The sequence below is a fragment of the Bubalus kerabau genome, chromosome X (genome assembly GCF_029407905.1).
Source record: "Bubalus kerabau isolate K-KA32 ecotype Philippines breed swamp buffalo chromosome X, PCC_UOA_SB_1v2, whole genome shotgun sequence".
Classification (NCBI taxonomy): domain Eukaryota; kingdom Metazoa; phylum Chordata; class Mammalia; order Artiodactyla; family Bovidae; genus Bubalus; species Bubalus kerabau.
Window position 1 is genome coordinate 152,119,180 of NC_073647.1, and position 288,358 is coordinate 152,407,537.

Consider the following 288,358-nt stretch of genomic DNA (forward strand, 5'->3'; position numbering starts at 1 on the left):
TTGTTTATATTCTTTGTAGCCAAAGATGGAGAAGCTCTATACATTCTGCAAAAACAAGACCTGGAGCTGACTGCAGCTCAGATCAGCTCCTTATTGCAAAATTCAAGCTGAAGCTGAAGAAAGTAGGGAAAATCAGTAGGCCATTGAGGTATGATCTAAATCAAATCCCTTATGATTATATAGTGGAGAAGATGAATAAATTCAAAGGGTTAGATCTGGTGAAAGAAATAATTGCTCAGTCATGTCCAACTCTTTGCAGCCCCATGGACTGTAGCCTCCAACATCCATGGGATTTTCCAAGCAAGAATACTGAAATGGGTTGCCATTTCCTTCTCCAGGGGATCTTCCTGACCCAGAGATCAAACCCGGATCTCCCACACTGCAGGCAGACTCTACCATCTGAGCCACCATGGAAGCCTTAGGTCTGGTAGACAGAGTGCTTAAAGATCTATGGATGGAGGTTTACAACACTGTAAAGGAGGTGGTGACCAAAACCATCCCCAAGAAAAAGAAATGCAAGAAGGCAAAGTGGTTGTCTGAGGAGGCTTTACAAATAGCTGAGAAAAGAAGAGAAGTGAAAGGCAAGGGAGAAAGGGGAAGATGTATCCAACTGAATGTCGAGATCCAGAGAATAGCAAGGAGAGATAAGAAAGACTTGTTAAGTGAACTATGCAAAGAAATAGAGGAAAACAACAAAATGGGAATGACTAGAGATCTCTTCAAGAAAATTGGAGATATCAGGGAACATTTATTGAAAGGATAGGCATGATACAGGACAGAAAGAGCAAGGACCTAATAGAAGCAGAAGAGGTTAAGAAGAGTGGCAAGAATACACAGAAGAACTATACACAAAAAAGATTTAATGACCTGGATAACCATGATGGTGTGGTCACTCACCTAGAGCCAGATATCCTGGAGTGTGACATCAAGTGGCCCTTAAGAAGCATTACTATGAACAAAGCTAGTGGAAGTGATGAAATTCCAAATGAGCTATTTAATTTCATAAAAGATGATGACTGTTTAAGTGCTACACAAAATATGTCAGCAAATTTGGAAAACTCAGCAGTGAGCCACAGGACTGGAAAAGGTCAGTTTTCATTCCAGTCCCAAAGAATGTTCAAACTACCATACAATTGTGCTCATTTAACATGCTAGTGTAGTTATGCTCAAAATCCTTCAAGTTAGGTTTCAGCAGTTTGTGAACCAAGAACTTCCAGATGTACAAGTTAGGTTTACAAAAGGCAGAGGAACAAGAGATCAAATTGCCAACATTTATTGGATCATAGAGAAAGGGAGAAAATTCCAGAAATTCTTCTGATTCATTGGCTACACTAAAGCCTTTGACTATGTGGATCACAACAAACTGTGGAACATTCTTAAAGAGATGGGAGTACCAGACCACCTTACCTGTCTTCTAAGAAACCTGTATTCAGGTCAAGAAGCAACAGTTAGAACCAGACATGGAACAATGGACTGGTTCCAAATTGGGAAAGGAGTATGTCAAGGCTGTATATTGTCACCCTGCTTGTTTAACTTATATACAGGGTACATCATGCAAAATGCCAGGCTGGATGATGACAAGCTGGAATCAAGATTGCCAGGAAAAATATTAACAACCTCAGATATGCAGATGATACCACTCTAATAGCAGAAAGTAAAAAGGAACTAAAGGGCATATTAAAAAGCAGAGACATTACTTTGCTGACAAAGGTTCATCTAATCAAAGCTATGGTTTTTCCAGTAGTCATGTATGGATGTGAGTTCACTTCAGTTCAGTCACTCAGTCATGTCCAGCTCTTTGCAACCTCATGGACTGCAGCACACCAGGCCTTCCTGTCCATCACCAATTCCTGGAGTTTACCCAAACTCATGTCCATTAAGTCAGTGATGCGACCAACCATCTCATCTTCTGTCATCCCCTTCTCCTCCTGCCTTCAATTTTTCCCAGCATCAGGGTCTTTTCAAATGAATCAGCTCTTCACATCAGGTGACCAAAGGATTGGAGTTTCAGCTTCAACATCAGTCCTTCCAATGAACACCCAGGACTGATCATGAGAGTTGGAGTATAAAGAAAGCTGAGCACTGAAGAATTGATGTTTTTGAACTGTGGTGTTGGAGAATACTCTTGAGAGTCCCTTGGACTGCAAGGAGATCAAACCAGTCAATCCTAAAGGAAATCAGTCCTGAATATTCATTGGAAGGACTGATGCTGAAGCTGAAGCTCCAATATTTTGGCCACCTGATGTGAAGAACTGACTCATTGGAAAAGACACTGATGCTGGGAAAGATTGAAGACAGGTGAAGGGGATGACAGAGGATGAGATGGTTGGATGGCATCACCCACTCAACATGTGTTTGAGCAAGCTCTGGGAGTTGGTGATGGACATGGAAGTCTGGCATGCTTCAGTCCAAGGGGTCACAAGGAGTTGGACATGACTGAGTGACTGAACTGAACTGAACTGATGAGGGTGAAAGAGGAGAGTGGAAAAGCTGGCTTGAAACTCAACATTAAAAAAACTAAGATCATGGCATCAGGTCCTATCACGTCATGGAAAATAGAAGAGTTAAAAAGGGAAACAGTGACAGATTTTATTTTCTTGGGCTCCAAAATCACTGCAGATGGTGACTACAGCCATGAAATTAAAATCTACTTGCTCCTTGGAAGGGAAGCTATGACAAACCTAGACATCATATTAAAAAGCCGAGACATCACTTTGCCGACCAAGGTCTGTCTAGTCAAAGCTATAGTTTTTCCAGTAGTCATGTATGTATGTGAGAGTTGGACCATAAAGAATATTGACAGGTGAAGAACTGATGCTTTCTAATTATAGTGCTGGAGAAGACTCTTGAGAGTCCCTTGGATGCAAGGAGATCAAACCAGTCAATCCTAAAGGAAATCAACCCTGAATATCCATTGGAAGGACTGTTGCTGAAGTAGAAACTTTAATACTTCGGCCATCTGATGCAAAGAGCTGACTCATTGGAAAAGACTCTGATGGTGGTAAAGATTGAGGGCATGAGGACATGGGGGTGGCAGAGGATAAGATGGCTGGATAACATCACCAACTCAATGGACATGAATTTGTGCAAACTCCAGGAGATAGTGAAGAATAGGCCAGCCTGGTATGTTGCAGTCCATGGGGTCACAAAGAGTCAGACACAACTTGATGACTGAACAACAACAACGGTACAATAAATGTGAAAAGCCAGAACCTGGAAAAAGATATCTGTAACATATATTACTAGCAAAAGATTGCTAGAAAATAGATTTTACACATAAATAAGGAAAAAGAAACAACCTAATTGAATAGTTTTCAAAAGAAATAAACAGATTTTTCATAGATATAACACAAATGGTCAGTAAACATATTGAAAAGGTATTCAGGCTTATTAATAATTAGATAAATAAACATATACAGACTAAAAGCACAATGAGATGCTATTTAACATTGGCAGAAATTAAGAAGTCTGACAATGCCAAATGTTGGTGAGTATATAAAGAAACCAGAAACTTTCTCTCCTATGGTGAGAGTACCAATTATTAGAACACTGTAAGAAACAACGTGGTATCAGCCAGTGAAATAAAGCTGTGCGTACCTTAGGATTCAGTAACTCTCCCTCCAAATATGCACATGTACGGGAGAAGAAGTGAAGAAGAATATTACGCAGCAGTATTTATCATAGCAAAACACCTGGAAACAACCCAAAAGCCCATCCATCAGCAGTAGAATGGATGAATAAATTGTGAAATGCTCAGAGAACGGAGCAATACAGTGTGAAAATGAATGACTTCTTGCTACGTGCAATAACATGATATGGACCAAACAAAATAAGTCACAGAAAAATACGATCTCATTCAATTTATGTATGCATCAAAACATGAGAAACTACACAATATGTGTGCATGTGTGTGTTAGATAATAAAGCAAAGCAAGAATATGATGAGATCTTAGATTAGCATTCAGGGGGCTTCAGAAGTTTTGGTTTTCTATGTCTTACACCATATGTGGTTACATAGAAATTTGTTTTATCATTATTCTGCATATTCTATGAATATTTCACATACATATTTTAATAAAAATGTAATATTTCATAATATACCATTTTCAAAAAGCAACTTAAAGTATTAATCAGCCTGGCCTATGAGTGAGAGCTCAGTCGTGTCCAACTCTTTGTGACCCCATGGAGTGAAGCCTGCCAGGGTCCTCTGTTCATACTTCCCAGGCAAGAATACTGGAATGAGTTGCCATTTCCTCCTCCAGGGGATCTTCGCAATCCAGGGATCGAACCTGCATCTCCTGCATTGGCAGGTGGATTCTTTACCACTGCGCCAGCTGGAAAACCCTATTAATTAGCAGTGGAGTTGATTAGAAATAGAGCATGAAAAAGAGTAGTCTGAGAGCTTGAGATGTCTCTTTCACTCCATTTGAGATAGGATCTACTCAACTTTTTCACATTTCAACCATATGGTAGAGATCCTGTACCTCTAATATCTGTAATTTCCGGTTTATCCCTGTTTATCATGAAACTTTCCAGGCAGAGTGCACACAAGAAGCTTACACATCACTCAGTCCACATGGGTTACCTGGCAGCCTGATAGCAACATTTTCATTCTATGTGGTTTCTATGTCAGGTTTATATCATATATAGTTAGTATGTCACATCCTAACATATTTGGGGCACAGATAAGATTAATTTTGTGAACCAGCCAAGCTAATAACCAAAGTTTAAACTGAAGAATCCATAGGTGAATGCCACATTTTGAAGCTCTTAGGTGTCAATAAGGTGATCTCTGCAGATGATACCCTGACCTAGAGACCCGATTCTATAGTATTTATTTTTCTTACCTTCACATATAGATCATAAGTCTCTAGAGGATCAAAATAATGTTGTATTACTTTGCCTCATCTTCAGAGAAATACAAGTATTTTGTATATAGAAAATGCTTGATTAATATTTGTTGACTGGTTGATTGACAGAACTGTTGATTACCTATATTCTTTACTGTCAGTATCTATACTACACTTTACATCAATAATAAAAATGCCATCATTGAATACAATGAATGGAACTCCATTTCAACTACTAAGTGTTATATTACTTGCAAATGTAAAACTATTGCTATTGTCCAACTGAAAATAATTCACTCTTTCAAAATCAGCTTCTTTTCAGTCTTCTGTGAACTTAGATGAGGCATTTTATATGGGTGGGGGCAAGCATCAAGTCAATAATGAAAAGTTAAAACCTGAGAACTCTCCAAAAGAAAATTTCAGCAAGAGTATAATAATAACTACGGTGATGTTGAAGTGGTTTTTGCATCAGTTGCAGAACCAAACTTAGGAAAGTCTAAGACAAGTGATACTGCAGCAGTCAATCTTATTGTTATTCATTATTTTCATTTTTAGAATTGTACCAAAGAAGGAACCTTTCTAATACATTCAAGAGGGACTATATTTGATTTATCCTCCAAATTATTGTTTGCCTTCTTCATGTTTATGAAAAGAAATGCTGTATTTTTCATATTAGCCAACAGAGAAGCAATCATTTGTATGAATCATCACTGGGAATAGAAATTGTTTCAAGTGCTGGACACATTTGTGGTCTGTAAACATTGAGCACTAATAAGCAGAAGAATTCCAATCATAAAATGATTTTTCTGACTTCTAAGTCATTTTATCCAGAAATGCTCTGGACAGACATCCAATTGTCTGCATGGAACCAAGAAGAGCAGTGATTTCACATTTACACTTCATGGTCTTGAAGCCTGCCTCTCTATATGCGGAGCATCTTTATTCACACCACAAGATTAAGAAGAGAGAATTTAGCTGGATTTCTAAAAATTAAAAAGAATAAATATAGGGTGACATCAGCTCTTTAAGCATCCTTGCTCTGTAGACAATGTTGGACATTAAAAACATCTTTAAAGTCCTGAATACTAGTAGCAGTGGGAACTATGCTTCATTTTTTTACCTCCCTGCTAAAATTCCAGCCCTCCTATCAATTTATTTAACCCAATGCAATGGGCTCTACAGTGTGTCTTTGATTTCCAATATAACCACTGCAAGGAGATGAAGGACATAAAGGGCCAGTGAGGGGCCATGCGAGTTGACAGCCAGTTGCTGACTCTGCAGTGGTAGCTTAGAGATCTAGGATTTAAGAGACAGACTCTCTACCTGATCCCTGAGATATTACATATAGCATGCCCACTGCGCCCCCCCCCCCCAAATGGCAGGAGCTTCCCTGGTGGCTCAGTAGTAAAGAATCCTCCTGCCAATGCAGGAGACACAGGTTTGATCCCTGGTCCGGGAAGATCCCACATGCCACGGGGCATCTAAGCCTGTGGGCCACAACTATTGAGCCCATCCTCTGGAGCCCAGGAGCCAAAAGTACTGAGTCCACGTGCCATACTACTGAAGCCTGCACTTTAGAGCCTGTGCTCCACAACAAGAGAAGCCTCCCAATGAGAAGTCCAGGCACCGCACTCCCCACAACTAGAGAGACACCTGCACAGCAACTAAGACCCAGCTCAACCAAAATAAAGAAAGAAAAATTTTTTTAAATGGCAATCACTAATCATTGATCTCACAAGCTATACATTTTAACAAGTATCATAATAACCATTCAGGCTCATGTCAAAAGATTTTCTCACTCAGAAATCTATTCTAACCTAGGGCCCTCTAGTGAGAAGGTCTTTTGGATGCAGAAGAATTTCTCCTAAAATTCAGAAAGTGCATTTTATCAAAGTGAAATTGGCTTTATCATTTTCTGTGAGGAAGCATCCTTAAGCAACTAAAGGTTTGGTAAAACAACTTCTTGCCTTAATTTACCTCAAACCTCTGCTTCTCAGTTGGTGTCAATTATAAATTAATGATTCCTTTCTTAATCACTACTTCCTCTTTTCAATGGAAGACAGGATGCTCATATTTGAGAAGGACCATGTCTCTTCACGAAGACCTGTAAGAGTTCATGAGGCAACCTGATGCAGGATATTGATCTATTAGACATCTTTCAACTCTTTTCCTAAGGAAATAGACTTTGAGACTCTTAATAATGGGTTTTTCATTTGACATTCGTGTGTATGAATTTAATGGAGACCAAAATTCCATCAAGAAAGGGGCATTACTGCAATGGAATTATAAACATAGTTTTAAAATAGTTAGGTATATAGTAGCTTCTCAGTGACTTGAAAAATATGAGTCATACATATGATAAGAAATAAGTCCGTTCCCTGGATAGGGAATATAGAAAGGATGACTTTGTCACTTAACAGTCATGTGGACTTGGGAGAATTGATCAACTTACATGAGCTTTACAGGGAAGCAAGGCATGCTGCAGTCCATGGGGTCAGAGTCAGACAAACTGAGGAATGAACAACAACATCAAATTCCTCACTGGAAAAAATAGTGAGAAATCATTGTTCTGCCTACACATGGTATGTATGTTTGTATGCTACAAAGCACTATGTATGTTAGAAATTTATCAATGTCTGTAAATAATACTTATGTTCAAATGATACTGATGTTCATAAGAAACATCTCTTTGTTTACATCTATTTAGAATTTTTAAACATTTAGTATCATATAGACCAAATACTGTGTATTGATCCTTATGATGTTATAGGAAGGGTCAGAATCTTCTCATTTCTCTAATGAGTACAAAATGAGGGTGCCACATGCCTTAACCAGCTGTGATTTAGTGAATTACAACCATAGGTGGATTTGACTTCAGGATTCCATTGCATTGCAAATATGACCTTTTTCAAACTTCAGAGACTTAACTCTCCTTGAAAGTGGAACTGTCCAAGGGACACAGTGAAAACATGAATTTTAGCAGTCAATAGATGCTAAGAACTGAGATTAAGAACCCAAAACACACAGTCAGCTATGATTTCATAAGACTTTCAAGAGTATTCTATATTTTATATAGCAATATTATCATCCATATTTTATATATTATGACAGTGAAGCTCAAATGACTTGCCTAAGGTCATGTAACTGATCAGTGTTAGAGGTGGTACCTGAATTAAGGACATCCGGTTCATAGTCTCCTACTTGTATTTTCATTTCATGCTATAGACCCCCGAGCCACTGAGCTGGCTTTTCTTTCAAATAATTATATTCTCAACTTGTTAATCCCTTAACAAGTAATTTTTGACAGAATGATACATATTTAAGTATATTGGTTTTTTCAAGCAGCACTTTTGGGTGCTTTCAAAAAACTACATTCTAATCACCATCGATACCATTATGATTCCTGTCATTAACATTGAATGGATGGATATACTATGGTAGAAAAAACCAGAGGCCCTCCCTTCCCCCATCCATTACAAAGCTCACTGAAAAAATGAAAGTTGCTCAGTCATGTCCGACTCTTTCTGACCCCATGGACTATACAAGTCCATGGAATTTTCCAGGCAAGAATACTGGAGTGGGTAGCCTTTCCCTTCTCCAGGGGATCTTCCTAACCCAGGGATCGAACCCAGGTCTCCCACATCACAGGCAGATTCTTTACCAGCTGAGCCACAGGGGAAACCCAAGAATACTGGAGAGGGTAGCCTATTCCTTCTCCAGAGGACCTTCCCAACCCAGGAATTGAACTGGGGTCTCCTGCATTGCAGGCAGATTCTTTACCAACTGAGCTATCAGGGAAGCTCCACAAAGCTCATTATCTAAGCAATAATTGTACACATGTATACATGCAATGGTGACAAGCTCTTTGAATCAAAGTTGCTGAGTAGTAAAGAAATCTGTAATAGGGAGAGTTGACAGAGTCATGCAGGTTAGGAAAGCCCTTCTTGAGGAAATGACATTTGAAAAGAGATTTGAGAAATAAGATAGGCAAAAAAGACAAAATGAGAGGCATGAGCACTCTCTGGGATTATGCAAAATGGCAAATGTGAGGGACTAAAAAAAGACCAATATGGTTAGAAGAGAAGGAATAAGATGAAGGACAATGTGCTGCTGCTGCTGCTGCTGCAAGTCGCTTCAGTTGTGTCCGACTCTGTGCGACCACATAGACGGCAGCCCACTAGGCTCCCTCGTCTCTGGGATTCTCCAGGCAAGAACACTGGAGTGGGTTGCCATTTCCTTCTCCAATGCATGAAAGTGAAAAGTGAAAGTGAAGTCACTCAGTCGTGTCTGACTCTTAGCGACCCCATGGACTGCAGCCTACCAGGCTCCTCCATCCATGGAATTTTCCAGGCAAGAGTACTGGAGTGGGGTGCCATTGCCTTCTCCGGAAGGACAATGTAGGCATGGGCCAGACCATGTGGCACTTTCAGATCACGTTAAGTACTTTTCTTGTTCTACCTAAATATCAATAGAGAGTCATCATGTTAATCAGAGGGCATGACATAATCAGATTTTGATTTCTGAATAATTGTTCTGGCTGCAGTGTAATAATGAAGTGGTGGAGGATCTGCTGTTGGTGCGGGTAGAGAAGTAAGGTAACTATTGCTGCAATCCAAGCAAGAGATAGGCTAGCTAAACTAGGGTCATGGAGGCTGAGACAGAAAGAAGTGGACAGACTTGGTAAATATTTGAGAGAGAAAATCAATAGGGCTAGGTAAAGACTGAATACGGTAGGTGATGGAGAGACAGTCTTAGAGTTGATGCCTTAGCTTTTGTTTGGTGATAATGAAATAGGAGCAGCAGAACAGAAACAAGATTTGAAGGAAGTATTATTGGTTTGGACATGTGGACTTTATGGAACCTTTGAGACATTCAATGGGAATTGTTTAGGAAGAAGTTGGATGTGTAAGTCTGCATGAAAGTGAAAGTGAAGTCGCTCAGTCGTCTCCGACTCTTTGCGACCCCATGGACTGTAGCCTACTGGGCTCCTCCGTCCATGGGATTATCCAGGCAAGAATACTGGAGTGGGTTGCCATTTCCTTCTCCAGGGGATCTTCCCAACCCAGGGATCGAACCCAGGTCTCCTGCATTGCAGGCAGACGCTTTAACCTCTGAGCCAATATATTTGTGTGTCATCTGCATAAAAGGAAAATGCAAGTTATAGATGTGTATAGTATTGTCTAAGAGAGTGTAGAATGAGAAGATGAGAGGACCTAGAATACAAACTTTAGAAAATCCAACTAATATAACCCAGGAGGATGAGGAAACGCTTGCCAAGGAGACAATACACTAGGCAAGCCACGGGTGTACTGTGTCACAGGGTCTAGAGAAGAAAGCCCTTGAAGAGAACAGAATGGTGGCTGCTAGGGGTGGAGGACAGGGACAAATGAGGAGCTGCTAATCACTGGGTATAGTTTCAGTGATGTAAGATGAGTAAGTTCTAGAGATGCACTGTATAGTTTTGAGCCTACGGTTAAGAACATTGTAGCTTACACTAAAAAATCTGTTGAGAGAGTAAATTTCAAGCAAAGAGCTCTTTCCACAATAAAATAAAAATAAATTTAAATAAAAGAAGGGAAAAGAGATGTTAAGTGCCATGGAAATGTCAAGTAAGATGACAACAGAAAAAATATCCTTCGGCCTTAGTTACAAGGAATTCATTGGCAAACTCAGGGAGAGCCGTTTCTATAGATTGACAGAGCTGGAATCCAAACTGAGGAGAGCTGAGAAGTATAATGAGGTTACATTAGGTCTTCTCTAAAGTTCCCTCCAACTCTAAAATAATATATACTTTGATTTCATGCTGCTAGCCAGAGTCTCCCTTTGTCACAGGTTTCCCTACTCACCCTACTCTCGGTTACAAACATTGAAAGAAATGACTGGCAAAGAGTTTATTACTTGAAGCATCATTACAACCTCAAACACTTTTTGGACAAATAATCTTCCTATACTTTTACATATATAGTTTCGCTTTTGGAAAGAATCTTGAGCACAAAAAAAATCTTGTATGATTTTTCCATAGCACCAACTGAAGAAATATGTTTCCAGGAATTGATTTTATTTTTTGGGTCAGGACTGCAGGGATAAAATCAGGTCTAGAGTTTCCATGTGGATGAATTTGGAAGTGAACAGATTCAAACTGCAGTCCAGGGATGTCTCACTTTACACTAGACTGTTTTTCTTTTAAACTCAATCACTTTTTTCTGGGTTTTGTGAGTTAAGAACACACTTTCAAAGAACTGATTTTGTATGTAAACAGAATGCTTGTGCACTGCTGCTTTTCATCTAAAGAAAGGTCCTATATTCTCACTGTCTTGGTGAGATAGAAATCTGATAAAAGGGCATACATAACATTGCCACTCAAAGTGTGATCAGTGGGGCCAGCACCATCAACATCAGCTAGGAACTTGTTAGAAATGCAGAATCTCAGGCACCACCTCAGACCTACCAGATCAGATTATGCATTTCAATAAGACCATCAAGTGATTTATGTTAAGATTAAAAGGTAAAAAGAATGTGCATTTTTCCTTAGAATTTCCTTTTTAAAATCACAGAATTCCTTGTTACTCTGCTATGATATTTAAACTTATCCATGCACATATTAGTCATTTATGGAATAAAAACTAATCATTTTATTTTATTTTAAAATTAAGACCTGCAGTGGAGTGCCAAGGAGATGGACAAAGTATATTTTGCAGACAAACAGTAGGTTACTCACCCAGCTCATGGCAGAACATGAATTTTTCATCTCCCCTTGCCAGAAGTTGATAATTACTTACAGTGAACTATTTATCCTTCCTCTTTTTTATTAATAATATTTGTAAGTTTAATTTGAAATAGCAAGGTTACCTGTCATGCTTTTTGTACAGGATTTATAAACTTGCACTATTTTCTGTCTCTTTAGCCAATTTAGGAGAAGAACATTTACACTTTATGACTCATCCCTGGTGATTAACATCTGTAATGGGCAGAAGAAACTCAACCTGCAGTCTCACCCTTCCTTGCTCCAGCTCTTACTGGGAGCCCTAGTCTAACCTTTAACCAGGGCAGGAAAAGATTGCTACTGCCCCCTGCCGGCCCATTTTATTTTTTCTTTATTACAAATCCGTGACTTGAAGAGGAAGCCCAAGGATTTTGAGCCGCTAAAGAAAGCTCAGTGAAGGGGCTTTCCCTAGTAAAGAAGTAGAGAGATTCTTTGGGAACAGGCAGCTAAAATCAAATGAAAACACTCAAGGGGCGAGGAAGGTATAAAGGGCTTCTAAATTAAATTATCGATCCTCAAGAATCATTTTCTGCATATGGGTTTCTCTATGCCAAGGAAATGTCCCCTCCTTTTCAGTACAGGATTCCTCTTTTGCCTCTAGGTTCCACTGATAAGGAGTAGACTACCCACTTCCCTACTGTAATTTCAGTACTATCGATTCTGTTCTCTGCTTCGCCCAATTTTCTTTTCCCACGCCTAGATCGTATTCCCTTCTTTTTTTCAGCCTCAAACTCCCGTCCCACCCACCCACCAACAGACTCGCATTTCCAGGAGCTCAGACCCTAGCCTCCTTCACCCTCTCCATCTATCCTGACCTCTGCTCCTCTCTGGTCATCACCGCACCCCTTCAGCAACCCTTCGCTGAACAGCCAGTCACTCCTTGCCTTCAAATAGCAGGCATGTCCGCTCTGGAATGCCTCTCCCCGACCCCCGCCCCAAGCGACTGAAAAAGGAAACATGCGCACTTCAGAGCTAGGAGCTGTCCGAGTGCTGAAATTTATCGGCTGGGTAAGATCACGTCTCCGTCTCTGTAGCCCTCATTCCAGCACAGGATCTCAGCAATTTTGCCCTCTTCTTCCTACCCACTCTAGCACGCAGAGTCCTTTCTTATCCCTCATTTGCAACTTCTTTTAAAAAGAGAACATTTTCTAGAGAAAAGAGATTCGCTAAATAGAAAGGACATAAAACAAAAGCCACTGCAACCGACTTCCAGCATGGCATTGTCACCAGCCCCCTTTGCATGGTGATGCGATTAAGGTAGCAGCATTTTTATTATTCAAGAAAAGCAGCTGGGGATCCATCAGTTCTAAGGCTTTGTCTCTCCTGGGTTAACTGATGGTCCTAAGCCCCCGTTTGACCTGACCATGATGCCTAGTACTGGCACTTTTTGTTTTTTCTCAGCAAACTGTACAAACCCAAATCTCTTTTTGATTTTCAAGGAAACTAGATTCCTGCCAAATTTTGAGTCTGGACAATAAATAGATACTTTGCCCTAGCTTCTTTCTGGAATCATTTCGGGAATATTTTCCACAAGCATCACAGATACAGGAATGAACCGGCAGCTAGTGAACATTTTGACAACCTTGTTTGCATTTTTCTTAGAGACAAACCACTTCAGGTAGGTGAAACGACTTTGCATGCTGATATTTTCCACAGGAAAACTGTTTGAAAGAGAATGTGCCATGTAATTTTTATCTATTTTTCTATGTCCTGGACCATATTATGCTAATTTTATAAAGGAGAGTTAGAGTTCTTTTGTTCTTTTAAAAAGCTTAATTATGGTGGGAAGGTGGTAAATTTTCACAAAGGCAAGTTTTATGATGCATAATCCTACTTTATGCACTTGAATGCTTTTTCACAGCCAATGTGGTATTAAGATACTCTGATGAGTTGCATGCTCTTTATATTTCTATATAATGGTGATTTTTTTGTTTTCAAATTCTTCTGCAAGTCATTTAAAGGGATTATTGAATGCAATGCTTTTCATATGGTGCAACTGATTGAATTAATTTGCTAGGAGCCTGCTCATTTTATAGAAAATATAAAAGAACCCAAATTCTTAGCCAACTTGGGACTTCTATTGTATTTCAATAACTAGATGCATACTATGAGAACTACAATTCAGGAAATTTCTTGAAACATCAAAAACATTTAAAAACTCATGCTATCACTGTAGTCTACTGTTCAATAAATTTAGAAATGTTATTGCCTATCAAAACTAAATTAGTATGACATCTTTGTATTTATCCATGCATGAGAAATGGACTATGCATAATTAAAATAAGCAAGAAATCATTATTTGCATGCTTGCATTTTCTACTTAATTTATAAATCATTTAATAAATTGATACCTCAAAATATCAGATTATTAGCAGTAAGTGAAATAGCCATCCTAATAGCTAAGAGGTTCTAAGACAAGATAGAGATAAGAGATGTTCGTACAACAAAGTATAGGACTCTTCATTTAATTTTCACCAAATTTTATGGTATTTTTTCACAGAACCAAGAGAAATGGAACATATAGCAATAATGCTATGAGTACTGGGAAAACCCTCTATGTTCCTTTCAGGTTCACACCTCCTACTATGATTAAGAAAAATCGTAGGCTGGGTTTTATTAGAATCATCATCATCATCATCTTCATCACCACCATCACCATTATAATCAAATAATACTTGATTAATCAGATGAATCTGCTTATGGGAATGTGAGTATTTCTAGGTGATTGTATCAATTTTAACTTTTACCAAATGTTTGTATCATCTTTGCACTTATATTTAATATTACTTCTTTGAAAAACTGTCAAGAATGTGGTATTTTCTTAGTGATAAGAATTAACAAGATTATTTGTTAAACTATTGAAAATAAAGCTTGAAAATACATACTTTGTGGAAGAAATCAACATTCAGTCAACAACTATGCATTGTGAAAGAATTCATTTCATTACAAACCAAATATGCTCTTTTTATAAGCCTTTTAAGGAAAATAAAAATCTGAGAAGTTGTCCAATTACCATTTAGTGTCTTAACAATGCAAAAGACAAACTGATTTAGAAGTTCTTTTTCATGAACACTTTACTAGAAAGTCAACAATTTAAATGCTAATATATAAATAACAATGATAAAATAGAAGTACAGACATGCTCACTGTTGACCTATTTTAGAATGAAGTTAAATTTACAAGTGAAGATTTTCTTTTAGACAACACATTGAAAATAGCAGAAAGTTGGAACAGAATCTAGCAGGTGAGAAAATAAGCAATGGGATAATTAGTTCATGGTTTACTTTGTTCTGCCCATCTTATTATATATATGTAGAGGACTTACATTAGGGGCTGAAATGCTGGAAGAATATTTTGAAAATCATGGGGAAATGAGACAATCACATAAATTTTAGAAATTATCATCATTTCCCTGATGACACTAGAAAGAGCTTTATATATCCATAAAACCTATAACCTAAAGCTATGCATGCTGTGTCATCTTAAACATCTTATGGCGAAGTTTGGTAACTTAGGAAATATGACTCAGGATTTATACCACTTAAAGTTACCTCAAGACCATATACAAGTTAGGAAGTTGACCAAAAAGTTTATAATTTTTTTCTTCTTATTAACATATCAAATATATTTATAAAACACGATGTCAAACATTGTGTGAACATTAGTTCTCAGGTGATAAGAATGGAATTGTTGCTAAAAGAGTTAATGATGTGTTTAGGGCGGCTTTCTGCAAAGACCATGACTCCAGGTCTGGAAAACAACCTTCACAGACCCTATCTCCTTCAGATTTCTTGGACAAATTAATGGGAAGGACATCAGGATATGATGCAAGAATCAGGCCAAATTTTAAAGGTAGGTTCCACTTAAACTTATGTTAATTAAGTCTATGGGAAGTCCAGATGCTTGAATACACTGAAAACAAGTTTTCAGGACTTCTTATTACGAAATGAAAACAAAAAGCACAGTATTCATTTCATTTTCCCATTCTTTCGAACTAGTTGATTTAATAGCTTAAATTTTATGTGTTGTTTGCACACAAACACATAAACTTGCAAAAACTTTCCTCATTTGTGTTATGTTCCACAAGAAAAACTAAAACCTGAGATTATTGCCACATTCCCTATGTTATCTTGAGTGGGAGTGTGACCAGAAACGAATATAAGAGCAAATGATGGACGTGATTCATATGAACGATTACACCAAGGTCTTTGGTTTGGGTTTTAAATATCTACTCCTAAAATGAAGTTTAAAATTCAATATATAACATGCCATTATATATACTTTCAAGCCCTCATTTTTAAACCTTGTAAAGGCTCTAATTGAATATATTACAAACTATTGGGTCCTCTTGTTTAAGCATTCTCATTGTTTATTTGAAATTATTTATCAGAAATTAACAAAGAAGATCATAGAATTGTAAAGTGCCTATGTCAAATATGGTGGATACTTTCTTTGTTCAATTAGAAACAAACCAAAAACTTTGGTGTTTTTGTATGTTTAGCATTACAAAAATGTAATTAATAGTCTGCAAAAATTACTTTTGATATATTTGATTAATTTTTATTCTGAATCAGAAAAATACTGAAATAAGAAAGAACCAGTTATTTATTGAATTGTTTTGATGTTTTAATTTTAAAACGTATTTTAAATAAGTGCATTTTATTTTGTAATTTAATTTAAAATAATGCTGTGTGAAATATTTATAATATTTTATAAAATGATAAACCTATGATAGTCTAGGTATTATGTCATAATTCATGCATTGCTTTGGTTTTGCTTATTAACTATTTAATTGGATTGCTTTCTTTGAGGGTTGATTAATTTTTATTATTGGCAAATATGAGCATGAAAACTAAATTCTAAATTCCTATCTTTTTTAAATGTTGCACCTCTGAATATACCCAGTGAAGGGCACATTACTTAAAGAAACATATAAGATTTTGGACAAAACAAATATTTTGATTTATAGATTAAATATAAAAAAGAGACAACAGAACTTAGTTCAAAGCTCAATTTTCCTAAAAATTTTCATGTTCACCCCATTTCATATTAATTTTATGGTTACTGGAAGTCAATATTTGAAATGAAATCCTATGAGTAACTAGTTGAGAATCAGCTTTGTCAATGAGACTGCTCACTCATACATTTATTCACTGAGCCATCTAATAACTTTTTAATCTGAACTACACACAAAAAACTAACTACTGCATGCTTTGAAAACTTGAGAGATGTAACAGGTTTGGATGCTACCACCACAAATTTCAGTGGAGAGAGCAGATGTTACATAAATACATGTATAATAATATAATACATAATACTAGATAGAAAGAGATAACTAGTTAATAGTTAAGTAACATTAAGAAGTACAGATAAAATACTACAGGATTCCAACAAAAGGAAAGATGATTTTCTATTAAGCTATTCATGGAAAGTTTCATAGAGAAGGACCAGAGATGGAATTGTTTCAAGTTTATGAGAATCCTGTTTAATAGTAGTTATTAACATTATTTTCCAGAAATAACTTTTTAAAAGGGAAGAAAAATACAAAGAGTAATAAAGCAAACACCCATGTTGCTAGTGCTACTTTCAGTTCAGTTCAGTTCAGTTCAGTTGCTCAGCTATGACCGACTCTGCGACTCCATGGACTGCAGCACGCCAGGCTTCCCTGTCCATCACCAACTCCCGGAGTTTACTCAAACTCATGTCCATGGAGTCGGTGATGCCATCCAACCATCTCATCTTCTGCTGTCCCCTTCTCCTCCCACCTTCAATCTTTCCCAGCATCAGGATCTTTTCTAGTGAGTCAGTTCTTTGCATCTACTTTACGTGACCACAGAGAATAAGCAATACTTTCCACACCGTTTTTTTCTGGTTCTTTTGGGGATGTCACTCTTTGGAAATGACATTTCTCATGATTCTAAAGAATAAATAAATGAGGAGAATATCAAGTATAGCAAAGCATCACCATGTTTTTGAGATCTGTCCTAAAGACCCAAGTACAGGATGTTTCAAAGACTTATCAAAGGGAAATAGGTGAATATAACTTAGGACTCTTAACATTAATGAACTTTACTGACTTTTCTCTCCCTTTCCCTTTAACTCTCACTTCAATGAACCCTGATACTCTTTCCTAAATGTTACTTATATGGACCGTTTATATCAGAACAATTATAGAACAGCTCCCACAATTCTCTTTACTGTGAGGATTTTGGTTTTTCCTGGATGTAAAACATTCCCCACTATTTTAGACAGATGTGATCTTCCCTCATTAGTGTTCCCATGGAAGTTTATATGTCTAATATAGTTCTATTGCATATTTATGATTTATCAACCCATTGCCATACCATACCTTATTTTATATATATAAATATATATATATTTATATATATATATATATATATATATATATATATATAAAGAAACCCTCCTTTTCTCCAGAATGAGGAAATAAGGACCAAGAAAGAAAGGAAAATGCAGATCAATTTTTGAAAATTAGTGCTTACAATAAATTGTAGTAGAAGTTGAGGGCGGAGGGAACATTTTTAAGAAATGAAGTATAATTCACTCATGGTATTTTTTAGTTTTAGGTGTACAGCATAGTGATTCAGGTTTTTTTGCAGATTATATTCCATTATAGGTTACTATCAGATATAGGTTACTATCAGATATTGGCAAGGGGTGGGAACTTCTGAGGAACACACCAGTGGTTCTAGTGACCAGCAAAGATGATTTTAGCTGAGTTGAGGAGAAAGAAATAAAAGAGATAATAAGGAACTTGCAGCAATAAGGAGACTAGGAAAACAATAGTACTTACTATAGCTGATTAGCAATGTATCAATGAGAAATTTTATATAGTAGATAGATATGAAAGGTGATTAGGAAATGTGATTGTATCTGGAATAGTGACAGACTCCCTGTAAATGCCCAAACCAAACTATGATAACAATAAACATGGTGGCAATGAAGACAATGATACGGAAAATAACAATAATGATGATTAATAAGAAGACAAAAGGGCAAAATCTGACCACAAGAATACAAGCAAAAGCCAAATATGCGCTGTTGAGAAAAAGGGAATGGCTTTTCTAGAAGCTGTAAGAAATAACAGCATATTTCTCTGTTTTCTTTTTGATGCCATGTACTGGCATGGGAAAAAAAGTGTATATGCACAATTTTTTTTATTGGAAGAAATTTTCATGCATACTTTCAAGTCAGTAAAATACTTCATGTCTATTCCATATCCCTAATGGGCTCTGAAAGATGTCATAATGGGCATATATACAAGGAAGGAAGATGGATGTATGCTAGAAAAGGGAGCCAGAAATGATTCAGACTTAGACTCTGTAATTGAGAGCCATTCTTAGAAACTATCGAAAAAAAATAGCTTTTCTGATGTGCTGAAGCATAGTGTATAAACAAAGTCATGAGTCAGAGCTGCCAATTGCATTCCATCTATGAGATCCACAGAGACTTGGGTCAGATCTCGTCAAAACATAAATTTTGAAAATCCTCACTTCAGATAAAAACACAAGCTATATCTACTCACAATTACCTGTGTTGAAACCATGGTAAATGTCGATTCTGTGTCAACAGAGAAGCCTTTTTCCCCACTGGGGTGATTTGTCTCATTCTCAGTTGATTTATCATGGTGTTATTCCATCATCCTATCAGATATTCCTTTGTCAGTATTATTGTATCTTGAAAATGCCACTTTAAACATTAAGCTTTTCAAGAAGCCAAATGAAATGCTCAAACCTGGGCAAAATGCATTAGTTCTGATTTTCTCTCTTTGAAACAAAGCCTTTATCTATTTTAACGAAATTTTCTTTGAAAAGAAAATTAACTTAGAGTTATATCCTAAGTTTCATCCCAATGTGAATAAATGCATTTCACCAGAACATTCATTTGGGGATAGGATCTGGAATAGATAATGCCAGGAGATAATTATTCCCTCCACTTTTTTGTTCATGCCACGCACACTGATTTTTTCCCCATATCTGGAGACCTAAATTTGAAAGTGTGATGTGTGACATTAAAACCTACATTTGCATGCAATATGGTTTCCTTTATTTTCCAAGAAGTTATCAGCTCAAAAGGTGTTTCAGATGCAAGTAAGAAACAGATTCACTTCCAAAAACCTCGAGGTCTTCAGGTTTCTCCCCTTGAAAAGTCTCTTGTCTGTAGCCAACAGGAGCTCACATCATGTGTTGTGCTTATCAACCCCTGTAGGGCATGGCCTGGGCATAAATGTCCAGCAGGGACACTTGGAAAGAGTGATTCTCTCAGATGGTGGTAATGAAGCCCTAGCATAATCATTTCTTTGATCACCCTGGTAGATGCAGGCATCAGATATTACCATGGATTCTGAGAAAAAGAATAGAATGCTTACAAGTATCAGAAATATTTTTTGCAGAAGTATTTGACTTGAATGCAGAAAGCAGTCAAAACCTTCAGACACCTAAAAGGGTACAGCCATATTAGAATCACACAACAGGAGATAAAAGGGGGAACTAGTTACTGAAAGGAAAGTCTGGCTGTATCAAAGAGAAATTTATATATGATAGTTTTATTCAGGTATGATGTACATGAAGATTTTTGAATATCCAAAATCTACTAGCCGTGTCACAATTTAGTTTAGCTTCATTTGTATATACTACCCAGAGAAGGCAATGGCACCCCACTCCAGTACTCTTGCCTGGAAAATCCCATGGACGGAGGAGCCTGGTAGGCTATAGTCCATGGGGTCGCTGGGAGTCAGACATGACTGAGCGACTTCACTTTCACTTTTCACTTTCCTGCATTGGAGAAGGAAATGGCAACCCACTCCAGTGTTCTTGCCTGGAGAATCCCAGGGACGGGGAAGCCTGGTGGGCTGCCATCCATGGGGTCGCACAGAGTCGGACACGACTGAAGCGACTTAGCAGCAGCAGCAGCAGTATATACTAGGCTGCTATGATGGGCCTGCAAGGTGCTTGTTAGGAATTTGAGGTAACATCAAGAAGGAGGCATCTACAGTATTCTAACACACTCAGGCAATGTCTACTCCAAAGTATAAGTTCATTTATTGAAAGTATGTCTTCCATCCATGGTGACAGAGTAGTAGAGTGGGAGGGGTCTTGGACTTGGATCCAGAAACCCAGGTACATGTCCTGGTTCAGCCACTTTGGAGAAGAGATGTCTCCATCTCTCTATGACTCAGGTTTTATTCTGACTTTGCTCACCTCATTTGGGTTGTTCTGAATATCCAAAGAAATCATAAATCTGAATGATTTGCTTCTAACTATTAAAATTATTACAAGTAATTTGTATTATTATTACCAGTCTTCCATTTCTCTTTTATAACTGACACTGACTATGTATTCTCAAAACTTACCCTTCATGGTGATTGGGTCCTTAAAAGTTGTTTGAATTTGTTTTAAATGGGAAAAAAAAGAGTCAAAGAAGTTCTAGCATTTTAGAGTCCTACCACAGTAACCAGGATGTAGATGTCATATGTCTCAACTGGTTCTTTTTTTACTAGTCCAGTGGGAAGATTTTCAACTTGAGAGGGCTATTGCATATTCCTAAATATGAAACAAAGAGGGAGCCATTTGTGTGAAGGAATTATCTTTATCAAATCTTTATTCAAATCTTATCCTTTATTATTTTCTTAGATTCATTTTTTAAATGAACCAAGTAAAAGACATAGAACCAATTTTGCTTGGTCTAGAAAGGACTCTGATGAATTTGATGCAGGATATGTGACTGTCCTTTCTGATGTATTTTCTCGTCCAGTTACTGCGGTTGCAAGGGTCACTGCACAAACGTGCTGAATTGATTTCCAATTTTAGAATAAGTATTTTAAACAGAACATTTAGTCTCTGCAACATGGCAGGTTAAGAGCACTGGAAATGGAAGCCCATAATTTAGTTTTTGAGAATGTATTGCTCCTTGGTTGATTCTGTGTGACTTCATATCCTTAATTTTCATTATTGAAAGAGCCTAAACATTTTATCCTGAGTTCTATAGTGCTTTCTGTTACTCCCCATGCTGAAGAACAATCAGTCCATTTTGTTGATAATCTGAGACCTCGTTTTAAGAAATAATGACATATATATCAGGGTGTCTCAGTACTTAAAGTGTAGACATTATAATGTGTCTAGTTGATATAATCAGGTTTAGAGAAAAATAGTTATCACCTTGTTCTTGGTGGTGTTGGATCAGACATGTTTGGTCTTAAAAATGAAAATATAGTTGATTAAGCCTCATTATAAGGTCTTTGGAAGCATTCTATGTTCTCCTCGGAGTTAACACCTAAGAGGCTGTCTTGACTGTAGGAGGCAACATTTTCTCATTGACTTTTTTCTTGAGAGGACTACTCTGAACACTTGTGACTGATTGCAGATACTTTAAGCCATGTGAAGCTCACTAAAGGAGGGACATGAGTAAAAAGAATAGGTCTCTAACTGGTATTCCTGTGAAGGACCTGTAGGAATAAAGTAACTAGATCTCCATTTTGGAGTCTAGTCTGGCTAGCCAACCAAATGTGGTCGGGGGCAAGTACAAGAGGGAAACTGGACACTCTCTCTGACTCATGTCCTGGCTTATGCACCCTCCACCCCTTTATAAAGTACATGAGTACACCAAACGGTGGCTCTGTTTCATTAACATATCCATCCAAGAGGGAAAATCAAATCCTGGGTCACATCAAAACGTGGAAACCGAATAGGCAGTTACCATGAATGTGACTGAATAAGTCTTGTTTTCTATTTTTTTTTTTCTGTTGGGAGGTGGCTCATAATTTCTTGAGGAAAAATAAGCTACACCTGCCCATGCATTGTCAAAGCAACAGAATAAATTTGCAGCTAATGCTAATGCTAAGTCACTTCAGTCGTGTCTGACTCTGTGCGACAAGGGAGCACAAAAAATTACATGTAAAGGTTTTCCATCTTTATATTTCTATCTAAACATGCAATTCTTTTGTTTATTCCTTTAATAAATAAGCAGTGAGCAGCATCTATGTGCCAGGAACCATGTTCCTTGCTAAGTATACAGTGGTAAACAGAAAGTTAAGCTTTTAAATGTCAGTTCTCACTTTTGTAAAAGCTGGAATATAATTTGTAAGTTTAATGCTGTACCATCCAGGATCTTTGCAGGAAAGAGACGGCACATTCCAACTGGGTGTGGGAGAGTTTGGAAAAAACCAATCCCTAAAGGGAGAAGGTAGTACTCTGGGACTGTCAACAGTAGACCTGAAGAGGCGAGAAAGGAAGTAGCTGCCAGAACCTAGAGAAAGTGGCTCTAAAGAGAAGCCATGCAGTGAGATCTATGGAGCAATGGAGTCGATATGTGCTGGCTTAGCAAGGAGGAAGCTAGTGAATAAACACTCTGACCTCACTCTCCTCCTGTATTCCATTTTCTTGTGGACCCTCTCATTGGCCAAATCCAACTAGAAGTCTGAAGGCAAGGGAGCTCAATGATGTAACCCAGAAGGTCAGCTTCCCAGAGTACAGAGAAGAACAAAAAAGAGAAGACAGAATCTTGAGATGGGTGGGGAGTGGAAGGTAATCAGCATGAAGTCAGCTTATGAGCAAAGCCACCCTTCAACTTCGGGTGACCAAACAGACAGTTCCCAAACTGACAATAGGTTTAGTAAGCCTTCCTTTGTCACTCTCGGGAAAGGAGGGAAATGAAAACGGGATGCCACCTGGATATATTATCCCGATAGATACATGATACCTCCAAAAGCAGAGGAGAGAGAGGAAGATAATGGAACGTGATAGTTCTATTTCCTAAACAGATGAGTTAAAGAGGTGCAAAGGGGTGGGGGCAAAGAGGGAAAAAGGGAGGAGAGAGAGGTCTTCCTGTGGAATATACAAAAATAATTAATATTGTTTCCTTTCTCTCTGATTTAACATGTTTATATGTTTGCTAATATTGTTGTGTTTGCCCCTCAGTAATCCACCCCCCTCCCCTGCCCCAGGCTTCCCATGCTGGAATGTGTTGTGGGCTTAGATTTGAAGCACAAGACTTAAATGCCAAGTCTCTTGGGGCAGCATTTCTGAGACACAGCCTTTCCTCCTTGCTCTTCTGTCTGTACAGAGCTGAAGAAGTGTTAGACGCCTAGGGGCAGAGAAGTGTGTATTCTGAGGAAATGGTGGGTCTAAGGGACAGTTGCTTGTTTTCCACTCTTGGTTGGTTTGATTACTGCACCTGAAATACAGCTACTTATCATGGCAATTCTAACTACTTTAGGAAAACCTCAGAACCACTTTACCACCTAATTTTTCTTTCACTTTTAAAACCCAAGTGTACATAGAAGATAATATAATCTATCTTCTTCTGATTTATTTACATTTAAATACTTCAAGATGTGGGTTTCTAAGAACAAATTCATGCCCGACAAGGCAGCTGAGATTTCTTTTATCAGGCTTTCTCTTAGCAATAGATAAAGCACCCTTCCCCCTTAAATGTATTCAGAAAACAAGGAGTCTGTTTATTTAGCTTTGAATCTCCAAGTCTGAAAAGTGAAGGATACACACATTTGGTAAACCACACTGGAACAACCCCAGTAGGATCATAATTCAGGATAATTTATACATATTCTCACAATGGATTTCTCATATTCTACTTTTTCTTTTGAATTAACTGTGGTTTTAATACGTGAATGTTTTATAGAGTATGCCAAGTCAAATGACTTAGGATTTAATGCTAAACCAAACTGGGAACCAGTCAGATGTTTTTCTCAAACCACGCTTTTCAGAACACCTGCTTTAGAGCCCTGTGAGTACTGTTAAAAAGGCACATGGCTGGTCCCACCTTTCCAACTCTACCTCTCTAGAATCAATGAATGATGGGATGTTTAAACACCCACTTTAACAAATTCATTACTCCCTATAGTTTAAGAACTACAGGTCCAGAGTGAGAAATTTTGCTCCTGTAGCCAAAGAATAATATCTTCCTTATAGTATTTTTCCCCAAGATACTGTGCTCCAGTATTGCCTTACCAAATAAAGGTGGGGGACATCCTACAAGAAAAAAAAATCTAAACTGAGACTCATGAGGCCTTGTTTTAATTACAGTTTTGCCTGCTGTGACCTAGAACATGCCACGCAACCTCTCTGGGGTTAATTCTTGTCATCTCCAAAATAAAAGACGGACCAAGATGTCTATTTCACTTCTAATTTGGATAGTCCCTAGTCTTTACAGTCTAAGTGAATATTTTTGAGTATGTCCCTTTCTAAATTATTGGTTCACCCACAGAAGAGCTTGGATGCAACCAATCTTCCCAGAGAACTGGTCTCTGAGAAATTATTCTGCCCAGAATTCTTTACAGTTGCTTATATCTTATTTCAACTCCCAATATTTCAAGGATGATCATTATTCTCTGGAAGACTCTGGAAGCTTCCGAGAGGATTAGTGAAGGAATCAGCCATTCACAATTTTTTTTCTTGCTCTTAAAAGATTTGCATGTAGCAAATTCATGTACAGAGGCTGCTTCTAGGAAAAGTAGCTATCGTGTTTCTTTAGTTCAGCATCTGGTCAAAGATGTTTCTCAAAACACTAGTTCCATGAAATGTTCTCAGATATAAGGTTTAAAATGTAAAATAAGAATGGAAATTCTGCAAAACATCCTCTAAGAGACTCCAATATTCATTAGCATGTTAAAATGTTTTGAAAAAAGCTACAGTAAAAATATACAAATAAATATTTTAAAAACTTTTATTTGTAACACAAGGGCTTATCCTCCACTTATTTGATCATAGATTCCTTAAATGAGTAACATTCTCGGGAACTAGTGTTTTACAGACTGTACTTTGGAAAATGTGGTCTTGGTAATGTGGTCAAAGATGTAATGAAAGCAGAGTTGCCTGAGATGAAGGCGGATGAATGAGTTAAATGAATTGAGCTCATGTTGAACAAGTCCACGGTGCTTCGAGGACACGTGATACAGACTGTTTACTGACTGGCAACCCAGGCCGACACCTACAGGGCGGGGGCTGACCTCAGACACAGCAGCACCAGCACTCAAGGTCAAAGAAGAGCCCAGTCGGACTCGCCTCCAGCAAAACAAGCAGATATACTGTCTTCTATTCCTCCCACAAGTTCAGCCTAAAACTCAAGACATTCCAGAGAGAGTAAGGAGAGAGACTCTGGAAGGAGGAGAGAAGGGCAGGCTGGCCTCGGGCCTCGGGCCTGAGGGGTAATGAGTGGGGCATGTTGTCGAGATTCAGCCTCTGTTCACTGGTGCTGAACAGAAATGCGGAGACAGTGTTTTGGGTGAAGTAGAAAAGAATCGCTTTATTGCTTTGCTAGGCAAAGGGAGCCATGGCAGACTAATGCCTGTAAGACTGTGTCCAGCCCTGGAGGGCGTAGTGAGGAGTCTCATAGTGATGGTTCAAAGAGGAGGGCGTGAGTAGTTCATGGACATCCTTCTGATGGGCTGGTGGTGAGGTAAGTGGGAATCAGCATCATCAGGCTTCTGGTTCCAACTGGTCTGGGGTCTAGTGTTTATGGGCAGCATGCAGTTAACTTCTTCCACCTTGTGAGAGTTTCAGTAGCTGTAAAACATCTCTTAGGACATAGCTCAGAATATTACCTATAGACCTTGAGGAGGAAATAAAGGTCCTTGACTTTGCTTAAAAAAAAAAAAAACAAAAAACTATGGGACCAACTGAAATTTTTTTTAACATGAAAATAGCTGCTGCTGCTGGGAAACCTACATATATATATATATATATATATATAATATGATTATCTGCTAGAAAGATAATATTCATAAGAGTAGGAAGGCCCCAGAATTCAGTAAACATGGCTTTTGTTTTGATACATGGTCAACATTAGCATTCCGATGCCACAAGAGAATTACGATACAAGTTAGATTATTATTGCAGACTATTTATCTCCTGCTTCATTTACATGAATAAATAAGCAAACAGTGGCATTTTGAAAAAACAAACATTGAAAACAAAAGAAAAGACATTAGTCAGTACAGCAAAATACTTTGATCTGATAATCACCTTCTGTTTTAGTCTTTATGATTCTTGAATGCTGAGTGACAAATATACACTTAAATAAGTGACCTTTAACCTTGAACTAAAGACATTTTTTTCAGCAGAACATGACAAAATTTCATGGCTACATGGAAAATTTCCTTTTGGATTGCCATTCTCTTTCAGGCAGTTTTCCAAGATGAATAAATCTCGTATAATTTCCATTCAACTGTTTGTTAAGATTTTTTTCCCTATCACTTCTTTGAAATTAAAAAAATTTGAATGCATACTAAAAAAAACACTTCATTTAACAATTGAAATTATGCAGTATTTACCTCAATGTGTGTAGATTTAGGGTTAAGGTATTCATAGTACTAAAATATATTCTAAGTTGGTCTGCTCAAAATTGATGCTTCATGTGCTGCTGCTGCTGCTGCTGCTAAGTCGCTTCAGTCGTGTCCAACTCTGTGCGACCCATAGACGGCAGCCCACCAGGCTCCCGTCCCTGGGATTCTCCAGGCAAGAACACTGGAGTGGGTTGCCATTTCCTTCTCCAATGCATCAAAGTGAAAAGTGAAAGTGAAGTCGCTCAGTCGAGTCCGACTCTAGTGACCCCATGGACTGCAGCCTACCCGGCTCCTCCGTCCATGGGATTTTCTAGGCAAAAGTACTGGAGTGGGGTGCCATTGCCTTCTCTGGATGCTTCATGTAGTTAGATATAAATTCCCAGGAAGAACTATTGAAAATTGTTTTCAAAGAAGATAGATGCAGAAAGAGAAATGTCTTTGAAATATCACTAAATGTCTTGAGAAAAGAGTTACCTATATATAAAAGTTTTTAATTACTAGTTCTTCCCTTATACTTTCTCTGAATTTGTCAAATAAACAAGTATGATTTTTTTCTTCCTGTTTCTTATTTCAAGGTCTTAGTAAAATTTGGAAAACAAAGTAGGGGGTGGGGAAATACTAAACCTGTGCATGTGCGCTCAGGCATATCTGACTCTGCGACCGCCAGGCTCCTCTGTCCATGGAATTTTCCAGGCAAGAATACTGCAGTGGGTTGCCATTTCATACTCCAGGGGATCTTCCCAATCCAGGGATGGAACTCGCATTTCCTGCATTGGCAGGTGGATTCTTTACCATTAAGCCACCAGGGAAGCCCAATACTAAAGCTCCCTTAGCCTGAATGGCTCCTGATCCACATCATTTACAATTGACTCTTGAACAATGTGGGGTTGGGGTGCCAAATCCCAGCAGTTGAAAGTCCATGTGTAACTTTACAGTGGGCCCTCTGTTATTCAAGTTCTGCATGGGTGGATTCAACCAAAGAGAGTGGGTTGTATACCACTAGTAGGCTTTTATTGAAAAAATATTGCATATAAGTGGATCCATATAGTTCAAACTCATCTTGTTCAAGGGTCAACTGTATCTCATACAGTAGATGAAGACACATTGATGATGGAACTGCTACACATTCTATAGCAAACAAGCCCCTTATTTGAAACATTGCTTCAAGGTATCCATGTAATGGCATTGGTGCTGATATTCCACTGTACAACCCACAGATAATGGAACAGCAATTTTTCAGCTTTTCTGGTCATTGAGGGCTTCCCTCATAGCTCAGTTGGTGAAGAATCCACCTGCAATGCAGGAGACCCCGGTTTGATTTCTGTGTTGGGAAGATCCACTGGAGAAGGGATAGGCTACCCATTCCAGTATTCTTGGGCTTCCCTTGTGGCTCAGCTGGTAAAGAATCTGCCTGCAATGCGGGAGACCTGGGTTCGATCCCTGGGTTGGGAAGATCTCCTGGAGAAGGGAAAGGCTACCTACTCCAGTATTCTGGCCTGGAGAATTCCATGGACTGCATAGTCCATGGGTTGCAAAGAGTCAGACATGACTGAGCGACTAGCAATTTTTCAGCTTTACTGGTCACTGAAGGTTGGTATAAATTGGACCCAGCAGAGGAACTGAGTGAAGATGAACTATATAGAAGTGATTTAGCACGCACACAGCTTGCTTGCTCTGTCTTCAGATTTTGTATCATATAGCCTGAGTGCCTGACTCAGATTCATTGCTATCATTTGCTTCCAGTATCAATGCAGCTTCTACATTTCTAGGAGGCAGATAGTGGCATTATACTGGGGGATGAGGAGATGGCTTTGCTGAATCCTAGTTATAGAAGTCATGGGATATGAAGATAAGGATAACATTTTCCCTAGTATTTTCTGAAATTTGATAGTAAAATGATGTATGTAGTGTCTTCTCAAAGTATAAAAATTTAAGAAGAGATCATCTCTGTTTGAAAAGAAATGTCACAGAGGTCCAATGCCACACCTTGTGAATAGAAAACCCTGGCACCACAATTTCTATTTTTTTCAGGAAGGTGTTTTTTTAATAGATAAAATGCCACTCTGCTTGTTCTCTCTAAAATTTGAGGTCATAGCTTGTTAACAATAAGGTCGCTATACTACTCAGCATTAATTTTCTCTGGAATATTCCTATTTTATTTTCTTGAGTTAGTGACCTCTCTGTGACCAGTGGCATACTTGACCTGACCCTTGCTAGACTAATCCTATATTATCAGACATGTTTCTCTAGTTCGAAATAGGAGGAATTACCCACAGTCTGGGATATGTATTCCTTTTATTTCCCCCAAGCACCTACATTTCCGATATTCACATTTGTTTATTGTGCACATATGCCTCATTTAAGCTCATCCTTTATTCAAATCTTCAGAGCAAATATTCCCACTTAAAACTCAGCAGGCAGCTTCCTGTTCCACAGATTTGATGCCAACCAAGTTTGTAACATGGAGGGCTTTCAGCAAAATGTATAAATCTCTGACTTGGGGCAAATATCCCAAAGCCCATAAAAAAAGAATTTCCTCAGCAAGAGAATACACTTATCTCAAGGGGAAAAATTCCACATTTCTACTTGTCAACAAGACTTTGCAAATGGCATAATCACATATACACACATAGACACACATACATACACATTTTTTATTTCCTGCCTATGGCAAACTGGGCTTGCATGAGCCCCTGGGTGAAAAGTCTTCTTTAGCACCCATTTACCTCAACTGTATTCATTTAAGAGATGTCAGTGTACAATTAACAGCAATATAGCTTGTGTGAAGGAATCTTTGAAGAACTCAGTGGAAGTGGATGAACACGTGAGGTGTCCATGATTGAGTTACGTGTCCTTTACCATGAGACCTTCCTCACTCCTCCATACATTGAAAGAGCATAATTATTACATAAGAATCTGAAACCAGATGCTAATAACATCTGCCACAATAAACTGCATATGTAAAGTCTCAAGGAAGCAAGTATCACCTCAGTGTCTAACTTTCCACATACATGTCAGAATAAATTATCTGCTTCAGTGATAAAGCAAAGCAGTTGAAGGTATTAACAAAAAGTACCCATTAGTGACATCATGCAAAATTCCATATAAATCACAGAATAATGCCTCTGAAAAAAGTCACAGACTTTTGAGGGAGATGTGGCAGGTGCAAATAAAGCAAAGAATTATAGCGTGAATAATAAATAGATTCTTAAGGAAAGCTAAGATCAGAAATAAACTCTTATACTTTTTTTAGAAAATCCATAGTGCAGCTGCTCTGGGGTGCCTGATTGGCTATGTCTCTATTTGAATGCATAGGAAAAGCAAGCTGAACTGTCATTCGAGGGAGTGAAGAGCTCAAAATACTAGTATCCTTGAATTTCTAGACCCTTCCATGACTCTTAAAACTCTCCTGGGACTTCTCATCACTTCCAGATAAAGTCTATACACCTGTACATGGCTTACTGGGGTTTTCACGGTTAGAGTTTTGACTACATCTGTTTGAGGTTGGGTTTCTGAGAAGCAGATGCTGTGTGGAAGTGATTTATTAAGGATAACTGAGCAAGGGAGACATATAAGAGAGTGATGAAATTAGACAACAACGGGTGGTAAAAACCCAGTTAAGAACATGATCTCAAGCCAAGCCCAATAGTAGGTGAGTGTGACCTGATCCCTCAAGGGAACTCTGAAGTGTAAGATATACCCCAGAGTTGTTCTGACTAGAGATAAGAGAGCTGACTATTCATATCCCCCTCTGTTAGTTATTGGGTAAAGATGGCTCTCAGGATGTGTATGGGTGGGTTGGGAGAGTAAATTCCCAGATAGAAGGTGGGTAAAGTGAGCTTCCCCGGTGGGTCAGAGGTTAAAGCGTCTGCCTGGAATGTGGGAGACCTGGGTTTGATCCCTGGGTCGGGAAGATCCCCTGGAGAAGGAAATGGCAACCCACTCCAGTACTCTTGCCTGGAGAATCCCATGGAGGGAGGAGCCTGATAGGCTACAGTCCATGGGAGTCTGACAGGACTGAGCAACTTCACTTTCACTTTCACTTTCAAAGTGAGTTCCAATAGCTCTGGAACAGCCCTCTGTGAGAAACCACATGTTCTGGCTGCTGGTGCTAAGTCGCTTCAGTCGTGTCCAACTCTGTGCGACCCCGTAGATGGCAGCCCACCAGGCTCCCCTGTCCCTGGGATTCTCCAGGCAAGAACACTGGAGTGGGTTACCATTTCCTTCTCCAATGCATCAAAGTGAAAAGTGAATGTGAAGTCACTCAGTCGTGTCCGACTCTTCATGACCCCATGGACTGTAGCCTACCAGGCTCCTCTGTCCATGGGATTCTCCAGGCAAGAGTACATGTTCTGGCTACTGGAAGCAAAAGCATGACATTTTGCCACATGCAGCAACATGGATGGACTTGGAGGGTATTGTGCTTAGATAAGTCAAACAGAGAAAGACAAATAGTGTATGATATGACTTACATGTGGAATCTAAAAAATACAACAAACTAAGGAATATATATAAAAAAAGAAGCAGACTCACAGATCTAGAGAACAAACTCTTGGTTGCCAGTGGGAAGAGGGAATGGTAAAGGGGTAATATAGGCATAGTGGATTAAGAGAAACAAACTATTATGTAGAAAATAAACTACAAGGATATACTATACAACATGAGGAATACAGCCAACATTTTTAATAACTGTAAATGGAGTATAACCTTAAAAAATTGTGGAATCCTATATTGCACACCTGTGCTTGCATGCACGCTCAGTTGCTCAGTCGTGTGCAGCTCTTTGTGACCCTATGGGCGGTAGCCTGCCAGGGGATTCTCCGTGGGTTGCCTTGCCCTCCTCCAGGGGCTCTTCCTGACCTAGGGATCAAATCCCGGACTCTTATGTCTCCTGCATTGGCAGGCGGGTTCTTTATCACTGGCACTACCTGGGAAGCCCTGTACACTTGTAACTAATATTTTACATCAACTCTACTTCAATTTTCCAGAAAAAGCATACTGAGGTGAGGGGTGCACGATGATAAATGGGATCCAAGGACCTTGGGGGGAGTATCAATATCATCCTCTTCAACGTCATTATTCCGCATCCCAAGCCATGCCTTCCCACTCTGTTCCAACCTCAATACCCTGTTTCCTGTTCCTCACACTTTTCATTGTTGTGCTTGGCACTTTTGTTTCCCTTTACCATGCCTGCCTTTTCACCAGCCTAATTCTTACTCATCCTACAGGCTTCAGCATCAGTACCATTTCCTCTAGAAAGCTTCCTTTAAACTGCTAAGTCCATCCTCTCTTACATGCACAGTCTACAATCTCTCTTGTGACTGGCTGCTTCCTTGTCCCTTCCCCTCCTAGACCAGGTCAAAGAGGCCATAGACTGGGCTTATCTCATTCTTCATTGTTTTCCTCCAATACATGACAGTAGACAAGGAGCCAATAAACAAGTATCAAATGAATATAAGAATTCATAACACCAATTATCAATCCCAGAATCTGAAAAGGTGGCTGGGTGTGAGCAACGGAACTAAAATAATAAATTATTATCTAATATTTGTGATTCTTTCAAAATGCATGAAGTCTTTTCCCATATATTATCTCATTTCATTCCTTAGGCATTTCTCATAATGGAAAGCAGCTGTAATTTTGCTCATCATTCTTGCTATTTATCGGGGGGTGGAGGGGGGAGTTCTCTTATTGCCAGACAGGATTTAGATCAACACTGCTCTCCAGATACATAAAGCCTAACATGGAGAGGAATATAAGTCATCATTTAGGTAATGATGACAATGACACTCGTTCCTGACCTGCAATACTTTATTGAATGTGTTTGTAACACAGATGTCCCCCCTTTTCTATATTACAGAATGATTCTAATTTATCTTCAAAGTTGCAGGGTTTTGTGTATTTCCTGTCTTTGTAGGAGTTTAACAAATGTTTAATCCTGAATGAATGGATTCATTCGCATATAGATACATATCAAGCATTTACTACGCACATGGCATTGTACTAGGTATCAAGTAAAGGAGAATTAAGAATTGTTAATGTACCAGCATTCTTATCCCCAGCCTTTCTATCCAACCCCTTCTACTTTACCACTATTCCAGGACCAACATCCCATGTATAAAAAGCTTTATTTCCTATAACCAATACTGAATAGGGATGTATGGTGGCATTAAGGTTACCCAAATAGAATCCACTGGCAACTCTCCTCTTCAGTGCTAGAAATGTTTAGTAAATAAAATCAATATAACCAATTGTTAATTTCCAACTGCTAAAGTAATGCTTGATGAGGGTGAAAGAGGAGAGTGAAAAAGCTGGCTTAAATCTTAGCATTCAAAAAACTAAGAGAATGGCACCCAGTCCCATCACTTCATGGCAACTAGATGGGGAAAAAGTGGAAACAGTAAACAGAAAAAAAAAAAAAAAAAAAAACAGAAAAAATGGAAACAATAAACAAGACTTTATTTTGGGGGGCTCCAAAATCACTGCAGATGGTGACTACAGCCATGAAATTAAAAGACACTTATTCCTTGGAAGCAAAACCATGACAAACCTAGATAGCACATCAAAAAAAAGAGACATCTCTTTGCCAACAAAGGTCTGTACAGTCAAAGCTATAGTTTTTCCAGTAGTCATGTAGGGATTTGAGAGTTGGACCATAAAGAAGGCTGAGTGGCAAAGAATTGATGCTTTGAAACTGTGGTGCTGAAGACTCTTGAGAGTCCCTTGGACAGCAAGGAGATCAAATCGGTGGATCCTAAAGGAAATCAACCCTGTGTATTCACTGTGAGGACCAATGCTGAAGCTGAAGCTCCAATACTCTGGCCACCTGATGCGAAGAGCTGACTTATTGGAAAAGACCCTGATGCTGGGAAAGATTGAGGGCAAGAAGACATGGGGGCGGCAGATGATGAGATGGTTAGATAATATCACTGATTCAATGGAAATGAGTTTGAGCAAACTCCAGGAGATAGGGGATGACAGAGGAGTCTGGCATGCTGCATTCCATGGGGTCGCTAAGAGTCGGAAACAACTCAGCGACTGAACAACAACGCAATGCCCGATTTCCTGGCATCGTGGTTATAGCGTTTAACTCCTTCCAACCAGTGAGCTTGTGGTTGATCCTTCTAAAGATTCTCCTTTTGGGCCTCATCTGCCATTCTCATCAAAAATTGAAAAGTGGTTCTCAAGCTACGGGATTGTCCCAGATTATGTATTAATGAACCAAAAATCTTTATAAAATCTGGGAAGCCCAACTAAGGTAGCTTCCACTGATGATAATGTTAATATTTCTCTGGAGCCCTTTACATGTAAGAACTCAGTCTACAGAGGAGAAAAAGAAGTAGCTCTAGGCTTCATATAGAAGGTGATGTTTTAGTTGGGTCTTGAGAGATGAGTTGGCATTCAAGGAATGGAAAAGGGAACTTCAGGTAGGGAACTCTCATGTCTGGAAAGAATTTGGCTAGTTTGGGGGATAACAAAACATGAGTATACCCAAAGAAAGTAAAAGGAGGGAAGTCATAAAAAATGAGGCTAGAGAATAAAGCTAGTTAGAGCTAGAGGGTCAAGTTGATTATTAAGGCATTCAGATCTAACTATAGGTAACAGGAAGGCACAGCAAGATTTTTAAGCAGAGAAGGGGTATGATTAGATGTAGATTAGATTCTAAGAAGATAATTCAAGATGCCTTTAGAAGGATATACTAGAAAGATGGTGGATCAGTGTATCATGACAATCATTCACAAGAGAGAAATGATGAAAGTTCAGGCTTCAGCTGTGGGATTGGAAAGGAGAGGCTAAATTAACAGGATAAAGTGAAAGTGAAAGTGAAGTCGCTCAGTCATGTCTGTCTCTTTACAACCCCATGGACTGTAGCCCTCCAGGTTTCCCTGTCCATGGGATTTTCCAGGCAAGAGTACTGGAGTGGGTTGCCATTTCCTTCTCAGGGGATCTTCCCGACCCAGGGATCGAACCCAGGTCTCCCGCATTGCAGGCAGACACTTTACCATCTGAGCCACCAGGGAAGCTAATTAACAAGATAAATGGAAGTCAAAATGCATTAAAAAGGATATAGAGGGTACAAGAGGAAGAGTAATGTTTGACTCAAGGTTCCAAGTTAGGCAACTGAGCAGATGATGCTCTCATTTGCTCAAAGAGGAGATGTTAAAGGAGGGAAGTGCTGAGGAAGATAATGAGTTCAGTTTTGAGCATTTTTTCAGATGACTGCCACAAATTCATGTGTCTAATCTGCTGTTTAAAATGTTAATCTGGAACTAAAAACAGATGTTGGGGCTATCAATGCAGGAATGGAGTCATCAGATCATGACAGTATTAATTCAGATCACTCAGTGCAAATGTGTAGAATGAAGAGAGGAGTAAGGATGAGACTTCCATGAACATGACCATTGATGGCATGGGGGCGAAAGAAGGACTGGACAAGAAATATGAACACATGGTCAGAACATCTAGAAGAGAATCAGGAAAAGATGTAGTCATTGATGTCAAGGAAAGAGAAAGCTTTTGGGTAAGGAAATCAAACCTGCCAAGTGCAGCAGGAATGCTGAACAGAAAGAGGTAAGGAAATGGGCAACTGGATTTGGTCAGTGGGACATTTTTAACCTTAGTGAGGGTGATATCTCTAGAGCAGTGAGCCCAAAGCCCAGATTGTAGCTGATTACAGAGTGAATGAGATCATAGAAAGTGGGAAGAAGTGTGTGTGTGTAGATTTCTCATTTAAAAGACTAATGCCAGCCCGAAAAAGGGAGATTAGATATTAATTCACAAAGTTTGAGGGAAGGGAGGTTTTTTGTTTTGTTTTTGCTTTTAATATTAAATGGCCTCTTTTCTTGGTGAAGCAGTGCTCTGTCATCTGGCACAGATGGGCCACCACCACCAGCTGGGCTGGCTAGTCCTGAGTACAGTAAGCATGAAGCTGAAAAAGAGCGCTAGGCCCTCGGTGCTTTGTCTTGATGGCCTTCTTTACCATCAGGACAGACCACCCAGACATTCAGGAAACACTTGTAAAATTTAAATACATCATAAAATAGAGTTTTCTATGAAAATGTACTTCTCAGTAAGCTTCTTGAGTAGGAAGAATGTTTTAATGTATTTTAAATGTAAGACTCAGAAGATGAAGACAGAAGGTATCAGATGCAATACTCAAACAGAAGATGAGGGGAAGTAAAGGGGCTCTGGGTCCAAGTTATCCATCATCTTCCTTCTTGACCAACACTTCACTACATCTATCCATATACTTTGTACCATTTTAATTGTAGCAGCTCAGAAAGCATTAACAATAACATTATTTATTTATATTATTTGAGTCCTTACCATGTGTTAAGCATTCTTCTAAGTACTTTGCATATTAATTCATTTAATCCTCCCAATAACTTTACAGAGAAGTACATGCATGTTATTATTATCTCTGCTTTAGAGATAAAGAAACTGGTAAAAGAGAGCTGATGTGTTTGCTCATAATTATATGGGTAATAAGGGTGCAGAGCTAGCTTTCAATTCCAGGCCATCTGGCAGGAGTCCATCCAGTTACCAGTGGTAAAGGCCTAGAAGATTTGTCTATTGTACACCAAGTTCATGAGTTAGCCTTATATATGTTTCTTAATTACAGAGCTATGCTAGGAGCTACGAGTCTGGAGGCCTGCAAGAGCCTTTGAACATTTTGCTTCAGAATCTGTTTATTATTCAAATTTGCATCCTCAGATTCAAGCACATTATTCATCCTCCATAAATGTTTGATGAATAATTAAATGAATGAGAAAAGCTGATTCCTCTCCAATCACCCAACAGCTTTCTGCTTGGAATGTATCGGAACCAGCTTGTAGATTGTTTGAGGGGGAATGGGGGAGGCAGTTAGTGGCTGAGCAAAGGAGATTGGATGCAGCAACTGCTACCTTGATGGGTTACACATTCTGTGATTCTGTCTCTGACTAATGGCATTTTGTAATCATTTACATCTCCTTTCAGTACAAATGTGTGAGGCATTTAAATATATTTCAGGAAAATGCTGACTATGACATACCAAAAGCATGTCCTTCCATCTGGCATTTTTCTCCAGTCCTATAGTCTGCTTCCTAGCGCAGTTTACTATCTGGGCTCTAGGAATGTTTTCATTTAATAATCTCAGTCGTTTGGGTGTAGTGGGAGAAAATGCTAAGTCTGAGACCAGAAGCTTGCAATTTGATTCTCTTTATGATTACTTTCCAACATATATGAGGAGTCCAAGCCTGCCAAGGAAGAGAGGAGGGAATGTTCTGAGCGCAGCTTACTTGCTAGGATAGCAGTGTTAAATAATTGAGACTGTTACCGGAAACAATGTAAATGGTTGTTTCTCAAACAGAGGGAGTACTCACTGCTTATGTACAAAGTCAAGTTTACTTTGTAGCAAGCTACAAATGAACCACAAAGTTTTGTGCCTAATTTACAGGGGCTTTGGGAACTTACTGAAAGCAGTATCAGACAACCCCAGTCTTCTAGCAATGTGATGTCTTGTGGAGCAAATGAAATTGCACACAGAAAACAAGTCTGAGCAACATAAGCCAATTCTTGTCGTATAAACATGCAGCTACATAGGGAATGATGTCATGGAAACTAGGAGCTCTAAGTAAGTGGAGTTCATGGCTCAAGTATAAGGAAGAGGTAGGAAACAAGTGAGGGTGTGAAGTGCAGGTGGGGTTTACAGAGACAATGGCGTGCATCATGACGTGCCAAGTAAATGTTAAGTGTGTTACCTGCATGATCTCATTTGTTCCCAACAAAATTGCTAAGTACCACTGTTATCAGTTCCTTTCTTCTAAATCTACACACTGATGCTCAGAATCCTTACATCTGGCACAGCTGTGAGAGGCAGGGCAGCCAGTCAAATCCAGGCTATTTGGGGCTGCAGCCTTCACACTTATCCACCACTCTTCCTTGTGGTGGTCTAGGCAGGCTACCACTGTCTGTGTGTGCACATGCACAGAACATCTGCCTGGAAGGGAGCATTTATAGAGAGGTGTGTGTTGACTCAGGCTAAACCTCAGAAAGAAGACCTAGAAGGGTGGATGGAGGGAAGGGAGGGAGGCTCATGAGGGATGGGATGTATATATAATTATGACTGATTCATGTTGTTGTATAGCAACAGAAAGCAACAGAACATTGTAATTTACCTCCAATTAAAAATAAATTTATAAAAAAGAAAGAAGACTCTCTTAGAAAGATTCCTGCCTTTTAACTTGAGGGACATGCTCTCTTCCTTCCCTGAGAGTTTGAAAATGGGGCCATTTCTCATCAAGTGATTTTCTTTGCTACAAAACTGCTCTATTGTGTTTGGTACAACACACCAAATTAGAACCTTTTTAGAAGCCTCAACAAATCTTGTCTCTAGTGTGAAAGGATTATGAGTACAAACCCCATTCTGTTTGTACCCCCATTCAAACTCCCATGTCTTCAAATTGTAAGCCTCTTGAGGTCCCAAGGGGATGATGCAGCCCATTGTCATGAGCCCATAAGAAGTATTGGCATCTTGTAGGAAAAAGGCATTTTTCACTTTAAGCATAAACTCAGCTGTGCTAAATGCAAGGAGGCCACTTAGCTTCTTGACTCTTGGAGGGACAGCTCTACTCAGCTCAGTATCGGAAATCCTGTCACACTGAGATGGAGGTGGAAATACATGATATTAAAACCCAGACATAGGAAAGTTTCCCCACAACTTAAAAAATTCTCTAACAGCAAAATTTGAGGATCTTTGAATTTCAAGGAAGATATGCAAAACAAAGATCAATAACACAGGTAAAACTTTCAATGGCTGATTACACTTTCCTTGTGATATGTACTTTTTATAAAATAGAGCCATATCTCTGTCCTCCTTTGTATAAAGAAATTCATCAACATCCCTACAAAGATTCTCTCTTCTTCTCTCCCTTTCTCCTTTTCCCCTGCACAATTCATTGCCTCCTCTGCTACAGTTTTTTAACATGTTAGACATTATCATGTTACATCATAATTAGTCTAATTCATGTCTTTCTGCCATGACAGATTGTGAGCTTATTGAATTCAAGGATCATGTACATGTTGGTATTCCCAACACCACAGAGACACCACCGTTGGCACTCAACCTATATCCCCAACCCCTTCCCATACCATGGTACCATCTGACTTCCCAACTCCACCACTTCAATTTCTTTGCTTGAGGGCTTTCTCTCACCTAAGCCACTTTGCCCACCCTTGTGACCAGCCAGAAGTGAAGATGAATTAATGCCCCCAAGAATATTCCCGTCTAATGACTGATGGGTGTTGATACAGAATAGCTTAGAAGAGTGTGTCTGCCAGAGCTACTTATGGGATAAAGCTTCATGCGCCTTTGGGAGATACTGGATTCACTAAAGCACCTTTCCTTGGCTTCTTTCCCAACTCTGAATCTCTTCCCTACATCCCAGCTGGTGCATTATTTACCTCCTTTATAAACTACTTTTACCCAAATCCCTGATTCCAGGGTAACCCAAACTAGGTAAGCACCCCATATAGAGAAAAAGTCCATTAAATATCATTTTAATTAAACTGAGTTACAAAGCTGGCTAGTATAGCATGAGATAAGAGAGATGGAAGCCTCTGCTACATAAATGCAAAAGGCTCATCAGTCAAATATGAGCACACAGATGGACAAGCACCACGATTTCAGGGCTTCCCTCTGCAGTAGGGAAGCGGCTGTCCTAGTTGTTAGTAGAGAAGAGTGCATGTCAGGAACTCTGGTTTCTATTTTTAGATAGCTTGCTGACATAGAAAACTTCTGTTTCCTCCCAGTACAATGGTGACCTTCCTACCTCCGAGAAATGGTGCAGAATGCCTAATAAGGAAACAAGTTCCCATTTGTGAAAGCCACAGATGAGCAGAGGAGGGGTGGGAGAGCTTAGGTACTATTCATTGGCAGACACGGTGTTCTAAGATCTCTTTTGACTGTGGAACAGGAAGTGCTGGGTTGCCTGGCACTGTCATGGCCTTGAACAGGATTTTGGTCTTTAAGTTTCCACAGCCTGGCTCTGGGTCTAACAATTCCAAAGGGTGATAATGTTTCTAAAAATTCACATAAAAAGATGATTTTCAAAAAAAAAAGATAAAATCATAACTCTTGTGCAGATATAAAATGAATACATGTTAAAGATTTTAACTCATTAATCAATGAGGGAACCAGGCAGATGGCATAACCAGTTCAAAATAAAAACCTAAGAAATAGACACATTTATAGATGAAGAATATTGGCCTGAATGTGCAAACAGAGGCAAAAACCAGACGCCTTCACAGTGGAGGAGGGCAGTCACTTGAACTTCTTTGGGACAGCACATGACAGGATTTGCATGTCTCTAAGCAAGCAATGGCAACCCACTCCAGTGTTCTTGCCTGGAGAATCCCAGGGACGGGGGAGCCTGGTGGGCTGCCGTCTATGGGGTCGCACAGAGTCAGACACGACTGAAGTGACTTAGCAGCAGCAGCAGCAGCAGCAAGCAAGCAATATTTCCCATTGCTATCAGTTATACAATTTAAAGAGTTGTAAAATAGCTCCCAGAGAATGAGAAGCAGGTGAGAGGAAGGGGTATACTATAGACAATCCACAGTTTGTTCTTAAAGCACAATTTTCCCCTACACTCATGATTGTAAGATTCAGTAATATACTCCATCTCCAAAAAGAAGAGCTCTCTTTTTTTTGCTAGAGATTATTTCAAATCCAGGTATTTTTCTTAACACAGTGAGTAGGGGTGAGCACAATAAAATGTAAAGCAGAGAGATGGTGCTTGAGAAAAGTACATCTGATTGTTAAATAAAGGGGAAAATCTCAAGGTTTAAGAGGGAGACCCTTCCTTGGTAGGGGAAGGAGATGGAAAGAGGAAAGAAGAAGGTGGCATATCACACACAGTATGAGATTCAGTCCTCCCAACAAACCTGTGATTTAGGCAAAGATTTTTTCTTTTATAGATGAGGAAGTTAGGGCCCAGAGTGATTAAATAGCCTACAGAGAGTTACACAAGTAGTAAAAAGCAGAGCCAGGTTTTAAATCCAGTTCTAGCTCTGAAGTTTATGATTTTTTCCACCATTATTCCATGCTGTACTGGTGAGGGATGTCAGGAGGGAGGGCAACAGTCTAGAAGTTTCCCTAGCCCAACCTCAAACATGGCAGCTCAGTAGTAGTTTCAAAGGGCCATGTTGTACTGCTGCTTGTTGGTGACTGTGATGTTTTTGTCATAATTTTCTCATTTTGTTGAGTGCTTTGGAAAGAGAGTAAACAAAATTCACTTTTGATTTCACAGGCTGAGATGAAATTATTGATTTAAATGAAAGACTTTTTGAATGAACTCCCCTTTGGAGCTGAAAGGATGGAGGCCAACTGATGGGTTAAAATGCCTTGTGTTGAAAGTAGCTCTGAAATGGAATGGGAATGCAGATTTCTTGGCATGCCACGGGCATCTGCTTATACAAAAAGGCTTATATTCTGCTCAACAGCATTCACTGAGAATTTATTGAATGCCTACTACGTGCTGAGTACTATAGAAATGCCTTGAGAAACATTACAGTGTATCAGATTTGAATCATACTCTGTCTAGAGCATACTAGAAAGAATTAGACAAGCGTGAAAAAAATTGACTATATTACAATATGGTAAGGGTTATGGGGCTCTAGAAGTTCCAAGAAAGATGATATTCAAGTGTGGAGAATCATGGGAAAATTCACTGAGTAGGTATTAATTGAAGAATAAGAAGATTTGAACATGTTAACATATATGTATATATGTGTAAATTATACCCACCAATTTCATTATCATAACCTCAAACACAGCATACTTCCCTCTTCAAAAATTAACTAATGCAAAACAAATCTATTTTCAATTTGTCAGGCCCTAACAAGTTGATGAACTTGCTATTCATTTTGCAAAGTAGTAGAGGATTCAATTAACGAGAGAAAGTCCTCTTTAATTCTATTTTTGTTGCTTCCTAAAATGAAAGGAAATATCATTTGGGTTGATGAGAAATTCTCAGATCTCCTCATTTCAAAACTAATTCCAAATGGCATTTAAAATTGTCTTCTTCTAAGGCTAAATGGGCCTTTATTTATTATCTACCCTAATCCCAAGATAGCAAGAACCTTATGTTTTCCAGCAATTCTCCATCTGATGACATTTTATTTATAGCATAAATAGAAATATATGTAGATTACACTTACAAATTATTCCCAACATGAAGGTTTCCACTTAGTATCTGAGATCTTTAAAATAGAAAATGAACCTTGTCACCACAAGCAAAGTGCCCTAAATCTCCCAGAACATAAACTGCTCACTTTAAGGGCACTATGATCCTGCAAAGAACAAAAAAGCAGCAGTTCACTTGTATTAGAAAGAGGCTTAACAAAAATGCCCTCTCTGTGATGCTTGGTTGAGCACACACTTTTTGTTTCATCTGACATTTCTTGCAGAATGACTCAAGGGCTTTTCAGCAAATTGTTTCTGACTTGTCCTTAATGCCCAATTTTCTTATATTTTGTCCCACAATTCACCATCTAAATGTAAAGGATAATTAGTACAAGACCAGCATATAATGGATACTCAATAAATGGTTGCTGATTGAGTGAGTGAATGAAGAGGTATAAGATGGAAATGCACAGAATTTAGCAAATGCCTGCAGAGAAGGCACCAAATTTAATTTCTTGATGAACACACCCAACAAAGGAGTACAAGTTCCGTAATACTGCCATGTGTTCATCCAAAGTATGTTTAAATATTTTTTAAAATCCACATTCTTGGTTGAAACACATGAGAAAGATGACTTTCTCATCATAAAGTCATATGACCAAAAATATAATACATCCCTAGCATTTGTTTGGCTATGCAGCAGAATACTCTGAAGCTCCTTTCATTGTTATATAACATTAAGTATCCTTATTAAGTAGCCTGTCCACTAATCCTGCATTTTTACCTGACTTTTATAATCTAGTAGTTCTCAACCAGGAGTGATTTTGTCCCCCCTCCCGGGGAGGGGGCACTTGGCAATATCTGGACACGTTTTTGGTTGTCATGGCAGGGGCTGTGGGAGGTGGGGTGCTGCCAGTATCTAGTGACTAGAGACCCAAGATGCTGCTCAACATCCTACAATGCACAGGACGAACTCCCACAACAGAGAATGATCTGTCCCCAAATGCCAATAGTCCTTAGGTTGAAAAACCCTAGCTTAAATAAGGAAGCTAGCAGGAATGACCCTGAGTCTATAGTGCTGTTTAGTAGTCCAGATGCAAAGAATGCGTATGCATAATTCCTGGAAGCAAGCTACAATTTATTTAACAACTATTATGGGCTTTTCTTACATCACTACTAATTCTCATAATTAACATCAAAGTAGGCACCATTATTCCCATTTTACAGAATTAACAAACCCAGAGAATTTCTATATCTGTTTAAAGTTCACAGGTCATAATAAGCAAAGCTAGTGGCAAAAACAAGACAGATTGGTAGTTACCATACTTCATATATCGGCTCCTGTCTTATTCCTTCTTTTTTAATCATGGAGAAATCCACAGTATGAAAAGATAGAGACTTGTCAGCATTCTCAAAGCCCTCTGACATGGATCTGAGCTATGTGCACATATGTCCACTCATTCATCCTTGTGTGAGAACAGTTGACAACTGGCAGCCATTAGTGGGAAGGACTCACAGGATCTGCCATTTGCTTCTCTAGATTCAAGCTACCTTAGTTGCTAATTCATTGCTTTGTCTGGCAGTTCTAACCTTTTATCAACAAGGCTGGTCCAAAGCAAATGGTTTGCTAGACTATCTCATCAGCCTGTGGGAATCAGCACAGACCTGAATGTCAGCAACTAAACTGAATGTAGTGGAACTGATAAAATCATTCTGACCATGTGTTGGGCAGAAGAATCAATAGTATATAATTTATTATATGAATTTTCAAGAAGATTTTAAAAATGCAATGAGTTAATTTGTGTGACTGTTTCTAATTAATGTCATGACGTTAAAAGAAAAAAAATCTTTCTTCATTCTTTGAATTAGATGCCGCAAATTACCCCTCACAAAAGGGAGTGCCACCATGAAAAGCCATTCCCTCCCTTTGCAACTCTCTCATCCTCCAAGACTCTCTCTTTCATGGGCATCAAAGCACCATACAACACAGGAAGCTGTCATAAGAAACACTGCTTCCCTGTGTTCAAACAAGTCTCTGACCATTAACTATACATCTTCTTGATTTCTCTATGTGCTTTATTTCCTCCCTTTATCACTTGAGCTAATGGTGACACTCTTTTTGCTAGATAAAAACCTTCTTATTCCAAAAGAAATTTAATTTCTATAGATATCAAGCACATAGAGTTACTACTGCATTCCCACCCAGGGGCCCCACACTAAGTCAACTGTGATACTTGAGGACACATTAAATTATTTAAAAGGAATAAAATGCAAAATCAAAATGTCATTCTTGTCTATTTGTGACAAGAGAGAAAAAATAACATTTTCATCTTAGAACTGAAAGAATGCTGGCTCTCAAGTCTTTTGCCCTAAAATGATGTTGGAAAATAACATAACTGAGGCAAAACTAATGAATAGTGACTAGTTGTTTTGGTGTTACAGAGATCTTCTACTCTTTTCTAGTTCTTATTTTTTACCTATGCTGTGGCCTTCATTTAAATTTTTTCAAGCTTTATTGAGATAAAATTGATATATAATACTGTGTAAATTTAGGGTGTACAATGTGTGGAGCTTATATATTGCAAAATTATTACCATGTAGTATTAGCTAACACCTCTATTATATCACATAATTACAATTTCTTTTTTATAGTGAGAACATTTAATATTTACTCCCTTAGCACTTTCAAGTATATAATACAGTATTGTTAACTATAGCCACCACCACTAAACTGTACCTTAGATCCCCAGAACTTACTCATCTTATAACTGTGTGTATCCTTTGACCAACACCTCCCTATTTCCCCTCCTCCAGCCTCTGGTAACCACCATTCTAATTTCTGTTTCTATGAATTTGGCTTTTTAGAGTTTACAAATAAGTGACATCACACAATATGTGTCTCTGGTGATTATTTTTAAATAGAATCCATCACAAAGCTTTAAAAACAGTATGTATTGTTAATTTAGAAAGCTTTGTTCAATATGAATATATATAATCTTATTTTAATATAGTCACTATGAATAATAGATAACCCTTTCATTACCATGGTAGAAGTTATAAAAATCAGTTCCAGGTTTTAAATATGCAGGATACAGAGTGCTCTTTTCATTGATTCATTTTTATGAGCAAGTCTGAGTCATATTAAATATAATTGCTGAGTCAAATATTTGTTATCCACGTGATCTGTCCTGGCCTCACTTTTCTTCCAAACTGCCTCCTAGCTCTTGTGACAACGCAGTGGTCTGACTGGAAATTGATGGTTTTCATCTGGGACCGCTACAGTGCAGCTGGCCCAAAGAATACCATTTCCCATAAATCCTTTCTGCTAAAGTGGATTTTACTCATTCATGCCACAATGCACAATATAAAACTCTTTACTCACATAAATAGTTCTACGGACAGTCCCTATGATCCTCCATGTCCATGGCCAGTCCTCACTTACAGGTATGGAAAGATTATGGAATTCCGGGACAATTTCTGTTTCTCCTAATCTCTGACTCTAAAAGTTCAGAGGAAGGCCCAGCAAACTTGTTGTTGTTCAGTTGCCAAGTCGTGTCTGATTCTTTGTGACCCCATGGACTGCAGCATGCCAGGCTTTCCTGTCCTCCGCTATCTCCCAGAGTTTGCTCAAACTCATGTCCATTGACTCAGTGATGCCATCCAACCATCTCATGTCTCCCACCTCCATCTCCTCTTACCCTCAATCTTTGTCAGTATCAGGGTCTTTTCCAATGAGTTGGCTCTTCATGTGAGGTGGCCCAAGTACTGGAGCAAACTTAGCCAAATCTAGTTCACCACTTGTTTTATGAATAAAGTTTTACAGTAACACAGCCACATTCATTTATTTACATACTCTTTATGGCTACTTTCACTACAAAGACAGAACTGAGTAATTGTAACAGAGACCTTTGTGGTTCACAAAGCTTAAAATATTTACCATCTGGCCCTTTACCAAAAAAAAAAAAAAAAAAAAAAATGCTGCTAACCTGTCATTTAGCTCACTGAGTTTTTAAGAGAACTCATCTAGAAATTAATACATTTATAAAATCTGATTACAAGAAGAGTTTGTGACCTGCATCCCTGAATTACACTCCTAGACTACAGGACCATTACATAAATTGAGAGTCTTAGGCAAATACCTGGAAAAGATTAAGCTGATCTTTATTGATTCTTTGTTCCTCTTCCATTACTTCCTCATCCCAGGCACTGACGCTGCAGCCCCCAGTACAACATTCCCTCCTTGTAGGATCACAGGGTTTGATAAAAACCTCTACAATTGTCTTTAGTCTTATTATTATTATCTAATATATTTATTGTTCACTAAGAATTTGTTAATTGAATTCATAAATTACTGTAGGTCAACATTTTCGAATGATGTTTTGAAGGATGCATGTCATCTTCGAAATGTGCTCCATGAATGGGATGGCTTATTCTACATAGAGAACAGACTTGTGCTTGCCAGAGGAAGAGGGGTTGAGGAGGGTTGGATTAGAAGTTTGGGACAAGCAGAGGCAAACCATCATACAGAAAATGGATAAACAACAAGATGCTACTATATATAGCACAGGGAACTACATTAAATATCCTGTGACAAGCCATAATGGAAAAGAACATGAAAACCAGTATGTGTGTGTGTATATATATATATATATATATATATATATATATATATATATATCTGAATCACTTTGCTGTACACCAGAAACTGACACAACATTGTAAATCAACTATACTTTCAATTTTTTTTTAAAGGATGATCTATTTCAAAAAAAAACATAAAGTCTCCTATGTTCAAATCAAGTTGGGAAACAACAACACATACTTTGTTCTCCTTTAGAAGCACCATGATTCACATGAATGCATTAAAGTTTTGGGGAGGAAAAAGCTGACATCAACAAAACAGCAGAACAGGCAGCTCCAAGTTCTTGTTCCCCCCCCCAGAAGTGTCAAAAATAAGTAAGATCTGTCAGAACTAATTTTGTTAGAGTTCTGGAAAATAGTCATAAGTCTATAGCAACCAAGAAACTACTGAATCAAGAAAAAGCTAACTTGAAAATGGCAGGAAAGTTTTGTGGTGTCTTTACTTGTCTTTGTCCCCTCCCCTCCCCAGCGGTGATTTTGTTTTTGAATCAATGGCAACCTACATTTCCAGTGTGGAACCCTGGTCCCTCATTGTGGAGAGGGCGAAGTAAACAAGCAAACATTATTCACGAATTATTCTGTCTGTCTATTCTAACCTGTCTGTGTGCTACCAGAAGGACATATGCAAAAAGCTTGTATTAGTTTGCTAGGACTTTCATAACAAAATAACACAGGCTAGGTAACCTAAACAATAGAAATGGACTTTCTCACAATTTTTTAGGCTAGAAATCCAAGATCTATGTAATAGCAGTATTGGTTTCTCCCAAGGACTCTCTCCCTGGCTTGCAGATTGCTACATCCTCACTGTGTCCTTGTATGGTTTTTCCTCTATGCACACACATCTCTGATATCTCTTTTCCCCTCTTCTTTTAAGGACCTCATTCATGTTAGATTAGGAACTACCTTCATGACCTCATTTACCCTTAATTACCTCTTTAAAGACCTTCACTCCAAATACACGTACATTCTGAGGTACTGGTGGTTAGCACTTCAACATATAAAATTTGAAGGAACACAATTCAGCCTATAACAGTGCTCATCTTTGTTCCACCTAATCCAGTAGAACTCGGGATAGAAAAGCAGTAGATATTGATCAAACACACTGCAAGAAACACTAAAAACATTCAGATGCCTGGAGTAAAAGATTATAGTTGAAACATACAATAGACCATTTAAAGGCCTGAGAGCAAAAGCTGAGAAGTTTCTTGGGGAAATCAGGAAATTCAAAATCAGCCATGCATGCAGGAGAATTTAAAAAGCCACAGGCATTCTCAGGGCAAGATGAATACTCAGAAAGGATCTGAGCAGATCCTAAGAGTTCACCTTGGGCTGATCGCTAGATTCAGTTCAAGACTGTCTAAGTATCAAAGGAGTGCCCCCAGAATAGAGACAATGAATAAAAACTGGGAGAGGTATTTTTTGTTTGTTTGTTTGATTTTTTTTAGCCCTTGGTGTTTAAGAAAATTTCCATCAAAATCCTAGTACATTACAAGCTGAGAAACAGACTATAATGGCCACACAAAAGTTAAGAAACATAGTCTTTACAAAAATGGTGTTACATTGTCACCAAATGGATGGCTTACAATAGCTTTCAACAACAACGTCAAAAGCATCCAGAAAACTCTGGCAAAGGGGAAAAATCTACTTTCCCCTTCTCTCCTTGAGTTACCAGTTATAAAAGTCAAAGGTCTAGTTATCAACAAAAATCACAAAGCATACAAAAAAACAGGAAAATATGTCCCATTTGAAGGTAAAAAATAAATGGACAATAATCATCCCTGAGGAAGTTAACACACTGGACTTACTAGATAAATTCTGTAAAGCAACTGTCTTAAATATGCTTAAAGATCTAAAGGAAAACAAGGACAAATAATAAAAGGAAATTAGGAGATTGGTGTATGAATAAAATGAAAATATCAGTAAAGAGCTACAAATTATAAGAAGGAACCAAAAAGAAGTTCTAGAGCTGAAATGTGAAAAAACAGAAATGGAAAATTCACCAAAGGAATTTAATAGTATATTTGAACAGGCAGAAGAAAGAATCTGTGAATGTGATGATTGGGTAAGTGAATTATTGAGTTTGAGGAACATAAAAGAAAAAGAATAAAGAAAACTAAACAGAATCTAAAGGACCAATGGAACACCAACAGACCAACATACACATTCTGAGAGTGAGAGAGGGGTAGGAAAAATCTTTGAATAGAATATTTGAAGAAATAATGGCGTCTCAAATTTGATGAAAGATAGAAATCTACAAATCCACAATCTTCAATGAACATCAAGTAGGAAAGCCCAAAGAGATTCACACTGAGAAATTTTACAATCAAACTACTGAAAGCCAAAGACAATGAGAGAATTTTTAAAACAGCAAGAAAAAAACCAAATCATTACTCACACGGGATGTACAATAAAATCATTAGCCAATCCCTCGGAAGAAGCCTGGGAAGCCAGGCTACAAGAGACGATATATTTAAAATGCTGAAATTAAAAAAAAAATTGTAGCTAAAAATTTATATCCAGGAAAATTATCTTTCACCAATGAAAGATAAATTAAGACATTCAGAGATAAACAAAGGCTGAGAGAGTTCATTAGAACTAGACTTACCCTACAGGAAATGATAAAGGGAGTCTTTCAGGTTGAAATGCAAGGATGCTGGACAGGAACTTGAAGCCTAACAAAGAAATAAAGTTCTATGCTATTCGATGTATAATAAATAAAGATACTATTTGTGACAAGAAAAACCTAAAAGGAGGATGATGTAACTGTATAAGAGTAGAGTTTTATATGTTATAGAAGTTCAGTTGGTATCAATTTAAACTAGATTATTATAAATTCAGGATCTTAAATGTAATCCCCACAGTTACCACAAAGAAACTATCTAAAAAGTATATCTCTTTGAAATAAAAGAGAATCAAAATAGTTTACTAAAAGAAAAAATCAACTAAATACAAAAGAGGATGGCAATAGACAAAGGGAAAAAAAAATGCTGTAAAATATAGAGATCAAATACCAAATGGCAGAAGTCATTCCTTACATAAGTAATTACTTTGCATGTAAATGCACTAAACTCTTTCACACAAAGGATAGAGATAGGAAGATTGTATAAAACAAACTATGATCCAATTATACGCTGTCTATAGGAGACTCACTTTAGATCCAAAGACATGAGTAGATTGTGAAAGGATGGAAAAAGATATTCGATGGAAATAGTAACCAAAAGAGAGTGGAGGACTTATGCTAACATAAGTCAAAATCTCTTAAAAGAGACAAAGAATGACAATATACATTGATCAAAGAGTCAAATCATCAAGATGATATTACAGTCCTAGAAACACATGCACCAAACAACAGAATCCCAAAATAATGACGTAAACCTTAATAAAACTGATAGAAAAAATAATACTTTTACAGTAATAGTTGGAAACTTTAATACACCATTTCAGTAATAGATAGAACATCAATACAGAGATTGGTATGGATATATAGGATATGAACAACACTATAAACAAACTAGACCTAACAAACATATAAAGAACACACCACCCAACAACAGGAGAATACACAGTCTTCTCAAGTGTACATGCAACATTCTCTAGGATAGACCACATATTGGGTTACAAAATAAATATTAATAAAATTTAAAAGATTAAAATTATAAAAATATCTTTTCCAAATATAGTCAAATGAAGCTAAAAATCAATAATAAAAGGAAAACCAGGGACTTCCCTGGTGGTCCAGTGGTTAAGACTCCATACTTTCACTGTAGGGGGTATGGGTTCAATAATGGTCAGGGAATACAGATTCTGAATGCTGCATGGCACAGCCACAAGAATTTAAAAAAAAATTTTAAGAACAGGAAACTCAGAAAATTCACAAATATATGGAAAATAACACACTCTTATATAACCAACAGGTTATAGAAAAAATCACAAGGGAAATTAAAGAATGGAAACAAAAATGCAACATACCAAAACTTATGGGATGCACTGATAGTGTTCAGAGGGAAATTTTTAAGGTAAATGCCTACACTAAAAAAGAAGAAAGACCCCAAATCAATAACGTAATATCACATCTTGAGGAACTAGAAAAAGAAGAGCAAACTAAACACAAAGCTAGCAGAGGAAATAAATAATAAAGATCAAAGTAGAGAAAAAAATAGAAAAGCAATTAGAGAAGCAATACAACTAAAATCTGGCTCTTTTAAAAGATCAACAAAAATCACAAACCTTTACCTAGACTGACAAAGAAAAAAAAGACTCAAATAACTAAAATCAGAAATGCAAGTGGGGGCATTACTACTGACCTCACAGAAGTAAAAAGAATTATAAACGAAGATTGTAAACAAATTAGATAACCTAAATAAAACTCAACACTCTGAAACTAAGATCATGGCTTCTGGTCCCATCACTTCATGGCAAACAGATGTGAAAACAATGGAAACAGTGAGAGACTTTATTTTTTTAGGCTCCAAAATCACTGCAGATGGTGACTGCAGCCATGACATTAAAAGATGTTTGCTCCTTGGAAGAAAAACTGTGATCAACATAGACAGCATATTAAAAGGCACAGACATTACTTTGCCAACAAAGGTCCGTCTAGTCAAACCTATGGTTTTCCCAGTAGTCATGTATGGATGTGAGAGATGGACTATAAAGAAAGCTGAGCACCAAAGAATTGATGCTTTTGAACTGTGGTGTTGGAAAAGACTCTTTGAGAGTCCCTTGGACCACAAGGAGATCAAACCAGTCTGTCCTAAAGGAAATCTGTCCTGAATATTCATTGGAAGGACTGATGTTGAAGCTGAAACTCCAACACTTTAGTCACCTGATGCAAAGAACTGACTTATTGGAAAAGACCCTGATGCTGGGAAAGATTGAAGGTGGGGGAGAAGGGGACGACAGAGGATGAGATGGTTGGATGGCATCACTGACTCGATGGATGTGAGTTTGAGCAAGCTCTGGGAGTTGGTGATGGACAAGGAAGCCTGGCATGCTGCAGTCCATGGGGTCACAATGAGTTGGACACGACTGAGCGACTGAACTGAACTGACTGAGATAAAATGGACAAATATCTAGAAATACATAATTTACCTAAACTTACTCAAGATGAAATAGAAAAATCTTGGGCCTATAACAAGTAAATAAATCTATTGAAAACTCAAAACCTTTCAACAAAGTTTAGGACCAGATGGCTTCACTGGTGAATTCTTACAACACATAAGGAAGAAATAACACCAATCCTTCTCAAACTCTTCCAAGAAATAAAAGAGAAAAGAATACTTCCTAACTCATTCTATGAGGCCAAAATTACTTTGACACCAAAGACAGATAAATACACCACAGGAAAATAAAATTAAGGACAAATAACCTTTGTGGATATAGATGCAAAAATCTACAACAAAATAGTATCAAAACAAATTCAACAGCATAGTAAAAGGATTATACATCATGGCCAATTGAGGTTTATCCCATTAGAGGAAGTTTGTAAAGTTTGTAAAGTTTGTAAAGTTTGTAAAGTTGATCTTTTAAGATAGTCAACTTTTGGTTCTGTTGAGGGCAGGAGGGAGGAAGGAAGGAGAGAATAGTGATATGAGTGATTAGATGTCTATATAATTCTTCTTCCCAGTCAAATTCTCATCAAATTCACTTTGGAGTAGCTTTGCTGATAAACCAATTAGATGAGTTTAACTACTGTTAACTCTTTCTGCAGTTTATACAACACATTCATTTGCTGGTGATCACATCTAAGAATGTGTTAATGTTAATTAGAACACCTTAGTAAATTATTGGGCTAAAACACAGATGGAAGGTTGTGTTGGCACATGTCAGGATAACTCTTAACAGTGAAAAACAATTCTATTATTCAACCCAAAGAACTTGCAGACATTGTCCCATATTCAGGTAACTTCTATCCTCAGGGTGATTTTATTGGCCTCAGGCATTTTATCCTTCTAGTTAAAAAAGGTGTCCCTAAAATTAGGCAATTTCTGCCTCTTATAAACTCTGTGACCTTGGGAAAATTAATGAATTTCCTTTGTGCCTCAGTTTCCTCATCTATAAAATGGGAGACATTCAGTTCAGTTCATCAGTTCAGTCGTGTCCAACTCTTTGCAACCCCATGGACTGCAGCATGCCAGGCCTCCCTGTCCATCACCAACTCCCAGAGCTTGCTCAAACTCATGTCCATCGAGTCGGTGATGCCATCCAACCATCTCATCTTCTGTCATCCCCTTCTCCTCCTGCCTTCAGTCTTTCCCAGCATCAGGGTCTTTTCCAATAAGTCAGTTCTTTGCATCAGGTGGCCAAAGGATTGGAGTTTCGGCTTCAACATCAGTCCTTCCAATGGATATTCAGGACGGATTTCCTTTAGGACTGACTGGTTGGATCTCCTTGCAGTCCAAGGGACTCTCAAGAGTCTTCTCCAACACCACAGTTCAAAATCATAAATTCTTCAGTGCTAGCTTTCTTTATAGTCCAACTCTCACATCCATACATGACTACTGGAAAATCCATAGCTTTGACTAGATGGACCTTTGTCAGCAAAAGTAATGTCTCTGCTTTTTAACATGATGCCTAGGTTGGTCATAACTTTTCTTTCAAGGAGCAAGCGTCTTTTAATTTCAAGGCTGCAGTCACCATCTGCAGTGATTTTGGAGCCCAAGAAAATAAACTCTCTCACTGTTTCCATTGTTTTTCCATCTGTTTGCCATGGAGTGATGGGACTGGATGTCATGATCTTAGTTTTTTGAATGTTGAGTTTTAAGCCAGCTTTTTCAATCTCCCCTTTCACTTTCATCAAGAGGCTCTTTAGTTCCTCTTTGCTTTCTGCCATCAGGGTGGTGTCATCTATGTATCTGAGGTTATTGATATTTTGCCCTGCAATCTTGATTCCAGCTTGTGCTTCATCCAGCCCAGCATTTTGCTGGGAATGGGAATGGGAGACATGGTAGCATGTAATTATTGAAGAATAAAATAAGGCACTTATTGGCATACAGTAAGGTTTTAATATATGTGAGCTCATTATTAATACATGCATGTGAAAGTTACTTCTTTTTTCATTTCCAAGGTTTTATATCCAAATGCAAATGATTCTTAAGGCAGTGTCCAATATTGAAATGATCAGATGTAAAGGATCAAATTATCCCAGAAGTATATAAACCAATGAAAAATAACATGGTTTGCAGGTCAGAGGATATTATGCAATGAATCTAGTACAGCAAAGTGATTGAAAATTTAGGATTTTGGAATCAGAATGATGAGACCTTGAGTCTCAGCTTCTTTAATTACTGTGGCATGACTTTAAGCAAGTTACTTAATTTTTCTAACCCCCCGTTTCCTCATCTGAAAATATTTATTGGAGCACTAAAACAATTCCTTTTTTGTGAGGATTAAAACAGACAGTTTTTTAAATGTGCTCAGTACAGTGTGTCAATATGTGGTAACTTAAAAATTATTTTGAATTCTAGCAGTATACTCACACTGCCATGTACTGGGAAGGATAAAAACAGATGTATGATGGTATGGCCCAGCTTTCTAATTGATTCCAAGCCAGTCGGGGAGGCCAGACAATCAGATAATCTACAGTACAAGAAAACCTACATTTGGATTTTCAAATTCCTCCTTTTAAGATGACGTTTCTCTCTTTCCTGTTTCTTTTCCCACATTATTCATTTTCTATCTCATATATAAAAATTCATGAAAGTTTTCCACCCTGAATTGGACCATCTAAAATGAAATATCTTGTTGTTAAGAGAGGAAAAAAAGTAATTTTTTACACACAATTTCTCATGACTTGACTCTACCTTCTCTACTTTATCTCTTACGCACAGTCGGACACGACTGAAGTGACTTAGCAGCAGTAGCAGCAGCATAAAAATATATTTGTTATAGAATAAAATTCTATGGACAAGAAAGAGACTCTTTTTTTTTTTTTTTTGGGCTGGGTTTTTTTTTTTTTTGAGTAACCTAAATAGAAAAACAAAATAAAGCAGAGCAGGAAGTGACCATGGAAAAGAAGTCATCTTAGCAGATGATGAAATAACAAGGGGATATAAACTAAAAAGACGTGGAATATTTCAAAGATGTAGGCTGAAAAATGTTTTGGTAATATGGTGATGTTTATGATCTGATGCCCAAAATCACTTTAAAAAAAAACCTATTTTTTCATTAAAAGCAGAGAAGTTAGTTATATTAAAAAGAAAAACAGCTTACTACATCTCTTTTATCCAAATTCTTTGTTGCTTCTTTTACCAAATGTTTCCTTGCCTGGAAATTTACATTAGCTGTTGAGCCCTTTTCTTTTTTTCATTTTGAGAACTCAACATGGACTTGAGAAGTAAAAATATGGCACTCAAGCATTGCTGCAGCTGTGTTTTACTATCAGCCTTTGAAGGAGGCTTCAAGCCAAACTCCTCCTCATTCAGATCCTACCTACTTGTTGTGAACAGAGCCAACTGGGGTGTAGCTTGAACCAGGATACTGACACAGGAGAAAGCAATGAGTGAATAGACGGTTCATGGCAATATGAACCATTTCGTATCTTAGAAAGCATTCTGTGGAAACCACATGAGGGCAATAAATACATTGCCCAGCATAACATGAAACTCGAAGTCATTGGAAAGTGATTCATCTATGGTCAGAGGGCAAAGAGTTTGTCGCTGAACCCTTTGAACATGCCTGATTTTACCTGATCTCTGAAGCCAAACAGGGTCAGTCTGGTTAGTGCTTGCTTGGAGGAAAAACAAAGGGCAAGAGGAAAAGAGAGTTGTTCCCTATGTCTCTGGAGGAAAAAGCATGCTCTTTGTTCAAAGTACATCTAGGATTAATAAACCTCCATGGAATTTTCCAGGCAAGAATACTGGAGTGGGTAGTCATTCCCTTCTCCAGGGATCTTCGCAACCCAGGGATCAAACCCACGTCTCCTGTGTCTCCTGCATTGCAGGCAGATTCTTTACCGTCTGAGTCACCAGGGAAACTAAACCTTGCTTTATACTACATTTATTGATGTAACAATCTGGACATTAAGTGACACTGCTGGGTTTCTTTCTTTCTTTTTTTTTAAATTTTTTTACTTTACAATATTGTATTGGTTTTGCCATACATTGACATGAATCAGCCGTGGGTGTACACGTGTTGCCCATCCTGAACCCCCCTCCCACCTCCCTCCCCATCCCATGCCTCTGGGTCATCCCAGTGCACCAGCGCCGAGCACCCTGTCTCATGCATCGAATCTGGACTGGTGATTCATTTCACATGTGATAATTTACATGTTTCAATGCCATTCTCCCATATCATCCCTCCCTCGCCCTCTCCCACAGAGTCCAAAAGATTGTTCTATACATCTGTGTCTCTTTTGCTGTCTCGCATATGGTGAGCTAATTTTCTTTGGTTTTGTATTTCTGTACATCATTTCTCATTAGGCAGTCACAGGGTATAAAGAAGGAATGGGGTAAATTCAGAGGTATCATGAAAATCAAACTAGACCCATTGATTTAAAGGGTATTCCACAAAAGGAGGTGGATATTCCTGACCCATCCACCATTCAAAATGTAGCTCCATTTGAACTCATGAGCCAGGCTATTTCATCGTCATGTGTACCCGCTGTTGACATCTACAAGGTTGATGAGCCTAAGGTCAAAGAAAGCCACTCATCCAAAAGGCAATTTTGATCACAACTATTGACAATGAATTCCATTTAATAGTCTTCAGCTTATATTTTCCAAGTCCAAAACTCTTCAGGGTAAGTTATCATTGCTTAACTGTCATTATTTGAAATGCTAGTGGGAATGTTATTACTGTGAACCTCTCTGGGTAAAACTTTCTCTTTTTTTTTTTTTTTTTTGCAATCTCACCATCGTTTTAATTTTGTTTACATCTCTAGTCATTTGCACAGATGTTGATGGAGCTGTATTTTTGCTTCAATGTCTATTGCAACATTTTTATTGCGTTCTGCAGGTCCTCCAGTAAACGTTACTTGCAATATTTTTATCAACAGTTTTGGATCAGTCACAGAAACCACCATGGTAAGTGCTACAATGCCACTGGCAAGAGAAAAACATGACTTGATTATGCCATGAACACAACCTGTCAAATTTTCTATTTATTGTTCAACTTGCAGGACCTCCTGTAAATGTTACCTGCAACATATTTATCAACAGCTTTGGGTCAATAGCAGAAACTACAATGGTGAGTGGGACTGAGCATTGAAGCCATCGTGTGAAGGAATGGGATGTGTGATCAAAGAGCACTGTTGTACATTTGTGGGACATTTACTGAGTGCTAATTTCCAAGTTCATTCACCTCTAGAAAGCAATTAGTTATACTCTTTCACCTTAGGAATTCATTAGTCAAATATTCATTTGCTTAAAATTCAATAATCTTTCATCCATCATGCCAGAGAAATTTTGGAAACACTTGATGTTTGGTTATATTTAGGTAGAATTATCAGTAATGAGCTGGTGCATAATTAAGGATATTTAATTATTTGCATCTCCAATGTTTCAGAAATACAAATTTCAAAGTTTAGGAGATATTTTCATATAATGGGACACTTTAACATAATCAAGCTTCAGACATGCTACATTTAAGATATATGCCAAGAAGCTGACTGTAAAATGAACACACACACACACCCCCCAATTTGATGACAGTAGAAAGTTGTTCCAAATCCACAGGAATTACATAACATGCATGACTCCCTCCCCCCAAAATAAACATAAAACTAATAAAACCCCATCATATTCTAAGTGCAGACATGTTTCACATACATGAAAAAGATTTCAGATACTTTAAAATTCAGATATTTTAAAATACTTTAAAATAAAGACTCTTTATTGGTGTCAAAGTGGTATTGTTGCCTGTGACACAGCCCATTAGATCAGTAACCTTATAGTGCTAGGGTACAGTGTGGAGATTACATTTTGAGTGAAATATTTCCTTAGCCTCTATATAATTTAAGTCCACTGACTGGTTCTAATTTTCATGACTATGTAAAAGTATGTTGTTGTATTAAGTCCCTTTAGTCATGTCCACCTCTTTGCGACCCCATGGACTATAGCCTGCTAGGCTTTTCTGTCCATGGGATTTTCCAGGCAAGAATATTGGAGTGGGTTGCCATTTCCTCCTCCAGGGCATCTTCCCAACCCAGGAACTAAACCAGTGTCTCTTAGTTCTCCTGCATTGGCAGGCGGGTTCTTTACCACTAGCGCCACCTGTATATGTAAAGTACACAGCTGTATTATTGGATGAGATCAAAATGAAATACAGTTGAGTCTGACTAAGTACTATGGTGGCTGATGTCCTAGAAACACTCAAGAAATGAAATAATAAGCCTAGTGCCATTGAGAAGTAAAAAACGGTGTTCCACTGTGTTTATGAATTCTCTTTTAGACTATAGGATTGTGTTTAACAAATTACTGTACTTCTTGATGTTCTTGATGTTAGAAAAGAATAATTTACCTCAACATTCATTTCCACTGGCAAGCCAGACATAATACAACTCCACCATCCATTTTAATACTATTCAGACACAGCATTGTCCAGAAATGAAACTTTTGGGACTTCGACCATATGTAGTGCATTAAGAATTTTACTCAACTAAGATAGTTTTGATAGGATTATTAATTAACTCATAAGAAAAGCTCAACACGGAAAGAAGACTCCAACTTTGGACTTGGCATTCAGTGTCTGTCCTCCCCTCTTGGTTTTATCTTGATAACAGAGGGGCAGATATTCCAGCCGCCCAAATCACTATCTCCAGCTTTACACGATGGCATTCAATGACAATACTTGCACGACCTAATGCTGATTGCATTAATTAGACCCCTGTTGCTTTGATTAAATTTCCTCATTGCATCTTACCCTCAATCAAAAATGTAAATATAAACCTTTTCAATGTTCATTAATGCAAGATAAAGCTAAACATTTAAGGAGATGAAAATGAAACTATGGATATCCTTGTTTTCCTGTGTCTTTAAGAGCTACTGAAGGTGTTTAATAAATGGGCTGCCTAGGTGCTTCCTGGCCACTTACTAAAGTGTCCTTTGTCATGTTTCCTATGAGAAAACTTGGAAATCGTTGCCCAAGCGTAGTATCAATGGCCTGTCTATTCTGCTGTATGAGATGTATTGAATCGCATGATCAGAAGAATGATGCCTATATGCTTCTTTTATTTTAATTCTTAGCTTCTGATGTAATAACAAACTGAATTTGGCTTTTAAAAAGTATCTTTATTTTCTTCAATCATGGCTCTTGTGTGAAACTAAAAAAATTTTTTGGAAACTCTACCACGCTTAAATCAAAGAATAAATTCTCATGTCATGTAGGGTAGGGACTAGCAAACATTCTCTAAAACGCCAGACAGTAAATACTTAAGACTTTGAGGACCAGACAATTTCTGTCACAACTACTTAATCCCACCCTTTCAGCATAAAAGCAGCCATAAACAACAGTAAGGAAATGGGTGTGGCTGTTCTCCAAAAACAAACAAACAAACAAAAAAAAAACCACACTTTACTTATAAACACAGATTATGGCCAAATTTGGCCCACAGGCCATAGATTGTCAATTTTGGGATGTAAGGCATCATTATTTAAATAGACATTATGCAGGTGATCATAAGAACATGAGAATTGCTTCACCTTGAAAAGATCTTACCTTTCCAGATCTTTTAGGCTCTGCCTAGGTATCTACCTGATGCACCCAGAGAATGTCATCAGAGCCCAAGTTTCCCTTACCAAAATCCTGAGACTCTACTGCTCATGAATATACTCACAAAATATGTCTCAAAAGATGGTCAAAAAAAATTAAACAGAAACAAATTCTTCCTTGAACTCTTTAGTTGACAAGACATCAGACTCTTAGTTTTTATGCACAGTAATGCATGTAGTTATTGAGGATGTTGATTAGTGCTATGAATGGGGGGGAGAATAATAGTTTTGCTTTCCCTATGTTTTCTGGAACGATTTTTTTCCCAAGAATGTATCAGAATTTTGAGTTTCTAAACATGTTGATTTCTCTCATATCCCACTCTTATCCCACAACACTTGGCAGCACTATTGAAGAATTTAGTTTGGATGTTTGTTTCTAAATAAGAGGCAATAAGTATCTGTTTTAAGAACTCAGTATGACTTTCTTTTGGTGCTGTCCAGTGTGCCCTATTATGCTTGATGAAATCCCACTAAATTACTGTTGTTACTTACTCCCTGCAAAGAACAGGCTCACACAGGGACTCATATTGCCTCTTGCTCCTTTGGTATATTAGTGTTGAAGATGTGCACTCACAGGACAATATATTCGTGTTATTCTAAGGAATATTTTTATGGATCATTATGGTCATACACATTATTTCAAAATATATACTTCTGTTCATTAAAAGTCACAGGGATCTGTTGATGGTCATTACTAGCTGACTCTGTGTTAAGAGTATTCAGTGGGACAATTTTTTGTTGTTGTTTATGATTCCAAAAGACTCATTAGACCAGAAAGGGGTGTATGATGAGACAGGTTATAATTTAGTTTTGGTATGTAAGTTTACCATTTCCTTTTCTTTCTTTCCCCTTTTTCTTTAGCTAGTGATGGCAAGTTAATTTACAGGATGAGGGGTGTATTTGCAAGCCCCTCCTTCCTAACACAAAGGCATAGTTCGGGAATACTGATAGTGTCAGTAAAGGTCAAGAATATTTGCAAGCCATCTGCATGCAGCTGTCCCCAAGGTTGGGCCATTAGAAAACAGAGAAGAGACAGTCTCCTCAAACCTTCCAAATAACTGCCTGGAAGGATATGGGTGAACAGAATGTGGCTTGAACCTGTGAGTGCTGGAACATTCCCCATGCCAAAGCAGCAAGAAATAGATTGCAACAGCAGGGAGGAGGTAGAAAGAGCTGAAAGTGTACAAAATGTGTCTACTCAGAGAGTATCTCTAGAATATGATTCCAGCTCCCCAGAATCTTCCCCAAATTCCACATCTTCTGCTGGTTACTGCTGCAGGGTGAAGAGTTGTTTTATCTCCAACCTGAAATCATGTTCCCAAAGAACTGGATAAGATGTATGTAGATAGCCCCTTAGGAGACTGTATGGTTGCTGTAACTGCTGGAATGATGTTACAGGCTCCTTTTCATTCTACAGCTGCATATGCTAACTTACCAGGAATAGCAGGTACCTACATTCTTTATTTCTAACTTCTTAAGGGAGAACCAAGAATCAACCTGACATTTTGTTAATCTAAGATGCAAGGTGACCTGGTCTCTAAATTTAAAATGCAATGTTAAAACCTGAATTGATCATAAAGCAACTGCTCCTCCCATAATTTCAAATTCAAAGCTAACTTTCCATATTCAAAGCTAGCACAAACTCAAGTTGATGAAAACATTACTGCAGGGTAGCTGGAAGTTAAAACCAAAATGCCATATAGGTCTATGAAAAATCCACAAAGCATATCTTTGCACTGGGATGACCCAGAGGGATGGTATGGGAAGGGAGGTGGGAGGTGGGTTCAGGATGGGGAACACATGTACACCCATGGTGGATTCATGTTGATGTATGGCAAAACCAATACAATATTGTAAAGTAATTAGCCTCCAATTAAAATAAATAAATTTAAATAAAAAAGAGAAAACTTTATGACATAATTGGACTGAAAAATATATACATATAAAATAAAGAGAGAAGTAGTGAAGTTCAGGATGAATGCGGATGAGATAGAGTGGCAATCCCCAAGTACAAACGCTAGACTAAATATAACAAAATAATTCAATTTAAGGAAACAATCTTTGTGGCATGGGCATAGAATTAGAAGGTACCAAAATAGTAAAACTTTAGAAATTCTAAATTTGATGTGTAGTAATAGTATGGAATATAGGTACCTGTATTACCTGTGCTAAGAATATATAAAGATTCTATGACTTACACATAGCTTTTGAAAAATAAAAGATATATGTATGCATTTACACACATACAGACATGCACACACACAAATAAATAAATATATATATATATATATATATATATATATATATATACACATACACATACATTTTTAATTTAAATGTTTCCATTATCTAATCTAGTACCCAGGGAGTCAATCATAGAAAATCAAATTTTAATACAAGGAGATATGTCATTTACTTGAAGTAGAATCTGTCTCTGGAGAGACAAGGTAGTATAAAAGAAAGTTCAGTCTGCACTTAAGTATGTCTCTCAATGTTTACTTCTCCTTTAATATTTCATTAAACCTAGAAGCAAAAATAAAGACAAAGAAAGGCTACAGAGCAATATAACTATCTTTGGTGGTTTGGAATATCTTGAGAGAAAAAACCTATCTGTAAATAAACAGAGGCAGTGCATGGATAAATCATGTGTCAAATTTGTACCCTATATTGAAAATGATAGTGAACTGAAAGAATTATACAGGCACAGACCTGGAAGACCTTTTCTTTGGCTATCTACTTCTTTATATCCTTGGATGTTCTTTTCTATTCTTTAAAGTTTTAAGGGTTGCCATTTATTCTGGAATAATGTATCATCATCATGAACAAAATTAAGGAAAATTTTAATTCCTATACATTATAAAGAAAAAATACTTCCAAAAGATCTAATAAAAGTCTTATTTCATATAATTCCTGTCACTATGGCATAAAATATATTTTCTCCTCTAACTTTTCCACTTATCCTTGCTTATGAACAGGCTAATTAATTTATTTTAAATTAACTCTTAGACATTAAGTGGTTCTATTGTGATAAGATAGATTCAGTGCTCTTTTTTAAAGTTCTGATATTGGAAGAAAATTCAAAATAGAAAAGTAGGAAACACTGGAGAAGAAAACTTGTGGGAAAGACTCTTTTAAAAGATGTACATTAGCTGTGAAAATTTATATTGAGATATTTTTAAAAAGGTCAATGTTTCATATTTTATGTCACTAATGTAATATTCTCTGAAATCTCTCAACATGCATATTTGAATCATTCTCAGGTTCAAAGGAGGACTATAGTGATGTTCTCCTGGTGATTTTGTTGCTGAATACTCACTCTGACTTTTCATGGCCTCTGTCATTCTGTTTCCTTCCGGGGTAGGGGGTCTCCCTATGGCCTAAGAAATTTAACCCATTCATCTCTGTTATTTCCAGCTGTCATTATTTCCTATACGTAGAATTTTTCTACCTCCAGAATTGACTAAGAGATGACATCCTCTTCTCTCCTACCTCCTACTGAAACAATCTCATAAACCCTCACACAAAAATTTTTATTAAGGATAATTGGTTCCCACCCTAAGGAAAATAAAAGGGGTAGTTGTCACATAGTGGAGACACTGCATTTTTTCCTTCAGGAAATCTTCAGAAAATATCACAGTTGGTCTATCTAGTACCTATTTATATGCATTTTGGATTATTTTATTTTCAACAGCCCCTGTTTTGGTTTTCCACAAATCACACATTTCCATTCTTTACTCACACAAAACTCCAAAGCTTCCAATAACTCCTGTTGCCAATGAAACACTGAAGTGGTCATCTATTTCCAGTTACCATCCTCTGATTCCTTTCAGTTCAGTTCAGTTGCTCAGTCGTGTCCAACTCTTTGCGACCCCATGAATCGCAGCACGCCAGTTTGGATAATTCCAAAAATGCAAACTATGTGATGGGGAGAACTTTTAAGATTTTGCCATTCTCTTGGTTCACTCTTGAAGGGAGGGGACAGCCAATGAGCAAATAGAATAGAATGGAAGCTTCCCTGGGCCCACAACAGCACACTCTTAGGTCTGGGAATTTGCTTCGCAGGCCTGGTATAAAGTAAAATGAAGTTGTTCAGTTGTGTCCGACTCTTTGCAACCCCATGGACTGTAGCCTGCCAGGTTCCTCTGTCCAATAATCCCAAATAAAAGTCAGCTGATAAAATTTTCCAAGTCAAATAGTCCTTATGTTGTACAATAGAGAAACATACAGTCATTAAATATATATTTCAGCTTTTCCTAAGAAGCTAGGCTTTGATGACTGATTTCGAGACGTTAGCAACTATTTGATTATTAGCATTCTTTAAACCCACATGGGGCACTCTTTCTAAGAACTGCCATTTCCAAAATACTCTACTAGCCTGATTGTCAAATGGCTGTATTATGGGGAAAAGTCATGAGAATTTGGAGTTTATTGATTAAGGAGAGGGAATTGGATTGATGCTCTTTCATCCACCCTGAACTTTACAACCTAGTTACCAGTTTTCTTTTGGCTCTAAAGGGATTAACCAAAACAGACAATCCTGAGGTGGTCTCCATTGTACCTGATAGAAAAACCAACCATCCAAGTTTTGCCTATGACTGAGTGGGTTCCCTGAATGTGGGACTTCTGAGGCTAAATTGGAAAAATTCTTATGCAAACTAGGACATGTTGGTCACTGTTGCAGAAATGTAAGCAATGATCCAAAATCCAGATGCCAAAACAAAGATGTGGAGACAAAGCAAATGAAGGTGGAAAAGGTAAAGAGAGTAAGATGGGATGAGTATATATCACCCTGAAAGCCCACAGGTGGCAGATGTGGACAACTGTTAGCTCTGAACCATAGTCCCGCTTAACTAGGGAATACTGTTGAAGCCTCTATTGGGTCTGCTCTGTCAAGCAAAGCAACAATTTCCATGAACCTAAAGACCTTTGAGTAAAAATCCTCTGAAGAGAAGTTACTGCCTCACGCTGATTCATTAGCACAGAAGAAAATTTCCAGGCCAAGTGGGAATGACAGGGTGTACCTGAGTTTCCACGGAGAGGAACACCTTTATCAAAAGGTGCTCAGATTAGGAAAACATGAAAGAGATTTCTGTTTTGATGAAGCATCAAGTCGACTACCGTATATACAACCCATTCAGAGAAATGATAAAATATTTAAGAGTTTCAAAAGTAAGTAGCTGTAAGGGAATTATCTTGTCAACATGAAACATCTTAATATTTATGTTGATGAATTTAAAAACTACTGCCCCATCATATCAGAGTTTTATAATAAGATTTCCACTACAAAATTAGAGTGGCTTTTCTTCTGCCTAAAGCATCTGAGAAAAATTGAAAACAGAGATCATGTCATTTCTGATTTGGAAAATATATCAGTTTTATCTGACAATCTGCCATCACAGACTGACTGCTGTACTTACCATTATCTTTTTCTACAGCTAAATCGGATGGTTGTTATTTGTTTAGTCGCTAAGTCGTGTCTGACTTTGCAACCCCATGGACTGTAGCCCACCAGGTTCCTCTGTCTGTGGGATTTCCCAGGCAAGAATACTGGAGTGGTTTGTCATTTCCTTCTCCAGGGGATCTTCCTGACCCAGGGATCAAACTCACATCTCCTGCATTGCAGGAAAATTCTTTCCACCCAGAATGATTAAATTAAGTAAGAATTCAACCAATTCAACTTGTTCCATTAGTGTTCTGGTTTGGTTGAGTCTTCTTTTTTTCTCCCCTCTGTTCCCACTCCTAATAGAATTGAGTGGTTTATTTTGACCAAGATATACACAGTCTGGTTTATTCAGATACCAATATGGCATGCATCAAATCAGGGAGAAGAGTGAGGGGAAAATATGTCAGAGTGGTTGATAGATAACTCTTATGCATGGCGTTTCTGTAGGACTACCGAGTGAATATTTTTCTGAGACAACAGTGGAATGATTCACGGTTGGCATATAGCGAGTACCCTGATGATTCTCTGGACCTGGACCCATCGATGCTGGACTCCATTTGGAAACCAGATTTGTTCTTTGCCAATGAGAAGGGGGCCAACTTCCATGATGTTACCACTGACAACAAATTACTTCGCATTTCAAAAAATGGCAAAGTACTCTACAGTATCAGGTAAGCTTCCTTCAGCTACCCTTTGCTCCCTTCTCCATTTTCCTCCTGACCTACAGCCACCTGACTCTGCAGGGCAAGATGGATATGAATATTATCCTTTGTGGTCTCTTGTTTATTATTTGAAATTAAAGTCATTGAGCGTGCCAGTGGTTCTCATTGTCTCAGAACTGCAATCTTCCACAACCAAAATATATTTGGTAGGATGTTGGTTAGGTGGTGGTATCATATAAATGTCTGCACAAATATGTTTTTTGATTGATTCAATAAAGGAAGTGCAGGCCATTTAGTTCAATTACTACTGAGCAAAGCATACAAGTTTTTGTATGTTTCATTCAACATACATTTCATTTCAAATAATTATGCCATTCTATAGCATTTAACCACACACACACACAGAGATTCAATGGTTCAATATGGTCACCGATGGCATACTTATGCTCAGTGAATGGAAAACTGGTTCTAATCCCAGCTCTACTTCTAACTAAACATCTGACCTTCATCTGTTAACTTTTCTTGGGCTTGAGTTTGGGACAGAAAATTCCTCAGATGCATTTTTACTTTTGTATTCAAATATAATCTTCTCCAGAATCTTTATCACCCTATGATCAAAATAATCTCTCTTTTCTGAACCCTAATAATAATTTTCTGTGACTCTATAAGGCTCTGACTTCTTCCTGCCCCATATTTTGGCTACTTCTATACACAAACATAGCATAAGAACATAGATTTTTGGAACCAGATAAATCTAGAATTAAATCCATGCTTTGCCACTTGCTAAGTTATGAAAGCTATACCTTCAGTTACCTTAATTGGAAAATGGGAAAATCTGTATTTATCTCTGAGTATTCTTGTGAGAACAAATTATATACAGCAGAGGTCAGCAAATATTTTCTATAAGGGCAGATAGAAACTATTTTAGTTTTGCAGGTCAGACTGTCTCAATGCTGTCATAGCTACTCAACTCTGCCATTATAGCACAAAAGAGTCATAGACAATACTCAAACAAATAGATGTGGCTGTGTTTCAATACAACTTTATTTACAAAAACAGATGATAGACTAGATTTAGCCCTTTGGCCATAGTTTGCCAACCCCTGATATACAGTATATACAAATACTCACCACAGTTCCTGACACACATGGTATGTTCTCAATAAATGAAATGATGGCTTTTTATATTTTAAAATTAACATTCTTTCTAAATAATAAGTCCTTTAAAGTCAAGATATTTGGATTTTCCATCTTTTACACCCCCTCCCAAATGGCCAAGACTGTGTATTGTATAAGAGAGATATCAAATATATTGAATAAATATTGACATTTTAAAGATCACATTTTATATATTACATTATAGAATCCCCCTTTCTCTCTAATCTTACTACCAAAAAACAAAGTGGACAGCAAGTACCTTTGCAAATGATTTTCACAAGTTTGCAGACTCAGCACTCACCACCAAAATTGTATTTCACAATTCTATATACAATTTAGTTCTGTACTGTACATTCCATTCTTAACCTAGTAATTTCGCAGCTTGCTGATAGTTGCAATGTCTTTTGGAAGTAAAGAGGCTGCTCATTTGTAAAAAGTGGCAAAGTCACTGCTTTCACAAAGAATCAGGGAAACTTCCCCTACTTTATTTTTAAGGAATTTAACTTTATTTTTATAATTTTTTTAAGGAAACAGAATATTCCACATAGTGATGCATTTGGTATAAGATGCAGTATTGCGCACAACTTAAGTTGATGTGACCTGATGAAATGGGACATACATAGAGCATGGTGCTGGGAAGGAGAGTTATAAAAAGCAGCACAGAGTATCAGCTGCTCCAGCTAACCCTCTGGGCCTTGGGTGGCATTTGCTCTAGTAAATACCTGGCATCAGGCACTGCTGAAATAAAACTAGCTCTTTTCCCCCTTCTGTTCTATAAAGCCCTTGCATTCTAGAACCATGAAGAATATAATTTTCGTCAGACTAGATCCAAAGGCAATTCTTCTATCTCTGCTTCCCAGTAGGCTCTGAAATACCCCCCAACAATTGTTTTGGGTTGGGTGGAGTTTGTCCTGTGACAGACTAGTTTCGACCTTTCCTTCATGGTGGGTATTCTATGAAATGAGGGGAAAGCCCCTTGGTGTAAGAGAACTTAAGGAAACATAGCTGTAGGCAGATTTGAACTGCAGGAATCTAATTATTTGTCAGGAAGGGTTTTCAGTGAGCCAGACACCATGCCGGGCCTAGAGATCCAAAGCTGAGAAAAATGTGGTCTCTGCCCTGGAAGGGCTCCAGCCTAACAAGGCAGGCACATATCAGATAATTCAAGTAGCAGGAATAAATAGGAACAAGGGAAAGAAAAGTGGCTCTAACTCTGCAAATGAATTCTGTGACTCAAATATTGTTAGAATTTGGGGGTTGGCACCTACACTCCTGTTTATCTGAGTCACTTGGCCCATCTTAACTAGAGGGTAAGCAGGAATTAGTGCTAATACATGCCCAGCTACAGGTCCAACTCAAGTTTAAAGATCAGTTTCTGATGTCTAAAAGGTGCTGGAAAGTCCTGGCTGACATTCCATTAGGAAAGACTTTCTCTTACCTCTCAGGTTTACAATGCAAATACCCGCAGGAGAGGGAACATGTTGTCCTCAATTCATACTAAACTATAAAGAACTGACACAAAATTTTCTTTCAGATAGTAGGTTTAATGTCTGTGAAGAATAGTGGAACAAGCATGTTGGATGCCTGAGAGGAAAAATCAGATAGGACGAAGAGAGTTAAGAAAGATACAAGGAAGGGATACAACAGAAGCACCAAAGATAAACTAATGAATTGCCTCCATCTGACACATTTTAATAATTACTTCAACATTGGTCCACATTAAAAAAAAATGATGTCCTATGGGTATGCTTCATATTTGAATTTTCTTGAAACCTAAAGCATATGGGTAGAAGTGCTGCATCCAGGAAAAATTCTACACTTTCTTAATTTTGTAGGAGCAGAATTAACTCTGCATGGAGACCAAAGCCCAAGGCTTTGACGGCCAAACAAAACACAGTGAGAACTATGCAGCCACTGACTTTATAACAAGCAAGATCACACTTCCCACAATGTAATATATCTGTTAGTCAGAAGACCAAAGTTTAAAAAAAGGGAGTAACAGTAGACCATAAATCCATAAGTGTCCTGCAGATGCAAATACCTGGAGTATCTGAGTAAAATTTAAGCAAATACACAGTGATGCAGGACATAGTCTCTGTTGGCAAAAAAGTGTCAAATTTGTTCCTGTCTACTTAACCTCTGATTTCTATTTTTTAATTATTCACTTCCCTGACATGTTTGATCTTACCCTGTTTTGAAGCTTTTTTGTTGCCCCACCCCATTAAGTATTGACCATTCTTGACCAAAGTGTAAACAAGGACACACATCTTGCTTTGTACAGTCTCTTCAGAGACACTCAAATTCTAAATTTATATTACTTAAAAGGCCAAAATCCATAGTGAAAGAAAGAAGTGAGCCTTGAGTATCATACATATTATTGCTCAAATAATATTTACTGAATCAAGTATAGTAAATTGTAGTAGAAGTTAGGACATCATAGCATATGGTGTGCATTATGAAAGAAAAAAGGAGAGGGTGAGCATTTTTAAAGAGAAGCAACTGGTCCCAAATGTCCACAATGTCTTTGCTAATATCTATTTTCTTCCCTTCCTTCTCATTGCTTCTGAGAATTTTCTGCCAGAATGCTGACTTTTATAGATGCATAGGATTTTTTTTGAAGGTATTACCTTGCAAAATATCCTTATTTTACTGATAAGGAAGTGACTTCTTTCAAAAGTTAAATGAGTTAAAATAATGGAGCCCATAAATAGGAAAGCTCAGACCAACAATCAAAGCTCTTGACATCTGTTTCAGAGCTATATCATCTCCTACCTCACATTGATCTTCATTTACTCCAATTCCAATTTAAAGACACAAACAAATACAATTCAAAAGACATATGGTTTTGGAACCAATCTTTTGGGGACTCAATTTTCAAAGGACTATTAGAGGAAGGAGGTAAGATTTAAGACGTGGATATAAAGTATCTTCGAATTTCACAAATGACCAAAAAGACTGTTTAAATTCAAGATGCCACAGTTTCGATTTTGTGTTTGTGCTCACTCGTGTTCGATTCTTTGCGATCCCATGGACTGTAGCCCGCGAGGCTCCTCTGTCCATGGGATTTACAGGCAAGAATACTGGAATGGGTTGCCATTTTCTACTCCAGGGGATCTTCCCCACCCAGGATTGAGCCTGAGTCTCTTGTGTCTCCTATATTGGCAGGTGGATTCTTTACCACTGAGCCACCTGGGAAGCCTTTCAAATAGGAAGCTCATTTGATAGTTTTATGTAGCATGTATAGTTTATATAGCTTGCCTGGAGAATTCCATGGACAGAGGAGCCTGGTGGGCTACAGTCCATGGGGTTGCAAAGAGTCAGACATGACTTAGCGACTAAATGACAACACAAAACAAAGTTAAGTAAACTCCTTACCTTCAGGCAACTTGTTGAGAACTTATTCTATTTTTAAAGACCATCAAAGAAGCAGATTTTATATAAGTTACTCTAATATTGTGCATAAATTATTACTTTTAAATTTATTTATTCGTTTTGGCTGTGCTGGGTCTTTGTTGCAGGGCACAGGCAGTTTCTAGCTGCTTGCCATGGGCTCTAGAGCACATGGGCTCAGCGGTTTGGACTGTGGTCTTCTCTAGTGGCAGTGCATGGACTTGGTTGTCCCATGGCATGGGGGATCTTAGTTCCCCAACCAGGGATCGAACTCATGCCCCTGGTATCGGAAGGCAGATTCCTAACCACTGGACCACCAGGGAAGCCTCCAGAAATTCTTCCTTATATACCTTAAATCATATTTGCTACAACTTAAATTAGTCTCATGTTCCTACATTTGTTAACATGATAAACAAATGGCTACCATTTTTATAAGAATGGAGGGATTACATCACTGATTTTGCTTTCATAAATTTTCATCCCCCCAGAGTTAGTGGACATAGGTTTGGTCACCAATATTATGTTGCTGGTTTAATTTTACAGTGTGTAAAATCAGCACCAAGAAGTTCTTCATGTTGCAGTTTTCAGTTTGCTCCACAGTTTGAGGCCCCTACTCTGAATTTTGTGATATTGAATGCTATCTTGGTTCCTTCTAATACTATAGTCAACGAGGGTTTTAGAGTCAAATACCCTTGAGCTAGGGTCTCTGGCCTCAGAACTAACTGTGTAACCTAGGTAAAATTTGTTCTCCCTCTGAACCTCTATTTCCTCAGCTTTGAAACAGAGATGATTTGCTTAAGAGTTTTAGTAGAATACGCTATATGCATCAGTTCAGTTCAGTTCAGTCGCTCAGTCGTGTCCGACTCTTTGCGACCCCATGAATCACAGCACGCCAGGCCTCCCTATCTATCACCAACTCCCGGAGTTCACCCAGACTCATGTCCATTGAGTCAGTGATGCCATCTAGCCATCTCATCCTCTGTTGTCCCCTTCTCCTCCTGCCCCCAATCCCTCCCAGATAGTCAAAAATGGCATTGCCCTCTGTTCTGGGGCCCTTGGTATTTTCTTGTAATTTCATGATTGTGCTTTCTGTCCCAGTCTGTAAGTCAAAGAGTAAACTGACCAGAATAGAGCCCCACGATTTCTGGACATGACTGTTTGCCTTCGCTGTCTTCTTATTTGACTGATCAGGTAGCTGGGGGTCCTATGCTATCTGCCAACTGCATAGAGTTCTCCAAACAATAAATAGTTCTGCGATTGTTCCTCCATAACAGTATTCCACGTCACTCTTGTCATCAACTTAATCTGACCTGAAACTTACTCCTTTATGGTGTTAGAGGTGATTTCCTTGTTAATTCCTTTTGATTCGATTCATAAATCCAGGTGTCGAGGATTCAGTGTCCCACCATCCCAGTAGTATCTGAGTTGTCATAGAGAACTCTTGGGGACTGACATGCCTTCTCTCTCTCTAATGATAGATTACAGGCAGCAATGAGGGTAGTTGAAGTGTAGATTTCTAGACAAGTATCCAACCGTGCTCCCCAAATAATCCTGTCTAATGACCTGTCTTTATCCACACACATAAAAGGTCAGCTTTTCTAACATCACCTCCTACTCTTGACTCATCCCTATGGCCTGATGCAAGAACTTCAAAGATTCTAACTTCAGCTATAGAATGATTGTTATAGCACAGGGAAAAAAGAATATGCTTTATTTAGATGTCAGAGCTGAAAATGGAATGCACAGCGAACTAAGACCTGCCTAAATGTTACCAGTGGTGATGCTTTGATTATCTTACTCTCAGTTTTGATGAGACACATAAGCCCATATTTTCTATTAGAAGGCAGCTATGCAAAGCTGTGATTTCTTCTCTCTGTGCATATTTGGACCATGTTTATCTTTATATCCTATAATCCAGGCAAAATTACATTCTCATTTTCCAACTCTGTGTCCAAATCCTCATTAGTTTTGTGACTTGACTTATGCAGTAATTAATGACGGTAACGTAAGTGCCCACATCGGAATTAAGCAGTGAGGCTTCAGAGAAATGCTGGAAAATGCCATGGAAACCACGATTCCTTTCTTCCTAGAGGCAAGCAAGGTTAGGAGGCTGGGAGGTGCTGGCATGCATATGCGCTGGTGGCTTCAGCAGGAAACTGAGCTAAGTGGTGCGGAGGGGGTGCTTTTGGAGAGTGGGCCTCAAAAGAGGTGCTGCTGCTGCTAAGTCGCTTCAGTCATGTCTTCTCTGTGCAACCCCATAGACAGCAGCCCACCAGGCTCCGCCGTCCCTGGGATTCTCAAGGCAAGAACACTGGAGTGGGTTGCCATTTCCTGCTCCGATGCATGAAAGTGAAAAGTGAAAGTGAAGCCACTCAGTTGTGTCCGACTCTTAGTGACCCCATGGACTGCAGCCCACCAGGGTCCTCTGTCCATGGGATTTTCCAGGCAAGAGTACTGGAGTGGCAGCTGAGGGTAAAAGCATTAAAGTCTAGAAAGCATGTTCTGTACATGACAGATTCTCCTACAGCACAAGAAACTGCACTCCTGATTGCGTTCAGAAATACACATACACTTAAGGGCATAATACTGGTTCAAACACAACAGAGTAAGGATCTTACCCTTGTTTGAAGGAAAAGAGGAATTATGCAATGAAATACAAGGCAGGCGGCATGACCACGTGTCCTTGACTGTTTACCTGATTGGACTAGCAATAGCAACCGGTAGGTTAGTCTCTTTTTGGAGGTAACTTTCCACTGCATTAATATTCATTAGAGTTTGCTCTGAAGGTGATGGAGCACCTTCAGAACAGGATACCAAGAAGGTAGCTTAGGGCACAGGAGCACCACACTTCCTTCCATCATTTACTGTATCCTCTAGGCTCAAAGACTAGCCTCTCTAAGCCCATCAGTTTATCATTCTGAGTCTCACTTTCCTTACTATAAAATGAGATTGAACCAGGGGATTAGATGAAGTCTGAGGCTCTGTCCTAAGTCTATAATAATTTTCAAAATGATCTCCTCCTTCCTAAACCACAAGATTCCTTTGGGATGAGGAAAAATGAGTGGGTTCTTCATGTTCCTTAGGGCTTGGGAGACAGAAATAGGAGATTCTGAATTGTGAGGCCTATCTCAAACTACTTTTGGATCTTTGAACCTTTTTCTCCCAAACTGAGTATCTAACTTCTGAGGAGAGGAACCTGACTTTGGAGTGGGGTAGGGAAGGTTGGACTACTTGCTGTTTAAGAGGCAGCCTTATATTCAACATATAGTTTGCACAGAGACTAATACTTAATACTAAGCTCCCTACTGAGAAATTTCCCAATCGCAAATTAGATCATGCATACTCTCTGATTCAACCAGCAGGAGTATCCAAGAGATATTATTTTAGAATGTGTTCATGAATTATGGGTTTATATACTTTTAGACAATTATACAAAGATGGTTGACTGAGATAATTATTATCTGGATAAATAGACTGAAGGAAATCACCTAGTAGATTTGAACCAGTAGAGTTCAAGGGCTAGCATGCCATTATTCATCACCTGAATTTTCTTATGACAGGAAACCAAAGGAAATTCAGAGGTCCTGGTGAGCCTGCTCAACTTCTGTTGATGTAGGCTTCTGCCTGGTCCATAGTGCTCCTTTTCAAAGGCTTCCTGGATGGCATTAATCCCAAAATAAACACACATAATATCACCATGATGCTCATGAGACACACGAATTACTTTAGTGCATTCTCATAGTACATAACCCAAAGGAAGGACATTCCCATTTTAAAATGGGAAAATATTGTCCAGCCTCAAAAGTCAGCAGGCCCCTATGTTAGCTGCTTGTTAAGAGTCAACTAAGGAACTGTACTTGGTTCCAAAGTGTTATCTAATCAAGAATGGACTATCCTTCCATCTGACCAATACTTCATTCTCTCTCCAACCTTAGCCATGGAGAAACAGTGGCCAACAACTTTCCATCAGTTACTACAACTGAAGTTGTAATGCAGAAAAATGCTAGCAAAGTAACACAATTTTGCTCTCAGCTGTCAGCAGATAAAAGTTACCTTGGTTTTCTTAAAATCACATTGGCAGTTCTTTTTATTTTTTGCCAGAAGTAAAATAATCCCAAATAAAACAGTAAGAGAATTGCTATACAATGCTATTCCCTCTTTTCTCAACTCAGCATCACCATTAAATAGCTGTGAACTCAGACAACAGAGTAACCATGGACAAGTTAGTTCTCATTAATTTAATGTGCAGGTTAATAGCATTTTATCTTCATGAATATTTGGTGTATAAATAAATAGTAGCTGTTAAATGACTGAAATTTAAAACGTAACTAAAATGTGGGCAGAATTGGTTATTTGAATCTTTGATCATCTGGGCTCTTCTTTCTGATGGTGTTCGTTGTAGCCCTCTCCTATTCAACACCTTGATAACATTTTCGTTCAGGAAGCATCAAAGCATTTGGAAAAGTTTTAGCTGCAGATTTATCTGTTGCTCTCCAAGTTGAATCCAATCCATATTTGGACTTAATTAACATGGGCCCACCATATGTGTGCACATTTTCTGAAGGGACAAGGCACAGATGGGAGCAGATATTGTATTTTTGTCCTTCCCAGCTAGTATTGCTGAATGTATATGGGTATTTTCTGTGATGCCTTTATGTTTGGTAAACATAGACCTTCCTCGTCAGCCACTGTTGCCATTCACTCCCTGCAAAACCCAAGGTCAGCATGGAGAAACAGGTCTTAGACTTATTTGGAATTAACTAAAAGGATAGACTCTAATAGCAAAGCTTACTACCAACCTTGGGTTTAGTTTCAATCTTAGATAAAATTGAAGAAATGATTTCTCACCAGGGTCCTGCTGCTGCTGCTGTGTTGCTTCAGTCGTGTCCGACTCTGTGCGACCCCAGAGACGGCAGCCCACCAGGCTCCCCCGTCCCTGGGATTCTCCAGGCAAGAACACTGGAGTGGGTTGCCATTTCCTTCTCCAGTGCATGAAAGTGAAAAGTGAAAGTGAAGTCGCTCAGTCGTATCCGACTCTTAGCGACCCCATGGACTGCAGCCTACCAGGCTCCTCCGTCCATGGGATTTTCCAGGCAAGAGTACTGGAGTGGGGTGCCATTGCCTTCTCCACACCAGTGTCCTAGCCACATGATTTTGAGCCCTGTTATCCATCTAGCTTCATCCCTCCATTTGATACTCTCAGTATCAAAGTCTGCTCTTGGGGATACTGGTAAGGAACCTGAGAATCTATCAACTCACATACACAAAGGAGGAAATGACTAACAGTACTTGAAATACTACTCTCTCCCTAGATTTTCATCTTAGTAGTCAGGGAAGCCTTTAGCCAAATGTCTATTATCCCATTATGAAAGTGTTAGTAGCTCAGTCACGTCTGACTCTTTGCAACCCCATGGACTGGAGCCCACCAGGCTCCTCAGTCCATGGGATTCTCCAGGCAAGAATACTGGAGTGTGTTGCCATTCCCTTCTCCAGCAGATCTTCCCAACCCAGGGATAAAAGTTGGGAGGAGTTTGATCAGGAGCATGCACTGGAATCTTTCCAGAATCCTAATAATTTCCACACCATGACTTTTCAATCTTTACTTATAAAAACAGTCTTACCAGGCAATGCCACATCTGCACCTGCCCGTGGACCAGGGGAACGGCTTAGGGCTGGAATGAGCAAGACCGTATTTATGCTTTACATGATGCGCAAGGTCAAAGCAGCCATTTAATTACAGAGCTTTCAGAAGATGAGCTTAAAAACTTCATGCCTTACCTCTTAGCCAAACTTGGACTGATTTACTTTTGTTCTCTGTGGACAAGGATCCTTTTGTGGGCACCTTGAGTTTTAACTCAAGATCATCAAATAATTATTGTAAGTCATACTTCCCTGACAGACCCAAAGGGCCCTCTAAGGATCTAGATCTGTAAGGTAGGTTATCCACTCTACCCAACCAGTGTAATAAAAGGGAGCAATGAAAAGCCTTTTAGTTGACTGAGTTCAGCTATGTCTGATTTACATAACCTGGAACATTCTTTAAATGAGAATTTGAAAACAACTTTAAAAAGATGAATAATAAATGCACAACTATTCAAATAGACTCCATAAAAAGAATACATATATGTATACATACACACACATATATATTAATATATTAGTGATATTAAACTATGATCCCTTCAAAGAAACTGTTATTTCAGGTGTCTGATAAGCATGATGCCCAATAAATGCTTGCCAAAAATTGCTGAATGGATATACTAGATTATACCCCAGATGGAGTTCTGTTTAACATGAATCCCTCCTGACTAAAGACATGAAGCTGGTCTCCCTCCATGCTCTGTCTTCATCCCTGACCAGTACCAGGGGTTTTTATAAATCTTTAGTTGGGGATCATCCAGTGAATGTTTCAGCCACCACCCCAACTCTCTTTAAAATTTCTCAATGGCTCTCGGGGATATTAGATTTTCTAGTCAGAGACCAGAGACAGCACTCTGACACACTGCTACTGCCCTGAGTAGAGTTCCACTGCCTACTTTTGCACACTTGTGTGTGCTAAAAAGCATCTGCTTTGGGTTCTTCTCTGCTGCACCTTCCACTCTTCTTAGCAACTACCCCAGTTTTTTCTAGTCACACCTACCATATTCTTGGTTGCCAATGAATTGACCTTGTGTGTTCTGCCTTGACCTTAGCAGCATGCCTCTCCCTGGTCACTGAGGTTCATGACTAACCTCCCTCACTGTCTCACTAGCCCTGATCCAGTCACTTAGAAGTCTTCTTGAGCCTAATTGTCCAGACAAGGTTTTTAGTAGAAAGTCTTATTTTCCAAAGAGAGTGCTAATGCCACTGAAAAAAACAGACCTCTTTATCAATCCCTGCCTATTTCTCTTTCAAAATGTTCTCCTCTTATTCCATCACATGGACAGTTAACTAAAGTCCTCCTTGGGACATGCTGAAGTAGAGCTTCTTAAAATGTGCTCCACAAGATCAGCCCAGCATTAACTGAGCTGTTTCTCAGGAGGGCCTGAGAATCTGCATTCCTACCAAGCCCCTTGGATGATACCTACATCGACCAGAGTTTGAAACCAATTGTGCTAAAGAAGACCCTGATCAGCCAACTAGCCTAATGGTATCTTTTAATCCAATGGCCACTCTAACTCCTTTCCTCCATCTCCCCATATGTGTGGGTTGTATAAATGATGCATGTCTAACTTGACTTCTAACTTGCTCCAGGCTAATTTCACTTAAGAAGGACACTCTTGTTTAATACATGATGCATCCTGTCAGATCTCTCTGGCATTAGAATGTCACATGATTCAGAAATTTCCAAGTATACCTGAGAGGAAAGAGTCAACAGACCTACACGACCACACTGTACAGTAAAGCTGTCCTTAACATTTTAGGAGAAAGAGTGAATAGTGTTCTAGGATGTGGTATGACAAAGCCCAACAGGGACAACAAATATAAACCCAGATTGCCAGAAAGTTCTAATTTTAAGAAGCATTATTATTTAAACTTAAGGCTTTCATCACATTCAAGAGTGGAAATTCACCTATAAGAGGAAATTTTTATGCTGATCACCTTCACTTGCAGTTTAGAATCATAGAAATTTTGAGTAGGATGGAGTTGTGGGTAAGGAATGAGGCTCAGAGATATAGTTAGGGTCAAACTGCTCTTTCTCTATAAGCCTGGTCCACCACCCAGGCCCCTGGATCCCCAGTCAATGATGCTTCTACTCGAGGAGGTGGCCAGGGGAGGCTAGAGGAGTTTTTAAAAGGAAAAGTCATGGGAAGCCTGGATAACTGCAGAAAATATGAAGACAACCAAGGTGTCTACAATCTATTCTGCTAGCTCTACAGACAAAAGAAGATGATAAACTAGAAACAGATTTTAAGAAGGAACATTGTAGAGTAGAAAATAATAAACAAACTTTGACATCAATTAAAGTTGGGTTCAAATCTAATTTTGGTTGCTCACTGTTTTTGTGACTTTGTAGAAATGGCATAACCTCTCTGAGCTCCAATGTGCTTATCTCAGAAACAGAGAGAATTCTCTCTGCCTCCTGGGATAGTACTCCACAACTGCAAAATAATGAGAGCACTCGAGCTACAGCAGGTGCTCACAGAATGATTATCAATACTATCGAAATCACTTGAAGTTTTCTTTTTCCTTATTAAGCATTTTAATCCTAAAAGAACATAGGTTCTATACCCTCTGCTATTTCCATGTACCACTGAAGGTTTGCATATGCTACACAGAGTGTGCTATGCATGGTCCCTGAGAGAGGAATGGCAGGAATATACCTGAGACTCTTGCTTTTCCTAAAACACAAAAGCATCCCTTTACTCTTCCTTTCCAAACAAGACAGACTACTATATCAGAATTAACTCTCTTTGAATGTTGGAAATCTTGTCTTTAGGCAAGAAGATCCCTCACGACAATTTGTAATTCCATCTGAAAATTTGTTTTCTCTTCAAATGGCTTTTTCTTCCCTCAAGAATCTTTTACTGGGAATGGTCTTCCACTTACATGGAATTCCTTATGAATGATGAGTAGTTGCTTTATGAGTCAAGGAACCTTCTATCCAACATGAAATTATAAAGTGATTAATATGCATGCTTCTAGCAATATGAGAATAGTCCTGGCCATGGACCCAGCTACCTGATCAAGGCTAGAGGACAGGTGGACATGGCTTTCTGGCTTTCTTTCCATTTGGTTTGCCTTATTTCTAGTTCCCACTAGAAATGCTAGCAACTTACAGAGAGGGGCCAGGCAAGCTTTCTGGCTTCCTTTGCCAGTCTTGGAATCTGGCAACACCCCATGGGCTCTGGAGTGTTTTTATACGTATAATTACAATTACACGTACGTACAATTATAACAATTACATATAATTATGATTTTACACTGTATAATTACGATTATACAGTGGAAGTGACAAATAGATTCAAGGGATTAGATCTGATAGACAGAGTGCCTGAAGAACTATGAACAGAGGTTTGTGACATTGTACAGGAGGGAGTGATCAAAACCATAACCAAGAAAGATAAATGCAAACAGGCAAAAGGGCTGTCTGAGGAGGCCTTACAAATAGCTGTGAAAGGAAGAGAAGTGAAAGGCAAAGGAGAAAAGGAAACATATACCCATCTGAATGCTGAGTTCCAAAGAATAGCAGGAGAGATAAGAAAGCCTTCCTAAGGGATCAATGTATAGAAATAGAGGAAAACAATAGAATGGGAAAGACTAGAGAGCTCTTCAAGGAAATTAGAGCTACCAAGGGAACATTTCATGAAAAGATGGGCACAGTGAAGGACAGAAATTGTGTGGACCTAACAGAAGCAGAAGATATTAAGAAGAGGTGGCAAGAATACACAGAACTATACAAAAGAGATCTTAAAGACCCAGATAACCATGATGGTGTGATCACTCACCTAGAGCCAGACATCATGGAATGCAAAGTCAAGTGGGCCTTAGGAAGCATCACAATGAACAAAGCTAGTGGAGGTGATGGAATTCCAGCTGAGCTATTGCAAATCCTAAAAGATGATACTGTTAAAGTGCTGCACTCAATATGCCAGCAAATTTGGAAAACTCAGCAGTGGCCACAGGACTGGAACAGGTCAGTTTTCATTCCAATCCCAAAGAAAGGCATGCCAAAGAATGTTCAAACCACCACACAATTGCACTCATCTCACACGCTAGTAAAGCAATGCTCAAAATTCTCCAAGCTAGGCTTCAACAGTAAGTGAACCAAGAACTCCCAGATGTTCAAGCTGGGTTTAGAAAAGGTAGAGGAACCAGAGATCAAATTGCCAACATCTGTTGGATCATACAAAAAGCAAGAGAATTCCAGAAAAAAAAAATCTGCTTCATTGACTATGCTGAAGCCTTTGACTTTACAAAGTCAAAGTTTGTTGACTTCACAACAAACTATGGAAAGTTCTTCAACAGATAGGAATACCAGACCGTCTTACCTGCCTCCTGAGAGGCAGAAGGGGATGACAGAGGATGAGATGGTTGGATGGCATCACCGACTCAATGGATATGAGTTCAGCAAGCTCCAAGAGATGGTGAAGGACAGGGAAGCCTGACTTGCTGCAGTCCATGGGGTGGCAAAGAATCAGACATGACTGAGCGACTGAATGACATGGGCTCTGATGACCCTCCTGTTCTAAATCCTTTGTGTTTTCCCATTTCTGCTGAATAAAAGCCTTACATTCTCCCACAGAGCTTGAGGATGCTGATTCATTCATTCAACAAATGTTTACTGACTACCTACTCTGTTCAAGGCATTATTTTAGACAGTAAAAAGGGAAACTTGTAGCCTTTGTGGTTATTGCATAAGGGAAGAACCTTGCATAGGAGAGAAATAAGTAAATTTTAACATTCATTTGATTTAAAAAACTGTAATATTAACGTGGTTTACAATGTCTGCATCTATCAGGCATTTAAACTTTAAGTAAGATATAAACGTAAGCTAGTATGATGAGCAAGGTGAACTAAACAGGAAAGTAGTAAGGAATGGAATGGGGGAAGCTGATTTCCTGTGCTTCGTCTTATCCTTTTGCTTTTAAAATAGAAATGTTCGCTCAGCCTTCTCACTCTGTATAAAGAAGCAGGGTCTCTATAAGGGAACTTTATTCTTTCTCTTGGGCAAACAGGAGCATGGGTGCTCTGAATACCTGAATGTCTTCACAATAACAAAGGGAGATGTGTTATAATGCTTCAGTAAATGAGTTCTTTAAGAAAAATCAAATGGGTTGGGAAGATCTGCCGGAGAAGGGATAGGCTACCCACTCCAGTATTCTTGGGTTTCCCTGATGGCTAAGCTGTAAAAGAATCTGCCTGAAATGTGGGAGACCTGGGTTTGATCCCTGGGTTGGGAAGATCCCCTGGAGAAGGGAACGGCTACCCATTACAGTATTCTGGCCTGGAGAATTCCATGGACTGCATACTCCATGCTGTTGCAAAGAGTCAGACATGACTGAGTGACTTTCACTTTCACCTAAAAAAGATGGAGAGCCAGAGTAAAGGAGATAAAAGATTAGTCACATTTTGGTATATGTTGTATGTGTCAGTCTTATCTGGTGCAATTTCTACATCTATTGGGCTTCCCTGATAACTCAGTGGGTAAATAATCTGCCTGCAATGCAGGAGACCCCAGTTCTATTCCTGGGTTGGGAAGATCCCCTGGAGAAGGGATAGGCTACCCACTCCAGTATTCTTGGGCTTCCCTTGTAGCTCAGCTGGTAAAGAATCCACCTGAAATGTGGGATACCTGGGTTCAATACCTAAGTTGGGAAGATCCGCTGGAGAAGGGAAAGGTTACCCACTCCAGTATTCTGGCCTGGAGAATTCCATGGATGGTATAGTCCATGGGGTCGCAAATAGTTGGACACGACTGAGTGACTTTCACTTCACTCTGTATCTCTGTACAAAATAATATCAAGCTCACTTTTCTCCTAAACCCAAGTTTTTAAATTTAAAGATAGCTTTTAAAAATCAGTAGTGGTTACTTTGGAGGGTTCTTGACAGAAGAGAGCTCAAGGGAGTGTTCTGCAGTGATGGGAATATTCTAAGTCTGGATCTCGGTGCTTGTTAAACAGGTAGGTATAGATATAAAAAAGGTATCATGCTGTAACTTATGATTTGTGTATTTTTACTGTGTTTAACATATACTTCAGTGAAAAAGGAAAAAAATCTAAGTAAAACGCAAGTCTGTTTTAGGCCTGCAGATGTGTGGTAAACTAGACATCATAAATTATAGGCTCTGTGGTCCATGAAAGAACTGATTAGATCTTTCCAATCGCTTCCCATTTGCTCAGATGATGACATGATTTAGCAGTGTGGGGAGCTGTGAACTTGCCTCCTTGTTATTGACACCCATTGGGCTCCCATACAAAACCTATCTAGAAAGGGAAATAGGAAAACAAATAAGGAAGGAGGCAAATACACACACAGTTCTCCACTGAGACTGAGATTCAGAGAGTTTCAAGCTCTTCGGGAATTTCACTCAGTGGGGCTTTTCCATGGTGTTAATAGTTTTGACCCCAAGAACTCTGGAGGATTGTTACATCTGCCACAAAGCCAGAAATATCATGTCTGAAACTTTTTTCCCTAAATAAATGTGAAAAGTTCATAAAAGAATCCAATTAAGCAAACCTATGATTAAGAATATTAAAATTGGGTCACTTCCAATAGCAAACAAAATACCACTGAATTCCTTGTTGCATGTTTGTTTTTTTTTTTTAATTTTATATTTTATTTTTTTTAATTTTTAAAATTTTTGTATTTTATTTTTAAACTTTACAATATTGTATTAGTTTGGCCAAATATCGAAATGAATCCGCCACAGGTGTTGCATGTTTTAAAACTATTCATTTCTGCTATTATTAGTTTTTAATTTCTCAAAAGTAAACTTTTCAAAATCATAATGAAATCTCCAGGTTTTCTGGTTTTGATTCAATTAAACTATGCACATGTCCTCTGATTATTTTTATATGATGGACATATTTTTGTTTGATGAAAATATTTCCTCTGTAAAAAATGAAAAAAATAGATTCTTACTGTTAATAACAATTTTAAACTCACAGATCCTTTTGAAATTCCCCTCCCTTAACAAAGTGTCAAATTTTTTTAAATTTCTGATTACTAGAGATTTTCATTTTGATTCTTTTATTCTTCCTTTTGTTAAAGACTTCATGGCATTGATCTCAATAAAATAAAACCTCAAAAAAAAACAAAGTCTTTATGCTAGGAAGAAATTTAAATATATTTAACTATATTTATATTGATATCTGTAAATGAACTCTACAACTGACAAAAATCATTTTTCTTGTCTAAAATGTTATTTTAACTTGGATATTTAGAACTCAAAACTATTGCTTTTCCTTTAGAAACATGGTATTTGTGTTCTCAGAATAGCTCACAGAGGTAGGTTATTTATCTAGCAATGAAGGTGAAATACTGTATGTTTGTGGCAAAATTTTAACAATAATAATATAATTATAGTAATAGCAAGACATTACTGAATACAACATAATTTAATAATTTCACCTTTCAGCTATTGTTTGAAGGCATGCTTAATAACATAAAATTGATCATCTTCAAATAGCCTATACTTGTCAATATAAATAACACAGAATGAATAAAGAGTTAAAAAAATAGTATGAATCATCCCACAAACCAAAAATAACTACTCTTAATATAGTGCTGTGTTCACTTCTAATATTGAAAACATTTTCGCATGATTGGGAGTACACTGTACTGTTTTTGTATCTTGCTTTTCCCTGTCATTGTTGTATTGTAATGATTTTGAAGATTGTCAGCATGGATTCTTTGTCTAATCTCACCTCAAATCCCAAATCTTTTCTTTCTTTAAAATAACTGGGCCACTCTTTTATTATTATTATTATTTTGCTTTGGATTGAATAGGTATAACACAAAGCTGAGAAAGGAAAGAAAAGGGAATCAGGAAGGGAGAGCATGACAAAAGGAAGAGTTCAGGTAGCAGTCCAAGAGTCAGAGGGGTCTATGGATAGAAAAGATATTTGAGAGAAAACGAATAGAAACTTGAAACAGTGAACTTCAGAATAACATGGATTCTAGCATTAGAGCTAAATGGCAATAAGCATCATGTGATTCTACCCCATCATTTGATAGTGAAGTGAAAGTCACTCAGTTGTGTCCAATTCTTTGTGAACCCATGGCCTATACAATCCATGGAATTTTCTAGGCTAGAATATTGGAGTGGGTAGCCGTTCCCTTCTCCAGGGGATCTTCCCAACCCAGGGATCAAACCCAGGTCTCCTGCATTGCAGGTGGATTCTTAAGGATGCATGTTTATTGAGTTTAATGTCTTGCTTTGGGGACAGAGACAGTTGGAGGCAGTTCTTGAAAGGGAACACAGATATGCTGATTCTCAACCTTAATTTCGTTCTTTAATCTCTGAGGTATGAAAAAACTGAAGAGCAAGAGGTGTGCAGCATTTCCTTGAGGACTAAGAAGGGAAATAGTGGAAAAGAGATGGTGAATTAATCAATATCCTGATAAAAGACTTGATCAGAGGTGGCTGGAGCCTGGAAAGTTAAGGCAAGGGAAACACAGTAGTCCCTCAAGGACGCAGAGAAGTGAAGACCATGTACAAGCTACGGTCCTCAAATGGCATTTTCGATCCGGAATTACCTGCTCCAGATTTGTGAAAATTCTAGAACGAATGCTACAATATACAATTGACCTGTCCATGTAGTTAGCAAATGAAAAGATAGTGAAGTATTTGCCCATTTGATGGAAGGAGAGCCAATACTTGCCACAACCAATTATGCTTATTACATCATTTTTTGTCCTTGAAGCAAAGCCCACCTGTCCAACTTCAAAGCATGATAAACTTTACAGCTTTTGGACATCAGTGTGCATAAGAGCCCACTTTCCTGTTACATTATTTCTCAATGTTCTTCTTTATTTATTTAATTACCTAAATTATGTATGTATTTATTTATGTAACTTTAAAGTTTTAGTATTGTAATTGGGGTATAGCCGATTAACAATGTGGTGGTAGTTCCAGGTGAACAGCAACGGGACTCAGCCATACACATACATTTAGCCATTCTCTCCCCAAACCCCTCCCATCCAGGCTGGCACATAATATTGAGCAGAATTCTGTGTGCTATATAATAGGTCTTTGTTGGTTATCCAGTTTTAATACAGCAGTGTGTACATGACCTTCACAAAATCCCTAACTATCCCTTCCCCCCAGAAACCTCTTCTTGATTCTAGAATAAACTTGAGACCAGTGCTGCTGGGGAGGTGACAGTCAGAGACTGGAAGATGGGAAATGGAGAGTAAGAGGTTACAGCAAAATTCTATAGTATTTTAAAAATTTACCAATGACTACTGCTCATTTGAAAATTAGAAAACATTGTCCTGAGTGACAGCTGAGATTTCATCATCTTATCAGTGTCACTCCACTTAATACCAAATATATTTTTGGTTTGCTTTTCAAGAATCAGATCTCACAAATTAAAAACTTGTTTTCAATTTTCTTTTCTTTGCTAAGGCTCACCTTGACCTTATCCTGTCCCATGGACTTGAAGAATTTTCCAATGGATGTCCAGACTTGTACAATGCAGCTGGAGAGTTGTAAGTCATTACTACTTAAATAACCACCTGCTTGTTTTAAGCCATGACCTGGTTCTTTTCAGTGTGTCATTAAAGAGAAAAAAACCCATAAGAGTCAATCTATACCTATTTAACAACTCCCGAGGTCCTAAGGGAAGGACAAGGAAAAGTGTGTGTGCATGACTTATACCCAAGAGCACAAAGACCATTTTTCAAAGTAAAAAGCCAAATAACTTGACCTTCCTCAAAAAACAAGCCTTATTTAGTAAGCTTTTCTTTGAAATGAAAATGTCTCCTGGGAAAATTAAGATTATTAGTCATTTAACCTCTATAATGAATCACTCTAGTCAGAAAATTGTATTTCCTTCTATCTTGTGCTTGTATAGACCTTCACTCCAAAGGAATTTTAGAAGGAAGGGATAATTGATTTGAGGACAAGATACAGGGGACTTAGTTCAGTTCAGTCGCTCAGTTGTGTCCAACTCTTTGCGACCCCATGAATCGCAGCACGCCAGGCCTCCCTGTCCATCACCAACTCCCGGAGTTCACACAGACTCACGTCCATCGAGTCAGTGATGCCATCCAGCCATCTCACCCTCTGGCGTCCCCTTCTCCTCCTGCCCCCAGTCCCTCCCAGCATCAGAGTCTTTTCAATGAGTCAACTCTTTGCATGAGGCGGCCAAAGTACTGGAGTTTCAGCTTTAGCATCATTCCATCCAAAGAAATCTCAGGGCTGATCTCCTTCAGAATGGACTGGTTGGATCTCCTTGCAGTCCAAGGGACTCTCAAGAGTCTTCTCCAATACCACAGTTCAAAAGCATCAATTCTACGGCACTCAGCCTTCTTCACAGTCCAACTCTCACATCCATACATGACCACAGGAAAAACCATAGCCTTGACTAGATGGACTTTACTCCAAGGAGTAAGCGTCTTTTAATTTCAGGGCTGCAGTCACCATCTGTAGTGATTTTGGAGCCCCCAAAAAATAAAGTCTGACACTGTTTCCACTGTTTCCCCATCTATTTCCCATGAAGTGATGGGACCAGATGCCATGATCTTAGTTTTCTGAATGTTGAGCTTTAAGCCAACTTTTTCACTCTCCTCTTTCACTTTCATCAAGAGGATTTTGAGTTCCTCTTCACTTTCTGTCATAACCTCTGTCATGAGGTTATCGATATTTCTCCTGGCAATCTTGATTCCAGCTTGTTCTTCTTCCAGTGCAGCGTTTCTCATGATGTACTCTGCATATAAGTTAAATAAGCAGGGTGACAATATACAGCCTTGATGTATTCCTTTCCAGATTTGGAACCAGTCTGTTGTTCCATGTCCAGTTCTAACTGTTGCTTCCTGACCTACATATAGGTTTCTCAAGAGGCAGGTCAGGTGCTCTGGTATTCCCATCTCCTTCAGAATTTTCCACAGTTTATTGTGATCCACACAGCCAAAGGCTTTGGCATAGTCAATAAAGCAGAAATAGATATTTTCCTGGAACTCTCTTGCTTTTTCGATGATCCAATGGATGTTGGCAATTTGATCTCTGGTTCCTTTGCCTTTTCTAAAACCAGCTTGAACATCTGGAAGTTCACGGTTCACATACTGCTGAAGCCTAGCTTGGAGAATTTTGAGAATTACTTCACTAGCGTGTGAGATGAGTGCAATTGTGTGGTAGTTTGAGCATTCTTTGGCACTGCCTTTGTTTGGGATTGGAATGAAAACTGACCTTTTCCAGTCCTGTGGCCACTGCTGAGTTTTCCAGATTTGCTGGCATATTGAGTGCACCAATTTCACAGCATCATCTTTCAGGATTTGAAATAGCTCAACTGGAATTCCAGTGGCCTTAGAGGAGGATGTAAAAATGAGGGGCATTGAGATGACATGGAATAAGGGGATCTCCCTTAGATGGGAACTGGACATACAAAGAGAAGGTGAAGGAAATAGAGAAATGCTACTACTTTGTGCCCTTTATGTCCTGGCTCTGATGCCACTGAAATCTCTAACATGTGCCATAAGTTGCTGATGCCTCCAAGGTAACGGAATTTTCAGTCAGCAGACATGAAATTTTTTTCTGGCTTGCTCTGTCAGTTGCTCTGTTTGTAAATGCAGAGAATAGTAAGTGCTACTGACCTACAGGGATGTTAGGAGATTTAATGAGGCAGGGGCAAGAAAATACTTTTAACTTCTTGGTTTAGAAAAATAATAAATGTAAAAAGACACATCAACTATTATTTAAAAAGAGGCGGTGACAGGGATTTCTTCTGATCGTTTAAAATCATTGTAGATTTCCCTTGAAACTTTCTACAAAAATAAACAAAATAATGACACATCTTTGTTTGAAGAGGATGTCAGGGATAAAATGAGAATTTCTGATTTACAATAGGCTTTATGTATTTATTTTTCCCCTTTGCCCCTTCTCTTCAGAAGATAGTTAAGAAAAACTTTTTCTTATGTAATGATTCCTTCTTTGTGCCTTCTCTACCGCTCCAAAGTCTCCCCTGCCTCAACTTAATACTCAGTTTTTCTATAAAGTAGCAACCATAGCTATCATCTGAGGTTCCTCCAAGGCTTAGTCATGTCCGACTCTTTGTGACCCCATGGTCTATACAGTCCATGGAATTCTCCAGGCTAGAATACTGGAATGGGTAGCCATTCCTTTCTCCAGGGGATCTTACCAACCCAGGGATCGTACCCAGGTCTCCCACATTGCAGGCAGATTCTTTAACAGCTGAGCTACTAGGGAAGCCCCCTTCAAGGCTTAAAAACTCCAATTAGTAAATATGCTTGGTGCTTGCAGGATCTAGAAGTAATGAAATCAAAGAAGCAGTGATGTGTTTACCACTAACTTTGACTGTGAAGGATGGGAAGTGTCCTTTACTTTTCTATCCTCATATTATACCCTTCTTCCCCACATTTTTCCCTCTTCTATTTGACCCCAAGCTGCAGCTTCCAAGTGGCTGACAAGGACTATTACTGTAGCGGTCAGCAAGAAAAGGGTGCTTGGCAAGCCTCTAGTATTTGGTGGAGATATCCAAGAAGTCCTCATACAGTACTGATGTGGAAGAGATAGGGTTGACCACTCTCTTTGTGGACCATCAATGCTTGTACAAAGCCCTCTTTGTGACTCCTTGCTTGTTTTTAACTTCTGGCTTTGAATGGAAAAGGTGGTCCAAAGAAAGAGGAAAGTAGATTCCAATTAATTTTGCAATTGATTTCTGAGTAGCTTTGGTGAGTCATTACCTTTCAGGAAACAAGAATAAGAATCTATAACCTTAATAAACACGCTGAGGTTACTGGCTAGCCAAAACCTCACATAATAACCCTTGTCTGCCTCACTCTCCTTTTAGAGTTTATATCACACATAAAGGAAGAGGAGAGAGAACTGATGCTTGAAAAAAGAGTAGCCTTCATTTCCAGGGTGCAAAAAGATCCAGGAGTACCTGACATAACAACCTAGTTAGCAGGAGCTTGGAGACTAAGAGCTGACTTTGGTTTACTAAACTGATAATAATCTTTGAATGGTTCAAGAGTCATGTAACAATATGACTATATAACAGAGAATCTGTTTTACTTCATATTCAGCATTGTGATGAGTAGGCCCCTTTAGCAAGAAACTAGCACAAATGAATATGCTTAATTTGCATATTCTACAACTTTCTCTTAGGTTACCTACCTACAGCCTTTCCCATTTGCTAAAGTAATTGAGGATTGACCATAAGGACTTGAACATAAATTTTCTGAAAACAAAGGTAATAGACCCAAAGAGAGGAGCCAAGTTTGTAATGCAAATATTTTAAGCAGGGCTGTGATGAACCCATGGAGAAGGAAATGGCAACCCACTCCAGTATTCTTGCCTGGAGAATCCCAGGGATGGCGGAGCCTGGTGGGATGCTGTCTATGGGGTCGCAGAGTTGGACACAACTGAAGCGACTTAGCAGCAGTGATGAATCCAACCTCATTTTTTTAAAAATGCTTTTCATTTCTCATACTGAGACTGGTGCCATGAACTGCACTGTTTTATTGGATAACCACAGACACAGCTCTTTCAAGTAAAGACAATCTTCAAAGCATTTCTGTTTGTTTACTAGTTTGTTCTTCAGAAGATTTAGTGGATAAAGAAGGCAGAGGAAAAATGGACTTTATAGATTCCATTCTCTCATTATACAGAAAAAAATCCTTCAGAAATAGCTTGTTATCTTCCATTTCTTTGGTTCCAATGACATGTAGTTGTCATGATGATCACAGCTCTTTTATTAAAAAATGCTCTTGAATTGACCAATCATGTCTGCTTTAGATGACCCCCTTGATTGTTTCTTTACCTGGCTAGGCTTTCAAGCTTTCTTGGAAAGATGCATTCAATTTTTCACTATGATTTGTTTGCTCCAGTTGGGTATACAATGAATGACCTGATATTTGAGTGGTTAAGTGATGGTCCAGTTCAAGTTGCTGAAGGACTGACCCTGCCTCAATTTATTTTGAAAGAAGAGAAGGAACTTGGCTATTGCACAAAGCATTACAACACTGGTAAGTTTCCTTTCAGCTGCTAAACTCAAATGGGCTCCATCTGCAGCTTGGCTTATATATCATATCACCCTATTTTCTGCATATTGATCAAGAAAGTGGAGCTACAAAGAACTGCCCTGGGCTTGGCTCAAAATCCCTTCAACCCATAAGATGCCTATACCCCTTGGAATGGGTCAGAGAGCATGACAGGTAATTTTTCCAAAAGAGAGAGCGAAGAAAAGAGACTTGGGAATCTTGTGCTATTCTCTTGCTGACCATCTACTATCAAATGACTTTGAGGAAGGATGTATGATACCTTGTAAGTGGTACAGGAAATGTATAAATTTTGGCCCATTCCCAGCATCCACTCTTGACATTGGCTCCTCAGATCAATTTGCACTTTCAGGACTTCTGTGGGCCAGTGGTTAAGAATTCACTTGCAATGCAGGGGTCAAGGGTTCGGTCCCTGGTCGGGGAACTAAGATCCTACATGCTGTGGAGCACCTAAGCCTGTGTGCCACAACTACTGAGCCTGTGTGCTCTGGAACCCGTGTGCCACAACTAGAGAGACCATGCACCACAACAAAAGATCCCACATGACACAGCGAAGATCCTGCTTGCCACAATTAAGACCTGAGGCAGCCAAATAAATTAATAAATCAATTTTAAATTTGTACTCTGCCTTAGTGGAAGAGAGAAATTATAGGTCTTTGCAAACCCAGAAATACAGCTGTTGTACTCTCCAGTCCTAAACAGCGTGCATGAAAATCAGTTGGTGGGAAGTCAGCTGGCTCTAAAAGTCATGCATTGTCACTAGCGCTGACAGACACATGGTGCAAGGGGAGAGTCTGAGGTAGTAGCAACAAGTGGGCATCTGTTGTTACCAGGAAGATTATGCCCGCCCAGTAAAGTCGACGGCTTTTCCTGTGAATGTCCTAGTCTTTCATATCACACAAGCTGATCAAGGAGAAGCAATTGAGACATGATGGTTTGTTCAGTGACTGCTCAGGGAGTCACTGCTGAGTAAATGGTCCATGAACATTTGTTCTAGAAGTCAACAATGCTTTCTATGAAATAACGAAAATCTGATTCTAAGGTCTTCTTCCTGAGCAAGAAGAACCCAACCCTATCTCTTATCATTTGTGTGGGCTAAGCCAAAATTATCTCTGGGCTTCTAATGCCAAGCCAATTAAAAAGGAAGGGAAGTGGTAAGGGGCAGGAACATCTGTCTCTTAATAGTGTGCTAAAAGTTGTAATGTCTGTACATGTACTCTATTTTAGAGGCAATGCAACACTGTAAACAGATTCTAGGTATATTCTAAATGTCCTCAAGTAATTACACAGGAGATTATGAAATTTTTACAATGATCAGATTAAATTCACAGCTTCTAAAAATGTCTATTTTTCTCTTGCTATTGCTAACATGAAGATAGATATACAATTATCCAAATCCTTTAGGAGCCTCACATGAACTTCACTGCTTAGGAAGGCATGGTTTCAACTATTTCATATTATATGTTATGTATTAAATGCCATATAGTGTATGGTACACATATACACTGTAGGTTACATATTGTATGCTCTGTATTACATGCCATAATTCCCACAAAACGTGAATAGTCTCTTTCCACTGAACAGTCTAGAAAATTCTGAAGCTCTGCCTAAACAACCACACTGCAAGAAGAACAGATTTGAAAACTAAATATGCCATATGGTTTTGAGCCAGTGACTCTTTAGATCACTCATTCTCACACTGTCATTTTCATTACTGGTTGAGTTGGAAAAGAGTTGAATTGGATATGTAGGGTCAGTGTTTTGTGCAATCTTTCAAATCCATCTTTAATGTTCTTTTTTAATAAAAATAAAGTGGGAGGCTGGAATGGGAAAGATGATTTCAAATTGGCTTTTAAATCATCATTTCCTGTTTCCAGGAAAGTTTACCTGCATCGAGGTTAAGTTTCACCTGGAACGTCAGATGGGATATTATTTGATCCAGATGTACATCCCCAGTTTGTTGATAGTCATTTTGTCCTGGGTCTCTTTTTGGATAAACATGGATGCGGCCCCTGCCAGAGTTGCACTGGGCATAACGACAGTCTTAACAATGACCACCCAGAGTTCAGGCTCCAGGGCATCTCTGCCAAAGGTAAGAAATCTCCTCACTTGACAAGTGACCTGAGAAGTTTGTCAAAGGTCTTACGGGCTGGAGAATTCTGTGAAGACAGAAATGTTTGCTCCCGTGCGGCACTGCTGGAGCTGCAAATGCAGTAAGAGAATGGAAAGCTGAGTTTGAGAGCATTAGAGTTCTTAGAACAAGGGGGGATCTTTGCAATCAGATTAATTAGGGGAAAGGGGATTCAGGGTTGAGAGAGAAGAGGAATGAGTGGAGGCAGAAACATGGCTCAGGAATTCTCAGAAGCCCGTGAGTACTTTTGACCCCATGTTGTTTACGAGGCATGAAGCTTGCAGGAATTGGAGTAAGATTGATACAACTTATGTTGTATTGTCAAGTATTTATTGGGGAGGCTATTGTGATTCATATACTCAGTGAAGTCATTTACTGTAATAAAAGATTGAATTTGTTCTTGTTTAGTCACTGAGTTGCGTCCGACTCTTGTGAACCCATGGACTGTAATTAACCTACTGCAAATTTACACAGAAAAGCCATATGCAATGAGTGTACATAGGAAATGAACGTGCAGTATTAGGGTGCAGCAAATCAGATATCTGTTTGTTTGCTATGCCTTAATTTACCTTAATGGCTAATAACATTACTATTTTGAGTAACATAACAGAGTAACATAATAGAGAATAACAGTGGAGTCACTGAAGATGGTAAAAATTCTGGCAACTGTGGCAGGTTTACAAAGAAGTATGGAGTGGATATTAGGGGCAAAAAGACATTTTGAAGTACCTAGAATAATAAATCATAATGGTTGCATAATCTATTTTTATGTAAGAGTGGCCGTCTGCACTTGTAAATATTTCTCAGGAAAATAATGATAAACATCCTGCTTGTGAAATGCCTCAGCACCTCAGAATGTTCCTATGTATATTTGCCCCTTTCGCTGAGTACATTGAGTCATTAGCCTCAATTTTCCAGGACTGTGAGTTCAATTTAGTATTCAGTATACACTGTCTCATACTGGTTTAGCAGTTACTACAAAATCCAGTTCCAGAAAGTAACTGAGATGTAATCCTCTATCTTTGCTGGCTTGGGCTTATGTTTAGTTGTGCTGCAACTGACACGATAAGAAATGTTATATCATGTTCCACATTATCGCCTGTGTTGGAAGATAAGATGACATATGGAAGAGTTCTGTGGCTTTAATGGAGTTTGGTTGAATAGTGGGAAAATAGTTATACTAATTTTTCAAGTTTCATGCCTCCAAAGATAAATACTAGATAATGTATGCTAATAGAGAAAGGAATAGATCTGTCTCTCATACTTTTTTACTTTATAGGATAACAAATAGTACAAAACACTTATGTCATATTTCTACTGGAATACAGATGTCAGAAATGGTAACAGCTTTTTTTTTTCAGCTATATAATCACATATCAGTACTGCCTAACAGAAATTTTAATCCACTCTGTGCCTCCTCCCAAACAGGTTCATTTGTTTATTTCCCATTATTTATTAGTTACCGCCATCACTGTATGCCATGCCATTTAACCTTAGGACACACAAATATATCACACAATTTAATAGATAGTTAAAGTATTGGTGGTACACTGCAAACAGATAATGTCAAAACAAGATATTTAGCCTCCAACAACTCATTGATACAAAAAGAATAGTCATTTATTTCAAAATGGGAGCTTGCGATTTTATAAATTTGTTATTCATTCTTATTAGCCATTGTGACTACATCACGGTCAAAACTATTGCTAAAAAGGAGATTAATCAAGATGGTAGAGTAGGAGGACGTGGAAGTCATGATGTATTCATTTGCCATGAATACATCAAAAATATATTTGCATGTGGAACAATATTCATTGAAAACTAAATGGAAACTAGCAGAAAGACTCTTGTACAAACAAGGCTAAGAAAGATACATATGGAATCGAGTAGGAACGGGAGAAAAACAAGTCAGGGCCCGTGACCCTGGGAGGGCTCTCAGAGGAAAAGAGAGATTACATGAACAAACACCAGCTTTGGGGAGTGAGCAGTGAAAACCACGGACTGGACGCCCCAGTCGGGGGGTCATACACAGAGTAGATGAGCCCTCTTGGCTGCTTGGAGGACACTGGGACCAACAGGAGGTCTGTAGGAAGCCTGGTCTCTGCTCCTGAGGCGTGCTTGTGCACTGGCTTGCCTCGGGATAGGGCAGTGAAGATGGTTAGAGGACTGCTCCAGGGGCTATTAAGTTTCCCACAGCTGCTTGGTGTTTGCTCCAGCAAAGCTTACTACATGTCTCAGTGTAGTATGTGATCTAGGGCTGCCACAGCCAGGGCTAAAGCTAGGCCAAGGGATACAGAGATGACCTAGTCCCAGGGCAAAGGATGGGTGACGCAGCAGTAACTATTGTTGGCACATACTCAAGTATTGTATCAGAAGCAGCCCAGAACTCTGAGGGCGGCTACTCCACCACAGCTAACCCTGATACACAAAGAGAGTACACGCTGGCCCCTCCTGCCCTTCAGTGCAGCTCCACAAAAGGGCGGCAGTGTCACAGACTGGGGGAACTGATCAGCAGTGAGGGACAAGTGGGACTTGGACCTGAGGCTGCATCTAAGCAGATAGAAATAATTGCTGGCACCTGCACAGGCAGCACGGAGAAGGCGATGGCACCCCACTCCAGTACTCTTGCCTGGAAAATCCATGGACAGAGGAGCCTGGTGGGCTGCAGTCCATGATGTCGCGAAGAGTCAGACACGACTGAGCGACTTCACTTTCACTTTTCACTTTCATGCATTGGAGAAGGAAATGGCAACCCACTCCAGTGTTCTTGCCTGGAGAATCCCAGGGGGAGCCTGGTGGGCTGCCGTCTCTGGGGTCTCACAGAGTCGGACACGACTGAAGCGACTTAGAAGCAGCAGCGCAGGCAGCACATTAGAAACAACTCAGACTTCTGTCTATGGCAAAAATGAGCTGAGAGGGCTCACATGGGCTTCCTTTCTTCTGCAATTTCCATCTCTGGGGCTAAAGTCCCAGTGCTGGGAAAGGGAAAAGCAGACACCTAAATGGAACAGAGCCAGCTCAGGTCCAACCCACAGGGCTTCTACTCCAGATACTTGGAGGGCAGTCCTGGCCACTGAGTAGAAGGAAAGTCCCAACTCACACCCAGCTACAGCTCTAGCTCCTCCATCTCCAGCCTCATATCAACATAATAGCTACCAACATAATAGCTACCAGCACAACTTGAGGAAAGACCTCGCTTATGTCCACATCAAATCTGCTCTCTCTCCAAAGGCATTAAGCACACACAGTCTGCATAGGGATGCTTCCATATATGACACCTCTTCCAGACTGGAATAGATAACTGTTTCACTTGAATTCATATAGGCAAAGAAAGTTAAGGAAAATAATAAAGCATAGGAACTACTCTCGGTTGAAACAGTAAGAGAAAAACCACTGAAAATACATAATTCAGGTCAGCTCAGTTCAGTTCAGTCACTCAGTCGTGTCCAACTTTTTGCAGCCTCATGGACTGCAGCATGCCAGGCCTTCCTGTCCATCACCAACTCTCAGAGCTTACTCAAACTCATGCCCATTGAGTCGGTGATTCCATCCAACCATCTCATCCTCTGTCATCCCCTTCTCCTCCCGCCTTCAATCCTTCCCAGTATCATGGACTTTTCAAATGAGTCAGTTCTTTGCATCAGGTGGCCAAAGTATTGGAGCTTCAGCTTCAGCATCAGTCCTTCCAATGAATATTCAGGACTGATTTCCTTTAGGATAGACTGGTTGGATCTCCTTGCAGTCCAAGGGACTCTCAAGAGTCTTCTCCAACACCACTTTCAAAAGCATCAATTCTTCAGTGCTCAGCCTTCTTTATAGTCCCATCTCTCACATCCATAGATGACTACTGGAAAAACCATAGCCTTGACTAGATGGACTTTTGTTGGCAAAGTAATGTCGATGGTTTTTAATATGCTGTCTAGGTTGGTCATAACTTTTCTTCCAAGGACCAAGCGTCTTTTAATTTCATGGCTGCAGTCACCATCTGCAGTGATTTTGGAGTCCCACAAAATAAAATCTGTCACTGTTTCTGCTGTTTCCCCATCTATTTGCCATGAAGTGATGGGACCAGATACCATGATCTTCATTTTTTGAATGTTGACTTTTAAGCCAACTTTTTCACTCTCCTCTTTCACTTTCATCAAGAGGCTCTTTAGTTCTTCGTTTTCTGCCATAAGGGTGGTGTCATCTGCATATCTGAAGTTATTGATATTTCTCCAAGCAATCCTGATTCTAGCTTGTGCTTCATCCACCCCAGCGTTTTCATGATGTACTCTGCATATAAGTTAAATAATCAGGGTGACAATATACAGCCTTGTCGTACTCCTTTCCCAATTTGGAACCAGTCTGTTGTTCCATGTCTGGTTCTAACTGTTGCTTCCTGACCTGCATACAGATTTCTCAGGAGGCAGGTCAGGTGGTCTGGTATTCCCATCACTTTAAGAATTTTCCACAGTTTGTGGTGATCCACACAGTCAAAGGCTTTGGCATAGTCCATAAAGCAGATGTAGATGTTTTTCTGGAACTCTTCTGCTTTTTCAATAATCCAACAGATGTTGGCAATTTGATCTCTGGTTCCTCTGCCCTTTCTAAAACAAGCTTGAATGTCTGGAAGTTCATGGTTCACGTACTGTTGAAGTCTGGCTTGGAGAATTTTGAGCATTACTTTACTAGCATGTGAGATGAGTGCAATTGTGTGGTAGTTTGAGCATTTTTTAGCTTTGCCTTTTTTGGGATTGGAATGAAAACTGACCTTTTCCAGTCCTGTGGCCACTGCTGAGTTTTCCAAATTTGCTGGCATATTGAGTGCAGCACTTTCACAGCATCATCTTTCAGGATTTGGAATAGCTCAACTGGAATTCCATCACCTCCACGAGCTTTGTTCGTAGTGATGCTTTTTAAGGCCCACTTGACTTTGCATTCCAGGATGTGTGGCTCTAGGTGAGAGATCACACCATCGTGATTATCTGGGTTGTGAAGATCTTTTTTGTATAGTCCTTCTGTGTATTCCTGCCACCTCTTCTTAATACCTTCTGTTTCTGTTAGGTCCATAACATTTCTATCTTTTTTGTGCCCATCTTTGCATGAAATGTTCCCTTGGTATCTCTAATTTTCTTGAAGAGATCTCTAGTCTTTCCCATTCTATTGTTTTCCTCTATTTCTTTGCACTGATCACTGAGGAAGGCTTTCTTATCTCTCCTTGCTATTCTTTGGAACTCTGCATTCAAATGAGTATATCTTTCCTTTTCTCCTTTGCTTTTGGCTTCTCTTCTTTTCACAGGTATTTGTAAGGCTTCCTCAGACAGCCATTTTGCTTTTTTGCATTTCCTTTTCTTGGGGATGGTCTTGATCCCTGTCTCCTGTACAATGTCACGAACCTCCATCCATAGTTCATCAGGCATGCTGTCTATCAGATCTAATCTCTTGAATCTATTTCTCACTTCTACTGTATAATCATAAGGGATTTGATTTAGGTCATACCTGCATGGTCTAGTGGTATTCCCTACTTTCTTCAATTTAAGTCTGAATTTGGCAATAAGGAGTTCATGATCTGAGCCACAGTTAGCTCCAAGTCTTGTTTTTGCTGACTGTATAGAGCTAGAGATACTCTTTTAATTATTAAAATACATAATTAAATAGAAATAAATAATTGACCTGATAAAGAAAGCTGCTGCTGCTAAGTCACTTCAGTCATTTCCGACTCTGTGTGACCCCATAGACAGCAGCCCACCAGGCTCCCCAGTCCCTGGGATTCTCCAGGCAAGAACACTGGAGTGGGTTGCCATTGCCTTCTCCAATGCATGAAAGTGAAAAGTGAAAGTGAAGTCGCTCCGTCATGTCCGACTCTTAGCGACCCCATGGACTGCAGCCTACCAGGCTCCTCTGTCCATGGGATTTTCCAGGCAAGAGTACTGGAGTGGGGTGCCATTGCCTTCTCCAGATAAAGAATGCAAAGCATTGCTAATAAGAATGTTAACTGAATTAAGGAAAACAATAGATAAATATAGTGAGAATGTTAATAAGGAACAAAGAATATAAAAAAAGACTCAATCAGAAATAAAGAATTCAATAACGGAAAATAAACACACTAGAAGGAATGAAAAGCAGACTGACACAGAAGAATGAGTAAGTGATCTGGAAAACAAAGTAATGGAAATCACATAAAAGAAAACAAATTTTTAAAAGTGAGAACAGTTTATGAGATCTCTGTCTTAGCATTAATTGTACCAATATTCAAATTATAGGGTTCCCAGCAGGAGAAGAGAGAGAAGGAGATTGAAAATGTATTTGAGAAAATTATGGCTAAAGACCTCCCAAACTGGTGAAAAAGGAAAGAGATATCCAGGTACAGGAAGCACAGATAGTTCCAAATAGTATAAAACCAGACAGATATATCATAATTAAAATGGCAAAACTTAAAGACAATTTTAAAGGCAGCAAGATAAAAACAGACTCATATACAAGGAAACTCCATACAGCTATAAGCTGATTTTTCTGCAGAAATATTGCAGGTAAGAAGAGAGTTGCATGATGTATTCAAAGTGCTGAAATGGAAAAACCTGCAACCTAGGATACGCCACCCAGAAAGACTGCTATTATCATCAAAGGCGATATAAAACTCCTCAGAAAAGCAAAAGCTAAGAGTTCATCAATACTAAACCTACTGTAAAAGAAATGTAGAAATGTTAAAGGGTTTTCTCTTTGAGGGAGATGGGAAAAAAGTAAGAATCTATAGAAAATTGAAGTTCCAAAAATGAAAGGAAAGGAAAATATATAGTAAGGATTGAGGATCTACCACTTAACTAAGCCAGTACAAATATTAAAAGACAAAAAATTGTAAAAGCAACTATAACTACAATAAAGAGTTAAAGGGATAAACATGAAGATGTAAAATATGACATTAAAACACAAAATGTTGGGGAGAGGTGTAAAAAATGATTTTTTAAATGTGTTTGAACTAAAATGCTTATCAGTTTAAAACAGGTAGATTTGGTTATAGGTCAACATATATGAACCCCATGAAAACCACAAATAAAAAACCTACAATAGAAACACAAAAACTAAAAAGAAAGAAACATAAGCATATTATTACCAAAGAAAATCATCAAACCACAAGGAAAAAAACAAAAAGAAATAACCAGAAAAAACTATAAAAACAGCCAGAAAATAAGTAATAAAATGTCAATCAGTACATATCTATCAATAATTACTCTAAATGTTAAAGGACTAAATGTTTCAATCAAAAGACACAGAGTGGCTGATTGTATTTTTTTATTTTTTTTTATTTTTTTAAATTTTATTTTATTTTTAAACTTTACATAATTGTATTAGTTTTGCCAAATATCAAAATGAATCCGCCACAGGTATACATGTGTTCCCCATCCTGACCCCTCCTCCCTCCTCCCTCCCCATTCCATCCCTCTGGGTCGTCCCAGTGCACCAGCCCCAAGCATCCAGTATCGTGCATCGAACCTGGACTGGCAACTCGTTTCATACATGATATTTTACATGTTTCAATGCCATTCTCCCAAATCTTCCCACCCTCTCCCTCTCTCACAGAGTCCATAAAACTGTTCTATACATCAGTGTCTCTTTTGCTGTCTCGTACACAGGGTTATTGTTACCATCTTTCTAAATTCCATATATATGCGTTCGTATACTGTATTGGTGTTTTTCTTTCTGGCTTACTTCACTCTGTATAATAGGCTCCAGTTTCATCCACCTCATTAGAACTGATTCGAATGTATTCTTTTTAATGGCTGAGTAATACTCCATTGTGTATATGTACCACTGCTTTCTTATCCATTCATCTGCTGATGGACATCTAGGTTGCTTCCATGTCCTGGCTATTATAAACAGTGCTGCGATGAACATCGGGGTACACGTGTCTCTTTCCCTTCTGGTTTCCTCAGTGTGTATGCCCAGCAGTGGGATTGCTGGATCATAAGGCAGTTCTATTTCCAGTTTTTTAAGGAATCTCCATACTGTTCTCCATAGTGGCTGTACTAGTTTGCATTCCCACCAACAGTGTAAGGGGGTTCCCTTTTCTCCACACCCTCTCTAGCATTTATTACTTGTAGACTTTTGGATCGCAGCCATTCTGACTGGCGTGAAATGGTACCTCATAGTGGTTTTGATTTGCATTTCTCTGATAATGAGTGATGTTGAGCATCTTTTCATGTGTTTGTTAGCCATCTGTATGTCTTCTTTGGAGAAATGTCTATTTAGTTCTTTGGCCCATTTTTTGATTGGGTCATTTATTTTTCTGGAGTTGAGCTGTAGGAGTTGCTTGGATATTCTCGAGATTAGTTGTTTGTCAGTTGCTTCATTTGCTATTATCTTCTCCCATTCTGAAGGCTGTCTTTTCACCTTGCTAATAGTTTCCTTTGATGTGCAGAAGCTTTTAAGGTTAATTAGGTCCCATTTGTTTATTTTTGCTTTTATTTCCAATATTCTGGGAGGTGGGTCATAGAGGATCCTGCTGTGATGTATGTCAGAGAGTGTTTTGCCTATGTTCTCCTCTAGGAGTTTTAGAGTTTCTGGTCTTATGTTTAGATCTTTAATCCATTTTGAGTTTATTTTTGTGTATGGTGTTAGAAAGTGTTCTAGTTTCATTCTTTTACAAGTGGTTGACCAGATTTCCCAGCACCACTTGTTAAAGAGATTGTCTTTAATCCATTGTATATTCTTGCCTCCTTTGTCAAAGATAAGGTGTCCATATGTGCGTGGATTTATCTCTGGGCTTTCTATTTTGTTCCATTGATCTATATTTCTGTCTTTGTGCCAGTACCATACTGTCTTGATAACTGTGGCTTTGTAGTAGAGCCTGAAGTCGGGTAGGTTGATTCCTCCAGTTCCATTCTTCTTTCTCAAGATCGCTTTGGCTATTCGAGGTTTTTTGTATTTCCATACAAATTGTGAAATTATTTGTTCTAGCTCTGTGAAGAATGCTGTTGGTAGCTTGATAGGGATTGCATTGAATCTATAGATTGCTTTGGGTAGTATACTCATTTTCACTATATTGATCCAGATGACATGATCTTCTACATAGAAAACCCTAAAGACTCCACCAGAAAACTACTAGAGCTGATCAGTGAATATAGTAAAGTTTCAGGATATAAAATTAACACACAGAAATCCTTTGCATTCCTATACACTAACAATGAGAAAACAGAAAGAGAAATTAAGGAAACAATTCCATTCACCATTGCAATGAAAAGAATAAAATACTTAGGAATAAATCTACCTAAAGAAACAAAAGACCTATATATAGAAAACTATAAAACAGTGATGAAAGAAATCAAAGATGACACAAATAGATGCATGTCCTCCTGATGAAAGTGAAAGTGGAGAGTGAAAAAGTTGGCTTAAAGCTCAACATTCAGAAAATGAAGATCATGGCATCCGGTCCCATCACTTCATGGCAAATAAATGGGGAAACAGTGGAAACAGTGTCAGACTTTATTTTTTTGGGCTCCAAAATCACTGCAGATGGTGACTGCAGCCATGAAATTAAAAGACGCTTACTCCTTGGAAGGAAAGTTATGACCAACCTAGATAGCATATTCAAAAGCAGAGACATTACTTTGCCAACAAAGGTCCGTCTAGTCAAGGCTATGGTTTTTCCTGTGGTCATGTATGCATGTGAGAGTTGGACTGTGAAGAAGGCTGAGCGCCGAAGAATTGATGCTTTTGAACTGTGGCGTTGGAGAAGACTCTTGAGACTCCCTTGGACTGCAAGGAGATCCAACCAGTCCATTCTAAAGGAGATCAGCCCTGGGATTTCTTTGGAAGGAATGATGCTAAAGCTGAAACTCCAGTACTTTGGCCATCTCATGCGAAGAGTTGACTCATCGGAAAAGACTCTGACGCTGGGAGGGATTGGGGGCAAGAGGAGAAGGGGACGACAGAGGATGAGATGGCTGGATGGCATCACTGACTCGATGGACGTGAGTCTGGGTGAACTCCGGGAGTTGGTGATGGACAGGGAGGCCTGGCATGCTGCGATTCATGGGGTCACAAATAGTTGGACATGACTGAGCGACTGAACTGAACTGAACCATGTTCATGGATTGGAAGAATCAATATAGTGAAAATGAGTATACTACCCAAAGCAATCTATAGATTCAATGCAATCCCTATCAAGCTACCAACAGTATTTTTCAGAGGACTAGAACAAATAATTTCACAATTTGTATGGAAATACAAAAAAACCTCAAAGAACCAAAGCAAACTTGAGAAAGAATGGAACTGGAGGAATCAACCTGCCTGACTTCAGACTACACTAAAAAGCTACAGTCATCCAAACAGTATGATACTGGCCAAAGACAGTAATAGAGATCAATGGAACAAAATAGAAAGCCCAGAGATAAGTCCATGCACCTATGGACACCTTATCTTTGACAAAGGAGGCAAGAATATACAATGGAGAAAAGACAATCTCTTTAACAAGTGGTGCTGGGAAAACTGGTCAACCACTTGTAAAAGAATGAAACTAAAACACTTTCTAACACCATACACAAAAATAAACCCAAAATGGATTAAAGATCTAAACATAAGACCAGAAACTATAAAACTTCTCGAGGAAAATTTGGCAAAACACTCTTACATAAATTACAGCAGGATCCTCTATGACCCACCTTCCAGAGTAATGGAAATAAAAGCAAAAATAAACAAATGGGACCTAATTAAACTCAAAAGCTTTTGCACAACGAAAGAAATTATAAGCAAGGTGAAAAGACAGACTTCAGAATGAGAGAAAATAATAGCAAAGAAGCAACTGACAAAGAAATAATCTCAAAAATACACCAGCAGCTCATGCAGCTCAATTCCAGAAAAATAAATGACCCAATCAAAAAATGGGCCAAAGAACTAAACAGACATTTATCCAAAGAAGACATACAGATGGCTAACAAACACATGAAAAGATGCTCAACATCACTCATTATCACAAAAATGTAAATCAAAACCACAATGAGGTACTATATTATGCCAGTCAGAATGGCTGCTATCCAAAAGTCTACAAACAATAAATGCTGGAGAGGGTACAGAGAAAAGGGAACCCTCTTACACTGTTGGTGGGAATGCAAACTAGTACAGTCACTATGGAGAACAGTGTGGATATTCCTTAAAAAACTGGAGATAGAACTGCCATATGACCCAGCAATCCCACTGGGCATACTCACCGAGGAAACCAGAATTGAAAGAGACACGTGTACCCCAATGTTCATTGCAGCACTGTTTACAATAGCCAATACATGGAAGCAACCTAGATGTCCATCAGCAGATGAGTGGATAAGAAAACTGTGGTAAATATACACACTGGAATATTACTCAGCTATTAAAAAGAATGCATTTGAATCAGTTCTAATGAGGTGGATGAAACTGGAGCCTATTATACAGAGTGAAGTAAGTCAGAAAGAAAAGCACCAATACAGTATATTAACACAGATATATGGAATTTAGAAAGATGGTAATGATGACCCTATATGTGAGACAGCAAAAGAGACTCAGATGTAAAGAACAGACTTTTGGACTCTGTGGGAGAAGGCTAGGGTGGGATCATTTGAGAGAATCTCATTGAAACATGTATATTATCATATGTGAAATAGATCACCAGTCCAGGTTCAATGCATGAGACATGGTGTCAGGGCTGGTGCACTGGGATGACCCTGAGGGATGGGATGGGGAGGTAGGTGGGAGCGGGGTTCAGGATGGGGAACACATGTACACCCATTGCTGATTCATGTCAATGTATGGCAAAAATCACTACAATATTATGAAGTAATTAGCTTCCAATTAAAATAAATAAAATTTTAAGAAAAGAACAAAACAACCCTGCTGCTATTTTGATCTTGGATGCTGAGTCTCCAGAACCATGAGAAAATAAATTGCTCCATTTAAGCTAAAAATAAAATAAAATAAAATCAGAAACAAGACAAGGATGCCCAGTCTCCTCACTTTTTTAAACATAGTATTGGAAGTGCTAGTAACAGTACTCAGATGGAAGGAAGCAAGAACAAGCATCCATATTGGAAGGGAAAAAGTAAAACTGTCACTTTTTGCAGATTATATGGTACTTTATGTAGAAAATACTAAAGTATCCACCAAAAAACTAGTAGAATAAATAAATAAATTCAGAAAAGTTGTAGGATACAAGGTTAATATATAGAAACCTGTTGCTTTTCTATACACTAATAATGAACCATCAGAAAGATAAAGAAAAAATCCTATTTAAATCACATCAAAAAGAATAAAACATCCAGAAATAAAACTTAACAAAGGAAGTAAAAGACCTGTACTTTGAAAAGTATAAAACAATGATGAAGGAAACTGAGGATGATACAAAGGAATGGAAAGACATCCAAAAACAATGCTGTGATATCATACTCCCTGATTTCATATAATATGACCAAGCTACAGTAAGCAAAACATCATGGCATTGGCACAAAAGCAGACACATAGATCTGTGGAACAGAATAAAATGCTCACAAATAAACCCAACATACACAGTCAATTAATCTATGACAAAGTAGGCAAGAATGAACAATGGAGAAAACACAGTCTCTTTCATAAGTGGTGGTGGGAAAATTGTACAGCTACACATAAAAGAATGAGATTAAAACATTTCATCACATCATATGTAAAAATAAACTCAAAATGGATTAAAGTCCTAAATATAAGACCTGAAAACATAAAACTCCAAGAAGACTCCAAGGCAGAACACTCTTTGACATAAGGCATAGCATTATTTTTTTTTGGATCTGTCTCCTAAGGCAAAAGAAATAAAAGCAAAAATAGACAAATGGAACCTGATTAAACTCAAAAAAGCTTTTTCACAGCAACAGAAACCATAAACAAAACAAAAAGACGACTTACTAAATAGAAGAAAATATTTGCAAATGATATGATTGACAAGGGGTTAATATCCAAAGTAAATAAATAGCTCATATAACTCAAGATAAAAAACTAAAAAACACAATCCAAAAGTAGGCAAAATACCTACATAGACATTTTTGCAAAGAGGAAAAGCATATGGCCACCAGGCACATGAAAAGTTTCTCAACATCATTAATCATCAGGGAAATGCAAATCAAAGCCACAATCAAAACCTCACACCTGTCAGAATAGCTAGCATCAAGAAGCCTACACAAAACAAATGTTGGTTGGTGAGGATGTGGTGAAAAGGGAACCCTCATACATAGTTGGTGGGAATGTAAATTTGTGTAGCAAATTTTGCAAAAACAATATAGGGATTCCTCAGAAAACTAAAAATAGAACTACCATGATCCAGCAAATTCACTCTTAGGTGTATGTCCAGAAAAAAATCGAAAACACTAATTCAAAAAGATACATGCACCCCAATGTTCATAGCAGCACTATTTGATATAGGCAAGATATGGAAGTAACATAATTGTTCATCAATAGACAAATGGATAAAGAACATATTACTCAGTTGTATAAAAGAATGAAATTCTGCCATCTGCAGTAATATGGATGGAGCTAGACAATATTATGTTTAGTGAAATAAGTTAGAGAAAGAAAGACAAACACTGTATGACATCACTTATGTTTGGAATCTTAAAAGTAAAACAAATGAATGTATGTAAAAGAACAGAAACGGTCTTACAGATATAGAGAACAAACTAGTGGTTATCAGTGGGGAGAGGGAAGTTGGTGGGGGAAGACAGAGTTATGGGATTAAGAGATTTAAAATGCTATGTATAAAATCAAAAAGCAACAAGAATACATCATACCTCACAGGGAATTCTAGTCGTTATTTTGTAATAACTTATAATGGAGTGTAATCTATAAAATATTGAATCACTATGCTGTACACATGAAACTAATATTTAAATCAAGTATATTTCAATTAAAAAAAACTGCTAAATAAGTGGCCACTGATTAGTAATCTTTGTATGAGAGGCAATCAGGAATTCAGATAAACCTAAACAGAGTATAATAAAAAAATTTTTTCATTCGGCTCTGAACTCATCATGATTATCCTTTTGCTATCACAGGTTTATCTTTCTATGTGTATTTTTATTAGGCTATTATTAAACATGATTGGCTCTCAACTGACTGTGGGGAGATGTGACTCATATGGATGACAGTGAGAAAGGAAAATGGGATAAAAAAATGAATCATGGAAAACAAAGACTTACTTACATACACATGCTTATTCTAATTTATACACATAGCAGTCCGTGAGAAAGTGCTTCACTATACTGATTGCACAGTTCCTCCAGGGCCTATGGCAATGCCCTATACAGAATAGGTATGTGCATTGCACTATCTTACCTATAACAAGTAAGACATGCTTGTTATAAATAAGACAGAAAACAGAGAAAATATCGTTGACATTAATGAACCAGTATATAACTATTAAGATTTAGATTTATGTCCTTCAAGTATATTTTTCCATGTACATTTGTAGCCAAACCTCACACACGCACAAACAGAAAATTTAGATTAAAGTTGTATACATTTCTATATATTAATATGTGCCACTTCAAATCGATCATGACTATATTTGCAGTAACTTAACAGTAAATTTGATGTATTCAGTTCAGTTCAGTAGCTCAGTTGTGTTTGATTCTTTGCAGCCCCATGAACTGCAGCACACCAGGCTTCCCTTTCCATCACCAACTCCCTGATCTTGCTCAAACTCATGTCCATCGAATCGGTGATGCCATCCAACCATTTCACCCCCTGTTGTCCCCTTCTCCTCCTGCCTTCAATCTTTCCCAGCATCAGGGTCTTTTCAAATGAATCAGTTCTTTGCATCAAGTGGCCAAAGTATTGGAGTTTCAGCTTCAGCATCAGTCCTTCCAATGAATATTCAGGACTGACTTCCTTTAGGATTGACTGGTTTCATTTCCTTGCAGTCCAAGGGACTCTCAAGAGTCTTCTCCAACACCACAGTTCAAAAGCATCAAACCTCCAACACTCAGTTTTCTTTATGGTCCAACTCTCACATCCATATATGACTACTGGAAAAACCATAGCTTTGACTATACCAACCTTTGTTGGCAAAAAGTGTCTCTGCTTTTTAGTACAATGTCTAGGTTTCTCATAGCTTTTCTTCCAAGAAAAAACGTTTTATCATTTCATTGCTGCAGTCACCATCTGCAATGATTTTGGAGCCCAAGAAAATAAAGTCTCTCACTGTTTCCATTGTTTCCCCATCTATTTGCCATGAAGTGATGGCACCAGATGCCATGATCTTAGTTTTCTGAATGTTGACTTTTAAGCCAACTTTTTGACTCTCCTCTTTCACTTTCATCAAGAGGTTCTTTAGTTCTTCACTTTCTGCCATAAGGGTGGTGTCATCTGCATATCTGAAGTTATTGATATTTCTCCTGGCAATCTTGATTCCAGCTTGTGCTTCATCCAGCCCGGCATTTTGCATGATGTACTCTGCATATAAGTTAAATAAGCAGGGTGACAATATACAGCCTTGACATACTCCTTTCCCGATTTGGAACCAGTCTGTTGTTCCATGTCCAGTTCTAACTGTTGCTTCTTGACCTGCATTCAGATTCCTCAGGAGGCAGGTAAGGTGGTCTGGTATTCCTATCTCTTGAAGAATTTTCCACAGTTTGTTGTGAGCCACACAGTCAGAGGCTTTAGCATAGTCAATGAAGCAGAAGTAGATGCTTTTTTTTTTTTAATTCTCTTGCTTTTTCTATGATCCAATGATGTTTCCAATTTGATCTCTGGTTCCTCTGCCTTTTCTAAATCTAGCTTGAACATCTGGAAGTTCTTGGTTCACGTACTGTTGAAGTCTGGCTTGAAGAATTTTGAGCTTTGCTTTTTTATTGAGCTAGCTTTGCTAGAGTGTGAGATGAGTGCAATTTTGTGGCAGTTTGAACATTCTTTGGCTTTGCCTTTCTTTGGGACTGGAATGAAAACTGACCTTTTCCAGTCCTGTGGCCACTGCTGAGTTTTCCAAATTTGCTGGCATATTGAGTGCAGCACTTTCACAGCATCATCTTTCAGGATTTGAAATAGCTCAGCTGGTACTCCATCACCGCCACTAGCTTTGTTCATAGTGATGCTTCCTAAGGCCCACTTGACATTGCACTCTAGGATGTCTGGCTCTAGGTAAGTGATCACACCATCATGGTTATCTTGGTCATTAAGATCTTTTTTGTACAGTTCTTCTGTGTATTCTTGCCACCTCTTCTTAATACCTTACACTTCTGTTAGGTCCATACCATTTCTGTCCTTTATTGTGCCCATTTTTGCATGAAAAGTTCCCTTGCTATCTCTAATTTTCTTGAAGAGAATAATCACCATTAATTTTAACATCTGGAATATTTAAGAGTTTCTTTTTTTTTTTTTTTGCATTTCGCCATGATGCTATTTTTTTTTTAATATTTAATCTGAAACTGGCTCTTTTACTCTCCTCCTTCACCCTCATCCAGAGGCTCTTTAGTTCCTCTTCACTTTCTGCCATTAGAGTGGTTATCACCCATATATATGAGGTTGTTGATATTTCTCCCAGCTATCTTGATTCCAGCTTGTAATTCACCCAGCCCCAGCATTTCTCATGATGTGCTTAGCATATAGGTTAAACAAACAGACAGCCCTGTCATACTGCTAGAAAGAAGTACTGGTGTTCATATTTTCATACAAAGCCCAAACTACTAAGGATACAAGACAGGTTCTCCTAGTAACTCGTTTACTGTCTGATCCCAGGGCAACTTGGAGTTTCAGCAGCTGAGCAGATATGACATGTGGAGGAGATGCCAACCTCTTCCCTTACTGTGATAGGGATAAACAACCTTCTCCTCTCTTCCCACCTTTAGAAGAGTGGGGAAAATGCCATAGCACTGTCAACATCCACAAATTCCATTATTTCAATTCATTCTTTTCAAATGTCTAGTCTTTCATATTACAGGGTGTCAGGTATAAAAGTCTCTAGATAGCAGTTCTTCTAGAAAGTCCTGCATCCTGAAAGCATATATGTAGATTCTCCCTTCACAGTGAGGCTTTCATAGAAATTCTGAAAAAATAAGTGTCTCCAACTCCAATGCTATTATCCTTATAAAATAAATAAATATGTTTAATTTTAGAGTTTTAGGCCTGTGAGGGCAAGGACTCTGTTGATTTGTCCATGTTTACATATCTACCATTTAGTACAACACCTGGCTCATAGGAGGTGCTCAGTAAAGAGTTGGTTAGTGAATGAATAAACAGTGTTGAAAAGGCTTGCAGTCAAGAGGTATTCCAAGTATAATTTAATTGGTGGTTCATTCATCCATTCATTTATTCACCTTAACATTTATCGAATATCTCCCCTGTGCTATTCATTGTGCTAGGGGCTGGGGAAACCAAAGATTAAAAAAGAAAAAAATAGTCCTTGCCCCTGCTCAGGGGCCTGTAATCTGTTATGCCAAAGACAGATATGTGGAATGTTGGTTATTAAACAATGTGGAATACAGGATATCAGTGAAAATGCCTAACTTATTAAATGGAGGAGGATGAAACAGAGAGAGAAGAGGGAAGGAAAAGAGGGGAAGGGAGCCAGAGAAGAGGGAAGGTGCAGTACTAGGAACATGACCTGAAGGAGGGATCCTTAACTGAATCTATGAAGCCAACTAAATAGGTGAAGTAGGAGGAGGTAAAGGTCATTCCAGGCAATGAGGTCTTTACTATTCATAATATTTGGGCTACACTTATAAAACAAGCTTTTCGAGAAGACAATCTGGGCAGGTTTCCAACATGCTTCACAAATTTTAAACACATTTCAAGAAAGAAATTGTGTTTATTGAATCCAAGTTAATTTCCTGCCTTTCTGCCAACCAAAGCTTTTTGTAGTTTTTATTTAGTTTGGTGTTTAGAAGTTCAGTCTCCTCCCTCAAAAAAAAAAAAATGAAATAATGGCATGATATCTGTTCCATAGGCACTTTGCCATTTGAAACTATAAAATTGGTTTTTGAAATATACATTTTTTTTACCAACCTCCAAGAAGCAGTTCTGCTGGTTATGTTCTAACAGTTCAGAGCATAGAACCCCTAGAGGCAGACTAAAGGCTGGGTATATTGTTGTCTTTTTGACCCACAGGAAAATATCAGGATGAACTGAATAGAAGAATGTGAGACATCAGGCAGGCTTTGAGTGTGGCCAAATGGAGTTAAACAATTCTTTTCCTTTATGCTGTTTGTTATTACAGCTAAATGATTTGCAGCCACTCGTAAGCATGTCTTGAGTCTAATTTGTGGCTACAGCCAAGAGGCTATAGAGCTGAGAGAAAGCACTGATAGGGAACAGTTGGGATGCAGCGTGCAGGTGACTCTGACAGGTCCATAACCATCTCCTTGGAGCAAAGTTCCAGAGGCATTATCCTTAGCCATTATTAACTGAGATGCCCTATTTCCTATATAAGGAAATTTTGCCTTACTTTTCAGCCATCTGGTCAACTAAGACCAGCTGGGCCATTTCAAGAAGCTGCCAAACCCAGGCAGCTTGGAATTTAAAACAAGAGTCCTGCCATGTTTGGTCATGCTTTATTCCCCATAAGAATGTTTCTATCAAGAGACTGCAGCAAGAGAAACTATGAAAGCAGCAAGATTGATACCTACAAAAGTTTTGAGATAATGAGTTTTGGGGGATGTCTGTTTTAACTTAAAAAATAAAGATGAATGCTCCTAATCCCAAGCTAATTGGAAGGAATTTCCTAGGTCACATTGGTATTTCTGAAAGAGGCGGGGAACAATTCTGTTTTGAGAAATCAGGATTTTACTGAGCTCTTGGATAAAATATTGAAAAGTAACAAAGCCAAGCTTTGGCATATTGACCTTTGGGCCTGCTTGCTTCAGCCAGATGTCTGTATACGTGGGAGATTTCATAAACTTTCCCTTCTGACATTTCCTGAGCCACAGCAAACTGAAGAATTGATGTAGTGAGTGTGTGATAAAAATATGCAAAGAGATGACATGTGCAAATTCTCTTGGGAGAGAGCTGGAGCACTACTGGTACTTTAATTCAGGAATGTCGCTGGGAGCCTTTACAGGGAGTTGACAGTAGGAGAAGCTATCCAGGCTGTGCCTCTGCTCATCTCCTGGTGAGGCTTATAAATATTTGGGGGACAGTATTTTGAGGTTCAGGATTATTTTGAATTCTCTTTCCATCTCACTAAAATGGGAACTCTATCTGGGTCATATAACCTAAGTGACTTCAGTTCTTAAAAATGCCACACAGTGAGGAAAAGCTGAACTATTAACGGAGCATGTACTATACACTCAGGATATAGACATGAAGAAACAGACTGATATATACATAAATTGGAGATTATAATTCAGTAAAGTAAGGGCAATGAGATAGAATTTTAACAAATATGGTTATAATAATCCCCTCTCTGTATCCATACCCTTTGAGTAATAGCCCCCTCCCACACTGACTGCCAACTTGGCCATGTGACTTGTCTCAGTCAAAGGAACAATGGCAGATGTGACATAAGCAGACACTTGAAAAATGCTTGCACATTGTGGCTAGCTTTCTCTTACTGCTCGTAGGACCCTATGAATACGACCATGTGAATAAAGCCAGGCTAGCCTGCTGAATGATGAGAGACAGACGATCCAGTTATTCAACTACCAAGATGGCAGCCAGCTAACCACCAACTTTCCTGCTCACTACTCCAGGCACACTAGCCTCCTTGCTGTTTTCCAAATATGCTAGGTACATGCTGTCATCCCTGGGCCTTTGCAGTGACTGTTCTCTGTGCCTGGAACACTCTGGCCCAAGATACTCACATGAGTAACTTCTCTACCTTTTCCAAGTCTTTATTCAAATCTTATATTCTGACCTGTTCTAGCCATTATAAGAATGACTAGATGCCCTAGTCATTCACCCATGCCCTCATCAACACCTTTACCCAACTCTATTTTTTGATTTGTTCCCCCTGTATTTTATCATTTTAGAGCAACACAGATTTGTATCAAATTCTATTATGTTGTCTTTATTGTATATTATCTGTTTCATTTAGCTTGAATATGAGCTCCATGAAAACAAAGATCTTTATCTGGCTTGCTCCCTATAATAGCACCTATTTTGTGTGTGCTCAGTTATGTCCCACTCTTTGTGACCCCGTGAACTGTAGCCTGCCAGGCTCCTTTGTCCATGGGATTTTCCAGGCAAGAATACTGGAGTAGGTTGCCATTTCCTACTCCAGGAGATCTTCCCGACCCAGGGATCAAACCCGTGTTTCTTGCATCTCCTGCATTGGCAGGCAGGTTCTACTAGCACCACTTGGGCAGGCGGATTCTTTACCAACTAAGCCACAAGGGAAGCCCAAGAATACTGGAGTGGGTAGCCTATCCCTTCTCCAATGGATCTTCCCAACCCAGGAATAGAACCAGGGTCTCCTGCATTGCAGATTCTTTATCAACTGAGCTATCAGGGAAGCCATTATAATAGCACCTAGCTTATAGTATATGTTCAATAAATGCATGTTGATTGAATTAATGAATATATATAATACATTTCTAAAGTCTAGTAACTGAGAAGAATTCATCTATCCTTTCTCTAGGAGATAGAATAAAAGGGAAATCACATAACCAGGGGCCCATCTTCCCTTAACCAACTATTCTTCACCACTTAGAATCTTGGCTAACTACATTATGTCACGCCAACATAATAATATTTTTATAAAGTTTTGCTTCTCTCATGGATTGTATCAAGTAGTGGTATATTCATTTTTCTTTGATAGCTGTTTCTTATAGAATAATGTAACTAAAGAAACACTAATAAAGCAGCAATGGTTTATGTGAGAGGGTACACAGATGGGCTATTTTTATCTCCATTTTGTTTGCTTCCTCAGTACTATCTCAACCGATCTGGAGGTTTTTCAATGTGATGATGCAAGGGTTCATCTCTGCTTCTAGCTCCTCCAATTTTATGGATGCAAAGATATTCTTTGAATTCTGATAAAGGCATCTAGGGATCTCCTCCCCTGAACTGTCTACAGTCACTCTGGGCCAGAGGTACAGCCCCCACACTCTTCCATAGGGATCCAATCATCAGAAAACACCTCCTTTTCTTTACTGAACAAGAACCAAGTGGGTTTTTGTTTTCCTCTGATTTTAATGTGTCATTAAATGGTATCTGTGCATCTGAACCTAAGCATTGCTTTGGACTGTATCATCATCTAGGTCTTAAGAAGCCATGTAAACTGCATGATACGCCTAAAGCAAACCTAATCCATCTCTAGTGAAAAAAGGGGGATGATCTCAGTTTCTTTTTTCAAAATTGACTATGCTTTAATGAAACTCGAATATCCAAATATTTTCAAAACTACATATGAACTGATAAAATCTTAAACTTTTGTGTTGTTAACAGAAAAGGGGGCCCCAGCAATCTATTTAGGGATAGGAAAACTGATGGCTAGGAGGTTAATTTACTTCTCATTTAAGATCTCCTTGAATTAGATGCCACTTCTTACATGAAGCTCTCATAGATCTCCATCAGATACAAATGGCCTCTCTCTCTTCCTTGCCTCCATGGAACTTTGTGTCTTACATGACACGCTGCATTCAAACTTGTAGCTTAGTGATTCGAGCCCTATGTACTTGTTCTAATGTTTTATAAACTCTTTGCAGAAAGGAACAAGTATCATTCAACTCTGCATGACCTTACATAGAAGAGTCCCTCAGTAGTTATTATTTTGTGGGAACTGTGTTCAATGATTCCTAATTTTCTGTGATCAGAGTAAGTGAGGGTCTGATAAGGAAGTATCAGTAAAGCGAGTGTGTCAACCTCTGTTGCACATTTGAATCAGCAGAGATTTTAAAGTTATCCCAGACTCCACCACAGATAAATTAAATCAAACTATCTTGCAGTTGGGTCTAGGCATCAGCATTTTTTAAAGCTGTCCAGGTCATTTTAATGTGTAGCCAGGGATGAGAACCATGGCTCTAAATTTGTTGTCTTGGGAAGTATATTCACTGTGCTTATCATCTGTCAGAACATAGACACATTTAAACTTAACAACACTATGAACTACATATCATTATTGTCCTCACTTTGTAGACGAGGATATAAGGTGCAGAGGAGTAAAGTAAGTGGCTCAAGTTCCTATAGAGCTAGACCTTGAATCTGGGCAGTTGAGTCTGAGTTGGTATAATTCATCACTATGCCATACCAACTGTCACAGTTATTGTGTTTCTTCAACATGCCCTGCACCATGCAAAACTCTTTACATAGTTTATCCCACAGCAAATATATGAGATAAGCACTATTTCACATCACCAATTTATAGATATGGAAAATGGAAACGTCAAGAGGTTAAGCAATTTGCCCACAGTTACGCTGCTAGCAAGTGAAGAACTAATAGTCAAACCACTGGTCGATTCAAATCCTCCCAGAGGAAGAACTAAGAATTTTAAGTGTCATCACATGGTCTGTACCAGGCTAATTACAGGTGGAAGCTTTCGAGTGTGAGGTACATTCTTTTCTAGGCTCTGCAATCCCTGTCTTTTGGCTATGCAGACTGCATTCACAGTTTATTACATGCAGTTGGCAACTTTGTTTATCATTTTGATGAAGAGACAATGTTTGCCTGATTTCCCTTTCTCTTTCATATTAAGAATAACCTACAATGATTCCTGAAGCTTCTGTTACATGTTCATCCTCAGCAGACTTTCTAACTGAACTCAGTTGCTGTCTATTGCTTGTGTTAGCTGTAGTCATTTGAACCTTCATTTTCATCAGTGTGATTGTGTTAAGAGCCCAACCTGGTAGAAACTATTATCTGTCATTTAATGTCAACTAAAAGGTTAAACAAAAGTAGGTTGGATGACCATGAAAAATAAAATGGTTAAATAAATTGTGACCTACTCATACAGAGAAATACTAGATGGAAATAAAAATGTCAGAACTGCAGTCACACATGACAGAGATTAATCTCTCAAATCTAACATTGAGGAAAAGTTAACAATCACAAAAAAATATTCACGGGCAAAATTCTTCTACAGTGCCCAAACTAGAATTTTGACGGGATTTCGGAAGTAGAGTTGGACTAATGATTGAGAGGGACAATGAGGGACTGAGCTTCATGGGGGCAAGAAATGTTTTATTTCTTGACCTGGGTGGCAATTAGATGGGCGTGTTCATTTTGTGGTGATTCACTGAACTGGACAGTTGTGATCCTGGTCCTTTGTTTTCCAATATGAATGAGACATTGCGTTTATAAAAAGACAAATAAAGGCTAGTTGGTAAAGCAAAGAAATATAGGTTCCCCAAGTAAGCTTAGGGGAACATTTTAGTACAAGCCCATTCTTTCTCTTCTTTTGATCCTGGTACTTTTAAATATTTTAATAAAGAAGTAAAAAAAATCCAGATTGCACCAATAATGAATAAATAATAGAGGATACACATACACTTTAGGCAGTTTCCTCCTCTCCCTTTTTCAGAATGAAAATAGCAAAAGCTGATACTAATTGACTCTATGTTCCAGACTGCTACTAAGTGCTTTTCATTTGTGCATTATTTAATCTTCTCAACAATCCTATGAGCTAGATATTATTGGTCCCATTTTCTGATAAGTAAATTTAGCCTCAAGGTTATATAACTAATAATTACCAAAGCCAGAATTCAAACTAAATGGCACCCTCCTCTCTATTCTTGTCTTACTGTGCTACTCTCCTTCTCACTCTATAATATAAACTCACGTCCCTTCAGCCTTTAAAATGGATGGCCTTTATGCCTCTTGTAGTTTATATGCTTGAAATTTGATCGATGGTGCTCAAAAGATTCAGTAACCTAGAGATTCCTTCTATATCCCTAAGATGTGGTTCAGTTTGGAGTAATCATAGTGAATCTTCCATATAGTTCTGACTTCTCCCTGGAAGAGTTCCACCTTTTATTTTGCTTTCCACTGCTGTTTTCTGCTCACTTTCTAAACAATCCTTTCTTATAAAAATGGAAATTAGCACCTCTCTGTCATTGGAGAGAAAATGAAGATACAAGATATTAAATAGGAATTTGTATCTATTAATGATTCTTGCCCCACGTAACCCTAAATAAAAGAGAAATTTGTAAAGGGAATTAACATTTTGTAACTGGTTCATGTAGAAAACCATTCCCCATAAACCATAAATTTTATTGTTGGTTCTAAATCATATGCATAGATTACTCTTTTGGGGAGACTCCAGAAAAAGTATGCTCTGCAAATACGGTAATATGTGTTATAGGATTAGTTTTTACCCATTCATTCAGTCTATTTACTTCTTCATGGTATATATTATAAGACGCTTTCTTCCCCTATTTTCACAGTTCTGAGACTGGATTGTAGCCTAACTGAAGGCAAGTCAGAGTTTAACTGGAGATGGTTTTCTTTCTTAGTGGTATGTAAAATAATAGTGCATTGTACAGTCACTAATATCTTAGATTTAATGAACTCCTATATTGAACTTCTTCTAGAGCCAGCCATTATGCTTGACACTGGGCATAGAGAAGCCAGTGAAACAGACATGCTCCCTGGCCTCATATCTCACTGGAGTCACAAATATTGAGCATGTAATTAGCTGAAGATGCGTTATTAAGAAGGGGCTTCCCAGGTGGCTGAGTGGTAAAGAATCTGCCTGCCAATGAAGGAGATGTAAGAGATGTGGGTTTGATCCCTGGGTCTGGAAGATCCCCTGGAGGAGGAAATGGCAACCCACTCCAGTATTCTTGCCTGGAGAATTCCATGGACAGAGGAGCCTGGAGAGCTACAGTCCATGACCCCATGAAAGAGTCAAACACGACTGAGCATGCATGCATACATATTAAGAAGTAATCCTGAGTGCCATGAGAGCATGCAACAAGGAAATGGGTGCTTTTCTGAGTCTCAGAGAATACTTTTCCCAAGGAGGTGAAGTCTGAGTGGGACTTGGAGGCTAAGTAAGAGATGCCTAGATGAAGGTGACAGAGGATAATCCCAGGGAGGGTAAGAGCTGGTCTGCAGGTTTTGAGGTTGAAAAGAGCCAGTGAACTTCAGGGAATTAGAAAGAAAACATAGTAGAATGTAGAAAAGTAAAACAAAGTGGCAAACACAAAACCACCCAGGTCAGTCAGAGCCTTGTAGGCACCAGTAAGATGTTTGAGTTTTCTTCCTGTAGGGCTGTGACATGATCTATCTTTTTAAAAGGGCTATGATGACCACTCTGTAGAGTGAGCTTTGAGAGGGGCCAGGGTGGGTGCAGGGAGACTAGTTGGGGAATGACAGCAATAGCAATGGAGAGGTAGCTTGGATAGGAATAAAGAGATATGATATACTTGAGATAAATTTTGGAGGTAAAATTTGACATAGTAAGAAACACATGACTATATGTAAGGAACTGGGGGAGACAGAAATGGAAACAAAGTCAACAACTGGAGGAAAACTCATCCTAAGGGAATTAAAAATGAGGGCCTAGAGGCTTGAGCCAAGGAAAACATCTCAGGATTGGAAGAAGTAGGTTTTTGAGTACAGCCTGGGATTTGTAACTCAGACATGAGTCCTAGGGAAGGAAAGCTGTGAGAAACCATGGAAGGCCTCCTCCACAAAGTGGTGGGAACACAAGCAGCACTGACTTGCAGCTTACATATCAAAGAGTAGAGTCATTGGGTGCCAAAGTATACTTCCCAGTTCAGGGTTATCATCAGAGTACCGTGGATTGAGTACCGCTTGTCTGAACCAAAGAAGTGGGAGAGTCCATGGCCTACTGTTTGGCATCAACAAGAAACAATAACTGCATCCCCACTTCTCTGATGACACCAACCTGTCAGGTTCATGACCATTAGTCCTTAGCAGAAAATCCTACCAGGGGTTCTTAATTGGAGTGCTTAGAATATTTACATTTAATATGATTATTGATATGGTGGTGGTGGTTTAGTCACTAAGTCGTGTCCGACTCTTGTGATCCCATGGACAGAGGAGACTGGCAGGCTACAGTCCATGGGATTCTCCAGGCAAGAATACTGGAATGGGTTGCCATTTCCTTCTCCAGGGGATCTTCCCAACCCAGGAATCGAACCCAGGTCTCCTGCATTATAGGACTCTTTACCAACTGAGATTCATTTTACTATTTGTCTTTTATTTGTCCCATATATTCTTTAACCTTTTCCCTCTTTCCCTCCCTTCTTGTGGACACAATACCTTAGAGGCTTGTTATGTGATATCTTTTGTTGGCCTATTGTCCATGCTCTTTTTGTATTATTTTTGTGGTTGTTTTAATGTTTATAGTATAAATGTTTAACTCATCAAAGTCTACCTTCAACTAATATTATATCCCTTCTTATATAGTACAAGAGCCCTACAAAGCAAACTTCCATTTCATCTCTCACAGCTTTTGCCCTACTGTCATATTTTTATTTCAAAATATATTATAAAGCATTATTTTTGTCTACAGTCAATTATGTTTTATGTGATTCTAATAATTTGAAAAATGTCTTGTATATTTACCTTTAGAGTTACCATTTCCAGTGTGCTTCATTCCTTAGGTAGATACATGATTCCATCTGGTATCATTTTTCTTTTACCTATGGGACTTTTTTTTTTAACATTTCTTGTAGTGCAAATCTGCCAGTGATGAATACCTTCAGCTTTTGTATGTATGAAAAGTCTTTTATTTTGCATTTGTTTTGGAAAGATACTTTTACTGAATATAAAATACTATTTTCGTACTTTAAAGATGTTGCTCCACTGTCTCATTCTTTGCCCTGTTTCTAGTTTAAGAATCTGCTGTAATCTTATTTTTTCCTGTGTATATGTCCTTTTTCCTCTGACCATCTTAACTATTTTCTTTCAATTCCTACTTTTGAACAATTTGATTATGATGTGCCTCAATGTTGTCTCCTTAATTTTTCTTGGGGTTTATCAAGCTTCCCACATTTGTAGATTCACAGTTTTAACCAATTTTGAAAACATTTATCCATTTGTTTTTCAAATAATTTTTCTATACCTCTCTCTGTCTTCTCTTCAGACAATGAAATTACATGTATATTAGGCCACTTGATCTTGTTCCACAGCTCATTGAACCTCTGTTCTTTTTGTAACCTTTTTTGTTCCATTTTAGTTTCTCTTGTCATAGTTTTAAATTCATTAATCATTTCTTCTTCAAAGTATCATCTGCCATGAATCCAAATATACTATATTTTTTATCTCAGGTATTATATTTTGTCTCTAGAAGTTCATTTGGGTCTTTGTTTTCACATCCTCCATGTCTCTTATTACCCTGTCCAGTCTTTTCTCCAGGTTTTTGAATAGACAGAATACAATTACAATGACTTTTCATGTTCTTATCCTCTAATTCTAACATCTATGTCAATTCTGATTTGGTTTCAATTGGTTTCTTTTTTCCCAGTTAAGTGTCTCTTTGTGCTTGTTTGCATGCCTAGTAATTTTGTATTAGATGCCAGGCATTGTGGTTTTTATTTTGTTGGGTGCTGCATTTTCCTCTTCCACAGAAATTACTGAGATGGTGAGACACAATTAAGTGACTTGGAAACAACTTGACCCTTTTGATTTTGCTTTTAAGCTTTGTTAGGTAGGCTCAGAGCAGCAATTTAGTTAAGGCAAAGCCCTTCTGAATACACTGTCTAATCCCCCATGCATAATCAAATGTTCTAATCTGGCTTGTGGGAATAACAAGCACTATTATCAGGCTTGTGAGAACTCCAAGTGCTTCTTCCTCTAGTGTTTGTTTGTGTGTGCGCGCATGTGGTTCTTTTCTTGGCCCTGGCTACCTTCCTCACATGTATGCACTTATCACTACTGTGCTGACTGGTCCAAAGAAACCCTCTTTACACTTCTGAAAAGGGCCAGACAGTAAAATCTTTAGGTGTTGTGGGCCATAAGGTCTCTGTCACAACTACTCAACTCTGCAGATGCAGTGCAAAGGCAGCAGTAGACAATGCATAAACAAATGAGTGCGGCTGTGATCCAATAAAACTCTTGTTCTAATGGGAAGAAGATGAGAAATACATAAAAAATATATGTATTAAAATGATAACCAAAAGTAAGCCCCATGGAATGTCAAAGAAGGGAGATTTTTGTCTTAATAGGTGGTTTGTAAAAACAATGAATGATTTAATAGAAGCAGAAATATTTGAATTGCTGTATTAAGATTAGATAGAACTACAATAAGCAGAAGTGATAGGGGAAGATCTGAAATAAACATTATAGATGAGTAAGCACTGGAGATCTTACAGAAGTAACTTGTCCTGTTTATCTGGGATGTTAATCATTCTCAGGAGTAAGGTAGGAAAGTAAGAGACTGTAAGGCCTTTGGATGTCCCCATTCCAGACAGAAAGAATGTCTTCGCTAGACTGGTCTGAAAGGTGCTTAGTCATGTCCAGCTCTTTGAGACTCCATGGACTATATAGTCCATGGAATTCTCCAGGCCAGAATCCTGGAGTGGGTAGCCTATCCCTTCTTCAGGGGATCTTCCCAACCCAGGGATCGAACCCAGGTCTCCCACATTGCAGGCGGATTCTTTACCAACTGAGCCACAAGGGAAGCCCAAGAATACTGGACTGGGTAGCCTATCCCTTCTTTAGCAGATCTTCCCAACCCAGGAATCAAACTGGGGTCTCCTGCATTGTGAGCGGATTCTTTACCAATTGAGCTATCAGGGAAGCCCAGACTGGTTTAGTTCCTCTCTTTAGCTCATGATCTCATTCTGCCTTACAGTATAGTGGTTTTGGGACTTCTTTTTGTTTCTCTACTAGACAATCTTCACCTTTAGGGTGAGGATTATATATTGCTCATAATTATATGTTGCTCATCTTTGAAACACCACTGTTTCTAGCCCAGAGATGGAACCCAGCAGCAGAGCAAAAGTATCTATGTGATTAATGAAAGAAACCATCCACTGCAGCCCAAACCACTTGGACTTACAAGAAACTGAGGCTCTGCAGAAAGAGTTTAAAAACTAGGTGGCTGACAAAGAGTGAAAATATTCACTCATTATCACGTAACACCTTGATTTTTCAAGTTTTGGTAAGACAGTTTGCAATTGTGCATGGGTTAATTCCTTTAATTCCTCCATCATGTATATTTGACCATAATGAGTAGTCACTTTAAATACAGCTTTTAAGTTGCAATTCTCCACAGTCTATTTCAAGGGAAAAATAAGTACTGGGGTTTTATTTTTTAATCAAAAGGTTAATTAAGTGAATTAATCTTTATGTTTGAATACATTTTTGCATGAAATTTGAAATAATTTAAACGGGTTAAAATCAAATGAGTGTGGTATTAAAATGAATAATAAAGCTAAGGGAATGAGTAAAAACCTTATGCATTCTATTAATTATGCAACAGCAGACAAAACTGCCTCTGGCAAGTTTAACCTGAAAAGACAGAAAAGCTGATAAAGATTCTCAAATTCTCTTGCAATGGCTAGTATTCCTATAGAAATCATTTTGCAAAATGTATAGCATTTCACAAAGACATAGCTTGTTAGCAGTTCTTTAAAGAAACACATGAAGCGGTTAGCATTTAAACGGACCTTCTGAACTGCACCAAGAGTAAATAACTGCAGAATTATAAATTGACTTTGTCATGTAAACTGAGAAAATGAAGACAGACAGCAAAAATGGAATCTGACTACACACGGATGGCTGAGAGAAAAGAGGGCCCAGAGTCATTTATGGAAATTTTTCTAGGAGCAAATAGTGACACCGTCCATCAGCAGGATCTGTTTATATAACACCTGTGTGTCTGTGAGAGTATGTAGGTTGTAGCTTATGAGTTGGAACCTTCTTTGTTAGTAAATATCACCAAATAAGCAAATAAGAGAAATATGAGGGCTGCAGTCTATGTCACTATTCTGAAGGAAATAGAAAGATATATGTATAAGAAGGATATAATGTACACTTCCTACACTTCACAATATGAGAATGTAAGACAATTTCTGTCACTCTCTTTGGGGGCCTCCAGAGAATTGTTAATATGTTCTTTATGTGAAATTAATTTGGTCATGCGAAACATGTATCTCATGTTCTGTACTGGAAACTCTACGAAGGAGATTTGGGTACTGTACATGTCTCCTCTAGCCCCAAGTCACAGGGATAAAATATCACAGTTTTAATTGAGAGCAAAGAGATACTCTCCCTCACGCCCAAGTAGAATCACTGCTTCCCTGGCCATTCTGAGATTGGGATAAAGAAGAAAAGAAAAAAAAATGAGAATAGAGGTATGTCAAAGGGACACAGGAGTTAATTGAATGAGTTCCCAGTGGCCAAAGCTAGAATATCATAAGCAACAAAATAAAGTAGTATTGGATTATAACCCATATTATAAAATAAATATCCAGGAGTCTGTGCATGCTTGTGCTCAGTTGTGTCCAACTCTTTGTGACCCCATGGACTGTAGCCCGCCAGGGTCCTCTGTCCATGTGATTCTCCAGGCAAGAATACTGGAGTGGGTTGCGACTCCCTTCTCCAGGGGATCTTCCCGACCCAGGAATCAAACCCAGGCCTCCTACATTGGCAGGTGGAATCTTTACCATTGAGCCACCTGGGAAGCCCATCTAGGAGCCCATACTGATATAAATAAATGACTGGATAAAATAGTTGAGGGATAGTAGGCAAATCTCCCATGCAGAAAAATTCCAAATACTTTATGTAGATATTCTACCCTCAAGGAGGTGCAACATAGTTCTCCACTAATCTTAAGTATGGGCTCTGTATAGTGACTTCTTTCTAAAGAGGACAATATGGGAAGAGGAATAAATAGGAGAGGAGAAACCTGACAGCCAGATGATCAGGGTCAACATCAATAGCGAGAAGTCATATTGGTAGTATGAACCTTTGATATGATGTGATGAGAAGGGAACTTGCCCTCTGTTGTCTTTCTTCCCAAAATCCATAACCCTGGTCATATTAGGAGAAAAACATCAGATAGTTCCCAGCTGAGGGGCATTCTACAAAATGCCTAACTAGTACTCCTTAAAACTGCCAAGGTCATAAAAGCAAGAAAAGTCTAAGAAACTGTCAAAGCCAAAGAGAGCCTAAGGCAAGAGCTAAATACAACTTAGTACCCTGGATTAATCCTTGAACAACAACAACAACAAATTAGGCAAAAACTAAGCTATCCATAGTGGTTTCTTAGGCACAATAAATGTACCATACCAAAGTAAGATGTTAATATCAGAGAAAACTGGGTATAGAGTATATAGAACTTCTCTGTGTTATCTTGGCAACTTTCTATAAGTCTAAATTTATTCTAAACTTCTTAAAGTTTATTTTTGAGATGTGATACCTGTTTTGCAACAACTGAAATATCCTATAAATCTAACAACTGATGTGCATCTGGGCATCCAAACTGGACTGGGGGATGAAAAGGACTAGGACAAACCTCTTTGCTGCTGCCGCTGCTGCTAAGTCGCTTCAGTCATGTCCGACTCTGTGTGACCCCATAGACGGCAGCCCACTAGGCTCCTCTGTCCCTGGGATTTTCCAGGCAAGAATACTGGAGTGGGTTGCCATTTCCTTCTCCAATGCATGAAAGTGAAAAGTCAAAGTGAAAGTGAAGTCGTGCCTTTGGCTGTCCCTAAATAAGAGACGTGATTTGTTCTCTTTCTCGCTTGTCTCTTATTTGCACAGGGTACAGAGCCTGGCTATAGATTGTGCTAGGATGTTCATTTTTGTAATTTGAGGCACCTAAAGAGGGACTGTTATTTCTCTTGGGTCCAGTCCCAGGTTCCCAAAGGAAATGGTCATCGGCTGTGGGACAGGAATCCACCTGTTTCCTGTCAGGGTCAGGGTCAGGCAGGGTCAGGGAAAGGACTCTGACTACCCTGGCAGCTCTGGTTGTCTGTTCACTCCAGACAATTAATTATCATCAAAGAAATAGTTACATGTATGTACATGGTTGCTCAGAGACCCCCTGCAGATAGTAGCGAGCCATGGGGAGGTGGGACAAGGAAGAGGAGTTTCTCGCAGGGTGGAGAGCAGTGGGGTGGGGGGAGGGTAACTCCCTCCAAATAAAGAATGGCCATAAGCATATAAGATTTGGTGGGGGAGCAGACTTAATATAAAATGTAAATACTTAGCACCTCTGAAAATATACAGCTCCAAAACCCCTATCCACACTTCTGAAACCCTCAAAGCTCTGCAAACCAAATGTTTTCCATAGCTCATTTGGCAGCAAACCTGTCCTGAACTGATGGGAGGCTAATTATAGGCTCTACAGATCCCATTTAGTGTGAATATTCATACCACTTGCCAAAGAAATATTAATGTGTTTGATTACAAGATTGTCCCTAAGCTCTACTAGAAGTAATATATAATAAATTGTATATGTTACAGTATTACCTTAATAAAATCTGAAAACCTCCGAATTACAGTGCTTAATTGCTCCCATGAGCTTCATTTAAGGGATACACATATAATAGAACATATATTGAAGAACATAAATGTCAATTGCCATGTAGCTCTGAAAATAAGAGCTACAAAAATAAAAACCATAGAAGAAAACAAAGAAAAAAAAAACTTTAAAGATTGAAAGAAAAGTACATAGTATCTATGCTGGTTTTGGAGGACAGGCTAACTCTGTTATCAAGAATAATTCTTAGTCTTCAAATGTTATTTTTTTAATCATCAAAACAAGTTTGGACATAAACAGGGCAGATATTATCGACATTATTGCCTTTTATGGATAAGAGAGTGGTACCTAGAGAAGATTTTACTATGAAAAGGATAGGGTCTCAGCTGCATGCCTTCTAATCGCTAATCCAGCACCCTTAAATTCTAGCACTCTGTGTCTCAGATGGAAAGGAGTTATTTAATTGGCATTTTCAGCATGTAGGTAAAAGCATACCAAAGCTGCTTAATATGCAGTTTCTTTGATGCTTGAGGACTATGAAAAGAAAGGTTTGCCAAGGATCCTTGGGAAGGTTGGTGGTGAGGTAGCTTTCTGTAGTAGGATAAAATATCTAGGGTTCCTATTTCCTTGGATCTAAATCCCTTATCAGCCACAAGTGCCCTTGACCAAGCTACCTCTTCAGGCTACTGTGGGCTCTCACATGACATTTTATAAATAAAGTGTCACATGGTGTATTCCATAAAAGATAGTTTTTTTTCCTTCAAACTCCTTTCTCTGGAAGTCACCCAAACTTCCCTTCCCGGGTGAATCTTAACGGGAATCATATCCTCAATGCTGAGAAATACGAGATTGTAGACCATACACTTCATGAAAGCAGAGACCCATTGTGTACCCAGCGTAACACAGAGCTTGGTATGAAGCAGGTGCTCAATTTATATTTGTTGAATGAATAACTAGAGGAAGACTGGGAATTGCTCATTGGACGATATCTCACATCAGCATAAGGAAATCCTCAACAGTCAGTCAAATTAGGTGATTTAACACTCAGAATAAATTCCCTCCTGCACTGCAGTTATTTATGGTTTTCACTATTCAGTGACAATGCTTTTCTCGTTCAGTGTCAGTGTGGGAACCCTGGACTTCCCAGGGCGGGTCAGTGGATAAAGAATCCGCTTGCAGTGCAGGAGATGCGGGATCAATCCCTGGCTCGGGAAGGTCCCCTGGAGGAGGGCACGGCAACCCACTCTAGTATTCTTGCCTAGAGAATCCCACAGACAGAGGAGCCTGGCAGGCTACAGTCCACGGGGTCGCAAAGAGTCAGAAGCAAATGAGCACATGGGAACCCCAGGAATGATTGCTAGTCAGCTCCTCAGTTCTGGGCCCTGAGCCCCTCTGCTTTCTACTCAAGTGCTCCCCATCAATAGCAATTCTGAGACTTGCATTGCCTCTGTAAGATTCTAAACTCTTATAAAAGCCTAAAAAATCCACAAAAGGACTGAAATCTATCAAAACTTGAGAATTTAATCTTATTTAAATAAGCCTCCATTTATTTGCTACATTTGCTCCTTTTATTTTTCATGGGAATGTTTTCATATAACTTTTAAAAACTTGTATTATTTAAATATTTGTAGTAATTAAGAGAATTACTATAACAGATGTCAAAATAGCCATAGTAAAAAAAAAAAGTTTTTGCATGGTATATAGAACAAATATGGGCTTCACAGGTGGCACAGTGGTAAAGAATCCACCCACCCAGGAGAAGATTTAAGAGACATGGGTTTGATCCCTGGGTCAGAAAGATCCCCTGGAGTAGGAAATGGCAACCCATTCCAGTATGCTTGGCTGGAAAATTCCATGGACAGAGGAGCCCGGTGGTCAACAGTCCATGGGGTCACAAAGTTGGACACGACTGAGCACACACACACAGACACAGAACAAGTATATCTTATATGTGAATTTCATACATTTGGTGATCCAATCAATATTTTAATATGGAAACTCAATTTTAATTCCTAATTGGAAGAATATTTTATAATTCTTTTGTCCATATCATTGCACAATTTCTTCCTCTTTGCATGGCCATAGTAGAGTGACACCCAACCCAGACCACAGCTTGTGGGCATATATTTTAAATGGATATAAATTTTTAAATGTTTGCTTCCCTTAAAGATTTGTGCTTGTGGTTACAAATCTTTAAATCTAAAAAAAGAAAAGTAGTCCATTTCTTTATCAAGACATAGGTAAAATATAGCAGGCATTTTTAAGGAAGAAAAATTGCAATGCCTCAACAAATGTGCTTGAAGGATGCCTAGAATAAACTCATCATAAGAAAAATAATCGAGTATTGCACCACGAGGGAAGGAATATCATGCAAATGAAAAGGAAATGAAAAAGTGCTAAAACGCCCTAACCACATGTAAAAAAATTTCCCAGGCACAAATCTTTTCCTTTTTTCTGGAGTTGAAAAAATACATAAATTAAAATGCCCTGAAATAAAGTGAATATAATGAATTTTAACATGTATACACATTTCAGATCAAAATAGAGAATATTTCCAGTACTTCAGATAGTTTTAGTTCCCCTTCACAGTCAACACCTCCCCTCAGAAGTAACTACTGTTCTGACTTATTTAACTATTGATTAGTCTTTCCACTTCTCGAATTTCATATTCGTGGAATTTTACAGTTATGTATTCTTTTATGACTGGCTTCTTTCACAGAATGTAATGTTTGTGAAATGTTCCCATGTTCATGTAGCTATAATTTCTTCCTCTTTGTTGTCCATTTTCCTGTTGACGGCATCACTTCCAGGTTTTAGTTTTTTTTTTTTTTTTTTTTTTTTTAATTTTTTTTAATTTTATTTTATTTTTAAACTTTACATAACTGTATTAGTTTTGCCAAATATCAAAATGAATCCGCCACAGGTATACATGTGTTCCCCATCCTGAACCCTCCTCCCTCCTCCCTCCCCATTCCATCCCTCTGGGTCGTCCCAGTGCACCAGCCCCAAGCATCCAGTATCGTGCGTCGAACCTGGACTGGCAACTCATTTCATAAGTGTTAAATCTGCTATGAACACTTGATATATAATTTTTGATGGATATACACATTCATTCATTTTAAGACTATATCTATGAATGGAATTGCTGGGCCACAGGGTATGAATATGCTTGGCTCCAGTATATATTGACAGTTTAGCCAACTAGTTGAAGCAATTCACATTTCCCCAGTAATGTATGAGAGATCCAGTTGTTCCACATCTGTGTCAACACTCATGAATGTCAGTCTTTTTTCATTTTGTCCATTCAGATGGTCTTTAGAAGTACTTCGTTGTAGTTTTAACTTGTGTGTATGCTCAGTTGTTCAGTCGTGTCTGACTCTTTGCAACCCCATGGACTGTAGCCCACCAGGTTCCTCTATGCATGAGATTTTTCAGGCAAGAATACTGGAGTGGGTTGCCATTTCCTCCAGTAGGGGATCTTCCCTACCCAGGGATCGAATCCACATCACCTGCATTGCAGGTGAATTCTTTTGCCACTGAGCCACCTGGGAAACCCAGTTTTAACTTGCATGCCCCTAATGACTAACAATGAGAAACACCTCTTCATATACCTAGTGGTCATTTATATTCTTTTGTGAAGTGCTTATGCCAAGTTTTTGTACGTTATCTTATTGCCTAACCATAATCTTTGAGTTTAACTCAATTATCTGAGTATACCACGCTGAGTTCTACATAATTTTAGTAAACCAATCTAATAAGGTTTTTCAGAGGTAAGACCTTTTACCTTTTAAGAAGTTCTCTATGGTGGTTTTCAAAATACAATTTCAAAATGACTATTTTTTAAAGTGTAGAATTCTATATGATAGGGTTCTTATCCTATATATATTATTAGAAGTGAGAAAAAATCCTGCACAGTTTAGTAGTTCAGAGCATAGATTCTGAAGCCAAGATGCCTAGATTCAGGTCATATGATGTTGGTTGTACTTATATGCTTCTGACACCTCATCTGTATAATGGGTATCATGACAGCACTTGCCTCATAGTGGAGATGATTTGGGTTAACCCATATAAAGCTCTTAAGAGTATGTGCAGTGTACAGCATTAGTGATAACATTACTGGGAGTGGGGGGTTCAGATTATGCCCTCATTGTGTCTGTTCAATCAAAAGAAGGCTGAAACATCATCCAGTGAATTGAGGACGCACTCACACGTGGATCTGGACCACTCAAACAAAAACTGTGAGATTGGATGTGATTCTGCAGAACTGGCTGTGTGAAACGACCACTGAAATGATCACTGAAGCCTGTTGAAAATGTTCTTTCTGGTCCATTTGGCTTTGAGGACCCAACATATGCCTAATGGCTTCATTGGTGTATGAGTTAGGAGGACCTAGGCCAAATTATACATATTCATGACTTGTAAATTGCTCAGTCTGGCTCTGAATAGGAAATAAAAGATTTAGGAGAAAAAGAACAGCTCCTCTTTCAGGCAGCCCAAGACACAGGAGCACTGTAATAAAATGAGAACTTGGGTTTCACAAGACTAAATTTCTAAAATCCATAATACACTCCTCTAAAGGTTATATATTCAAGGATATCCAAGTAGCCAGAGAACACAAGTCAAATATGGCAGGGGAGAAACTGCCTCAGTAAGAGCACTTCCTCTCTGTCAGTAACATAAAGAGGGCCATGAGCTTTTCCTTTCATTAAGTCCATCTGTCTAGGCTAGGTGCCTGGCAGTTCTTCTGCTAATGAGACTCTGCTCTTCCTGATACTGGAAGAAATAAGTCTTCCTCTCTACTCCTTTGCATGTGCCAGCATGATGTCAGGAACAATTTTTCAGAAATGAGACATTTCAACATACAATATACATACAGTGACCAAGCTCCTCAGTCACTTGATGCGATTTAGACAGAGGACAGCGTTGACTATCCTTCCTCTGCGAACTCAATAAATTCTGAGGGGAATCACACCATTTATTATCAATACCATCAGGATGTTAGCTTCCCATAAACACTCATGTAACAATGATGATTTGCACTTGGTCATAATTTTTTCCTTTTGTACAATTCAAGTTATAATTACATGGATTTCTTGTTATCAGTATGTCCACTGAGCAGATAGTTATTTTTATCTTGTTACCTAAGACTTCATGGATTTTAATAAAATGATTCTTGAGAATTATTTGGTTCAAAGGAAAGATAGTCTTGGGACCCTGTATCACATGTTCTTTGGCCCAGTGTGGTAGTGAAAATTCTAAAAATGCCCTTTCCCACCAAGACTCCATGCCCCTTTCCCCCAGAAAATGTGCATGTGATGAGATATCACTGCTATGACTATCTTGTGATGTGTGGCAAAGTTGACCCTAACATAGGTAGATAATCCAGGTGGGCCAGATCTAATCACATGAGTCCTTAAAAGCAGAAACCTTTCTCTGGCTGGTTGTGAAAAGTCCGAGTTTTGAAGCACACAGAGTATTCAACTCTGGCTTAAAGACAGAGTAGAGAAGGTCACAAGAGGAGGAGTGTGGGCAGCCTTAAGGAGCTGAGAGAGTCACCTGGCTGACAGAGATCAAGGGAATAGGTAACTCAGTCTACAACTACAAAGAATTAAATTCTGCCAATAATAGGAATGAGCTTGGAAGAGCACTCCAAGTTCCAGATGAGGACACAGCTGACTGACAACTTGACTTCAGCCTTGTGAGACCCTAAGCAAACAACCTAGCCATGCTGAGCCTGACTTCCAACCTACAGAAATCAGTTAATAAATGGGTGTTATTTAAAAGCCACTGAATTTGTGGTGGCATGTTACAGAGTAATTAAACAACTAATAGTTCTAGTTTCTTCTCTTTGCATTCTTTTAAAAGGCCAAGCAAGGATTGGTAGAGAAAATTAAAAGGCCTGAGAAACATGCAAAGATTAACACAGGTTATTAGAGATCATGGGGTCATTTCAAGAAGAGGAGGCTCCAGTTGACACCATCTTTATAGTAATTATCACAATACAATTGGGGCAAGGAAAAGAATATTGAGTATTCTAGTGGAAATATAAGCGAGTTCACCAAGTGCTGGATTTGACAGTTATTTTTCCTCAAATTTGAATCATACCAGGCTTTTTGTGCTTCCCTTTCTTCTTCAACTTAGAAGGGCTCTTTCTCATTCCCCTAGCAACATGGCCAAGATCAGGAATGCCTTGACAGTTCCATCAATGAAATGGGAACATGCTGACATCATGTGTCATCATCACAAAATCCACTATTAAAGCCTACAGAGCATAGGTGTCACAATCAATAGATTAGGAGTATGCATCCTACGTGTGTTTAACACAGAGCAAAAGTAAGAAGCCACTTCTCTACCCCCCACAACCTTCTAGTGGTTCTAAACTGATTAAACTATTGTTCTGTCCTTAAATATTCTTACTAGTCAAATTAAATGATGATTTGAGGAAAAGGAACTAATAGGAGAAGATAATTCAGTTCAGTATTGGCTTTTGGCTTTAAAGTTTGATAAAAGTAATTTCTTGCTTGCTTGTTTATCCTATACCTTTCTAGTGCTAACCTCTAGGACTCATCACAGCATTTTAAAGGGTATTGTAAACAGTGTTCATTGTTCAATCTCTGAAACATATTAATGCTTAAGCCTCCATCTTCATATGAAGAATTTTGATCAAGGTATAAATAAAATGGCCTGAACAACTTTATTCTATGAGCATTAATGCGAAACATCGATTTTATATCACAGATATGACTTGTGATCCACAGTAATGGCATAGGCAGGTAAAGGTGAACAGCAAATCCCATTCTTGCTTTGTCCATGGTTTGATTACTCAGCTTGGGTAGATAAAAGATAATTGCAAGGTGAAGGATGTATATTTTCATTGATGTGAGTCATAGACTCTTTATACCTACAGATCAAAGTGTCTAATAAATATTTTTCCTTTTCTTGCACTAGAGTAAAGGTGAACATAATTGATGCCTTCATTTTTCTCTTCTCTGTTCCTGATGGCTGTACATGCTCCATTTTCCTACTGGGTTATATTTTCCCATCTCTTCCTCTGGGACAAGAATTAAGTTATACTCTTAGGAACAGAAAACAGAAAAATATGAAGAAATAATTGTAAACTCTATTTCTTTGACTTTTCTTCTTTGAGCCCATAATTACACACTGTGCACAAATATGTGTGCAAATGACAGAGTCATTTTTCAAAGAAAAATGCTTTGAACATAGATCTAAACAAAACACGGCTCTCAATCCATTATCTTGCCTCTTTGTAATTAATCTAAAGGAAAGACTAGAACAAGAACTCATCACAGCTTTTGGAACAGAGTCCACCTGGGGCCTGCCGAACTTGGTGCAATATTAGATAGCTGGTTTTCCCACAGTGTGAGATGATAGATGTGCTTTGAAAAATACTTAAAGGGCTTTTATTTGTTGGGTTAATTAAAACTGCTCATTTGCTTGCTTGTTCCCTTGCTTGTCTTCCTTGTACAATACCTCAGTTGATCCTCTGTGAGTTGAGAAGTATCACAATTCAAGTTTATGCAAAAATGAATCTTCTACCACCTGACCTGACTTTATGAATATACCATGAAAGCCATCCCTCTGGAATAAATAGAGACATTTGAACAGTGCTCCAAAAGACTAGTCATATAAGAAAAAAAAAGTATCCAATTCAAATGCATGTTTATGTACCAAGCATGATGCTAAAAGTTATTTGTTTTATAATACATGTTATTTAATGCTTAACATCTATATGGTGAAGATTTTATTATTAGAGATGAAGAAATTCAGCCTACAACGATTAATTGTTTAGACTCAGATTGTGCGACCAAGAAATGGCAGAAAGAAGATTTGAATCTAGACAGTTAAAGGTGAGAAGCCATATGATTTATGGCTCTGTATTAGGTGCAATTCAGTTAATAGGCATATAGCACTTGTACTGACTGCTTACTTGGTACTGGAAACATTAATGAATCTTTTGTGTGATTAACTCATTAAACCCTTTAACTGACTCACTTAATCCAACAAGGGGTTTGATTTAGGTCATACTGAATGGTCTAGTGGTTTTCCCCACTTTCTTCAATTTAAGTCTTAATTTGGCAATAAGGAGTTCATGATCTGAGCCACAGTCAGCTCCTGGTCTTGTTTTTGCTGACTGTATAGAGCTTCTCCATCTTTGGCTGCAAAGAATATAATCAATCTGATTTTGGTGTTGACCATCTGGTGATGTCCATGTGTAGAGTCTTCTCTTGTGTTGTTAGAAGAGAGCGTTTGTTATGACCAGTGCATTCTCTTGAAAAACTCTATTAGCCTTTGCCCTGCTTCATTCCGTATTCCAAGGCCAAATTTGCCTGTTACTCCAGGTGTTGCCTGACTTCCTACTTTTGCATTCCAGTCCCCTATAATGAAAAGGACATCTTTTTTGGGTGTTAGTTCTAAAAGGTCTTGTAGGTCTTCATAGAACTGTTCAACTTCAGCTTCTTCAGTGTTACTGGTTGGGGCATAGACTTGGATTACTGTGATACTGAATGGTTTGCCTTGGAAACAAAGAGATCATTCTGTCATTTTTGAGATTGCATCCAAGTGCTGCATTTTGGACTCTTTTGTTGACCATGATGGCTACTCCATTTCTCCTAAGGGATTCCTGCCCACAGTAGTAGATATAATGGTCATCTGAATTAAACTCACCCATTCCAGTCCATTTTAGTTTGCTGATTCCTAGAATGTCGACGTTCACTCTTGCTATCTCCTGTTTGACCACTTCAATTTGCCTTGATTCATGGACCTAACATTCCAGGTTCCTGTGCAATATTGCTCTTTACAGCATCGGACCTTGCTTCTATCACCAGTCACATCCACAACTGGGTATTGTTTTTGCTTTGGCTCCATCCCTTCATTCTTTCTGGAGTTATTTCTCCACTGATCTCCAGTAGCATATTGGGCACCTACTGACCCAGGGAGTTCCCCTTTCAGTATCCTATCATTTTGCCTTTTCATACTGTTTATGGGGTTCTCAAGGCAAGAATACTGAATCCCTTCGCCAGTGGACCACATTCTGTCAGACCTCTCCACCATGACCCTCCCGTCTTGGGTGGCCCCACACAGCGTGGCTTAGTTTCACTGAGTTAGACAAGGCTGTGGTCCATGTGATCAGATTGATTAGTTTTCTGTCAGTATGGTTACAGTGTGTCTGCCCTCTGATGCCCTCTCGCCTATGGACAGAGGTTTGTGACACTGTACAGGAGACAGGGATCAGGACCATCCCCATGGAAAAGAAAAGCAAAAAAGCAAAATGGCTGTCTGAGAAGGCCTTACAAATAGCTGTGAAAAGAAGAGAAGTGAAAAGCAAATGAGAAAAGGAAAGATAGAAGCATCTGAATGCAGAGTTCCAAAGAATAGCAAGGAGAGATAAGAAAGCCTTCCTTAGCGATCAATGCAAAGAAATAGAGGAAAACAACAGAATGGGATAGACTAGAGATCTCTTCAAGAAAATTAGAGATACCAAGGGAACATTTCATGCAAAGACGGGCTCGATAAAGGACAGAAATGGTATGGACCTAACAGAAGCAGAAGATATTAAGAAGAGGTGGCAAGAATACACAGAAGAACTGTACAAAAAAGATCTTCACAACCCAGATAATCACGATGGTATGATCACTGACCTAGAGCCAGACATCCTGGAATGTGAAGTCAAGTGGGCCTTAGAAAGCATCACTATGAACAAAGCTAGTGGAGGTGATGGAATTCCAGTTGAGCTATTTCAAATCCTGAAAGATGATGCTGTGAAAGTGCTGCACTCTATATGCCAGCAAATGAAAAAAATTCAGCAGTGGCCACAAGACTGGAAAAGGTCAGTTTTCATTCCAATCCCAAAGAAAGGCAATGCCAAAGAATGCTCAAACTACCACACAATTGCACTCATTTCACACGCTAGTAAAGGAATGCTCAAAATTCTCCAAGCCAGGCTTCAGCAGTACGTGAACCATGAGCTTGAACATTCAAGCTGGTTTTAGAAAAGGCAGATGAAACAGAGATCAAATTGCCAACATCCCCTGGTCATCAAAAAAGCAAGAGAGTTCCAGAAAAACATCTATTTATGCTTTATTGACTATGCCAAAGCCTCTGACTGTGTGGATCACAATAAACTGTGGAAAATTCTGAAAGAGATGGGAATACCAGACCACCTGATCTGCCTCTTGAGAAACCTATATGCAGGTCAGGAAGCAACAGTTAGAACTGGACATGGAACAACAGACTGGTTCCAAATAGGAAAAGGAGTACGTCAAGGCTGTATATTGTCACCCTGCTTATTTAACTTCTATGCAGAGTACGTCATGAGAAACGCTGGGCTGGAAGAAACACAAGCTGGAATCAAGATTGCCAGGAGAAATATCAATAACCTCAGATATGCAGATGACACCACCCTTATGGCAGAAAGTGAAAAGGAACTAAAAAGCCTCTTGATGAAAGTGAAAGTGGAGAGTGAAAAAGTTGGCTTAAAGCTCAACATTCAGAAAACTAAGATCATGGCATCTGGTCCCATCACTTCATGGGAAATAGATGGGGAAACAGTGTCAGACTTTGTTTTTTTGGGCTCCAAAATCACTGCAGATGGTGATTGCAGCCATGAAATTAAAAGACGCTTACTCCTTGGAAGGAAAGTTATGACCAACCTAGATAGCATATTGAAAAGCAGAGACATTACTTTGCCAACAAAGGTCCGTCTAGTCAAGGCTATGGTTTTTCCAGTAGTCATCTATGGATGTGATAGTTGGACTGTGAAGAAAGCTGAGTGCTGAAGAACTGATGCTTTTGAACTGTGGTGTTGGAGAAGACTCTTGAGAGTCCCTTGGACTGCAAGGAGATCCAACCTGTCCATCCTAAAGGAGATCAGTCCTGGGTGTTCATTGGAAGTACTGATGCTAAAGCTGAAACTCCAGTACTTTAGCCACCTCATGCGAAGAGTTGACTCATTGGAAAAGACTCTGATGCTGGGAGGGATTGGGGGCAGGAGGAGAAGGGGATGGCAGAGGATTAGATGGCTGCATGGCATCACCGACTCGATGGACATGAATTTGGGTGAACTCCAGGAGTTGGTGATGGACAGGGAGGCCTGGAGTGCTGTGATTCATGGGGTCGCAAAGAGTCGGACGCTACTGAGCGTTTGAACTGAACTGAATCTAACAAGGAGTGAGGTAGGGACTCTCAGCAGCCCATTTTACAATTTTATAAACTAAGGCAAGAGAAGTTCAAGAACTTGCAATCAATATAAAGAGAGTATGGGAAAGCTGGAATTTGAACTCAGAAAATCTTGCACCAGAGACTATGCTTTTAACCATGGCCTCTCCTTGTGTCACTAAATAACTAATAACTTGAACCTTCCCCATGAGGAGTCGGGAAAGAAAACTTAATTTGGGGAACTTGACTCAGTCTCAGATCAATCCAGAGGGCTTAGAAGAAGATAATTGGGATGTGCAGGTGGACATGTGACAGAAATGACCAAGGGTGATAACAGTCCAGAGGGGAAGGTTTAATTAGAGTGGGAAGGGTCATTGGTCAAGGAAGGTGAGCACCCAAGTTGCAATAACCTCACAGTTAGTTTTGCCTTGGGAGGCACAATCCTTTGCTGGTGCTGAAAATATGAAAGTGAAAGTGAAAGTTGCTCAGTTGTGTCTGACTCTTTGCGACCCCATGGACTGTAGCTCACCAGGCTCCTCTGTCCATGAGATTCTCCAGGCCAGAATACTGGAGTGTGTAGCCGTTCCCTTCTCCAGGGGATCTTCCCAACCCAGGAACTGAACCTGGATCTCTTGCATTGCAGGCAGATTCTTTACTGTCTGAGCCACCAGGGAAGCCCTGGTGAAAACAGGAAAGGACTGTTTACACTGGGTTGAAGCTTTCCTTTCCTGCAATCTGGATCCCTGGCCCTCATAAAAAACAATGACAGCCACATTTGGGCCAGGCTTCACAACTACAACAACCTGAGTAAAACAAGCAAAATAAGTCATCATTCTCCTTCACGTTAGCTAGAGAAAGCCTGTCAGGAGGAAGCATACACAGATGTTGAGCATCATCCAGAGGGATCCAAAAATGTCTAATTAAACATAAAGCAAAACAGGGAGGAACAAGAGGGTGGTGTTCAGGGCCCACTATGGCCACAGGGAGGCTCAAGAATTAAGGGTCATTTTGAGGAAATGCCATAAATACACTTGCCCTAAAACACTCCTCCCAAACACATCTGACTTCAACTGTGGGAGTTGAAAGATGCATGGAGTCCAGCTAAATGTTGATTTCAATAATAGCCATAATAGCCTACATTTGTGTGGCATGTGAAATTTACAAGTGACTTTCAATCCATTGTATCATTTAATTTCTGGAGCAGTCTTCAAAGGGAGGCAGGTCTAGATCTCCTTCACAAAGGAGACAATTAAGGGCCCAAGTCCCACTACCACTGCCTGACAAAGCTAGAGTTGGATCCAGATCTCATGACTCTTAGTCTGAGGATATATGAGGTTGAACAGGACTACTTGGAGGGAGGAACAGCTGGGGAGCAAGGGAAACCCATGAATCAAGGACAGCCACAGCCAGGACATAGGTACCAAGAGAAAAATGGTCTAAAGCTAAGGACAAACACCATCTATTTTAATTAAGGTAAGAAAGATGGAGGTGCGTGGTTGTGTAAGTGAAGGAGCAGTCACATTTAGCTGGTCGTTTACCTGGTCAGATCATGGGAAGGTACATTGAAGTATTGGCTTTTGAGATGAGTAGGATATTCTCAAGCAGAGATGGAGTGGAAAGAATTTTAAGGTGGAAAAGATGACTTGTATGAATGTGAAGAGGTAGGAATCAAGGGCATAAATGAAGAATAATAAATTGCCCAGTGCAATGGTTCCATTGGCTATGTGAAAGGGGAAAGCAGAAGACAAAGCTAGAAAGGATGGGGGGAATAATATCCGAGGCAGTTTTTAATATTAAGCTAAATAGTTTGATCTTAATACATTAGGCTTTGGAGAACCAACAACAGTTTGTAAACATGGAGGTAATACAATGTCTGTCTCATGAGTTTCTTGTAAGATGTTGGTAAAGTATGGATACTAAAGTGCTTTGTAAAAATATGATTTAAGGAATAAATATTAATATTATATAATTGTATTCTTTCATTTATTCATTCATCCATTCATTTCACAAGTATTATTTGAAGGCCTATTATATATCAGGCATCGTCTAGGCACTTGGTATTCATAAACGAGTAAGACTTATCACTATGCACTGAAGCTCACAGTCTAGTGGGGAAAACAAACATTTATATAATTGCAGTTAAGCGCTCTGAGGTAAATGTCCATATGGTTCTGTGAAAGTACAGAAGGAAGGTTTGATGAACTCTTCCTCGAAGAGTCACAAGGAAAGTGATACTTGAACTGAATCTTGAATATCCATAAATCTAAAAATGTAGGAGTTAAAATTATTAAACTTTAACAAAGCACAGGAGAAAATCTGAGATATTAGATTAGACAAAGTTCTCTCAGACAAATCACAAAAAGCACAAACCATAAAATTAAAAGTGCTAACATGGACCTTATTAAATTGAAATTGGCATTTAAGAAAATGAGAAATGCAAGACACAGACTGGGAGAAAATATTTGCAAGACATATAACTAAAGAGAAAGCTTATATCCAAAATATAAAAAGAGCTGTACAAGTCAATAATAACAAGAGATACAACCCAATAAAATGGTGGGCCAAAAAGTTTTAACAGACACTACAAAGAAGATATGCAAACAGTCAATACACACAACAAAAGATTCTTGACACCATTAGTCATTAAGGTGATGCAAAATCAAATCACGAGACACCATTATACATCTCTGGAATGCTTACAGTTAATGAGACTACAGTTATACTAATGTTGGTAGGAATGTGGAAGAACTGAAATCGTCATGTATTGCTGCCAGGAATGCAAAATGTGAAAGCCTATTTGACAATAATATGGCAGTGTATGATAAAGAGACACTTACCATATAACATAACAATCCCACTCCTAGGCATTTAGGCAAGAGAATAAGACATAAATCCACATAGAGACTTGCATGTAAGTGTTTCAGTTCAGTTCAGTTGTACCCGACTCTTTGTGATACAGTAGTATTATTCATGATATTCTAAAACTGAACGCAACCCAAATGTCCATCAATAGTTGAATGAATAAGCTCACTGTAGTATAACTATACCATGAACTTTAAGAGTATAAGGACTGATGGTCCTTATTTATTTGCAGACCTAAAACTAAATTAAGGTCATAAAGGAGAAAATATAGTACATAATGGCTTTATGCTTTGACAGTGTAGATACAGCACAGCTAGCAAAAATTAGAGGACTGTAAGTTCACTGCCTAATGATTTTAAAATATTTAAGCAACTTCAAATAAACGTTTTTAATGCAAAGGGACTAACATAACTTTTAAAGCAAATAAAGTTCAAGATGCAATATGTCATCTTTCTCCCTAATATTTGAGTTCTCCAACTTGCCTCATCTGATTCCAAACATATATTCCTGTTTAAGTCGTTTTCTCTATCAAGTCAGGGATACATGGATTTTGATCACTTACTCTTAAAAAAAGAAAAAACTAGAGCTAAAAAATGTTATAACTGGCGATTTCCAAAAAGTTGATCTTTACAATTCTTTACCACTGTATTAAATTAGTTACTTGACAAATATGTAATGTAATGACTGTTCAATGCAAGAATTCTGTTGTTTTTTAGTTGCTAAGTCGTGTCTGACTCTTTGCAACTACGTGCACTGTAGTCTGCGAGGCTACTCTGTCTATGGGATTTCCTAAGTGAGCATACTGGAGTGGGTTGCCATTTCCTTCTCCAGGGGATCTTCCCACATTTCCTGCATTGGCAGGCAAATTCTTTACTGCTGAGCCATCAGGTTAGCCCACAAAAATTCTACATAAGACAAAACATCAAGTTATAGATTCATATGAAACATCATCTGCCAACCCAAGGAACATTATACTGTACTATTAAAGCATAATAGGAATATTTCAGTTTCTAATTATCACAGGACTCCTGCACTAATCACCTTCAAGAACTAATCAAACACTGGCACAGGGAAAACAAAATCTAAACACACCATCATGACTATAGGGAAATCTCTGATGAAATATTAATATATATAATAAATGGCAATTTTGAAACCTTTCTCAAACTCTGTTTTACTCATGTTTGTCTCCATTAAGCCTCTAAGTTAATTAAATAGGCAAACCGACATGAGGCAAGGAAATTGATTTTTTGCATAGGCCATTCTCAACAGAGTAGCAGACGTAAGAAAAAGGATCAATTTTTCTTCATGGTGTGCAAATTAAGCTCTGTTCAGGAAAAAAAAAATTAACAAAATCCCTGTTCCCTTGTTGCCTTGTGTTCTTTTGTTCTTTAGTGACATGTTAATCAAGTAAATATGGCAAGAAGGGAAAATACATCAGAATGTTCTTGTACCTTTGACCTTTGGGAAAACAATAAAGTCTCCTGGCTCATTAAAGAGTGCCTCCAACCACTCCTTTCAGCCTCCTCCTTAATGGAGCCTGAGCTTGGAACCCTAAGGGTGGATCCCAGCTCTTTCCCACTCACCAAGGAATTATAATAGCTGTCTATGCAGCATGGGCCAAAAAAAGAAAATGTGGCTTGTACATTGCATGTCTTTATTATAATAGAGACAACTTACTCCTTTGCCTTCTAGTTCATTACAATTTCATCTTCACCCCAATGCCCTCAAGTGCACAAGGATCTCATTTTCATTTGCATCCTCAAAAGAAACCCCAGAAAGACCCACATTTCCTGTATTTTTAAGGCTACAGAAAACTTAACTATGACAACCCAAGCTTGGCAAGCACTTTGATATGCGATTTTATTGCTTTAGTGACTTCATAAATATCCACTTATAATCCGGAATAAGTGCCGTGCTGCTTAACTAAAAAATCAAAAGAATGTTTTGTGAATGTGGGTGCTGAGAAGTGTGCTCTTGGATGGAAGGTAGAAGGAGGGATTTTTTCCTACATCCTTTTGATTATCTACATAATGATATTAGTAAAACTCTGTGTATTCCAGATGTTTTTCTGGAACTCTCTTGCTTTTTTGATGATCCAACAGATGTTGGCAATTTGATCTCTGGTTCCTCTGCCTTTTCTAAATCAAGCTTGAACATCTGGAAGTTCATGGTTCACTTACTGTTGAAGCCTGGCTTGGAGAATTTTGAGCATTTCTTTGCTAGCATGTGAGATGAGTGCAATTGTGAGGTAGTTTGAGCATTCTTTGGCATTGCCTTTCTTTGGCATTGGAATGAAAACTAACCTTTTCCAGTCCTGTGGCCACTGCTGAGTTTTCCAAGTTTGCTGGCATATTGAGTGCAGCACTTTCATAGCATCATCTTTCAGGATTTGAAATAGCTCAACTGGAATTCCATCACCTCCACTAGCTTTGATCATAGTGATGCTATGGGGTAGCAAAGACTCAGACATGACTGAGCAACTGAACTGAACTGATTACAGAAGATGTGTGTCAACAGTTCAACTCTCATAGTGGAGTAGTCACTACAGAGCACGTCATCTCTGAAATGACTGCGTGCAAACTTGAATATATTCTTTATTCTTCTCCTGTTGAATTTGAATAACACTTAGACCATAATCATTTGTGAAAGTGGTATTGTTCATGAGGGAAGAATCTGCCTATAAATGAAGTTCAAGCAGTAGCTTTTAAGTTCAGTGGACTCTTGAACAACATTGGTTTGACCCACACAGGTCCACTTACACATGGCTTTTTTCTGATAGTAAATACTAAAGTACTACATGATATGAAGCTGGTTGAATGCACAGATGCAGAACCAAGGGTATGGAGGGCCGATTGAAAAGTGGCACTCAGATTTTTGACCACATGGAGGGTCAAGGCCCCTAACTCCCAACACTGTTCAAGGGTCAGCTGTAAGTCTTCACCACTGTTTATCTCACACTTTGTAATTCCAAACCTTTGGATGGGGAGCAACATACTCTTTTCAGATGTGAAGATCTGAGTGTTGAGAGATTTCAAAGTAAAACTAGGCCTGATATTATATTGTATATTGTAATATAACATTCTATAATTTTAAATTTAAAATATATTATTATATCAAAGTATACATATATATCACACAATTATAGCTTAATTCCATGTTATTGTATTCAGATGTTCCACAATAAAATCAGGTTTGTTGAAAAGTAATGCTCCAAGGAACCAGCCTAACTTAGAACGCAGGCAACTACCTTTGCTTTGCCTGCTTTCTCAAGGCTGTCATCTAGTCAGTGCTTAGCCTGACTGAGCAGAAATCAAATCAGGGATGTAAAATGAAGGCAGAGAGTCATCCTGATGTCCTTGAGGTGGGAGAAGAACACTGCTTTGGTCTCCCTCTCCAAGCTCACTCTCCACACATAGTTAGCATGTGAGTGTTTCTTTCCCTTAATGCATTTGTAGTCCCTGAAATCAGCATCCATCTCTGGTAAGCTAAGCATGACAGATCCTGAACATACTTGGGGATGAAAGGTGTGGTACGTAAGATTTTTCAAGGTATTCTGAGATGTAGTAGAGAAGAGCTGCTTGGATAGACACCAATAAGACAGGTTTCATTTTGGAAATAGGAGATGCCAGATAAAAACAAACCAGGAGAGATCAGAGCCAGGCTGGGTTGTGTGGTGCATCTGTGAGCAGGGAGGCTTGCCTGCCAGAGCTCTCTATTACTCTCGCGGTGATGAGCACCCCTTCTTCCCCTCTACTCTGGCCAAGGACACCTGGACCGAGCCTCACTTCATTTTCTCTTCAGCCATCCCTGATTTACTCCCTGTTGTAGATCTGTAAGGTCTTCCCAGGTAGCACTAGCAGTAAAGAACCCGCCTGCCAATGCAGGAGATGTAAGAGATGTGGGTTCGATCCCTGGATCCAGAAGCTCCTTTGGAAGAGGAAATGTCAACCTACTCCAGTATTCTTGTCTGGAGAATTCCATGGACAGAGGAGCCTGATGGGCTACAGTCCAGGGAGTCACACAGAGCCAGACACAACTGAAGCAACTTCGTATGGCAGCACGGTAGATCTGGAAAGGTAATGACCAGATCAGATTCCCATGAGACGTCTGTTATTTTGGTGAAAATAATCCAAACTGAAGGTTCCTATATAAACCTCCTCTGACTCTTCAATGGCCACTATTCCCTGAAGGAATCTGCAGTCAGCTTCTGCAGCTGTACTTTTAAATTTGTTCTATTCTCAGAACCTGTCCAGAAGAAGGTTTCCATAGCTTGGTACTTATTTTCTGTTCTTAGGATTTTTTTTCATTATAAACATTTTTTTTAATGAACTACAGCTGATTTACAATATTGTGATAGTTTCAAGTGTACAACACGGACTCAGTTATACACATGTGTGTGTGTATATATATATATATATATATATATATATATATTCTTTTCCATTATAGTTTATTACAAGATATTGAATATAATTCCCTGTGCTATACAATAAATCCTAAAATCCTTTAGGATATTTTCTTAATTGCTTCCCTCTACATGCTCCTAATATTTGTGGGCTGAGTTGCTTGTATTTGCACATTGTGGTTTTTCAATTTTTCCCCAAATATAAGGGAACTTCACTGTGAAATATGTAGTCTATGCCATGTATCCATCTTTGTTATAGCATGCACGCATGCTTAGTCACTCAGTCATGTCTGACTCTTTGCAACCCCATGGACTGTAGCCCACCAGGCTCCTCTGTCCATGGGATTCTCCAGGAAAGAATACTGGAGTGAAAAAAAAAGAATACTGGAATGGGTTGTCATGCTGTCCTCCAGGGGATCTTCCCAACCCAGGGATCGAACCCAGGTCTCCTGCACTGCAGGCAGATTCTTTACCATCTGAGTCACCAGGGAAGCCCAAGTTATAGCATGGTTCTATGCAAATCTATTTCATAACAATATAAAGACATTATTTTCTACCATAGATCACTTCCTGTACTCAGAAACCTTCGTACTGTGGTCAAGGACCAGTAGTATGGGCATCACCTGGAAGCTTGTTAGAAATGTAGGCTCTCAGGCTCTGTCCCAGACTTACCCCACCATCTGCAATTTAACAAGGCCCTTAGGTGATTCATGTGCACATTAGCAGTGGCTTTGAGGCAGGGAAAGTACATCAGTCACATGAAGAATTCTAAAAAATTACCAAAGTTGGGTCCCACGCCTATAGATTCTAAATTTAATTAGTTTGAGGAATAGCCCCAATATAAAGTTTAAATTTCACATTTAATTTAAAGGGCAGTCACAGATGAAAAACACTTCTCTAGCATAAACAACAGAGAAGGCAATGGCACCCCACTCCAGTACTCTTGCCTGGAAAATCCCATGGATGGAGGAGCCTGGTAGGCTGCAGTCCATGGGGTCCTGAAGAGTCGGACACGACTGAGCAACTTCACTTTCACTTTTCACTTTCATTCATTGGAGAAGGAAATGGCAACCCACTCCAGTGTTCTTGCCTAGAGAATCCCAGGGACAGCAGAGCCTGGTGGGCTGCCGTCTATGGGGTCACACAGAGTCGGACACGACTGAAGTGACTTAGCAGCAGCAGCAGCATAAACATTAGGTAAAATCTGTATGGTTAAAAGCCATACATGTTGTGTATTCAATGTTAGATTGGAAGATCCTTGAGGGTCAAATCCACCTCTTCTCTTTTTTATGTGTCCTCCAAATTGCCTTCTGTACAGTGCTTAACATATGGTGGTTACTCACATGTTCATGCTTGAGGAGGTATTACAGCAAAAGGTTAGGGTTCATGTCCTGGTTTTGCACGATATGACATCTTTGACCTCAAGCAGCCCCCTAAACTTGTTGGGAAGTCAATTTTTTATCAGTCAAATATGAATGATTTTATATTAGTTATTAATCATTCATCCAGTTGCCAAATATTTATGAGCACCTATTCTGTTCTAGGTGCTGTTACAGGCACTGAGGATACATGCTTAAATAACAAAGACAAGAGAAGCTCTTGTCCTCTTACAACTCACATTATAATGAGATATGAATAACAAACAAGCAAATAAAAAACAGAATGCAGAATAGAGGCATAGATAGTTGTAAGCACTAATAACAATGAAGCATAGTAAAGTATTGGAGAGTAGTACATTGTTAGGTGAGAATGAGAAAAGCTAACTCAGCTGGGTCATTGGAGAAGAACTCTGAGGAGGGGACATTTGAGCAGAGATCAGAATGATGAAGAAGCCAGCCAAGCAAACACAGCCTGAGATCCTGTAAGAATAAAAACCCTGTGGCAGAAAAAAGCTAGGAGAGGTCAAGGGGGAGACAGAGGGCAAGAGTCATTGCAGCAGGATTCTTTGTAATTATCTCTAGTCTATGACTTAAGGAATCAGATAGATTTCTTTCTTTAAGTCTTGAAACTATCAAACCTTTAAGTGCATTTATGAGGAACATAAACTACTTGAAGGCAAAACTAGCTCATCCTTGGGATAGCAGAAAAGTAACAGAAAACCAGAGCATCATCATCATTGGCTCAACCTCTCTACTCAGTATAATATTCTGCTTTGGGATCTGCAGGAGTCTTCTCCCCAAACCATCACTGCACTAGGCAGTGCCTTGAGTTCTGTGGATTTACTCCTGCTCTCTTGGATGATGAAAGGTCCATTTAGGTACTCTCTTGCTTCTGTTTCTTCTTCTCTGATTTATAGAAGCTCTGTGAAGGGTTCAGAAAATCAGGATCAGGAGAAAGCCAACCCTCTGGGCCTGGAGTCCATGGCTCTGGTTTCAGAGTTCATGAGTCTCTTGTCCCAGCCAAGATATGGAACATCATTATTCTAACTGTGGTGCTGGAGAAGATTCCTGAGAGTCTCTTGGACAGCAAGGAGAACAAACCAGTCAATCTTAAGGGAAATCAACTCCGAATCCTTGTTGGAAGGACTGACATTGAAGCTGTAACTCCAGTATTTTGTTCATCTGATGTGAACAGCTGACTCATTGGAAAAGTCCCTGATCCTGGGAAGGATTGAGAGCCGAAGGAGAAGAGGGCATCAGTGGATGAGATGGCTGCATGGCATCACTGATGCAGTGGACATAAACTTGGGCAAATTCTGGGAGATGGTGAGGGACAGGGAGGCCTGGTGTGCTGCAGTCCATGGGGTCCCAAAGAGTCGGACACAACTGAGCGAATGAACAACAACAGCTTGCTTCTTAAACTACTTACCCCCACCCAGATGTCATGGTTTTATTTCTACAGTTCAACTGCCAAAATCCATCTAGGTTTCAGAGACTTATGTCCCAATTATAGAAGTCCTAACTGCACAATCCTCAAGTCAGAAATATAAGCTCCCAAAGAAGCAGTGTTTGATGATGATGATTTGTGATTATGATAATGATTAATATATCCATGATGGGTGTCACCTTTTCCACATGCTATTTGTCTCTAGTATAGCAGGTTAAATATACATAATTACAACATTGACCAATATAAGATAAACTTAACTGTTTCATTTCCCTTATAAGCACCTCACATGTGTTATCAAATTAGATCCCCACAATCTTCTTATGCATTAGTTACTATCATCTTCACTCCCAGGAATCTGAGTCACACAGAGATTGGACAACTTATCCAAAGGCCAACAAGAAGTTACTGAACCAGGTCTGAAACTCCAGATTTTCTGATTCCAAAGCCTGAGCTCATAAATTAGCTTATAAAATTCAACTTAGAGTCTACTCTCTATGTAGCATTCCCCTCTCTCCCCCTCATCAGGTATAAATACTAGAAGTAAAACTACATAATTCCCATTTTTTAATTCTTATTCTGTGTCAGGCTCTGAGCTTAGTGCTATACTTATGTAACTGTTATAAAGTTAGGCTGCCTCCTGGATAGGCAATAAAATGATTGTACTTCAAGTCCTATGCTGTAAAATTAAATTGTAGTTCTAGTCTTCATTGCATACTCTAGAAACTCCAGAAAGAGAATTACATTCATAATACAGAGCAATACTTCTTAGGATCATTCTTTCCCTCCTTCACCATCCCCCTCTATGCACCCTCCAGCCTACAAAGCAGTGCATGAGAGCTTCCTCCAATAACCCACTTCTTTCAAACTTCTAAAACTCTCCCCCTGAAATCCATCCCAGTATGGTTTTTGTTCTCCTTCTGCCTCCTTCCTCATCCTTTCCAAATCCAGTTTTTTTTTTTCCCTTGAGTAGCTTTGTATCCTTTCCAATATAAACAAGTCTACTATATTTTAGGCTTCTTTTGTCTGGGTTCTACACAGCTAATAGGATGAATGCTGAATCAACTGACCTCACCACAGAGGCAGAAGATCAACTAAAACCTTCCTCTTACAAGAAAAACAGAAGACACAATGGCCATCCATATGCTTATATTTTGCCCTTGTCATATACAGTCTCTCAACTTATTATCACCACTCGGAGATGGGTTTAAATTTTTGCTATTTTAAGATTTTTTTAACATGAAGGTTAGCTCATTTACTTAACCAGATAGGTTAAATTAATGCAGAGTCAGAATCTGAATCCAGTCTGAGTAGATTAAAAATCCTTGAGTTTAGCCACTGGGGATGTGACCTGTCCCTTCAACCTCCCTTCAGTGCTCCAGGGTCCTCTAGACCTGAGGTCAACAAGGGATGGCCCATGGGCTAAATTTAGCTTACTCTTTTTGTAAATAAAGTTTTACTGGAAGGCAATCACAGTCATTTATTTGCATAGTGTTTATAGCTGCTTTTGCACTACAAAGGCAGAATTGAATAGTTTTAACAGCGAATGTGGGCTTCCCTCAGAGGATGCAATGGTACCCCACTCCAGTACTCTTGCCTGGAAAATCCCATGGATGGAGGAGCCTGGTGGGCTGCGGTCCATTGGGTTGCAGAGTCGGACACGGCTGAGCGACTTCACTTTCACTTTTCACTTTCATGCATTGGAGAAGGAAACGGCAACCCACTCCAGCGTTCTTGCCTGGAGAATCCTAGGGACGGGGGAGCCTGGTGGGCTGCCGTCTATGGGGTCACACAGAGTCAGACACGACTTAAGTGACTTAGCAGCAGCAGCAGCAGTGGGCTTCCCTGGTAGCTCAGCTGGTAAAGAATCCGCCTGCAATGCAAGAGACTCCGGTTCAATTCCTGGGTCAGGAAGATCCCCTGGAGAATGGATAGGCTACCCACTCCAGTATTCTTAGGCTTCCCTGGTGGCTCAGATGGTAATGAATCCTCCTGCAATGCAGGAGACCTGGGTTTGATCCCTGGGTTGGGAAGATCCCTGGAGGAGGACATGGCAACCCACTCCACTATTCTTGCCTGGAGAATTCCCATGGACAGAGGAGCCTAGTGGGCTACAGTCCTTGGGGTTATAAAGAGTCAGACATGACTGAGCAACTAAGCATACACACAAACACACAAAAGCGAATGCATGGCCCACAAAACCTAAAATAATCACCATGTGGCAATACCTGTAATCACTTTACAGATAAAGTCTGCTGACTCCTGCTCAAGTAGATGACCCTCGCAGCATGTCTAGCAATTAACTGGAAACAGCAATTCATCACAAATGGTTTTTAAATAATTTGGTAATTTGATAAGTTTGTTAAATATGGTAAACTGGTCATTCAATAAATTTATTTGTTATGAATTGGGTTCTGGAAAACTATGTCAAGCAAATCCATTCAAGAAATATTTATGGAGTATCTACTATCTACTATGTGCCCGATTCTCTTGGGATTTGTGAATAAAAAAGACCCTCTGTACTCTTACAGGTTTCATTCCTGCAGGAGGAGACAGATAACAAACAATACATACAGTAGATAAGTAAACAATATGGTACTTCAGAGTAATATGTGTTTCGGGGAGAGGGGAGGAAAAGTCGAGGGGAGAAGGAGAGGACAAACGAAGGGATGCAATTTTAAAAAGTGTGGTCAGAATTGATTTCACTGAGAAGATGATACTGTGTGTGTGTGTGTGTGTGTGTGTGTGTGTGTGTGTGTGTGCTAGCCACTCAGTCGTGTCCGACTCTTTGAGACCCCATGGACTGTAGCCTGCCAGGTTCCTCTGTCCATGGAATTCTCTAGGCAAGAATACTGGAGTGGGTTGCCATTTCCTACTGAGCAAGGACTAAATGGAGTGAAGAGAAAGGCACATCGATATCTAGGAAAGAACATTCCAGGCAGACAGAATAGTCAGTGCAAAGACTCTAAGGCAGGAACAACAAAGAAGACTGCTTCTGGAGTAGAAAGTAAAAGGGACAGTAGATGAGGTCAAAGTGATTATGGTCCATGGTCCATGTAGATTCTTGTTGACCACTGGAAGGATTCCAGTTTATATTCTAAGTGAAATACAGGCCACGGAAGGTTTGAATAGAGAAGCAACAAGATGATTTATGTTCTAAAAAGGTTACTACCGCTGCTTTGTTGATTATAGACTCTGGAAGACCAAGGAAGGGAGTGGGGATACTAGTGAGGAGTCTGTTACAGTCATTCAAATGAGATGTTAGAGAGTGCACCCAGTGGCTGCAGTGGGGAGATGAAAAATGGTCACGTTCTGGTGGATGTATATTGAAGAAAAACCAACATCTTCCTGATAGGTTGGATATGGAATTTAAATGAAAGAAAGTAGTATAGCATCTAGAATGATGGAGTTACCAACCAACATGACCGTGAGAAAGATGGCAGGTACAATGGGTTACTACATATGCCCACTAGACATAAAAGTAGAATTATTCAAGTGGCATTGGATATACAGTTCAGTTCAGTTCAGTCACTCAGTCGTGTCCGACTCTTTGCGACCCCATGAATTGCAGCATGCCAGGCCTCCCTGTATATCACCAACTCCCAGAGTTCACCCAAACTCATGTCCATCGAGTTGGCGATGCCATCCAGCCATCTCATCCTCTGTCGTCCCCTTCTCCTCCTGCCCCCAATCCCTCCCAGCATCAGAGTCTTTTCCAATGAGTCAACTCTTTGCATGAGGTGGCCAAAGTATTGGAGTTTCAGCTTTAGCATCAGTCCTTCCAAAGAACACCCAGGACTGATCTCCTTTAGAATGGACTGGTTGGATCTCCTTGCAGTCCAAGGGACTCTCAAGAGTCTTCTCCAACACCACAGTTCAAAAGCATCAGTTCTTCAGCACTCAGCTTTCTTCACAGTCCAACTCTTGCATCCATACATGACCACTGGAAAAACCATAGCCTTGACTAGATGGACCTTTGTTGGCAAAGTAATGTCTCTGCTTTTCAATATGCTATCTAGGTTGGTCATAACTTTCCTTCCAAGGAGTAAGCGTCTTTTAATTTCATGGCTGCAATCACCATCTGCAGTGATTTTGGAGCTCCAAAAAATAAAGTCTGACACTGTTTCCACTGTTTCCCCATCTATTTCCCATGAAGTGATGGGACCAGATGCCATGATCTTAGTTTTCTGAATGTTGAGCTTTAAGCCAACTTTTGTATGGAGTTAATACAAGGGTCTGTCTAGAGATGCAAATTTCATTGATTTTTATTGATCACTGTATTTCACTGATGTTCAAAAATGCTACAGGAATAAATGAATGAATAGATGAAAGGACAGATACTTTCACGAGACTGATTTATGCACTTTAAGAAAAGAGTACTTTCAATCTGTGCAAGAACGAAGACCTCAAATTGTCTCATTTACCTTTAATGATACTTAGGAAGACATGTTCAAGTAGGTCATGGTAAAGGATCAAATACAACCTTAAAACTTAGCAGTATACTGTCTTTCTCATAATTTTAGTTGTATTATGAGATAATACATTGACAGTCCCAGTTCTTATTATTCCTGTCATAAGAGAATGGTTCATATCGATCAAAGAAGGGTTGTTGATTTCTGGGCAAGCAAGATGATCAAACAAATTGAATTCCAAAGAAAGAAGGCCAAAAATGAATTCATCTGGGAAAAACTTATAGCTGAATGTTACTCCAAGAGAAAAAATAAATTCTAGGAATATTTAGCTCACTTAATTTTAAAATAGAAAAAACTTATCAACATCATCCAATCTAAGGATTACATACATTTTCAGAGATTATTAATAATTTTTGAGCTGAATAATATTAAGCCTATGATTTATTAAAATTTACAACTCTGTCCAAATAAATGTAATAATAATATAAATAGTTCATCATTTTTAATTTCCATATCATATCTGAGAGAGGAGGTAGGTGGAAAGAAATGAAGTGCCAGGACATCTGGGATTTATTACTTTCCTGGATACTCATTAGTTTGTCACTATAATTCTATTTGGTGACTTCAGACAAATAAAGGTGAATTATATAATATAAAATTGATCTCTTTAAATTCATGAAGCAGAACAAAACACACACTTGTGCATGTATACACAAACACACACACTTACACTCAAAGACCTATTAAATAAAATTCATGACCAACAAGCCAATTTTACTTAAAGGGACAGATTTAACTTGATTTCAGAGATCCAGAAAGCTCAGTTCAGATTTTTTCACATTAACTTCAAGTTATATATTACTGCACAGAAAGATGAACAACATAATTCACTTAAACTAACTCAGTTTCAAAACTATATTTTAGGTGTGAATAATGATTTAAAAATAGAGAAATTATCTTGGTAAGAATGCCAGGGTTTAGATTTTTAATTGCACCTGACTTAAAAAATATTTACTTATTTTTCTGAACAGGCAATACACTTGCATGAATGCCTATATAAGGTAATTTTTTAAAAAGTCTCCCCCAATCCCACCTTCCACAGGCACAGGTCCTAAGTTTGTATCCCTCTCAACAGGTCAACATTTCATCTATTTATGAGGAACACATCATAGTCACAAATTTAACACATAAAAGGATTAAAACTTAAATAATATTGTACCATCCTACACAAGTACATGGAATGTCTTCTCATTTGTTCAAATCAACTTTTGCATTCTTATGTATTTTCTATTCAGTTTAGTTCAGTCGCTCAGTCATGTCCGACTCTTTGCGACCCCATGGACTGCAGCACTCCAGGCTTCCCTGTTCATCACCAACTCCCAGAGCTTACTCAGACTCATGTCCATCAAGTCGGTGATGCCATCCAATCATCTCATCCTCTATTGTCCCCTTCTCCTCCCGCCTTCAATCCTTCCGAGCATCAGGGTCTTTTCAAATGAGTCAGCTCTTTGCATCAGGTGGCCAAAGTATTGGAGTTTCAGCTTCAGCATCAGTCCTTCCAATGAATATTCAGGACTGATTTTCTTTAGGATAGACTCATTGGATCTCCTTGCTGTCCAAGGGACTCTCAAGAGTCTTCTCCAACACCACAGTTCAAAAGCATCAATTCTTTGGCGCTCGGCTTTCTTTATAGCCCAACTCTCACATCCATACATGACTAATGGAAAAACCATAGCTTTTACTAGACAGACCTTTGTTGACAAAGTAATGTCTCTGCTTTTTAATATGCTGTCCAGGTTGGTCATAACTTTTCTCCCAAGGAGCAAGAGTCTTTTTATTTCCTGTTAAGTTTGCTGAAATACTTTATTATTTTTCTATTGTTAATATTTTTATTTTATATAAATAAAAGTTTTTTATTCTATATATTAATTTTATACTTTGCTTAAATAGAGAGAATTATACTGAATTCTCTTAATTCTTATAGATTTATCAGTTGATTCTCTTGTGTTTTCCAGGTAGACTGTTCTATAATTCACAAGTAGTTATATTACCACCACCTTTGCAATTTTTATACCTCTAGATAAAGTTCTTTTGTTTAACTGCTTTAATATTTACCTCTAGTACAATGTTACATGATAATGTTAATGTTGGCATCCTTGTCTTGTTCCTAATACTACTTGTAATTCTACCAGCCTTTCCCCGTTAAACGCAGTTCCGGCTTTTGCATACATATTTTCTATAAATTAGTACTATTAAATATTTCATTAAGATTTTATGTTGAATTTCCTCAAATACCTGCTTATCATGTTATCAGTAAATGGTCTTACAGTTTTTCATATTAGATGTCACAAGTCCAGATGGTTTCACAGAGGACTTCTAGTATACCTTGAAAGAATAAATAATTCTACTCTGTTTTGTCTATTACAGAACCTAGTACATGAAAGAAAAACTTCTAAACCATAAAGCAAACCTAAGAGTGATGTCAAAATTCCCCAGAAAGATTAGACACGCACACACACACACACACACACGCATGCAGACACACACACATGATAACTGCAGGCAAGTCTTACCTGGGAAAATGAGTGTAATAATTTTGGGTGGCAAACAATTTGGTAAGGTATTAAAAATAGTAAGTTATTACCAAGTGGGATGTATTCAAGAATGCAATAATTTGCTATAAGCAAATCTAATACTAAAATAGTTCATACGATCACATGGTTATCTATATGTTGAAAAAGCCCTTGAAGCACCTGAAGAAATGTCTCTATTTCTTCCAGGGAAATGGTCTACTTAAATTTTTTTTTTTTATTTCTTCTGAGATCACTTTTAGTAAATTGCATTTTTCTACAACATTGTCCATTTCATCTAGGTTTTGAAATACATATGTTAAGCTGAACAAAGTGGTCTAAGTCTTAATTTTCTTTTTGTTTTATTCCCCATTATCATGTCCTATTTTATATAGTTATATTAGTCTAGTTATCAGTTTTTTGTTATTTTACATAAAAAGCTAGTTTTTCATTTATTTTTCAAATAATTTTTTTCTAAATCATTACTTCCTGCTTTTATCTTTATAATTCCTTCCTTCTACTTTCCTATACTCTATTATTATTGTTAAAATATTAAATACAAATATTCAGAGTCAGCTCTAAATATGTCTTTCAAATTGTAATACATAGTTTTATTACAATTTTCTAGATACTGTGCAATTTCAGTTTATATTTCCTCTTTGATTCAAGGATTAAGAGAAATTCCTTTTCCCCCCAGAATGTAAGGACTTTTTATATTCTGAGCATTGCTATTCTTTATTTTGTTATTTCTAGTTTTGCCATATTATCATGAGAAAATTTTTGCTGGGCTATTTCCAATTTTTGCAGTTTATTCAGGTTGTCTATGTAGTCTAACACATGGCTGATTTTTGTGAGCATTCTGTGGATATTTGCAAATAAGCCATATTCTCTACAGAGTTAGAAAATATCAGTTAGATATTAATTCATTGATTACGGTATGAGGTCTTCCATTTGTACCTGCTTCAGGTTTCCACTTACTGAACATTTCCTCTAAGACATGTTTTCAAACCAGGTACACCCTAAGCCTAGATAAGTTCTTTGTCTATCTGCTCATCTAGCACCTGTACTTCCTGCTATTTTAACAATTCTTGCGCTGAATTATAATTACTTATTTACTTGTCAATGAATTCAAGGTCCTTAAGAACAGAAAGCATGTCTCATTCACTGTTGTATTCTCAGAACCTGACAGCTCCTGGCACACAGAGGGCCTCATAATCATTTGTTGAATGAATGGATGAATATTTCCCTAACTTTCCATTCTTTAGGATTCCTCTTAGATCCAGAGACTGGAGAAAAGGAGTGAGACACTGGGAAGAAAATATTAAGGATAGATTGGAGGTGTCTGGCAAGTACGTAGTCTTCCAAACAAGTCCTATGATTTTCCCATCCAGACATTGGCAGTCTACTCAGATGTGATCCATAGCACATCATCCGCAAAAGTGAACTAGCAAAAACTGCAAAGTGGCCAGTGTCTATCATCAGCATTTTCTTACCTGTGGTGGATTCATTTTGATATTTGGCAAAACTAATACAGTTATGTAAAGTTTAAAAATAAAATAAAATTAAAAAATAAATAAATAAACTAAGGGCAAGAAAAAAGAAAAAAACTAATAATAAAAAATAAAAAAACTTTGTATTTTATACTGGAATACGGTGGTGGTGGTGGTTTAGTCGCTCAGTCATGTCTGACTTTTGCGATCCCATGGACTGTAGCCTGCCAGGCTTCTCTGTCCATAGGATTCTCCAGGCAAGAATACCGGAGTGGGTTGCCATTTCCTTCTCTAATATAGTCGATTAATAATGTTGTGAAACTTTCAGGTACACAGCAGAGTGACTCAGCCATATACATACATACACCTATTCTCCCCCAAATTTCCCTCCCATCCAGGCTGCCAAGAGCTCCATGTGCTATACATTAGGTCCTTGTTGGTTATCCATTTTATTACCAGCATTTTATACATCCCTTATTCTGTACCCTGCCCCTGAAGCAGCCACTACTCTCATATGACTGCTCTGGTTCCAACATTCAGAAACCTCCTCAGTCGTTTTTTCACTTCTACAATGGAAATTCCAGGCAATTAGGTTGGTCTCAGTTGAGTATTGGTTTTATTAAAGTAATCTGCTATGAGTTGTGACTGACTCTGTAAACTTCATTTTTCATCCCCAAATGGGAGCTTGCTAATCTGTATCCTGTGGCTACTTATCTTTTCCGAATATCCCCTCCCCCACCATGCTTAATTATGCTTTCAAAATGCATGGAATCTGCAGAGTTTAAAGCAGGCAGACATATAAAATCTCGTCCTTTTCTTTCATTTTCCTCATCTGAAAAATGATGGAATTCAATTAATTGATTTAGAAAGTTGTCTCGGTTCTAAATTTCTATGATTAGTGTTCTGTCATCTACCCTTTACAAATTACTCTGAATAGATTCAATCACCACTGGAGAATTAATAAGGACAAGCAAGGTAAATATTTAATTCTACAGATTCTCAAATTAGGGGAGAGGTCTATAGTCAGTCTTTGACCATCCACAACAATGATGCATGGCAAAAATCATCTTAACACTGAATAAAATAGCCATTCCCTTCTCCAGGGGATTTTCTCAACCCAGGGATTGAACCCAGGTCTCCTGCATTGCAGGCAGATTCTTTACCATCTGAGCCACCAGGGAAGTCCAAAAAATCTGTTATCAATTACCAAAAACAAATAAAAGAATGGGGAAGGGTCTAAGAGAATATCTGGTTCAAACCCTTTTCACAGGCATAAATTACCTGGCAATAGGTATTGTAAGAAGGATTCCAGTTAATAAAATATTCTGATTAATAGACCTAAGCTATTAGGATATAAAATATTGAAAAAATTACAATATTTACAAGAAAAATGTTTCAAGTGTTAAAATTAGAATAAATAGGTGATGTTACAGTAGAAATATGATTAGAGCAAGATTAGACCTTTGATCTTAACTGGTTTTTTGACATTAGGAAAATCTTTCAAGCTCTCTGAAATAAATATCTGCACAACTGTAGTCTGTGAAGACAGAATGAATTATGAAAGTGGAAATGTTAGTCACTCAGTCATATCTTGGAGAAGGCAATGGCACCCCACTCCAGTACTCCTGTCAGGAAAATCCCATGGATGGAGGAGCCTGGAAGGCTGCAGTCCACGGGGTTGCTGAGGGTCAGACACAACTGAGCGACTTCACTTTCACTTTTCACTTTGATGAATTGGAGAAGGAAATGGCAACCCACTCCAGTGTTCTTGCCTGGAGAATCCCAGGGACAGGGAAGCCTGGTGGGCTGCCGTCTATGGGGTCACACAGAGTCGGACACGACTAAAGTGACTTAGCAGTAGCAGTAGCAGCAGTCATATCTGATTCTTTGCAACCCCATGGACTATAGCCCACCAAGCTCCTCTTCCGTCCATGGGATTCTCCAGGCAAGAATACTGGAGTGGGTTGCCATTCCCTTCTCCAGGAGACCTTCCCAACCCAGTCTCCTGCATTGCAGGCAGATTCTTTACCAGGCATCTAAGCCACCAGGAAAGAATGTATTATATATTGAAATATTTTTGAAAGATCAATGTACCTTACACAACATACATAATACTAATTATGTATGCTGACAATACACTTCAGAATGTTAGAGAAAACTGGACAAAGTTGAAAATCCCATAGGCAGAGGAGCCTAGTAGGCTCCATGGGGTCACAAAGAGTTGGACATGACTGAGTGACTAACATAAACATGCAAATGTATTGTTTTCATGATGTTACTTATAAACTAAATACCTTCAATATTGCCACCATGAGTCATAATATTGGATAAAACTCAACCAAAGTTCATATAAAAGATCAAATTCAATTATGAATTATAAAAACATTCGCGAAATAGGATTTGACAGAACATATAGTATGCATCCTTTTTATCTAGAATTCCACAGGAATAATTTTTCCCAGTTCTCGGAAAATTCAGTTTGGAATTTAAACTGAGCCATTTCAGGGCAAAGGGTAACTTTAAAACAAGAACGTAGCAGAAAAATTAGCCCCTCGATGATAGCATTGATTTCAAGATACAGCAGTTGCTCGAAATCTTTTAAGTGCTTCCATCCAGAAAGAAGTCATGCAAGGCTGGCTCCCACATTTAATTTCAATGAAGATCCTAAATTGGATAAAACTATTAATTAATCTAACTAATTTGCAATACTCAAGGCATTAACTCTAATGACAGGACATGAGTTCAAGAGGTCAACTCCACCATGATGATGAGAGCTGACATGTTTGAACATTTGCAAGGTACCAGACCCAGTTCTAAGCACTACACCTTTGTTATTTCATGTGTATCTCGATCCTTAGAGCAGATTCATGAGAGGGGCTTCATTATTGTCCTCATTTTTCAGCTGAGTCTGAGGCACAGAGAGATTAAGTATCTTGTCCAAAGTGTACAGCTAGGAAGAGGCAAGACCTGATTTGGACTCTCAAAGTCGAACGCCGGTGCTAATGGATTTTACCATCACGTCTGGCAAACAGTGGAAACAGTGACAGACTTTATCTTTTGGGGCTCCAAAATCACTGCAGATGGTGACTGCATGCAGCCATGAAATTAAAAGACCCTTGCTCCTTGGAAGAAAAATTATGACCAATCTAGACAGAATATTACAAAGCAGAGACATTACTTTGCCAAAAAAAGGTCCGTCTAGTCAAAGCTATGATTTTTGCATTAGTCATGTATGGATGTGAGAAGTGGACTATAAAGAAAGCTGAGCACTAAAGAATTGATGCTTTTGAACTGTGGTGCTGGAGAAGACTCTTGAGAGTACCTTGGACTGCAAGGAGAGCCAACCAGTCCATCCTATAGGAAATCAGTCCTGAATATTTATTGGAAGGACTGATGCTGAAGCTGAAACTCCAATCCTTTGGCCACCAGGTGCAAAGAACTGACTTATTTGAAAAGACCCTGATGGTGGGCAAGATTGAAGGCGAGAGGAGAAGGGGACAACAGAGGATGAGATTGTTGGATGGCATCACCAACTCAATGGACATGAGTTTGAGCAAACTCGATGAGATAATAAAGGAGAGAGAAGCCTGGGGTGCTGCAGTCCATGGGGTCACAAAGTCAGACACGACTGAGCAACTGAACTGAATAAACCAGGGTTGCCAGAGTACATGCCCATCATCTATTTTCTTATCTTTCTCTACTTTTAGAAAGCAGGTTTCTGAAAGGAAAAAAACCCAAATATTAATTATATTTGTATATGTCTCAGCATTTCATACATGGGGAACAGTTTACAATCATTTGTGGACTGACTGCTAAAAATATGCAATTTATTTTGGGATCCTATATCTGTATTGGCAAACACAAAATTGAGAGAGAATGTAAGTGATTCCAGAAGTAAAAACCCTACAGGGGAGTTCTGGATTATGAATTGTCCAGTTTTATTTTCTATGTCAACCAAAGTATACAGAAAATTTATTAATTTGGACTACCATAGTGGTTACCTTAAACCATAATATATGATTAGATTGGGAGATCACTAAAAAAAATGTTCTGTAAAGGACTAGATGGCTTTCTGGGCTGTATGATTCCAACTGTAACTATTCAACTCTTTAAGTAGAGAATAGAGAGCTACAGACAATGTGTAAAAGAATGAGCACGGCTTTATTTACAAAAGAAGGCAGCAAGACTGATTTAACCCATGGGCAACAGTTGGCCAATCCCTGGACTCCAGGAAGGTAAATTAATTTTGTTTTGGGTGGCATTTTTTTGGTAAATTTATTTTAATAACTACTTGATACATGTTTAAGCATGTATCTTATTTGAATGAATACATTTAAAAATAATGCTGATGAAAGAAATTGAAGAAGACATAAACAATGAAAAGATATACCATGTTGATGGGTTTGAAGAATCAATATTGTCAAAATGACTATATTATTCAAGGCAATCTACAGATTCAGTGCAATTCCTATCAAATTACTAAAGGCATTTTTCACAGATCTAGAACAAAAAAAAAACTCAAAATGTATACAGAGACACAAAAGACCCTGAAGAGCCAAAGCAATATTGAAAAATAAAAATGGAGCTGGAGGAATCAGGTTCCCTGATCTCAGACTATACTACAAAGCTATAGTCACCAAAACAGTATGGTACTGGCACAAAAAAAAGAAATACAGATCAATGGAACAGGCCAGAAAACCCAGAAACAAGCCCATGCACCTATGGTAAATTAATCTATGACAAAGGAGGCAAGACTACACAATGTTGGAAAGACAGTCTCTTCAATAAATGGTGCTAGGAAAACTGGACAGCCATATGTAAAAAAATGAAATTAGATCATTAACTCCATACACAAAAATAAGCTCAAAATGGATTAAAAACCTAAATATGAGACCAGACACTATAAAACTTCTAGAGGAAAACATAGGCAGAACACTCTGACATAAATCACAGCAACATCTTTTTTGATTCATCTCCCAGAATAATGGAAATAAAAACAAAAATGAACAAATGAGAACTATTTAAACTCAAAAGCTTTTGCACAGCAAAGGAAACAATAAAATGAAAAGACAACTCACAGATTGGGAGAAAATATTTGCAAATGATGTGACCAATAATGGAATAGTCTCCAAAATTTATAAACAGTTTATGACACTTAACAGCTTCAAAACAAACAACTCACTCAAAAAATGAGCAGAAGACCTGAATAGATATTTCTTTGAAGAGGACATACAGATGGCCAATAGGCACACGAAAAGATGTTTGATATTGCTAGTTATTAGAGAAATGCAAATCAAAACTACAATGAGATATTACCTAACACCGGTCAGAATGGCTATCATCAAAAAAATCCATAAACAACAAATGCTAGAGAGGGTGTGTAGAGAAGGAACCCTCCCACACTGTTGGCAGGAATGCAAATTGGTACAGCCATTATGGAGAATAGTATGGAGGTTCCTTAATAAACTAAAAACAGAGCTAACATATGACCCTGCAATCCCATTCCTAGGCATATATCCAGAGAAAAACATGATCTGAAAGGATGCATGCACCCCAATGTTCATTGCAGCACTGTTTATAATAGCCAAGATATGGAAGCAATCTAAATGTCCATCAACAGAGGGATGGATAAAGAAGATGTGATACATATATACAATGGAATATTACTCAGCCATTAAAACGAATGAAATCATACCATTTGCAGCAACATGGATGGACCTAGAGAGTGTCATACTGAGTGAACTAAGTCAGACAGAGAAGGAGAAATGTTGTATGACATCCCTTATAGGTGGAATCTAAAAAGAAATGATACAAATGAACTTACTTACAAAACAGAAAGAGAATCAAAGACTTAGAAAATGAACTTATGGTTGCTGAGGGAAGGGACAGTTAGGGACTTTGGGAAGGTCATATACATACTGCTATATTTATTTTTTTAATTTTCTTCTTTTTTTATTTTTTAACTTTACAATATTGTATTGGCTTTGCCATATATCAAAATGAATCCGCCACAGGTATACATGTGTTCCCCATCCTGAACCCTCCTCCCTCCTCCCTCCCCATACCATCCCTCTGGGTTGTCCCAGTGCACCAGCCCCAAGCATCCAGTATCGTGCATCAAGCCTGGACTGGTGACTCGTTTCATATATGATATTTTACATGTTTCAGTGCCATTCTCCCAAATCATCCCACCCTCTCCCTCTCCCACAGAGTCCAAAAGACTGTTCTATACATCAGTGTCTCTTTTGCTGTCTCGTATACAGGGTTATTGTTACCATCTTTCTAAATTCCATATATATGCGTTAGTATACTGTATTGGTGTTTTTCTTTCTGGCTTACTTCACTCTGTATAATAGGCTCCAGTTTCATCCACCTCATTAGAACTGATTCGAATGTATTCTTTTTAATGGCTGAGTAATACTCCATTGTGTATATGTACCATCGCTTTCTTAACCATTCATCTGCTGATGGACATCTAGGTTGCTTCCATGTCCTGGCTATTATAAACAGTGCTGTGATGAACATTGGGGTACACGTGTCTCTTTCCCTTCTGGTTTCCTCAGTGTGTATGCCCAGCAGTGGGATTGCTGGATCATAAGGCAGTTCTATTTCCAGTTTTTTAAGGAATCTCCACACTGTTCTCCATAGTGGCTGTACTAGTTTGCATTCCCACCAACAGTTTAAGAGGGTTCCCTTTTCTCCACACCCTCTCCAGCATTTATTACTTGTAGACTTTTTGATAGCAGCCATTCTGACTGGCGTGAAATGGCACCTCATAGTGGTTTTGATTTGCATTTCTCTGATAATGAGTGATGTTGAGCATCTTTTCATGTGTTTGTTAGCCATCTGTATGTCTTCTTTGGAGAAATGTCTATTTAGTTCTTTGGCCCATTTTTTGATTGGGTCATTTATTTTTCTGGAATTGAGCTGTAGGAATTGCTTGTATATTTTTGAGATTAGTTGTTTGTCAGTTGCTTCATTTGCTATTATTTTCTCCCATTCTGAAGGCTGTCTTTTCACCTTGCTTATAGTTTCCTTTGATGTGCAGAAGCTTTTAAGTTTAATTAGGTCCTATTTGTTTATTTTTGCTTTTATTTCCAATATTCTGGGAGGTGGGTCATAGAGGATCCTGCTGTGATGTATGTCGGAGAGTGTTTTGCCTATGTTCTCCTCTAGGAGTTTTATAGTTTCTGGTCTTATGTTTAGATCTTTAATCCATTTTGAGTTTATTTTTGTGTATGGTGTTAGAAAGTGTTCTAGTTTCATTCTCTTACAAGTGGTTGACCAGTTTTCTCAGCACCACTTGTTGAAGAGATTATCTTTAATCCATTGTATATTCTTGCCTCCTTTGTCAAAGATAAGGTGTCCATATGTGCATGGATTTATCTCTGGGCTTTCTATTTTGTTCCACTTATCTATATTTCTGTCTTTGTGCCAGTACCATACTGTCTGGATGACTGTGGCTTTGTAGTAGAGCCTGAAGTCAGGCAGGTTGATTCCTCCAGTTCCATTCTTCTTTCTTAAGATTGCTTTGGCTATTTGAGGTTTTTTGTATTTCTATACAAATTGTGAAATTATTTGTTCTATCTCTGTGAAGAATACCGTTGCAAGGACCTATTGTATAGCACATGCAACTCTCCTCAATATTATATGCCAGCCTGGATGGGAGGGTGGTTGGGGGGAGAATGCATACATGTATATATGTGGCTGAGTCCCTTCACTGTTCACATGAAACTACCACAACATTGTTAATTAGCTACACCCCAATACAAAATAAAATGCTAAAAAAAAATTTCCCAAGGACTATTTTAGTTCAAAAGTAAATACACACACATACACATATATTATGGTTCTTGTTCTCTTATATCACTTATACTCACAGATATCTCACTAGTTTTCTTATTTAAATTTTTCCTCTTTAAAAAAATCCAAAATAAACAATCAAGTCTTACCAAATTCTAGATTCATGAGGTCAAAAGTAAACAATTTATCTCTCTTCTCTCTTCCACCTTCTCCTAATGACACCATCTATGAATTACCTACTATTGCCTAACTAATTCCCACCTGCCCCAACTTAGAAGCTTAAACAACAAAATTTTTTCTCAGTTTCCATGGGTCAGGAGTCCAGGCACAACAGAGCTGAGATCTCTGTTTCAAAGTCTCTCAGAAGACTAAAATCAAGGTGTCAGCTAGGACAGCAGTCTCACATTAAGGCCCAACTAGAAAAGGATTCACTTTCAAGCTTATTCAAGTAGTTGTTGGCAAGATTCAGTTCCTCCTGGGCTGTTGGACTGAAGCCTCAATTCCTCACTGACTATTGACTGAATACCACACTCAGTTCCTTGCCAGGCAACCCTCTCCATCATGGCAAGCAGTGAGGAGAGCCAGAGAGAATGCCAGCAAGAAAGAAAATGCAAGAAAGATGAAACTCAATCTTTTACAACCTTATCATGAAAGTAACTTCCTGGCATTTTTGCCATGTTGTATGTCAGAAGCAAGTTGCTAGGTCCAGCCCACAGTCAAGTGGAGGGGGTTAGCCAAGAATATGAATACCAGGAGGCAAGAGTCACTGGGGTCTATTTTAGAAGGCTGCCTACCACATGAGAGTAAAACCAAGTTTTCATTGGTCTTTCAGTGTAATGCCATTAACATTTTTAACTGATGTCCTGACAATCAGAGTGTATGGCTGTTAGCCCAAGTGAGGCCATCTTGGGCCCTTAGTTTCTTCTGTCCTTTCACTGATCATACCCAGAACTATATTATGCAGTAAGGCTCTTTTCTGTCAAGGAAATTTTGTAATTAACTGCTATTGTTCAGTCGCTAAGTTGTGTCTGACTCTTTGTGACCCCATGGACTGCAGCACACCAGGCTTCCCCGTCCTTCACTGTCTCCTGGAGTTTCTCAGATTCATGTCCATTAAGACAGTGATGCTATCTAACCATCTCATTCTCTGTTGCCCCCTTCTCCTTTTGCCTTCCATCTTTCCCAGCATCAGGGTCTTTTCCAATGAGTCAGCTCTTTGCATCAGGTGGTCAAAATATTGGAGCTTCAGCGTCAGTCCTTCCAATTAATATTCAGGGTTGATTGATTTCCTTTAGGACTTAGTGGTTTGATCTCCTTGCAGTCCAAGGGACTCTCAAGAGTCTTATCCAACAATTGTTTAATAATCATTAGAACCCAGATGGCCTTTATGGTCTATTAGTCCCAAATTATAATGAAAATTTTTGCTGACATATTCCTGGCACCCACCAGACTAGTTACCCTTTTATGAATTCTGACTTAGGATGGCATGGCTATTTCCAAGCTCCTACCCCTATACTCTAGATTAACTATAAAACTGTAGCAGTGGCCCCCTGGCCATGTGGAGTGCAGTTGCAGATGCTTCCAGTTCATTGTCTGCCTGATCCTGATCTCACCCTGTGAGTATGCTACCCTATAATAAAGTGATTCATTAATAATATGGAGTTGCCCCTCTCATTTTTTGGTCTCAAGATGCCTTCTCAGTTCTGTGGGCACTTTTCATTCCCTCCATTCTCCAACGAGGAGTAATTTGCACCTTCATAATAGCTACAGCCCGTGGCTGATTCATGTCAATGTATGGCAAAAACCACTATAATACTGTAAAGTAATTAGCCTTCAATTAAAATAAATTAATTTAAAAAAATAAAAAAATAGCTACATCCTTTTGGGCTCAAAATATAACTGTGATTCAATCTCCCTAACAAACTCCATACCTAGCATGGAACAGTTTCTATGATGTTTCTACAAATAAGCTACTCTCATTATTTCCCTGGCCCCAGGAGGGTTGGTATATGCAGAATTGCATAGTAGTAGATTGGAAATTAGTTTTTGTTATAGTTACACAATTCTAATTTTGTCAATTTAAAACTAGCTGTGAAGAGCAAAAGGGGATGTAATGGTTGTTAAATTGCATAGGTAATACAGATCCCAAATTGATTTGATGCTTACTTCTCCAGATTGGTTTTTGAACTGTGTTGACATTCCATTCTCATTGATGATGAGCAAACCAGCTAGGTATAGGGCTTTTGTGAATGGGAAAGGAATTTTCAGGAGGACCTGTGGTTTGTTTGCTAATCTGGTTCTAAACAGTGCATGATATGACAGGCATCACTTTCACATCAGGTTTCCTTGATTTAATTGTAGGTTTGTGCCACTTGCTTTAGAAAACTACAGCTCACCTAACAAGTGTTGGATGTTACTTGCATAACAAGTGTTTGGGAGGCAGTCTCAGGAAAGGGCTAGTGAGAGAGCATGGAGAGTAAACAAGGAAAGGAGAAAAGCCAATAAAGTCTATTACTGATCACTTACCATGAACAGCAAGTACAGTTCAATCCTGCTTGGGATCCTTTGAAAATCATATAGAATTCTTATCAGATTTATCCCACCAAGTAACCAGAAATTCAGTCTTTATCAATTCCTATCCTTCCATGGTTTACAGCTTCTTTGTATGCAAGTTGAGAGTTATTAAAGTGCTCCCCAAAAAAAATCTCTTAGGAAAAAAAGCAGCAAGGTTCAAGAGCTTAAAGTAAGTTGTTGATGATTTATAGGAGATTTTATTACTAAACTTGCAGATGAATTCATAGCACATTTGCTCCACACAGTCTTATGCAGATAAATGTTTTTATCAATACAATTTCTTTCTGAACAAGGAATTTACCATTTTAGACAGGTGCTGCCTAGAACACTGAGGTGCTCAATGAATACACATTACTGGATGACATTGAATGTGGTAAGATGGCAGAGCAGAGAGTCTGGAGGCTGGTTCTGGTACTCATGGCCCCTATTACCTTGAGATTGGGACCCCATCCTGCTACTGACTTGGTTTCCTCTCTCATCACTTTCTCTTTCCCTTGAGTCATAGATTATCAGAAACCTTAGAGATAATCATCCAACACTTTTATATTTCCAAGAAGGAACCTGAGGCCCAAAAGGGTGAAATAATGTGGTCATGTTTGCAATGTCAGCCAGTGGCAAAGCCAAGACTCGCATCCCTGGCATCTTCTCATTGTTCTCTCCATCACAGCCCTGATCCCTTTCTTAGCTTTTGTAATGCTACAGGATTGATTTCCACCAAAGGAGTAGGACTCATTTAAACTGTGTGAAGCAGATACATGCAGCTCACATATCAGAAACTGATGGGCTCAATAAGCCCAACCCAAATCTTTCCATATTCCCATTTTTTCTTTCTTCTTTTTTAGCATTCTGTACACTTAACATATTGAAATATTCAAATGCCTCCTGATAGCATGGCCTTTTAAATTTTGTCAAAGAGCTTGCTTATCTGTGTCATTTTATTCAAGAGGCTGTAGGATTTCTTTTGAATTACAAACAGACTCCCGTAGGCTCATATCTAGTGTAAGTAAGTCTAATTTTTAGTGGGTAGTTTGCAAAACTTCTCATTTTGTGGTGAGGAGAAAGGCATGGAACTGACTTGCTTCAAAATGCTGCTCAGGAAATGGAAAGAGTAAAGACCAGCTCTTTGGTAATTTACAGTAACAAAAAGTGAGATCACCAACCCAGCCAGAGACTCTTGTAGCATGTTAATTCCCAGCCTCTGACTGACCTGGAGCTCTTTTTCTTGTTTTCTTCTCCCTATATGTAAACTTGAATGTGATGAGGGCCTGGAATATTTCCATGTCAGGTTCATTCTGAATGCTACTGAGACAGTAGGTAGCTGATTCGATTCAGGAGCTTGAGGTTGGCATGCCCCAGGCATGAGTGCCCAGGGTCTCAAGCCAAGAAGGGAAGGTTTCTGTCAAGGCGGCTCCTGTGGAGCCATCCCCACTGATCTGCTGCCTGCATCATGAGCTCACAGTAAAGTACAGAGCTGATGCTAAACCAGGTCATAGGCCAAGGGGTGGGTGCAAAGCTTCTTGGCTACCACCAACTGCCGTTCAATTGATACTGCTATCTCAGTTGTGACACGCTCTGGTCCTCTACCAAAGGAACACCTGTCCTCATCCACAGGCAGTGGCATCCCAGTGCTCAGAGGATTCAGGTGCATTGTGGGGAAGACCAGCGCCCGGAGAAGCCTCTTTGTACCGCAGAGTCATCACAGGATCCCAGATGTTCTTGAGGAAATGACTCCTCTATCACTGCAGGTTGAAATGGGCTTCTCAGACTTCCATGGTTCTGTAGTCCAGAATCATCCATTGCCCATCTATCTCACCAACCCCAAGCATCTCGGAAATTGCTTGTATCAGAAGTCTACCACCATGTTTGCCCTGGGATGATACAGAGCCTGTGCATGTTCCACAGTGGCCCACCCACTCACTCTGCAAAGGTTCAGGGTTTCAGAAATGGTTGGGGGTGAGAGATTTGGCCTGTGCTGCCTTCCTGATCCGGCCTCCACATCCTACTCCAGGGAGCACAGGCAACTTGGAAATCACAAATCAATGAGCCCAGTCTTGGGGGTGAGACTGCTCAACTTCTCCAGATTTCCTCTCCTTTCCAGCCTCCTCTCTGGGGAGCACCGGATGGAGGGCAGGAGGAAACATTTGTCACCACTGCAAAACCTACCCACCATTCCAAGGCCTTTCCCTCAGGCTGAGTCCAAAGAAGGAGACTGGACAGCTTTTTTTATTTTGCCACACTTCTCTCCTCTGCTTCCTTGTTCACAAGTATGAAATTTGAACCTGGGGTGAGGTGGGTGGTGGAGTAAACAAAGATGTAGGAAAAGCACTCATGGCTGAGAAAGAAAATGGAAAACTGTGGTTCATCTTTCAACATTTCTTTTCATGGAAGCTACATGGCTGCAGGTGTGACGCTGCTCTTCTGTACTCACCCAGCCCACTGCCTGGATTCTCTTACCTCTTTTACATCAGATGTTGTCCTCTGGTGAAATCACAGTCCATAATGCTCCTGACTCACTCCTTGGGGACAGAGGTTTCCACAGGGGTCAGGGAACCAGAAAACCCCTGAGGGTAGAGTCAAGCCACAGTTCATGTGAATGGCAGCTCATCCACTTTTCTGCTGTGTGATCTTGGTAAAGTTAAGGAGTAACTCAGTTTTCCTATCTTTGTCTCAGAGATAACTCATAGAGTTGTGTGCTTGCAAGCGTTTCACTTCTGATGGTGGTGAAAGTTTGTTGTTTGGTTTTTGTAACAGCACATTTCAGCTCTCCTGACATGTATGAGAACTCACTACAATGAGGTGCCATTTTAGGTGAACTTAGCTTATGTGAATTTGAAATAGGGCAGTATAAAAACACTAATAAAGTCTCACTGCATGCACAGAACATGAAATACAACAAATTTACATTTATACCTCCAGGGAAAACTGTCTTGAATTATGCGAGTTTTGAATTATGTAATGTCTTCCAGAACACATCCCTGGCAAACCAATGTGACTGAGGGTCTACAATCTGCCAATTAAGAGTTAAGATTTACCTAAAGTATCTTATTCAATCTCTCAATGACACTGGAATCCTTGTGTCCCTACTTTAATATGAGAAACTTGAGATTCCAAAATGTTCATTGGTCATTCAGCTAGGATTCAATCCAAGGTGGCCTGGCTCCAAAGCTCTTTATTACCTTCCTTCTTTTCCCATCTTCATATTCTCCCCAATTTTCCTCCTCTCTCTCTAACACGCACACACACACACACACACACATGCACACTGACTACACAGATATCTATTCAGTGGAGCATCATCTCATTATCCAGCAAAACCCTGTGGTTGTCTTTCCAAAACTGAGATCATCCAATTGGCTCTTTTCTTCACTGCAGTTATTCTTACACTGTTGGGCAATTTGCTCCCAACTCCCTCCTCATTTCTGACCTTGCTTAAGAAGCAATGTATTGCACTTCTTTTGTCATTGAAGGTACACCCATACGAAGTAGACTATGGAAGGAGTCACTATTCCTGCCTATCAGCTGAGAATATGGTGAGCTACGTGGCAGACACAAACACAAGGAAGAAGATCTCCCCTAGTCCTGCTTCCTCCCCTTCTTCAGATGCCACTCCCTTCTCACCTTGGCTCCCTCACCCAGATGCCCACAGTTGCTGAGCCTTGGGGGTGCCTTTTTCTAGGGTGTCAATTTGTTGTTGTTTAGCCGCCAAGTCATGTCCAGCTCTTTGCAACCTCATGGACTATAGCCTGCCAGGCTCCTCTGTTCAGGGAATTCTTCAGGCAAGAATACTGGAGTGAGTTGCCATTTCCTTCTCCAGGAGATCTTCCCAACCCAGAGACTGAATGGGCATCTCCTGCATTGGCAGGCAGATTCTTTACTGCTGGGCTGCCAGGGAAGCCAAGGGTGTCCCTATGATGCCTCTAACAGCAGGTGTCACCTAGGATTACTTGTGCGTTCTGGGGCTGGCCGTTCTGCCCTTCTCCTACCTCTCCACTCACAAAATTCACATGAATAGTGTGCTTTGCTTTGAACAGTTTTCTGACTACCATAATGAAACTTATTCATCTTTGGAAATAATACCAGCTAACGAGACTTGTGTGCCACTCAACACCAAAATTATCTGGTCCCTGAATGATGTTCAAATCCTGTCCTGATGATCTAAGGAGTGTCGTTGGTAACTAGTTGGTTCCTGCAGGTACCAGGCTTGGAGGCACTGCCACCTAATGGCTGTTTCTACAAACAGCACTCTCACAAGAGTTTTCGTTTGTTCAGTACTCTACCCAGAACCCAGCAAGAGCTTAAGACATGGAGAGAAAATGGGGTGGGGTGGTTACACTGGAACAGGCCAGGTAGTCAGTGCTGCCACCATCCTTCTCTGCCAAGGAAATCTGATTTTCCTGGCATCAAACAGCAGATGTGAGCTCTTTAATTAGGCAATAAAAATGGCAACTTGACAGTAAAATTGTAAAGATAAAAATGTACAACACCATGAACCTTTGGCACTAGGATTAATTCGACTGTCTATATTTTTCCTGATGATATTTTTTTACCATGACTGAATGTAGGTAAGAGACAAAACAGAAAGTCAAAGCCAGAATTCTCATTTTCATCTTTGTTGATTGCTACCTGTATAAGGGTTAGACATGCGTTTAATACACTTATTTTTCTCCCCATAAAATAAGGATGGAGAGGGTGGTGTATACTTCATAGCACTCAATAAAAGACAAATTTATTGAAGCTACCAAAATCTTTTTTCCACGTAATGGAAGCACAAGTCAGGCTACTGTGACCAATAGGTATCCATTTCAACAGCTGCATTAATCAGGGTTAATTAAAATTTTTCTTTCTAAATTGGATAAAAATAAACTGTACTGTACAGAGCAGAAAAGCTTCTATTCCAGTTTAGCAAGGGCTTGTATGCATACTTTGAGAATAATTAAACATTGACTCAGGCAGATGGGTGTGAGACATCATTCCACTTAAAGCAAGAAAAATATCTTAGTATTTTGAGATTGCCCTATAAATTCCATTTTGGATCTTTTCTATTAAAATAATATTTGGTTTACCGCAATCACTTGTGATTTTTCTCTATTGTAGAGAACTTCTGTCCATTCTTGTTCACAACCCATCCTCCTTGACTGGCTACTGGAGGAATGTCACAGTTCTCTGGGGTCAGCCTTAAGGGCTGGGAATGCAGATATATTTTAGTTGGCACACTGTCAAATAGGAGTGCTTGCTCATGATGGATGGAGAAGACACACATGCTGTAAGCACATTTAGGCAATTTTTATACAACAACAAGCCACTCTTCTATGCTGCCAATAAACATTGGGTAGGAAATGGCCCAACTCATGAATAACTGGCTTCATGACACAAGAAATAGACAAAACAAATTATGGGACTAAAGTAAATACATTCGTGGCTTGATTCTCCATTTTGAATCTAATCTGAATATATAATAAATGAAAAGATTTCCTCAAGAAAAACGGCCAAGGTTTTTAAAAATACCTAGACAGAGTGGGGAAAAAAAAACACTAATAAAAAACATCTCTAAGAAATGTTAATATGATGCTAAAGTAACTCAGCAATGAACTAAACTGTACCAACTAACTAATCTGTTCAAATATCAGATAAATGCTTATTTAGTGTCATGAAAACCTAAAAAACTTCACTGACTCTACTGTTTCACCAGATATATTTGTAAAGTACATGAATTGTAAGTTCAACAGAGTAAGTATTCTTCTTTCCCTTAGTGAAAATAAATCTAGAGTAATCTCAATATCATCAGTTATTGGCTTTAAAAGATGTAAGATAATTTTATCCCTTTAGTGATTGTGAAAGGAATTTGAATTTATATGCAGCTTGAATAACTTGCCAACGAACAGAAACTATGAGGCACTTAAAGAACAAAGACTTGTCCTTGGTGGTACAGATAGAAAAGACATCCCTGAGTCTTTATCCTCCAGGAAGCCTATACTTTCGTTGGACACATAATACATGCAAACATTTAGCAAACTCTCAACTATCTGATCCTCACTGTAAGTGTATTACAAATGCTAAAGATGAGTAAGGCTATTGTGGCCTAGATTAGGCAGAAAAGGCATGGAGATGGACTTTGAGCTAAACAGAGAAAGCAGGAAAAGGGAGGAAGAACTTCCATGCTAGAAGAGTGTAGACCAAATTTCTCAGACCTTAACACTACTAACATTTGAAGCTGTATAATTCTTTGTCATGGGGGATTAAACCTGGGTCCCCCGCAGTAAAAGCACAGATTCGTAACCACTGGACCACCAGGGAATTGCCTGGGCCTTTTAAAATTAGTACAAGAAAGCTTGTGAGTGATGAGGGCTGAGTGACGGGCTTGAGAGTGTGGGAAACACAAAACCCTGAAATCTCCATGGCTTAATAGAATAAAAATTAATTTCTCTCTCACATTACATTCCACTGTGAATTGAGTGGCCCCATGTCTTTTAAAGCAGTGTGTATTATTTCTTCCCACATTTCACTGGGGATCCAGCTGAACTGGAAATTCTAGTTTACTAGTGTCCTAAGTTCAGTTCTTTTAGAACTGACTGGTTGGATCTCCTTGCAGTCCAAGGGACTCTCAAGAGTCTTCTCCAACATCACAGTTCAACAGCATCAGTTCTTCAGTGCTCAGCTTTCTTTCTAGTCCAACTCTCACATTCATACATGGCTACTGGAAAAATCATAGCTTTGACTAGACAGACCTTTGTTGGCAAAGTAATGTCTCTGCATTTTAATATGCTGTCTAGGTTGGTCATAATTTTTCTTCCAAAAACCAAGCGTCTTTTAATTTCATGGCTGTAGTCACCATCTGCAGTGATTTTGGAGCCCAAGAAAATAAACTCTCTCACTGTTTCCCCATCTATTTGCTATGAAGTGATGGGACCAGATGCCATGATCTTCATTTTTTGAATGTTGAACATTAATCCAACTTTTTCACTCTCGTCTTTCACTTTCATCAAGAGGCTCTTTAGTTCTTCTTCACATTCTGCCATAAGGGTGGTGTCATCTGAATATCTGAGGTTATTGATATTCCTCCCAGCAATCTTGATTCCAGCTTGTGCTTCATCCAGCCCAGCATTTCGCATAATGTACTCTGCATATAAGTTAAATAAGCAGGGTGACAATATACAGCCTTGATGTATTCCTTTCCAGATTTAGAACCAGTCTGTTGTTCCATGTCCAGTTCTAACTGTTGCTTCCTGATCTGCATACAGATTTCTCAGGAGGCAGGTCAGGTGGTCTGGTATTTCCATCTCTTTCAGAATTTTCCATAGTTAGTTGTGATCCACACAGTCAAAGGCTTTGGCATAGTCAATAAAGCAAAAGTAGATGTTTTTCTGGAAGTCTCTTGCTTTTTCGATGATCCAGAGGATGTTGGCAATTTGATCTCTGGTTCCTCTGCCTTTTCTAAATCCAGCTTGAACATCTGGAATTTCATGGTTCAAGTATTGCTGAAGCCTGGCTTGGAGAATTTTGAGCATTACTTTACTAGAGTGTGAGATAAGTGCAATTGTGTGGTAGTTTGAACATTCTTTGGCAGTGCCTTTCTTTGGGATTGGAATGAAAACTGACCTTTTCCAGCCCTGTGGCCACTGCTAAATTTTCCAGATTTGCTGACATATTGAGTGCAGCTCTTTCACAGCATCAACTTTCAGGATTTGAAATAGCTCAACTGAAATCCCATCACCTCCACTAGTTTTGTTCATAGTGATGCTTCCTAAGGCCCACTTGACTTTACATTCCAGGATGTCTGGCTCTAGGTGAGTGATCACACCATCATGGTTATCTGGGTCATGAAGATCTTTTTATTATTTTTTATTTTAGCAGTTCTGTGTATTCTTGACTGATGTCCTAGAAAAAGGAAATTGGATTCACAAGTACTTGGCCAATCTCTGCTATAGGACACAGAGAGAGAGAGAAGAGAGAGAGAGCGCGCGCTATAGGAGTGAATGAATTTATTGAGGACCTGAAAATACAGGGAAAACTGAAGAGGTAAGAGTTCAAGGACTACAAATAAATCAAAGAAGATTCAGCAAAGGATTCAGATACATTGTTAGAAAGCTTGGAAGCGAACCAGCCGTGTGTAGAGTTGAGAGTGTCAAGAGGAGAGAAGGCAAATTTCTATAAGGAGGGAAAATGTCCACTTGTGCTAAGACTCTTGCTTTTAAGACAAAGAAATTCAAGCTAATTAGAAAAGGACTTACACGTCTATACCCCACCTCAAAACCATCCTTAGCTTATATTTACTGGCACTCTAAAGCCCATATGCCTCTGCTTGGCCTTCAGTGTGCTGCTCCAGCCTGTTGTCTACACCTGACCTTGCACTTCTCACGTACACAGCACGTCCTGTCACTGGATTGTTCACCATCCTCAAGCCCACCTACCCTCTCCCACCTTCATGGTTTTGCTTTCACAGCTTCTTCCACTCACCAAAGTCATGGCTTTCCTCAAGCCCTAAGTAATATGCCATGACATTCAGTAATGAACCCATTTCTGATTTTCCCTGTCAACGTGGAACTCCCCATCGTCCCATCACCTTTTGGTTTTTCCTCTACTTTGGCACATGAGACCATCTGCTTTATATCTGTTTTATGTTCACCAAAATGTCTCCCTCAGGAGACTGCAGTTTTCTCAAGCACCAAGCAGGACTACCAAGATGTACATCCCCAGGACAAACGAGAGAGAGAGCCCACCTTTACATTTCATGCAAAGATGGGTTCAGTAAAGGACAGAAATGATATGGACCTAACAGAAGCAGAAGATTTTAAGAAGAGGTGGCAAGAATACACAGAAGAACTATACAAAAAAGATCTTCACGACCCAGATAATCACGATGGTGTGATCACTTACCTAGAGCCAGACATCCTGGAATGTGAAGTCAAGTGGCCCTAGAAAGCATCACTACGAACAAAGCTAGTGGAGGTGATGGAATTCCAGTTGAGCTATTTCAAATCCTGAAAGATGATGCTGTGAAAGTGCTGCACTCAATATGCCAGCAAATTTGGAAAACTCAGCAGTGGCCACAGGACTGGAAAAGGTCAGTTTTCATTCCAAGCCCAAAGAAAGGCAATGCCAAAGAATGTTCAAACTACCACACAGTTGCACTCATCTCACACTCTAGCAAAGTAATGCTCAAAATTCTCCAAGCTAGGCTTCAAGAGTACATGAACCATGAAATTCCAGATGTTCAAGCTGGATTTAGAAAAGGCAGAGGAACCAGAGATTAAATTGCCAATATTTGCTGGATCATCGAAAAAGCAAGAGAGTTCCACAAAAACACCTATTTCTGCTTTATTGACTATACAAAAGCCTTTGACTGTGTGGATCACAATAAACTGTGGAAAATTCTGAAGGAAATGTGACTATCAGACCACCTGACCTGCCTCTTGAGAAATCTGTATGCAGGTCAGGAAGCAACAGTTAGAGCTGGATATCGAACACAGAATGGTTCCAAATTGGGAGAGGAGTACGTCAGGCTGTATATTGTCACCCTGCTTATTTAACTTATATGCAGAGTACTTCATGAGAAATGCTGGGCTTGATGAAGCACAGGCTGGAATCAAGATTGCTGGGAGAAATATTAATAACCTCAAATATGCAGATGACACCACCCTTATGGCAGAAAGTAAAGAAGAAGGAAAGAACCTCTTGATGAAAGTGAAAGAGGAGAGTGAAAAAGTTGGCTTAATGCTCAACATTCTAAAAAAAGAAGATTATGGCATCCAGTCCCATCACTTCATGGCAAAGATATGGGGAAACAGTGAGAGAGTTTATTTTTGGGAGGCTCCAAAATCACTTCAGATGGTGACTGCAGCCATGAAATTAAAAGACGCTTACTCCTTGGAAGGAAGGTTATGACCAACATAGACAGCATGTTAAAAGCAGAGACATTACTTTGCCAACAAAGGTGTGTTTAGTCAAGGCTATGGTTTTTCCAGTAGTCACGTATAGATGTGAGAGTTGGACTATAAAGAAAGCTGAGTGCTGAAGAACTGATGCTTTTAAACTGTGGTGTTAGAGAAGACCCTTGAGAGTCCCTTGGATTGCAAGGAGATACAACCAGTCCATCCTAAAGGAGATCAGTCCTAAGTGTTCATTGGAAGGATTGATGTTGAAGCTGAAACTCCAGTCCTTTGGCCACCTGATGTGAAGAGCTGACTCATTTGAAAAGACCCTGATGCTGGGAAGGATTGAAGGTGGGAGGAGAAGAGGACAAGAGAGGATGAGATGGTTGGATGGCAGTACAGACTCGATGCACATGAGTTTGAGTAAACTCCAGGAGTTGGTGATGGACAGGGAGGCCTGGCGTGCTGCAGTCCATGGGGTCCCAAAGAGTCGGACACGACTGAGCGACTGAACTGAACTGACCTGTGTGAATGACAGTTTCTGGAGCACCATGTGAACAGGTTCCCCAGAGTCTCATCTGGGGAGTCCTGAGAAGAATAGATGTGCACGTTAGTTACTGTCATGTCTTCTGCCCCGTCTTCCATTCAGCACCTACTACAGTGCCTTTCACATAGGAGGCCCTCAATGTTTATGTTTCTGAATTAAATATACCTGGAAAACTAACAATTCAGTGAATCATAATAGCATTTTGAGAATTTCATTAATATAAAAAGTATTTTGCAAGATTGTAGTAAAGTAGTTCAGGAATGGCTCATGTAAGCCCCCAAATCATAAAGATAATGTGACAGGGAAAAATGTGAGCTAAAAACATGTAAGAATTAGCAGCCAAAGAGAGAGAATGTGACATCAGAGCTGGATAAAAGTAACAAAAAGGCATTTCAGCCCTGAGAGAGCAGCACTGAAGGACATCCCATCATATGTAATAGATGTCTCACAGTACCTTCTACGTCCGTGTGAATAATGCATTTAATACCAGCACTTCAATGCTCGAAAAATGATCATGATTTGGAGGAAACTTGGAGACCAACCAAAATGATTAAGAGATGAGAAGGATTCATTTATGAGCAGTTATAAAAGAAGCCATTTATGTGCCTGGTCTGCTGATGGCTAGAAGGGGGGTGGGGGGCTAGGTTCACAAATGACTGAATGCTGTAAACATCAGGAAGGGGAGGAATGATGGTGAATTCTACTGGACTTTCTTCATATGGACAATCTAACAGGCATTGACAAATTCTTCTCATTGTTAGGTCTTAAAACATTTAAAGGCCATCTGAATAATATATAACCGGGAATGCTGTGATTGGAAATATTCTATTATTACAGGAGCTGTGATTGGAAATATTCTATTATTACAGGAGAATAGGACTGCTCCAGAACAGCAAATACAAAAAAATTTTTATTGCTTAGTAAGGAAAGAAATATTCCAGGAATGCTTGGTGAACAGAGAGACTTAAACTGCACTAACAGTCCACTCTCAGAAATATTCAATATGTGCAATTGTGGGTAATGTTATATAGTGAAGAACTGTTGAAATTACAGGACAAAAATGGAAAGACAATGAGGTATTTCCTTCATTCCTTCCTTCTGTCATTCAAACATCTGTTTATTCATTCATCCCACATCCAATGTTTACTCACTATTTGCCAGGTCGTGGACTGGTGATACAAAGAGTAATACTATATAGGATCTTTAAAAAGTTTACAGTCTAGTGAGTCTAGTGGTGGGGTAGGGAAGCTGGTGGGCTAAAAAGAAACAGACAGGTTCAACAGAGAGTTATAAGGGAGCAAAGAAAAGTGGTCCCTAACCCAGATGAGACAAAAGTAGGAGGAATCTTACTCTTACATGTACGTAGGAGGTTTCCCGGAGGAGCTGGTATCCGAGCCAACTCATGAAGGATTCTGAGTCAATGGTTAATCAGAAAGACTGAGAATAAGCATCCCAGGTGCTGTACCACTTTGTCACAACATATGTGGGACTGACAAGTAGTTCAGATTGATGGAGACAAATAATGTAAGGCAAGTGGTAACCTTAAAAATAATAATTGGAATATAGTAGGACTGTAGGTGATTTTTATTTTCCTTCTTGTTTTTCTGTCTCTCCCAAGATTTTTCCTTAACAAAATCACACCCTTATGTAGTCAAATAATTGCCAACATTTACATAGGACTTACTCTGTGCCAAACAGTACTCTAAGCACTCTGCATACATTAAGTGATTTTATCCACATAACTCTATGAACTAGCTACTATTATTTTCCTTTATACAGATGAGGAGGGGACCACTTCATGGGAAATAGATGGGGAAACAGTGGGAACAGTGTCAGACTTTATTTTTCTGGGCTCCAAAATCACTACAGATGGTGACTGCAGCCATGAAATTAAAAGACGCTTACTCCTTGGAAGGAAAGTTATGACCAACCTAGATAGCATACTCAAAAGCAGAGACATTACTTTGCCAACAAAGAGAGGTTAAACAACCTGGCAAAGTCAGAGTAAGGAATACAGTAGTGTTTCTTAACTTCAGGCATCTTATTCTAGAGTTTCTGCTTTTACATCTTCTATGTTCCTAATAACTTTCTAGGTCAGAAGCCTATTTTCTTACAATTTACTCCCATAGTCCCAAGTCTAAAAGCTGACCTAGCAAATAAACAGAAACACAGTCAAATATTAGGGGAAGGATATTCATAGCCCCCAAATTTATAGTAGCATTAACTAAAACTAAAAATCACCTAAATATCCTATCATACAGAACAATTAATGATGGCTTAGAAAATTACACAAGCACTGGAAATTATGATTTAGAAGAAAGTTAAAAGACATGGGAAATGCTTACTATAAAGATCAAAGAGAAACAAATGCAAGATACAAAGGGTATAATCCTAGTAGTATGTTTGTGTATGTTCAGAAAAGAGAATCACCAGTCCTACTGAGTTTCAGTTTCAGTCTTAGCTCTGCAACCTTTTAGCTTTCTGATCTTCAGTAATAATTTAACTTCTCTGTAACCCAGTTTCCTCATCACAAAGTGAGGGTAATACAGTTGTTATACTGGTTAGAAAATTAATATATATAAAATGCTTAAAATTCTGGCTGGCAAACATTCAGTGTCAGCTATCAAAACTTTGGAAACCCTATTTAAAATTGGAACTAGATAGTACACATTCACAGGCTTCCCTGGTGTCTCAGATGGTAAAAAATCTGCCTGCAGTGCAGGAGACCTGGGTTCGATCCCTGGGTTGGAAAGATCCCCTGGAGGAGGACATGGCAACCTACTCCAGTATTCTTGCCTGGAGAATCCCCTGGACAGAGGAGCCTGGTGGGCTACAGTCCATGGGGTCACAAAGAGTTGGACACAACTGAACGACTAAGCCCAGCACAGCACAGTACACATTCACACAGACAGCTGAATAAGAATCCTTTGTAGTCTGTTGTCCAATATGTTACAACTTTATCTAGTTATTTTTCCCCTCATATTTTAAAAAATAATTGGAAGTTGAGTGACATGAGGGGAAATTTGTATTGCAAGTAAAAGTATTTGCTTTCAGATTCTGCTTTATCAAATTCTAAGATATATGAAATATTCAGCCACTCACCAAAGGGTTATGAAAGTTTCCTTTTTAACCAGATACTTTCCCAAGGCCCAGAACACTGATATTTTATTTTGGTTAAATAGTCCTGAATTGTGATAGCTTAAAAACATTTAACTTCAACATAATAAAAGCGGTATATGACAAACTGACAGCTAATATACTCAATGGTGAAAAGCTGAAGGCATTGCCTCTAAGATCAGGAACAAGGTAAGGTTGCCGAGTCTCATTTTATTTAACATGGTATTAAAACTCCTGGACATAGTAATCGGACAAGAAGAAATAAAAGGAATCCAAATCGAAAAAGAAGAAGTAAAACTGTCACTGTTTACACATGATACTATAAATAGAAAATCATAAAGATGCCAAGCAGTACTAGTAGAGCTCATCAAGGAATTCAGTAAAGTTGCAGAAAACTAAAAAAATAACTAAAACTAAAAAAAAATAACACAGAAATCTATTGCATTTCTATATACTCACAATGAATATTCAGAAAGAGAAATTAAGGAAACAATCCCACTTACCACCACATCAAAAAGAATCAAATACCTAGGAATAAACTTACCTAAGGAGGTAGAAATGGCAACCCACTCCAGTGTTCTTGCCTGGAGAATCCCAGGGATGGGGGAGCCTGGTGGGCTTCCATCTATGGGGTCAGAGAGAGTCAGACATGACTGAAGCGACTTAGCAGCAAAAGCAGCAGCACTCTGCATAGAAGTTAAATAAACAAGATTACAATATACAGCCTTGTCATACTCCTTCCCCCATTCTGAACCAATCCATTGCTCCATGTCCAGTTCTAGCTGTTGCTTCTTGACCTGCATACAGATTTCTTAGGATACAGGTAAAGTGGTCTGATATTTCCATCCCTTTAAGAATTGTCAACAGTTTGTGGTGACCCACAGTCAAAGGTTTTATCACAGACAATGAAGCAAAAGTAGATGTTTTCCTGGAATTGTCTTGCTTTCTCTATGATCCAACAGATGTTGGCAATTTGATCTCTGATTTATATGCAGTTTCTAAATCCAGCTTGTACATCTGGAATTTCTCAGTTCATGTAATGCTGAAGCCTAGCTAGACAGATTTTTGAGCATTATCTTGCTGGAAGGTGAAATAAGTGCAATTGTATGGTAGTTTGAATATTCTTTGGCATTGCCCTTCTTTGGGATTGGAATGAAAACTGGCCTTTTCCAGTCCTGTGGCCACTGCTGAGTTTTCCAAATTTGCTGACATATTCACTGCAGCACTTTCACAGCATCATCTTTCAGGATTTGAAACAGCTCCGCTGGAATTCCATCACCTCCACTAGCTTTGTTCTCAGTAATGCTTCTTAAGGCCCACTTGACTTCACACTCCAGGATGTCTGGCTCGAGGTGAATGACCACACCATTGTGGTTATCTGGGTCCTTAAGACCTTTTTTTGTATAATTCTTCTGTGTATTCTTGCCACCTCTTCTTAGTCTCTTCTGATTCTGTTAGGTTCATACTGTTTCTGTCCTTTATTGTGCCCATCCTTGAATGAAATTTTTCCTTGATATTTCCAATTTTCTTGATGAGATCTCTGATCTTTCCCATTCTATTGTTTTCTTCTATTTCTTTGCATTGTTCACTTATGAAGGTCTTCTTATCTCTCCCTGCTCTGCTATTCTCTGGAACTCTGCATTCAGTTGGGTATATCTTTCTTTCTCTCCTTTGCCTTTCACTTCTCTTCTTTTCTCAGCTATTTGTAAGGCCTCCTCAGGCAACCACTTTGCCTTTTTGCATTTCTTTTTCTTTGTGATGGTTTTGGTCACTGCCTGCTATACAGTGTTATGAACCTCTGTCCATAGTTCTTCAGGAACTCTGTCTACCAGATTTAATCTCTTGCATCTATTCATTACGTCCACTGTATAATCATAAGCGATTTGATTTAGGTCATACCTGAATGGCCTAGTGGCTTTCCCTACTTTCAAATTTAAACCTGAATTTGGAAATAAGGAGTTCATGATCTGAGCCACAGTCAACTTCAGCTCTTGTTTTTGCTGACTGCATAGAGTTTCTCCATCTTCAGCTACAAAGAATATAATCAATCTGATTTCAGAACTGACCATCTGGTGATGTCCATGTGTATAGTGGTCCATTGGGTTTCTGGAAAAGGGGTTTGCTATGACCAGTATGTTCTCTTGAGAAAACTCTGTAGGCCTTTGCCCTGCTTCATTTTGTATTGCAAGGCCAAATTTGCCTGTTACTCCAGGTATCTCTTGACTTCCTGCTTTTGCATTCCATTCTCCTATGATGAAAAGGACATCTTTTTTTGTTGTTGTTATTGTAGAAAGTCTTATAGGTCTTCACAAAACTGTTCAACTTCAGCTTCTTCAGCATCAGTGGTTGAGGCATAGACTTGGATTACTGTGATGTTGAATGGTTTGCCTTGGAAATGAACCGACAGATGGAGCACAACCTTTAAAAATTGTGAATAACTGTATTGTACACCTGTAACCTATATTATTGTACACATCAATAAAAAAAAAAAACGAAAAAATGTGCTTCCACATCAGTTAGGATCAGTAGTTGAATGGAAATTATGAAATGGTTTTTCAAGGACCCAAGGCCACATATAGTTTATTTCTCATCTGAGTTTTAGAATTATCTTAATTAAAAGATGCTTACTCCTTGGAAGGAAAGTTATGACCAACCTAGATAGCATATTGAAAAGCAGAGACATTACTTTGCCCACAAAGGTCCATCTAGTCAAGGCTATGGTTTTTCCTGTGGTCATGTATGGATGTGAGAGTTGGACTGTGAAGAAAGCTGAGCGCCAAAGAATTGATGCTTTTGAATTGTGGTGTTGGAGAAGACTCTTGAGAGTCCCTTGGACTGCAAAGAGATCCAACCAGTCCATTCTAAAGGAGATCAGTCCTGGGTGTTCATTGGAAGGACTTATGCTGAAGCTGAAGCTCCAGTATTTTGGCCACTTCATGTGAAGAGTTGACTCACTGGAAAAGACCCTGATGCTGGGAGGGATTGGGGGCAGGATGAGAAGGGGAGGACAGAGGATGAGATGGCTGGATGGCATCGCCGACTCGATGCACATGAGTTTGGGTGAACTCTGGGAGTTGGTGATAGACAGGGAGGCCTGGTGTGCTGCGGTTCATGGGGTCGCAAAGAGTCGGACACGACTGAGTAACTGAACTAACTGAACTAACTAACTAATGAATTTTTAAATGTTAAGAAAAATATAAGGAAATGAGAAGTTTCAAGAGTAACCCTGACTCAGTTTTACCTCAAAATTTTGTTTTTCTTCCTTTTTTTTTTATAAAGGCAATTCTTGTAGTTATCTTTGGGGCTGGTCTCAGGGGCTACTTGAACAGGTGGACTATACTGAGAAAGATAGAACAAGGGCCTGGGGCGGGGTGTGGAGAGGGGGCTGTAATATTCACTGCTCTGCTCAGAATCTGCAAAGTGGGATGGAAAATGCTTAAGTATTTTCTTAAGGAAAGTCTAGAAAATAATCCTTGTTGAAGGGAACTGAGGTTTGTCTGCTGCTCACACCATAAGGAACCTGGTTTCCCCAGCAGTTTTCATGGTACTTCTCTCTCTCCCTTTCTGTCAGGTCTCCTACGTAAAAGCGATTGACATCTGGATGGCGGTGTGCCTTCTGTTTGTGTTTGCAGCCTTACTGGAATATGCAGCAGTGAACTTTGTCTCCAGGCAGCACAAGGAGTTTCTGAGGCTCCGGAGAAGACAGAAGAGGCAAAATAAGGTACCGTTGACTCTGAGTGCAGACAAAGTCAGGTAGAGTTCGAGGTGTTTAACCAGTCAATGTAATTTAGAAAATAGAACAACACATAGTGAGCAATAAGCTGAAGTTAATTTTTGTCCTGATTCATCCTACTATACTGAATTACTGCTCAGGTTGGTCCTTTAAAATTGGGACAGAGTTGTCACATTTAGCAAAAAAAATTCATCAAGAGATGAATGGATAAAACAGATGTGGTATACACATACAATGGAATATTACTCAGCCATAAAAAGAATGGAATAATGCCATTTGGAGCACTATGGATGGACCTAGAGATTATCATACTAAGTGAAGTAAGTCAGAGAAAGACAAATATCATATGATACCATATGATATTCATATAGGTAGAATATAAAAAATGATACAAATGAACTTATTTATAAAACAGAAATAGAGTCACAGACGTAGAAAACAAACTTATGGTTACCAAAGGGCAAAGGGAGAGGGGGGATAAATTAGGAGATTGGGAATAACATGTACACACTACTCACTATGGAGAACAGTGTGGAAATTTCCTTAAAAACTAGGAATAAAACCACCATATGACCCAGCAATCCCACTACTGGGCATATACCCTAAAAGTGAAAGTGAAGTCGCTCTGTCGTATCCAACTCTTTGCAACCCCATGAACTCTTTGCTCACCAGGCCCCTCCATCTATGGGATTTTCCAGGCAAGAGTTCTGGAGTGGGTTGCCATTTCCTTCTCCGGAGGATCTTCCTGACCCAGGGATTGAACCCAGGTCTCCTGCATTATATACCCTGAGAAAACCATAATTCAAAAAGACACAGGTACCCCAATGTTCATTGCAGCACTATTTACAATAGCTAGGACATGGAAGCAACCTAGATGTCCATCAACAGATGAATGGATAAAGTTATGGTACATATATATAATGGAATATTACTCAGCCATAAAAAGAAACAAATTTGAGTCAGTTCTAGTGATGTGGATGAACCTAGAGCCTGTTATACAGAGTGAGAAAAACAAATATCATATATTAACACATTATATACGGAATCTAGAAAATTGTACTGATGAATCTATTTGCAGGGCAGGAAGAGACACAGACATAGAAAACAGACTGGTGGGCACAACGGGGTAAGGGGAGGGTGGTGCGAATTGAGAGAGCAGCACTGAAATATCTACATTAGCATATTTAAATTAGATAGCTAGTGAGAAGTGACTTTAAAACACAGGGAGCTCAAATTAGTACTCTGTGACAACCTAGAGGGGTAGGATCAGGTTGGGGGTGGGAGGGAGGCTCACTAGAGAGGGGACATACATATATTTATGACTGATTCACACAGTTGTATGGCAGAAACCAATACAACATTGTAAAGCAATTATCCTCCAATTAATAATTTAAAAAGAGGCCAAAAATCATATATATACTACTATATAAAATAGGTAAATGACAAAGGACCTACTGTATAGCACAGGGAACTTTAATCAGTATCTTATAATAGCTGATAATGGAAAAGAATCTGAACAAGATTGCATATATATATACACACATATATACGACTGAATCTCTTTGCTGCACACCTGAAACTAACACAACATTGTAAATTAACTATTCTTCAATTATAAAACATACAGGCACACAAGCCTGAATTTCAGATAAATGATAAACAATATTTAGTATAAGTACATCCCAGATGTTGCATGGAACAGACTTATATTAATACATTATTCCTTGTCTATATGAAATTAAAATCTAACTGAGAGCCTTGTGTTCTGCTACAGCCTAGCAACTGTAGTTGGAGATATATATTCATCTGACAAAATTACTTTAAAGCCTTGTTGTTTTGAACATTAGTAATTTGTGTGGCTTTGAGCACAAAACTACTTTGACTTTTTCATGAATTGCTTGGCTTTATGTAAATAAGGTCCCTAATCATGTTGATTTCAACCTGATAAGTCCAATTAGACTGATTTCATTGTCTCAACTTAAATTTTAATGCAGAAACCCCAAATTTACATTACCTAGAAGATTGAAGTTGGAAATACATGGCTCAAAATCTCCACTTCAGTGGTTCCCAAACTTGCCTGCACATTAGAATAGCCTGGAGATCTTTCAAAAATCCCAAACCTTGGTCATACCTCACACCCATTAATCTCAGTCTTGGAATGGGGCACAAGAGTGCCCCATTCTGAAGCTCCTCAGGTAATTCCAACTGCAGACACATTTGGGAAGCAGTGGTCTGGTTTATAATTCAATTTCATATAGGACTCCAGAAGCCTTGCATTTATTTTCAGTTTCAGATTCTAGGAGAGAAACATGCTCTTTGGTATGTAGAACATTAGTGCCTGTAACAATATCACTAGAGAACTGAAGTTAAAGTTTTACACACAGGAGATTAAAGATAGTTTTCAAAATCTCCTCCCCCTAAAAAATGATAAATTGAACCTGTTGGTAAAGCCATAATTACATACTACTCTGTCAGAGCAAAAACAAAAATGTTTCATTGTCAATTTTAATGCTTCCAAATACCTAGATGTAAAGCTGAACATTGTAAGGTATGTTATTTTTAAAATTTTTATTTATTAATTTTTGGTTGTGCTAGGTCTTCCTTGCTGCTGAAGGGATTTCTCTAGATGCAGAGAGTGGGGGTTACTCTCTAGTTGCAGTACACGGGCTTTTCATTGCAGTAGCTTCTCTACTGGCAGAGCATGGGCTTAGTTGCCCTGTGGCATGTGGACTTTTCCTGGACCAGGTATCAAACCCATGTCCCCTGCATTGGCAGGCATATTCTTAACCACTGGACCACCAAGGAAGTCCGAACATTGCAATTTAGATGTTGCTTACATTGACGAGCTTATATGTGTAAAAACTGAGTCATTACAGCATGTGCCAACATGTTTCCTTTGCATACTCTGGGCTGGTATCCTGTGTGCTGCCCCCTTTCTCTCTTTCCCTCATCCCAGCAAACAATACACATGTACACGCCCTTTGCTGCACATTGCTCAATATCAAGCCTCTCTCAATTTTCACCTCCCTGTTGGTGCTAACCATTTCTTGAACCTCTTCCATAGGTGTCTAGCACAAAGTGGCAGAAGTTTGAGGTCACATGTGCCACTCAGGAAATATTACTAGAATGTAAAGCTATTACAGTTACATAAAATGTATTCTCAGAATTCCCTGGTTTAGCTTAGTAATTACCCACTGACTGTATGCTCTCCCAGACCAGAAATAGAAAAGGAGTTTCATTTTGCTCCCTGATTCTGAATAACTGGGAATACTTTCATGGAATGCTGTGTGGAGGATTCTTAGGCTATATCTATATCTTATCATAAGACACCCGGAATGCTTGTTAAGAATAGAGAGAGTGTCACACTCCAAATCTGGTGAAACAGAGTCTGCAGGGAGGTCCCTGAGAATTACGACTTTTCACAAGTGTCCCAGTGAGTCCTACAATAAGGTTGTTTGGGGGAAACATGGGCAGTATTAGAGCAGGTGGTAGAGAATGAGAAAGATAAAAGAGTAGGAAATGAGGTTGGAGGAATGGTAATTTCAAGTTCATATAAGACTTTGTAGACCAGTATGAAAGAATAGATTTTATTCTGATTGGATTAGAATCACTGGCTAGATTCAACATAGCAAATATCAGGATGTTGAGTGGGTAGTTTATGAGAAGCAGCAGCAGATTAGTCAGGAGGCTATCACAGAAATATGGGGACATGTTGCTGGCATAGACTGTGGTACTGGTCATCGAAGTGGTCAGAGTCAAGATTCATTCATTCATTCCAAAAATATTTGATTCATATTGTGTGCCAGGAGCTACGTACATCATTAGAATATATAATTGAACAGCACAGACAAAATGCAATTCCATGATGAAACTTAGATTCTAGTGATTATTCTTTTGGGGTAAAACCAACAGGTCATGCTGATGCATTTGATGTGGGGAGGTGAGGAAAAGAGAGGAATATGTCTCAGATTCTTGGCTTCAGCAACTTGTTAGGTAGTGTTTAAGATGGGGACTACTGCAGACTTGGGGTAGAACTCAGGTCATTTTGATGCCATTAAATTTAGATGCCTGTAAGACATGCCAGTTGGAGAAGGAAATGGCAACCCACTCCAGTGTTCTTGCCTGGAGATTCCCAGGGGCAGGGAAGTCTGGTGGGCTGCCGTCTATGGGGTCGCACAGAGTAGGACACAACTGAAGCAACTTAGCAGCAGCAGCAGCAGCAAGACATGCCAGTAGGGTTAGCAAGTAATTATATAGATAAACACACCTAAGGGAGAGAAGAAATCTGAAAAAGGATCTTTGAGAGTAACCAGCAAACAATGTTTTAAATCCACACAACTGGGTAAGATCACCTCCTAAGTGTAAATTCACAAAAAAGGTAACCATGTGAGGTGATGGATATGTTAATTAGTTTGATGGTGGTAATCATTTCACAGTGTACGTTTATAGCAAAACCTCACACTGTACATCTTAAATACACTCAACTGTTTTTTGTCAATTATAAAGTTTGGGGGGGTAACTTAATTACAACATTGAGTACTGAAATCATTCCTCAAAGAAAAGAAAAAAAAAAGCTCTGAGAATGGAACACTCCACCATTTAAAAAGCCTGTCAGGAACAAAGGAAATGATGGCAGAGTTTAGACCTCACTTCCATTTGCCTTTGCCATGCAGGAGAGCCTAGAAGATAGCATGGAAGATAATGTGGGATAATGGGAGGGACCTTTTTTCAAAATGGAAGATAAAAGAACATGTTTAACAATAGGAATACTGTAGCAAAAAGGGAAAAATCAACACTGCAGTGAAAGAACACCAGAATTTCAAGGGGAAAAAAAACACCTTGAGAAGAAAGGATGACAATTCAGAGCCAAGGGTCAGGGTTAGCCTTACATGGGGACAGATATTTCAGCCATTTCAATAATGACTTAAATTAGGGTTAGTTCATTCAGGAGGATACCAAAGCAGTTAAATCATTTGCCCATGCTCATAAGCCACAAAGTAGCACAGCAAGATCTGAAGTGTGAGACTGTCTCCAGAGACCATGTGCTTTACCACTGTACAGACAAGAGGGGAGAATGACAGTGGGTGCTGACCCATTGGTAGTTTGATGATGGTACAATGTAGGGACTCCTAATTGCTCCTATCATTTCCAAGGATTATCAGGGAAGTTATAAGCTGAAAATAAGATGGAAAGAAGGGATACAGAAAGTTTAAGGATGAAAGAGATATGATATTAAATAGTAGTTTGGGAGAGTAAAAAACCAATGCTCTCAAGAGAGAGATGGGGTCAGGATGCTGAGGCAAATGTAGTGGGAGACTGCATCTGAGGTCCATGGTTATGAATTTAAAGTTTAAGCTGAAATTTAAAACTTTAATTAAAACAGCAAGCAGGTGTGTGTCCCTTTGTAGTCAAGGCTCTTACTACCATTGACAATTAAATTTGGAAAAAAAAAAAAAGAGGCATTTCCAATTATTTATCCCTTAGGAAATGACATCTTTCCAAGCCAGTGCTTTTCACATTTTTTGAGTCTAAACTATGTTAACAAAAAATGGTAACAAGAACTCGCAGTGATTGAGGGCTTACTATAAACCAAGCACTAATCTAGGTACTTTCCATACAGGAATTTATTTAATCCCCACAACTGTGAGTGCCGTGATCATACAGCTGGCTTACTACAGAAAGTCCTAGTTCTGCCTATTTTTCTGATGGCCTGTGTAATTTGGCATTTGTCCTGAATTATTAGTTCTAAACTAAAACACCTATTAATAGTTGCACTAAAATAAACTGAGATGGGTTTGGTAGACCTTTACTCTGTATACATCTGCTTTCTGTCATGGTGTGATCTTCTGGGGTGGGGGCCTACAGGTGCAGTACACAAGTTCTCACTTCAACATGTGCTGAAATCTAAAAAAAAAAAAAAAAAAAAAATCACCACCTGTGGCCTCTGCTCTTGAACCTTTCAAAAGCAATGTCAGAGCTAACACTCTTTCCAGGATAACTGGAACAGAAGTTGCTGATAAAATGAAGTGCACTCAGACAAAAGAGGCTGGGGATAAATAAATCTTTCATTTGTTCTGTCAGTGGTGAGATACTGCTGTCCTGCTAACAAGCATTTGGGGCACCAGCCTTGGCCCACGACATGGCATGCAAAACCCATTAAGCCCCTAGGCAACTACTTGGTGGGGTCAGTGGAAAACACAGGAAAATCATAGGTTTGGTGAACATGAGACCATCATCATAGAGGCTGAGCAGTCTTGCTGTGGGCATCTGAATGCTCATGATTGAATGGCTTTGTGATTTTTTGATCATTTAAATCTGTAATTGCCTTATTATTTGATAATTACTGCAAAATTAAAAAAAAGCATTATCATTATAGAGCTGGATGGTCCGTGCCACTTTCCACTATCAAAACTGTCCTTGTTTGGATAAAATGTGGTCATCCTGTCAATAATGAAGGCAGTATTCTTATCTCCATCCTACAGATGACAAGAGGAAAGCACTGAGAGGTCAAGTAAAACAACCAAAGCCACACATGCAGGCAACTTGCTTCAGTGTCCCTGACCTCAGCTGCTGCTGTGCACAGTTCATGTTTTACATCTTACATTCTGATCCAGTATCTCTCGCTCACTCACACACTTAAACATCTCGGCTGCTGCTGCTGCTAAGTCGCTTCAGTCATGTCCGACTCTGTTCAACCCCATAGACGGCAGCCCACCAGACTCCCCCATCCCTGGGATTCTCCAGGCAAGAACACTGGAGTGGGTTGCCATTTCCTTCTCCAATGCATGAAAGTGAAAAGTCAAAGTGAAGTTGCTCAGTCGTGCCCGACTCTTCGCGACCCCATGGACTGCAGCCCACCAGGCTCCTCCGTCCATGGGATTTTCCAGGCAAGAGTACTGGAGTGGGGTGCCATTGCCTTCTCCAAACATCTCTAATGTACCCTAATATTTTCTACTATGTTTTTTTTAAGGCTGGTCCATCAGGGATCAGGTTGGAGTGAGGCAAGTGCAATTAGTCATATGAGTACAGGGTCAGATCTTGTTTTTATTTAAATCTGGTATTTTTTTTCACCACGGATTTTTGCATTAATAAGGAATTTTTCAAATATTGCATTAAAATAATGCCTTGAAGTACTGGTGTTTTGGCACCCCTTACATTTTGCACCCGAGACCTTTCTCACCTTGCCCTAGTTTCAGCCCAGCTGGTGATGAACTATTAAATTTTCATAGACCCTACTAGGTTGTAGCCTGAATATAAAACAAAAACAAGCCACCATTTTTAAATGTTCAATGTTTCCAATGAAAAGAGCATCTCTTTAGTTTCCCACTAGGAAACTGACCTCCTCAGCACAATACAGTAGATCCTTTAGACAGTGTAAGAATATCCAAGAACAGATTACTTCCCAAAGTGACACTGGCATGATGAGTTATTCAAGGAAGGTGTTTATGGAGGGAGCCCCTGAGACTACAATTACTTATGTGGGCAGAGTATGTGGCGCTTACTGAACAAGTTATGAAATGGGGTCACTTTCAAGGAGGGGCCAGGCAATTTGCAACCAGGTGCATTCGCTTTTCCTTTTCTATATCTCAAAAAGCAGCCAATTTTATCAAAGCTGGGTTTCTCAGTAACAATCAAGCCAAGATCTTCACTGACAGATCCTGCAAATCCCTATGATTGGGCCAACCTTGGTCTATTAGAAGTTGATGCCCAGGGTCTATGTAGTAAAATCCTATTTTTATGTTATAGCCTCAGCTCCAGTAAGTCTTCACACCATGTGGTAGTTTAACAACTGTCCCACAAGAACTTTAAAGCCTCACTTGCACCTCACTCACCCTGTCTTTTTATATTTGGCCACACCACTCCTGACTTTGGCATTGTGCCTGATTTCAGAGGTTTCCAGTTACCCATAGAGCCCTGACTTCTTTATTTTCAGTAACTAAACAGAAATTGAAGCTCTTTGAGAACACAGTTATGGCTTCTAAGCCACTTAAGGCTGAGCTGCCTTTTAAAGGGAATGTTGCAAACACACTGTTTAGACTTCAGTCTCCCCAGAAGAAAATAAGAGGTCTTAACCTAATTGGACAACAGGGTGAGAATGTGAGGCCCTGATCAAAATGTCTCACATGAAACTAACTTGGGAAAGTACTCATTCTCTGCAGTTTTCTCTTTCCCTCCCTTTATTTATCAGTCCTTCAATTCTTAGCTAAATTGCTAATTTCTCAAAAGATAACTTCTTATTAATTTGAAATATGTATACATATAACTGAGTCACTTTGCTGGACACCTGAAACTAATACAATCTTTTAAGTCAACTATGCTTCAATTAAAAAAATAATTTCCTGACCCTATAGGGCTAAAAGGATGCCATTCTTTCAAGCATCCATATTACCTAATTTGTTCCTTTTATAAAGTGTCAGTTTCTTCCCATTTGTTGCATGTTTTACAGAAGAATATAAAATTGACATGTATTGTGGGTATTATTTAGGACACTGTACCTAGAAATACCTGAGTCTTGCTCTCAACCAATCATCTTCCCATTGACCTATTAGAGGAGAATAAACCTACAAGCACAGTAACTATTTTACTATTATCCAGGCTTTAGCCTTGGAGAAGGCAATGGAACCCCACTCCAGTACTCTTGCCTGGAAAATCCCATGGATGGAGGAGCCTGGTAGGCTGCAGTCCATGGGGTTGCTACGAGTCGGACACGACTGAGCGACTTCACTTTCGCTTTCCACTTTCATGCATTGGAGAAGGAAATGGCAACCCACTCCAGTGTTCTTGCCTGGAGAATCCCAGGGACGGGGGAGCCTGATGAGCTGCCATCTATGGGGTCGCACAGAGTCGGACACGACTGACGTGACTTAGCAGCAGCAGGCTTTAGCCTCAAATCCCAGGGCCATGCCTCAGGAGGAGAACACCTTAGAAGAAGCCCTGTCCCTCCACTCAGTAGGTCCAGAAGCTCTGTGCTATTTCCTCCCCAATGTTTCAGAGCCCTTAGATCTCCCATCCCAATGGGACCCAAGCCCCACTGCTGAAGGCCATAAGACAAGGACCCAGAGCAGATGTTCATCCAGGAGTGGCTTTTTCACACCCATGGGGTCCTGGAATGTCCCCAGTCAGACCAATACTCCTCCTTAAGGACCAAAGTCTCCTTCCTCTCTTCCTGGGGACATCCCTTTAAACACTTAAACATGGTGAACTGGAAGGCCTTTTCAAAGTTTCTGGGCTAAAGTGACCAAGTCCTTCCTATGATATGGCTTATAGCTCCTCAGCATACTGGCCACCCTTTCTGTAGTTTGCTAGTGACATCTTGAAGTATGAGTCACAGAATGTGACAGCCCAGGCATGATCAGGATGTAACAGAGAAAACCAGCAATATCCCCTCTGTTTATCTGCACTTTTCATAGAACATTAAATTGCAGTAGTGCTTTTCAGTAGTCATATTCCACATTTGACTCATTTTGATGTTGCTAATGCTTGTTCATTTCCCAAGTCTTTTTTCCTATTAATACAAATAGCTGTCAAGTTATCTGTTCTTAATTATGTGCTTGATTTTTTCCAAACCTAAACAAAGGGCTTTATATTTATTGTTACAAAATTTTACCTCATTGAATTTGGCCCATTTTTTTAGATGGCATTAATCTTCTTCATAGTGATTTAGTCATCTGGAAAATTAGCTACCACATCTAGCTCTTTAACACTGACAAATAGGTGCCAATGCCCTTCAAGCAAAGGCCACCAGGAACGAGCCAGTAGTTAAGTTAGGCTTACTGTTCTTTGCAGCAAGGAAGAACATGTACTATCGACAGGACTCTAAACTGGGCGATTTGGGAAGAAAGTCTAAGGAAGCAGAGGTCTGCTCTAGACTGGATGCTGTCAGAAAGCAGGGGAAATTCTAGGATTAGGTATCTCAATAAATCTTATTTATAGGACGGCCGACTAGAGTTGGAATAAAATTTTATTTGGTAAAGAAGAAGGAATCACTCATTTTAACTTAGATGTTGAGTGTTTTCTGAGTGTCATAGTGATCTTGTTCTCATCTGTGCTTAGTTAACATTATGAAGTGACCTTGTTTTGTTTCACTACTCTGATCATAGTCTCAGAGTAACCCTGAGGATGGTATTCTGCAAGATGATTTGAACCACCAACATACAAACAGACGCTCTGTAATTTACCAGTTATGTGACTTTGGCAGGTCACTTTTAAAAAGAGTCTCTGTGCCTCTGTCTTCTCATCTGTAAATAGAGTTAAAATGTATTTATCTTATACGACTGTGGTGAAAATGAGTTTCCATGGGTAAAGCTCCTACAACAGGCCCTGGCACGTGCTAAGTTCTATGTATAGTGAGTGCTTGTTTGAGTATCCGCTTTCTTCACCTCTAAGGTATGTGTATCCTTTATGAACAGGATCATAAAGGTTTTGCTCAATTTATGAGAGAACGTATTCTATACATTGGGCTTCCCATGTGACACAGTGGTAAAGAATCTGCCTGCTAATGCAGGAGGCATGGGTTCAATCCCTGAGTCAGGAAGGTCCACTGGAGTAGGAAACGGCAACCCAATCCAGTATTCTTGCCTGGAAAATTCCATGGACAAAGGAGCCTGACAGGCTACAGTCCATGGAGTTGCAAAGAGTCAGACACAACTGAGCTACTGAGCGCGCACACACACACACACATTCTACAGATTAAAATCAACTATCTTAGAATACAGCAATAGGCTGCCAACATTCCCCCTCCCCTATTTTTATTCCTCTTATCTTTCTTTCACAAAGGGAAATTAGACTGCACAGCAAGATGTCACCCATGTACAGCTATTTTTATAATCATAGAGTTGAAATAATGAATTTGTGCTTTTACTCTACAGTGTCTACACAAGAGAAGCAGAAAGATTAAGGGCAACTTGAATTCTTCCATTTTACCTCCCACTGCTAAGATGTAGTTTAGCCACAGTCAGTCTGCACAAGACCACTTTTCTCAAAGTCAGAGAGCCCATTAAGACGCTGCCAACTCCATCCTCAAGTCTGCTTGCTTGTAAGCCTCATAAGCATCCTATTCTAATAAATCACTTCTTATCTACAAAAAAAAGACCCTGCCAATTCAATTAGAATGTAAATGGACTTTAAAAGAAGGCTGTTGAAATGCAGACGTCACTACCACTAAGCCTAACTGCCAAATAAATCTAAGCAAATGGGGAATCCATTGAACTATAATTAGAGTAGGGTCATCCTTTGAGAATCTTGCTTTTTAAGGTCTCTCACCTTTCTCTTAGTCGGACAACTATGCAACTGAACTGAATTGAACACCTTTCTCTGCCTCTCCAAAGGTTTGTTGTTGTTCAGTCACTCAGTCATGACCATCTCTTTGCGACCCCATTGACTGCAGCACACCAGTCTTCACCATCCTTCCCTATCTCCTGGAGTTTGCTCAAATTCATGTTCATTGAGTCGGTGATGCTATCCAACCATCTTATCCTCTGTTGCCCTCTTCTCCTCCTGCCCTCAATCTTTCCCAGCATCAGGGTCTTTTCAAATGAGTCAGCTCTTCACAGAAGGTAGCCAAAGTGTTGGAGCTTCAGCTTTAGCATCAGTCCTTCCAATGAACATTCAGGGTTGATTTCCTTTAGGATGGACTGGTTGGATCTCCTTGCTGTCCAAAGGACTCTCAAGAGTCTTCTCAAGCACCACAGTTGGAAAGCATCATTTCTTCGGCACTCAGCCTTCTTTATGGTCCAGCTCTCACATCCATACATGACTACTAGAAAACCATAGCTTTGACTATAAAGACCTTTGTCTGCAAATATGCTGTCTAGGTTGGTCATAGCTTTTCTTCCAAGGAGCAAGCGTCTTTTAATTTCATGGCTGCAATCACTGTCTGCAGTGATTTTGGAGCCCAAGAAAATAAAGTCTGTCACTGTTCCCATTGTTTCCCCATCTATTTGCCATGAAGTGATGGGACTGGATGCCATGATCTTTGTTTTTTGAATGCTGAGTTTTAAGCCAGCTTTTTCACTCTCCTCTTTTACCTTCATCAAGAGACTGTACAGTAGGACCTTGTTGTCTATCCATCCGATATATATAATAGTTTGCATCTGCTAATCCCAAACTCCCACTCTTGGAATCCCTGGGAGCCCGTGTAGAACAAGCCTCAGAGGGAAGAAGAAGTTGGGATGTTTACCCCCTGCCCTCAAGTGTTATTAACAGAGGGCTGTTTCTGGAGTAAGTCCTCAGTATTGCCAACTTGCCCTGCAAAACTTGAGCATGCGTTTGGGGCCTAAGAAACTCCCCTTTTTCTCACAACAAGGTAGAGCAGAGCTTGTAGCAGAAAACCATGATTATACAGTGAATGCTGTAGGGATATGGGTGAGGCATCCACAGTGTTTACATACAGCCTCTATCATGATATCATGACAGTCTCTATCATATGTACATAGACTAATGAGCAGACACATTTTCTGTCTCTCCCTGGACTGTAAGCATCTCAAGGGTGAACTTTGAGGATGGCTTATAGAAGGTATGCAATACATCTAAACTGGGTCTATGAATGAATGAATCAATAAAATAGTCTCAAAGCAAAGGAAAACAACAAATTTTGAAGCGAAGAAAATCAGAGTCAGATATGACCCAGTAGGAAGGTAGTAAAGAAAATATAGACAATGGGAAATAGCCTGAGATAAAAGAATTAGAGGAAAACAGTAAAAAGACAGGGATTTAATTTGCAAGGCTGCTTCTGCAAGTCACTTTTCTTTTTGCAAAAGGGAATTCCATATTGCATGCCCGAAAGTGAAAGTGAAGTCACTCAGTTGTGTCCGACTCTTTGCAACCCCATGGACTGTAACCTACCAGGCTCCTCGGTCCATGGAATTTTCCAGGCATGAATACTGGAGTGGGTTGCCATTTCCTTCCCCAGAGGATCTTCCTGACCCAGGGATCAAACCTGGGTCTCCCGCATTGTAGGCAGATGCTTTACTGTCTGAGCTACCAGGAATGATCATGCATGCCCTAAAAGAACAGTCAATCATAATAACTAACAAAATGGAAAAAACTTGGAAGAAGGAACATCTGAGAAATATTTTAGGACTATATACCCCTGACAAGCACCAGCTCTTTACCTTGATGAAACAGGGAAATTACAAAGTACCATGACATTTTTTTTTTCTTGCTGGCTTTCACAATTAAGTCCAAACTCCTAATCCACTCAGGTCTGTTAAAGCGGCATCTAAACCCCTCAACCTTTAAGACAAAAAATAAACATGCTGCCTACCTCCCAGGTGAATCATTTACAACCTCTTCAAAATCCTGCTTGCTAAGGAAGCAGTTGTTACCTTAATTAATGATCTATGAAATCCTCTTTAAATACTTTGTGCAAACCTGTGGCAGAATATGGAAAAAATGCTAAATGACTGAAGAGAACATGCATTGTTTTACTATCTTCATCTTGAAAGAAGAAAATTTCCATCCAAGGACCAAAAAATAGGAGCCTTGCATTTTCAATCTAAAAATATCTTTATAAAGTATTTTATGTTTGTTAATCTTTCAATGGCTAGTTTCCCAACATGGAATCTGTGGGGTTAATGTCCTTGACATGACTATGCACACATTTATAGCAAAGGTGTGAGGCAAACATGGCATTTTATTAATGAAAGGCATTTTAGAAATTCTCTGGAACCTCATTACCCAATGTATGGGTCTCTGGACTAGCAGCATCAGCATTACCTTGCATGCAATTGTTGGAAAAGTCTCAGGCTCTGACCTACTAAGTCATAATCTCTTGGGCTGGGGCCTGGGAATTGGTATGTTATCTAGGCCTCAAATGATGCTCATGTGCATCAAAGTTGGAGAAGTACTGATCTAAAGCAGGACAGTCAAGATGGAGTCCATACACCAGCAACTCCAGTGAGTTGTTAATTACAGTCTGCAACTGGGAAAGTGCATTTGTTATTGGTTATTCTCAATTCCTGCGCTAGTATAAGGAGTGAGGATTCCTATGTATTCTCCCAGTTTGAGTAACAAGCCCAGGGTAGAAATACCTTTCTGAAGCCATGTACTCCATGGAATTAAAAGATGCTTGTTCCTTGGAAAGAAAGCTATGACAAACCTAGATAGTGTATTAAAAAGCAAAGACATCATTTTGCCAACAAAGGTCTGTATAGTCAAAGCCAGGATTTTTTCCAGTAGTCATGTACAGATGTGAGAGTTGGACCATAAAGAAGGCTGGGCACTGAAGACATCATGCTTTTGAATTGTGGTGTTGGAGAAGACTCTTGAGAGTCCTTTGGACAGCAAGGAGATCAACCCAGTCGATCATAAAGGAAATCAACCCTGAATATTCATTGGAAGGACTGATGCTGAAGCTGAAGCTCCAATACTTTGGCCACCTGATGAAAAGGGCCAACTCATTGGAAAAGACTTTGATGCTGGGAAAGATCAAAGGCAAAAGGAGAAGAGGGCAGCAGAGGATGAGATGGTTAGATAGCATCACTGACTCAATGGACGTGAATCTGAGCAAATTCCAGGAGATAGTGGAGGACAGGGGAGCCTGGTGTGCTGCAGTCCATGGGGTTGCAGAGTCAGACATGACTTTAGGACTTAGCAACAATAAAGATTATGCACGGGGCTTCCCTGATAGCTCACTTGGTAAAGAATCTGCCTGCAATACAGGAGACCCCGGTTTGATTCCTGGGTTGGGAAGATCTGCTGGAGAAGAAATAGGCTACCTACTCCAGTATTCTTGGGCTTCCCTTGTGACTCAGCTGGTAAAGAATCCGCCTGCAATGCAGGGGACCTGGGTTCGATCCTTGGGCTGGGAGGATCCCCTGGAGAAGGGAAAGGCTACCCACTCCAGTATTCTGGCCTGGAGAATTCCATGGACTGTATAGTCCATAGGGTCTCAAAGAGTTGGACACGACTGAGAGACTTTCACTTTTCACATACAAACCACAGTGTCTTACACACAGCCAACACTCATCAGATATTTCCTTTCTCTTCCTTTGTTTTGTTTCGTTTTAAACCCACAAGAAAAGGTCATCAGCAATCTTCTAAACAGCAGAGGCTATCATTCATCTTTCAATCTGAAGAGCCTGTCACATTGTCTAGTACATACTAGGTTCTCGAGAAATGTTGAATGAATTGCTGGTTTCAACTCAGGGCTCCTTGCTCAGAGGCCTGACGGTGGGAAACCAGTCAGCAATAAGTCATTAGAAGTCATGTCATTTTTTATGCAGGGCATTTTAAAGATCCAAAATTATGTCTTCACAAGAATCCAGCCCACTGGCATCTGACTTCTAGCCCCACACAAAAATCTATGGGGAAAGGAATAGACAGTTACCTGGAATAGTATAATTGAGTTCTTGATGTAAAAGTATCTCCACATGCTCCTTTGACTCTTGAAAACAATCCTGCATATTATTTTGATTGATTTCACTGCTTACTGTTCAGTGCATAAGAGGCTCACAACTATATTATTCAACTCCAACCTAAAAAAGGGAAGCATTTAGGAGAGAATAGGGAAAAGGTGTGGCTACTGCTAGAAGGGGCAGGAGGAAGTGCCCCTGGGAGGGAGCTATCATTCTCCAGCTAAGGATGGAAGGTTGAACTGTCATTCAGCAGGCAGACAAGTGAAAGAGAAGAGGACATGGGAAGGCCCAGGGAGGAAGAAAAGTCTGGGTTATTGAGGGAACAGAGAGTTTGTAAAGCAAAGGGTATGTCATGAGAAACAGTGGAAAATGAAACTCAAACAGTCTGTTAGGGCCTGATTATAAAGGGCCTGGCAATCTGTGCCAACAGGATATGGATGTTTATCCTGGAGGGAAACTATCAGTTCATGGATAACCAGAAAAGTGAATTCAGAAACTTTCATCACTGGATCTTAATTCTTGTAACACAAAGTTGCTTCCTCTGAGAAGTTCTTGAAAACTTGGAAGCATTTACTGCTACCCCAATTGGTAAAATCAAACAAAAGCTGTATATAGGTAGACTCTAGGGCTCAGCAGAAGTGTCAGGGCCTACTACCATGCCTGATCACAGCAGGCTGTCTCCCAGTCTCCCTGTGAAACCTCAGCACCTTTTCAAGCATGACAGATGACAGCAGCTATGTGTTTAAACAGAACATGTGACTCTTGGTCAGGACTCTTCTGTGGATCTGAAAGCCTCTCTTTTAAATTTTCCTATGACAAGAACGTACCTATCATAGCACATGCCTATCATACAGCAGATACTCAGTAAAGATGTGATAAATGAATAATGATAGCAAAGAAACCAACCAAGGCCATTAAACATACTACTTTTCAAATTGTGGGCTGTGAGTGACTTGTGGGTCATTAAATCAGTTCAGTGGCTTACCACCAGCTTCTTGGCAAAATAAAAATTAGAAAAAAACTAGAAAATGTCAGAGTGCATCCTGTTTTGGAAAATTAAATATCACTTTGCAAACTTCTTGTTTTTGTTAGATATATCAATGTGTTTGGGATGTGTGTGCATGTCCTGGCTGGTAATGGAAAATATGTGCTCTATCTTGGGTCACAGCAAAGAAGTGACTTCGGGGTACAGCAGGTTAGGTAAACAAGTTCATCTGAGCTTTTGTGGATTAAACCTTCTCAAATACCCTTAAGACTCAGTCACAAGTTCCAATAGCACAGGGTCCTTATTTGGTTGCTATGACGACAGGGACAGACGGCTTACCTTGCACTCACTTTTGAGCCTTGCCACAAAGCACTGAGCCCCTTGCCCTACTTACTAGCCCCCATCCACACCCCACCTGATGACTGTGGTGCCCAAGACCCTGTGGGTTCACCAGGAAGCAACCTGTGTCTGTAGCATGGAAGCTGTGTCATAAGGAGGCATACACTGGGGGAAAGAGATACATCTACTCAGGATTTCAATCTGTTTTCTATGAAAATGTATCTTCTTATCACCACTTAAGTTTTCCTCTTTGACTCTGCTTGTAACTATTGCGTTGGCATCTTTGAAAAGGAGAAGGAGGCTGAGTCTCCATTACATGCCATGTCCTATGCTACCTACCTTCACATACACTCTCTTAATTAGAAACTTGACTGGTGGACAATTAGATCAACAGATTCTGGTATTATTTTCAAATTGTGCCCAATCTCTGTCTTCTGAGTTTACTGCAATAAATCTTCCCTCTGGGCCTACAGACTATTTTCTGCCCGAAATCTCAGATCTGGTAACCATAGTAATGAAAGAGAAGGAGGGGACATCTTGGAAATGCAGCACAGATACTTAAAAAAAAAAAACTCTTGTTATTTTCCATTTTCCTTTTCCTAATTTTTTTCTGCAAGAGTTGCTTACAAGAAGCTACAGTTGAAGTGCTAGTGAATAAATGGTTTCAGGGAAGGATGAAGAAAGCTGAGGCACAGATGATCTACAGAAGTAAACAATCATCCAGAAGAATGGAGCATAGACTGTGTTTCTGGTTCACTTCACTGCCTTGCATGTCCTTGGAAGAAGCAACAGGAAAGTGCCTCCTGATGGTTTACAGTCTTCATTTGCTACTAATTTTAACACAGAATCTATAGTCCATCCATACTCAACAGAGTAGACCTAGCTTATGAGGATCATTCAAATTCCAAAAAAAAAAAAAAAAATATATATATATATATATATATAAAATCAGCCACAGAAAGTAGGTTTACAGTTCTTCACCTGGAGAAAACGTGTTAGTTCTGCAACTGTGCAAAGCAATGAAGTGATGGCCCAGGGACGTCTCTTTTTTCAGGACACACCTCACTGCCCCTCTGTCAAAACTTCCTAAGGCTTCTCCAAGTCACACCTGGGTGATTTCATCATGATGTTAACCTGCCTCTTCAAAGTTGGGAGGAAGGGATCAAAGGCAAGACTAAATATAGGTCCAATTCTGTGGATAGAGTTCTCAGTTTTTGAGTTTATTGAGCTCCCTGCAGAAATGAACAGTTTGCCAAACTTTGACAGCCAACAGCACTGACTGCTCTCCCACTGAGCAGCTTTCAGCAGAAATGGAGCAGTGGGAGGGAAGAGGAGAAAGAAAGAAGTGGCTATTTGGAAGGGTGTTATTATAGTATGGAGCCTCTAGGCTGTCAAAACTGGCTATGACAAAGAGAGACCACCACAAACATGTTGTGTAGACCTCTAAAAATACATCCATTCTGTGCCTAGTTTACATAATAAGAGGTTACACATTACTATTTACAGTTTTTTAATTATTCCATATTATATATTTTATATATTTTGAGAATGAAATGGCTACCCACTCCAGTCTTCTTGTCTGGAGAATCTCATGGACAGAGGGACTGGTAGGCTACAGTCCATGGGGTTGCAAAGAGTCGGACACGACTGAACAACTAACACACACATATTACATATTATAATCTTCTTCAACATTATAACAGCAGCAAGGGACTTGCTGCTTAACTGAAACCCTTAGAAATGATGACATAGAGTAGTATGCAAGTCAAAGATAATCAAAAGAGAAAATACACCAGAACCAAACTGTTGCTGTGTGCTGATTATATTAGAGCAGAATTTCTCAAATGGGATCAGAATGACCAGAAACTTCTGAGAGATAATGAGGGTCATAGCAGGCACAGCTTACTAAGTACATCTTTCCAGCACTTGGGTCAGCACCTTCAATGTGGTTTGCCCTCCTGGACCTCTTAGCAATTTTCATATACAACCAGAGACTCTCATAATCAGAAGGTATATAAGTAGTCATCTCGTCCCCTAACCCACATCGATACCCAATACTGCCAATAAATGATCAAACACTTGAATATCTCTAACAACAAGAAATTCATTACCTTTCAAGATGTTGTGCTCCATGTTCAGGCACAGAGTTGTTTAAAGTTCTTCCACACGTTGAGTTGAATTCTGTCTCCCTGCAATGTCAACCAATTGTTTTTGATAAGCGACCTTGGAATCATTAGTACAAAGAGTCTTCCCTTTTCTAAAAACACCTGTTATATGAGCCAGGCTCACTTGTTTTTAAGGCCAGCCTCTCATGTTCCCGCTGCTGCCGCCGCTGCCGCTAAGTTGCTTCAGTCGTGTTCGACTCTGTGCGACCCCGTAGATGGCAGCCTACCAGACTCCCCCGTCCCTGGGATTCTCCAGGCAAGAACACTGGAGTGGGTTGCCATTCCCTTCTCCAATGCATGAAAGTGAAAAGTGAAAGTGAAGTCGCTCAGTCGTGTCCGACTCTTAGCGACCCCATGGACTGCAGCCTACCAGGCTCCTCCGTCCATGGGATTTTCCAGGCAAGAGTACTGGAGTGGGATCCCATCGCCTTCTCCGCTTGTTCCTGCTATGGTTCCTCATTTGGTGTGCTTTCAGGAACACTTAGCATCCTGGAAAGGTTCCCTTGCCCCCTACCCTGCACTCAGTCTGTCCTATCTATATCTCTTACCCCTTTTCCTATTCAATGATTCAAGGACAACAGTCCATCAACTGGGATATCAAAACAGTTTCTCTTTCAAGATTTTGAGTGGCCTAATTATGGCAATGGCACCCCACTCCAGTACTCTTGCCTGGAAAATCCCATGGATGGAGGAGCCTGGAAGGCTGCAGTCCATGGGGTCGCTGAGGGTCGGGCACGACTGAGCGACTTCACTTTCACTTTTCACTTTCATGCATTGGAGAAGGAAATGGCAACCCACTCCAGTGTTCTTGCCTGGAGAATCCCAGGGACAGGGCATCCTGGTGGGCTGCTGTCTATGGGGTCGCACAGAGTCGGACACGACTGAAGTGACTCAGCAGCAATTATAGTAAAGACTTGCACTGAAAAGGTTCCCGTAGAGTTGAAGTTGGGGTGGCTCAGTCGAAATATGCATAAGTAAAGGAAGCTGAAAGAAGAAAAGCAGAAATATGGGAGAATGACCGCCCTAAGAAAATGTGAATAAATCTCACTTCCTGACATGGTCACTAGAGTTCCTGGATTGGGTAGCCCTGCTGATACCTTCATCAATATCATCCTTCTTGTTAACATTTATTGAGTACATATTATACACCAGCACTGATATAAGCCTTTAATGTGCATTAGCTCACTGAATCCTTTCAAAAACTCTCAAAGGAAAATGCCATTATTCCCCTTTTTATTGCAGAGGAGACTGAGGCACATAGAGATCTGAGTAACTGATCCAGCTCCCACAATGGTTAGTAACAGAGCCAAGGGTGGAAACCAGGAGTACTGGATCTAGAATCCAGGTTTCTTACCTTTACAGGGCATTATAGACTCTTCAGATTTTCTTACAATATTTTTATAGTTATTTCTTAAAGAAATTCCCCATTTAAGTTGTCATGAGGAGCTTTCTGTCCTTTGTAACAAATCCTTAATCATTAAGATACAAAAAGATTATAATCTACTTAAGTTAAAATATACTGAATATATAGTTATAATATACTGAAGTTCAGTTCAGTCGATCAGTCGTGTATGACTCTTTGCGACTCCATAGACTGCAGCACGCCACGCCTCGGCATGTCCTTCACTATCACCCCGAGTTTGCTCAAACTCGTTTCCATTGAGTCAATGATGCCATCCAACCATCTCATCCTATGTTGTCCCCTTCTTCTCCCGCCTTCAATCTTTCCCAGCATCAGAGTCTTTTCCAATGAGTCAGTACTTTACATCAGGTGGCCAAAGTATTGGAGCTTCAGCTTCAGCATCAGTCCTTCCAATGAATATTCAGGACTGATTTCCTTTAGGATAGACTGGTTGGATCTCCTTGCAGTCCAAGGGACTCTCAAGAGTCTTCTCTAACACCACAGTTCAAAAGCATCAATTTTTCAGTGCTCAGCTCTTCATGGTCGAACTCTCACATCCATACACGATTACTGGAAAAATCATAGCTTTGACTAGATGGACCTTTGTTGGCAAAGTAATGTTTCTGCTTTTTAATATGCTGTCTAGGTTGGTCATAACTTTTCTTCCAAGGACCAAGTATCTTTTAATTTCATGGCTGTAGTCCCCATCTGCAGTGATTTTGGAGCCCAAAAAAGTAAAGTCTGACACTGTTTCCACTGTTTCCCCATCTATTTCCCATGAAGTGATGGGACCAGATGCCATGATCGTAGTTTTCTGAATGTTGAGTTTTAAGCCAACTTTTTCACTCTCCTCTTTCACTTTCATCAAGACGCTCTTTAGTTCTTTGCTTTTAGCCATAAGGGTGGTGGCATCTGCATATCTGAGGTTATTGATATTTCTCCCAGCAATCTTGATTCCAGCTTGTGCTTCATCCAGCCCAGCGTTTTTCATTATGTACTGTGCATATATGTTAAACAAGCAGGGTGACAATATACAGCCTTGATGTACTCCTTTCCCAATGTTGAATCAGTCTGTTGTTCCATGTCCAGTTCTAACTGTTGCTTCCTGACCTGCATACAGATTTCTCAAGAGGCAAGTCAGGTGCCCTGGTATTCCCATCTCTTTCAGTATTTTCCACAGTTTATTGTGATCCACACAGTCAAAGGCTTTGGCATAGTCAATAAAGCAGAAGTAGATGTTTTTCTGGAACTCTCTTGCTTTTTCAATGATCCAGTGGATGTTGGCAATTTGATCTCTGGTTCCTCTTCCTTTTCTAAATCCAGCTTGAACATCTGGAAGTTCATGGTTCATGTACTGTTGAAGCCTTGTCTGGAGAATTTTGAGCATTACTTTGCTAGTGTGTGAGATGAGTGCAATTGTGCAGTTTGAGCATTCATTGGCATTGACTTTCTTTGGGATTGGAATGAAAACTGACCTTTTCCAGTCCTGTGGCCACTGCTGAGTTTTCCAAGTTTGCTGGCATATTGAGTGCAGCACTTTCATGGCATCATCTTTTATGATTTGAAATGGATTAGCTGGAATTCCATCACCTCCACTAGCTTTGTTCATAGTGATGCTTCCTAAGGCCCACTTGACTTTGCATTCCAGGATGTCTGGCTCTAGGTGAGTGATCACACCATCGTGGTTATCTGGGTCATGAAGATCTTTTTTGTACAGTTCTTCTGTGTATTCTTGCCACCTCTTCTTAATATCTTCTGCTTCTGTTAGGTCCATACCATTTCTGTCCTTTATAGTGCCCATCTTTGCATGAAATGTTCCCTTGGTATCTCTAATTTTCTTGAAGAGATCTCTAGTCTTTCCCTTTCTATTGTTTTCCTCTATTTCTTTGCACTGATCAATGGGGAAGGCTTTCTTATATCTCCTTGCTATTCTTTCAAATTCTGTATTCAAATGGGTATATCTTTCCTTTTCTCCTTTGTCTTTTGCTTCTCTTCTTTTCTCAGCTATTTGTAAGGCCTCCTCAGACAACCATTTTGCCCTTTTGCATTTCTTTTTCTTGGGGATGGTCTTGATCCCTACCTCCTGTACAATGTCATGAACCTCCTGTCCATAGTTCTTTAGGCACTCTGTCTATCAGATCTAATCCCTTGAATCTATTTCTCACTTCCACTGTATAATTGTAAGGGATTTGAATTAGGTCATACCTGAATGGTCTAGTGGTTTTCCCTACTTTCTTCAATTTAAGTCTGAATTTGGCAATAAGGAGTTCATGATCTGAGCCACAGTCAGCTCACCTGGCTAAATAGCACAGAGAAGTGTCTCTGAGCCGCTCTTTAGTTGCACTAAAAAGCAGGGTCAGTGAACCAAATGACAGTGCTTTCACATTCTATAACATATCTGTGATATTCATGTATTCTGCCAGAAGCAGTGCACTCCAGGGTACTATTAAAGAAAAAACCTGCCATCTAACTTTCCTTTAATTACTCTAGCCTAACATCACCTCTTCTATAGTATCTTGTGGCCTGTACGTTCCTTTACCAGGTAGCAGATACCACATTATACTGGAATCATTTGTCTGTATCATAGTTTCCCAGCCTCAGCACTATTGACATTTGAAGCTAGATAATTCATGCTTTGTTGTGAGGTGCTGTCCTGTGTATTGCAGGCTGTGTAGCAGCGTTCTAGCCTCTACCCACTACATGCCAAAAGCACGCTCTGCTCCACTGTGACAACCAAAAATGTCTCCAGATGTCATGTAATGTCCCCTGGAGGGTGGGGGGCAAAATCACTCTTGGTTGAAAGCCACTGGTCCACATATTCTAGACCTCTTCCACCAATCCCACAATGACTTCAAGGGCAGGACTGTCTTTTGTACCCTTATTTCTTTCCAATACTTGGTACATTCTGATGCTCAATAAATCTTAATTGAAGAAAACTATAGTAACTTGCATCAAGATGGTTGGAAGCCTAGATTACCTATATATCTATATCTGGCTGGGTTTAGTCAGGAAAACAGACACCATACATACTACTAGGAGAAGGGGTTTACTGTAGAAATTACAACTTATATAAATATGAGAGTAACTGGGGAAAGGAAGGTCTGGAAGGCTACAGTCAGAAGACAGAACTTTAAGCTGAACTTCTTGTGACATAAGCAGGTATTAACAGGAAAATCTGAGAAGCTACCATATTTTGCCTCTAAAGCAGGATCGTAAAATTGGAGCCCATAGAAAGGTGTGGAATGCCACTTTATCCAACAAGTCAGCCTCATCTGACCCCCAAACACTCCCCAAAATAATGGCCTCTCCTTCCCTTCTACCTTCCAGATCTCCCAAATTCCTCTCACTGGCAAACCCTTACCTGGAATCAATCAAGGAGGGAATTCTGGGAAATGCAGTTTTTCCAGCTGTAGGCAGGCACTTCTACAGGAGTGGAAGTGCCAGGTAAACAACAGATAATCTCACACAGTAACCACTTTTTGACACCAAGTGTGCATGTTACATATAGAGATCAAACCATGACAATAGTCTAAAGAATTTGGCAGTCACAGTCATTCACATTAGAAAGCAAGTGAGTGTGTGTTATGATGGGTTGTTTCTATTGTTATTGCTTTTAGTTTGGCAGTGGACTCACCCTCTGATCACCTGTACCCTCCAGTCTGTGCTGTGTAGACAGTCTCAACACTCACTTTGCTTACACCTTGAACAGATGGCAAACTATGTTAATAATTGAACAGCTCACACTCCAGATGGAAGATGTTCACCTTCATGCTTCTTAGACTTTAGTGTGTCTTCTGAGTATTCTGGCCAGACCAGAATTGACAGAGACTACTGGAAAAGAATTTCCATATGCAAGGCATTGCTTCCCTCTTGAGGCATTGAAACATCACAACCACGTTATTGATTCCTAAACTACTTTCTAAGACTGCAGCTGACATTAAGTGAAAATATTTCTGCTTTATAGATTTTGAGTCAAAAGTCAATTATTTTTAAATAATTACTTCCAGTCTATTAAAAAAAATAGAGTGCTGGAGGTGAGGTGTGGTCCAAAGTAGAGTGAAGTATATAGCTCACTTTAGAAAATTAGATTCAAAATATGCATTAAATGGACCTATATCTTTAGGATAGCCCATGAAGTCTAACATATTTACACCTGGCCCTTTAAGGAAAATGTTTGCTGACACCTGGACTAGAGGGAAAGCAACAAGAGCTGAGCCCTGAGAAGTAAATGGGACATTACAAAGAGTTGTATTTTACTGAAGTGAGAGCCACTGGAGGTTTGAGCTCATGAAGATCTGACCTGACTCACATTTTAACAGGATTCCTCTAGTTGCTGGATTAAGAATAGACATTCTTATTGGGAGGGAGGGTCTAGAAGCCAGGGGATCAGGTAGAAGATGATCACTGTGATTCTGGCAGAAATGATTCTGATGAATCACTGTACGGTGGCTCGGTCCACATGGAGTGGATGAGCTGGTAAGAGGTGCCTAGCAATGGCACCCCACTCCAGTCCTCTTGCCTGGAAAATCCCATGGACGGAGGGGCCTGGTAGGCTGCAGTCCATGGGGTCGCTAAGAGTTGGACATGACTGAGCGACTTCACTTTCATTTTTCACTTTTCACTTTCCTGCATTGGAGAAGGAAATGGCAACCCGCTCCAGTGTTCTTGCCTGGAGAATCCCAGGGATGGCGGGGCCTGGTGGGCTGCCGTCTATGGGGTCGTACAGAGTCGGACACAACTGAAGCGACTTAGCAGCAGCAGCAGCTCTGGTCTGGAGATTGAGCTGGTTAGACTTCCCGGTACTAGATATGTTACATGCCCTGCCCCTGCCATATGCAGGGGAGGCTAGATACAGTCATGCACATGTATGACCAACTAAAGCAGAGCTTCTTGAGTAGGCACAATGTTGCCCCCCAAGGGACATTTGGCAATGTCAAGAGACATTTTTCATCGTCACAACGGCAGTGGAAGTATGTTACTTCTAGCAGGTAGAGACCAGGGATGCTGCTAAATATCCTAAAATATACAACACAGTTTTCTACCACAAAAATAATTACTTGGCCCCAAATGTCAACAGTGCCATAAGTAAGGAACCTTGACCTCAAGAAAGGCCCACTAATGGAAGAAAAAATAAAGATGGGTTTTCATGGATAACTAGGAGTCTTAGCCCAGCTCAACTGCCAGTGCCCTAACTCCTGCAAGGCATCTGCAGGCTGTGGCAACAGCAATTTTGGAGTCCCAGCTCATACCAAACCTGAATCCTGCTTGTCCTCTCTTGCCCACATATCTTTCCCCAGTTATTGGAAGTGAGCTTTGTCGCAAATAAGAAACTCTGCTGCCTTTTTTCTGTGTGTGTATATATATATATACACACACATACAGAAGCTTTTAAAAATAACATGTGTGATTGAGATGATGAAAGAAATTTTGTGTAATGACAGGCAAATGGTGCAGAGCACTACAATGCAGGTATTAATTTGTTTAAAGAGATTTGTGAAGAAAAATGTTCTATTAATTAAAATTTCAAGACTTAAAACTTAAAGATGTTTGGTGATGACTGTAGATCTACAAGAATTTTACTCTCTTCATCAAACCCAAATGGATTGCATATGAATTCAAATACCCTTAATATTGTGCAAATATTCCTTAGTCTTTGCTATGGGTAATAACTGATAAGGTCTCATTTATTTGGTGAAATACTTGCATGTATATAAAACATACTGGCTTTTCACTTACCTAGCTTTATTATTTTGATTTGTGAGTAGATGCATAAAAGAAAAACTATTCCTTCATATTCTGGCTTGTCTATTCCATTTATTTTCTTTGCAAAGAAGTATGCATTTTTTGCTAAGATTGTTAATAAGATGGATCTAATTTTATATATTTTCACAGTATCTGGTCTACTCACTAGCTTAACACTGGAAAAAAATGGACAGTGTTTCAAATATAGATCATAAATACCTCAGCTCTTGAGTGGCACTGTGGAGTTTAGGTTTGCCTTAATTTTCTATAAATTCAATATGTAAAAACAGACCATGTGATAAGTAAGCTAGAAAAGCATTTTTCATATCATGAAAGACTTTTCCAACATTCATCTAAGAAGCATTTATCTTATATACGTGCTTAGTCGTTCAGTCGTGTCTGACCCTCTGTGACCCCATGGACTGTAGCCCGCTAGGGCTTTGTCCATGGGGATTCTCCAGGTAAGAATACTGGAGTGGGATGCCATGCCCTCCTCCAGGGGATCTACCCAACTCAGGATTGAACCCAGGTCTCCCACATTGCAGGTGGATTCTTTACCAACTGAGCAACCAGGGAAGCCCAAGAATACTGGAGTGAGTAGCTTATCCCTTCTCCAAGGGATCTTCCAGACCCAGGAATCAAAGCGGGGTCTCCTGCATTGCTGGGAGATTCTTTACCAGCTGAGCTACCAATAGTATTCAACACAGGCAGCTTTAGCCCGGTATTGTTCTATGTACTGGGGCATTCAAGGTATGCAAAACTGGGTCCTTACACTTGAAGGTCACATAAAAGAGGCTGACATATAAGCAGCTAAGTTTAACGTATAATGCAGCAGGTTCCATTATGGGGTCAGCTTCAGTGCTACAGACCCATGGCCCAGGCACAGGGGTCAAGAAAAGGGATCCTGAATGAGATGAGTAGAATCTTGAAGAACATGCAGGAGCTCACCAGGTAGAGGGAGGTGAGGACTATTCTATGCAAAAAAATAAAGCCAAAGACCATGAAACACCATGAGAGAAGCAAGTATAAGGCAAGATATAGTGGGTCCTTGAAAATCACAAAGGAGCTTGGGAGTGGTCATTAAGGAGATGAGAAACTGTTGAAAAGTATTAAGCCAGGAATGGAAGCAATGTGCATTCCTTCAATTTCACTAGAGCAGAAAGTAGGGCTGGCTTCAAAATCTGTGGGAGCTGGTACAAAATGAAAACGTGGGGTGCTTGTTCAAAAACCATTACGAACTTCAAGATGGCTACAGCAAAGCATTAAACCAAGTATAGGACCCTTCAAAGCACCGGGGTGTGTGTGACTGCACATATGCCTGCCCACAAGGCCGACTCTACCAGAAGGCATCAGGGCAGGGGGAGGAAGGAGAGATTAAGACCTTTGTTTGCATACTGTCCAGTCTGTAGTTGAGAAGAAAAGTCTTAAGCATATCAACCAGCTAGAGATTAGTCTCGAGGCAATATACTAGACAGCATTATAGTCCCATACTCAAACTCAGAAAATGGCCAAATGGCTAATTTCTTCATTTTAAAGAGGAAATAGGAGACCGAAAATGTTGAGAGACTGAGGGAATTCAATCCGAGCCTTTTAGATTCTATCCCAGTTTCTCCTCCTCCTCTTCAATGTCAAGGCAGTGAATCTGCAGTGAAAGGGATAGGATGGAAGTTCTTTGGACAAGACTGATCCAGAGGCCGCAGAAAGGACTGCAAGTGACCAAGAAATGGAAATCAGCTAGGAGACAACTGCTGTCCCCTCCCTTCTCCCAGGGAGCACATCCTTTCTGAGACCTTTCTCAGAATCAAGAGGATCTTTCCAAGCACTATTTTAGAATAACTCATGGGCCTAGCATTGTGCCAGGGAAGAAGGGTACAGAAATGACTAAGGCACACTCTCAAGAGTTTATCCTTTGGTGAATGAAGACAGTAGTGGGAATCCGCTATCACAATCCACAGACTCTGTCTACCTATTCTTTAATATGATTGGGAAGCAAAAATTTTAAATAATAAAAAAGAAAATTGGAAATGAATTCTAAACATCAATAGGTAGCTACAGAGTTTTCTTTCAGATTCAGGGGAGTATAGATGATTTGTAGATTGCCTTGTATATCTCTCAGTAATATTATCATCCATACCCTCACCAACTCTAAAGGCTTCAGGCTCACATGAGCCCCAATAAACCTTTGTACATATCTCAAGAATCTCTCTCATATCATTCTCTTCAGTTCTCCTGACCCCCCGGAAACCTAAGGTCTTATTCATTTTTTCCTTCTCTTGGTTCTTAATATAAGGCTTTAAACCAGCACCATGGCTTGCAAGGCCCTATATAATCCAGTCCTTGGTCATTTCTGAAGCTTTGTCTCACCCCACTTTCTTTCTGCATTCCATGGGCCATTCTACCATCTCTCAACTGCAGGAAACTTTCCTATCTCCGACATCTCCCAACTCTGCTGTCCCTTCTTTAATGCTTCTCATTTTTTCAAACCTCTAATGAAATATCACTTCCCCAAGGAAAAGCTTCTCTTATCTGATCTGGCAGATAAGAGGACCACTATTCATAAGCTCTCATAGCACCCTATACTTTTCCTTCAGAGCCCTATCATAGTTAGTAATTCTGTATTCATGTGATTCTTTCATAAACGCTTGTCTTCACCTCAAGGCTGGGAACTACCTGAAGGCAAGAGTCTGATCTGTTTTGCTTATCACTGGATTCCTGGCAAATGGCACAGTGCCTGGCATGTCCTTGGGACTTTTCTGACCATTCAGTCTAAAACATCCATTTCTCTGCCTTTCATCTCTCTTAGGTGTTCATTTCGCCACATCATTAAGCAACAGGGATTATATTTGGCTTACTTTATTTTAGATCAGTTTTTCCACAAATTTCGATTGGATTCTTCATCTATAATCTTGAATGGAATTCATTTGGGGCCTGATAGAGACAAATTCATAAAACCCAGAAACTTCCAGAGTGTTCAGAATCAGAGAGTTTGGAGATCTGACAAATCAGATTTGAATTTCAGCTTCCACATTTATTAGCTATATAACTTCAGGAAGCCACATAACTTCTCTCAGTCTCAGTTTCCTCTGAAACCTTGTGACTTGTAGGGACAGTTTGGTGATAGGATTGACTGTGGTTTTAAGTGCATGGTTTATAATTATAATCAATATATGGTATCTATTATTCGTATCTACTCCCAAGTCCCCGTGATACAGAGAAGAAAACTGAGGCCATAAGAATTGGGAATTTCTCAAAGCCATCCCTCTTCTCCAAGTCTAGGTGATAGAAATCAGCAGGTCTACAACTAAGCACCACCTAGAATTGGGCTTCCCTGATGGCTCAGCAGGTAAAGAATCCACCAGCTGTGCAGGAGACATAGGAGATGTGGGTTCAGTCCCAGATCCGGGAAGATCCCCTGGCAAAGGAAATGGCAACCCACTCCAGTATGCTTGCCTGGAGAATCCCATGGCCTGAGGAGGCCTACAGTCCAAAGAGTCACAAAAAGTCTGACACGACTGAGCAACAAAGCATGCACGCAAGGCTTCATTTGCTCAGGGGACTTTTTTGGGGAAAACCTGCTTGTGTTTGGACTCACACTGCTTCCTAAGTAGGGCTGAAGACTCCATTATGTCCTTGCATTGACTGAAGCTCACTGCAACTTTCACTTGCAACTGGGCCATATCCTGGCCCCAAAGACTGAAGATTCAATCAAAGAATCTGGGTGAGAAATGGAATGGAGTTTTTCCCCACCTCAGTTTATAGGAGTCCTTTTATTTCCTCCTTTTTAGGACATAAAAGAAAAATTAGAAATACTGGTCCCACTGAAATCTTTCACCGCATAAATCCCATAATCTTTAATTATATTGAAATTATTTGCTTATAACAAACAATTCAGTACCATGCAATTCTGCTGAGCTTTAGGTTCAATTTCACATCTAGACAAGAGTTCCAAACACAGGAATGGGTAAATCTTATAATAAGTAAAACCAATGGCTAAGACAAGTAAAATAAGGTGATAAGTCTCCAACGAATTGCATAGTGCCATGGCAGTTCTTCCTATGTAGACAGGATTTAAGGAGATTTTATCAAAGTGGGATACAGAAATTGCATGTATTGAAACTTTGACTGGATGATTCATTTTCTATGAAATTGAATTGGTGAATAACAAAACAGAGTGAGCTACAAGTATTCACTGCTCAAAGATACTGAAGATGGTAGGTCAGCAGCAATAATTAAGTAATTAATTTTCTGGCTAATTAGAAGAAATGGAGAATATATGCCTGAAATTCTTTCCTCACTGAGAGAATCACACTAACTCTCCCGGTGAATACATTCAACTAAGCTGTGCCTTCAGATTGTTCTTTATTTCAGCTTTAGTTTATCCATGACTCAAGCTCATCTCCATTTTGCCTTCATATAGGAATCCTGCCATATTACCATAGCATTTTATTCTGAACCTGCTATAAAGGCAATTAGTCATTCATTATAACACCAAAATTCAAAGTGGTTGCAATTATGTTTTCTGAATCAAGCCCTTTGATGTGGGTAATTTAAGGTTCTATATTTAAAATGCATTCAATGAGTCATAATGGTAAATAAGAATACCCTTAAACTAGCATTCATATCTCCTGCACATGAAAAATTAAATGGATAATTTCTACCTACGACAGATTTATTTTGTGGTGGATAATTTTAAAGAATTGATTTAATTAGTTGTAACTATGCTCAGAAGTATAATTTGAAATACCATTGAATGGAAAGGGAAAGTATTTTCAAGCAGAGAGAAAACTTCCTTAAAATTTCCTTTGTTCATTAGTCAATGAACGTTTATTAAGCACCTACAGTTTGTACGGCAATGTATGACATAATAATAACCTAATTTGGCATTATTCTATTCTAGTTCTGCTAGTTAATTGAATGAGTTAATTGAATGAGCTGTCCATTCACAGTATGCCAATAGACAACAGGAATTGAATGAATGAGTAAATCTGAAAAAAAAAACATGGATGTATTTAGGTTTCCTTTTGTTTCATGTGCTAAAAACCAGTTACCAGCTAACTACTCTTTTTTATTTCTTCAGGGACCCAGGAATTTTAAAAGAATCTTATTTCACTCAGGCAGTGAACTATACACTTAATCATGACTTTCTAAGTGTTGATACAGAACAGCAATTTGTAAGATTCTACAGATAAGGAAAGGAAAAACAGCACAGTAATTTTAGGCAGATAAGGGGAAATATATTTTGAGGGCTGATTTTCACTTAAAAATTATCTTAGATTTAATAACATAGACTAGGTTCAGCATTTTAGAGCTGGACATTAAAGCTGATCTAGGCCACTGGTTTCTAACCATTTGTATTAGAGACATTGGATTTTTTTAAAAAAAATATGGATTCTCAGTTCTCATTCCCAGAGATTGTGATTCACTTGGTCTGGAAGAGGCTGGGAGGGGAAGCAGGCAGAAATATAACTTGTAAAATTTCCCTAGCATCCAAAGCTGAGACCCACAGACCTAGTCAAGCCTCAATATTTTGGCATGGGGTCTCCAAGCCTTGAAAGAATAAATATCCTGCCTAAGAAAAAACACAGCTTATAACCCTTGGAGCCATGCTTAGAACCCAAACAGCCAAATTCCTAGTCTAGATCTATTTACTAAACCAATTGACAGCATTTCTATTTCTCTCACACACTGGTTCAGATCTAATTACAAGTTAGTAGGTAGGAAGAATAAGACTGCTTATAACTCATAACTAACACATTCCCTCCTCCTAGAGACCTGTGTGTTTCTTTACTTGCTAACTAATGAGTCTTCCAATGATGCTGTAATGATTAATATATCTGTTTATTCCACATTTTTAAATACTTATTTGAAACTTTTGCACCTATAAAATATATCATTCCCATTTTAAGGCAAAGAAAGTAGATTTACTATTTGAATCTGAGTCCAGTTGAAGTCTCTATTATAGAGCTTATAGAGCTGAGCACGTAGCAGTACTCAAATATCCAGCTGGGTTTTCCTAGCCACGTCCCTTATATGAAAATGTCTTTAGTTTGGCCACTTCCACTGAGTTCTAAAAGCATGCAGGTAGGGCTCTTGTCCAACTTCATCAACTGTCTCCCAGCATCTAGCAAAATGCTTGCCATAAACTCAACATTCAACAACTAATTGTTGAATGAAAAATCCTACTTACATTTTGTTAAGAAATGAGACAGAGTATCCTGAACCAACTTGTGAAAGACAGTCTCAAATACAAAAAAGTATTGGGAAGATGGTTTTATAAAGGAGTAGTTTTACAATTATTTTATTAGAAGAGCTTTGGCCTGACTTTCCTCACCTAAATTTGTCTTTGTTGTACCATTTGGGTTACAGTTGGGCTTTCCCTCACTAATATTATGTTAACAGTCCTTCATTCAAATGATAAAACATAAATAGACTCACAGATTTCAAAAACAAATTTACAGTTACCAAAGGAGAAGTGTGGAGGGGCAGGGATAAATTAGGAGCTTGGGATTAACATATACACACTACTATGTATAAAATAGGTAACCAACAAGGACCTTCTGCATAGTACAGGGAACTCTACTCAATATTTTGTAATAACCTATGTGGGTAAAAAGTCTTAAAAAGAATGGATATACATATATGCATAACTGAGTCACTTTGCTCTACACCTAAAACTAATATAACATTGTAAATCAACTAAACTCCAATAAAATTTTTAAGAAGTCCTTCATTTAGTATACCTTTTATATGCGTGAAAGCGCAACTGACATGCAATAAATAGTGATGAAATAAAATACCGAATTTTACTGTCTTTTGGAAAAATGTAACCAAATTAATTAACATAATATTATTCTCTGGAAAGATAGAGAGTGCGATATCTTTGGTGAGTCAAAAGGGTGGCACAGTATTATAGAAAGCACCAATCTAGTTGCAGAAGATGATTCAATCGATGACTATTTAGAATTAAATTTTTATTAAGCAGATCATTTCAATCCTACCTTTTCAACCCAACCACACACCCAAATTCCATACTTTTGTCTCTATGAAGGGTATTTTCTCTTTACCCAGAGGTTATGACTTTGCAGTCTTTTATCTGATTCATGTAGAAATAAGGTACTGACATGAGCTAAAATAACATATGTTTAAATATGGTAGAGATGAATAGCCAAAGAAGCAATGTAAAAAACTGACAGTAGAAAAATTAGCCATGGTAGAAATATTGAGCACCAAACAATGAATATTTAATCTCTGATATCTAACTGAGATGAACTAGAGGGTTGGAGGGGGGAAAGGTATACATTTAAGGAGTTAATCTTAAATCTAACACTAATATTAAAGCCAAGGTTAATGGAAGGAACTGGGCTGTGAATGGGCCACAACAGCTCAGGAACATGATGAGGATTCAGTAAATGCTTTGTTGAATGAATGAATGGGTAAATGAATCATTAAGTGAATGAGTGAATGAATGAACTGTCCTCTTTAGAAATCTAGAGTATAGTACTTGGATTTGAAGACTTGGCTTTAAAAACAAATCTATCCAAAGCTGTGGATTAATAAACTAGATTTCGGGAAAGTCAGTGCTGGATATAATATAGGTGTTTCTATTTTTCATTTAATTAAAATGACCACAGAGTCATTATTCTTACCCTTAATTTCTGAGCCTTAAAAAGTTAATGAACTATATCTGTTCCATGAATAACTGAGTTGAACTTGAAAGACAACTTCCCATTCCAAAAGCCTCCCACACTACCAGTTAACTGTGATTTACCCTTTTCCTTCTGAGGAATTTTAAGCATCTTCCATCTGATTTGACTGACAACCAATCTGTACTTCCTCTGTCTTTATTCTCCCAGGAAGAAGATGCTACTCGTGAAAGTCGTTTTAATTTCAGTGGTTATGGAATGGGTCACTGCCTTCAAGTGAAAGATGGAACAGCTGTCAAGGCCACACCTGCCAACCAGCTCCCACAGCCCCCCAAAGATGCAGATGCCATCAAGAAGAAGTTTGTGGACCGGGCAAAAAGGATTGACACGATTTCTCGAGCTGCCTTCCCATTGGCCTTTCTCATTTTCAACATCTTTTACTGGATCACATACAAGATCATTCGGCATGAAGATGTCCATAAGAAATAGATGTGCTCTTCAGATCCTGGGACCTTCTTGCCTGACTGCTGTGCTTGTAAATACACAGTGAAATTGTCTTCATATCACTTTGACAGAGGAGAAGACTGGGGGAGGGGGGAGGGAGGATCATGGGGGTGGGTTTCCTGGCACCTACATGAATAAAGATAAGTTATCCGGGTGATGAAGGAAAATGTTTGCACAAAATTAAGGTTTTGCAGAATCACGTGAGCATAATTACATTCATAGTCTTTAGCATTGCTCTTTCAGATGATGCGTTAATTAGACATGATATGCAAGGTCAAGTACTTGAGGGCTATTTGTTTTTTGGTTTGGTTTGAACTAATTCTGGAACTGAAAAGATAGTTTGAACACATGTGTGTGCACATGCGCGCACACACACACACACACACACAAGGAAAATGCTTACCATCTGACCATAGTGACTAGCCTATAGTGAGTTGAGGACCAAACTTTTTCAGGAAAATGCTGCCTTGTTTTTAAAACAGCCTCCTGAGCTATGTTCTTTACAATGTCTGTAATTAGTGTTTCACCTGAGAAATCCTTTTGTGGTCATAAATAATTTCTACTTATTGAGAAAACAACAACAATACATACCAATCACAAAGAACAGGTTTCTACTTTATTGTCTGTGTAAGTGTGCATTTTAATATTCTTTTTCTTTCCTAGATGCAATTTGGGGATTTGAACTGTATATTGTGAAATAGATTTGATCATATACCCTCTTGAAAATGAATGCCCATTTTCTTTTAGATCCAAGTTAGCACACAACATTTTTTTTCTGCTTTGCCTATATTTATGTGCAATTAAGTGCTCAAGCGTGACTTAGCCATTGCAGCCTCTCAGGCACAGTATTTATGAAGATGATGTGTCCTGAACGATGTAGCTCATATTAGCCTGAACTTCCCATTTCTGCTTTCATTGTAGGTGTAACTATTAATCTTAATGTCAACTGACCCATGATTTCTACTGTCAATCCAAGTGAATATTGTTTGAAATATCTTTAACTAATTTAAAGAATTTTAAAGTTGTACTGTGATTTTCATAACCTGTTTCCTTTTTGGTACCAGAGCTATGTGGTTTGAATCCTGGCTACATGTTTTAAGTAAGAAAAAAAAAAAGACGTATTTTTGCTTACTCAGATAAAAGACAACCTGTAAAAAAATATAATGAAAAAATTAAATTTTACATGTGCTGTAAAAGGGGTTATTAAAAATATTTGTTCAATTTCAATAAAGCTAAGTGTGCCACAGAAGCTAAGTCTTTTCACTTTTGCATTACAATGTAAATAATTTAGATGAGAATGGTAACTTAGATTTTTGTTTCTGGTCTTCCTCATAAACTTGAAGTATTTACATAGCTATTATACTTTTGTTGTAATATAAAAATGTAGCTCATAGTACCCCCATGAAGAAAGAAAAAATACATCATTCTTATTGTAGAAACAGGGAAATGGAGATAAGGAAGTATTAGTAGTCATTGTAAACAGAAGCTAATACTGGACATGAGATACAGAACACTTCCAAGAGCACTTAGGAATCATAAAATACCAAACTGAAAAGAAATTTAAAATATCAACCTGTCCACCTATCCATCCATCAGGAATAGAGTTCCATGATGAAAAATAATTCTGAGAACCCCAGTGAAATAGACGTAACTCATCTTGGCCCTTGTAGATAAAGTGAAGTCGCTCAGTCGCATCCAACTCTTTGCGACCCCATGGACTGTAGCCTATCAGGCTCCTCCGTCCATGGGATTTTCCAGGCAAGAGTGCTGGAGTGGATTGCCATTTCCTTCTCCAGGGGATCTTCCCGACCCAGGAATCGAACCCGGGTCTCCCGCATTGCAGGCAGATGCTTTACCATCTGAGCCACCAGGGAGGCCCTTTTCTTAACTAAAGGTATCCATCATAAAATTTTCAGGAAGACGTGGATTACTAAGCTGATGTTTATGGCCTTTTAAACCTATTCAAATATTGAATCATTTCCATAGAAAGGAATATTGCAGAACGGCTAAAAGCATGAATTTTAGAGTTAGACAGACTAGCTCAGCCACCTATCAACAGGGTTACCGTGGATAAGTTATCTGCTTTTTCTGAGTAGCTCCTATTTCAGAGACTTTTAAGAGGATAAACTGATAAAAATGCAAGTAAAGCCATTAACTTGGTGTCTAGCAGATAGTAAATTCTCAATAACTAACAGATAATAATAAAATTAGTATTATTATTATGAATTGTACTATACTGGGTAAGAAGCTACACAATTCCTAGCTCAGCTAGATTAATGCCATGCTTTTTGCCTTTTTCCCAAAACACTATTTCTGTCTTATTGCTCACTCCTTCCCAAACAAATAAGGCAAAGTCTTTGATTGGTCTCAAATCTTTTGCTCCCATGGAAAAGTAGTAAAATTGAGGCTTACTCAAATCTCTTGCCCCCATGGAAAAGTAGTAAAATTGAGGCTTAAAATGCCTCCCAAAGATGGGCCTGACCCCATAAGTGTACTAGGAAGAGCCCTGAGGCTACATATGGTGGGATGGGGAGGCACCTTGGTGGAAAATCCAAAGCTAAATAATCATGTCTAATCAAAGTGTATACTGACTGTATAATTTTCAGAGGGAGGGTGTAGTCCCCACATTAGAAAAAAATGTTTGAATATTCACCTCTAAATGTATCTGCCAGCCACACAAGTAGGTAAAGACATCCTAGATGACAAGTAGTGCTCTTGACTTTTCTCTAATTATAGTCCACATTCAGTGGGAAGACCCTTTTTAAAAATTAAGTATAGTTGATTTATAATGTTGTGTCAATCTCTGATGTAGAGCAAAGTGACTCAGTTATATACATATATATATTCATTTTCATATTCTTTTTCATTATGGTTTATTACAAGATATTGAATACAGCTCCCTGTGTTATACATTAGAACCTTGTTGTTTATCCACCCTATATAAAACAGTTTGCATCTACCAACTTCAAACTCCCAGTTCTTCTCTCTCCCTCCTCCCCTCCTCCTTGGCAACCACAAATCTGTTATCTATATCTGTGAGTCTGTTTTTGTTTCGTCTATAGGTTCATTTGTGCTGTATTTTAGATTCCACCCATAAGTTACATCATATGGAATTTGTCTTTCATTAGAAATCACTCTTGAATTTAGGTTTATAAATAAAATCTCAAGGGAAAGATTTTTAAGCACCACATATTCTGACAAAATACATAATTCCCTTATAATGGAGGAATTGAGGACATTTTTTCTTTCACAATAGTACAAGAAAATAGTTCAAAAGTAAAATCATGGCTCTGAGGAAAAGAATTTACCACTAGTTTTCATTCGACTGGAAGCTTCTGGAAGAAAATGGTTGTTTCTAAGGGTTTTCTGCACTGCCTGCCAAAGCTGGAATGCTCAATGAGTATTATTACTATCACTAAGCGAAAAGTTGGTGAAGGAGGCTATGCTGTGCCTGTTGGACAAAGTTTACATAAGTTTTTTTCCACTCAAGCAATGAGAAGTAACCAACTACTGCTACCACTTTTCAAATAATGGATTACTTGGGGATTTGACTTTTAAACATTTTTCAATTCCTACCACTTGGTTTTATGAACAGACTGAGATGATTCAAGGCTTAAGACTCTTTACGGCACTCTCAAACACCTTGGTCCAAAACAGATTCTACAAACCAGACTGGCTGTTGATTTTTAAAAATCCTTTCAAACAGTATTAGCACTAAGCTCCTCATCTATGGACAGAGAAGCCTGGAAGGGTACAGTCAGTGGTGTCACAAAGAGTCGGACATAACTGAGCCTACGCACACATGCTGCATCTATGCCACTGCAAAAAACCTGTCAAATTCTGAAAGCAAATTTTCCAATAAAGATTAAATGAATGTCACTTTACATTTTGCTTACTCCTTTAATATCAAATATGTAGGTTCTAACCAAAACACAGCATAAAATTCCATATCATATGATTCACCACTTTGGAAAAAGAAAAAAAAAAACACTTTGGAATATTTTTTAGGATTTTTGCATCTCCTAGTTTAAGCCTGAAGCCAATTTGTTGAAAGAATATAAGCCATATATCTGCCAAATGCTCTTTTTAAATTCCTTTTAACTTCCGCTTTAAACTTTTTCTTATTTTCACCAGTTTGGGTTTGGCTTTTTTCTCTTTTTTTCAGTATAGACTGAATGATTCAAGTAATGTATGCTCTTCACAGATCACAAAGTATAAAATAGCACCACAACTTCATATTCATATAGTGTTTTCAACATAGCAACATGATTTTATGTCTACAACAGCATTCAATTCTAATAATAATCCAAGGTAGCCAGATCACAAAGAATTGATAAATAAACAGAAGCTCCATGAATCATATACCTCACTCAAGTCATCTATCATATTAGAGGTTGAACATCTGCCATGTTTGTTTCCTAACTCCTCAGACTATTTCCTTTTACTATATCCATGGGCTTCCCTTGTGACTCAACTGGTAAAGAATCCGCCTGCAATGCGGGAGACCTGGGTTTGATCCCTGGGTTGGGAAGATCCACTGGAGACCACACTGTCTAAGAAAATAAAAGCCCGGAAAGTAAAAAGTCATTGTCCAATGACCCATACTCATGGATAACTAAATAAATTGGTAAAGGACAACATACAATATTTCTGTTGAAAATGCCTAAGAGAGGTAGTTCAAATGGTGCATATAGTATTAAGAACATGTTCACTGAGAGTATATGTCTTGTGTTACTGAATGATCCAAAACACACTGGAGTTGAAAAAAAGACCAATGGAATTTAGTTTATAAGTTATTTATTCCCATTTTTGAAGGAGGGAAAATTACCTTCACACTGTCACACATGTCCTCACTAAAGAAAAGATACAATATTACTACTTTGGTGAAAATGCATCTCAAAAATAATAAGTAATTCAGCTTCCTCCAAGGTGAGGGTAATGTGTATTAGATGTTTTTGGACAATGAGCCAGAATTTAGAAAGTTCATTATTCAGTTCACTTCAGTTCAGTCACTCAGTCTGTCTGTGTCTTTGCGACCCCATGAATCATAGCACGCCAGGCCTCCCTGTCCATCACCAACTCCCGGAGTTCACTCAGACTCACGTCCATCGAGTCAGCGATGCCATCCAGCCATCTCAGCCTCTGTCGTCCCCTTCTCCTCCTGCCCTCAATCTCTCCCAGCATCAGGGTCTTTTCCAATGAGTCAACTCCTCGCATTTGGTGGCCAAAGTACTGGAGTTTCAGCTTCAGCATCATTCCTTCCAAAGAACACCCAGGACTGATCTCCTTTAGAATGGACTGGTTAGATCTCCTTGCAGTCCAAGGGACTCTCAAGAGTCTTCTCCAACACCACAGTTCAAAAGCATCAATTCTTCGGCGCTCAGCCTTCTTCACAGTCCAAATCTCACATCCATACATGACCACTGGAAAAACCATGGCCTTGACTAGACAGACCTTTGTTGGCAAAGTAATGTCTCTGCTTTTCAATATGCTATCTAGGTTGGTCATAACTTTCCTTCCAAGGAGTAAGCGTCTTTTAATTTCATGGCTGCAGTCACCATCTGCAGTGATTATGGAGCCCAAAAAAATAAAGTCTGACACTGTTTCCCCACCTATTTTCCATGAAGTGATGGGACCAGAAGCCATGATCTTCGTTTTCTGAATGTTGAGCTTGAAGCCAACTTTTTCACTCTCCTCTTTCACTTTCCTCAAGAGGCTTTTTAGTTCCTCTTCACTTTCTGCCATAAGGGTGGGGTCATCTGCATATCTGAGGTTATTGATATTTCTGCCGGCAATCTTGATTCCAGCTTGTGCTCTTCCAGCCCAGCGTTTCTCATGATGTATTCTGCATATAAGTTAAATAAGCAAGGTGACAATATACAGCCTTGACGTACTCCCTTTCCTATTTGGAACCAGTCTGTTGTTCCATGTCCAGTTCTAACTGTTGCTTCCTGACCTGCATATAGGTTTCTCAAGAGGCAGGTCAGGTGGTCTGGTATTTCCATCTCTTGAAGAATTGTCATTATTAATTTGGCATAAATGATTCATAAATAGGTGAATGTGTCTTCAAAGAGAAGAGCAAAGCTCTGGGTTGCTCTTTGTGTAGTGCGTGCTACACCAGCCTTTTCCCAGTAGGATTGGTCATGGAGTAGACAGTTCGGTCAGTCCTCATACACACTGAAGTCTCGTCAGAAGTTCCCGGTCCTCAAAAATGATAGAATCAAGAGCTAGGAGACTCTTCACATGCAAGGATTAGAACTAACCAAGGCTGCATCCCTTCCATGGCTAATCATTTCTTAAGCTAGCCCTACTTTCTGAGGAGAAGGCTTTAGTGGCAGGGTAGTGAGAAAGGCAGAAGAGATAAAAGGAAGACAGTAGCAAGAAAGCTCCTTTCCAGGCATAAATCAGATCATGCCGCTCTACATTTAACCTCCAATGGTGTCCCATCTTACTCAGAGAATAAGTCAGAACCTTCACTGTGGCCATACGATCTGACCTCCCCCGCCAACCCTCTTCCGATCTGACCCCCAACCCAACCCTTTTCCACCCCTCCCTCCAGGAATAGCGCCCAGTGCTTAAACATGCCAACCACACTTCTACCGCAGAGCGTTTGCTGGTGCTATTTCTTCTGCCTGGCACTCTTTCCCTAGACCAGAAGTGGTCAAACTTTTTAAGGCCAGATAGTAAAATGGTTAGGCTTTGTAGGCCATACTGTCTCTGCTAAAATTACTCAACCCTGCTCTTATGGAGAAGGCAATGGCACCCCACTCCAGTACTCTTGCCTGGAAAATCCCACAGACGGAGGAGCCTGGTAGGCTGCAGTCCATGGGGTCACGCAGAGTCGGACACGACTGAAGCGACTTAGCAGCAGCAGCAGCTCTTATGGTATGAAAACAAAGACAATATGTAAACAAATGGAGGCTTCAACAATACATGAACCATGAACTTCCAGATGTTCAAGCTGGATTTAGAAAAGACAGAGGAACCAGAGATCAAATTGCCAACATCTGTTGGATCATTGAAAAAGCAAGAGAGTTCCAGAAAAACATCAACTTCTGCTTTATTTACTATGCCAAAGCCTTTGCCTGTGTGGATCACAACAAACTGTGGAAAATTCTTAAAGAGATGGTAATACCAGACCACCTGACCTGCCTCCTGAGGAATCTGTATGCAGGTAAGAAGCAACAGTTAGAACTGGACATGGAACAACAGATTGGTTCCAAATCAGGAAAGGAGTATATCAAGGCTGTATATTGTCACCCTGCTTATTTAACTTCTATGCAGAGTACATCATGAGAAATGCTGGACTGGATGAAGCACAAGCTGGCATCAAGATTGTTGGGAGAAAAAGCAATAACCTCAGATATGCAGATGACACCACCCTTATGGCAGAAGGTAAAGAAAAACTAAAGAGCCTCTTGATGAAAGTGAAAGAAGAGAGTGAAAAAATTGGCTTAAAACTCAACATTCAGAAAACTAAGATCATGGCATCTAATCCCATCACTTCATGGCAAATAGATGGGGAAACAATGAAAACAGTGACAGGCTTTATTTGGGGGGCTCCAAAATCACTGTAGATGTTGACTGCAGCCATGAAATTAAAAGACCCTTGCTCCTTGGAAGAAAAGTTATGACCAACTTAGACAGCATATTAAAAAGCAGAGACATTACTTTGCCAACAAAGATCCATCTAGTCAAAGCTATGGTTTTTCCTGTAGCCATGTATGGGTGTGATAGTTGGACTATATAAAGAAAGGTGAGTGCAGCAGAATTGATGCTTTTGAACTGTGGTGTTGGAGAAGACTCTTGAGAGTCCCTTGGACTGCAAGGAGATACAACCAGTCAATCCTGAGGGAAATCAATCCTGAATATTCATTGGAAGGACTGATGCGGAAGCTGAAACTCCAATGCTTTGGCCACCCGATGCGAAGAACTGACTCATTGGAAAAGACCCTGATGCTGGGAAAGATTGAAGGCAGGAGGAGAAGGGGATGACAGATGATGAGGTGGTTGTATGGCATCACTGACTATATGGACATGAGTTTGAGTATGCTCCAGGAGTTGGTGATGGACGGGGAAGCCTGGCATGCCGCAGTCCATGGGATATGACTGAGTGACTGAACTGAACTGAACTGAACTGGACAGCACCAAGACACATAGCATTAGTGACATGCCTCATACCACACAGCATATAGGTGTAACTTTGGGCTCAGAAAGCACAATCCCCTGAATACTATCTTGGTTCCTTTCTAAATATCCCACCAGCTTTTTCCATGTATCCCAGGTAGAAACAGAAATGGAACTTTTTCTCCTTCAAATGATTTTACCTCTATGTAATTATTTGCCCATTCTTTTGGAAGGCAGGTGGCATGGTTGTATAGGCATAGTTTGTGGAGTGAGAACTGAGTTCAAATTCTCCCTTTGTCTCATGTTTGTCAGGGTGACCTTTGGCAAAGTTTTAATGTCTCTAAGTCACAGTACTGAAGATATTGTAAAATATATATAACATAATAATATCTACTTATACAACTCAAGGTAAGAGCTAAATTAATTGGTACCTGAATAAACAGTAATTCTAATTTCCCTCTATATCTACCTTTATTTTATGTTTTATTTCACTTAGGACATCATTCAGAATCTATCACCTGTGAATGAAATCTATTCTTGTGTGGCCTACTGTAACTCTTACAATTTTAAATTATCATCTAAACATCAAAAAGCCTGACTAAAAGTGAAAAGACCCTTTCTATAGACAGTCTGAACAAATATCTTTGGTAAAAGGGAGAAATAGAATTCTTATTGTTTCACTTTGACCTAATACAGAGAGGAGACTATTTTCCTGATTGAAGTGTTGAAAATGTTTTAGTTGGCATACCAGGTCCAGTGGGAGAAAGTTACTAGGACTTTTGCTGTATTTAACTAACATTTGTGCAGCACCAGGACAGTTTACAAATTGCTTTCACAAAAAATTCTGCCAGATATCCTGTGATCACAGGCATGGTAGCCTTGGGCAGTTTCTCTCATAGCCTCAGTTTATTCTCCTGTAAACTAGAGAAGAATGTTTTCCCATCAGAGATCCTAGCCTGATCTGTGCATGTGATGCATGACAACCACCATCATCACTGCCATTATCATTCTAGGGATAAAGAAACGGAAACAACACTATGCTTTAGCATGTGACACTAGGCAATGGCTGCAGAATGATGATGATATTTGCCTCACCTGCCCACCTTTCAAGGATGCTGTGAGACTAAAACCACAGATGTCAAAAGTATCTGAAAACTTTTAGGGATGCGGAAAGTAGGGCACAGGGAGGTAAAGTACCTTGCCAAGAGCACAAAGTTCATAAATGAAATGTCACAGCCGAGATTCAAATTCACTCTTTCTGCATAATCTGTACTCTTAGTCATGTTATTTTGCATCTTCAATATAAAAATGATCTTGATATACATTTATATACAATTATATATACAATTGGAGAAGGCAATGGTACTCCACTCCAGTACTCTTGCCTGGAAAATCCCATGGGCGGAGGAGCCTGGTGGGCTGCAATCCGTGGGGTTGCGAAGAGTCGGACATGACTGAGCAACTTCACTTTCACTTTTCACTTTCATGCACTGGAGAAGGAAATGGCAACCCACTCCAGTGTTCTTGCCTGGAGAATCCCAGGGACGGGGAAGCCTGGTGGGCTGCCGTCTATGGGGTTGCACAGAGTCGGACACGACTGAAGTGACTTAGCAGCATATATATAATTATCATGATGAGTATAGTATATTTATTTTGGGCAGATTTCATGTCATTTAAAATTATTTATTTCCTTATCCATTTCTGCCGGGAGCCGGCGAGAGACATTTCACTCGTGACAAAGGTCATGAGGAAGGGGGCTCGGCATACGCAAAGGCGGGATCGAGGCTCGGGAGTGCCCCCGGATATTCTCGAGCATCTACCCCCCAAAAAACCAGAGTCTGCCTACTTTATTGCTTTGTGCTCTCACCTCTGACTTTACTGGGGGCTGTCCCCCACCACCATCTCACTCTCTCTGTCAAAGAGTTAACTTACAGCTCCAATTAATAAAGTTCCTGGGCAATTAGGAGTGTTTAAATCCAAACCCCTCAGATGGCTCTCTAACTCGCCTGACAAGTTTACCCGGACACCTACAGCTATGCATACGATTGTTTACAGTCTCCCAGCCTCCAGAGGCACGGGAAGCTTAAGATATTCAAATAGCTTAGAGCCTCTCAGAGAATTAGAAACTGTCAGAATAAAACTAGTAAAAGATTTCATTGATGAGCCAATGTTTGTTGCCAAGTTTTCACATCCCCTGAATTGTATCCTTGAATGTGCATTAATTAATATAGTTGGTATGTAGAAAAAATAAGTAGTGGCCTTGGTGTTAGTAACTTTAGACCCTTAAGGTAGTAAATTCTTTCCTTTGTAAACCCATTACACATCCACCCTATAGGAACGTAATCTTATCTTCGGAAGATGGCGCCAAACCTTAAAATAATTACTCTTAGAGAAAATAAGTCTTTGTTGATAAGTCCTTGTCAAGAGTCATAAAATGTTAATAGGCCTCTGGCCAGAAGATGATGTAAATCACCTAAACCATTTGTATACGATAAATCTGCAGGAAAGAAACCCTGGTTTTTGATAAGCATCAAAGACTGCTGATTTTGCATCCCCTATTATCCTCTATGTGTAACTTAGGGTATAAAAGCCCCTGTTGAAAATAAAGCTATGGGCCTTGCTCACCAACACTTGGTCTCCCCATGTCATTCTTCCCTTTAACTTCCAGCTGAGTGTCCATCTGGAGCGCGGATGTCCTCTGCGACCATTTATTTGCCTGGGCTTCTAAGACCCACTCGAGAAGGTGTCTAAGGTGGGGCACCTTCCGCTATTCGAGAGGGCGCCTGCGGCCTCCGTGGTCAGAGCTAACCTGGTGTCACGGGTTATATTGATTTTCCGCGTAAACCAAGCCACTCAGCTTCTTTTCTCCTCTGAATTTTCCTACTGAGCTATCCTCATTCTACTACTCTTTATTATCTCTAATTAACATTTGAATAGGTCGCCTAGCCGTCTCTCCTTCGAATACCCTGGATCAGCCGGGGCTGGACCCCGGCACATTTCCCCTACAGTCTCTGAGACTTTCAAGGGCACTCTATCAGGGATGCTATAACAAATTATCACAAACTAGGTGGCTTAATTTATTGAGAGAAATTTATTCTCTCACAATTCTGGAGGTCAGAAACATGAAATCCAGGTATGAACAGGGTCACATTTCTTCTGAAGATTCTAGGGAAGAATCCTTCCTTGCCTCATGGCTTCTGGTGACTGGCACTCCTTGGCTTGTAGCTGCATCACTCCAATTTCTGCCTGCATCTTCATATGGCTGTCTTACCTCTACATCTCTCTCTCTCTCCAAAACTCTGTCTGCTTATGAGAACACTGTACAGGGGCCACCTTAATCCAGTATGAGCTCATCTTTTTTAAAAAATCAAAGTATAGTCAACTTATAATATTATGCTACTTTTGAGTGTTCAGCATATTGATTCCATACTTTTATAGGTATACACCATTAAAAGTTACTACAAAATAACAGCTAGAATTCCCTGTGCTGTACAACATAACTGTGTTGCTTATCTATTTTATACATAGTAGTCTGTATCTCTTAATCCTATATCCCTATATTATCCTTCCCCTCTTCCTCTCCCCACTGATAACCATTACTTTGTTTTCTGTATCTATGAGTTTGTTTTTGTTTTGCTACATACATATTCATTTATTTTTTAGATTCCACACATAACTGATGTCATATGGTATTTGATATCTCATTAAGCATAATATTCTCAGGTCCACCCATGTTGCTATAAATGGCAGAATTTCATTCCTTTTTATGGGTGAGTAGTAATCTAGTGTGTGTGTGTGTGTGTGTGTGTGTGTACATACCACATCTTCTTTATCCATTCATCTGTTGATGGACACTTAGGTTGCTTCCATATCTTGGCAACTGTAAATAACACCTCTAGGAACACTGGGGGGCATGCATCTTTTCAAAATAGTGTGTTCATTTTTTTTTCAGATATATGGTAGTTCTGTTTTCTGTTTTTTTGAGCAGCATCCATACTGTTTTCCATTGGCTGCATCAATTTACATTCAGTGTACAAGGGTTCCCTTTCTCCACATCCTCACCAACATATGTTATTTTTGATGACAGCCATTCTCACAGGTATGAGGTGATATCTCATTGTGGTTTTGATGTGCATTTCTCTAAGAATTAGCAATGTTGAACATCTTTTCATGTTCCTGTTATCCATTTGTATGTATTCTTTGAAAAATGCCCATTCAGGTCTTTGGCTCATTTTTTTTTTTTTTTTGATTGGGTTGTTTTTTTGATGTTAAGTTGTATGAGCTGTTTACATATTTTGAATATTAACCTCCTATAGGTCATATCATTTGCAAATATTTTCTCCCATTCCATAAGTTATCTTTTTGTTTCATCAGTGGTGTCCTCTGCTGTGAAAAAGCCTTTAAGTTTAATTAGGTCCCATTTGTTTATTTGATCTTGCTTTTATTTCTTTGGCCTTAGGAGATAGCTCCAAAAAATATTGCTAAAACTTATGTCAAAGAGTGTTCTGCCTATGTTCTATTCTAGGAGTTTTATTATTTCCAGTCTTAGATTTAGGTCTTTAATCCATTTTTAGTTTATTTTTGTATATGGTGTGAGAGAATGTTGGAATTTCATTCTTTTATGGGTAGCTGTCTGGTTTTCCCAGCAGCACTAATGAAGAAATTGTCTTTTCTACAGTGTAGTAGATTAGATGCCTGGGTTTATTTCTGGGTTCTCTATTCTGTCCCACTAATCTATAAGTCTGTTTTTGTGCCAGTACCATACTACTTTGATTACTATAGCTTTGTAGTATAATCTGAAGTCATGACAGATAATACCTCCAGCTTTCTTCGTTTTCCTCAAGATTGCTTTGACAAGTTAGAGTCTTCTGTGATTCCATGTATTTTTAAAAATTATTTGTTCTAGTTCTCTGAAAAATGTCATGGGTATTTTGACAGGGAGTGCATTACATCTGTAGATTGCTTTGGGTAGTATGGCCATTTTAGCAATATTAATTCTTCTAATCCAACAGTACAGAATGTCTTTCTATTTCTTTACACTCTTTTCAATTTTCTTCATCAGTGTTTTATAGTTTTCAGAGTATAGGTCAGTATGACCTCATCTTAACTAATTATATCTACAAAGATCCAATTTCAAATCAAGGTCACAATCTGAGGTTCCGAGTGGACATGAATTTGGGGGAAACACTACTCAATCCAGTATATGCACCAATTGTGTTTAATTTTTTACAACCTTATATGCATGTAGCAGTGTAAGGTACATACAGATTCAGCCAGATATAGTTTAGTGGTTGGGCATGCAGGTGCTAGGGTGAGACCACCTGGGATCAAATCTTAGTTCTGCCTTTACTAGCTGTGAGCCTTTGGGCAAAGGTTTCAAACTCTACGTGCATTGGAGTTCTAATGTGAAAACAGTACTTATTTCATGAGTTCTAATGCGATTTAAATTTGTCAATTCACGTCACGTGTTTAGAAAAACCATTAGCCCATAACAAGTGCTTAACAAATAGTATTAGCATTATTTTTAGAGGAAAAAACACAGCATTTGCTAAATAAAATAATGAAATCAAGGAGTGTCAGAAAACACTGAAAACAGCTTATGTTCAAGCTGTTGATATTATAAAATATTGTCACATTAGCCCTTTCTCTGTGCATGGTCTTTTTAGAGAGTGAATGAACATTCAATTTAAAAAAAGAGAAGGGCTATAGGAGCAAAGACAGTGAAAAGAAAAGCTTGCTTTTCCTTCTCCCTCAAGGGGAAAAAAATTCAACAGAGCCATGAAGAAGCAGTAATATTTCTAAAAGACCAATGCTAGGAAAATGGAATTGCTTTTCTGAAAGAAAAGAGATTAATACCTGGAGGGTCTAAAATGTAATTATGGTATTGATCTCAAGAAAGCCTTGGCTGGATCTATATTTTTTTTCCCCTTTTTTGCTCTCCAGTGTCATTAAAATGGGCTCATATGTAAGAGTCTGCAGAATGCAAATATCAGAACATCACACATCAAGACAGGTTAAGAAAAAAGTCTGTTAGTGAATTCTGGGAGATATCAAAGTGACATTCAATATGCTCAATGCAGGGTGCTCCTATTGGTTCCCTCTTACCAGGAATTTTCTTATTGGCTTCGGTGTCTGGTTTAACAAGCTGTTAATGAAGTGGCAAGACAACACCAGGCTACATATCAACCTTAAGTTACTGTGTCCTGGCTCCATCCAGTCTGTTGGTTGACTGCAGGGGTAACAGAACTCTAAACCTCAGATTAAAAATGAATTAAGGTTGAATTAATAGTCCCACTTTCCTTTCTAGTCCCACTGAGGATATGATTTTTTCTTGATTCCAGCTATATATTCTCAGCTTCTTGGCCTTCCAAACTATTCAGAATCCAACAATGACATTCACCTTTCCCATTTAGTTGGACAAACACACAATGCGATGCTTTGCTGGGAGCGTATGGTCACTTCTAAACACAATAAAAGCCTTGAAACTGATGACTGGGGACTCTGGATTTTTAAGAAACAGTCTTAACTAATTGTTAATATTTTAGGGGTACTTTGGGGCACTTAGTGGGCAAGTTGGAGCTGTATTTGAGACCTTTTGGGAATCTGATTCTATGGTTATATTTTTACTAAATTATTCAGTGTTCACTATTAGTGTTCCACATTCTCCTTCATACAGAAACTATGCCAGCCGCAGATAACTTAAAATGACTGGCTCTTATTCTGGAATGGGAATAAGAAATAAGTCTAGAAAAAAAAAAAGCAGGGATGAAAAATATGAAGTTGCATGCCTGGTTAAGGACCTTGGGATTTCTCTTGTAAGTAATGGTATGCCATTATAAGGTTTTAAGCAGGGGAGGAACAAGATTGATTTTGCATTTCAGAACATAATTTTGGCTTCAGAGTATAACGGAGATCAGACAAAGATGAAAGAGAGGTGATCTCTAAAGTTTTTAAATTAAATATTCCTGTTGTAACCTGATAAGATTCATCTACTGCTGAACATAACCTAAGCAAAGGAAGAAAATTTCTGGCCTAGACAAAGACATAAACAAAATCGATCCTAGAAATGCAGATACAATTTTTTACTAGTTAAAATTTGTCTAAATTCACCATGTTATCAGCTAAAAATTCAGCAACATTTCACTTCTGGTTACAATCAAGATTTAAGTATTGTATGCAAAACAATAGAGTATTATCACTCTGTGGCTATAGGATTTAGCATTGGATAGGACTGGGTTCAAGTCTCAAATGTGTCATTCTCTGTCCCTTTTTGTCCCAGGTCCTTTGATGTGTTGCTTAATCTCTTACAGTCTCAGATTCCCCATCTGTAATGGCAATAATGACAGCAACACCTGATTTGCAACACCATTGTGAGATTCATGTTTGTTAAGTGTTAGAACTATAGGATTTGCAGCAACGGTCTTGTCTCCCAAACTCAGGGGCTTTCTTTACATGTGGAGAGATCTTACTGGGGTATTTCTTCTGGCCTCTCTCAGCTCCTTCCTGGAAAAGTGACTGAATCTGATTGGGAAGTTTGAAAGTGTTTTCCTGCCTGTTCCTCTCTCCTTTCTCTTAGGGAATGGCTGATCTTCCAAAATTACATGTTGTGCTCTGGTCTTGCCATATGCTTTCAACATAATGGAAATGTTTCCCATAAAGGAAATGTTTTCAACATTTCCCTTTAGGGAAAGCCCACAGTTCTTCAGCATGATGTATGACTCAATAGATAAGTCTGAATAATTCTACAGAGCAGAGTTTTAGAGCCTGCTCACCCACAGATGTAAATCACATTTTCCAATATCAGCACTATTTGCAAAAAAAGTGACACAGGTAGATACCACACAGAATGTATCTTTGGTTAATGTTTTCTCAGGAAAATGTCTCTTGGTTATTAATATCGAAATTTCACCTGAATACTTCACAGGGGAATGAGGGTTGTATTAAAAAATTACATTTATGCCTTAAAAATCAATACAACCTTTTTAACAAAAGAGTGCATGAGAAATGTTCTCAAGTTTCACTCCTAATACAATTGGCATTTAGAATAAATCAAGTTTGGATGAATCAGAAGCATGCAGAGACACTGTGACATTCTCCAGAGTGTCAGCAGAGGGCTAGGATGTTGCTGACACTAAGAGGTGACTGTGACTACTGGCGTCAAGGAAGCCATGTTTTAAGCATTTTACCTCATGATATGACAGTTTGCTCTTTACATATGGGCATTTTAATGTGCTTTAGTTGGTTGGGGGCATGGGTTGATTTGTAATACATAATATTTCTTCCCACTTAAAATAATTGCGAAAGGGCTTCTTTAGAATTTGTGTGCAGAACATATAATTTAACTAACAGAAAACCAGTATTAAGCAAGAGATGTCTGCATTTGGCCTTCCCACCTGCCTTACCTATCTGTCTGACTTTTCAATTAGTTTACAACTCAATGGAAAAAGCAGACAGCTCTTTGCTGGTCTCCACTAATAAATTAAATACGGCAAAAGGGACAGGATGTCACTTCTGGGGTCAGATTACAAAAGATTGTGATTTCTGTCTTGCTCTCTCTCCTCTTATTATTTACTTGCTCTGAAGAAGCAAGCTCCATGTTGTGAATTGCCCTACGGAAAGGCTTATGTGGCAAGGAACTGAGGGAGGTCTCTGGTCAACACCCAGCAGGAAACTGAATCCCTTCAGACCCTATGAGGCCTACAAGAAACTGAAGGCTGTCAATAATCATATAAATGGTCTTGGGAACAAATCCTCCACTGTTTGAGCCTTGAGTTGATTGAAGTCCTGGCTGACACTTTGCTTCCAGCTTTGTAAGAGACTCTGAGCCAGGGAGCCCAGTTAAGCCCTGTACAGATTCCTCATCCAAAGAAACTGGGCAAAAATATATGTTAGTTGTATTAAGTTGCTACATTCTAAGTAAATTTGTTGTGCAGCAATAGATAACTAATACATTCAGTAAATGCATGCTGAAGAAAGATTAAATGCATGACAAATTATTCCCCAAAGAGCTCAACTGATTTGAATCCTTAGGTACTTACTGCTAGGAAATGAACCAAGACTTTCTGAATCTTCTCTGGTATTTATATAAAACTAAACAGGGCATGAGCCCCAAAATTGGCTGGATCCCATCAGTGTAAATCAAGCCTAAATTCAGAGAATTTCTTTCTGGAAAGGAACTTTGAGGTCATCAGCCAAATGCCCTCATTTTATAGAAATGGAAACTGAGGCTCAGAAGCAGTATGTGACTTGCCCAGGGCCACAAAGTCCTTGGAAGTGTCAGAGTAGATCCAGGACTTCTGGTCCCTTCTCCAGGGCTCTTCTGCAGCATCCCACGGCAGTGTTTAGAGGACAGGAATATGAGAAGGGCTGCAGAAACTCTGATTATAGAAAGTAAGGCTCATGCAGGGCTAGGAAGAGTAGGTTGGATGAGGGAAGGCATTACATACCAGAGGCGTAAGACAGAAAAACAGTGATGGGACAGCACCTCATGAGAATTAAAATCTTCATGGTTTGGTCAATTAACTTGAAAATCATGTGAAAGCTAAGGGTGGGAAGGCCTTGCAAAGAAATTGTACCTATAAGGAAGAGAAGTCAGCAGAGAAAAAAGGACAAATCTTGATGGACAGACAAACCAAGAAAGGAATATTCACATGAGACTATAGCACGCAGCCAGAGTGAATCTGGAAGTAAGAAAAATGGATAGGCAGTGGAGGCGGAACTGGATAAAAGGCAGTCAAAAAGCACAAACTTCAGTAATAAATAAATACTGAGAATGTGATAAACAACTTGATAAATATAATTAACACTACTGTTACATATGAAAGTTCTTAAGGGTAAATTCTATGAGTTCTCATCACAAGAAAAAAAATTCTATTTCTTTAATTTTGTATGAGATGATGGGTGGTCACTAAACTTGTAATCATTTCATGATGTAAGTTAAATCATTACACTGTACATCTTAAAGCTATACAGTGTTGTATAGCATCCCCATGTCAATAAAACTGGGAGAGAAAAAAAAAGAAAAAAGGCCAGCAGAAAGAGTTAGTGAGCATCAGAATTTGGGAAACTTGCTAGTTTCCCAGTCTTAAAGTAGAAGAAAAGAGGAAGGGCTTACATCTATAGATAGAGGGCTCAGATCTGTGCTTAAAATGTGCCAAAATCCTTACCCAGATCTTGTGACAAGAGTATTGTCATTGTTATGACCATATGAGCTGCCAGATGTGGTCATATTGTGATCCATCCACAATGCTGTACAACACAGCCCCGTGATAGTCTACTAAGGCTTTGCAAACTAACATGTAAAATTAACCCACAAGAAGTCAACAGTAAAGAAATTATTAGGAAACTGATTTCTTTATATTACTAATTCTTCAGACCCAGATTGAAGAATCTTAACTGTAATAATAGCCCATCATAATGAGGTCCGGTAGGTTCTGCCATAATTCTCTGACTCCTGACACAGACGTAAGGGCATCAGAGAGGAGTCAAAAGGACAGCGGACTGCAGTCACTAGTCTGGTTTTTAGTTCAGCATGACTGAACCTCTCTGCACTTCATTTTCTTCAACTGCCCACTGGAGATAATAAAAGCTACCCGTCCCATGTCACAAAGCTTCTGTGAGGGCTGAGGTTTGAAAAGCATAAAAGAGCTGTACAAATTCATGGCTATATATAAAAAAGCTTCCACTAAGTTTTCTATTGTTGCCACTGAAAAAGCCTTTTTTTTCATTCTATAATGGCTTTCTTCACAAAGAACAAAGAGGTTCAAAGGCTAAATTACGTTAAATTACATCACATTGTCAGAGCACACGCAATAAATAATGGGGCTTAAGATGATTCACAAAGATAATCAGATCAGGGCCCTACAAGAGCACAGCATTTACTTCCTATGATTCTAGCCAGTAAGAAAAGGCAGGGAATTAAGTCTTTAGGGTTTCAGACACGAAAAAAGTACCAGAATCCAAATGATGGAAGTAGGAGGAAATGGTGAGATGAGCCTGGAGATGTCCCATGTGTATTAGTTGAGGTAACTGGGTGTGTGTGTGTGTGTGTGTGTGTGTGTGTGTGTGTGTGTTAAGTCACTTTAGTTGTATCCAACTGTTTGCAACCCTATGGACTATAGTCCACCCACAGGGCTCCTCTGTCCATGGGATTCTCCAGGCAAGAATACTGGAGTGGCTTGCCATGCCCTTCTCCAGGGGATCTTCCTGACCCAGGGATGGAACCCGTGTCTCTTCTGTCTCCTTCATTGGCAGGTGGGTTCTTTACCGCTAGTGCCACCTGGGAAGCCCTAAGGTAATAATAGCTGCTGTAATAGACAAACCCCCAAATCTCAGAGGTTTAGCACAACAGAAGTTTATTGTTCTTCACTCCTGCAAAGTCCAAATGGGCATTCCTGATGTGCAGGTAACTTTCATCTCTTTCAAGCTGTGATTTGGGACTCAGACTCCTTTGATGGCTTCAGTATCACCATGGACTTAAAGGCCCACACTGAATTGTCTATGTCTGTCTGACATGCAGAAAAAGACAGGGAGAAGGAGGAATACCAGCTTTGAACCATTTATGCCTGGAGATGACACACATCACTATCACATACATTTCTGTAGTGAGAATTTGTCATGTGGTTCCAATAGATACAAGCAAGATAAGAAACATAGATTCTGGTTTGCCAGCACTAACTCAACACTACAACAAGGGAGCTCAAATTTGGGGGAAACAAGTAGCATCTCTGCCTCACCTGGGAACAGGAAGAACAGAAATCTCTACCATTTTGCATTCTTTTCTTTCCCCAGCATTTCTAGATAATACACACATTAAAAGATTTTATAACTAGAAATGTTATCAATAAAATAAAAAGCATTGCTTGGAAAGACACTACCATTTATCATTAAATTGTATGAAAATAGTCTGGCATAGCTCTAAATCTGAGATCATATGTATGGTAAGCTTATGGTAAGGTATCATTTAAAATAACAACAACAACAACAGGCTTTGAAGTCAAGTCAGGCTGGGTTCTAATCTCTGCTCTAATCCAAATAATATGGGACTCTGCACAGTTTACTTAACCCTTCTAAACCTCAGCATCTTCAGAAGAAGTGTAAGCTTCATGTAAGATGGCATGGAAGGTGCTTGGGCCATAAAAGTCATGTGCAAATAAATTATAAAGTTCCAACCAGACAAAATTTATATGCTATGAGAAGTCAGAATGATGGCTACCTTCAGAGGGAACTATTGACTAGGAATAGAGTGAGAACGGCTTGTGGGATGCAGGTAGTGTCCTCTTTTGAAATGGGGGTGGGTGTCTAGCAACAAAGTGCATTCAGTGTGTGAAAAGTCATTAAGCTGTACTTACAACAATAAGAAGTTTTTTTTACAAATAGCATCCTTCCCTTGAGAGACTCTCAAAGTGTTTAAATATTGCTCCTGAGTGCCACCAGCCTTTGAAGAGGGGTGGGGTGCAAAAAGGATCAGAAGGAGAGAAATGTGAAAGCAAGCCATGAAGAGGGAGGTGAGATGGTTAGGATGCATAATAAGGCTGCAGAGTACCAAGAACCAGAGATATCTACCACTTTTCTAAAAAATGCCATTTTGTGTTATATATCCCAAATCCCTGACAATAACAAAAGGGTCCAAGACACTGTTACACAGTGACATTGGTATTCTTATTTGGGCTAAGTTTTAATGCTGCTAAAAATACAAATCTCTCCTATGGGCACACCACTACATGTCTTCCAGATTATAATGTGTCTTTCTGTTCCATATGCCACCCTGTCATTTCTGTCATTGTGATTCTTCTCTCCTGTGTCATTTTGGGGAGCTAGGGTTATATGTATGTGTGTTTATTGAGAGGGAGGAGAAGGTGTTGATCCTAGCTAATGCCAGTCCTTGCAATCTATATCACTTACCCCGATCACCAATGAGGCCCTCCAACATCATGATCATGTAAAAGTCATTCTCTGCTAATATCACCCCAGATAGCCTAGCTTCTACAGGGGGAACCATGCAATAACTCAAGCCCATGCCCACTATACTTCTATATACGTACCTATCTACAACCATAAATACATGGCTTGTGTAGTTATTACATAGTAACAAAGGGTCACTGAGATTACAACATTTGAAGTCACTGATCAACACATTTGGTTTCATTTTATAAGTATTTTGTAAATGTTAGCATTAGTAGCGGAGAAGGCAATGGCACCCCACTCCAGTACTCTTGCCTGGAAAATCCCATGGATGGAGGAGCCTGGTAGCCTGTAGTCCATGGGGTCGCTAAGAGTCGGACACGACTGAGCAACTTCACTTTTACTTTTCACTTTCATGCATTGGAGAAGGAAATGGCAACCCATTCCAGTGTTCTTGCCTGGAGAATCCCAGGGATGGGGGAGCCTGGTGGGCTGCCATCTATGGGGTCGCATAGAGTTGGACACGACTGAAGTGACTTAGCAGCAGCAGCAGCAACGTTAGTAGGACCCTTGAGAGATTACTTTCCCATGTAATATATAAAGAAAACTGAGGCCAAGGGAGTTGAATAACTTGCTTTAAAACTTAAAGATAGTTGTGGCAGAAAGAAGACAAAAATCCAGATGTTCTGCCCCCTCTCCCTCAGCCTCTTCACTACCTCTTAAAGAGCTTCTGTTGACCTCCACATGTCTTGGGCATAAAATGAACAAGATTCTAGCATCCTCCATTTCCCATTTCAATCATAAGCCCCTAGATCTGATGTCTATATAAATACCTATCTTGGCTTTGGCCTACAACAAATACATTGAGATAATGTTTTTAGGGGTTTCTGAAGAAAGCTACATCAGTTAATATTTTATTTCTTCAATTGCTGAGTTTTTCCTTTCTCCTTTTTAAAAATATTTTTTGACTTAAAGATACAAGAATAGTATAAAAAACCTTTCTATATAACTTTATCCAGGCTGATCAATTTTTAACATTTTCCCCAACTGCTTTATAATTCTCTCTTCCTCCCACTTTCCTCCTCCTCATTCTCTCCCTCTCTCTTCCTCCCTCCCTCCTTTCTCTCTCTCATACACATTATAATTATTACTTATTCTTTAAGAGAAAATATAATTATTGCTATTTTTCTCTGAGAGTAGGTTGCATAAATCATGTCACTTTACCTCATTACACTTCAGTGTTTATTTCCTAAGAGCAAAGATATTTTCTTACAGTCACAATATAATTACCAACTTTAAGAAGATTGATACTGTCACAATTATCTATTCTATTGCCCATATTCCAATTTTTTCAATTGTCCCCATCAATGTCTTTTAGAACATTTCCCCCACACAGTCTAAGACCTAATTCAGTAGGACATGTTACATTTAATTTTCATGCATCTTTACTCTTCTCCAATCTGGAACAGTTCTTCGGTCTTTCTTCTATGATACAGACATTTTTGAAAAATAGAGGTCTTTTTGGTAACAGAACATTCTTTGACTTAGATTATACAAGTTTAGTTTCTGCTATATAATAAACCATCCCGAAACTTAGAAGCTTAAAACAAAAATTTATTAGAAAAAAAATCTATCATTTCTCACAACTCAGCAAGACAGCTAAACAATTCTTCTGGTTTGGGCCACCTTGGCTGGGGCTGGATGGCCTAGGATGCCCTCTTTTATGTGTCTGGAAGTTGGCTGAACACAGGCTGGGGTGACAAGGATGACTTAAGGAAGTCATGAGGCCAGCCTGGAGTCAGTGAGGGAGAGCACTCACCTAGATCATGGATAGAAGTAGAACAATTGTAGCCATTTTCACAATGTATCATAGCAGCTCAATGAGGGGATAAAACTGTCGTCATTTTTAAGGAAGAAAATTTGCTATTAATGGAAGAAATGACAAGACAAAAGCCTCTGAAACAGTGATATACAAACACCTAAATGTATAACTTGAAAGAATTTGAAATGAAGATGCAACACCAGTGAGGGAAAAGGATCTATAACACAAGCTGACTAGGAAAGGGTTTGTCACCTGGATTGTTTTTATTCGTCAAAGGGGTCACATTTTAAAGGCTGTAAATGAACTGGAATGCTCACCCGCTGAAGCTTTAATGCACTCAACACAGATAACTGAATGATAGAGAGCTCTGTGCAGAGTAATAGGTCCCTATTACAAGAAAAACAACACAGAGAGAATGTTGATAAAGGGAAACTGATCCTCCCCTTCCCTGATGCTCAGTGCTGCTAGGTAGCAGGGGAGGCCCTGGAATACCATGCTGACTTTTTTTTTTTTTTTAATAAATAACAAAATCTAGACTTAAGTGTGAAATTTCCAGACTTCTAAACGTTGGTTTAAGTATCTGTAAGAGCACATTTTCAGGCTGAGTTAGGCCCAAAGGCCATATGTGAAATTTTAAAACTTGACTTTTCTAAACTAAAATTTAAAAAATCAACCTATAAGAACAGAGAGCATTTAAAAATTGAATACAAGAAATACTTATCCAATCCCCTTATAGAGATATAATACCTCTCTTAACCGGTGACTGTGTAAAACATACTCTTGATTTGTGCTCAGTAACTAAAAGACTCAGCATCGTGTATATAGCATGGCTATACCTTTATGTTCCATAACTATTGTTTTTAGCATGATATATCCTATATAGATAGTACTCTGTAATACTGGCATAGGCAGACATTCAAGACACAGTGGAAAACTGACAAAGGATAAGACTGTCACACAATTTCTGAAACCAAAAGCCTGAATTTCTTTCTTACATAAGTAAGGGAGAGTTTTACCGGACAGGTAGAGTCTCCCTGAGAAAAATAAACTGCTGATTCAGGGGATGGGTTTGTTCAGGTAACATTTGTCAAAGAAACAGGAGTGGTCAGCCTGAGAAATGTGAAGAATTGGCAGCTTTCCATCAGCTGACTGTCAAATTGTGAGACTGCTGCCGATTGGCTACCCTTCAGAGAGTAATTAGTGATGAATAAAACTGATCCTATTCTGAGGTTTGATTGTTACCATGGCTAGAGAGTGACCTGTCATTCGCCAGTTCCCTTAGAGAGATGCAAGGGCTTTTGTGAATTAGCAGAATCGTGTAGAACAATGGAAGATACCACAAGGGTTACACTGCCACAGCTTCACATAGGCATGGATGCTACTTCACAAGGAGCTGAGCTTAGTACCACATAGGGTATAGCACATGACTTCTCTGTGCTCAGACAGCACTTCACTTCTCTGTGAAGTCATGGCTGCCCAAGTATAAAGTCTGGGCCACATCTCATCTCAACCTAAGAAGAGCTCTATCAATGTAGATGGGTAGATCTTGCTCCTCTGAAAGGTAACGTTCCCAACATCACAAACTACAAAAACTGTAAGTCCACAAAATGATGTTCTATTGACAGCATAATCTAATTACCCCAATACTAGCACAAAAGGGGAGAATAAGAGAGCATGAGACACTGAAGAGAAACAAAAGAAGAAATAAGAAGCAAAGGTAAAGTTAGTCTTATGTCTTATTACAACTATGTTTGGAATCAGGAAATACATTAAAATTCAGACAGCTGGATAGCACTCATTTTTTATATACTTCTGTGAAAGAGTTCCTGAAACCCATGACTAACTTTTTCCCCCTTATTGATAGCATGTCCCTAGCTTTAAATTAAATAAGATGTGGACTACCTCTTTAGAAATAATGAAGCACAGGTTAGATCTCTTGTGAGATTCCCTTCTCCTGACTTTTCATGTAAATAAGCGGCCTTAGAGAACTGGAGGGTCTCCAAAAAGGGCCACAGGAAGTAGGTGAGCTGAGAAGACCTTGCTGGGTACTCAGTAACAGATGCCACGTATCCAATAAGTTTTGTATCTATCTGACCCTTGCAGTGGGAAATCTGTCTGCCCTTTCTACAAAACATATAGATTTTATATGGCTTTTAAAACTATATGACAAGAGAATGTGTTATTTCTCATAAATGCTCATTCATCCATTCATTGCATAAACTGAGCATTTACTAAGGGTATACGGGACTGGATGAAGCACTTTCTGAAATCAAGATTGCTGGGAGAAATATTAATAATCTCAGATATGCAGATGACACCACCCTTATGGCAGAAAGCGAAGAGGCACTAAAGAGCCTATTGATAAAAGTGAAAGAGGAAAGTGAAAAAGCTGGCTTAAAACTCAACATTCAAAAAACAATGATCATGGGATCTGGTCCCATCACTTCATGGCAAATAGATGGGGAAACAATGGAAATAGTGACAGACTATTTTCTTGGGCTCCAAAATCACTGCAGATGGTGAGTGAAGCCATGAAATTAAAAGATGCTTGCTCCTTGGAAGAAAAGTTATGACTAACCTAGACAGCATATTAAAAAGCAGAGACATTACTTTGTCAACAAAGGTCCCATCTAGTCAAAGATATGGTTTTTCCAGTCATCATGTATGGATGTGAGAGTTGAACCATAAAGAAAGGTGAGCACCAAAGAATTGATGCTTTTCATCTGTGGTGTTGGAGAAGACTCTTGAGAGTCCCTTGGACTGCAAGAAGATCCAACCAGTCAATCCTAGAGGAGGTCAGTCCTGAATGTTCATTGGAAGGACTGATGCTAAAGCTGAAGCGCCAACACTTTGACCACCTGATGCGAAGAACTGACTCATTGGAAAAGACCCTGATGCTGGGAAAGATTGAAGGCAGGAGCAGAAGGGGGCGACAGAGGATGAGATGGGTGGATGGCATCACCGACTCAATGGACATGAGTTTGAGCAAGCCCTGGGTTGCTGATGGACACGGAGGGCTGACGTGCTGCAGTCCATGGAGTTGCAGAGTCGAACACCACTAAGCAACTGAACTGAACTGATAGCCTTCAGAGCACAATAAAATTCATCCTTGTGGCTTCCCTAGTGGCTCAGAGGTTAAAAGCGTCTGCCTGCAATGCGGGAGACCTGGGTTCAATCCCTGCGTTGGGAAGATCCCCTGGAGAAGGAAATGGCAACCCACTCCAGTATTCTTGCCTGGAGAATCCCATGGACGGAGGAGCCTGGTGGGCTACAGTCAACGGGGTCGCAAAGAGTTGGACACAACTGAGTGACTTCACTTTCACTTTGTGCTCAAAGCACCATAATCTTAAAAGGAGAAAAAGACACAGATAAATTTACACACCAGGTGAATACAGAGACAGGATCAGTGCCTGAAGGAGGCGGGTATTTGAAAAAGCAACATTCCTTGTGGACGTTGAGAATTCACTAAGGTGATATTTGAATTGGATCTGGAAGGGAAAGAAAAGGTTTGCCAGGTAAAGGAAGCTGCATGTCCACGGACTCATTAGAGATTCACTTTGGTTAATCAATCTACAGGATGAAGGTTCTTGGTGGGAAACGGAAATGAAAAGTAGGTCTGGCCTTGGATTTGGCAATATATTCTTAGTTATGATACCAAAAACACAAATGGCAAAAGAAAAAATAGATTAATTGGACTTCATCAAAATTGAGAACTTGTGTGCAGCAAATGGCACTATAAAGAAAGTGAAAAGACAGGACTTCCCTGGTGGCGCAGTGGTAAAGAATCTGCCTGCCAATGCAGGGAACATGGGTTCGATCTCTGGTCCAGAAATATTCCACATGCCACAGGGCAACTAAGCCTGTGTGCCACAACTGAGCCCATGTTCTAGAGCCCACAATGAGATACCCTGCATCACAATGAAGAGCAGCCCCTGCTCATCACAACTAGAGAAAGTCTGTGCGCAGCAGCAAAGACCCAACGCAGCCAAAAATGTTTTAAAAAATACAGAAAGTGAAAGACAACTTACAGAATGGGAGAAAATATTTGAAAACATGTATCTGATAAGGGTCTCATATCCAGAATATATAGAGAACTCTTAAAACATAGCAACAAAAAAGGATAAATCTATGTAAATGGGCAAAGGGCTTGAAGAGACATTTCTTCAAAAAAGATGTACAAAAAGCCAATAAGCACATGAAAAGATGCTCAATGGCATTAATCATTAAGGAAATGCAAGTCAAAACCAAAATGAGATACCACTTCACATGTACTAGAATGGCTACAATAAAAAATAAACAGAAAATAACAGCTACAGATATTAGACGTAGAGATGACAATGATGTAGAGATATTAGAACCGTCATACTGATGCAGGAAATAGATGGGCTCCACGTTGCACACGTGCTCAGTTGCTTCAGTCATGTCTGACTCTGTGAGACCCTATGGACTGTGGCCCGCCAGGCTCCTCTGTCCAGGGGATTCCCCAAGGCAAGAATACTGGAGTGGGTTGCCATGCCCTCCTCCAGGGGATCTTCTGACCCAGGGATCAAACATATGGCATCTCCTGCATCACAGGCAGATTCTCTACCGCTGAGCCACCTGGAAAGCCCTGTCTTTTCACTTTCTTTATGGTGCCATTTGCTGCTGGGCTCCAGGTTAGACATTTATAAGCAGCCTCCTGTTTGCATTTCCTGAGGCAAGAGATAGGTGGGCGCCAACTGAGGCATTTACAATCAGCCTCCTGTTTGCTCTCCAAAATGGAAGTAACAACAGAAACAGGGTAAATAGCTAGTGGATGACTCTTGTAAACACCTTAAGGTAATAGTCACGGCAAGGACAAAGAGGGGCAAAATCCTGTTTGAGTAAAGGATTAAGGGATCTCCACTCTCCCATTCTTTTGGGACAAGGGAGACACTACACATGTGCAGAAAGGCTCTTTGTGGGTCAAAAGTCAAGAGATAACTCAAGGCCATGATGAGTCTTGCTTACCTCAGAAGCCTTCACTTTGAGATCCATCTTGGCTGAGGGGTGCATGCACATCCCAGGTGTGGGTTCCAGGGTAGGTCAGGTGTGGACAAAGAAACCAGATCATTGGCCTGAAGGAAGACAAAAACCCAAAAGAACTGCCCAATATAAATGACTTAACCGTCTCTTCACTGCACTTCTCACTAAGGGGGACACCCATACCCTTTCTCTTCCAGTGTGCATCTCTGCCTTGCTTCTATCTCAACTAAACAAACTATTTCTCTAGGTACTCTCCCACTTGTTGCTGTGCAATATCTCTAATAATAAACTTTGTACCTGCATTTACAGTTTCTGCCTCCATGATACATGCATTTTTCACTGGGGGCAAAGATCCAGGGAAAATTAGTTTCTAGCCTCTAGCCCTTGCTGGTCTGGTGGCTAGGATTCCTAGTTCTCATCCAGGCTACCCGGGTTCAATTCCTGGGCAGGGAATTAAGATCTCATTCCATGCCACTGCTTGCTGCTGCCTGGCTGAGATCAATACCTCCCTGAGGGGAATGTAAAACAATGTAGCCCCTGTGGTAGTTACTCAAGAAGTTAAACACAGAGTTAGGATACAACCCAGCAATTCTACTCCCAGGTATTAATATATACCCAAAAGAACCGAGAGCAGGTATTCAAATAAAAACTTGTGCACAAATATTTATAGCAACACTATTCACAATCCCCCAAATCTAGAAACAACTGAAATGTTCATTCACAAATATATGGATAAACAAAATGTAGTATCTCTATACGGGGTTTCCCTGATAGCTCAGCTGGTAAAAAAAACCTGCCTGCAATGCAGAAGACCCTGGTTTGATTCCTGGGCCAGGAAGTTGCCCTGAAGAAGGGATGGGCTACCCACTCCAGTATTCACAGGCTTCTCTGGTGGCTCAGACAGTAAAGAATCCACCTGCAATGCAGGAGACCTGGGTTTGATCCCTGGGTTGGGAAGATCCCCTGGAGGAAGGCATGGCAACCCACTCCAGTATTCTTGCCTGGAGAATCCCCATGAACAGAGGAGCCTGGCAGGCTACAGTCCATAGGGTTGCAAAGAGTCAGACACGACTGAGTGACGAAGCCCAGCACAGCACAGTATATGTGTACAATGAGTACAATTAAATAGACATAAAATATATGTATTGTTACAGAGGTAATCTTCAAAAGTTTTAAAGAATAACATAGCAGTATAGTATTTGTGGAAGAGTCTAGATAATTGTAAATAAATTACATAAGGGGGGAGTGGTGACAGGGAGGTCAGTTGCAGATGAGTCCAGAGATGATAAGGGTCTGGATTAAAGCATGGCAGAAGAAGTATAAAGGCTAATATGACATAAGCTTTTGAAACAGAATGGGGAGCAGTTCATGACTGGGTACAGGGTGAGAGATCAGAAGGAGTTGGGGACACAGTGCTGGTAGAAGATGGCATTGTTACCCAGGTTAAGTGATAACACCAGGAACAGGTCTGAAGGGAGTCCTGGTACTTAAGCCTTCACAGACTGGGGGAAGGTGTGTAGACAATGGATTAGCAGCATGATTATGACATATGGGCAAAGACTGAACTTTTAGAATTGCTAAGAAACAATTACCTCCTTTGACAAGCCCCAAGGAAAGTAAGTCTATTACTCGGTTCATGTATCTCTTCACTTTTCTGAATAGTGACCATAGGCTTTATAGAATGGGCAGTAACAGTCTCAGAAACTCTAAAAGTGAATGCTGATTGTGGTGTAGGTGGAAGGAAAGTGTCCAAAAGACATTATTTTCTTGACATAAGAAAAAAAAATGAAGTAGGGTAGGGAGCCTGGGCAAGGAAGTCATCTGGAGTCATTCTGTCCAAGTCATTCAAGAGATGGTAAGTGCCTGAAAAAAGGGGTAGAAAGTTAGCAGTAGGTGTGGAAAGCAAAAATTGGTCTTGAAAGGGTTTTCTGAGATACAGTGGATGGGATTAGTGAATGGTGGAGAGAAAAACTATGACAGACTGGGGGAAATGAGTGGAGGGTGATGATGGGTGGATAGTGGATACATGGGGAATAGACATGAAACAGGTTTCAGACAGCTACGATCCTTGCTGGTAAGGACAGGCATATACTTCCTTAAAGAGTGAGCTTCCTATAAAAAGAGTGAAGGAGTCGCTCTAAAGGTGTGCATAGTGTAGATATAATGGCTAACCCTGGGTGGGGGTGAATAAATAGAGCACACTGGGGGAAGTCTAATCGTAACATGAGGAAAGTACCATTTTAGATGGAACTGTCTCAGTGCATGGAGGAGACACATGTCTAACCAGAGAGAATACAGGATGTCCCCTTTGTCCAAGCATAGCCTGCATTTCCATTACTAAAGTATTGGAATCATGGTCACAGGCACTTGGACAGTGGCCCTCAGGCTTTTTCTGTGTTCTTTACAGTAGCATCTGCATAATATCTGCCTACTATAGGAATGCATGATACTCAACAAAAGCAAACCAGCAGCTCCACGAACTTTCCCATTCTTTCATGAAAAATGCCAGCTAAGTCTTCTTGTTGATCCAGGAAAAATCAATGATTAAATGCAAAGTCCTTTACCAGAAAACATCAACACCAGACTCAATAAACTCTTTCAAGATCAAATATTTTTGTGGTTCACAATTATTGAAATAGTCAATGTGTCTGCCCATACCAGACTTGCTTCCTTTCAATTCATTCTCTAAAACTTAGCCAGGAAGATATATTTTAAATTAACTTTGAGCTTTCACTTACTTTAAGCCTTTAAATTGTTCCTTGGAATGAAGTTGAATTCAAACCTGGCTTGCAGGGCAGGAAGCAATCTAGCACTGGGCTACCCATCTGACATCTCTGTAGATTATCCTCTCCTCTGAATACTTGTATTTCAGAGGGTAGTCTAAACCAAGTTTGGAAAGGTAGGCTGGAGTTATATTGCTTTGTAGCCTGTAAGCCACATTAGAAGCCCCACTCCTTGACTTCAAAAGTCCAATGCCTTTATCCTATGACCCAATCCCACTCCTAAGTATCTACTCAACATATGTTGTAGTTCACCAAAGCCCTGAACAAGGATGTTCATAGCAGCACTATGCATGTGACAGCTCCAAATGGCAAACAACTCATCACCCAGATAAGCATGAGTAAAAGTGGTCTCTTCTTTAAAGGGGAATACTCCACAGCCATGAGCAAGAAGTAACTACAGCTACATGCAACAACAGGAATGGACCTCACAAACAAAACTGGGGGGAAACTCGGGCACAGAAGAAAGAACACAGGCTATATTAGTCTAAGTATACAAAGTACAAAAACAATCAAAACTAAACTATGGTATTATGAGTCAAGACCAGATTACCCTTGCAGTGAAAGAGAGCGGATTACTTTCTGGAATGGGATGGGGAGGGGGGTGGGCAGAGCAAGGCGGGGTGCTCCTCAGAGGCAGGGAGTACTGTTTGCTGAGCTGAGTGATAGTTGCATGGGTGGTCACTTTGTGAAACTTTGTCAAGCCACACACAGGATTTGTGTACTTTTTCTGTCATATCACAATAGTTTACACTTTTGAAAAATTCTCTGCCTTCATATTTCGCATCTCTTCTTTCTGCCTAAATAACTTGCTCTTCCAACTTTTAAAATCCCTTCCTTCAGAAGCCCTTTCCTGAATTCCTATTATTTTAACTAACCCTGTGTGTGTTCAAAGTCCCGCTGTTGTTCACTTATCTTAACAACTCTCCACATTTAATTACAACTACTTGTTGAATCAAGTTTTTGCAAATTGGCTTTCTATCTCTCTTCAGGCACATCGTGAAAGTGCACACTGTTTAATAGAGGGCATGTAAAAGGAGCAAGATTTAATAATACTCTCCTGAAGGTAGACTGTCAGCCCTAATGCAGCACAAAAGACAGAAAGGATGAACTAGTGCTCTAATGCTTTGTAACAAATTACCACACGTTTAGTAGCTTAAAACAACACACATTTATTCTCTCAGAGATTTTGTGCATCACAAGTCCAGTTTAGCCAGGTCCTCTGCTCTGGGGTCGCACAATCAAGGCATAAATCATCCTGTCACCAGGGATGTGTTTCTCCCAGTAGACCCAGGATCTTCTCCCAAGCTCACACAGCTGTTGGGTGAATTTAGTCCCTTGCCACTGTAGGACTGAGATCTCTACTTTCTTGCTTACTGTCATCCAAGGGCCACTTTCTCTCTACTCCTAAAGCCCACCTACCTTCCCTGTCACAGACTCTCTAGCTGACATCTCAACAGGGCAGCTTCCTCAAGGCCAGCAAGGGAGAGTCTCTCATTTTAGTAGTCTAAGAGGGACTCAAACAATGCAAAAGAATTTTGCAAATAAAATCTCATCTCCTTGACCATATAACATAAGCTAATCAAGGTAGTGACATCTCATTACCTCTGTCATATTCTTTTGGCTAGAAGAAAGTCCTAGCTTCTGCCCACATCCCAGGGGAGGGTATGATACAAAGGCATAACTCACTAGGGGTTACCTTAGAATCCGGTCTACCACTGTAGGGTAATATTTGGAGACTGAGGACCATCTTACTAGCCATGAAACTGCACAATGTAGATGAGGGAACCAGCCTCCAAGATGGTACCTATAGTCAGATCCTTCTATAAACCCCTCCCATGCTGCAATGTTACCAAAATGCCAGTCCGTGCACCCAACGCCGAGAGAGCAAACAACACCAAAACATCAGAATTCGGAGCACAGAAAGGTTTACTACAAGGCCCTGGAAAGTGATGGGTGGCTCATGCCTTAAAAACCCCAACTCCCCAAAAGTTTTCAGCAGAGCCCTTTTCTAGGAAAGGGGTGGGAGGGACAAACGTCTTGGTGTCAAATCCTTTGTTCTTGAGGTCGGGTGACAAAGTTCCTGCAAACCTCCACCAAGCAAGTATTATTCTCTGTTCTGATAAGAAAGGGCAAGGTCCCAAGGCTCAACCTTCAACCTCAGAGCTCCAAGTCCTGGCTGAGAGGAGGGGGTCCCTGCGCCAGCTGGTCACCCTACCCCAAAGTGTTCACCCAGCACCCAGGCTGGGTCCTTCCAACCAGTGCTGGGCCTGCTGAGGAGACAAATCTCAGCTGGCGGCACCCTCAGGGCCAGGTCCCCAGATCTCACCTAGCCATCCTCACTGAGACAGCCAGGCACCCAGGGCCTAGCCGGCCCTCAGGCTCCTCAGGCCATCGAAATTGGGGTGTGGGGCGGAAGGTCCCACAGTCTGTAATCTATGCAGATGGCTGCTGCCATTAGGCTGCAGAGACAGGGGTGGGGAAGAAGGTCACTGCCACTTCAAGGCCTGGGCCCGGCCTGTGATTCCATGGACTCTAGCCCACCAGGTTCCTCTGTCCATGGAATTCTCCAGGCAAGAATACTGGAGTGAGTTGCCATTTCCTCCTCTAAGGGATCTTCCCAACCCAGAGATCAAACCCATGTCTCCTGTGGCTTCTGCATTGCAAGAGGATTCTTTATCCCTGAGCTACCAGGGAAGCCCCAATGAAAGTATCAGAGTTGGTCTATGTCACCAACAGAAATTGACAGAAATGTTGACATGTGACTTTTGAGGCTAGATCAAAACAGACAATGCATATTCCACCTCTCTGATACTCATTATCAGGAAGGCTGGCCATTATCCCATTGTTGTTGTTGTTTAGTCAGTAAGTCCTGTCCGACTCTCTGGGACCTCAGTCCATGGGATTCTCCAGGCAAGCATACTGGAGTGGGTAGCCATTCCCTTTTCAGGGGATTTTCCCAACCCAAGGATCGAACCTGGGTCTCCTGCATTGAAAGCAGATTCTTTGCCATCTGAGCCACCAGGGAACCCCTGGTCACCATGCTATGAGGACACAAAAAAGCCCCGGAGAGAGACATAGCAAAGAAAGTGAGACCTACTGCCAATATGGCTGTCAGATGCAAAAAGGACTGCCAGAAATTTGAATATCTGATAAACAATGAATAATAATTTGAGTATGTTCTAAATATTACTTGTAACACACTTATACTACAAAATTTATTTGTGGTTTATCTGAAATTCAAATATAACTGTTTTGTTTTTGTGTTTGTTTTCCACAATCTGCTAACTCAACCTGCCAACAGCCATGTGAGTGGAATGAATTCCTTTGCCCAGCTTCAATCAAATCTTCATCTCACTGAAGCCATAGCTGACATCTTGATTGCAACCTTGGGAAAGACTGTGAACCAGAATCTCCTGCCTAAGCTGCTCCTGAATTCGTGACCCACAGAAACTGAGATCATACATGCTTGCTATTTCAAACCACTAAGGGTAGAGAGTTCTTTGTTACACAGTAAATAATAACTAATACAATAGATAACTGTCTACCCATTATCTTGGCCAGTCAGCCTGTCTCTTTAATGAGACAAAAACCAAGAACGGTTCCATCAAATAAGAAGCAAACACCTTCTCTAGTTGAAAAGTAAGACGACAGCTCAGAAATGACAGCTGAGCTCGTCATTTATTAATGAAATGCCTCAGTATCTATTTGATTGAATTAAATCTGTCAAACAGGACCTCTTGGTTAGAGCAGTCAGAAGGCAGTTTTTGTTGTTCCTGCTTACTGAAGTTGGCAATGGCAGCTTCAACATAACAAAGCCTGACAGCTTGATTCAACCCCAAAATGCTGATGACAGGCAAGCAATGTCTGCTGTGAATATGAGGTTCTGCTAGTCCTCAAGCAAAGATGGGACTGGCAAATGCACATTAGACAACTGAGAGAGCCGGGATCCAATTGGCCACTGGAGGAATGGAAAGATGTTTAAAAACGATAAACATATTAGTAAACACATAGCTGGAGAGAAAGGAGGAAATGGGGAACTGAAGGATTTTAAGAGCCATGGTTCTCATCTGGGATGATTTTGCCCTCCAGTGAACACCTGGCAATTTCTGGAGACAATTTTAGTTGTCAAAATGGGGGCCTCCAATTAAAATAAATAAATTTATATTTTTAAAAAAAATGGGGACCAGAAGTGGTGGAAGCTACTAGCATCTAGTGAGAAGAGCCCTGGGACTCTTTTAACCATCCTACAGTGCATAGGACAGTCCACTTCCACATCAAATAATTATCTGACCCCAAATGTCATCAATGCCAAGGCTGACATATCTTGCTCAAGAGAAACAGAAATGAACAATCTGTTATACTGACAAGTCAGATTGCTGTAATTCTCTGGTATTCAGAAAATCTCTACTTTGCTTGGTTGGGACTGACATGCACATAGTGCTACACTTAAAATAAAATGCCTTTCCATGAAAAAGAAAGAAAATTTCTCCTTTGAAAACATTTTCGTCATTGATCTATTCTCTACTCTTTCATTTATTCATTCTGTAATCATTCATATACTCATACATTTATTTGTTCATTCAATACATTGTTGAGGTGCTTTGGGAAAAACTAACATAAGACAATTCACTTAACCATTAAATAAATTAGTCAGCACCTATATGTAATGTGGTAAATGAATCAAATTTGTGTCCTTCCCTCAAAAAACATCAAATTTCAAGTTAATACTAAATGAAAACAGAAGAGAAAACAGGAAAAATAAAGCAAAATCCTGCTGACTTAACAATCAAAACTTTATGTAATTCCAATAAGCAGTTGTCACAAGTCTATAAGCTAGGCAAAGACAGCATCATCGGGCTTCTGTGTGATGCTAGCTGGTCAAGACTGTTTTCATTGATTCACTTCCAATTTTCTTTAACCTTATACAGCATATAGCAATTTACAAAGAGGTTATTTTTAAAAGGTGTTTTAAAAAACAGCAGTCGAGTGAAACCCACTTCAATGATGATTGAAGAGCTAGCTTTAGGACATACACATACCTTGCACAAAACTTCAGCTCAGAAGAAAGTCTGAACAAACATTTCAAGTTAGGAAAGGCGAGGGTCGTGAGTGCTCTGAATATACTTCTTATGAAAGGTGAAGTATCATAATAGTGCTATTCGAATCAGAAAATGAGAGGCTCTGGGAGTCTTGGAAGAGGTTTCAAAGGCAAGAAAGGTGTAGTCATAAAGCAGTCTGGCTGACATGAAGGGTGTGGGGAGGAATAGGAAAAAGAGATGCCTGTGGAAAGGCCATGACCACAATTTAGAGGATACTCAACACTCAATAAGATCCTCACATCTAAACAAAGGCATACAGGGAGGGAGGGAAAATCTATCTTATATTGCTCAGTATTATTTCAACACAAACTATCTTTATATCACCGCACACCTACTAGAAGGGTTACTACCAAAAAGGTGACAAGTGTTGGCAAGGGTGTGAAGAAAAGGGAACCCTCCTACACTGTTGGTGGGAATGTAAATTTGTACAGTAACTATGGAGAACAGTATGGAGGTCGCTCTAAAACCTAAAAATAAAACCACTATATGATCCAGCAACTGCAATATTTATCCAAAGGAAATGATACCTGTATCTTCAGATATCTGAACTGCCATGTTCAGCGCAGCACAATTCACAATAGCCAAGATACGGAAGCAACCAAACTGTTCATTAACCAATGAATGAATAAAGAAAAATGTGTTATAAAAACACAATGCATTAATAATATCATCTAGCCATAAAAAGATGATGGATGCTGTGAAAGTGCTACACGCAATATGCCAGCAAATTTGGAAAACTCAGCAGTGGCCACAGGACTGGAAAAGGTCAGTTTTCATTCCAATCCCAAAGAAAGGCAATGCCAAAGAATGCTCAAACTACCACACAATTGCACTCATCTCACACACTAGCAAAGTAATGCTCAACATTCTCCAAGCCAGGCTTCAGCAGTACGTGAACCATGAACTTCCAGATGTTCAAGCTGGATTTAGAAAAGGCAGAAGAACCAGAGATCAAATTGCCAACATCCACTGGGCCATAGAAAAACCAAGAGAGTTCCAGCGTAACATCTACTTCTGTTTTATTGACTATGCAAAAGCCTTTGACTGTGTGGATCACAACAAACTGTGGGAAATTCTTCAAGAGATAGAAATACCAGACCACCTGGTCTGCCTCCTGAGAAATCTGTATGCAGGTTAAGAAGCAACAGTGAGAACTGGACATGGAACACTGGGCTAGTTCCAAATTGAGAAAGGAGTATGTCAAGGCTATATATTGTCACCCTCCTTATTTAACTTATCTGCAGAATACATCATGTGAAATGACGGGCTGGATGAAGTAGCTTAAATTAAGATTGCCAGGAGAAATATCAATAACCTCAGATATGCAGATGACACCACCCTTATGGCAGAAAGCAAAGAACTAAAGAGCCTCTTGATGAAAGTGAAAGAGGAGAGTGAAAAACCTGGCTTAAAACTCAACATTCAAAAAACTAAGATCATGGCATCTGGTCCCATCACTTCATGGCAAATAGATGGGGAAACAATGGAAACACTGAGAGACTTTATTTTTTGGGGCTCCAAAATCACTGTAGATGGTGACTACAGCCATGCAATCAAAAGATTCTTGCTCCTTGGAAGAAAAACGATGACCAACATAGCATATTAAAAAGCAGAGACATTACTTTACCAACAAAGGTCTGTCTAGTCAAAGCTATGCTTTTTTCCAGTAGTCATGTATGGATGTGAGAGTTGGACCATAAAGAAAGCTGAGTGCCAAAGAACTGATGCTTTTGAACTGTGGTGTTGGAGAAGACTCTTGAGAGTCCCTTGGACGGACTGATGCTGAAGCTGAAGCTCCAACATTTTGGCCCCTGATGCATAGAACTGACTCATTGGAAAAGACTCTGATGCTGGGAAAGACTGAAGGCAGGAGGAGAAGGGGACGACAGAGGATGAGATGGTTGGATGGCATCACCAGCTCAATGGACATGAGTTTGAGCAAGCTCCAGGAGGTAGTGATGGACAGGGAAGCCTGGCATGCTGTAGTCCATGGGGTTGCAAAGAGTGGGACATAACTGAGTGACTCAACTGAACTGAGCCATAAAAAAGAAGGAAATTCTATTATTTGTGACAACATAGATGAACCAGTGGAGCACATTATGCTAAGTGAAATAAGCCAGATGCAGAAAGAAAAATACTGTATATTCCCTGGTGACAAAGTGGCAAGGAACCTGCCTGCCAATGCAGGAGACACAGAAGACAGGGGTTCAATCCCTGGGTCAGGGAGATCCCCGGAGAAGGAAATGGAAACCCACTCCAGTATTCTTGCCTGGGAAATCCCATGGACAAAGGAGCCTGGTGGGCTGCAGTCCATGTGGTCCCAAAAGAGTCGGACACGACTCAGCAACTAAACAACAACAAGTAACCAGATTAAAAGAGTTGCTCACAAGAAAACATCAAAGTAGAGCTGTGGGTAGTGATGGTCGTTAGCAAGAGATGGAGGTGTTTATTTGTAGGCATGCCACTGTGAACCTAATAAGGATTTGGAGCAAAATGGGGCTTGCTAACACAAGGGCTGAAGACCTGCCATCTGGACCAGAATGGGTAGGCTTTGGGGCAGTCATGGGGATGAATCTAGGGGAAGAGGCTGGAATAGGAAGTAGAAAGAGGAAGAAAGGCAGGAGTCGTCCTCGGTACTCCTGTGAGGTTCATCTGGGTAGTTAGAAGATGCTTACAGGGGAGTGGTCAGAGACGCTGGCCCTGTCTACTGCTCTCTGCAGATATTTCTGCCTTCCCACAGGTAAGACTAGGTTGTTTCAGAAACCTTGCCAGGCATTCCTGGGTCTAAAAGCAGGTTTACCAAAATAAAAACAATCATTATAATGCTGAAATATTTAAAGGTTTACAAACCCAAATCCCCCAAATTCAAAAGCCTCTCTTAAACGAAGGTCTGGTGTAGTGTAAATTAGCTGGTTTTTCCCAGGGGTCTACCTATTAGGGCACCTGCTGGGATCAGTTTCTCAGCAGTTACCTATCATCACTTTGGGAAAGCTTGAAAACAGCAAATTATTTTTCTAGGATGAGAAAGTAATGACTTTGTACCTGTTCAAATTCCTGAGATTACAATTTGCAACACTCAATATTTTTTTCAATTCTATCTGCTCCTAATAGAGATATAAATATTCAACGGTGAAAACTGAATTAAGGGGATAATTACTGGATTAGGGTAAAGTTGCAATTATAGTAATTTGATGATTTCAATTACTCTGGCTTTCTCTTTGACAAGTATGACTGAAACAAGTTGAAATTGGAATCCATAGGTCATATAAAGATAAGATTACTAGACAACATTTGGTATGGAAATATTCACTCCTAGATATGCCTCATTAGAATCACAGTCAGAAAACACTGTCAATCTTTCCTTCTAAATAAGAAATTGGCACATGCTGTCTGACCCAATAACATTTACTCTATTCCTCTTGTCCCTAGTAAAATGTTATCAAGGAAACAATCAATCATTATCCAATATCACAGTGTGTCAATGGCTGCTTCTCAAATACTGGATGGAGCAAGGCAGTCTCCACTCAAATCCTGGCTCCTTCAGAGACTCAAGATATGATATATATGAACTCTCTGGTCTCGGAGATCCAGATGTTGCTCAAAGCATGACTCCTCAAATTCTTGAATTTGAAATATGTGAGTTTCTTCCCCTTTACTTTCTCCAATGTCAAAAACCAAGCAAAGCAAAACAGAAGTAACCAAAACACCAAAATGATGCACGAAAAATTGCATTATTTAAAGAGGAAAAAGGAGGAAAATATTTCCAGAATTTAAAAAGTCCTGCTATTATTCAACCTGCATGGTTTCCAAAATTGAAATCAACTCTTTGCACAGTTCCTAGGAATTTCTTTCATCCAGTGGTTCTCAACCACAAGTAATTTTGCTCCCTAGGGGACATTTGGCAATCTCTGGTGACATTCTGGGTTGTCATAACTTAAGGGAGGTCTACTCGGATGTACTGCGTAGATGTCGAGGATGCTGATAAATATCTCACAGTGCATGGCACAGCCCCCACCCCCCACATTACAAAGAATTATCCAGTCCAAAATGTCAATAGAGGTTGGGAAGTTCTGCTTAACTCAGTTACAAATAATGCATACTTGGGGATGGCGTTTAACTGGACTAAATAGAGAAGCTCTTCATTCATTCCATGTGTTTCAGAAGAGAGACTAATTCAAGATTATGGCTGAGAGAGTACGAGTTGCCAGACACTGGCAAAGTGGGACAGCTTCAGATTTGACATGTGCGGAAGACCTCTTATGTGCTAGCTTCCTAGATACATTTTTTAAATGACTTTATTTATTTATTTTTGGCTGTACTGGGTCTTCATTGCTGCCTGCAGGCTTTTCTCTAGTTGCAGAGAGCAGGTGCTACTCTCTAGTTGCACGGGCTTCTCACTGCAGTGGCTTCTTTTGTTGCAAAGCAGGGGATCTGGGAACAAGGGATTCAGTAGGTGCAGCAAAGTGGGCTCAGTAGTTGAAGCTCCCAGGCTCTAGAGCGCAGGTTCAATAGTTTTGGCACACAGGCTTATCTGCCCTCCACATGTAGGATCTTCCCAGACCAGGGATCGAACATGTGTCTCCTGCATTGGCAGGCAGATTTTTTACCACTGAGCCACCAGGGAAGCCCTCCTAGGTATCTTTTTTAATCTGCAGAGTAATCCTCTGAGATATACAGAACTATGCTCATTTAAAGAAGCCCAATCTAAGAGACTAAGAGAAATTTAAACATGACCAAAGTCTCTCGGTTGGGTAGAGAGCCAAGATTCACTTGCAGGGCTTACTTCCCATGGTATTAGGAAGTAGAAGGTGGTACCCACCACACAGCAGCACATGCTGGAGGAAACGATGTGAGAGAAACTGAGATCCCTCATACCACTTCTACGCACACTTCCCTAGCTTCGGCACGATTTTGCTCATAACAGATGTACTTGTGACTTTCTTTAGAAGACATCCTTAGATGCCAAGAGTCACTTGGCCTGCCCACATGGAAAGCCCACAGTGCGTGGGATTCTACTTGGCCCTGAGCAGCCCTCAGCCAGTAACTCAGGCCCCTCAAAGTACAGAAGTCTAGCTCCTGCTGTCAAGGCAAGGCAAAGGCTGAGAAGTAACACCCACCCCAGAGTTCCCCATGGGATGAGGCTGCAGTACCCTCTATGGGAGCTCACCTACAATCCCACTCTTCCCCATCCTGCACACCCCATCCCCTCACCTTTTTCTCGTGAGAGCACTTCCTTAAGAAATCACTTGCACACAAATCCTTGTCTCCAAGTCTGCTGCTAGGGGCACCTAATGCGTAAGAAGAGATAGTGTGGAGGCCAGGGAGGTTGGGGATGCTTCTCAAAGTAAAAGGACATTGAACTGGAGGATCGTGGGAGATAAGCTCAGCAAGATAGGTGGCATCCAGGACCAACTAAAGAATCTGCATGCAGCCTGTGAGCAATGGAAAACTATCCTCAATTTTTTTCTTTTTTTTGATAAGGGTGAGCATTCTCCATGAAATGGAATCCCCTCATTAATAAACCTTAGTTGATACTAAAAGTAAGTCATTGGATATTTTCCAAGTGTATTAGTAAGTAATGGGGAACTTGCAAGTACAGCAAAATGTAATAAAGGAACATGAAAAATTCTTACAAAGTGAAACACTTCTCTCTATAACAAGTTAAGTTTCTAACATGAAAGGAAAACTATTGACACTTGGTCTCTCAGAAAAGTATCGTCATTTTTTGTTTGCTTTACTATTGACTATTCCCTACTATGTGCCAAGCATTCAACAAGATTAGTTAAGGAGTAAATCTTAAGGTTAAACACTGAAATCATTCTCTGGGTTTTTAAAGTCTATGTGTTACACATATAACAAGAAGAGAGACATCACAGCACTAAATCTTAGTCTGAGGCCTAAAAAGTAAGTTATTAATGATAATTGGGTAGAAATACGTCTAAACATATGTCTAAACTTTCTAAATGCCTAAAATATTCTGAAATAATTGATTTTGATGTAACACAGAAGGTTAGATTTTAGTGTATACTTGATAGCGTTACAACTCAATTTTAGTAGAACATGTATTGCCCAGGTTCATTGGTCAGCAAGCTTTTACCGTAAAGAGTTAGATAAGAATTATTCAAGGTTTTGTAGGTCAGATGGTTTCTGTCACAATTACTCAACATGGCTCTGCAGTGCAAATGTAGACAGATAATACAAAACTTAATGAGTGCAACTGTGTTCCAATAAAACTTTGCACTGGAATGTGATTTTCATATAATTCTCATATGTCACAAAATATTTTGATTTTTTTAAACCACTTAAAAACACAAAAATCATTCACAGCTCATGAGCGGGCTACAGAAAAAGAGGCAGTAGGGTGGGTTTGGTTCAACAAACTAGGGTCCTAGTTTTGGGTGTCCCCAAAGTAGGGCTAAGGCAAAGGTTTGGGGGTACAGGTAGTTTATTTGCAAGGTGACCCCAGGAAGTGGGCGTGAAGGAGTATGGAGAGAGAGAAAGACTGGAAAAGAGAAACAGCCAACAAAGGATGTGGAATCATATCCGTTACTGAGGGCAGCTGGACTCGATGTCACCGGGGACTCTCTGAGTCTCTGTGCTCAGACATTCCCCTCTAAAGGATGGGAGGCTCCGGATGGCAGTGCCAAACTGAAAGCATGAGAACAAAAACCTCATATGCCTAAGCTTTCGCCTTGAGGCACAGATTAAAATCCAAGACTTTCTGTATCATGTTAAAACATTTTCTCTCTTAGAGCAATAAAAATAAAATACCCAAAAATCTAACTCTGACTTTGAGTGTGGTCACATTCAAGTTTGCCTGCTGAATCACAGTAGCGGTTGGATTCATAGCCCTGCCATGTCTTTGACGTGAGTGAAGACAGCGCTCTGGAAAGAGTGCAATTTTAGCAATTCGAATGGAAATATCTAGAACACTTTGACAAATACTCTGAATTCCCAATTCCCCGTGAAGTGCTTCCCACTGGGCCTCGTGAGTCTGCAGAGCAGTTCTCCTACCCTTGCTTAGAGAAACTCTTACTACCTTGCCTGAGTTTGTGCCCTCATAGAACAAATTAATATTTTGTAGCCCACCAATCATTGTCACCGGAGAAGGCAATGGCACTCCACTCCAGTACTCTTGCCTGGAAAATCCCATGGATGGAGAAGCCTGGTGGGCTGCAGTCCATGGGGTTGCGAAGAGTCGGACACGACTGAGCGACTTCACTTTCACTTTTCACTTTCATGCATTGGAGAAGGAAATGGCAACCAACTCCAGTGTTCTTGCCTGGAGAACCCCAGGGGCAGGAGAGCCTGGTGGGCTGACGTCTATGGGGTCACACAGAGTCGGACACGACTGAAGTGACTTAGCAGCTTAGCAGCAATCATTGTCACTCAGTCAATAACTATAATCACAGTTCAGCATGCCCTGGGAGAGAGGCTGAGGATGGCATCAAACTTAACAGAAGGTTTCTATAATGGAAGACCTTTAGGAATTTATTAAATTATAAAAAGGAAAATCAGAGGGATATTTTTGGGAATAGATCTTGAGGATTTTGAACCCAAAGGAAAGAATATATAAAAGAAGAATAAAAAAGAATGTAATGCACAATAAAAAAAAAAAAACACTACATATTTCAGGATGGGAATGCTGGGGCATAACTAGAGGAGTTATTGACTACTATTCTGGAGTAGTCAGACACTTGCCTGTTCACTGTTCAGCTGTTTGCAGCAGCTGCAAATGCCCATGGATGCAGATGTGCTATGTTAGCAATACATGTGTGGGTTGATATGAGTTTCCTATTGCTGCTGTAAGAAAGTACTACAAACTCGGTGGCTTTTAAAAACACAAATCTATCCCCTTACAATTGTGGAGGTCAGAAGTCTGAAATGGGTCTCCCTGGGCTAAGATCAAAGTGTCCCCTGGAGCCTTCAGATGAGTGCTCCCAAATCAATACCCTCTCTTGGATCCAACCTTTTGCTCTCTTCTGAATCCAGCACTCTCAAGCTCCAGTACCATAGTTCTCTTCTGGATACTAACACCATATGTTGGCTAGCTCATGCAGCAATTTTGGGACATAGTCCCCTTTCTCCCTTGGAAGGTCAGTGCTTCTGGCAGGGCTGTGCTGTGACATCACCCCAATTTCTCTCCTAACTGGCTCCAGGATATAAAAGCATTCTATCCCTGTTTGCCACCTTTGAAAGTTTTAACAATCCCACCTTCCAAGTTCTATTTTAGAGTGAGCTTCCTCAGATCATTTCTGGCACCAGATCTCTTAGGTTGTAGGAGTGCTCTTGGGAACACACATTAAGGTATGAGGAAAGCCAGTTTGGGCACATACAGAAGTTAACTGCAATGTTTTCACAACCTTGGCCTTAGGCAACCATATGTGAAGCAATCTGAAACTGAGATGGTCCCTTAAAGAGTCCTGCCTCGAGGCAAGGGGGGCCAGGGATTCCTACTGCATCAGCTAATCAACGGCTATGGGTGTCCCTGAGGAAGGGCTGTGACCATTGTGACGTGGCTCTCTTCAGAGAAGGGCAATTCTCAAAAAGGGACTTTAGCATCCAGCAGATGAGGGGATTGGTGCTTCAGTCCCCAAGGAAACCTGGGTGACAGCATCTACTACCGGGCAATGGTAAACAAACAAACAAACAAAACAAATCAAAAGTTCTTAAAATCATTGCCCCAGCAGCTTTGATATGTTGAGAGGGCTTTTCCTGGCACCAAAGTGGAAGCTGTGGGGTCTTGGACCTAACATCTAACAGTGGTGGGGTCTGGCCCTTCTTGTCATTGGTTGCCAAGAATGGAACCTGACAAATCAAAGGACCTCCCCCAAACGACAGGAACTATTTTAAACTCCCATTTGTGCTAATGACTGTTTCATCTCGTCTCTCTTAGGCCCTTGTGGTAAGGGAAGGGAGCTGAGGAAAAGTGTACCTTGAATGAGCCTTATCATATCCCTGATAAGAAAGTGAGGACAAGGAGCTCCATAATTAGTAGGCAGGCAGCAGACTTGGGTAAAATTGTCCAAGAAGCAGCCACATAATCTATTATCGGTCCTCTACTGGCATCAAGTTCACGACCACCTAAGAGCACCATGAGTTCAGCCTTGCCCCGGCTGCCATCTCCTTAGTGCCAAGTTCTCCACGTTTGTGACACCAGAAGGCCTTGTCTTGAATCCAATGATAATATATTTCATAGATAATGGATCTACAGCCCAGCAAGTTGAATGGTGAGAAAGGTCAGCATGCAAAATGCTTCACTGAAGAAAATGAGTCAAAGGCAAAATGGGGGTTATGATTCTGAAGAGAGGTAACTTACAAATGGCCTTGGTCACTATATGGTGAATTTCTTGGGAGAATACGCCTCCCTGGGCTGGGAGCTCCATTAGGGGGAGTCAGAGAATTAAATGCAAGGACGTGAGAGGAAGGAACACCTCCATTTCCTTCAGCATTTAAAGTATTCCCTCATCAGCGCCCTCTGACACTCCCTCAGTTCTTGCTTTCTTCATGAAAAGTCATTTAAAACATATATGAAACAGGATTTCCCTGGTGGTACAGTGGATAGGAATCTACCTGCCAATTCAGGGTACACAGGTTCAATCCCTGGTCCAGGAAGATTCCAAATGCCACGGAGCAACTAAGCCCTCTAGCCAAAACTATTGAGCCCGTGTGCTACAACTACTGAAGCCTCTACCCCACAACAAGAGAAGCCACTGCATGAGAAGCCCACGCACTGCAGTGAAGAGGAGCCCCTGCTCACCACTAGAGAAAGCCCGCGTACAGCAACAAAGACTCAGTGCAAGCAGAAATAAATAAATAAAGCGTATATGATGTATACTCGTGTTCACAGCAACATTATTCAGAACAGCTAAAATGTGGACTCAATTCATGTATGCATTGACAGAGGACTGGATATACACATTATGGAATATTATTCAGCCTGTAAAAGGAAGGAATTCTGCAATATGCAGGAACATGGATGAACCTGGAGAACACTATGCTAAGTGTAATAAGGCAGTCACAGAAACATAAATATTGTAAGATTCCATTTATACAAGGTACATAAAGTAGTCAAAGCAATAACAGTAGAAAGTATAATAGTGATTGCCCGGAGCTAGGGGGAGGGGAGAATACCGGGTTATTGTTTAATGGGTATAGTTTCACCTTTTACGATGTTAAGAATTACAGGGGTGGGTGGTAGTGATGGTCGCACAACAACATGAATGCATTCAGTACCATAGATCTGTGCACTTAAAAACGGTTAAGATGGTAAATTTTATGTTGCATGTATTTTACTATAATATTCAAAAAAAAAGCATATATGAAGCCAAGAACAGGGAAAAAGCAAAGACAAATTGATAAATTAAAAATAAAAGAAAGTTAATTTGTTCATTTTAAAGCTTTTTTTAAAAAAATAAATCCACTCAAAATAAATTACAGGAAGGATAAATAAATGAAATAGATGAGATTTTAAATGAGGAAGTCAAGAATAAGACAGGAGAAAATAAAAAGACAAAACAAAAATAGTAATAAGTAAAAACCCAATTTAAAGAAAATGGAAAATTAATATGAATAACAAACAGATCCAGTGAGAAAAGCAACAAAAACAGAAACTGAAGGTGGTATGGTTAAAACAAACCTTAACATTTTTTGGTTAAAAGGTGAGGTGAAGAATTAGTAGGAAAAAAGGGGAAATCTGGCTGGACTGTGTCAGAGGTTAAGTTCCAGGTGAAGTCCAGGGGCTGGAGTTGCATTTGGCTGAAATAGCAGGAGTATGTCCCACACAGACTGAGATCCCAGGAGGCTGGTATCAGGCAAGGTCCATGCCAGGTATTTTAATAGAAAAGATTTAATCTGGAGAACTGACTGAACTGTTGTCAGAGAAACCATAAGAGAAAGGTAGGAAACTACAGCAGCAACCTGTCCCTATAGAAGACGTTAGAGTTCTCGGAATTTAAAGGTTTGGAGTCCCACGGAACTGGAACCCAGACCCGGGGGCATGGGTGGAAGGGGCGGGCACTGTCCAGCTGGTCTTGATATCTCTGAGGGGTCCAAACGGGCACACTACTAGGAGTGTGGCAAGTGCTGAAACCAACTGCCACTGTCGGACTGAAGAACCACTGCTGTGGTAACAACTGACAGGAACAAAAGTGGACAGGAAAAAACAGGTGCCGTCTCCTCCCAACTTTGACGTCTCCCTCTAGTGCCCCCTACTGGCAGAGCCTGGCAAAGGTTTGCAAAGTCTCGTCCCTAGCGTAACAAAACAGCGCGGTCCAGTCTGGTTGTCACTAGAAACAAGCAGCTATTTAAGTTTCAGTTTAAATCATGAAAATTAAGTGAAACTAAAAATTCAGTTCCTCAGTTGCACTAGCTGCATTTAGAGTGTTCAAGAGTCACGTGTGGCTAGTGGCTTCCGTGTTGTAGGAGATGGTGAGGCCCTAAATCACCTAAGAAGGAACGCAATTCATCTGGATTCGTTTCACTTCCTATGTTGTATTTTCAGACCCAGAGGAACCATCCACACTGTAGCAGAGGCACTCTTTCTTCAAACAAATAATGGTATTATGTCATTTAAAAAGAACTTTTCTTCAATATGATCGTGGTGGTGGCAGGGCAGTGGCAATATTTTATTAAGCATTTACATTTAAGAGCCAGGTCCTGTGCAAAGTATTTTGGTTTCAGGATTTCATTTAATAACACAACACTAACAGCTGAGTACTTTTTTGATCCCATCTTACAGATATAGAGCCTGGAATTTAGGGGGGTTAAGGAACTTGTCAAAGCCACATAGTTGATGGCCAAACCCTTGACTTAATCTCTGGAATATATTGTCTCAGGCTATAAAATCGTCACAAGGAGATTTTATTTGCTTGCCATTGTTTGGTAGAACATTATTTCCTCAGAAAAAAATTAACTGGGCCAAGAAAACCAACAATTAATAGTGGTGCTTAAAAACATAAGGAATTATGACAATGAAAGTAATTTTACTTTAATAGAATTCACTCCTAGCAGACTTGCAACAACCCAGTGAGGAGAAATAAAGGCTCTTTTTGGTTTTATGTGGAGTCATCACACTCCATCAGATTCAATGTTTAGAAATATCTTGGATTGAATCATACACCTTTCAAATGGGTTTCCCTAGTGGCTCAGATGGTAAAGAATCTGCCTTCAATGTGGGAAACCCAGGTTTGAACGCTGGTTCAGGAAGATCCCCTGGATAAGGGAATGATTTGTTTGCAAGATGATTGCTTAATTTATGAATAGAGATTAAACCTCCTTGTGTCCTCATTTTCTATTGCATTAACAACACAGTTATCTAAGTTACGTTAATCAGAGGCCACATGATCAAAATATGATTGGGTCAGTCATTAGCTTTGTGATATTAAATGGCTATGAAGCTCCTCTAAGCTTTAGTTTCCTTATCTCATACGAATATTGCAAGGATTAAATCAGATCATGCTGCTACTGCTAAGTCGTGTCCGACTCTGTGTGACCCCATGGACTGCAGCCTACCAGGCTTCTCCGTCCATGGGACTCTCCAGGCAAGAACACTGGAGTGGGTTGCCATTTGCTTCTCCCATGCATGAAAGTGGAAAGTGAAAATAAGTCGCTCAGTCGTGTCTGACTCCCAGCGACCCCATGGACTGCAGCCTACCAGGCTCCTCCATCCATGGGATTTTCCGGGCAACAGTACTGGAGTGGGGTGCCATTGCCTTCTCCCAAATCAGATCATAGATATATGTAAACAATGTTGAACATTCTTGGACATGTATGATAGTGCTATTATTAATGGATGTTAGGTGGTCCTGTAACAGAAGGCAAAAGAGACAGAAACAATTATTTCTTGTCTTTCAAGCATGTTTACAGGTATTTTTTCACTCAACAAATGTTTGTCAAATGCCTACTATGTGCCATACACTATCCCAGGTTCTTCGGACATATCAATGAACATATCAGACAAAAATCTGTGCCATTATGGGACTAACATTATAACTAGTTAGCATCCATTTTATAAAAGACATTATCCCATTTGTCACAAATATAAATAGGAATCCTCCCTGCCTTTACAAATTTTATGTTCCATTACGTTAAAAAGCATATAAAACACCCTCTAAAAGGAACATCTATGAACATATGAAGTATTCCTGGCAACAGGAATTAAACATGTAGTGGGATATGAGTGTTGGACCATAAAGAAAGCTGAGCACTGAAGAACTGATGCTTTTGAACTGTGGTGTTAGAGAAGACTCTTGAGAGTCCCTTGGACTGCAAGGAGATCCAACCAGTCCATCCTAAAGGAGATCAATCCTGAGTGTTCATTAGAAGGACTGATGTTGAAGCTGAAACTACAATACTTTGGCCACCTGATGCAAAGAGCTGACTCATTGGAAAAGACCCTGATGCTGGGAAAGACTGAAGGCAGGAGGAGAAGGGGACAACAGAGGATGAGATGGTTGGATGGCATCACCGACTCAATGGACATGAGTTTGAGCAAGCTCCAGGAGTTGGTGATGGACAGGGAGGCCTTGTGTGCTGCAGTCCATGGGGTTGCAAAGAGTCAGACATGACAGAGCGACAACTAACTAGGGAAAGATGCTAATTTAGGTATCAGAGAATTTAGGTTCTAGTCCTCTCTCTGCTTCTAGCTTCTTGTATTATCAATTATACTCTGTGAATTTCAGTTTTTCTCACCTGCCAAAATGGGAGTAGGTATTATCAGCAATAAAGTTATTTCTACACATCTACTATAGTCATACAGCAAGATGCCACATTTATGAAGAGTAGAAAAATATAGTTTTTCATAGTTAATATCATAATCAGTTGTCGTTTTTTTGTCACTAGTTGTGTCTGACTCTTTACAACTGCATGTACTGTAGCCCGCCAGGCTCCTCTTTCATGGGATTTCCCAGGCAAGAATACTGGAGTGGGTTGCCATTTCCTTCTCCAGGGGATCTTCCCGACCCAGGGATCAAACCTGCATCTCCTGCATTGCAGGCAGATTCTTTACCAATGAGCCACCTGAGAAGCTCAAATCAGGGGCACTACTATCATGCCTAACTTGATATGTAACCTTTTAGGGGATTGCTTAGTTTTTCTACCGAAGATTGAAAAAGCAGATGTTTGGATAGTCACCAAAACAGAGTTTGAGACAAAGAGATCGTGTCAGCAGAGTGTTGGTGATTTGTTTGAGGGAATCCCAAGAAGTTATAGTAAGAGAAAAGAACAGTGAGACGGGAGAAAGTCAACGTCTGGGTGTGTTAATGAAGTTGCTGTTGTAGCAATTGGGACCCAGTCTTAAAAGGACTTTTGAGAAAAGATGGAATACCTGCCAGAATAATCCATCAAAATGAGAGGAGTCTGGTGCATTTTTTCACCGGGTCCTGCCCCTGACTGATTGAGGACTGCCCCAAGGGTGTCAACAGCTTCACCTTCTGAGCCCAGCAGCTTCCACAGCTTCAGCTCTGATAAGGCCATGAGACAGAAAGCAACGTGTATTTAAGGTGTGACGCTGCTTTGGGCTGAACTGTGTTCCCCCACAAACTCTGCATGTTGAAATTCTAACTCCCAGCACTTCAGAAGGTGACATTATTTGAAGACAGATTCTTCACAAAGGTAATCAAATTAAAATGAGGTTATTAGGATACGCCTGAATACAACATGACTGGCATCCTTAGAAAAAGGAGGAAATTTGGACATACATAGGGCTTTCTGGGTGGCTCAGTGGTAAAGAATCTGCCTGCCAATGCAGGAGTTGCAGGTTTGATCCCTGGATCAGGAAGATCCCCTGGAGGAGGGAATAGCAATCCACTCCAGGATTCTTGCCTGGAGAATTCCATGGACAGAGGAACCTGGTGGGCTACAGTCCATGGGGTCACAAAGAGTTGGACGTGACTTAGCGACTAGAGAACAACAATAAGCATACAAGGAGAATATCATGTGAAGATGGAAGTTCTGCTGCCACAAGCCAAGGAGCTGCCAGATACTGGGAGAGCAGCCAGGAACAGACCTTCCCTAGCACCTCTGGAGGGGGCGTGGCCTGTCAACACCATGATCTGGAATTTCTAGCCTCGAAAACTGTGAGACAATTCATTTCTGTTGTGTAAGGTACACAGGATTTTGTTACTGCAGCCTTAGCAAACTAATATACATGCTTCTGTGACGCATCTGCATGTGCAAGGAACTGTGTGACACAGAAATGGCTGAAGTTAGAAAAGGGAAGTGACATGGGCACTAAAAACATCTTCTAAAGAGTTCCTAGAAGGTGGACGTGCTGGAGCATGTGGAGAGATAACCCTGTTGCTTCTCGGCTCCCCTTCAAGAAAGGGTGAGAAAACTACAGCCTGCAACGGCTAAAACTATAACCCAGACTGTCAAAAGATATGTTCTGTGTGTTCATTATACTTAAAGCAGTGATAAACCCTCCTAGAATCCTCTCAGTTGTTAATATAACTTTTGTTCCTAAGGCAGCTATTGAGATTCTATGTCCTCTTTTATATGAATGAATTACATTTGCTAACACGTTTGACAAAGGGACATTTTAATAGCCTGGTTTCTAGAGCAGCCTCCATTCCTTCTAGGGTAAGGATGGCAAAAACAAAAAATGGATGACAACCATGTTACACCTAAAAATCTTACATTTATATTCATACTTTTTATTGGGAAAGGTTTAAAAATTGTAATGCATCCACTCAAATGTGTCATAGAACTGCCGAGGAAATTAGGAGCATTGATTTTTGCCTAAAATTTGAGTCTCTTTAACTGGGTCAGGAATATCCTGCTAAAACTGCTGTTCTCAGACACTGTCATTTTGTACTTTCCTTCCCAAAGCATCAATCTCAAAAGAAATATGTGCACAAATTAGTGATAAGAGTTTTTCATGACACTGAATATGTTTGATCTGAAGAAAAAGCAAGGCTCTCCATGGAAGTCATCATGCCCTACTTTGGTTAGAACATGACTCTCCCTCCCCACCTGGCTGACCTGTCCTTCCTGAAACTAAGCCATTTTCTGAGATGAATATATACACTGAACCCTGCTGGCCAACAGAGATCAAGGGCTGGATTTCAATATCAATGCCTCATTTCAAAAAAATTAGACCTATTGCCTCTTTGTAAAAGGAGTTCTAATTTGTCAAGAGGGTTTAAAACACAAAAAGTAAGTTGGAAGTAATTTGGACACTTTGTCATAAATAATATTTCCATTTGGAATACTGTAAATTAAAAAAAGGAAATGTGCCATTTAGGATCTATGTTGTTGGATAAGGAACTTAAAGTTCAGATTTTTCTTACATGAATTCATTTTTCTTTTCTGGCCACACGCTGCTCACCATGTGGGATCTTAGTTCCCCAACCAACCAGGGATCAAACTCATGACCCCTACACTGGGAGCATGAAGTGTTAACCAGTGGACCACCAGGAAAGTCTCTCTAACATGAATTCTCATTCCTTCCTTTTTTCAGCTTTATTGAGATATAATTGATATATAACACTGTGTAAGTCTATGCTGTATCATGTGATAATTTAACACATATATATTACAAAATGTTTACCACAATAAGGCAAGTCAACACATCCTTCACCTCACTTAATTACCATTTTGCTGCTGTTCTTACAGTGAGAACATTAAAGCTATACTTTTGCAACTTTCAAGTATAAAATACACTATTTTTAACTATAGTTACCATGCAGTATATTAGATCCCCAGAACTGATTTATTTTATAAATGGAAGTTTAAACGCTTTGACCAACATCTCTCAATTGCTTCCGCCCCTCAGCCCCTGATAACTTCCATTCCACACTGTTTCCATGAGTTCAATGTTTGTAGATTCCATATATATGTAGATTCCATATACTGAGGTTGTACAGTATTTGTCTTTCTGTTTCACTTATTTCACTTAGCATAATGCCCTTAAGATCTATCTGTATTATCACAAATGGCAAGATTTTCTTTTTTATGACTGATATTCCATTGTATACATATATACTACATTTTGTTTATCCATTCATCTGTCAGTGGACACTTAGGTTGTTTTGAAAGTAAGTATTAAACACTCTTATTATTATTTATCATTGCTTATTACTCCCTTCAGATATTACTATTTGCTCAATATATTTAGGTGCTCCGCTATTAGGTTGATATATATTTACAATTGTTACATTCTCTTGCTGAATTGATCCATTTATCATTATATAATGACCTCATCTCTTATTACAGTATTTGATTTAAAGTCTGTTTCACTTGATGTAAATATAGAGACTCTGTCCAATTTTAACTTCTATTTTCATGGAGTAACTTCTTCCATCCTCTCACTTTCAGCTTATCTGTGTCCCTGAAGATGAGTCTTTCGTAAGCAGCATACAGTTTGGTTTTGTTTTTTATCCATTCAGCTGCTCTGCACCTTTTAATTGGATAATTTAACCGACTCAATGGACATGAGTTTGAGTAAGCTCCGGGAGTTGGTGATGGACAGGGAGGCCTGGCATGCTGCAATTCATGGGGTCACAAAGAGTCGGACACGACTGAGCGACTGAACTCAACTGAATCCACTTAAATTTTATTATTGATAGGTGAGGACTTACTATTGCCATCTTGTCAATTTATAAGCTATCATTTTAGCTTGAAGACCTCCTTTAAGCATTAATATAAGGGAGCTGTAGTGGTAAGTCTTTATATCATCTTCATTTCTTTTTTAAAATTAATTTATTCATATTTGGTTGTGCTGGGTCGTTGCTGTGCACAGGCTAATCTCTAGTTTCACTACATGGGCTTCTCATTGCGGTGGCTTCTCTTGGGGTGGAGCACAGGCTCTAGGGCACATGGGCTTCAGCAGTTGCAGCATATGGGCTCATTAGTTGTCGTTTCTGGGCTCTAGAGAACAGGTTCAATAGTTGTGGTTCAGTTCAGTCACTCAGTCATGTCCGACTCTTTGCAACCTCATGGACTGCAGCACTCCAGGTCTCCCTGTCTTTCACCAACTCCTAGAGCTTACTCAAACTCATGTCCATTGAGTCGGTGATGCCACCCAACCATGTCATCCCCTTTTCCTCCTGCCTTCAATCTTTCCCAACATCAGAGTCTTTTCCAATGAATCAGCTCTTTACATCAGGTGGACAAGGTATTGGAGCTTCAGCTTCAGCATCAGTCTTTCCAATGAATATTCACAACTGATTTCCTTTAGGATGGACTGGTTTGATCTCCTTGCAGTCCAAGGGATTCTCAAGAGTCTTCTCCAACACCACACTTCAAAAGCATCAATTCTTCCACACTCAGCTTTCTTTATAGTCCAACTCTCACACCCATAAATGATTACTGGAAAAACCATAGCTTTGACTAGACAGGCCTTTGTTGGTAAAGTAATGTCTCTGCTTTTTAATATGCTGTCTAGGTTGGTCATAGCTTTTCTTCCAAGGAGCAAGCGTCTTTTAATTTTATGGCTGCAGTCACCATCTGAAGTGATTTTGCAGCCCCCAAAAATAAACTCTTTCACTGTTTCCATTGTCTCCCCATCTATTTGCCATGAAGTGATGATAGGACCAGATGCCATGATCTTAGTTTTCTGCATGTTGAGTTTTAAGCCAATATTTTTACTTTCCTCTTTCACTTTCATTAAGAGGCTATTTAGTTCTTCTTCACTTTCTGCTGTAAGGGTGGTGTCATCTGCATATTTGAGGTTATTGATATTTCTTCCAGAAATCTTGATTTCAGCTTGTGCTTCATCCAGCCCGGCATTTTGCATGATGTACTCTGCATATAAGTTAAATAAGCAGGATGACAATATACAGCCTTGACATACTCCTTTCTCAATTTGGAACCAGTCTGTTGTTCCATGTCCAGTTCTAACTGTTGCTTCTTGACCTGCATATAGATTTCTCAGGAGGCAGGTCAGGTGGTCTGGCATTCCCATGTCTTCAAGAATGTCACAGTTTGTTGTGATCCACACAGTCAAAGGCTTTGACATAGTCAATAAAGCAGAAGTAGATGTTTTTCCTGGAACTCTTGTGCTTTTTAGATGATCCAACAGATGTTGGCAATTTGATCTCTGGTTCCTCTGCCTTTTCTAAAACCAGCTTGAACATCAGGAATTTCTCAGTTCACATACTGTTGAAGCCTGGCTTGGAGAATTTTGAGCATTACTTTGCTAGTGTGTGAGATGAGTGCAATTGTGCGGTAGTTTGAACATTCTTTGGCATTGCCTTTCTTTGGGACTGGAATGAAAACTGACCTTTTCCAGTCCTGTGGCCACTGCTGAGTTTCCCAAATTTGCTGGCATATTGAGTGCAACACTTTCACGGCATCATCTTTTAGGATTTGAAATAGCTCAACTGGAATTCCATCACCTCCACTAACTTTTGTTTGTAGTGATGTTTCCAAAGGCCCACTTGACTTCACATTCCAGGATGTCTGTCTCTAGGTGAGTGATCACACCATCATGGTTATCTGGGTCATGAACATTTATTTTGTATAGTTCTTCTGTGTATTCTTGGCACCTCTTCTTAATATCTTCTGCTTCTGTTAAGTCCATACCATTTCTGTCCTTTAATGAGCCCGTCTTTGCATGAAATATTCCCTTGGTATCTCTAATTTTCTTGAAGAGATCTCTAGTCTTTCCCATTCTATTGTTTTCCTCTATTTCTTTGCACTGATCAATGGGGAAGGCTTTCTTGTCTCTCCTTGCTATTCTTTGGAACTCTGCATTCAAATGGGTATATCTTTCCTTTTCTCCTTTGCCTTTTGTTTTCCTTTTTTGTTAGCCATTTGTAAGGCCTCCTCAGACCACCATTTTGCCTTTTTGCATTTCTTTTTCTTGGGGATGGTCTTGATCCCTGCCTCCTGTACAATGTCATGAACCTCCTGTCCATAGTTCTTCAGGCACTCTATCAGATACAATCTCTTGAATCTATCTACCACTTCTACTGTATAATTGTAAGGGATTTGATTTAGGTCATACCTGAATGGTCTAGTGGTTTTTCCCTACTTTCTTCAATTTAAGTCTGAATTTGGCATTAAGGAGTTCATGATCTGAGCCACAGTCAGCTCCCAGTCTTGTTTTTGCTGACTGTATAGAGCTTCTCCATCTTTGGCTGCAAAGAATATAATCAATCTTATATCGGTATTCACCATCTGGTGATGTCCATGTGTACATACTTCTCTTGTGTTGTTGGAAGAGGGTGTTTGCTATGACCAGTGAGTTCTCTTTGCAAAACTCTGTTAGCCTTTGCCCTGCTTCATTTTGTACTCCAAGGTCAAATTTGCCTGTTACTCCAGGTATCTCTTGACGTCCTACTTTTGCATTCGAATCCCCTGTGATGAAAAGGACATCTTTTGGGGATGCTAGTTCTAGAAGGTCTTGTAAGTCTTCATAGAACCATTCAACTTCAGCTTCTTCAGCATTACTTGTCAGGGCATAGACTTGGATTACTGTGATATTGAATGGTTTGTCTTTGAAATGAACAGAGATCATTCTGTCATTTTTGAGATTGCACCCAAGAGCTGCATTTTGGACTCTCTTTTTGACTATGATGGATACTCCATTTATTCTAAGGGATTCTTGCCCACAGTAGTAGATATAATGGTCATCTGAGTTAAATTCACCCATTCTAGTCCACTTTAGTTCGATGATTCCTAAAATGTCAGTGTTCACCCTTGCCATCTTCTGGTTTGACCACTTCCAATTTTCCTTGATTCATGGACCTAACATTCCAGTTCCCTATGCAATATTGTTCTTTATAGCATCAGACTTTACTTCCCTCACCAGTCACATCCACAACTGGGCATTGTTTTTGCTTTGGCTCTGTCTCTTCATTCTTTCTGGAGTTATTTCTCCACTGATCTCCAGTAGCATACTAGGCACATACCAATCCAGGGAGTTCAACTTTCAGTGTCCTATATTTTTGCTTTTTCCTGCTGTTCGTGGGATCCTCAAGGCAAGAATACTGAAGTGGTTTGCCATTCCCTTCTCCAGTGGACCAGGTTTTGTCAGAACTCTCCACCATGACCCATCCATCTTGGGTGGCCTCTACAGAGCATGGCTCATAGTTTCATTGAGTTGGACAAGGCTGTGGTCCATGTGATCAGTTTGATTAGCTTTCTGTGATTGTGGTCTTCATTCTGTCTGCCTTCTGACAGAAAAGGATAAGAGGCTTATGGAAGCTTCCTGATGGGAGAGACTGACTGTGGGGGAAACTGGGTCTTGTTCTAATGGGCAGGGCCATGCTCGGTAAATCTTTAATCCAATTTTCTGTTGATGGCTGGGGCTGTGTTTGACCTGTTGTTTGACCTGAGACAAAACTATGGTGGAGGTAATGAAGAAAATGGTGACCTCCTCCAAAAGGTCCTATGCACGCACTGCTGCACTCAGTGCCCCCGACCCTGCAGCAGGTGACTGCTGACCCACCCTCTGCCAGACTCCTGGACACGTACAGGCAAGTCTGGGTCAGTCTCTTGTGGGGTCCCTGCTCCTTTCTCCTGGGTCCTGGTGCACACAAGGTTTTGTCTGTGCACTCTAAGAGTCTGTTTCCCCAGTCCTGTGTAAGTTCTGGCAGCTCTATGGTGGGGTTAATAGCGACCTCCTCTAAGAGGGTTTATGCCACACCCAGGTCTGCTGCACCCACAGCTCCTGCCCCTGTGGCAGGCCACTGCTGACATGTACCTCTGCAGGAGACACTCAAACACTCATAGGCAGGCCTGGCTCAGTCTTTGTGGGTGTCTCCTGGTGTGCACAATGTCTTGTTTGAGCCCTCCAAGCGTCTCTGGCGGTTATGGGGTTTGATTCTAAACATGATTTTGCCACTTCTACTGTCTTTCTGGGGCTTCTCCTTTGACCTTGGATGTGGGCTATCTTCTTCTGCTGGGATCCAACACTCTCCTGTCGATGGCTGTTCAGCAGTGAGTTGTAATTTTGGAGTTCTTGCAAGAGAAGATGAGCACACATTCTTCTACTCTGCCATCTTTCTTTATCTTAGTAGTTGTGGTGCACAGATTTAATTGCTCTGTGGCAGGTGGGGTCTTCCCAGATTAAGGATTGAACCCCTGTCTCCTGCACTGGCAGGGGGTTGTTTACCACTGAGCCACCAAGGAAGCCGTCACATTCATTTCTTAAAGGCAACTGTGCTGGGTAAACTATCCTTGGCTGGTAGGGTTTTTTTTTTTTTTCTTTCAATCCTTTCAATAGATCATTTCATTCTCTCTTGGTCTGCAAGGTTTCTACTGAATAATCCACTGATAGCCTTATGGGAGTTCACTTACATGAGAGAATTTTTTTTCTGCTGCTGTTTAAAATCTCTCATCTTTGACTTTAGACAGTTTTATTATAATGTATCTTGGAGAAGATCACTTTGGATTGAAATTCGAGGATGCCTGTTAACTTCATGAGCTTCCCCCATGGGTTAGCAGGTAAAGAATCTGCCTGCAATGCAGGAGACACAGGTGACACAGGTTAGACCCCTGGGTCGGGAAGATCCCCTGGAGAAGGAAATGGCAACACACTCCAGTATTGTTGCCTGAAAAATACCATGGACAGAGGAGCCTAGTGGGCTACAGTCCACAGAGCTTCAAAGAGTCAGACACAACTGAGCAAATAAGCATAACTAACATTAGCTTCATGAATTTGAATTTCCAAGTCACTCCCTAGGTTTGGGAGGTTCTTGGCCATTATTTCTTTAAATAAGCTTTCTACCTCTTTCTCCTTCTCTTATTCTTCTAGGACTCCAAAGATGCATAGATTATTTCTTTAATGGTATCTCTAAGGACCATAGGCTTTCTTCACTTCTTTTCATTTTTTTTTTGTTTCTCACTCTTATTTTCTTTTTTATCTGGCCACACTGTGTGGCTTGTGGGATCTCAGTTTTCTGACCAAGAATTGAATTCTTGTATTATTTTCTTGATTTCATTAATTATTTGTGTTGCTTTAGAGTTCTTTGAACATCTTTAGAATAATTACTCAATTATTTAAAGAATTATTTCATTATTTGTTGGGCAATTCCTGTATCTTTACCTCTTTGGGGTCAGTTATTAGAGCTTTCCTATATTCCTTTGGTGGAGTCATCTTTCCCTGAATCTTTTTGATCCCAGTATACTTCCACAGGTGTCTACACATTTGAAGAAGCAGTCATCTCTCCCAGACTTTACTGGCTGCCCTTAGTAAGGAAAGACCTCCAGTGTGGGTGGGGCATACTGGTGTATGCAATGACCCTGTGCCTGGGTAAAAGGTACCAGGTGCAGGCATAAGCAGAGACTCTGTCTCTAGGGGGCTGTGGTGACTTGGTGGTCCTGGGTACCAGGGACCACAGCATCAACCAATACATGGTCCTTGGTAAACAATGTAAAGGGACCACAGAGGTTACAAGGGATGTTGAGGTCCTCAAGGACACTGTTACAAATGTGTCTTGTGTGTAATCAAATGAGAGGCATGCTTCTGTTTACATGGAGTCCAGGTTGAAGAGTCCAGAGTCAGAATCAAGAAGTTAGGAAGTTAGGAAGAAGAGGACATGTTGTCATTTTAAAGGCTGAATCAACAGCTTGTTGACTGACAGATCCTGGGGATTAAGACTGAGGGAGAGGAAAATTAAAGCTAGAGGATAATGCAAAGGTTTTTAGATTGGATGACTGAGTGATGTTGCTGTTAATTAAACTAGAAAACAACAGAGGAGAAAGGATGAAAGGAAAGATAATGAGTTGAGTTTCTGTGGTGAAGATGCCTTTATGAGATACCTTTGAGATATGCAGTTACAATCATGGGTTTGGATCTAAGGAGAAAAGTGAGGCTATATAGATTTGTAAGTCATCTGTGAATATAGAAGGCAAAGAGATTGCCACCATAATAAATGTTTTCAAAATTATTTCATTTAATGTCCATGACAACTCTGAGCTGTACATTATTTTTACTGATGAGGACACTGAAATTTTAAAAGACTAAATCACTTCCCCAAAGCTATGTAGCTAGTTAAGCAGTAGAACCAGGATTCAACTAACTCTTATTAAATACAAAGTTTACATTCTTTCCTTTGTGTCTTGCTGACCCTCTCTAAGTCACAGCAGTGACTGACTCTTCCATGTAAAGCCTACAGAGTGAGGAGAGAATAGGTACAGTACTGGGTGTGATGGAAAAATCAAATGCAGCCAGTTTGTAGTTTACATTCCACAAGGAGAATGTAAGAAATGGTGCAATTGAAAGAGAGAGACAGTAGCCACCCTGCTAAAGTGATTCTCACACCTGTTAATGGCTGTTACTCTACTTTCTAGGAAAAATGTCATCAGACTCTTTGAGTGAATGTGACTTTCAGACTTTGCAAAGTAAAGAGAAATCAAGAACACTTAGGTAGCAATAAAAGAAAGAGTGTCTTAGGTCTCCAGCTTCTCAGTTTCAATATGATCCTTTAAATGCTGTAAAGTGGCCATTAGATTGCCAAATTGGTAGCTGACCACCAACCAGACACATGTCTATTTTAATACCTTTGTAGCTTCCTTTACTATATCTCTGCAGAAGAGGCTGTAACTTCCATCTTAGTTTTTCTTTCAAGAAAATGAAATAAAAATTTGGGGGTAGACAATGAAAAAGAATAACTACTATCTATTAAATGCTTCAGTATTTTCAAAATTAATATATTCACTCATGCATTCAATGACTCTTCATTAACAAGACACTGCTCTTGCCTTCTAGAATACTACAGTTCAGCTGGGGAAAGAGTTCAGTTTTCAATCACAATTAGTTTCAATGAGAAGAAGCTACTAGAGAGGGAGCAGTGAAGACACAGACCTGCCCTTGAGAACAGGGGGAGCCAATGTGATGCACAGCAGAGGTGGAAATATTAGCCTATGAAAAGAGGACATCTCTTTAAGAATAACAGCCAGAGGAGAAAAAAGATTGGGTACAAAAGCAGTTTGATGACAAGAAAATTAAGGGAATTTGTGTCTGGTGGCATCTATTATTTTTCTTGTGGAATTTTCTTCTGAAAATCAAGAGGAAAGTTTCAAATGAGCAGAAAATTTTAGAACAATATTATGTCTTTCATAGAGCTTTTGCCCTGTCCCAAACACAAAGATGCCTACACCCAAACATGAGGTAACAGAATTACTGGAGCTGGGAAATCAATTCTGACTACAAAGAGACAAGGACCAAGGGATTGTAATATGGTCCAGGTATGAAGCTCACTGATGGGAGGGTTTGCTTGGACATAAGGATGAAACTGGAAAATACTGAGAAGCAAAGAAAAGTCAGCACTACAGATCTGTGGCTTTACCTAGACATTTGACAGGCCCCTTACAATATAAGTAAGTGCTCAAGATCCCTTTGAGTGCCTAAAAAGCAGGTATTTCATGATTTTTACTGACAGAAGAGTAAGGTAGTGCTCCTTAAACTTGGCTGCATATTGGAATCACCTAGTGTGGTAGCCATCTATTGCTGTATAACAAATTACCACAACACTTAGTAGCCTAAAACAAAGAACATTTACTACCCCATGCAGTTTCTGTGGATCAGGAATATGGGAATAGCTTAGGTGGGGGTTCTGGTTCAGCATCTCTCATGAGACCACAGTCAAGATGTCAGCTCAGGCTGCAGTCATCTGAAGGCTTAACTGGGGCTTCCAAAATGGTTCTCTCACATGGCTACTGGCAGAAGGCTACAATATACAAGATTCTCCAGAGAGGAGCCAATAGGATATAATGTATATATAAAATGGAGGATTATCTTGCACAGTTACAGAGGCTGAGAAGTCTGAAGATCTGTAGTCGAAAAGCCAGAGATCCACAAGAGTCAATGTTGTAGTTCCAGTTCAAGTACAAAAGCCCAAGACCCAGGAAAGCTGATGGTGTCAGTTACAGGCCCAAAGCCAGCACGCTTGAGACCACAAAAGAACAACTGCTTCAGTTTCTGAAGGCAGGAAGACTTATGTCCCAGCTCAAGGACTTAGGCAAGAGGAGTTTCTTCTTAGCCTTTTTATTCTAGTCAGGTCTTTAGTTGATTGCATGAAGCCCATCCACATCAGGGAAGGCAATCTCCTTTCCTCAGTCTATCTATTCATATGTTAATCTCATCCTGAAACATGCACACAGACACACCCGGAATAACTTTTGTCCAAATGTCTGAGCACCTGTGTCCCAGTCAAGCTGACACATAAAATTAACCATCACAAAGGCCCCAGTTCCTTGCTGGCTGTTGATAGGAGGTCTCATAACATGAGACTCTCTAGGGCTGCTAAGGTGTCCTTATGGCCGTGGTAGCTGGTTTCTCCAAAAGTATGTGATTCAAAAAAGAAAAAGAAAAAGCCAGGAGGAAGCGTCACAGTGTTTTATGACACAGTATTATTGGAAGTCACATACAGTCACTGCGGCCAAATATTCTTGGTAGAAGCAAGTCACTAAGTCCAGCTCACTCTCAATGAGCTGAAGGAATTAAGTTTTACCTCTTGAAGAAAGGAGGCGTGACTACCTACCACCCCTAGCCCTTCTGATTTAATCAGCCTGGGATTTTTTTTTTTTAAGCTGTCCAGGTAATTCTAATGGGCAGCCAAGTGCTCCCTCTAGCATATGCATCCACTCTTCTGTCTCTTAATAGTAAGCCTTCAGTGAGCAAGCACACAGCCCCGTGATTTGCACTTCACCAGCCCTAATGTTGCATCGTATCATGCCAGTGGGTGCAAAAACTTCCTCTGATAAAGAACTCAATTTCATTAAATTTTTTTGAAATAATCAAAATACTTTTCTTAATGAGAAAAACCAAGCAGTATATTTTACATAAAGGCCTGATACTCAAGAGAAGAGCATTGAATACCTAGAATTTTCAAAATCATATGTATCACAAAGGAAGGCTATAAAGTAAAACAAATATAAGAGACTTCTGGTTAAGTATGAAGCCTCAAACTTATTGTTGTTATTCAGTCACTAAGTCATGTCCAGCTCTTTGTGACTCCATGGACTGTAGCACACTAAAGTTTCCCTGTCCTTCATTCTCTCCCGGAGTTTGCTCAAACTCATGTCCAGAGTCAGTGATGCTATCTAACCATCTCATCCTCTGTCGCCCCCTTATCCTCCTGCCATCAATCTTTCCCAGCATCAGGGTCTTTTCCAATGAGTCGCCTCTTCACAGCAGGTGGACAAAATATCAGAGCTTCAGCTTTAGCATCTGTCCTTCCCATGAACATTCAGGACTGATTTCCTTTAGGATTGACTGGTTTGATTTTGCAGTCCAAGGGACTCAAGAGTCTTCTCCAGCATCACAGTTCAAAAGCATCAGTTCTTCAGTGCTCAGCCTTCTGTCCAACTCTCACATCTGTACATGACTACTGGAAAAATCATAGCTTTAACTATACAGACCTTTGTCAGCAAAGTGATGTCTCTGCTTTTTAATTAACTGTCTAGGTTTGTCATAGCTTTTCCTCCAAGGAGCAAGTGTCTTTTAATTTTGTGGCTGAAGTCACTGTCTGCAGTGATTCTGGAGCCCAAGAAAATAAAATCTGTCACTGTTTCCACTATTTTTCCCATCCATTTGCCATGAAGTGACAAACACGCCATGAAGTGCCATGAAGTGACGGCATCCCATAGATGCCATGATCTTGGTTTTTTGAATGCTGAGTTTTAAGCCAGTTTTTTCACTCTCCTCTTTCACCCTCATCAAGAGGCTCTTTAGTTCCTCTTTGCTTTCTCCCATAAATAAACATATTAGCAAATGATACTTCAAGTTTATAAAGGATCAGATACTTAGTGATAATTCATAACATAATATGACCAAGTCTGACTTTGGGGGTGTGATGGCTAGTTTTATTTATCAACTTGGCTAGGCTATAGTTATTTAATCAAACACTATTTTAGATGTTTCTGTGAAGGTATTTGTAGGTGTGACTAACATCTGTAATCACTTGACTTTAAGAAGATTACCCTTCATACTGTGATTGAGTCTCATCTAGTGGATTGAAGGTCTTAAGAGCAAAAACGGAGGCTTCTTGAAGAAGAAATTCTGCCTCAAGACTGTAACATCAACTGCTGCCTGTGCTTCCATCCTGCGAAACTAGACAGATATACATACATCTATAGATGTGGATATTTGATATTTAGATACAGATTAACATATCTGCAGGCTTCCCAGGTGGTAAAGAATCCACCTGCCAATGCAGGAGATGCAAGAGACTTGGGTTCAATCCCTGGGTCAGGAAGATCCCCTGGAGGAGGAAATGGCAGCTCACTCCAGTATCTTGCCTGGGAAATCCCACAGACAGAGAAGCCTGGTGGGATGCAGTCCATGGGGTCACAAAGAGTCGGGCATGACTGAGCACACAGACAAACACATGACATATCTGTATACATCTTACTAGTTCTGTTTCTCTGGAGATCCCTGACAGATGTAAATGTTGGTATGTGGAAGTGGGGTGTTGCTGTAACAAATACCTGAAAATGTGGAAACTGTATGAAATTGGGGAATTTTGAAGAGCTGGACAGAAGAAGCCTAGACTGCCTTGAAGAGATGGTTGGTAGGAATCTGGACATTAAAGGTGATTCTGGTGAAGGCTCAGACGGATGTGAGGAACACAGTAGAGAAAGCTTCTATTATCTCTGAGAATACACAGTATCATCATGAACAGAATGGTGATAGAAATATTGAACGTTAAAGGTGCCTCTAGTGTGGTCACAGATGGAAATGAAGAAAATGTTATTGAACAGTGAAGGAAAGATGATCTTTGTTAAAAAGAGGCAAAGAACTTGGTTGAATTGTGTCCTAGAGTTTTATAGAAAGTAGAATTTGTAAGTGATCATCTTGGATATTTGGCTGAGGAGATATCTAAGGCAAGTGTGGAAGGTGCTCTCCTTGCTGCTTATGATAAAATGCTAGAGGAAAGGGACAAATTGAGAAAGAACTGATCAGCAAAAAGCGACCAGCACCTGATCTGGAAATTTTTAAGCCAATTCAGAAAGCAGCAGAAAATGAGAAAGTGTGTAAGAACACCAAGAGTGTGGTTGGACAACAGTTTGTTAAAGGGCTGCACATATGATTTATGGATCCAATCAACCATCTCAGCAAAAGCCAGGAATAGAGAGGTTGTGATCCAGGAAAGGTCTGTGGAGGATTCTCATGTCTAATGGCTCAGACGCCTGCGAATTTCACCTGAAGACTGACAAATTTTTGAGAATTTTATACCAGCAAAAACATTGTCACCCTGTGCTGAGAGGGACAGAGAGACGAATACACTTGGGGAGACAGAGATACACAGGGGAATGTCACGTAAAGACAGAGGCAGATACTGGAGCAATGCATTTACAAGCCAAGGAAAGTAAAGGACTGTGCAAACCACCAGAAGTCAGGAAGAGGCAAGGAAGGACCCTCCACTAGGGCCTGGCTGACACCTTGATTTTAGGCTTCTCGCCTCCACAGTGCGAGAGAACACATTTCTATTGTTTTCAGCCACCTGGTTGGTAGTACTCTGGTTACAACAGCTCTAGGAAATGAATACAGGAAGCATGGAAAATAGATACTAGCTAGAATTTCCTCTTCCACTGAACTTATATACATTCTGTACCTGCTTGGCAGAATAACAGATACATGTTTTGATCTAATAAATAATTAGATTAAATTAACTAATGATTAACTAAGTTCATTTATGACGTGGCTTGAAAGTTCTACTACTTGTCATTTTGCACTGTTTACCTCTGCCTTGATCTCTCATTTCCTTTTCCCCTCTCACGTTGTTGTGAAAATACCGAACAAGATTTCTGCAGGTGAAATCCAATGGAATAAACAACAGTGTTCTCTTGACAAACATCACTGCTCATTAGTAAGGGATTTAAATTCTGCCTGGGCTTTGTTTACATACTCAGACACTAATTGTCAGTCAGCCTGGTATGCACAGTGAACCACAGCAGTGGAAATTACCAAAACAGAGGCACAACACTGATGAGACCGATCCCCGCCCGGTGTGGCTGCTGGAAGCGGCCTCAACTGCTGGAGCCATAGAGGAGGCTTCCAGATCCCTATGACCAAAGAGTTAGGCGTCGGCCATTCCAGTGACTGAGCTCAGGAGCTGTTAATCAGGCAATTGTATTCTGCTCTTGGGAGAGCCAGAATTCAGCTGCACTGCACATTTCTTTCAGTTCTCTAAAACTGCAAGGAATTCTCTTCCTCAGTTTGATACTGATGCCACCAACCATGCGTGGCTCCCTCCCACAAACAGCTGTTTGTCAGCAGGGCCTCTGGGAATGTGGCTGTCTTCATCTACACACAAGCAGGTACCTGAGTCAGAGAGAGGCCGCATTGGCAACAGGATTCCTCAGAACAGGGATCCTGACCCACTGGAGAATTGAAACATCACTTGCTAGGTCGTAACCAGAATGTTTAAAAAACAGAATAGACCAGGCTAGACTAATTAGAACCGAAACATCAGAATGCATGCCGTATAGGAAAGGTAACCATGTCTTTTTCACTTGTTTTTTTCACATATGTTTGTGTATGTGTTTATGTGTATTAGATCACAACAAAACTGCATATCCTTCTGTTGGGGGGGATTATGTTTTTAAACGTTTGAAAAACAGAGCTCAAAGCGTAATTATGATTCCCAAATGCCCTTTCATCTAAAAGACCACTAGCCCCTTGCACAGTTAACACAGCCACCCCATCTCCACTTCTTTTTATTAACACTATGTCCCCAGGCCACTGGTGCCTGCTAGGGTAAATAAAGTGCAAAGAGCAAAGACTCCAGTCCCTAGGAAACACAAAGAAAAGAGCATGATGGACAATAAGAAGAGCTTTGTGGCTTATTCTCTTTTCAGAGCCCGGTAATTTCCTTGAAACCTTTGGACTGTGGCCACATGACATGACCTGTCTTAGTCTCTTCTTGTGGCTATTTAGGCATTAGGGTCAAATAGAAATGGATCATGGCTCCTCCCAAAGGTGTTCCCAGACTGACAGCAAAGCAGGACATTTCAGATATTACCACTGTAAGGTAATGTGAGTGCTTTCGAGAAAAACAAGGTAGCTGCTACCAAGGATGCTACTGCTGCTGCTAAGTCGCTTCAGTCATGTCCGACTCTGTGCGACCCCATAGATGGCAGCCCACCAGGCTCCCCCATCCCTGGGATTCTCCAGGCAAGGACACTGGAGTGGGTTGCCATTTACTTCTCCAATGCATGAAAGTGAAAAGTGAAAGTGATAGGATGTTCTTAAAAGATAACTAGGAGTTTTCCCATGAGAAGGGAGGAGGAAGGACCCTCCAGGCAGAGAATGGAATATGCAGGGTACATGAAAGGAATGGTGAGGCCATGGGGCCTGGCATGTCATAGGATGGCATGGCATTATATGATGTGGCCAAAACATTGGGTCACATGGCAGACTGTCAGACCATGGGGCAAGGAGCGAAGGCAGAGACCAGGTCACAGAGGAAAAGCTTTGGCAGTTACACTAGAGTTCAGACATTACTCAGTGGTCATTGGAAACCATCGAGGGGTCTTAAGTTGCAATAAAACAATCATATTTGCAAAACAGAAGGGTCATTTTGTAAGGACCAGAAGGCTGATTGCTGAGATCAGGGATGGTAAGCTCTTGGAAGCAGGAAAAGTTTGACAGAACACTATTACCTTAGATCAGGTAAGACATGGTGGGGACTTTAATTACACTGGTGTGGGAAAGCAGAGGGGAGAATAAGAGATTAAAGGGAGAGAATCAGGAGAATCTGGAGGACTTCCCTGGTGGTTCAGTGGTTAGGACTCCACCTGTCAATGCAGGGGATCCCTGTCTGGGAAGATCCCATGTGCCATGGGGCAAGTACGCCCACATGCTGCTACCACCGAAGCGCATGTGCCCTAGAGCTCATGCTCCACAGCAAGAGAAGCCACCGCAATGAGAAGCAAGCACTGCAAATAGACAGTAGCCCCTAGCAGCAACAAAGATCCAGCACGTTCAGAAGTAAAAATAAATATTTTTTTTTTTTTAATGAGAGAATTGGGAGACTGGTGAAGAAGCAAGCAGAGTCTTGGATAATTCCCATTCTTTTCCACTGGATATGTGCATGGGTGGTGGTACTATTTATTAGGACAGGAATTATGGGAGAAGAAGCAACACTCGAGAGAGATAACAAATTCTGTTTGGGCTAAAATCAATTCATGTGACTACAGGACATCCAAATGAATAAGGATATTAGATAATAGAATTTGGTACCCTTTTTTTTTTTTGCTTTCTAAGCTGAAATGCAGTCAAACAACTCAAGAAATGTATAGGCCTTAAATCAATGAACGTTTTCCTTTAAAGTCACCAGGCAGTGGTTCCTACTATAGCCCTTGAAAATAAATTTCAGAAGAAGAAAAAATTTGGCGTGTATTGAATACAAGAAATTCTGGAAAAATTAGGGCACCAATGCTGTTATCTTCAGATCGAGGTCCTGCTAAGACTTGAATAAATTCTCTTCATTCCAGGATATGAAAACCAAGCTTCATTTTGAGAGCCAAGACATTTGCACTGGTTTCTAAGAGTCAGTCACGAATTTGTCTCTGACTCCAAGAAAGCTACTGTTTTGTACACACCAAAAGGACTGGGTTATGACTCATTCAGCCTTGAGCTCTCCCAAAGGGAGTGATATTTATTCCTAGGGACAAGATGTGCAGATCACCCAGTGATTTCAAGACCTGTCTGTTGATTAGCCATGGGAAGATATGGAGCTGAGGCAAAACAGACATGCCACTTGGATTTCAGCAATAAACCTGGTCCCGGCAAATGTTATTGCAGAACAAGACTCCAGTTTAATCTGTTGTCTTAAAGACCTCAGGAATTCCTTCGCCACTCAGTATTTTAAAATGATCACCATGTGTTTCCTCATCAATGAAGAAATTACATTTTGAAATGCCTTTCCAAATTAAATTACCCAGTAATAACTTTGGCTGTGTGTAGGTAGGGTGGGGGGTGCAGTTGGGGGCAGAAGAGTGTTGGAGAGGAGAAGAAACTCATGTAGAGTTTTTTTTTGGGGGGGGGCGTGCTGGAGGGGAGGAAGACATAGGCAATATCATGTAGATATTAGTAAAGTTAAAATCAGAAAAAGTGTCAGAAGTAAAAAAATTAGTATGTTTCTGACTTCAAACACCATGCTTGCTTTTCATCCTTGGCACACAGACATAACAGATATGGTTCTGCTGACTCGGGTTAGATTTCATCCTCCTTTCCAAATGCATTACCTCAGTCCCTCTGCAGATTGTTAAACAACTACCTGCCTCTGCCAATTGTGAGGGGTGCCTTGAAGAAAGGTGAGCAAACTCAAAAGGCGAGGGCCTGCTTCCTGGCTCCACACAGTTTAGCAGAGGTAAGAAATCAAGACATCAAAGGCTGCAGTTTGGCAAAAGGGATCCCACTCCTGTTTTGCTAACCTACAGCTCCAGTGTTGATACCACCCAAGCCCCAGTGCTGACTTTATAGTGGCTTTTCTATGTCACTCTGTCTACTCAGATTCCATAGGCTCAGATGGTATTTATTGTCTCCTCCTTCTCACCGTACTAGCCACCACTTCTGGCTTTTATCTCTGAACCCATCCTTTCTGAATTCTCCTGATCCCCCAAAAAGTAGATGTGTGAGTCTCACTCCTAGACTACATGATTCACCCTTAAGCACCAGTGATTCACCCTTAAGCATCACCCGTCACCTCCTGATATACATTTGTATTGTAGAATAATGTCATGCTTGGTGGTGGTGGTGGTGGTTTGATTGCTAAGTCATGTCTGACTCTGCAACCTCGTGGACTGTCACCCATCAGGCTCCTCTGTCCATGGGATTTCCCAGGCAAGAATACTGGAGTGGGTTGCCATTCCCTTCTCCAGGAGATCTTCCTGACCCAGGAATTGAACCTGGGTCTCCTGCATTGCAGGCAGAGTCTTACTGTCTGAGCCCCCAGGGAAGCCCCGTCATGTTCCTTAAGAACATTCAAAGCCAATCATGCTAAGTCCATGGGTGCTGGTTTCTGAGGGTCTACAGCTGCTGATTCAACATCTTTGAGAGGGTGGCACTGGTGCCTCAAATGCACCATGGGCATAACTGAATCCATTGTTTTCCCTACCCCCGCGCCCTGAAGAGTGCTCCTCCTTCCGTGCTACCTTGCCTCAGAGAGGGCACCAGCACCCCTCCTCTGCTCAAGCCAGGTTCATCCTCTCACTGATTCATCTGCCCACACAGTTGCGGAGCCCCTTCAATCCCACTGAACAATAGCTCTCAAATCCACTTCACACCATTACCTTTGTCCTGCAACAGCCCTCTCATTTTATAGTTCCTTCTTAAAAAAAAATTACTTATTTATTTGGCTATACTGGTTCTTAGTTGTAGCACTCGGCATCTTCGATCTTTGATCTTCGTTGCAGCATGCAGAATCTTTATTGAGCATGCAAACTCTTAGCTGTGGAACGTGGGACCTAGTTCTCTGGCCAGGAATTGAATCCAGGCCCCCTGCATTGGGAGCACAGAGTCTTAGTCACTGGACCACCAGGGAAGTCGCTATAGCTCCTTTTGTGATCAAAGTCTTATAACTGTTCTCTCTGACTTGACACTGTGGCCCTCTGACCCAAGCCAGAGTGATCTTTCTAGAATGTAGTTTTGAGCATGGCATTCTGCTCCTTTACTTCTTTCAAAAGCTTTCTTCTGCCCACATGATACTTCCCAAGAGCCTCCACTGCACGGGCCATTCTGACCACTCTGACCCCATCGGCTACAGATCAACAAGCTTCTTGTGCTCTCACATGCTACTTTTTCTTGCCACGAAGAAAAAGTACTACTTGCTACTCCTTCTCATGCTCCTCAAATGCCTGGAGGCATCATATAGCTTTCTTCTTGTTCTAGAAATTAGGAACTTCCATTTCTAACAATGTGCTAGATAAAAGAAAACACTAATCTGAAAGCCTGTGGTTCCAAAGGGTATATACCCAGAGTAGATGGCCTCTATTTGGCAGAATCTCTGGCTGAAATTTATCAAATAAAGAAGCAGGAGAATTCCCTGGTCATGCAGTGGTTAAGACTCATGCTTTTGAATTCATAAATTATCATCATATAATTAATAATGAGTATTATCATGATTATTATCAACATATCATTGTTATTAGCAGGATTCACCAAACTCTTCTGTATTCTATTCTTCAAGATGAACAGAGGATAAAAGTAAAACACAATTTTGTAAAAGCAAATTTATGAAAGTCAAAACAATGTGGCATAAAAATGTAGCTTTCAGCAGTCAAGGTATGAATTTCAGGACATCTAAAGGAATCAATAAACTGCATGTTTTTGGACAATCCTTCTTAAATAAGGATTTGATAATTACGATGAAGCTACAAGTTGGGGGTATATTTCCTGAAATCAGTTGGAAAATAGCTATTCTATGCTCCTGGGAAGGACACAGCTATATGCTTTGGTTCAACTAAGCTGGGCTACGAATTAGAACAAGGAGTCGAAAAATCAGGTATTCCTGAAAATAAGTTTTGATACTTGCAGAGACTGGCCAAGAAATAAATCCCAGCCAGAGCTAAGATTTTGCTCAGAAAGAGATTAGGTGCCATGTTAACATAAAGACATTTATAAGATGTTGGTGCCAAATGTATAGATCAATATCCCTAAAAGACTTTCACTTAGACAAAATTTAAAGCAGGACACCCAAATATTTATCTGATCCACATGATATCTTAGTAAGACTCCCACAAAATAACATAACCTTTCAATATATTCTAATTACAAAATGTACACTTAAATAAGCAAGTAATTAGCTTGCTAGATAGGGATGCTTTCCATAAGGAATTTAATATGGAGAGATGTTTACATATTTGAGAATATTAGTTTAATAAACAATGCTCTGTAGCAATTCTTCCTGAAACTATTATATAACAGAATCAGTTGTCAATTCAAGTGAGCCCTGGTTGTTGATAATAAAACCATATACTGAGCATTGAAAAAAGCAAAAAAGACTCATGCTTTCACTCCTGAGAGCAGGGGTTCAATCCCTGGTTGGGGAACTAAGATCCCGCAAGTTGCGTGGCCAAAAATAAACAGAATAAAAAATAAACTAAAGAAGCTGGACTAGGGTTGAGTTAAAGATTAGGAAAGTCAAAGTGCAGGACATACTAGAGGGGGGATTCTGGGCTTCAAAGGAGTGGGGTGAGGAGAGCTTGAGAGAGATGGAGGGAGAGCCCTGAGAAAGGAGGGTAGAGACTGTGTTAGGAGAGTGTGAAAATGAAGGAGAGCCCAGTATCACAGTGACATCCTATGTCTGAAAAGAAAGACACCCACTTAGCAATTCCCAGTAATGAGGACGGCCACAGCATGCTTCAGAAGCAGCATGCTCATGATGCAATGTTGCATGGCTCATCTTTACTGTCCTGAGTTGTTCATAACCCCCTCTGGTGCCCCAACACCTTCCATCAGAGTCTGCTGATGGGTGTGTACACACAGACAGTGCTGCCCTGTCTGCCAGGGGTGACAGGGGAACAGGCCACAGTGTGGACCGACCACAAGAAAGTCAGGTGCACAGAAGAGCCTGGATGTCTTTAGTCAGCATGTTAGATTTTCTCCCACCCAAGGGACTGCACTTCAGGGCAGTTTACTTGACATCCAAGGAAAAGGAGAAGAAACTCCTATAGGCAGCTGACCCTTATGTTACAGTTATAGCTCATAGTAAAGTTAAAAGGTTGCTATGAAGTAAATAAATGCTTTTGAGCAGGTAAACAAATGCAATAATAAATATGTTAGGTATAAGTTAAAATGGATAAACTTATAGAAGCGGGGTGGTAAAAAGCATGTCCGATCATAGATATAAAGTAACGTTACAAGGGGATTGATGATAACTTAAAAAGATTGATCTTTGGTTTCTGAAGACTTACCTTACCAAAAAAGGTAAACCATTTCCAACAGGTGAGAGAAATAATGACATGGTTTTGATTCAAATTAAGGAGAAAGAGAGAAAGAAATGTA

General features: G+C 39.6%; 1 protein-coding gene across 2 annotated transcripts; it reads left to right on the forward strand.

Annotated features, from left to right (window-relative positions):
• The first annotated feature begins 13,163 nt into the window (after positions 1–13,163).
• GLRA2 (glycine receptor alpha 2) lies at positions 13,164–215,701 on the forward strand. Of its 2 annotated transcripts, none has more exons than XM_055563480.1 (9): positions 13,164–13,231; positions 15,332–15,465; positions 56,694–56,761; positions 65,337–65,560; positions 85,151–85,233; positions 89,593–89,730; positions 91,641–91,855; positions 181,419–181,568; positions 215,423–215,701. In XM_055563480.1, the coding sequence occupies exons 1-9, from the start codon at positions 13,164–13,166 to the stop codon at positions 215,699–215,701; spliced, it is 1,359 nt and encodes a 452-aa protein (XP_055419455.1). The 2 variants fall into 2 exon arrangements, with proteins under 2 accessions (XP_055419455.1, XP_055419456.1); XM_055563481.1 differs by lacking the exon at positions 56,694–56,761 and adding an exon at positions 56,857–56,924.
• Positions 215,702–288,358: the final 72,657 nt, after the last annotated feature.

Excerpts from the sequence above, each read along its gene's own strand:
- GLRA2 (XM_055563480.1), top strand. The coding sequence starts at position 13,164 with ATGAACCGGCAGCTAGTGAACATTTTGACAACCTTGTTTGCATTTTTC. Across the intron at positions 89,731-91,640 it reads CACAAAGCATTACAACACTG|GAAAGTTTACCTGCATCGAG; the intron begins GTAAGTTTCCTT and ends TCCTGTTTCCAG. Across the intron at positions 181,569-215,422 it reads GACAGAAGAGGCAAAATAAG|GAAGAAGATGCTACTCGTGA; the intron begins GTACCGTTGACT and ends TTATTCTCCCAG.